The sequence below is a fragment of the Camelus dromedarius genome, chromosome 18 (genome assembly GCF_036321535.1).
Source record: "Camelus dromedarius isolate mCamDro1 chromosome 18, mCamDro1.pat, whole genome shotgun sequence".
NCBI lineage: Eukaryota > Metazoa > Chordata > Mammalia > Artiodactyla > Camelidae > Camelus > Camelus dromedarius.
This window is the reverse complement of record NC_087453.1, coordinates 2,226,232-2,511,565: the sequence shown is the minus strand read 5'-3', so window position 1 is coordinate 2,511,565 and position 285,334 is coordinate 2,226,232. Positions and strand designations below refer to the sequence as shown.

Sequence of the window (285,334 nt, the reverse complement as noted above, 5' to 3'; positions counted from 1 at the left end):
TTACTTTTTTCTCTTTTATTTATGATTAGTTAATAGGAGCTTTGAGATATCTTGGTTGAGATGACTGCTAAAGTTAGACACAGAGTATCTTGTGTTATAAAATCTTAACACAGAAAAAGGCAAAGAAAAAGTAGAAGGGAAGGCAACTGCATGAAACGGCGTTGGTGCTGGTCAGGCACCGTTTTAAAGAAGCTCAGCGACGTGGAACTGATGGATGAGTTTGTTTGGTCCCGGTGTTGGCTGTCAGCTGGCTTTTTTTTTTTTAAAGAAAAAAAACAAAAATAAGAAAACAGGAATATGATGCTAAGAGTATGTATATTCACAAAAATGCGTATCTTTCTGGGGTCTCATTAAAAATGAGTACATTTGGCAAATTGTGTTTGAATTTCCGCGAAGCAACAGACAGCTGGAGGTGGTCACAGCCGCTCCTTTGAGAGGCTCCTCTGGATACACCGTAGTCCCCACCACTCCTTATTACTCACCAGCATGGGGTCCTCACACCGGTCACCATTTCTCACCTCCTTGCACTGACTTTTATTCCCCAAATGGTAGATGACATTCTTCTTTTTCCCTCTGTTGGTTCAAGTAGGCTCCCGGGGGCCAGTTTTCCTCCACGTGTTGGACAGAACCCAGGCCGGGCCCCGTGACTCTTCTCACACTCCCAGAGCAGGAAAGCCCTCCAGTTAGAAAAGAGCCCCCTCAGCCATCAGGACGTCCCCGCACAGGGAATCCTCACCGGCCTGGGCGTCCCTGAGAGGTACAGCCCCTGTCGCTGCCCCGGCCCCCCCGGGTGGCTGGGGAGCAGACTCGGGGAGCCGCCTTTCCCTTCCTCTGCCGGGCTTGCCCACCTGCCCAGCCGGCCTGTCCTCTGAGTCCCAGGCCTGGGGAGGACGGTGAGCAGAGGGAGGAAGGGGCTGAAAGCTGGTTCCCAGAGCCTCTCGCAGGCAGGGTAAGTGCCTGGCTGAGGGCGGCGCGGGCTGATCGAGACCCATCACCAGGGCCCCGCGTCACCCTGTGAAGCAAAGGCGTCCCTCTGGCAGGGAGCAGACTTCCCTCAGCATCTGGCTTCCAGCAGGCCACCTCCAGGCACCCTCGGCTCATGCGTCCTCACTCACCAGGTGACGTCCTGAGGACACTGTAAGCTCAGCCTGGTGCTGTCCCCTTCGCGCCCCGTCAGGTCCACGTGGACACACGTCAGTGTGAACCGAGCCCCGTCACCGTAGCCGTGGCCTTTAGCTTCCTCAGGCTGAGCCCGCCGAGTCCCTCAGGCTGAGCCCGAGTCACTTGAGTGGGGGCGAGGCCGCTCCGTCCAGCGGCCCTTCTCCCCAGGTGGGGGGACTCGCGGCTACTCCAATCTCCACGCCTGATACTCGGCTGCAGGTGACAGACCAGTTCTGGACCACTTCCCTGGCGAGTCCTGGCTTGATGGTCTAGATCAGGCTCCAGTAACCATTTTCTGGAAAGGCCCAGACAGTAGATATTTTAGACTTTGTCTGCCAGATGGCCTCTGTTGCTGGAAAGCAGCCAAAGGCAACACGTCCATGAGTGGACATGACTCTTCCAATAAAACTTTATTTACAACAACAGCTGCCAACTCCTCTGCAGACCACCCTTTGCCCACCCCAGCCTGGATTCTAGAACATCTCTGTGGAACGTGTGGAGTTGGCACCTGCTGCTCTCGGGCCTCAACCCACGTGAGCCCCCGTCCCACGTGGAAACCAATCAAGGCAACTGTGCGGGTCAGAACCCGTGGGCTGCCGGCACGCCTTCAGTCCCGCAGCAGAGGCGGCGTGGATGACACTGAATGGCTGTTCCTGTGACTAAAACTAGTTTCAGAATAACTCAACTTCTTTTCTAGTGCCTTTTAAACCTTTCAGAAACACTCAGTTTCTTCTCCCCGTCTATTCTCTACCCATGTCTGCCCCTGATCCTGCCCCCAGCCAGCCTGTGGGTTTGTCCTTCGTTCCAGCGGGACCAAGGTCGGTTTCTCAGCTGTGCCCAGAGCAGGTGGAAGGAGGCAAACACGTCCACTTTGGTGGGTTTCAGATCTCAAGACAGGACGTCATATTTAGTTTGAGAATCAGTTCTCTTGCTAAAGGTGTGAATTATAGGCCGCATGGGATCCCTGAAAACTAATCCACTGGCACAGGCTTGTCTGCTGGTCGGGAGACAATGCAAAGCGTGGGTCAGCTAGAGCCCTAGGGAGAGGACCCCAGAAGTCTTTAAGAGGTAGCAGCAATGGGGCTGGGAGACTAAGGAGGGGTTGGTGTTCACCTGGGAAGCTGGGGTTTCCGTGGGGCTGGGCAGCTGCCCGACCAGATGGACCAAAGATGGGTGAGCAAATGGCCTGTAACTACAGAGGACCATCGAGAAGGAACAGCCCTGGATGGATGGGGGTTTGGTGGGAATGACTGTTAGTGACTGTGTCCCTTTAACGCCTGCGGTGCACAGGTGTCCTGGCGTTGAGGCTCTGCTGGGAGTGAGCTCTGTTTTGGGCGACATGTGTGCAAGTGTGTGTGTTCATGCACACGTATCTATGTTGTGTGCAGTTTCACAAACATCGCATGGTCACTTGAGAAAATTTGGACCCCTCTCCAAAAAAAGACTCAAATATAAGTTGCCTGTACTATCTATCTATAGCTCAATGTGAGTGATATTTTCTGGGTTTTGTTCTTGTTTTATTTCTGTATCTTTTAAAAAATTTTTTCAGAAGACTAAACAGTAATTTTTTTTACTTGAAAATACATAATTCAGAAGTCCTGTGACCTTAGATCTGTGGCACACTGTAAGTATTTCATTTCTCTGGTTTGCTCCCCACTTTGCTCTTCCTGTGTAAATAACAAAGCAGTGGACATTTCTGTGCATCCTTCATGTGCTCGTGGGGTGCAGAGGCAGGCACGCTCTTACCCTGTGCTTTGGCTTCTGGAAGGCCCGAGCTTTGGATGCCAGCTCTGCGTGCCTGTCCTACTGTCCGCACTTGAAAGGCGATAATCCCGGGTGCCTGCTTCTCAGGGTTTGTGAGGGCTGAGTAAAGCAGTGCCAGTGAAGAACTGAAGAAGAACCAATGCAAGAAGCATCTACCTAAGCAAATGAACGAGCAAAACAAATCACCCGTGCTTGATTCCTGGATCAAACTTTTGACGGGCAGACCCACTGCCAAGTTGTCTTCTGGGAACATTTTGCCAATTTAAACGTTCACTCGTAATGCCTTCAAGTATCCTTCTTCCTGTATTTTCACCAGCTCTTGGAAATGTTTTTTAAATGCACATATTTTCAGTGTGGCAGCTTACAAATGATATTCATGGCTGTTTAAACTTGGATTCCTTTGATCATTACTGAATTTGAACATGGCCTTAATATTTATTAGCTGTTTATGATTCTTCTTCTGTGATGGTTTCTTCTTGTGAGTTGCTCATTATTCTGTTTTTGTGATGAGTCATAAATTATATATATAAAGAGATGAAAATTTTCTGTCTCATAAGGCAATTTTTTTTCCAATGACATAATGTACCTTTCAATTTTGTAGTTTATTTTGTATAGAAAGTGTTTTTTTTTTTCTACAATTAAATATGAGATTAATGGTATCATGACTGCTTTTCTGTTTTTCATACTTAGGATTTCCCAGAAATGTGGAATGTATGTGGGCACGTGTAATTCCTTGCAGTTTCATTTTTCACATTACCTGAAATCAAATTAGATGTTGACAGTTCCTCTCGTCTCAGCTTTAGAATGGTCGTGCTGTGCTTATTAGCGTGTGTGCGTCAGCTGAGAGGTCAGACATTCCTCAGTATTCCAAGCGGCAATCAGCAGCCATGCTGGAAGGTGCTGGGCAGTGTCTGCTTTCCCCTCTGAATGGATTCACCACACTTCCATTTGCTGATTCACTGGATCATTTCTTTAGCATCTTTAATTTTATAATTTTACAAATAATATTTTCTTAATTTTCATCCTTTTTAAGCCACTATTATCTACTCATTCTTCGACATAAGGTTTAAAATATTCTGTTTAATTGCAAAAGAAAAAAATATCCTATTTGCTTTTGATTACAATCCATTAAATTTGTAAATCATCAGGGTAAAATTGGCATCTTTAGAGTATTGTGAGTTCCTTCCTAGCAACAGGGGGTATGAGACCAATCATGTAATTATTTAGTCTAAACATTAATTTATTAATTACCCTCATATGGAACCTATGAATTTCTTATTAAGTTGATTTTAAACATTTTACATGTCCATGTCTGCTGTGAATGTGATTTGTAATCAGTCCTGTCTTCTAACTTGTTGGGCTCACATACGGTAAAACTACTGATCTTTGTCTATCTTTTCTGTAACTCAACACATTAATGGACACTCATTATTTTTATAGTTTTGTTTGATTTTGTCAGTCTTTCAAGATAAACAATGTCACCAGCAAGAATAATTCAGTTTTCTGTTTTCTAATAATTGCACCATATTGATTTTTTTTCTTGTCTTATTGCATAGGCTAATTTTCTGAATCTCTAACACCACAGTGTTGACATGGGATCCCATCTCTTCTCCTTTCATCTCTGATATTCTCAGTCTAATTCTTTCAACTATGGTTCAAATCACCAAAGCCTAACATTTGACATCAAAGAAGCGCATAAACCGGCTGTGCATCAATATTAAACATAAACATATTATTTCAGTTTTATTTATGATAACCAGATGTAGAACAGAATCTAAATGTGAAATGATAAGAGTCTGGTTAAATTAATCTACTGTGTAGCCATGAAATCAAATTGTTTGCAGTCACTAAAAGTACGCTTCAAAGACTATGCCTTGGCACAGGAAAGACGCATAAATGTGTAAGATGCACTGAATACCAGGTCATGTGAACGTGAGCCTGTGTGAGAGCCCTGGGTCCAGTCCCACCCCGGACTCACCAGCTGGGTGAGCAGAGCATCGGCCTAAGCCTCTGTGACCAGTTTCCTCATCTGTTAGGTGGGGTCGGAGCCGGGCCTGCATTGCCTGCTCCTCACAGCTGTACGATGCTGTGCGTCCTGGTGCCTGACAGATAAAAGGCGCTCGTTAAACACCAGTTGATACCACTGTTACTATCCTGTGTAACACACTTCAGGTCTGTGACTTGAAACACAGGGACTTTCTAACATAATAATTTTCTTGTTGGTGGAATTCAGGGCCCTCTGGGGGCAGGTGGGGCTGCAGAGGGCGTGGCTGAAGCCTAGGTGAGTGCAGGGCCCAGGCTGGCCGCGGAGACTCACCTTAAGCCCAGATGCTCCTTTGTGGACGATGCGCTGCACGTGCCACGTGGGCAGTGTTTTATTTGTGACAGACTCGAGGCTTGTTTGAGAGGTTTTTGTTTGTTTTGTTTGCATCCTCTGTCTTTTCCTCTGTTTTGCAGAGTTTTGTAGGACTCTGTGTACTGCGTGGATATACTAAGTAAATTAGCACACATTCAGTATGTATTCATGTTTGCTCCGATTCGGCTGTTTTGGAAACAGAAAGGAAGGTGTGTGATGGGTGCTTCAGAGATGCAGTCGGCATCGTTACACTTTCTGGTTCAGATATTGTGAATAATGAGTCATTACCAACTACAAAACCCAACCAACACACACGCTGTTGTCTTGTTAAAATACTTAGTTCTTTTTAAGGTAAAGATAAGCATTTTTAAGGGATAAAATTTACAGTGCAAAACACAGGCAGGAGAAAGTCACCTAGAGTTCCAGCCTTCAAAGGTAACTACATTTGCTGAATTTGTCTTTTCCCATTCAAAAAGTGTCTGTATGTCTGTTCGAGATTTTACATAACCACCAACCACCCACAGCCTTGAGCGAGGTGTGCGAACGCCGTACTGAGTGGCTGTCTCATGGGGAGGTCAGAGCATAGAACTTTTGGAAGGTGATGTTCTGGTTCAAAGAGAGCTGCCCCGTCCCCTTGTCCTGAGAGAGTAGTGGTTGGTGATAGTAGCATTTAATGAATACCTGATAAGGAATGAATGAAGGAGCCATGAGACTTAAACCGGAAAAGCAACGCATGCTAGAGGGGGCCACCCGCCAGTGCCGCCCTCCGGGGAGAGACAGCGCTCAGAGGAAGCTGGCCTTTATTTAGGTGCAGGTGCCAGGGCTTGTAAGCGAAGCCCGGGCTCTCACACAGGCAGGAGGAGCGGCTGGGGGGTGACTTGGCTTCTGGCCCTAAATCCTGAGACTTCCCCGAGGACACAGGTTCAAAGGTCTGCCTGCCATCCTGGAATGAGGAAGGGGAAATACGGCAAACAAAACACAAGGTAACATCTCAATAAATTATCCCAGCACGAGCAGCTCTCCAGCCAGTTAAGAAGCTGTCAGGTTGAGGCTGTGGCGGAAATCGCAGCCCCTGGACCTGTGAGGCAGTGCTGTTCCTGGAGCGGGGCGGCTATGTCACCGGAGTCTCTGGCTGGCTGGGACTCCAAGGAGAAAATGGGCACATGTGGCAAATGGCTGGACCACCCTCTGCGGGAAGAGCTGCTTCCTGGGCGGGAGGGAGGGATGAGCATAGAGCTGGTTTGGGGCAGCTTGGGGAGGCTTGGTTCTTGGGCCTGGGTCACACTGAGGGCTGGGAGATCTCGGACAAGCCCCCTGACCAGTCGGACCTCGGTGCCCCCTCCTCGGGCTGGACTGATCGTGGGCTCATGCTGAGTGATGCCCCGGGTGCCATGGGGCTGGCCCGGCGCGTGTGAGAGTTTCTCAAAGGCCAGTTCCCCTCTTTCCCTGGAACTCGGTGTCACCTGCCAGGTGGTGGCCTGACAAAGGGCAGTCCCTCCGGAGCCTGTGCCTTATAATTTAAACATAGACTCTTACGGAGCTTCCCAAGGGATTTGGTTTACAGGTCCTATACGGTAGGCGTCACCTGGAGCAGATCTCAGCATGAGGCTTAAGTTTTTGTAAAGCTAATAGTGTGGGGGCACTTTGTACACTCACAAATGTTGGGGAGAACCAGACCCACTTCAGACAGCCTGCAGATGGTGAATCCCATTTAAAGAATTAGGGAAGTGTTTTTTAAAACAGCTTTATTGAAGTATAATTGATTTGCAAAAAATACCGCCCATTTAGTGGGTACAATTTAATGAATTTGGACATATGCACACATGCCTGATACTATTATCATAATCAAGGTAATAAACACGTCCGTGACCTCCAACAGGCGTGTGTGTGTGGTAAGGACGCTCAACACAAGATTACCTTCTCACAGAGCTTCAAGCTCACAGATGGCGCTGTGGCGGCCCCCTCAGTCGCAGGGCTGCGCAGCCGGTCTCTGGAACTTGCTCGTCTTGCACAGCGAATCTTCACACCCACTGAGCGACGCCCCACTGCTTATGAAGGAAGACCGCCCCAGACACACCTCTGACGCGTGCGGGGCGTGGGAGTCCTAGTGCAAACTCCGTGTCTGGCATCAGCTGGCAGTTAGAATCAGAGAGATTCCGCAGCAGCTGATCTCTCTCCTCCGGACACCCCATGCTCTGAAAGCACGGAGACGTCCAGAACCTTCTAAAAGACGGCACGCATGGCCGTCCTCCCTCAGTCCTGCGACCATCTTCATCTCCCGAGTTCATCCCAGTGCAAACTAAGACAGCAGCAGAGAGTGCAAACAGCCTGGCTGTCCCCCCGGGGAGCCGCTCTCCCTGGAGGAGGACGCACGATCCCTCCTCTTCTTACCGGAGTGGGAGCTGCCTGGATTTCGGGGGGTCCTCTGCCGGTGGAGAGGAGGATGCTGATTCTCCCCCAGTAAATTGGGTTGGGAGCCTGCCTCTCTGCCGAGACAGGGCAGCTGAAGCCAGAGCCTGGTATGGATGGGCTGCGGGTTGGCTGAACCAGTTGTCACCATTACAGTGATCATCCTCATCATCTTCGTCATCATTGTCCCTGGAGCTGCTGCTTATGTGACCGACTCTGCATCAGATACTCCAGTGTGGTGCCAAGAGTCGGGCTCAAAAGCCCAACTCCTTGTTCAAGTTCTGCCTTCGTCACCTGCTGGCTCTGTGATCCCAGGCAAGCTGCTTACCCTCTCTGGGCATCAGTGCGCTCGTCTGCAAAATGGGCATCAGAATACTGCCTACTTCGTTGGGCTGCTGTGTGGAGTAAATTGTACAAAGCCCACAAAACACAAGAAAGGGCAAGTGCGAGGGTTTCTATTATCTCACACAATCCTATAACAACGTCATGAAACAAGGAGTGTGTTTCTACTCATTTAAAAAGTCTATGTTTAACAGACTTGGTTTTAGTGAATGAGGATCCATTATGGATCAGACTGAAAGCATCTTTGCCCCCATGGAGTTTTTACTCTAGACTGTGAGGACGACAATAAACAAGGAGGCAAATGCATCCATCATGAGATTTTAGTCCTTGGGAGACGCCAGGAAGGAAAGCCGGTGGGGCGTCTGCTGGGGTATGAACGGGAGGGGGGCCCATCAGCCAGGGCAGCAGAGGGACTGTGTGAGCGGAGGCCTGAGTGCAGAGAAAGGAGGGCCGCCATTCCAGTAGCAGGAGGACCTGAGCTGCAGGGAGGGGGTGAGCGTGCAAAGGCCCTGGGGCAGGAAGCACCTACCATCTTCCAGGTGAGGCAGGGCTGTCATGGCTGGGGCTCAGTGGTGCATGGCTTCTGTCCTCTGATGACCGGCCTTGCTCTTGCCAGCGTACTTAGCCGTAGTCCTTGACTGTGTGCAAGAGCCTTGCTACAAGCAGACATCTGGCAATGCCCCCGCTCTACCCTGGGGCGAGATTCATAAGTGATACGCGCTACCTATGACATGCGATTTTGAAAAGGAAAATTACTATAAAGCCCTGACAGTGGCCTACAAGGTGCAGGAGAAATAAAGGGATTATCAGGTTAATAGAACAACAGGTATTCAATATTTAAATGCTCAGTATGGTGGAACTAGAATCCAAGTGCCCCACGTGTTTCAAAGCCTCCCCCTGGGGCTAGCACGGCCACCGGGAGCCTGTGATGTCAGTGAGGGATAAGCGGTGAAGCGGGGACCCGGCGCGGCAGGGGCCGCTCCAGGGAAGATTTGGGGCAATGAAAGCCACCACAGCAGCCCACGTGGGGCCCTGAGGCCCAGGCCCCCCCTGCTCGTTTCCCACAGAGGAGCTACTGCCTCTGAGCAACTAGTGTGAGAAACTGGCCCTGCGCCCCCGAGATGTGCGGGTGACAGGCGTGGACGTGGCTGGGAACGCCTGGAGTTGTTTATTCAGTGTCACTCTGAGCACGTGTCCTCTCCCGTCACCCCTGGCCTGCCTGGCCCGAACCGGAGGGTTCAGCACTGCCGGCCCAGAGGACAGAGCCGCGTCCTTTTGAGATGGGGAGGCGGGCAGTCTGCGAAAGCACGTGGACAGGCAGGGAGAGGTGCGGTCGTCAGGACTCTGCTCAGACGCCCCCTCCGTCCTGCCCACGCAGGAAGAGAGCTGCCCTGAATCTTCCAGTTTACCTTCAGCTGTCTGGGTCTTTGATCTGAAACCTTGCACTGAATGTCCCTCTGTTCTCAGTCGATTCACACCTGTTTATTCAGGTCACGGTTGTCAGGTTATTCACGGGGTTCTACTTAGTAAGTGTTTACTGAGCTCTCGTTCTGAAAGGACAGGGTGGGCCAGGATCCTGAGCAAATAAGGATTGTCTTTTCACTCCAGGGGGCGATGGCTTGCGGGGAGATTGGGGCAGGTGCACACACTTTCCCTGGAAGGGTGACCAGGAGCAGAGGCTGGGCTGGTTCTCCCGATGAACGTGCCTGTTTCAGTGAGTGGAGGGGCCCCACGGTTTTAGCGACTCGGGGGGCGTCTCCTGGGGTTGGGATTAAGGGAGTGGGTTTTGAATGAAGCAACCTTGTCCTCGTCGTCCTTCTCCCTCCTTCCTTCCCTCCCTTCCTTTATTTTCCCCGTAGAAGCAGAGTTGAGTTGATCAGACTCCAGCTCAGAGCACATCATCTTTGTCCACTTGTGAAAGTCTTTTCCTTGTTTCATTTTGCCCACTGTCCGGAGGCCCCGCCTCCATCCCGCTCCTCCCCTCCCCACTCCAGCGGGATTGCTGCCTGTCTCTAAAGCACGGGCGATGTGGCCGTGTGCTCGAACGCTCATCCTGTGTCTCACATTTTTCAGTCAACACAACATTTTAGAACAGTCTAACCATGCCTATGTGCGCACATCTAGTCCGTTGCTTGCAACTGCTGTTTAGCGTCCCACGCGTGCACCCACAATGCTGCAGACCCCAGCACAGGACGGCTAGTTTGCCTCCAAGCCCTGGTGCCTCAAAGACTGTGCACCAAATATTTTGAGCACAGCTTCCTAAGAACTCTTCTGAGAATATTTTGAGGCAGTCTCTTTACGGTTCAAGTAAGCAAATTCTACCCCATCTGCAGCAGATGAGCTGGGGGGACCCGGCGTGGATGAAACCACATCCTTCCCAGACCATGACGTTGGACGCGAAGGAGATGAAGGTCACTGTTCCCCTCTATTGATGTGAAAGCAAAGGTTCCAAACGAAAAGGAATGTGAGCACAAGCGGATGTGCACACGAGCACTATGAGATGCACTGGAGGTCGCCTGTGTGGTGCCTGCACACCGCTGCCTGTCTTTGCAGAAGTGAATGGAGGGTTGAGGGAGGGGGTCCGAGGAGCTCTTCTGGAAGAGGGGAGGCCGAGAGGACAGTCACCTCCTGGCTTAACGCTGGAGCCTCTGAGCTTGCCCTCCTGTCGCGTGTCCACGGAGGGTGTCGCTGTGGGTCAGCAGGCCCGGCTTCCCGCCTGGCTAGAAGGAGCTCGGGACTGGGCGGTAACATCTCCCCTCAGGAATATTCCTCCTACTCCATCACGGGAGCAGTTCCCGGAATCACCAAACAACCTGATGCGCTGAGACTGGGGCCATTAAGCGCCGTGTAACTCCTCTCTGGGCCTTTAAAAGAGCTGTTTCTGTTGGTTTTCCAGGCTGTCAAAGCAGAGGTGCTGAGGGCGGGCGGGGACCAGTAGGCGATGACAGCGCCTGCTGGGATGTCGGGAGCGGGAGGGGCCGGGCTGCCGGGCTGACGCGAAGGCACCAGCAGGGCCAGCAGACTGAGCGGGGTCTGTGTGGGCAGCAACCCTGAGCAGGGCGGCCGGGCTCTGCTGCCTCGCTGCCTCCGGGTGGATCGCTTGGCGAGCCCGTCTCTGTGGCTCGTGGACACCGGTGTGCCCAGCTTGCCTCCGTGTTGGCCACTTCCTGTTCCCTGGTGATGTGGGTAGTTGACTCCAGGGTCAGTTTCCCCCAAGGCTTCCTGGTGGCGAGATGATGCACTGCAGCTTGTTGAGGAAAGCCCCAGAAAGGAGAAGAGGAGTGGAAGCCACCCCGAGAGCGCGCTCGCGCCTTTCTCTGCGGCGCCTCAATGCCGCTGGGTTGAGGGTGGGGTTCTGTCTAAAGCAGAGAAGTGCATTTCTCATCCACTGTGAGCACCCCAAGTGACTGCGCCTCAGAGCTGGTGTTTTGGTGTGAGCGGGCCGACAACACGCAGCTGCCCACACACAGAGTGGACGTGGCCGGGGTGATATGTGCTGCAAAGGGAGGTAGTGGAGGGGCATGAACCTACGGTGACCGGCGGCCGCTTTTCTGGGGTGTCCAGGAAGTGCTCCTTGGACCAAAAGGGAGGATCCAGGCAGAAACCTGAAGGAGAGAGTGAGCCATGCAGCTGGGACGGGAATCCTCGGGGGTGGGGGCAGCACGTGCAAAGGCCTGGAAGCCAGAGCCCCGTGGGTAGGGAGGAGGGTGCAGCAGACATTGGAGTGGAGCTGTCGGCAGGAGGGCTGAGAGCTAGCTCACTCGGGCCGTGCACTATGGAGCAGCTCAAACCAAGATGGGGAGAAGTGGTTGGATACGGTTGACTTTTGAGAATAAATCCGACGTTAACGGTGGGAAATGCGACATCTTCATTTCTGCAGAATCCCAGCCTTGAGACAAAAAGGAAACCAATGCTTCTGTAACATGAAAGGAAAATGAACAGATGCTGGTACATGGCCCAGGTCCTCCTGTCAGGACCCAGCCCCCACCCCTCAGCCTCCATCGCAAGGTGTGCTGGTGCTGGGGCTGGCGCTGGTGCCTACAGTGCTGGCCCTCTGGACTGTGCCCCCGCCCAAGACTCGCCCCTTCCTGGCAGCCTGCGCCCCGTGTCCCCTTGGGGTTTAACTTCTCCCTGTGCCCAGTCCTTCTCCCCTCCCTCTCAGGTTGTTCCTGAGACCACTCCCCAGGGAGCCTGCTCAGGACAGATCTCCACCTCGAATCCTGTTTTCTGAAGACCCCGACGTTGGCAAGTTATCAAATTTTTGGTGGCTAGCACGCATGTAGAGGCCCATTTAATTCTACCTTCCGATGGAAGGTTTTAGGCAGGGCAGACTCATGTTTCAAATAGCACAATCTAGGGGCAGAGAAGAAAAGTACCTCACAGGTACGAATGAATAATGAAGTCCTAAAGATGAGTTTTACATTGTGCATGCAGAGGCAGGTGGGGGAGAACCAGCTATAGAACTTTCTAGAATGTGGCAAAATAGGTGTGGACAAATGGGGTGCCTTGTAACAGAGCCACCCTGAACCAGGTATTTAGTCTTCATGTCTGAGCCTTGAAAATCGTAAATATAATATGGCCAAACGTGCCTCTCCTTTGTCGTTCCTTGCTCCTGGGAACCCCTTCCTCAGCTCATTTTGTAGTGTTTCCCAGAGATCAACCAAAAACAAAACAAAAATGTCCTCAGTTCCCAAGCAGCTTGGGCAGTGTGATCTCACTGGAGATTTGAGTCTGAGATAATCTTCGCTGTCCTTTAAGTGGGCTAGGAAGCTCTGGGAGCCTGCCCGGTCCCGGGGGAGTCTGTCCCCATCAAGAGGAGATGAGGGCCCAGACTTGGAGGACGTCTGTTCCCAGCAGAGTGACGTCCCCAAGGGCTCTGTGGAGGACCAGGGAGAAGGCTGTGCTCACGGAGGTGTTATTCTCCACAGCAGAGAGGCGAGAGGGCACAGGGTGACAGGTAGACGGAGCACAAGGCAGTGACAAGAGGTGGGTGGCCACAGAGAGGGAAAGTCAGAGAGAACCCGAGATCTGTGGGTAAAATGCAGCGCTCTGAGACCCGACATCGCCTTCCCAGGTTCCCGCCTGGGAGCACCTGTTTCCTGTGAGCCCCGATGGGCGCGGCTGCCGGGACGCGTGACTGTGGGCTGCCCAAAGGAAGGCACTGCAGGGCTGTGCAGGGGCCCCCAGGGGTGATTCGGAAGGCGGGGTGCTGGGACTCCGTGCTTAGCAGGGAGGGCCGCATTCAGTCCCAGGGGTTAGAATGAGGCTGAAGGCTGTGGGGCTGATGAGAGGAGCCTGCGGCCGGGCTGCCGGAGCAAGTCCTACCTGTCAAGGTATGTCCCTTGGGAAAGTCAGCAGCAGAGGGCCCAGGATTCTCCTGGGTCTGGTCCCAGAAGATGCGTTTTAACAAGCTCCCTGGACGATTCTGGTACAAGACGAAAGGCCCTTTCCCGTCTCTTCCCAGGAAAAATGAGGTTGTTCTGGTCCTCTGTCTCTGCCCCTATTACAGTCTCCTCCGCAATGGCTGTTTGCTGTTTGCCGTCATCTGTATACAAGGCACACAGCCCCACTGAGAATTTAGCCAGCTAACGAAGCCCCACATTCCACTCCAAGTCTTTCTTATTTATTTGCTTTCAGAAAGCGGGCCCTAATTGGCCATTAAGAAAGCGTGCCGCCGGTTCCTTTACTGGGCCCTGGATTTATGTAGCTGGCCCGAGTTAGCGGGAGCGAGAGGCTTTCATTCAACGTCACATAGCACTTAACTAACTGCTTCATTTCTTCCCAGACCTCAAGGAACTAACACATTTGTGAAAGCATTTTGATCTTTTGGAGACAGATTAATATGAAGCTTGTCAGTTTTGTAGGATGAGATGAGCCAATAAACAGAAGCGCACACTGGCGGGAGAGCCACGAGTGGTGGGAGGCACACTTCGTTGCTGCAGGACAATTACTTGGGAAGAACAGCCCGCAGCGTGTTGTATTTCTGTTAGTCTGTGCGTTCTCTAACTCTCAGTCTGTGGGTGTGGCGGGTGTGTGTGTGTGTTTGGGATGGGTCTGTTTGTTTTTCTAAACTGACTGTAGTGAACAAATTCGAATGGAGGCTTTAGAGCTCAAGTGTAGCGATGCCATGGCTTGCAGTTGGTTTTTGCGTTTCCTTACGAAGGATCGTTTATTTGTTGGTGATCTAGTCTGTCCTAGTATTTTGGGGGTCGTTCAGCTCTCAGGAACTAATTCAGGAAGTCTGTTTTGTGTATTCCACGTGTAGCTAGAGACTCCTCTTGGCAGGTGCTTCATTCTAATTTAAATGAGCTCTCCTTCTGGAATGACAGGTTAACATGGAAATAATACAGATTGTATCTTGCAACCAACGCCTTCATGTCGAAGAACAGTCACTTGTTCTAAGGATAATTCAAACCCTGACTTCTTGTACTTAAAAAAAATTAAACTTGAGTAAAATTTAATTGTGTTGAAATGGAGATTAGCCTATGGCTTAATAATAACTAGGAAACGTCCTTTCATTCTGACTAGAGAACTCCAGAATTCAATAAACAACCAAGATAATTAGATAACAAAGACCAAAGTGTGCGTTTAGATCATCCTGTAACCAAAATGAGACTTGAAGGGAACACTGACAAATTGGTGTTTTTGAACTTCCAAAAAACACACCACTTGTGTTCCCAACTTAGGGGGAAAAAATTCAGAACCAGTGTTACTATAGAAAAGCCAAATTCCTTTTTTGTTGTGTTAATAATGGATTATTATTTGTGCTTCAAAGCCACCATTATTAACCTCTAAAATCACATGCATAAAAAGGAACAACTCCATCTAAAACTAGGAGCAAAACTCAATTCGAGTGATGGTCCCTCTGGCTGCCTGCTGAGAGCCTGTCCCCTTCCTAATTATTAGCCACGCTCAGAGCCAGGAGTCACCGAGCAGGCGAGCGTGCGGGGCAGCTCCTCCAGGAACGTGGGGCGAACAAGATGGAGGCCAATCATGCATTTCCTGCTGGGGAAACACAGCTGTTCACAGCCCAGTGTTTGTGTTTAGGGGGTGGGGGCAGGGAGACAGAGATTTCAAATCAGGGTAGTCCCTTCCCTTTCTCACTGGAAAAAAAAAGCACATTTTGAACCTTTCCTCCATCTGTGCAGCAGCAAATTATGACAACAGAGATTTGCCCACCACATCATGCTTTCACATACATCATCCTGTTTAATGATCACACACTCTTCACCAAGTACGTGTGAATCGGCCTAAGTTACAGACAAAGACACTGAGGCTTAGAGAGTCTAGGAGATTTCCTGGGATCATAAAGGAACTCCTGGAAAATCTGACTTTCCTGGGTCCAGAGTCCCTGGGTGCACTTTAATCACTACTGGCTTTGGCCGCGGGCTCCCTGGATTCAAGGGCCAGGAGCCGAGGCCGACCACGGCGGCCTAGACCAGCGCTGCCTGCTGCCTGCTTGCCTCCCAGGCTGCCGCTTTGATTGTGTTCGCAGTGCATCCACAGAGCGTGCGGCGCATCTGTGACTTTCTTTCCCTTCGCGGTCGCGGGGGCGTGATGCGTCGCTGTCCCAGGCCATGCCGGAGCTGGTCAGAGGGAAGGAAGGCTCGGGTTCCACCCCGAGCCGGCAGCTGTCAGCGCGTGCCCGCGCCACGCTGGGGTTCTACCCGAGGCCGTTGTCACCAGTGCGGGCCCTGGGTTGGCCCCTCCTCTGACAGCAGTTCACCTCCTGGACGCTCGCAGCATCAGCGGGCGGAGGACGACACCGCCTCGCACAGCCGTGAGCCGGGCGTCCGCTCACCGCGTCCAGTCACAACGCCGCACACGATTGCGCACGGTCATCTGTTCTGTCCGGGAGAACGCACAGGATCAGGTTTATTTCTAAATAAACTCACGGAAGAACAGTTCCTGAGCACCCAGCAAACAGGCAGGATTTGTCCCTGGCTAGAAATGCTGTGTCTTCCTGGAGGCTGCAGGATCACCTTGCCCCTCGGTGACTCCTGATGGGACCGACTGGCAAACTAAAATTAAGGCGAGAAGGGGTGGCTCCAGCACCCCGCTCTCCATCTGCTCCTCGGAGCTCAGAAGACCCTCGGCCTGAGGCATGACTTTGGTCAGAATCACATCCAGGGAAACATACCACCTGCCGCATGCCCCCAGGGGCAAGGCCACCAGGGAGGGATGGAGACCTCTGGGTTAAGAGGTGCCCTGCTGGGTGTGGATGGCAGAGACGAGCCCTGGAACTCTGAGGCACTTGGCCCTGAACAGACGAGCTCCTCTTCCCCGTCGCCCCTTCCCTGTAAACCAGACACAGGCTCTACCGATAATGGGGCAGACATTTTGGCTTCATCACAGATGTGAAGGCGTTTCCCCATGGCTTCGCTTCCCGTCTGCCATGAAAGTACAAGTAAAGGAGAACACTGACGCCTCTGAGCTATTTGCTGGTGCGACAACAGAAACACCGGCGAAGGTGACGCGCTGTGGAAGCGCACTATGAGCTGTGAAGATGGCATGGGAACACCTGCTCTGAGCGGTGTTACACTTTTTAAGGTGTGCCTGTCTCCTGTCTGATAATGTCAACAGAGCGACACTGATGTTTCTCTAGGTAATTAGTTTATTACCCTGACTATGGCGCAGGAAAAAAGCAAACAATGGGAAAAGAATGGATAAAAACACTTCTTCTCAGGGAAATGTTGAGAACCCTGAAAAAAAAAAAACAACTCGCAGTGAAGCCTTTGAGTCGAGACGATGCTTCATGTCTTCTTTATCCGTCCGTCCATCCGTCCATCCGTCCGTGGACACTTAGGTTGATTCCCTACCGTGGATACTGTAAATAATGCTACGGTGAACACAGGAGCGCCTATATCTTTGCAAATTAGTGTTTGCTTGTTATCTGGGTAATTACCCAGAAGTGGGTTAACTGGATCACACGGTAGTTTTATTCTTAATTTTCTGAGGAACCTCCGCACCGTTTTCCACGGTAAGTGGGTGCATCCATTTACAACCCCATAACAGTGTGTGACTGATGGAAACTAAATTTTTGGTGATGAGCGCACTGCAATGTATACAGAAGTGGAAATACAATGTATACGTGAAACTTATGTAATGTTATCTCAACAAAAAATTTAAAAGTTAAAAAAAATGCCCCTATTGGTTTGGGGCAGGGGTCTACTGGCCCACATAAAGCCTCCCTTCAGAAGTCCACCTCCCAGAGCCTGGAAGAGCAAGACTCTCTGCACCCCTTCTGCCTTCACGAAGTTTCATGAGTGATGGAACTGAACGAAGGTGTCCAGACAAAAGCACGTACACAAATGTTCACAGCATCAGTACTCACAACAGCCAAAAGGAGGAAGCAACACGCGTGTTCATAAACTGATGAATGGAGAAACGAGATGCGGTCCCTCCGTGCCGTGGAACGTTGTTCGGCCGTCAGATGGAGTGATACACTGATTCTTGTTACAGCGTGGACAAATCTCAGAGCCACGCTAAGTGGAATAACCCAGGCACAAAAGGAGACCTATTGCGTGGTTCCTTTTATTCGAAATGCCCAGAATGAGCAAATCCCTAGAGACAGCAAGCAGCTCTGCGGCTGCCGAGGGCTGGGGTGCAGGGCTTGCGGAGCAGCCACTCAGTGGGTGCCGGGTTTCCTTTCAGGGTGAAGAGGACGATCTGGAACCGGGCAGAGGTGATGGCGGCACGACTGCGGGAGCGCGCTGAATGTCGCTGGACGTTCTGTGACGTGTGATTCACCGCCATGGGAAAGAAAGAGCAGTGGCAGCTCCGAACAGCCACGGCTATTCTTACGTCCCTCTAAACTGGGTGGCTTGCTTACTTCAATTTTTATTTTATTTGTTTACATTAAAAGCCCATCTGTGAACCCCTGGCTTATTTTCCTTTGAAAATGACCAATTTCATATTTTATAAGTGCACAATGAATGCTGATGAGGCTTCATTTGTCACTAGGTGCCTGTGATTGTAATAGTTGGCCCCTAATCTATCTCGCAGAAGAGCCAGTGGGCTCACGGATGCCAGCTGCACGTAAAGGATGCTTTCTCCTGCCATGGCTCTGTCCATCTGTCTTGGTGACCTCCCTCATCCTGCAGGTGTGTCAACGTGATGTACGAGCGCATCTCATGAGGTCCTTGGACAGTCCAACCGACTGGCCATTAAAGGGGAGGAGAAAATTGTGCTGACATCCATGCACATCCATCTTAGGATATCCAGCCCATCAGCTGCTGGTGGCTAAAGTAATGCAGATGCCTAATACCATTTTGAATATTAATATCCATCCCCAACTTTCAACAACATTATAATTTGGTGGCGCTCTGTGGTGCTTCTGCTTTTCCAGCCAAATGACATTTGTCACGCTCAAGTAGGAACAATTATTAATAATTTTCATTTCATTAGAAGCACTACAATAAAATGTCAACAGCCTTAAAAGTGCATCAGAAGTGTACAAATTAATTTTGATTTTCTGAAGTGTAATTACTTTTGTAAGTACCAGACTGTGTAATCACTTTGGGCGTTATTCCTCGTGCAATCAATTATACTTAAATGTACTTATCTCTTTTCAAACATGATTTCTCAGAGGTCACCTGTTGGCTCTCTCTGCTATTGTAACAGGAAGTTGTTGTAGTTCGTATTGGACATGCAGTAAGCAAGGCATGGTTAGGGCAGTGATGAGATGAAGATAAACGTGACAGTAAAAATTGTCTTAGCAAGCGACCGAAGACTTGGGGGCTTAGTCTTGATTTAATTCTGGCTGGAGGACTACACATGGTGACTGAAAAGTGTTTTCACAGTGGAAAAATAAAGGGGGTAGTTCATACCTATGTTAGAACGTAGCTGTTAAAACCGTGGGTTCTGGTAGCCGCCTTTCCAGCTTGCTAGCTGTGTAAATTATTACCCCACACCTGTTTGCTGTTCATTCATCTCTGATGGGAAGGTGATGAGCGCCTTCTCCCACGAAGCCATGGGCCTGTTTTCATCATTTCATCTTTACTGCATAGCCTGCTGCAGAATCGATGCTTCATTAATAGTTACGGGAGAACTAAATGAATAAGCATCGTGATGAAAATTCAGTGATAAAAGGTAGATGTGCTCATGAGCTGTCAGCGGGTGTTGTTGTTAACCACCCATCAATACACTATTAACCACCATTTCCATCTTAGAAACATTGATCGAGTCCACTTGTTTTGACCAGGAATCGGAGCCAGACTCAGTGCGTCCGTGAGAAGATTCTATCCATCACTAATAATGATATAAACGCAAAATAAAGCATCAGCTGAACACCTACGGTGCTTAGAGAATCGCGAAAGGAAAGATCCGCGACACCAGAAATGGTGGGCGGGGGTGACACGGGTGCTTTCCCCGCCGTTGACCGGAGTGTAAACTGGCTCGACCCTCCTGAAGACTAATTCGGCTGAATGCACCACAGTTTAAAATGGTCGCAACCCTTTGCCCAAGGAATTCGGCTTTTGGTGTCTAAGTTAAAGGAATAATGTTTAAGCAGACAAAGATAAATACACAAATGATTTTTTGCAGTATTAATGGCATAAAATGAATATACCATAAATGTCCATCAATAAGGTACAGCTAAATAAATTATATTTGGGAGTTTGAGATTTGCAAATGTGTCTGACCACTATGTAAAAATGGACAAAAAGCAAATTTCTTCTGTAGAGCACAGGGAACTATATTCAGTCTTGTAATAACCTTTAATGAAAAAGAATATGAAAATGAATACGTATATACATTACACACATGACTGGGGCATTGTGCTGTACTCCAGACACTGACACATTGTAACTGACTCTACTGCAATTTAAAAAAGTGAGCTATGGTTTACCCATAGAACAAAAATATATCTATATAGCTATATATGGATATACAAAGAAGAATCTTTATGAATTGACATGTAAAGTTTTCTGAGTTACAAGGTTGAGTGATGCTAGCGAGCTGCAATCCAACGTGTAGACTATGCTTGCATATTTTTAAAAGAATGGACTAGACTGCATAAAAACTGGAAATTAAATGATGATCAAATATAAAGAACTACTGCTTCTTGGGGAATGGGTTGAATGTGTGTGGTTTTGACTTTTATTATTTCACATATTTTAAATGCTGGCATTATGTGTGGTTTTCATTCATAAGAAATTTAAAGTAAATGCATCACATTTATTTAAAAATAGCTGTAAGCATATGAGAATTCTCTTGGTGGGTAACCAACCAAATCAATAAAAGGGTAGGCAGACCCACCCGATTCACCCCCCGCCTGGTCCGTTTGGGCTGTGTTCCCAGCGCTGAGCCTTAATTGGCTACCAGCTGGAGCTGATCAGCAGATGTACCAGTATACATGGAAGCCTCATGAAAAGGGGTGGCTGGAGCATCTAATTTATGTGAAGGAGCTTTTAAACTTCGACACTGTCGGGACCTTCCAGTAATATAACTTGTAGCTCTGAGAGTGAGCCCACTCTCAGCTCTTTCCAAAAATATAGATGAACTCGCGAAATTACATCTTTGTCCTCAAAATGATTTCCTTAGCTATTAGCTCGATCCCTGCCGAAACGTTGTTATACTAAAACGGTGAGGTCCTGCCTCCATGGAGACGGGAACAATGACTCCAGCTCCTCGTGAACAGGAGCTGAGGTGGTGCTCTCTTGTCTTTGTGCACAGCCACCCCATTCGAGGTCTCTGAATGAGGTGTCTACCTCAATCTTACCATGTTGATTTTTAAGAAAGAATCACAGTTAAAACATCCTATCAGTCAGTAAAACTGCAATTACAAGAAAAATGATTAAATCATAAAATAAGAAAGTAAGCCCTATATTTTTTTAAAAAAAATTAATCTCCTGCTTTAAATAAAATCAAACCTTGCATTGACCTGAGAACTTGGTTAATGAGGCATTTGCCAAGTTGTTTAGTTTTTATGGCTTGCCAAGTGTGTAATTACTTCGCTTGGCACTTTTAGAAAATGTTATTATAAACCCTTCTTCCAAAGAAAATTATGCAACATAATTATTAACTCTAAAATTACACACACATTTATCTGCTCGGATTCGCTTTCGTGCTTCAGCTGTCACTTCAGCATCGCCCGCTTGAATCATGCACCTGTTCACAATGATGTTTTCAATGCGCTTCTACTAATTTCCCATTATATGGTAGAAAGCCAAACACTGGGAAAGAGAAAGTAACAAAAACTGAGCTTTAATAGAAAGTCGCTTCCTGTGACACCCGAGACCCTGACAGCCTTCACACAGAACAAGGGCCGTTGAGTCCTCGTCCCTCGTGACCATGTCATTCACGGCCTCTGTTGTACATTTTCACCCGTTTTGAATATTTCAACCGGAAACAACAGCACTTCTGACTGAGCCGCACAAAGGCAGGCTGGATCATGTCAGGGTTGGATTCTGTTCTTGCTTTCTCTTAGATGTTGCCTCTGAAAAGAAAGAAAAGAATGCCTTTTTTTTTTTTTTTTAATGGACAGAAGAGAAAATGTCTAAGGACAGAGATTCATGAAAATCAGAACTTTATTTCAAGATGATCTTCACCCAAACTTCGTCTTTGAATTTCCTTCGTTTGAGGCATCTGCTGTCCGCTCTGCTCCCCGAGGAGTCCCAAGGGCCCAGCCTGAGCCCCTGCCTGAGCTCGATTCCCTCCAGATGCTCGGGGATTATTTGTTAATGGGCTGAATGACTGTGTTCTCCTGTTGCTCCAGTTCATCAGTGATCAGAGCAGAGAGACATTTATGGGCTGAACTGTGTCTCCCCCATGACATGTTGATGTCCTGCCCCCCCGGGCCTCAGAATGCAACTGTATCTGAAGGCTAAATGAAGTCATGTGGACGGGTCCTGATCCAACGTGATCGATGCCTTTATAGGACCCAGACACGCGCAGAGGGCCGACGAGGGGAGAAGATGGCCATCCACAAGACCAGGGGAGAGGCCTCAGAAGAAGCCAACCCTGCCGACACCTTGACCTGCACTTCCAGACTCCAGAACGGTGAGAGAACAAATTTCTTTTGTTTAAGCCCCCAGGCGCCCAGTCTGGTCCTTTGTTACGCAGCCGTAGCCAGCTGAGACTTTGCTCTGCGTGGCGGGGGCTCTGTGAGTAGCTATGGAGTGAGATGCACTAGTTCCACGGAGGCTCCATTGTGAGTTACAAGGCAGAAGAGAAGTGGATTCCACATGTGGCAGTGTGGTGGGATTGGCCCATAGGGAAGTGCCACCTCCCAGAAGTGGGTCCACGTGGGTGACCACGTCCAGGGAGACTGGAAAGCGCAGAGTCAACATATCTGGGTGGTCGTGACTTCCTTCGTAAGAGAACGTGCCAGCATTTGCCTAGGCAGTGGTGGACAGCTTTACTCTCATTTTCATCCACATCCATTATACAAACTTCCCAAGTTGTCGGGTTAAAGAGCCACTGGAAATTGCTGGATATGTCATAATTACAGTGCAAGGGGAAATTTCAAAAATGCACTCATCCACGCACACGGGCACGGGCCTCCCAGGGCCTGAGGGCAGCTGTCGTCTTCTTCCTGTAGCGCATCTCGCTCCAGGTGTCGGGTTAGTCGCCCTCGGCCCGTGGAAGTGCGGCAGTGGGTCAGACTGCAGCTGACTCTCCTGGGTGCTCCCCGTCAGATGAAGGTCTGAGGCTGAACGCATTGCTGCTTGTAGAGAAACAGTTTTTACTGAATCTTTATTTGTAGAACAATCACTCAAATGACTTAAAAACAAAACAAAACTTTGTTTAGAATTCTTGAGGCACAGGGCTGAGTTACTTCCACTTTTACTGACCCGACACTTCCTAAATTGAATTGCCTCTTTGCCTTCTGGTTTAGCGTTAGAGAGTCATGTTTATTTCTCTGGGAAAAAAGGACACAAATAAAAAAGCTCTGAAAAACAATCTTTTTCTCCCTGTGACCCCTGAGAGCCTATCTGTGTAGCCCCACCGTGACCACACCCCCTGGTGTTTCTTCCCAGATACTCTTGCTTCTTGCTGGTTGCCTCCTTAGATAATCCAAGAGACACCCCGTGTAAATCTGCATGTTGCATTCTTAGAAAACATTTCTAGTCCCGTTTTAAGGAAGGAGTGAGACATATTTTCACTTTTACACCTTCTGTTCCCCAGTGAAAACATTGACTTGAAAGCCAGGCTTGCAGACAGCTTCCCACTTAAACAATAAAAATGCACTGAAATCTCTCCAGTGATACCAGAAGCTGTGTGTAAGATGTAGGATTCAGGTGTTTGTAAGCATCTAGAATATATGGAAATTCACCAAGTGAAACCAACGAAGCACATCACTTTTTGCTTCCAAACGACACATTAAGGAAGAAGAGCAGTGCTTCCTGTGAGAACGTTCGCTTGGCCCAAAGGAGATGCCTAATTAAGCAACAAAGGAAAGGATGGTTCTGCCTATAACCCACTCAGTCATGAAGGCAGGTGGATACAAGGAAAGACTACAACCTTCTCAGTTTTATTCCCTGGGGGCCCCACCTTTCCCCAGGAAGAAGCCACCCTCCAAAATACAGGCACAGTTTAACATCACCGAGTTAGTTCATGTGAACAGTGGAGCCTTCAGATAGGGGCTCTCAGAGCCTTGTCACCACCGGTCTCACAGTGACAACTATAAGCCTGGAGTGTGCATTTCCCTTTGCCAAGTGTATTATTTTTTCTTAGTGATTGATTGGAGGAAAAAGGGAAAGTCAGGCCTATGTTAATTTCCAAATTAAAATCAAGTAATGTGACCCTATACCTGGCCAGCCTCACTTTAATTTCCACTTAGTAAAAGGACATTCTCTTAGAATTGTATCTTACTGTTCTTTTTTTATTACGTCTCAAAAGCTTGCCATATGGGGAGAAAAAATCATGCTGCTTATCAGGTAGACTTGCTCTAAGTCCCAGCCCTGGAAACGTCTTGCATTAATGCTTCATAAAGCTCATCATGTTCACTGTCTGACTCAAATCACGAACAAAAAGATGTGCTGTTTCCCTTAGTCCATGTGTCTTTGGAAATGTACCTTAAAGCCCACTGTCTGCAGCAAACAATGCAGACAGTATATAATGTGCTCATAATTCTGGGAAAGCGTCTTTGTTTCATCAGCGCAACATCCTTCCGAGTGTATCTGAGCACTAAGTCGCGTTGAGATCACATGATTTTTCAGGCAAGACAGCAAAACTTGCTTTTGATGAGAACTCTTCCTTTAGAAGGCACAATTTCGGGCATCAAAAATGTGGTGACAAATTGATGTTCAACCGTCACCTCAGTGCTGTTCCACGTCATCACAGAGGAGTGTGAGAATGACAAGAAACTCTCACCCAGATGGAGTCAGTGCCTGGGGCTGAGAGTGGTGCTCTGACCCAGAGGTGGGGAGAAAGTGTGCTGGAGCGGCGGGGGCGGGGGCGTGCGGTGCTGGGCGTCCTGGGGTCAGAGCTGGGCACGAGAGGGACCCTCACTGCGGCGTGCCGGAGGACACTCTCCACAGCATCATCCCTGGGCCCGCTGACCGAGGCCACGTGGGTCACTCAGCCGCCAGCGTGCTTCCTTCCTGTCCCTTTGGCTCTTTGCACCGCATCACCTCATGGCACCGTCAGGAGCACCGAGGCAGGGCCTTCACAGGCGGCAGGGCAGCCGTTCACTCACACGAGACCAGAAAGTGTGAGCGGAACGCAGCTTTTAAAGTCCGCACGGAAGCGACCCAGCCGGCTCTCGGGCATCTGTCCCCTTCACTCCCCCGCTTCACTCGCCGCCTGTTGACTTAGGTCAGCCCCTTGCGCGGGGGATCCGGCTTCTCAGAGTTCAGCCTCTTCCGTCTCCCTCTCTCCCAGACGGCGCCAGGGTGGGCGGGGCCGTGGCTGTGGGCACAGGTGGCTCCTGAGTGGCATGTGGACCCGGGCCACCCCTGGGGTCTCGGTTGGCCTCTGTGTGGAGCTTGGACAGACCACTGTCCAGTCCCTGCTGACCTCTGGGGCTGCCGAAGGCACAGCCAAGGAACCCCTGGGCCATCTTTTCTTGACTCTCTTGGGCCCGGAAGTCTTCCCTTGATCCATCTCAGGTCTCGCTGGCCCTTTTGGGTCTGGCTGTGGCCCACCCTTGGCCGAGTGGTTCACCCTGCAGCCCTTGGTCATGTCTTCACTTCTGAACGCCCCCTGGGGCCCATGGAGACCCCGAGAGGACTCTCCCCCACTGCCCCGCCTCACCCTGTCACTCTGATGACCTGCCCTGGATGTGGTCATCTCTGCCGGAGCAAGGGGAACCTGCAGAGTGCTGGTCTCCTTGTACAGGGCAACCTGGTTTGGTTAAAAAGGTCTTGGGCTCGGCTTCCTAGTTGCCTGTATTGGAATCTAGGCCACTTAAAACCTGTGAGAACTTGGCCCTGTTATTTACATTTCTGGTACTTCTGTTCCTCAAGTAGTAACCTCTACCTCTTGTGGTAACACCCTTGCAGCATCGAGAACAGTGAGCACCGTGTAGGCAAGCCTCAAATCACTGCATTGTTGTTAACGCGACCTGGAGTCCGCGGTGGCAGCTGAGGTAGAGGGGACAGCCAGCGCTTCACTGCTGAGCCAACATGGTGCCACAGACACTGCAGAAGTGTGCCGCTCCTACTAGCCGGCCCACGGCGACTTGCTGTGCGCCGGGTATGGCGACTGGAGGATTAGAACGCCTTGAGCCTGGCTCGGACTGAGCCCAGCTTTACTGCTGGGACAAACCAGATCACAGAAGTTACATTACCAGCCCTGGGTAAAGAAATCAACCTTCATTTTAATTTGTAGTTTGACTTACTGTCTTCAGATTAGGGTGGGACGAGTTCAGTGCACACGTGTGTACTCAGAGAGGGGTATTCCAGCGGGCCTCCCGCACTTCTTACACGGTGTGCTGAGTCTAGGTGGGACTTAACCCGTAGCTGTATTTCCAGGGAATTAATACAGTTTGGCCTGCCATCTTAAAAGGACAGTAGGATGTTGGCATCTGTATTGGCTCTGTCTTGCTGTGCAGCACGTTGCCCCCAAACTTAGAAGGTTAAAATGACAAACATTTATGATCTCCCGTGGTGTGTGAAAGTCTGGGATCCAAGAGCAGTTGCGCTGGTGGGTTCTGGCCGAGGGTCTCCCGAGAGGTCGTGTTCCAGCCTCGGTGGGGCTGCATCATCCATCCAAAGCCTTGACTCACACTGGAGGATCCTCCTCCAAGACAGTGTCCTCACTGGTATGGGCGGGGGGGCTTGGCTCCTCACCACTGTGGGCTCCACAGAGCTGCCTGGGAGCCTGACGGGTGGGAGCTGCGCCCCCTAGAGACTGACCCGAGAAGGACGCAGTGGGCAAGAAGCAACAGTTCATCATCTGCTTCATTTTGTTCCTTGGAAGTGCGTCAGTTAAGTCCAGCCATTCTCAAAGGGAGGAGAGCCAGGCTCCACCTTGTCGAGAGAGGACTGTCCAAAGATTTGCCTGTTTTAAAACCAGCACCTCATCCATTCATATTCCTTTAAACCCCGAGGGAGCTCGGTGGCTTGCCCGAGGCTTCGGTTGTGCTGCAGGCAGTCTGCATCGCGCATGCGCAGTATCGCCTTTAGCCCCTGCGGACGCGACTCTCACCTGGACAGCTGCTGGGACAGAGGCACCTGGCTTTCCCCCATCCAGCCAAGGACCAAGCATTCACATTTCTAGGTTGTAAGTGCTAGGGGATGGTTTTGCTCCAAACGTATACTCTGCACCTAAAACAGCTTTTAGCAGAGTAATTGTTCAATAAATAATAGTCTGTTGAGTCAATCAGTCAATGGCCATGGCTGTGAATGCTGATTGACATGCAAAGGACTGCATACCAGCCTCAAAGAAGGAAGAGCACTGAAGGGGAAGGACTGCTTAAGCATTAGTGGGAAGTAAAAACGTTCAAAACAGAGTGTGCATGCACGTGTGTGCACGTGCATGTGCGCGCGTGTGTGTGCAGGCATCTACACAGCTTATGGATAAGGAAACAGGGAGTAGGAGGAAGTCTATGCAGACCTTGTCAGCTTCAATCACATTTCCCTGAACTTATAGCTAAAAGATGATAAAATCCAGCATCTCTGTGAGCACTCAGCATTGTTAATTCACGGGCAGGCACTTTGGGTGAATTCTAAATGAGAAGCTAGATTTTCAGGAGCCCAGCAGGAAAATCATCACTTACTCTAGTTGAGAATAGTTATCAGTGATTAGTGTTCCTGTGTTTGATGTAGCTTTCTGCAGCATGGGGTGAAGTGGCCGGCTCTCAAGACAAGGCTCTCAACACAGTGAGACAAACCACGTGCAGGAGTGAGTGGGGCTGGCGTCCAGGGCAGACCCAGGATGATTCTTCAGCCGGGAGAGAAGAGGAGCTTGCTGCTGGCCAGGGCTCCACCCAGAGGTCAGAACACTTCCACCAGCAAGTCGAACAGTCACGGGAAGAAGACCATGGACGAAGCACACGTTATACACAGGCTCAGCCTCACGTCTGTGCACAGATGGACATTTAGATCATTTTTCTAACCCGAGATTCGCTGCACGGAGCCAAGATAGGCATTAAAAAGTGAGAAGTTTAGCTCATTAATGTGAAAATGGGTGTCTGTGATCTGGAACTGTGTATAATTGGCGTTTTGTTGAAGAATTGATGGTGGACTGGAGTTTTCAGTCCAGTTCCACGGGGCGTCTTGTGAGCCTGCCTTACGCCGGGGGGGTGTGGCCCTGGACGCGCAACAAGGAAGTAACACTGTGGTTGGTGCTGTGATTTCACCTAAAAATTGAGCAACAGGAGTCGCTCCCGACACATGCACCCCTCACGTATTTTTGGGGTGCACATGGATGGTCCTGTGGCTCTGTGTACAGACTCCCAGCCTCTCAGAACTGATAGCAATCTCTCTGGAGGATCAGGGACTTTAGACAGTAGATTGACTCTTTCCTCTGAGCACGAAGGTGGTGAATGATTCACAGGGAAGACAGGCCGGGGTCCTCGGGGATGGGTTATTAAAGAGGAGGGTAGGCGCTGGTGACTCAGTGGCAGCTGGTGTATGAGTTGTAACTCAGCTTCGCTCAGAGCTGGCTGGAGGCCTTTGGATCATTTATCAGAACACAAACCCACGTGGCTTCTTAAAATGTTTTGTAATCATCCACAAATGTTTTTTAAAAAATTATTCAGTTTCATAAGTACAGTCATCTTGGTTGCCTCTAAAAATACACCTACCACCTAAATTTATTTGGACAACTGACAGTTCCTCTCAAGCTTGTTCAGTTTTAATATTTACTGTGGTATGTAACCAGGTTATAAATAATTATGTTCCCTGGAAATTTATTTGCCTCAGTAAAATACAAAATTTAGTTTAAATATCTCGAATCTGATTGCTTTCAGAATATAAATATTCTCTCTGCTCTGAAATCGGTATGAATCATGAGGTACCGGTGGAAAATATTACACAGTCATGATGCAGCCTCCAAAGGTGACTGATGACTGCTTAGCACAGCTCCCACTGAGCGGCATTAGGCATCAAATGATTCATCAGTCGTATTTCAGGAATCTGTTTGACTAACAGGGGTAGCAGCATTTAAACCTTACAGCAGAGGCTTCACATCAAAGCTACCCCACATGCTTATCCTACCTTAAGACAAATTTGGAAACCAAATGTGGAACCGAATGTGGGCACTCGCATAATTACCTGAGCACACTTTCGCATTCACGTCCCTTCCGGAAAAACCACTCCTCTCTCTGCAGCGTGCACTTAATGAAGTCCGCAGTCTTGCCGGCCTGCAGTGTTTGACGCTGCTCAAATGAAAGCAAGTAGCAAAAATGCTAAATGACATTTCCATTTTCTTATTTAAAAGATTTAATGTTCCATACTGAGCATGGCATTTCTCCACTCTCTTATAAATATCTTGCAAATTTTGAGAGTGTCAAACTTAAAATACCAATTAACTAAATTAACAACCCAAATAATTGAAGAACGGTATCCTTAGAGTTCTGGGTGCTTAATTTTTATTTTTGATAGTCATTGAATTGGAATTTCCTAAAATTAAGCATTGTTAAGAAATCTGTATCTGAATAACTTCTTTTTTATCGCAGTACAGTCAGTTTACAATGTCGTCTCAGTTTCTGGCACACAGCATCATGTTTCAGTCATACACGTACATACATATATTTGTTTTCACATTTTTTTCATTATAGGTTACTATGAGATATTGAATCTAGTTCCCTTTGTTATACAGAAGAAACTTGTTTAAATAACTTCTTAAGTGTGCCCCAAACCCAGTTGCCCTAAAAGTATCAGAAAAAATTAATGATTAAGAACTCATCCCTCCATGTGAGTTGTAAAAACCTTTTGGAAGCTGCCTTTCTCCTCCCCCCCATTTCTTTGGTCACTCGATGCTCCCCTCATAACCACAGGACTCGCTTCCTCGTCTTCTCCAAGTCCTTGCACCGATTTTCACCTTTTCGGTGCGCCCTCCGGACACCATGCTGTCTGAAATGGTGACGCCCCTCCCCAGCCCATCCCCACAGCTCCGGACGCCCCTTGCCCTGGTTTGTGGTTTTCAGTCCCTGTCACCCCGGGCGTGTTGTACGGTGTGCTCCCTCTCGTCATGGTGTCACGGGCGGGCCGTCCTCGCCCACCGGCGGGGAGGGCTGTGTGGATGTCTGTTTTGGGCACCTCTGAGGTGATGCTTCTCTCCCTCTGGGCCCCGGTGGATGCCAGCAGCCTGGGGCGGCCTTGGCCTGCCAGTGCACCCAGGCGCAGTGAGCAGCAGTCCTTCCTCTGGGCTGCTTGGATGCCTCACAAGCATGTCTGGATCAAGAAGAGCGACACGGGAGCTTAGTATTTGGCGCGGAGTCGGCCGCCCTACTGCTCTCCCCCCTCACAGGGCGCGCAGCCGTCTCGAAGACGCTGCAGTCGGCCCTTCTGTACCCAGCACCGGAAGCTCTTTAGTGGTGCTAACATACTAGAGGTGAATCAAATCGATTTTATACTTTCACTTTTAAAAATGGGACTGTGGCACCACGCTCAGACCTTTCACAAGAGGGAACGTTTTTTCCCTCTTGTTATGGAGGCGGATCTGGCTCTAGAACTAACCATTTTCAAATTGCTCTCACGGCACTGAAACAGCCGTTTCCTTTCCACGCCTGTGTGCATCCGAGAAACACGTCTCCCTCCCGTTGCTTCCCTCCTGCGCCTTGACCTGTACTCTAACCTCTTAAAATGCGTGGATCAACGTCAGGGTGCACGCTTAACAGTTCCGAGATAAACTCCGCATAAAATGGCTACCTCTGGAAATATTTTAAACATGTTCTTGTAAAATATTCCATTGTGAGGGATTTTTCCATTTTTAGATAAATTGGTCTATTTGAGGAACCTAAAATTATGGTTTTGCTTTCCCACCAGACTCTCTTTAATCCTGGTGCAACCAGGCTGACCTGTAAAGATAGTACCCTAAATCCACCTTAAACTCCTTCCATTTCTGTTTAGTTCGGATTCCTTTTCCTGCAACGCAGCGTTTGCGGTCTCTTGGGGGAAGACGTCAGGTGGGTTGAAACATGCTGAGGCAGCCCAGGGTGACCTGCCTGTGCACCCCGCCCAGCTCACCTTCCCAGCGCCGGCTCAGGGGTCCCTTGGGATCCCGGCCGGTGGGTCCCGGCGTCTGGTGATGTGGAGTAAAGCCACGGCAGAGCTGGAGGTGCCTGGTGGGATTTCGCTGCCCGTACCTCGTGGTTGCTTCTGAGAGTTTCCTTGTCTTGGCTTGACTTTGGCCACTCTTTCTGTCTTGTCGTCTCTGAGACATTAGTGGGCATTATTCAACAAGTCAGTGTGCCCATTACCTGTGCCAGGCGTGTCCCTACGCACTTTACCAGATGACCTCATGGAAGACACACGGACACCCCTTGGGGTGGGCGCGCTGTGATGCCCACTCTGCAGAGGAGTGATGGAGGTGAAGGTGGGCTTGGCACCTGACAGCAACAGAACTAAAGAGAGCTTCGGTGGGAAGCCAGCAGCATCCCTATGACTGTGGCACCAGAATGTCCCCAGATGTGGCCCCGCTTCCTCGTGGAGGTGGGATTACCCCCACTGAGGATCACGGGGCTCTCTGCTCCAGCGCCATCCAAGGGGGCCCTGAAGACGACCCCACAGCTCTGGTTTTAGTGGTGGGGGTTGGCCTAAGTGTCTTCAACGTGCCATCTAGCCCTAACACCCATGAGCCTTCCGTCAAGAAGCTCATGACCTTGCAGAGGAGGCAGGACAAGTGCAAAACCAGACGTGAGCATCCTCGTGCTTTGCTTTGATACTTTCCCTCCTGGAGACACTGAGCTGAGGACGGTGAAGGTGCTCTCTGTCCTAGGGGGGCAAGTGCACATTTTCAAAGGGCCAGTTGCCTCTGGCTTTCACGAATACAGGCCATAAAAGGTCTTAGCCGGCTGTGCTCCGTACGCCTCCTTGGGGCAGCCTTCTCCTTGGCGTGCTTAAGGGATGTCTCGTCCCTGAATAGGAATCGGTGGTGGCTTTCTAGGAAGGAAGGCCTTTGGACAGGGGCTGTTCGGGCAGTCCCAGCCAGAGCAGCCCACGCGTTTTCAGTGAGGGGACCGGCCCGCCTGCCGGCTTCCTGCCTGATGGGGGCATCCTGAACCTGACTGCATCTTCAAAAGAGGAAACCAAGTGCGTGAGGACTGAGCACTTCAGTGAAACTGAAATTACAATTATAATATATTTTTTAACAGAAGTGAACAGGTGGTGTTTTAAATCTCTCCAAGAGTAACCGATATTCAACACTTTAAGCACCCAGGCTGCTGCAATAAACATTGTCTAATTATGTATTCTTGGGAGTGCATTTTATGTTGGGTTTTCAAATTGGAATTTGGATCCAACTGAAGTTATCTACACAGAGCAGTTTTTGTGTGTAGTAAAGTAGCGATTCAAAATATTAGGTATTTTTTGAGTAACTTCAGTTGGGGCCTCCTGGGAGCTGCTCTCCGGGAGGGACGCAGTTGAGAGCTTAGAGTGGGTCCTTCTACCTTTGAAGTTCTTGTCACAGCCCAGGCTATTACAAGATTGTTATGGTCTTGAATTTGATGAAAAAGGCAGAGAAATATGGATCAGGTTAAGTTTTAACTTTCAGCCCAGCTTGGGCTGGGTGCTGGAATTTTCCCTGCCACTGCATTTGGGACATCTCCATGTCCCTGACCCCCAGGTACCTAAGGGTCCCAGCATCACCAGTTTACTCCCATGGGATGGAGAAGTCTTCCCCAGTGTGGAGCCCTGAAGATGGTGTTTGTGACTCATAAAAAACCATGACCAAATATATACAAATGTATTTGGTGAATTATGCGTTACATGAAATTATGTAAGTTTTTTTTTTTTACAAGCAGAATTGCCTAGAGTCTTTAGCATAAAACTGCAGTCAGATTATTCAAAGGAAGCGTGTTTGTGGGGAGAGGGTGAAGGTGCGTCACTCAGGACCGGAGTTGTAAGGACACACTGGCGGAGATTCGGGGTTTGGAAAGAGGCACGTGGTCTTGGAGGTGAGACTCTGGCTCCTCCAAAACGGAGGGAGGACTAGGTTTAGCCGTGCGGGTCGGGCTCGCATCCGTGTCAGGAGGTGCCCACACACCCGCGGTGCGCGCCGGGGCCCCGCCCTCCTGTCTCGCCGCCCCGCTCCCCCGGGCTCTTGCTTCTGCTCCATTCCAGGGCTGCCCTCCGTGCTCCTTACCATCCGTCACCTCTCCCTTCCTCTGTGGTCTCAGACTTGGCCTCCCTGCTCTCTTCGGTCCTCATTTCCTTCTCGAGGCCGCAGGCTTGCACGCTCTGGGCTCTTTGCCCTGCTCAGCCCCGCACACCCTCGCCTGGGGTGTGGGCAGAGGAGCCCCTGCCAAGAGAACAGGCGTTCTCAACAAGGGAAGCCGCTCACACTCTGCCTTCTGAGCAGCTGGGGTTCGGCACCGAGAGAAGGTTCGGTGGAGGGAGGGTCTCAGGCACGAGCAGGGGCTCCCAGCCGGCAGTCTGGGATCCCCTTCTCAGTGTGGTTAAGCACCCAGATTTGTGTTCGTTTGGGTGGCAGCCGTGCCGCTCCCCGAGAGTCTTTGGGGAAGTCACTCAAACTCTCTGCCTCAACCTCTCTTCTGCAAGTTAGTGGTAAGTCTAATAAAAGCTGTGGCTGTTTCATGACATAATGCACGTAACATTCTTAATCTCAGCGTCGGGCAGGTAGGAAATGAGGGACATGGATGGTCTAAGTTGTTGTTATTCGTGTTGTGATTATCACCCTGTTGATTCCAGCATCGTACCCCAGAGGACCATCCAGAAACCCAGAGCCTCCGCCTCAGGGCCTCCCCTTCCTGGGGCAGCAGCAGAAGGGAATCAGCTCCCTCCTTCAGAATCCGAACCGCCTTCTCCTGGGGGCTCTCGCGCTGAGTTGCGTCTCTCCAGATTAAACGCTGCCGTGGCCCCGAAGCGCACAGATTTATCCGGTTGTCGTAGTTGAGGGGTTGCTCTGTGAGAAAATGATTTCTCCTAATTAACACAGCAGTGCACGAGTCAATTCTGGAGTCCTCGCAGCACAAACTGCCCAGCTGCTGGTCATTCCTTCCCGGAGATAGGGAAGATCCACGCCTGGAGTTCTCGCCCCAGCTCTGGGCGCCCCCGCCGCCGCCCTCGTCTCCCCTGCTGTTCCCGTGAAGGTGACAGGCCCTGTGGGAGGGGGACGGTGTCAGCTGAGAGCAGGCGGGGCTGCGGGAGTGACTTGGTCTTTTTGATGACGCGTTCTCAGCTGGGTTGCAGGGTGCTAATGGAGGCAGGGGGATGATTTTACAAGCCCGTTTGTCTCCAGGACAGAACTGAGGCTTTTATTACTACGGAAGCATTTCAAGGTATCTAAATCATAGAATTGGCTCAAGTCTCTCCCTCTCTTCCTGAGCATGTAAACTAAGTCTTCGTCTTGGCCAGTGAAGTGCGTGTCCGCAGACATCAGACCCAGCCAGCACGGCGGGACTTCCCAAGACAGAAACAGCAGTCCGGGCTGGGACGGGCTCATGGGTGGGGCCGGGGGGGAAGGATGCCTTAACCCTGAGCAAGGCTGTCCCGGGACAGTTGTATTTCCACTTGCGTCTCACAATGTGCGTCCCCGTGTTTGGTGACAATGAGAAAAGAAAGAAGCGTCTGGATGTCCGTGCTTGCATGTAGATTCCCCAAGTCTTCCAGTATCCCGAGAAACATTTCCAGCCAAAGTTTTCACTTAGTTGCACTCACAGTCCACTCACACACTCCTCTGTGGATCATTAGAAACAGGTAAGTCTGTGAAGCAGATCACAAGCCAGGCCTCCAGTTCTGCATAGTGAGCACCATTGGCTGATCGTACACACGGGCATGTCCATCCCCAGGTCCTACCGCAGGCTGCCCCTCATTTAATCGGGGGTTGCCTAGTGTTCAGCCCCTTCAGCCCGTTCAGCCCCTGGGTACTTTTCCACGTGTAAATGGCAGCGTAAACGTCAGAGCGAAGTGAGCTGCTCGTCTGGTGAATTCAGGCGATACTGTTGTCGGCTGCAACTGATGAATCAAAAATCCTGTTGTAGCTTGTAAGCTGTGTTTGCCTCGGCCTGTGTGTTTTGACTTCCTGTGGACCTTGTGTGTCCTGTCAGAGGGTAAATGATAATTTGGCTTCACGGTTTTCGTTATTGTAAACCCTAAGACGCCCTGCACTTCGGTGTGTTTGCTCCTTATTGAGTCTGTGGCACCTGTTGCAGTGGTTGGTGCAGAGTGGGTGACCCACACATGTTTGTTCATCGAATGTTACTTAATGAATGAATAGATGGATGGGTGGGGGGGTGGGTGGACGGATGGACGTGGTGACAGGGACTTTGAGGCCAGGATTGGGCTTCAGTAATGGAATCTTTCATCCATCCGCTGGGCCTTAGCTAATGACCACCGCAGCTGCAATGTGTGGTTTAAGCACATCTCAGCGAGGGATTTCTTACTGCAGGTCTCAACCCTGGCTGCACACTGGAATCACCTAGGAAACTTTTTGAGATAATGAAACTATAATGATGGTGATGATTGCTCTATAAATATCCTAAAGCCCACTGAACTGTACACCTAAAGCAGGTTAGCTTTATGAGATGTAAATTATATCTCGGAAAAGCTGTTCAAGAAAAGTGAATTCCTAGCCCTTTGGTCTGGAGTGGAGCTGGTAAGATCTCCCCTGGTGCTTCTAATATGCAGCCCAGGCTGAGAAGCACTGGTTTAGTCTGTGCGGGACTCTGTGACAAATCAATTTCTGGGAATCCGGGGCCTACCATGGAGACCGCTGATTATTCTATTTGCATAGACCTGGCTCCCCAGGGACCCATATCGAATGTCACGTACTGTCACGAATGTCTTAGCTCCATTGTTCCCAAACCTGACCAAACATCTCTCAGAACAGGGAGGTTGCACGGAAGACAAGTCCCTGGCTGCATGCCAGCGTCCTGACTCACCATCCCTTGAGTCAAGGTCTGGAAATCCAAAGATCTCCTCCATAGAGTCTGAGGCCCCTGGCCGAGGCCCACAGGGCTACTGCACAGATGTGCTGTGTTAAAGTCAGGTACCCAAGACGCCAGCCAAACAGCACATGTTCCCAGAAGGATGATGTGTTTACCTCCTTGGAAACTGAACGCACAGTCGCCAGCCTATTGAAACAAATTAATTTAATTAAAGGAGAGGGGTGTTTGTAGGAGGCCAGCCGGAGGGAGGGGCTGGCCTCTGCCACGTGCTGACTGTCCAGCCGCGGGTGGTATCCTCTCACCCCTGGCACCACCCTGCTCTCTGTGTCCCCCAAGGAGAAGGCGCCGGCCCTCCTGACATGCCAGGTCCATCTCCTCTCTGGTCTGAATCTCATGCTTTCATGAGAACCGTGGGTTCTCAGCGACACTTTCATCCCTTCTGGAAGCTCAGTTTCTCGTAGCCGTCCTGTCTTCCAGCTCGTAGGCATGCTTCTCTCCCATCTTAACAAGAAGTAAAACCCCTTCCCCCCGTCCCCACATCCCGCCCCCACCAGCTGAACCCTAGTTCCACCTCCGCTTTGCATTCAGACTCGGTTGCTGTCACTCCCGGCCGCTGGTCCTGGCTCACGAGCACTTCCCGCCTGTGCCCCCCGGCCCCTGCCCCGACGTGGACCCCCGCTCTGACCTGCCTTCCTCGTGCTGGCCCGGGCCTTACTCTTTATTCTTTCTTTGTCTTTATTTTTATTTGTCTGACTCTCACCCTTTATTCTTACCCTCGAGGCTCTCATGAAGCCTCCCAGATGATCACTCAACTCAATCGGAAAGGCAACAACACTACATTTCAAACGCTTCTCAAATTCAGCATCTCCTACAGTTTTCCCGACCAGACCTCTGGCTGTGGTCCCAGTCCTGGTGCCCGGCACCACGCTCCATCCACCCCAGCCCTGGCAGCTTCCTTCTTTATCCTCCTTAATCAGTGTCCCCTCCGTATGAGAAAGGTTTTCCCTCCAGGTATTTCTCAGATCTCTGTGGTGCTCTTAATCTCTGTAACCTCACATGATTCCAAATTGTTCTTTCAAAATGCAAAACTCATCACCTCTTCCTCCTAAAAAAATCCATAAATGGTCCTCTGTGGCTCTTTGGATAAAGAACAAAATTTCTAACCACTTCATTTAATATCCTGGATAGTCTGACCCTGCCTATCTCTGCAGCTTCCCCCGGAATCCTCGCCGCCTGCTCACCGCTCCCGACACACACCAGCCTGTGCTGTGCACGGGGGGAGGAGAGCGCACGTGGGGCTTTCTGAGCCTAGCTGCTCAGTGCTTTGCGCAGCTGCAGCCTTACGTGAGCCCTGGAAAAGTAGCTGTTGACCATATAGATACTGAGCTGCCCATACCTCCGTCTGCCTGTGCATAAGCTGGGGCCGACCAGAGTAGCTCACGCTCAGGAAGACCTCAAGACGATGCCGCGTGGCGACACTTGTGAGGTAGTCAGCTCGGCATCCAGCACATCGCTGGGGCCCTGAGCATCGACAGTGATGATGGTGGTAAATTGATCATCATATGGACAAAACCCAACTTGCGCTAGATGATCAATTACAGCTGTTGTCCTGGAAGCAGGTCTCACAGGGCGCGTGGCTGGGACCCAGTGTGGCCCCCGTTTCCTCTAATGTGGAGTGGATGGGGGGGTCTGGGGAGGTTTCCTCCTTTCCCAAGGACCCTGGGTGTGGCCATGAGCCCTGCTACGATGGGCCGAGGTTGGGGTTTGGGGCGCATCAGGGCGTAACCTCTGTTTGATTCAGGACAGCTCCCCTGTCATGGTTTCCCTATTAAGCTATGGAGGAAAAGGTCTGTGTCCCAAGCCCTGAGAGTGATACAGAACTGCGGGGTGGGGGGATGTTTCACCCAGTCAGGGTTCTTTGTGCTGTAAGCACATCAAAATCCAACCAAATTGGCCTCAGTATGGAGAAGGCACTGACAGCTGGGGATGCAGCCAGGCTCAGTCCATGTCCGGGCGTCCTGCTCTGTTCTTCTTTGCTGCCTCGTCCCAGCCCGTCTACCCCCAGGAAGGGCTAAGGAGCCTGCTGACGTCCCAGCCCAAACGTGTCCCCAGGTGAAGGGTGACCCCTTGGGGGAGGGAGTCTCTGAGCGGGTCCTGTGGTCCATTCTGATTGAGCTGACATGGGTCGCACATCCACCCGGATCTGTGCCCTTGGAAATAAGAGGTGCTGATTCCACCAGGTTGGGGTTCTGCCCCCCACTTGTAGGGGTGAGGATAAAGCCTCACGTGGGCATGTGAGAGGGTGTGAGAGGCTCCTTGGAGGGACATCGTGAGATGGTTACTAGAAGGATGAAGAAATGCTGAGAGCAAAACCCAGAGCCCAAACTCTGGTGCTCAGACAATTTGAAATCCTCAGAAGAATCTAAATTCACTCAAGCAACTTCAGGGAAAATTGCTGCTTCAGCTCCAGCTGCCAAATAAAACATCTTCCTGACCCACCAGCACCCCTGGACTATCTCTTGGACTAAAGAATTTAAACTCCAGTCTCGAGGCCCTCGGAAAAAACCAGCTGGCCTTCTCTTAACTCCAGCATCGCGAACAGAATCGTCAGGAAATGAGCAGAGCCCGCCGAGCGCTGGTGTCGGCCGACTTCCAACTGTCACGTCTTCCCTGTTCTCCCCGGCTTGTAGCCGCTCTATCTGGGGATCTTGACAAGTTCCTTACCATTCAGGCAGCTCCCTGGCTGTTGCGTCCTTGCTGACCTAGAATATTAGTCTTTTGTGTGCTGTGAAGTCAAACGCTCGCTTGAAATCCGAGGAAATTATAGCCAGGCTCTCTCCTGTTGACTCTTTGTGCTGCTTCCTTGAAAATTTCTACCAGATCGGCCAAGCGTGGTTTTTCCTTGGCGAGTCCACGCTGACTCCCTGTAATTAAGCCAAGGTGAGCACTGCGCCCACTTGGCACGCGGCGTCCTGTTCCGCACTGACTCTCTCTGACGCCGGGGCGGAGCCACCAAGCTCCTGAATGACAGAGCAACGCCTGTGGCTCTTCCCCAAAGAGCCAGCCCGGGGTCTGTTCCCGCCTTTTCTCGTGGCTGCTTCCCTTCTGCCTGAGAAGGAGCATCCCCAGGGGTGCTGATTTCAGGCTGGGAGGCGGAAAGCACCTGCTCTTTGGAGGCTGAAGTCTTGCATCCAAACCCAGCTCTGCCTTTTAGTAACTTTGTCTTCCTGAGCAAGTCACCAAATATCTCTGAGCCTCAGTTTCCTCATCCATCCGGTGGCAACGATGGTGACCTCTGTGGGCAGGGTTGTTCACAGAACTGAATGAATTAATGGAGCTGTGCAGAGCATCCGTCAGAAGCACTCACTCCACGGTTTCCTGCGCAGCCGGTGGGCAGTCAGTGGTGTCAGTGCCTTCTCTCTGCAAGCCGACTACTCCCCACCCCAGCCTTCTACGAATCTTATTTCCTACTGCAGCTTTTTTCACTGTGTATGACTTTACATATACATTTAAGTTAATTTATACAGAACATGTAAATATGTTTAAATTCTTGTCACGCTTAGTAGAACCTTTCTTGTACAGTCTTGATGCTTACCTAGGAAAGTACTCAGCGAGACACCTGGTTTCTCTTTACCACTTATCCCGGGGGTCAGGGGGTGGGGGCAGGGGTTTCTGACCGCTGGGCTTGGGGAAGGATCTGGGCATGCTCAGTAAAGCTTCCTCCTCCCTGTGGAATTTGCAGCCAGAAGGTTCCAGTCTACCCTCTGTTTCCCTGGAACGATCTGGATTTTCCATTGTGGTTCCAGTGAAATCACTAACAGCGCCTTCTTTTGCGCACTGTGTCCCAGTTAGGGTGGAAAAGTCTGCAGTCACAGGGGAACTTGGTCTCTCCCTCTAGAGGGGCTGCCGCTGTCCAGCCATGCCGCGTCCGGACAGGCTTCCCGCAGGGGTGGGCAGTAACGCACTTGCTTGGCTTCTGTAAGGAAGGTGACCTTTTTCTTTTCTCTTGCTCCTGTTTGGCTTTTTATTGGTACATGACTCAGGCAGGACGAGAGCGCTAAGAACGCCTACCCCATCTGGAACTCACGTCCCCAGTCCCCATCCTATCCTACCCCCGAGTCAGACAAAACTGACTCTTACTCAAGAAGCCTTTCCTCAAGTACGCCTCCACCCTCCAGGAGCTGGGATTGGCACCTGCGTCCTCTGAATTCCCCAGGGAGCCCCTCTGAGTCTTGTCTGCGTTTCCTGGTACACGGTTATGCTGATTTGTGTCTTATCATGTGCTTCTTCAGGGTCAGTCCTGCTTGGGTCCATCTCTGTCTTCAGAGAAATCAAAACTGCATAGCTGGTGCGAGTCTCTAGCCCAGAGTTCAAGGCTTTGATGTCCGGGCTGGAGCAGGGAGATGCTGTGCTTAGATCCCTGCTTCTCTGAGCCGGGAAGCCCTGTCTCCCTGTTCTCACCTCCCTGCAGAGCACCGCCTCAGACTGGTCACAGCATCCGTGGACTTCCTTCCTGTCCCTGGTCTGGGAATTACTATGCTGCTCTCCTCTGCCTGCTGCATCCAATCCCTTCTGGGCACCTCCACCCCCACTCATCTAGTACAGTTGTCTTTAGATCTACCTGGAAGGTATTAGAGTCACTGGATCCAGCTTGACCTGAGGCGAGACCCTTTCTATTTTCTAAGCTTGGAAATTGCTGTAGACCTAAAAGTGGAAGATGCAAGAAGCTGCCAGTTCTTCACTTCTCTTGTAAAAGAATAAATCCCTGAGATAATTCTACTAGGTGTTCGGGGAAGTAAGGGTCTAAGAGACTCACACCAACTATGCAATTGTGAGCCCTGACAATGTGGAAATACAATTCCTACGTGGCACTTAATTTAATCCTGACGACAGTGTTCAAAGGAAGTTGCTGTTTTTCAATCTGGATTTTATAGACCACATAACTAGTAACTGGCCAAGGTAGAATCTGAACCCTGACGTTCAACTCAAGCAACTGTATCTTATCCACTCTGCTCATCTGCATCCAAGGACTCTGTGTCCTGGCACAATGGGCACTTGGGGGGCGAGCAGGGCAGACTGTGCCAAGGAGGATAAGAGAGGCACCTTCCTGCATCAGTGCTGGAGGGGGTGGGGGGTGGCCGCGGAGACCCTGTGATGACCAAGGTCAGATGCACCTACCAGGAGGGAGGCGGCAGCACAGAACTGCATGGAATTCGTCAGCTAAAATTCTTACTTGCTACATATTCCATCTCCTAGCCATCTGAGTTCTGAGTTCTGAACGTGGCTACTCAGAGTCACCCCAAAGTCTGTCTGGGATGTACCCAACGGCTCTGTCTCTGTAACCTTGAAAAGGTTTGTTAATTGAATCCATAGCTAGAAAATATTTAAAATAGGATATGCTGTTGCAAGAAATCATCTGTAAATAATCGTCACAGTGATAATTTTGGAAAATGATAAATGCAACTGCTATAAAAACACACGCTTTGTAATATACAAAACACAGGTTCATAAATAAACGTGGAAAGTACTTAATAAGTTACATGCTGAACAAACAAAAGAAGAAATGGATGCTTTGGATTTTCCTATTCAGCCTCCTCATTTTGCTTTTCCACACCCACCGAGATTTTCATATATATTTTTTCAAATCTAATGAAAGTTATTTATTATGTTTTAAGTAACTGTGACTTTCCTAAAATGGAATATGCTGGTATCTTATAAAGAAACATATATGCTTCTTTGAAATAGGACGCATCTCTCTACTCAATGTTAACATCGAGTGTTAATTCATTACAGCCTAGGAGGGGAAACAAGAAAGAAAAGAAAATGTGTATTTCACGAAAATCAGTGCCGAGGGTACTTCAGTGAGCGTGCATTCCGCTGCACGTGGCATCATCGTTGCCTGGTGGATTGGCAGCAGACCTTGGGCGTGGAGCAGAAGCATCAGTTGTCTATAGGTTGCCGGCGATGTTTATTGTTATGAGAGGAATTCCTCCTACATCAGGGGATTGTGGGATTCTTGTTGATTAAAGTTCCAAGACACCGTCTCAGAATTGTAATGACATCAGTCAAGCTGAGCTGAATTCGCATACAAATTCAGTCACCATCCATTTTGCAAAGTAAATATTTTGAGAAAGAATTGGGAGAAATGAACAGCATTTTCATGTTTCATGTATTTTTCACGATCTGCATGAACAAACGTGCCCTATGGGGCAGAACAAAATCCGCGGTAAGAGGATCTTAAATGGAGCACGAAGCAAGTGCTTATCTCAGCTTCCACCAGGGTGGCATGTGAGTGTTCTGACACCATGTTCTGAGGGCAGAGAATTCAGCTTTGGGCCACGGAAGCTGGCAGCTGCCATCTGAGGCCTCTGTGTTGATATAGCCGATGTTTAGGGTCAGATGAGTGTCTGTATTGGGGGGGAGGGACTGTCCTCGGCATTGCAGCAGCAGCCTCCCTGGTTGCTACCTGCCAGATACCGGCAGCACCTGCCTGGCAATTGTGACAACCAGGAACGTCCCCAGACATTGCCAAGTCCCACCCCCCGGGGAGTGGAGTCTTCCCCAGTTGAGAATGTGGTTGTCCCCAAGTCTGTACAGAGTGTGCCTGCAGCAGTAGCCTGTGCAAACAAGCCCCTACTCTGCACCTTGTGTCCCGTCTGTTCCGGGAGCTCCAGTCCTGCTCCCAGAAGAGAGGACCGCTGGGTCATCTGAAACAGGGCCATGCTCTGGTCACGCATTTAGCCAAAGATCCCTCATCATTTTGCAGCTAACATACACTGAGGCCCTGGGTTGGGCTCCTCACCGTGCACCCTGGCAGCCAGGGCAGAATCCAGACACCGTGGATGTCCCCTCCATCAGCATGGTTCCTGCAGGGGGTCAGGGAACGTTAGGATGCCGCCCTCTCTCCTCAAGCCTGGTCATTTGACAAGCATTCCCCTCCGTTCAAAGACAGATCACTCACTCCGGCAGCACATGTACTAAAACTGGAATCACCCAGAGAAGACTAGCACTGCCCCCGTGCAAGGAGGACACACACGTTCGTGAAGGGTTCTATATTTTTTAAATTGGGAGCTTGAGGTTTGCAGATACTAACCCCTATGTATAAAATAGAGGAACAGCGAGTTCATACTGTAGAGCACAGGGAACTATATTCTTGCAGTAACCTATAATGAAAAAGAACGGGAAAAGGAATATGTGTATGTCTACGGATGACCGAAACATCATGCTGCCCACCAGAAACTGATACAGTGTATTCTGACTATACTTCACTAAGAAAAGAAAAAAAATCATATATATATACACACACAATCTTATATAAACGATGTATCTATTTGTAATTCAAATGGAAGAAATTAAATATGTTCTTTACATTCTTTATGTTTTATTAAATTACATATAACATTATCATGTTACTATACATGTATTTATTCTAAGTTTTTATATTAAATGATACATATATAATTAACAGAACATAAGGAATCAAATGTAAGGAATACACACAGACACACATAACATACAGACTGCTGTTTCCTTCTATTATTTTATCCATTGACTTTTTTCATTAAAAAGAATTCTGCGCCCACCCCCCCTTCTGCATCGTTTCTGCTCACGCCCCACGTGGGTACGGGATACGGAAAGGGCGCGCAGGGAAGAAATCGGGCTGGTTAGTAAAAGTGCGAAGAGGGCATGGTTGGTTCACTCTGGAGGCTGTCAGGGCCTCACGGGGGGAAACAGCCGTTGTGGCTCATGGTGTGGACGGTACAAATTAGAGACTGAAACGTCGGGGGGGGTGGTGGTGAGCGTGTGAAGGAGGGGCAGTGCGCATGCCTTTCGTGAGAAGTTGAGTTGGTGCACGTGTTTGGGGGACAATTTGTTGATACGTTTCGGAATTTCAAGTGTAGGTACGCCATCCAGTCACTGGAACGCCCTCTAAAAAAATACACGTTAAGTTTTTAACATGGTTACTTGCTGGGAATGAGAGATGGGTGAGAGCAAAGAATGAAGAAAGAATATGGCAATTTATTCTCTCTAGTTTGTATTTTTTTGGATTTTCCATGCTGAGTATTAATGTATTATTTGTGTAAATTGAAAAATAAATCATAGAGAGCTGGCCGATGGACTACTACTAATAATTCAGAAAAGCGCACATACCTCCCTAAATACAAAAGTAATCTCTGACGTCATTATTTTTAAATGTATAAAATATTATTAATTAATATAATATTTTAAAAATATTATTGTCCTAAGATTAAAAAGTGAGGTATCAGTTTGAGACATTTGGTGTAGGGAGCAGCACACAGCAATTATTTGTGAAAACTTAAATTGATACAAGATTCCTGCTGGACCACTTAGAGCTACAAATTGAAATCTTTCAAAATAACCATACCTTTTGACTCAGAAACTTGACCTCTAAAATTAGAGCCTAAAAAAAATTACAGAAATGGAACATATGTACAAAGATTCATACTAAAAGATGTTCAATGTGTTGTTATTTATAACGTAAACAAGTGGAAAAGCGTGAATGTTCTTTACTAAGGAACTGGCTAACTACATCACAGCATCGCATTAAGATGAAACATCGTAAGTTACTAGAAATAATGCAGGGTGAGAAAATGTATTTCACTGAAAATGTGTATGTCATTTTTGTTTTTTAAAAAAGCTATGGAATTACGTTTTTAGGGTGCTCCGTTCTAGCCTCAAGGTCCATTGTAATCTGCAGGAGGTGAGATCATGGGTGGTTTTTAATTTTACTTTTGGTGTCTGTGTTACCCAAATATTTGTATTCTTTGGGGAAAAAAACTCAAAACAAATGTGGAGGGCTTCACATCAGGCAAGAATCCACCTTCTCCCTCACTGAACTTCTCCGCAGGAAGTGACATTTCTTCCTGTTTACCGCAGGGAGTTGAGCTGTGGGGCGGGTCGGGGAGGAGGCACGGACACCTCGAAACACCACGAGAAGGTGACTCGACTTTGGAGTCACCTGGAGTTGGCTTCGCTTTCTTTTGTAGTGTGTGTGCAGGTGTGGTTTGAAAGTGGGAACTACAGGCAGATTTTAAGTCTGATGTGTTTAAAAAGGTTGATGTGTTAAAAGCAGGTCACTGAACGAGTCAAGGGCTGGAGGGCAGAGAGTCAAGACTCACATCCTCTGGGGTTCCAGGGATGCAAGGAAGTAAAGATGAGAGAGTCTGGAGTCACAGGTGAGGGCTGAGGATCTTGGAAGGACTCCGGGTCAGCCAAGTCCCCTAGACGGCCTTCGGCACTTGGGCCTTCCCTCCCTGAGACCCTCAGCGAGTCCCCCAGCCCAGGAGTCTTCCTCCCTCTTCCGGTCTGCAGGTGGTGCTGCCCCCCCGCCTCCCGCCCCGCCAGTAGTAGCCAGAGTCCTGATCTTGGTAGCAGCCACGGGTAATGACAAGCAGGAGACCAGGGCTGCTCCCAGTCCCCCTCCCGCCTCTGCCCCCGACAGTAACAAGCTCCTCTCTGGCCTTGCTCTGACGGCATCTTTGGTCATCCCCGAATGACCATCTTTCCTTTCCGTATTTCTTCTCCGTGTGACTAATGCCTGGTTGTTTATAGTCCTCTGAGTACCCCCAGGGATGGCGGGGCAGAAGGGAATATCTGGTGCCACAGCAGGACAGCCTGGGCCTCTTCCAGGCTCACCGTCCCCCAGCCCCAAGGTGCCAAGGCAAGTCAGTCAGTGTCTCCGCGGCGCACTTCCCTCCCCCGGGAAAGGCGGGTGTGGCGGCCGCTCTGCAGGACTGGCTGAGGAGCTGGAGTAAAGCACACCAGGCCACCAGCACAGGGTCTGGACCAAACGTGCTCAGTGAATGTACCTATGACTATCCTTATTTCCAGACGAGTGCCCAGTGGACGTCTGTTCTAGCGCGGCTGGAGAAGAGTCTGACTGTATCAACTGCTTTAAGACGATGTTCCCCAAGCCTGGCCCTTGGAATGTGTTCATAACTGTCGCTCTGGGCAGTGGGGGGGTCATACTTCCCACCTTCACTTTTTAAAATGTAGTTTTTAGATATTTGTTAAAAGGCAGCAAACCTAGGTGGAAAAAGTCAGATACTGATGTAGGGCTTACTGTGTGCCAGGTGCCGTTCTGATGCTGACTATATTTCATCTGTATTTAGTCCTGTAGGACTATAATTGCTCCCATTTTACAGATAAGATAGCTGAGGTTCAGAGATGTTAAAGCACTTGCCCTGGCACACAGCTTCTAAGGAGCAGGACCAAGATTTGGACCCAGGCGTCTGGCTCAAAACCATCACACTCCATCCCTTGCCAGTTGCCCTGGTGTCCAGGCAACACTCGCGACCTGCCCTTCACGTTAATGTTGTTGACTGATTGGCCACCACTCTGTGCTGTGCATTTTGCCTGAATCTGTCAACCTGTATCTGTGGCATTATTCAACTTTTATGGTGCCTAAAATATTTATGCTGCACAAGTTTCTTCCCCGCAGACCTGTGGCCGGAGGAAGGCAGTGTTAGCAAAACACCAGCAATGGGAAAACCACTCAGACTCGTGAGGCTCTCGCACCGGCTGGAACCTCTAAAGCAAAAATTTTGAAGTGAGGAGAAACGTATGCAGATTCCGTTTCTAGAAGATCCAGGGCAGGTCAGTGGGTTTTGGAGTAACCTAAACCAGTCGCACCCAAATACCGTGAAAAACGTAGTTTTCATTTTTGTTCCTTGGCCACGTTCCGCACGGAGAAGCAGAATATCCGTATCCTGCTCTGAATAGACCCAGAGTGGAAACAGAGTTGGTGCTGTACCTCATGCGGGGGTGAGACTCAAGAGACATCGTTCCAAGTTTTAAGCAGCTACGTGCTTTAGAATAAATCCCCCAAAGCACGATTTCATAAAACATTTATTTGGAGCAGGTCTTTTACAAAAAAAAATGCACATGCAAAAACAGACTTTATGTTGATACATTTTATTCTCATTAACTTACGCATAAGCAGATTTCCCTAATTTGGTTTTTTTGTTGTTGTTGTTGTTGTTCTGTATTAAAGCAAAGTGAATATGAATCAAATTTTTATTATTTCTTTAAGAAACTGATTCACCTTGGAGCACTTTTTTGGTGCTGTCTATTTTAATCTAAGCCTGCATTTATACTTCATGAACTCCTCTTGGTGCTCCATCAATATATTATAATTTTAAAATGTCTCATGGTCAGGTACGTTTAGAAAATGCTGATCTAGAACTCTCTGAAGTGTTTTCTTGTCCTGTAGAAAAGAGGTAAGTTTTTTGTAGCTGGAACAGTTCCGCCATCTGTTTTGATGATCTCGGGTTAATGATGGCATGGAATGGGCTATAGATATAAAAATGATTAAGAAAAGGGACCTACAAAGAAAATGGTGTCCTTGGGTTGTACCCTTGGTGAAATCAGAAGCCACTGTAGGGTTTCAGTAGAGAGGAGACAATAACTGACTTTGATAGATTCTGGCCAGGTTGGAAGAGAAGGTGGAGAGGAAGGATGGAGGCATGGCGGAGGCAGGGGGGCATTGCAGTCAGCAGGCAGGAGAGGACCGTGGCTTGGTTCCAGGGCAGTGGCCGCTGGTGAGGAACGGTCAGATTCTGGGTATACCCTGGAGCGCAGGATTTGCTACAGATGGGACAGAGGGTGCATGAGGGAGAGAGGGGTTGAGGACCCCTCAAGAAATTTGACCTGAAAACGTGGCAAGATGGATTTTCCATTTGCGAAGATGAAGACGACTTTGGCTGAATTTGAGGGTGATGGATGAAAAGCCCCGTTGGAACATTTTAAATCTGAGTTGCGCCTTAGCCATCTCACTGTGGATGCTAATGGGAGTCTGGAAGTCAGGGAGAGGAACTCTCCAGAACTCTAAGATCAGGGCTATTAGTGTATAGATGATTTGGCAATAAGTTGGATGAGATCCCTTGGGAAGGTGGTTTTCAAACTTGGCTGCACACAGCAATCACCTGGGAAGCTTTGAAAACAGTCTGATGCTTCTGTGCCACCCAAGAGATTCCGATTGAATTGATCCAGGGAGCACTGAAGGTTTTCACAACGCCCCAGGTGATTGTGAGCTGGAGTCAGGACTGAGAACCACTACCCTGGGGACCTGCTTGAAAAAAAGAAGGAACAGAACTGAGCCCTGAGCCCGGCATTGCAACATTTTTAGGAGTGATAAGCAAGGGAGACCAGAAGGATATCAGTGGAGAAAGTGGAGAATCAAGAAAGTCCGTTGTCCCGGAAGCAAGTGGAGACGGGGGACAGTGGCCAGCTGTGTCAGGTCCTGCAGACAAGCACCTGAGGACTGAAGCAAGACCACTGGGCTCTGCCGCGGGGAGGTCCTCGAGTCCTTCTCACGGGCAGTTTTGGTGAGTGGTAGGGACACTAGCGTGATGGGAAACGTTCAGCAGAGAAGGGACGAGAGGGACGCGATACAAGTATAGACAGCTCTCTGGAAAGTTAGCAGAAAGGGGAAAAGCTAAGTGAGCTGGAAGGGGAGACGATCGGGAGAGTTCAGGTGGCGTTCCGTTCCTTGGGTTTAGATGGGACTCACAGCACTGACAGGTTTGATATTATGTAGGTGACCTACAGGAGAGAGGAAAACTGCTGAAGCGCTGAACCTGGGTCCCGGAGTATTGCAGAGGGAAGGCCAGTGCCAGAGTCAGGGGGTGGCCTTGGATGAGAGCACGGGCTGGTCACCAAAAGCAACAACAGGGAGGGCAGAAGGCAGGGATCTGTCTGCACACAGGCCAGGGGGTGTGATGGTCGCAGGAAGTGGAAGTCCTCTTCTGACTGCTTCTGTGTTCTCCGTGAACCAGGAAGCAAGGCCTTCTGCTGTGAGTGGGGACGGAGGAGGTGTCGCTGTTTCAAAGAGAGGAAAGAAGACGTAGAGTGATCCTCTGGGCGGGGGGGGGGGGGGGGGAGCCCCAGACCCGAGCACACACCTGGTTCAAACTGAGAAGGCTGGGCCCCAACCCCCCTGGTTTCTGATTCCACAGAGGCTGCCGATGCCGCGGGCTGGGGGGCCAGCTCTGAGGACCGGCGCACTAGGGCCTAGGGACCCACCAGGCTGCTCGTGGCTTTGCTTTTCTCTTGGTTTCTGGCTGAGGCCAGGTAGGGTGGTTGCACTGTCCTTTCAGGGGTGCATATGCAGGTGTAGGTGGAGTTGGATCTGACCAGAAGGGACCTGGCTCGGTGAGTGCAAGGAAGAAACACATATCCTCTGTTCCTGGAAAGCCTCTAGAAGGCTGGCTTTAATAATGAAGTGAAAATAAGTCGCCTTTAATAAGAATTCCTCCAGGCAGGGCCGGGTAGGGTATATGCACTGACCTGCGTATTAATAACCACCGTGTCACAGCCGCAGGGACTGCCAGACAAAGGAAGTCACAGCGGCTCTGGCCAGTAACAGCTCCCAGGGTCGCCGGGTCGGCCTGAGCTTCCTTCGACTTTATCAAAGTTGTGAAGATCTTGCATGTGCATGGCCCGTAGGTGCGCACGGATGACAGGTCTTCACAGTATGGAAAGCTATGGAGGAATCACTTGTGACCTCATATTTCTCTCTCTGAGGTTCATTTTTCTCACCATCAATAAAGTGCAGTTAATAACGTCTACTTCCAAGGACTGCAGTGATGTAAAGCAGGGCCACGAACTGCTGTCTGTGGAGGCACGCGGCTCAGTACTGGGAAGGCAGTTACCTACCTGTGCGTACCTAAGCCGTGTGGTTTCCGCTACCCTATGTCATTCTGGGTCTGATGCTCCTCGGGGGTCTTAATGGTCTTGTCCAGTGGTCTCAGAAGGTGGTAAAGCTCCAAGAGTGGGCCCGGTGAATGGAAAAGCAAAATGGAGTTGCTGTTGTTAATACAGCTCTCTAACGTGGACCTAGGAGGCCACAGAGGAGGTGTGCCTTCTGCACATCTCAGCCTGGGTGGAATCCGACCTTTGGGCCTGATGGAGTCATTCAGAGCACCTGCCAGAAACTCAAAACACTTATCAGACCTTTACCCGAAAATAAGCCATGATAGTCTGTCCACTTATCAGACCCCTCCCCTAAAATAACCTGTGATTCCTCAGGACAAATCCTTTGCCACTCACATCAAAGTCAGTCACAGTTCTCGGCCGGCAACTTTGAACAGCCTGGTGGCTTTTTGTCTTTATAAACCCCTCTCTTTCTCTGAACACGCTTTTGGGGTTACTTGAATCTGTGCCTCCCCAGTGGCAGTTCTTAAGCCCCCCAAAACTATTTTCTTATTTGCATCCTTCATTCTTTTTTAGTTGACAGCCCCAATTCTCAATCTCCTCTTGCTTGAGAAGCAAATGAAGGCTCCCAACAAAATGGCAGCTGGAGATGAGAAGAGAGGAACTTGGAAGATTCAAAGTGTGTGTGTGTGTGTGTGTGCGCTTTTAAATTTACATACATTGTGTCTCAATTGCTGTTGGTCACAGCATCTTCCCAGCTTTTAGATTAAAAAAATGGATCTCACATTCTACCCCAAACATGCAGTCTCTGGTGATAAAAAAGCTTCTGAGCAAGCTTGGCTTTGGAGCCCTCGGCCCTCTCCCAGTTAATGCCATTAGCTTCCAGATGGATGGAGTCAGGTCACTGCCTGGCTCCTTAATGAGTTTCCCATAAGTCTGGGCCACTCGGTAGAGGTCAAATCAGTAACCACGAAGAATGAGCACCACTGCCGTGCAGAGTACGCGGAGTGCGCCTGCAACTGCCAAATGGCTGCTTCGCCGCACTTTCAGAAAAACTGGCACTTCAAACACTCCTGACGGCTGACTTGAAAATCAGAGATTATTATGATCATTGTCAGTGAATCAGGATATTCACTGATATTGACGACATACTTTGTACATTGGAGAACCAATTCTTGATTATTTGTTGCTTTGGATTTATACTGAAATTATCTCTCTTGAAGCCTTTCCAGTTGGTGGCTTTTGGTCTTGGATCTGCACTGTGCAAACTTTAAATACTCATTGAATCCTCTCTGATTCCCCTCGGACTATTTCCTCTTAAAGACGGAGGTGCAATGTGCTTAAGTTTCTGGTCTTTGCATTGATGAAGGTTCTGGCTCTTTAGGAGTGTGGCTTGGAGCTAGGATTTGAGAGTTTGGGATTCTCTCTGTGCAAAAAGTGATCAGAAGCCTCAGGATACTTTGGAAATTTTCTGTTTGATTTTTCTTTGATTGGACGAAACAGGTCAGAGAAAACAGTCACTGGGTAAAGGGGCACGTCTGGCTCCATTCAGGTTCCTTCCCTTCCACAGCCAACACTGTCAAACCTTGCTGTGAAAACTGCCTGGCAGCGATCTTCTGTAACATTTTGTCTCAGTGATGCGTGTTCTTTTAGAAACCAGTTTGAAAACGTTGTGCATCTTCTCTGGCAGTCGGCTGCAGAAATGCCTGAACAAGAGGAATGCTGTTTTATGCAAATTCCAAGTCTTCCTAATAAGCCTTAAGGGAGAGGAGGAGGCCCCTTCAAAGGGAAGTGAGAAGAGGACGATCCTGTTCTCCTATGGCAGAGCTCCAGTCCTGGGGATCGGCACCGCCAAGTGTGATGACGGTAATCCGCAGTCGTCGTGGTTCTGGTTGATGGTGCGTTGCTCCCAGTTACTCACTGCCCTTCCTGTGACAGGATTACACGACCTTGTCTCTGTTAACACCAGGCTTGTCTGCCGGGCTTGCTTTGGCCAGTAAAATGTGAGCGAAAATGGTACATGGCGTCCCTCTAATCATGGCATCAAGCCACAACGATGCCCACGTCCTGTGGGAGGCTCTGGTCCCTGTACTGTCCCTCCATCGCTAGCCGTAGAACGGGAGTGGGGTGGGGGGTGCAGAGCTGCAGAGGCCTGTATCATTGCCAGCCCCTGAGATTCTGGGCCGCGGCGGGGGGTGTGTGTGTGTGTGTCTTGTGACCACTTCCCAGCCAACAGAAAACTAACACAGTGACAAAGTTCATTTTTATTGAATTAGGTATTATTCCAAGTGTGCTTCTTGTGTTACCCATTCAGTCCTCACAGCAACGCTACTGTTCTCCTTATTTAGAGGTGGGGTGACTAGGACCTTGAGAAATTACCCCCCCCCCCAGGTGAGCAGGTAGGAAGTGACGGCGCCGTTACCACAGGCAGGCAGGCTGGACGGTCCGCGTCCACGCTGAGCCAGCAGCTGATCTGCTGAAGAGGGCAGGACAGCTTCTGGAATAAACTGCAGTCTGCCCCTTGGATTGCTTCAAAGCAAAGTCTCCTTAGAGGAGTGAAATCACGCCACAAAAGGGAAGGAGTGGGAAACCCAGGGGACCAGAGCCTGGCATTAGGTTTGGAAAGCGTTTGGAGTCTATGCCACGATTAGCAGGACGCACGACGAGGGAAAGTTCCTCCCAGCTCCCGCGCCGCACGTTTGCAGAGTGTTGAATTTCACAAAGCCCCGCAGGCAGCTAACAGAGTTACCAAATTATACCCAGGCATCGTTTTTCCTTTACTGTTTGACTAGTTTGTAATAAGGTTATTCTTCCCAAGAAAAAGCACTCTGTTCTTCTAATAAACTTTTAAATTTTGAAGGAATATTCGATTTACAGGAAACTGCAGTGACTGTACAGAAGGGCCCTCTCTGTCCTCCGCCCAGCTTTCTCCAGTGTTAACATCTCACGTGGCCATCGCACCTTTGTCAAAACTGAGCGCTTAGCTCGATGCGTACCCTTCCCTAAACTCCAGGCTTTAGTCCCGTGTCACTAGTTATCCTAGCAATGTGCCTTCCTGCTCCAGGGTCAATCCAGAATCCACTTTATATTAATGTCATTGCTCCTTCATCTTTCCGCTCTCCCCATGTGCTCTGTGGGCGTGTGGTGGGTGAGTTCCTGGAGGAGAAGCCAGCAGGAGGGGGGGAGTCCTCCTATCTGCAGACCCCAGGGCCTTTGCACCCTCAGTTGACCTGCTATTGGCCTTTTGCAACAAGTTCAAAAGTTCTGCTGCTGTCTTCCTGCTGGCTTGTGCGGCATCTGCTGCAGGTAGCACCTGTTCAGGCCTGCTTCTCCCTGCAGGCGCCTGCCTCTTTCCAGGTCCCTGGTTGGTTATTTGCTCTGCAACCTCAGTTCTCTGATGGGTTCAAGAAAAGTCAAGCACTTGGAGTTTTTCCAGCTTTTTTCTTGTCAGTGTGGAGAGGACACTCAGTCCAGCTCTCCACAGCTCCAAGCAGAGGCTGGTTTCGCTCTGTCCTTTCAAAAGAAAGCACCTCTTTGTTCCAGAAATATCAGCACACGGGACCTCGTTTTAAGACGCAAGTGGACAAATGCCCAGGATTATGCAGAAGGGTGTTGATCAAATCTGATCACTAGCGAAGCCTTAGAAACGTTGGGGACGTTCTCGGATAACAGACATGGAGGTGCAACGCCAGATTTGAATGCTCCGTGCCGCTCACAGTGACCTGTAGCTCTGGACCGTCAGCGTGGACATCGACGTAATGGGACAGATTATTAAATGACAATTCCGACTCCAAATTGCAGCCTAGTCTCGGATCCCGATTCCTTTAACTTGAGCGGGTTCCTGCGTGAGTGCGCGTGCACGTCTGCCCGTGCCGTGAGCGTGTGAGTCTCCACGTGCTGTGGATGCGCGCGCACGTCTGCACGAGGGCGTCACCTGCTGTAAGTGAAAACGCTTCACCGGAAACGCTCAAAGCGCTGGTGGCGGGGCTCTAGCGAGTATCTAACTTTATGCTTTTCCTTAGGGTTTCTGAGAATATGTATTCAGAAGCGAGCCTGTGTTTCGAATGAATGCAGTTAGGAAAAAGTGGTTTTCAGAGGCGGGAAGGCCAAGCGGCTGCTGTTTCCATGTCGGGGACAAGGGCGCGGACAGGAGCCGGTGACAGCGCGATGCCCAGCGAGCGCGTCCTGACGCAGGACCGTCCCTGTGATGGATGTCACTGCCCTGGACAGGGAGCCTCTGGGGCCATGACAGACCGAGGCCGGCAGCGCCTTCCCCCGGAGTGCACGCGGGTCCAGGGGCGGCTTTGCCGCGGAGCCGCCGCCTGCTTCCCCCAAGTTCAAGTCCTCAGAGCTTCAGTTTCTCAGCCTTCACCAGTGGGACCCGTAAACCTCCACGAGGTTACTGTGAGGGTCTCCAGCAGTGATGTGTGTGCAGCCCCCCCGTGCGCCCTAGTGTGGAGGAAGGGCGCAGCGAGGGCAGGTTGTGACCCGCGTTAGCCGTGGGCTGCGTCTGTGTGCGGTGAGTCCAGAGATGTTAGAGAGGGTGTAGTCCACTCAACGATGGATTTCCCACCTGGGCTCCCGGCTTGCTCACTTCTGGAAATTTCTGAAAACCCTCCATCTGGGGCCCTGGCCCGTGCTCCATAAATGTGATTTTAACTCCTCATGAGGCTGGGGGAGGGTGGTGCAGCCCCCCTGCTGCTGCTCAGGGGGTGGGGGTTGGGGCACAGCTCCCCCCTTGGCCTGGGCAGCGCCACCAAGAGCACCCAGCTGGAAAAGAAAAACCCTTAATTGTCCTCCCTTTAGAAGCAAAGGGACAGATACCACGCCCTCTCCTGTCCCCCACAACTCATCCATCAAACCCAACAAATCTGCTTCAGGAAGCAGAGACGGTTAACTTCATCTGGGCTTGGACTCCTCCACAAAGGCCACTGTCAACAGCTACCATGCTGGCAGCACAAACATGGCAGAAAGATGTCCCGTGGAGGAGACTCGTGGCGTTCTAGTCCCAGAAGCAGTGGGATGCGGGTCAGGTTTCACCATCACAGAAATCCACAGCACAGTCTTCCCAGCGTCCTCCAGCTCGCCCGGGCACTTGCAGTGCACAGTTTGACACAGAAGCCACATTTGAGGAAACAAATCAGATGGGTCAAATTGGCAGATGTTGTCCAAACATGCCCGTTTTATTTGTTTTCCTTTTGAAATCCAGGCAGCTCGGGGAGACAGCAGCTTATGTGGTCAGCTAATCTCTATGCTGTGCGTTCTCTAATGGATTAGTTTTTTAAACCACTTTTTTTTTTTAAATAGAGGTATGATTGATGTGTAAAAGCTGTACATATTAAATGTATGAATCTCAAGGAGTTTTGGGGTAAATGTAGTCCCATTAAACCACGGCCACTGTCAAGGCCACAGACATATCCATCACCTCCCAAAGGCTCTTCCTACCCCCTTTATTACCATTATTACTAATTTTGTGATAAGAACACTTAATGTAATATCTACCGTCTTGAAAAATTTTAAGCATACTGTACAGTATTGTCAGCTGTAGGCACTATGCTGTGTAGAACATCTCCAGAACTTGCTCTCGTCCTGCATAAGTGAAACTTTGCACCTCGTGATCAGCATCTCCCAGTTTCCCTCCCCAGCCCTGGTGGTCACCATTCTCCTCTTTGCTTCCGGAGCTTGAGTATATTAGAGTTCACTTACAAGTGAGGTCACACAGCATTTGTCTTCCGATGTCTGGCATTCACTCAGCACAATGTCCTCCAGGTCAATCTGTGTTGTTGCAAATGGCAGCATTTCCTTGTTTTTAAAGGCTGTATAGTATTCCATTTCAAATACACTACATTTTCTTCATCCACTTACCTGTCAATGGACATTCATGTGGTCTCCATATCTGGGCCTGTTGTGAATGAACATGCAAAACGTGCAGTGAGCGTGGGGGAGCAGGTGCCTCTCTCAGAGCCTTAGTTCAGTTCCTTTAGGTAAATAACCATAAGCAGGATTGCTGAACCCTGTGGTGGTTCTGTTTTTAACCTTTTGAGGAATCCCCACATTGTTTTCCGCCATGACTGCGCCAGCTTACACACCCGCCAGCGGTGCTTCGGGCTTCCCTTTCTCCATAGTCACCGAGGCTGTTTTTCTTAAAAACGGCCGTTCTAAGAGGTGTGAGGAGATGCCTCAGGGCAGTTAGATCTGCATTTCCGTGGTGATTGGTGATGTCGGGTACCTTTTCAAGAACTTGTTGGCTATCTGTCTGTCTCTTTGGACAGGTGTCTGTTCAGGTCGTTTGAACATTTTTTTAAGAGGGCCGGGAGCCTAGATCTGCTGTGAAGTCGATATTTACGTCCGTCACTCTCCTTTGCCCCGCGGGGGAGTGCGGGGTGGGGGACAGCAGTCTGGGCCTGTGGAGGCTGGGGGGTGGAAGGGGGGCGACGTGGGTGGAGTGGCTCTCCTCCTGCCCTTTTCAGGGTAAGGAGGCTCCTTTCTCTTCTCCACTCGGGTGCTGCAGTCTCTCCCCTGGGATCCAGAGCTGCCGTGAAGGTGTGTTCACATGTGGATGGTTGTTTCTGTTGTCTTTTTTAACGTGAGGGGGCGCAGGCTGCGATCTCCCGTCGTGTCATCGTGCTGCTGTCCCCTTAGCCGATTCCTTCTATAGCCGTTAAATCACTATCCACCAAATGGAAAGCCCTCATTAAAACAGGTGGAGGACAGAGATCACTTCCCCTGCTTTCTGGATTTCTCAGCCCCAACAAGTAGATCAGACCCCAGTTCAGGTGGAAATGTATTACACGACGATTCAACACAGTGTATGCGACGCCGGCATGCAGCAGGGAGGGCACAGCGCGGAGGGGCCTGCTCCCGGCCCAGGGTCATGGGCATCAGGAAACCTCCTCCGCTGGGAGCGGTTTGACCTGGGGCGTGTTGATCCTCTGTGGCCTCTGTGTAAAGTCCTCCTGGCAGGACACAGATGGACACAACAGGGGCAGGGTGTGGAGGTGGGATGGGAACCAGGATGCTTTCTGGACTCCAGAGCGAGGCGGCAAAGTCAGGGACAGTGAGACCAGCTGCCCTGGGAAGTTGGGGTGGGAGTGGAACAGAGGACGGAGGGCGGCTGACGCAGGATGAACCGCGGGATGACGAGTTCGGCCTCTATTTTCAGCCCAGGAAATGGGGCCAAGCAAGGGTCAGAGAGCTTGGTTAGGAGGCTGTTAAAATAAACCTTGACCAGAGGCTCTGGGGCTGGTCCAAGACAGCGAGAGGGGAGACGGGAGGAGGAGTGAAGAGGCCCGGTGGGGCGGAAGGGGACGGGAGAACTGCGGTGAAGAACCTGCGGGAAATGCGCGGTAGCTGGGGAAAGTCAGTTTCTCGTGTTTGATTTGTCCTAAAAACAGACACATGTGAAAGCACGGTGCCTGTCACAAAGCAGATTGTCAACAGAGAAATACATGCTGATGGAGGGAAAGATCGGTGAGGGGGCACCCTCAAGAAAGATGATTGTGTGGTCTGTTCTGAACCTGACGAACTGGGGTGGATCACACAAATCAGTCAAATGCAATTATGTAAGGTTTCATTTTCCATTAGTTTTTTTTTTTTTTAAATGCATTTGATCTTAGAAGTGAGTAAACCTTCAAATATTTTAAAATGCCAAGTAATTTTTTTTCTTCAATTTTCTTCCATTAGTCCCTTCCAGAAAGTCTAGCTTGAAATACTTAGAAGTATTTCAAAGGCTCAAAAAAAAAGTCTGACTTTTAAAAAATCGGTAGAAAGAGAAGGACTCCCACCAGAAGCTTCTGCAGCTAAAGAGCAAAAATGTCGTGTTCGAAAAAACTGGTGGCGTCCCCAAGGCTGTTCCGAGCATCCAGCAACTTGATGCAAAATCCCTTTGTGTTGATGAGCCCCCTTGGCTGACAATACAGTAACTAGATTGCGTTTTAAGAGAACACCTTGCATCTTAAAACTGTGAGGGAAACGTGAGATGAAACTGCTCATTAACGGTGATGAGGCAGTCTGGGCGAGCCCTTAAACAGCCCGGCCGAGAAGGCAGCAAGTCAGAGGCTCAGAGGGAGGGCTGGCCGCTCTGGGCAGCGGTGCGGGGGGCGCCCGCGTGGGGAAGGGCTTAATTAGGGCTGCCAGTCACACTAACTGCCTGCGATTAAAGGGCGTGAGTCAGCAGGGCGCGCGTGCGCCCAGTGTCGGAAGCGTGAGGGGCCAAGGGCGCTTGGTGTCTGTCGGCAGATACTTCCCATCAGCAGCTACACGAGTCGCCTGCTTTCTCCGAACGGCGGGCCCTTTGTTTTACCAGCATCAGACCCTGTGCTGGAGGAAGCTCCCCAGAAGCGTGATCTGACTCCCACGCTTCCAAGGTGGGGCTGAGGGACGTCGGCCCCGAACCAGCGCCGCCGTGTCGTGCTCCCAGCTCCTTGCTTCTCTCCTGACTGTCGTCAGCGTCCTGCCCCCCACGGCCCAGGCCCACTCAACGCTGTCCCGCTGGTGTTGGGGAGGTGCTTCTGTCCCTGGTCGCCCTGCACTGTTCTCCACCCCATGACCGGGGCTGGGCCTTGACCGAGAAGCCCGTCCCTGCCACCACTCCTCCCTCCTCCACTGACCGTCTCTTCAAATCTGCCTGAGCTTGGGCAGTGAGATCTGTCTCAGGTCCTTTGAGGTGAGTCCCCGCCCTGCCCCAGGGAGACCAGACCCCCTCTGGGCAGCTCGGGCTTCTGTTGCCTAGTTCCAGCACTGGTGCCTTCTGCCCAGGGGCCGTCTGAATCCAGCTCACAGATGTGCTCCCAGGATGCAGATACTCCTGCTTGGCTCCTCCCTGGGGTTGCCACATTATTTTTCAAAGCACTCTGTATTTTCAAAAATTGTTTAAAATACAGAGTAGGCACCCAGGAGATGGTTATTGGGTCAAAGCAAGTACTTGTTGCTGGACAGAATCAAAGGTTCCAGGGAGGGAAGCTGCAGAGGGTTCCAGAAGGTCTCTTTTCATCTGGGCGGCTTGGCTGGGATACCAAATAAAGCAATAAAAATGTTAATCTTCCCAGGCCCGCCTTCTGCTTCACAGAGCCTCTGAGGCTGTGACAGCAATAAAGTAGGTGGAAAAGTTAAAGGGGAAAACATAAATTAGGTCATGAGAGGATAAGGAGACGGATTTTCAATAGGCTTCAACCTTCAGAGTTGGGAGGGCCTAAATTAAGTGGATCATACGAAATTCAATAAACAAGGATTGTAGACGGCAGATGATTTATCCCATTATAATTTGAATTAAACTCGAGCATCAATAACACCCCTGACCCAAAGGTTATTAAGAGACAGCTAATAACATGAACTGAACCGGCACAGCTGGTCTGTCATTGCTGAGAATTGAGGACCCAGGCATTTAGGGCTGGGGAATTGATTGCCTGAGAGATGAATTTCATCCTTGGTGCCACAGAGCAGAACTCAGGAGGAGGGGCAGCCGGCAGTGTCCCCAAGCCACCCCCAAGCCACCAGCCTGCAGCCTGGGACCCGCTCACCTGTGACCAAGGCGTCCTGAACAGCCCCCCTCAGCCTGGAGAAACCTGAGACACCTTTCTTCTGGCCTCCGTTTCCTTCGAGCATCTACTGTAGAAAACTTACAACTGTAAATTCTTTCTCTGCCCCTTGGCAGATTTCCCCTGAACCCCTTGTCCATTTGACAACCCAGGACACACTCTTCTCAAGGACCTGGGAGCCACCTCCTTGACATGTAAGCACGTGGGGAGCCAGCATCTCATCTCCCGCTCTCCAGAGGAGAGGGGCCGCCCAACGTCCACAGGCGCTGCCTTCACGCACAGGCAGCCTGTCCCCGAGAGGAGCGTCTGAGGCTGGGACTCAGTGCGCCGCACCGTCCCATTGGCCACCTCCCCTGTGCTGGGCGCCAGTTGCTTTCCCACTGGCTCGCCCTAGGGCTCAGAGCCCCTCCCTCCTGGTTTTGTTCGCCCTGGACTGAGTCCTGCTGACTAGTCCTGCTGACTAGTCTTGAGTAATGTCTTGCCTGTTGAACTCTGGTGCAGTTTTTACTTTGGAGGCATCAGTGAAGCCATTTGCACCAAGCCCCGGTGGGGGCGCTCAGAAGCCCCCAGCCGCCCTGCGTGTGTGAACACGCAGGGCGGCCGGGTCATCCAGGCGTTATTTCTGTTTGGATCAGATGATTCAGACTGTTCATGTGTTCAAACAGGGAAAAACAGACCAAACGAATCACACAGCGGGGCCCAGCAAGTCTCGAGAGGCCTGGTCCCACGGCCGTCTACTTCCCAGGGCACGCTCTGCCCCACGCGTGCCTCACCGCAAGCCCCTTGGCGCCGGGCTTCATCAGCCACCTTGGTCATTTGGTTTGATAGGCTTTCTGCTTTTCCGCACCGCTCGGGCATCACCTGGGCGGGGGCGGGTTGCGTCACAGCAGCCGAGGCCCTTCTGAGCATGCCTCCAGGCTCCGTGAGGCCCGCACTCCTCAGTCCTACGGGCCCCCGGGCAGACGCTGCCGCCCCCTCCTCACTGACGAGGAAGCCAGGTTCAGACGGACCCAGGGTCTTGCCCAAGGTCACGTGCGTGGACACTACCATAGCTGGGATTCGGCCCCAGGCAGCCTGGACCCCAGACTGCACGATTTCACAATGGGGTGTCGCAAGGACTTGATTTTAGGGAGCAGGGTTTGCAGAGTGAACGTGAGCCCAGGGAGGGCTGCCAGGTCGCAGCAGGGCAGTTGAGTCAGAAACCAAGTTCCTGAGAGACCGGAGGGGCCTCCTGCTGGGGGGAGAAGGAGCTGGGCGCTGTACTGGGGCAGGCAGGGCGTCGACTGGGAGGCGTGGCAGAGCCGGTGAACTCAGCTGTCTCGTGGAATTCCACGGGGCTTGAGGACCCCTCGGCTGGTGCAGCACCAAGGGCCCCGAGCTGTCCCCCTCCCATGACAGGACATCACTGAGCCTGGAGCGTCCGGGGTTTCAGTGCCTCGGCTGCTGGGAGAGAACCAGGGCCGCCCAGGCATGCCGGTGCCAGTGGGGGCCCAGGGGCCGCAGGGACAGAGCAGCGGCGGTGCCTGGTGGGGGCGTCCTGTTTGTGAGCACAGGGGAGCGCCGCCGCCTGTGCGCTTGCAGGTGCTCTTGCACAGGGACTTCGTAGGCGCTGAAGAGCACAGGAGCCCCTGGAGCTCGGCCTCCTGTTGTCCCTCTCTCTCCTCTGCTCAGTAGCCAGCGAGGCCTGGGAGGCAGCTGTGCCGTCTCTGTGTCAGCCACCCCCACCTGCCAAGAGTGGGACGCACCCACAGGGATTCTGTGCCTCCCGCAGGTCAGGCCAAAGCCCCCGCCTCCCGGGTGCTGCCCTTAGAGGCCCTGGGTGGGGTGGGATCTGCTGACGGAAGCTGGAATCTGCCAGGGGAACTGGGTGTCAGTCAGTGAAACTACTGCCTGTTCGTTTGATGGGAGAAGATTAAACTATTCTGCTCCCAATAGCGGCAGCAGCACCCCAGCCACCGTAGTGGAGAAGCCATTTCACAGCTACGGCGTGCCCAGGATGGACGCTGCCGAGTCATTCTCATGATGTGTGCATTGAGTTGCTTATTTTTTTCCCAAAGAGAGGCAATTCAGATAAGTAATTTAATGGTAGGAATAAACTATGAATTGAATTTATATGTTCATTAATTGTACAATTAAACAGAATACTAATTGACTGTAGAATTACAGCTAAATGGAACACTGCACCGGGGTCATTAGTCCTCGTCCTGTTGTTCACCGTGAACATAAATTTTGGTGGTCTCATCCTACCCAATTAGGTTTTGTTTGGCTTTATTGGAGCATAAATCATGCTTCTAGCACGAAGATTTAATCCCCCAGTACAGCTGGTGTGTTACTCCCTTGTTGCCAAGGTTACCTCTTTAAAAGAAAGGCCATCTGCTCAGAGTGATCGGGACGGGCGGCCGCCGGGTTATCCTGTGGTCTCCCAGGTGCTCTCTGCAGTAGGGAGGGCGGAGGCGAGAGGTGTAGGTCAGTGGTGACAGCACCTGGCTTCTGCTCCCGCATCCGGGAGGGGCTGGGAGCCCGGGTGGCGTGCTCGCAACTTCTGCGGTTTTCACCTGGAACGGCCACTTTGACACAGCAGTCCCTGGGAGCCCACACAGGCTCCTGGCTCCAGTTCGGAGGAAAACTGACCGGCAGGAAGGGTGTGTGTGCAGGAAATGTGGCGTCTTTTCGCGGACGTGAAGTGCCTGCGGTAGCTCAGGACCACTGACCGCTCTGAGCTGCTCCGTCAGGAGCTCTCGCCTGGGGCTGATGCCGTGACTGTGAGCCGGAGGGTCAGGCCGTCCTCAGCTGGGCACATGGGCTGGGCGTGCTTTTCCAGCTGCTCAGAAAGGAAAAGGGGGAGGCAGGATGGACGTGGTGGCCCCCTAATGACACTGGAATGTACCTTCTCCACGTGAGGGCGGCTGAGGCCGGGCCCAGAGCCCCGTGCTCGCACCCAGTGAGGCACCAGAATCTCGCAGGGGTGCAGGCAGCTGGTCAAGGGGCAGGTTCCCGGCAGAGGGGACCCCTCTCCCAGAAAGCATAAGCTTCAGGGCTCCTCCCCGGGCCAGTCCCTGAATGTGGCATAAAGTCGGACGTGATGCAGGCTGTGCCCAACGCCTTCTCCTTACACAGAGCTTCTGCGGGACCAAGTCTCTTCAAGTCACCCAGCAAATCTCAGGGTGTGTCCCAGGCACTGCGATGGGCACTGGGGACACAGCGTCCGACGAGGCAGACCGGACCCCTGCCCCGTGAGCTCACAGCTGAGACCACGGCCACGGGGAGCGTGGCTCAGGGCCCTGGGCGCCTTTCAAGGGCCATCGGGTAACTCTCCTCTGTCGGCCCTGACACAGCTGAAGGGGAACCAGCGGCGGCCCTTGCATTAACTTCCTGTGGCTGCTGTGACGGATGACCACAGACTTGGCAGCCAAAACCACCTAAACCAGTCATCTGACAGTTCTGCGGGTTAGAAGTCTGACATGGGCCTCCTGGCCAAGATCGAGGTGTCAGCAGCACTGGCGCCTCCCTGGAGGCTTCGGGGAGAAGTCCTTGCTCTGCCTTTTCCAGCTTCTGGGGCCGCCTACGGCCCTTGGCTTGTGTCCCTTTCCTTCGTCCTCAGAGTCAGCACTGGCGTCACCCCACCTCTGCTGCTGTCCTCGCACCTCCCATGGTGACCCTCTGTCACTTAAGGACCCTGTGATGGCTTTGAGTGCATCCAGATCTTCCAGGACACCCTCCCAGCTCAGAGTCTTTGGTTAGACCCAGTCTGCAAAGTCCCTTTTGCCGTGTTGGGTAGCCTGGTTCCAGGGGTGAGGGTGAGGACTTTGCGGGGGGACTTTCTTCCCACCACCCTCACCGGGGGGAGGAGGGATGCCCGACCTCAGACTGGGGGAGACAGACGCTCCTAAGAGGCTTTAAAACTACTGGGTGTTCCCTGTTCCTGCCACCCCGCAGTCTGCTCCAGTGACACTGAAGTGAGAAGCAAGACGACAGGAGAACTGGAGCGCTCGAGGGCAGGGGTCCTGCCTGCGCCCGCCCATGGAGAGGGCCTGCTGGAGCTGGGCTTTGTTCCACGTTTCATTGCATTATGTAGACCACTGAGCGGCAAACTCCCGTGGAGACGGAGACGAAGCGCACAGCAAGCGGTGCGAGTTGGAAAGGACGGCCTTTCAGGAGACGCCACCTTCCAGGGAAGGGGACACTGCTCAGGACGTCATGCACTTTGCCATGACATGTTGATGTAACAGGGCCTCAAGCTAGAAAAATTTCTGAGGTGACTCATTTCCGTGAAATATATGATTGTCATGAAATGTCATCGAACAGCTTGTTGGTGTTGGTTCCTGAGTGTCGGTGACTGGCCCTGTAACAAAGGGGAATCCAAGCTCACGTCTCAGAAGCATGTGCCCGTCCCCCTTCACGCCTTTATTTTGTCCCTGAGCACTGGGCACCTCCAGATACACTCCATAACTTCCTCACTTGTTTATCATCTGTCTCCCCAATAAGATCGGGGATTTTGTGCTTTGTTCTTTCTTCCAAGAACCGGAAAAGTGACTGCTATGTGGAAGGCAATTGATAAATATTTATAGAATGAAGAAGTGATTTATGTCATATGATCAGTGCACTGTATTTTGTGTGAGAGAAATAATCTCTATTACAGAATTAAACCTGGGTTTTTTGTTTGTTTGTTTTTTGTTTTTTTGCTATTTGGAGGATACGGTTTTTTAAAAGCGCAAGTCAAATGGAGATGCTTTAGGACCTTCCTGAGTTCCTGAATCAGGCCAGGCAGTGGGGGCTGGTCAGCCTCCTCCCCTCACCCAAGGTCTCTCGAGTTCCCACTAAGATCTTCATGAAGGCACAGAGGAAAATGGAGACTTCAGGTAGTTCTGGCAGGACGCTGATGAAAAAGTTAAAAAGATAAGATAAAAGGATAATTATAGAAAAGAAAACCAGTGCAAATAATTGTAAGTGTCTTTAAGGAAAGGACCAGAACTGCTGAAACAGCTAATTAGCGATGACACCATTACGGAAGAATGGCTGGCAGCGTGGTAAGTACCCCAGCATGCAGGCCACGGGCGTCCTCCACATCCCAAGGAAAGTCACCCAAAGGGACCAAATGCAGACACATTCTGGCAAGCATGTAAAATGATTAAAAAGATAAACTCGAAGGCCAGTTGTAGGAGGAGGAAATACAGCCATACAAAACCAAGGCAAACGAGCGTGCGCTCAGGTTGCTCCCCGCCCGCCCGTCAGGAGGAAACAGCCCCGGCTGCAGGTTACGGAAGGGGGGAGGTCTAAGCCCTTGCACCCGAGTGGGGACGGTCCACGTGCGGGGCCGACACCCAGACTGCCTCCGACCTCCACGTGCTCGCGGACTTCGCCACCCAGAGACCTTCTTCTTGGCAGTGTTACCGCGATGTCTGCTCGGCCACAGGAAGAGGGCAACTTGGCAGGTGAAGATTCCGTCGGGGACCTGGAGAGACCCGCTCCACAGCCCGCGGCAGCCCCCCGGAGGCCCTGGCGCATCCAGCGCGGCGTCCCTCACGCCGGCCCCCAGAGCTTCTGGCCGCGCCCCAGAGCCGCGGGGCCATCACTTAAACCAAGTCACTGCGTCACAAATCACCGTCTGTCACCCCAAGAGCTGGGCGCATCTGCCTTGCAGGAAACCAGGTGAATCTTCCTTTCTCTCTTCATTTTTGCATTTTCTGGGTTTCTAAAAGAGAAAGTCTTTCCTGTGAAAACAACCAAAAAAAGAAAAAACTCCACAGAAAGAGATGAGGCAAGTTCTGTGGGTCACAGCGACCTGACACCGGCTCATTCTAACGTTCGGTCCTGACTGGAGCAGGAGCGCGGTGTTTTTGTGCGGCTTTACAAACCTCCTCAGAGGCGGACTTGAGGGTCTTCTCTGACACTTCCCTTCCGGGTCACATCGGTCAAATACATCTTTAACAAAAAGACTGAAAAATGACATTTTAGCCAAGAGAGCCGGGACGCTTCAGACGCTGACTGGTCGTTGGCAGAACAAGCAAACACACAGAACAGGTCCGGCCCCCCCGCCGCCGGCCGGGAGACGCGGGGCGGGCCTGCTTCGCTGCTCGGAAGCGGAGGTGGCAGTGCCTCCCTCCCAGCAGCAGCGACAGAGCTGGCGGGGCCTGAGGACGGACCGGAGAGCCGCCCTCTCCAGCGTGGGCCCGGGGCCATGGAAGGGCCGGGCTGGGCGAGGGATGCGGGCCTTCACCTCGATGTCTGGGGGAGGGGCTGATCTGCCTTGTTAGCCTCACACGTCAGCAGCGCCATCAGCCGGCAGCCTTCGTGTGTCAGGAGGTCCCCAAGACCACCCTCAGGTCCAGCGACTCACTAGAAGGACCCACAGAGCTCAGAAAAGCAGTTGTACTCCCGGCTACGGGTTGTTACGATGTAAACGTGCAGATCGCGGTTGGCCGATGGGAGTCCTGCAGGGTCGGGGGAAGGGCAGAGCAGGCGTGAGTGCCCAGCGGTCTTCCCTGCGTGGAGTCGTGGACAACGTTTACCTTTCCCAACAGTGATGTTGGACAGCCTGCAGGAAGCATCGCCTCCCGGGGAAGCCCACCGGAGCCTTGGCGGCCAGGGTGGTCACACGGCGGCTGACCCTCCGTGGGCGGACCTTTCATCTCTCGTCCCTGCAGAGGCCGAGCTGATGCAGCATGGCCCATGGTCCCCCGCGTACCCCATTGCTGGCACAGGACGTCTCGGATGACCCCAGGCCTCAGGTAAACAGAGTCACTCTTATGAGGTGGACAGTCCAAGGGCTCAGAGCTCACCTCTGAGGACCTGGGCCCAGGCCAGTCCCTTCTGAGGCGAGGTTAATCTCACTGTTTGAAAAACTCAAGACGTAAGTCATCAAGAACCATCAGCAAAATGGTGGGCGGGGCTCCAGGGCCCTGGGGGAGCTGGTGTGGGACCGAACGCTGACATTTCTGAGAGCTGTTTTGTGTCCCACCAGTCAGGCTGCAGTTGAGACCTGCTGTGGGCAGAGGCCCCACTAAGTGCTGAGAGGTGACAACTCGGACTTTCCAGAACCGAAGGTCTGGGCCCGAGGTCAGCACCTCTTCCTGCTGTAAACGAATGTTGCTTTGCAGGCCACATGGTCTCTGCTCGCAGGTCATAGGGGATCAGGAGGCAGGCTGGGTGTGGTCCATGATGTGTCGTCACCCACCGGCCGACAAGCCGGAGAAGAGCGTGTGGCTAGTGGCCGGTTAGTAGGGCAGACATGTGGTGGGAAGTCACACGGGCAGCAGGGGCAGCTGAGCAGTCACCCGGGGGCCCAGGGGAGGAGTCTGGATGGAGGAAACCTAGGTAGAAACTTTCAGAACTATGGGTTTCCCTCTTCTTCCTCACGCTGTTGTTCAAGATCTAATTGAGAAATACCAGGACGTGGGCCCGTGAACAACTGGAGAGCCACGCTGTGTGCACGAGTGATGCTGGCTCCGCTGAGCTGGGAGCGGCCGCTGCTCACATTTGCTCTTGGCTGAAATAGCTGTATTATTTACAGTGAAAACTTTGAAAACCAGGCCTAGAGGGAGACAGAAATTTCTGGATATTGTACTGCCTTTAATAAGCTGCTCACCCTGCTCGCTTCCTGAGGACGGAACCATCAGTAAAGCGTCCCCCTGAGCGGGGAGAGAGGCACAAATCGTTCGGCAGATGTGTGTGGGTGCCCACCGCGTGCTCGCCGCCCTCCCGGCCGGCCAGCGCTCTGACGTCGCGCGGTGATGTCGGGAGTGGCCGGCGGAGCCTCCGACTGAGAGAAAGAGCAGGTCAGGTCGTCTCGATTTCACGGGATGTTTGCTAACAGGCTTCGCGCACCCAGGGCTCACCCCGTGTGGCCGCCTGGTGTCTGGCTGACTTCAGTCTGTGGCTGTTCCGTCTGCCCTGCTGCCTGTATCACACGAGGAGGGCGCGTTCCCCAGCAGCCACGGGACAGCATGCTCACTTCCTGCTTCTGATACCCTCATGACTTCTGCTGAGGCCCGACCTGGGTCCACAGAGGCAGCGATGAAGCCAGTTGCCCGCAGGAGAGATGAGATCGACCCCAGTGGCCCCCCACCTGGAGGTGGTCAGCAGAAACCGAGTCTTACCCTGAAGTCCCACTCCAGTGTTCACAGTGTTCTCACTCCTTGGGATTCAGAGGGATTGGAGACTTAATTACAGTTTCTGCTCCCGTGTTGAGCATTTACTCTAATTACATGGTCCATAACTCATTGTATGTGGATTTAAACACTAGTTGGGGACCTTCCGTATTTCTCCATCTCTGAGGCAGTGAGAATTGTGTTTTTTTTTCCATGGAGGCCCCTTCCCTAGAGCCTTCTCTCTGCCGGCCTGGTGCTCCTTCTGGGTGAGCCTCTCCCTCCGTCAGAGGAAGAACACAGCAGCTTTAGCAGGTGGCTGAGAGCGTGGCGTCTGGGTGGGACTGTGGACTGTGTCGCGCATCCCTAGCTCGGGCTCGTTGTGAACTTACCTCCCTGAGCCTCAGTCTCCCCATCTGCAAAGTGGCAGTAACATGGATACCTATTTGAAAAGCCCTAAGGATGATGCCTGAAATTAAGCAGACGATAAAGGAATAATTCGTAAAGGAACCAAAGCAGTGACAGCTGCGCATCCCCAGGGCACCTTTGGGGAAGAAAGCAGAGAAAAGACGAGAGGCAGAGGCTGTGGAGCCCAGAGCTCGGCTGGAGCTCTGCCACATGGTGATCACCGCGTGTGAGAAGTGCCGCCCGCCGTCTTCCCTGGACCAACCTCCTCGTGCCGCGGTGCTCCTGTCGGAGAGGCTGACTGCCGTCTGGGTCAGGAAGAGAAGCCCCACCAAAGGGGCCCTGGGCTGCTTCTGAAGCTCCCCCGAATGCGCATTCATTACGAGCCAAGCCCTTTGGCCAGGACAGCAGGTTGGAGCACGTGGGCAGGTGGGTTATCTGCTGAGTGTTCTCCATCTGGCTGCAGCCCCCCTCCCACCCCATCGAGTGGACATCATCCCGGAACAACTCAGCCCTGAGAGCCGGTGAATTCAGCCTCTCCGAGGCCAGTTTCTGGCACCAGCGCCACTGCCACTCAGCAGCCTCTATCCTGGGGCCGCTCTCGTCTCCCGAGAGCGTGGCTGACAGCTTGTCGCCCGGCCTGGTGACACACGAGGGCGGCCCTCCCACCCCCTTCTTTACCTCCATCTCCCATAGCTAAAGCACTTGGCTTTCCTGTCCTCTCCTGAGACTCTGAGGAGGCTTCTGTATGCTGACATCAAAGGCTCCTCTGGACGCCCAGTGTGGTTGGCCAGCTTCCCACTGGCAGGGGCAGGACGGACGTGGAACAGGTCACCGAACAGACGGAGCAGTGGACGGCCAGCAAGTGCCCTGTGAGCACCTTCCCTTTGAAGATCACAACCAATTCCGCCAACATGTTACCCACGGTCAGGTCCTAAATGAGGACAGGCTCAGGCCGCACTCAGGGCCCTGTGGAAGCGAGTGTCACAGAGGTCAGGGCGCCTTCTCTGCTGCTCATCGCTGCCCCCACCAGCAGTCACAGCCTCACCTGCCACTGGGCAGAAGGCAAAACAAACAAAAAATACGGGGTTTGTTCCTACCTTTGAAAACATCACAGAAAGTCAAAGGAAATGTTTCCAGGCTGCACTGCACGCTGAGTAATGCCAGCAATAGGCAAACACATGAAGGCCATCGGCCCCTGGCATCTGAAAAGCAAGTGGCCCCCACGTGGCGCGGGCTGTCAGCGTCCCCATCACTGAGAACAGACGCCCCCTTTACCTGAAGGTCCAGTGACAGGCAGGCGTGGGGAGGTCCCGGAGAAGGGATGTCCTCAGGGGAAGAAGGCAGGAGAGGAATGATTGAATTCCGACACTCATGCCATGCATCATGGGCCAGTTGGCAGCCTCACTGGAATGCTGGATGCCCCACCACCTCACTCGGCAGTGGAGGTTCTTGTTCAGAAGTCCGTGCTGACCTCTTCAACAGCTCAGCGAGGAAGCAAGAAAGGAGAGTGGAGATCAATGACGTCCTATTGCGGAGGGCGTGGGACCCATGAGTTCCGCCCCGTCCCGCCCTACAAATAACAGCCCTCCGTGGGCAGGAGGAAGCGGAACTGACCTGACTCCGAATGGTTCCCCGACAGGACTCGGCCAGTCCTCACTATGCTTTCTTGGTACGATTTGTATTTGAGGGTTTGTGCTGCTAAGTCCAGAAGGAAGAAGAGAGAAATACGCTAAAAAAACAGTGATGATGAAAGGGAGGGGCAGGGAGATAGTCGTAATGAAGACGCAGGGCTGGGGTGAGGGTAATGCTCATTTCTCCTCCTGCCACGGTCCCCCGTGTGTAAGTAGGCAGCTACCTTGGCTGGGGCCAGATTTTGACAAGGTCCCAGACACTTCTGCAAGGACATAGATGCTCCACAGTTTGCTGTCACCCCAGGGACTAGGGGGGCATCCGTAAGAGCCGCCCCCAGCCAGCGCTACGGCAGTTGGCCCGTCTGACTTACACTCGGTGCCTCCTGGGAAACTAAACAAACAAATGGATGATAAGCTGCCCCTGGAGCACATTCCTGGGATGTTGGCTATAAATCCACCCTCTTCTTTTGCAAGCAGTGTCAAATGTAGGTGGTGGCATCGATGTACCTGCAACCTAAAGCCTTAGAAGTGTCATTTGCAATTTTGCTACTTTATTTGGGGCACCCACTTTTCACTCCAAGCCTCACCAGATGTGTGACAAGTCCCCGGGTCGTCTAAGATAAAGCATCTCTCTGCCAACGCCCCATTGCTCTGTAGAATCAGAAACCTCTCCTACTCAGGGCTTCACTCCTGGGAATGAGGCCCGGGGGCCGGCAGTGTCAGTGTCACTGGGAGCTGGTTAGGCAGAATTTGGGGTCCCACCCGGACCTGCCGGGAAACCTCATGTGTGTTTTATCCAGATCCCTGGGGAATCTGCTGTTGCGCAGGGCAGTGGGAGCCACGCTGAGCCCTGCGTGGCTTCGGGCCCACTTCGCACTGCGTCGGATCAGCTGCCCTGTTTCAGCAACGAGACCCCCTCGCGCGGTGCCCCGTGAGCCAGAGAGAAGTCCACAGAGGCCAGTGGCTCGATGGACGGCACACAGGCAGAACCCTGCCTCCAGTCCGTCATTTTGGGGCTCACCTTACAACACCTTCCCTTTTTTCCACACCGTGCGCTGAAATGTGTCACAAAGAGCCCCTCTAAGAAAGGCTGATTTCGACAGGGAGAGCCTAGTCTAGTTCTGCCGAGCTCTCGTGCCGTCTCCTCCCCACGCCTCCTCGCCGTCACCTTGCCGTGAGCGGGGTTTCCTTTAATGGTTTGTAATTGCCGAGTGCGTTTTCACCGTATTTACTGAGCCTCTCTCCTTCCCGCGTCTGCCCCCTGAAAAAGGATGGAGGCGGTGCAAGGTGGGAGGCGGGGATGAGCCTGGGTGACGAGCTCTCATTTGACATCCGAGGCACTGCTGTATTTCGCCCTCCTGACGCGCCCTGCTTGGGCGGCCGTGCGGAATCACTGGTGATACGGGTACTTTCTGTTAGTTTGGGCTGTGGAGCAACTCTGTGATGGGCGCGCGTTCACGTTTTACACCACATTTTATAACCAGCAGCTACGGAGGAGTGCGTTTCAGCTGGCCTCTTCGTGCCGGTGTTTATGCTGCCTACAGGCCAAAAGGAGATCTTTCTGAGAAGAAGGGCATGTTTTTTATTCTTTATTGAAACATGTCATCGAGTCCTTTATGTGTCAGAGGAGCCTGTCCACCTGTACTGAATGGTCCTGGCGGTGCTCTGTCTGCTCAGAATTTACACCCTCTCAGTGCAAGGGCAGAATGTGAGCTTGTGATGTGCGGGAAAACAATGCTTTTGGAACAACAGTTTCGACTGATTATAAAATCACTGAGTGGACACACTCGTTTCTGAAAAGATGATTGACAAAAAGTCAGAGGGATTCTGGCTGCTTCGGACTGACATGAGTATTTTAGATCTGACTAGTGGTTCATGTGGCGATGAGGGGGTGTCCCTCAGCTGTCAGGAAAGCAGAGTCGATGTAAATTAACGCTAACGTTCAAAGACGCTGGTTCACGATTTATTTTCAAAATAGTGTATCTGTGAAAAATTAAGAGCCACAAGGATCCAATTATCTCAATGGCAGTCTAATTTATGTGGCATGAAGTACTTAAAAAAAAGTCGGGAGGGATGTTTAGTAAGGCTGAGTTGGTGTCGCCTTGCTGGATCACAGCTTGAAGTCTATCTGAATGACACAGATCTCATTAAACATCATCAGCTTAAAGCCGCTTAGGTGATAAGAAAGATGATGGTGAAGATCAGCCCGACAGAGGTTTTCCTTTTGTTCCTAAGTGTGCTTCCTCTTGGGAGCACCCCCGACTCCCCCAGGCAAACAGTGCTTTCACAGCGCGACCAGCCGTGAAGGTGGGTGGGCTGGGGACCCCTTTCCAGCAGGACGCCCAGGTCCCCAGCGGCCCAGCTGTGTGGGGAGGTTCAGACCATCAGATCCCTCTGTCCCAGAGCCCGCAGCCCTGACCGCACGCTGGTATTGATTTGGAGAGGGGCTTTGAGATCGATCAATATCTGTTGGCGGCTGAAACCTTCAGATATTTGTTACAGACCCAGATGGCCATGTTTCCGTGGGCAGAGAGGGTGGCCAGTGTTCAGAGCTACATAATTAAATAACCCTGGTTTCGCTGTGGTTGGTAAGTGGCAGGTCAACACGGAGGCCGGCGTTCGCTGTGATCTGTCTCAACAGGAACAACCCACTCTGACCTGTTCCTTTGGCACCCGTCTAAGGGAAGACGATTTGTCATTCGCTACTTTAGAAGCAGTCTCTCCCTTCTGATTTGCTATGTAGACAGATGGGGGGTTCCAGGGGCCACAGTGACCAAAAATATCAGGCAGCTAGAGAAGATGAAGGGCCCCAGAGCAGAGCAGCTCACAGCTGATCTCCCCCGGTGCTCTCTCCGCACGCGGGAAGGACCGCAGGAGGCGAAATAGCAAAGCCAGGAGGCGACCGGGCTGCCGCCCTTCCCAGCATCCCCGAGAGACACGGAGAATGTCCTCTCCGCGTCAGCCTCGTGCCGGGGGCTGCATCGGGCTCTGCAGGCTTACCTGGCTGGCGTCGTCACCTGATGGCACAGGTGCCGCTGAGCTCAGAGCGGCCGTTAAGATGCATTTCCCCAGCGAGGGAGAACTCCAAAACAGGCTGCTGTTTACCGTTTCATCATCTCTGGAAGGTGTTTGGGGACACACTGATGCAACACCACGTACCTGGCATTTCTAGGCAGCTTCCAGGGTTGTCAGCCCATTCTGGAGGGACTGGGGGCGGGGGGTGGGGCGTGCAGGGTCAGCTGGTGCTCGCGCGGTCACAGCCGCGAGGGAGGCAATGTACGATGCCCCGAATGCAGCCGAGTCGAGGTGGAATAGATCTATGTTTACACAAAAACAGAAGTTAAGATTCAAAAGACTCAAGACAGGACTCCCAACAGTCCGTGTAGCCAGAACACTGAGATTTTATTACCGCTTTCGCACTGTCTGCTGAGACTTCTGGCTTCTCTGAAGCACAGCCTAACGGAGAGAAGAGAGTTTGAGTCTCTGCTCTGCCACTTGCCGGGTGACAGTGTGAGCTGAGCCACAGGTCCCTTATCTCAAGAGAGAAGAGTCATAATCCCCGGTGTCAAGGAGCCTTGTGTGGAGCAGATGAGCTGTGAGACGCGGTACCCAGGGAGCCGCTGCTTGATAAGTAGTCTCTGAAATGGCATGTTCCTCCAATGGGTGTATGTTTCTTTACCACGTGGCCATGCTACACACACAGTGAGTAATACACAGGCACCTTCATCTCCTTGTGTGTGTGTGTGTGTGTGTCCACTCTCAGAACCTCAGCAACACACGAGGCATCCGTCAGACCCGTGGGGAACCGTATCTTCCTTCCTGACCTTCTGATCCAGCGTCGACTTCCTCAGCCCGAGGCTCCATGTGGTCGTATCTAATTCTTGCGGCCCCATTCATCGTGCGCCAACTCTAAATGGTGCGTATTCTGGGAGGCCCCTGAGCAGATGAAAGGGTGCTCGTTGCTCCTGGGGTCCAGCAAGCACATCCAGCTCGTCAGTGTAAGTACGGCCTTAACTTTGATGGTGCGCACTCTCCCTGGCCGTGGCCTTCTCTCGCAGACTCAAATCAGACCGCACCGCTCCAGCTCAGCAGTTTACAGAGGGCTTCCACGTGTGGCTGGGATCAGCCGCTTTCTGCCCAGAGGTCAGTGGCAGGCTGTCAGGCTTTGTAGGCTCACCTTCACCATTAGCAGAACGTCTTCCCTCTCACTGATGCCCAGGGCCAGAAGTCACAGGGGGCAGAATTTAATTTCTCCCTAGGCCAGTGCCAGAGAATTAACCAGTGTCCTTTGGTGGAGAGCGAGTAGAAAGACACGTTAAGGTGGTGAGAGAGAGGCAGGCTCTCCAGGCATCAGTAGAAGGCGAGACCAGGAGGATTCTTTTTCTGAGACTTGCACAGTGTGTGGGGTGTTCCCTGTGACATATTGAAGGAGCCGTATTATTATTTTTTTTTAATATGGTGGAGGAGAGGTCCATTGTCATCAGGTGTCAGGACAAGTTAGAGGCTGGCACCAGAAGAAAATCCACTCGTAGTCTACCATGGGCCCTGTACTGTCCTCATTCATCCTGGTTTCCCCAGCATCTCATTGCTTCCTTCACAGCACTTTTCGCAGTTTGATTCTTCTCTGCCTCCTTCCTCCCAAAGGAAGACATCCCGTCAAGGGCAGGGATCACCAGGATACCCTCATCATTGATTTCACCCTGCGTCCCAGGCCCTGAGCAGCACGCCTAGTACCATGGACAGATGCCTGGGACTGAGTGGACAGGAGACCAGGCAGAGAAGAAGGGACATGGCGGTGTGAGTTCTCATTGCTTCCATGAAGGTGCCACGGGAACAGTCAGGCAGGGAAGTCAGAAAAGAAGGGAAATGATGGATAAAACAGAGTTGAGTTTCCTGAGCAGCTGCCATGTGGCATAGCTCATTGCTAACACTGGACCTGCGAGGCAGGCACTATCCTCCAAGGGTCAGAAAGGGAGTCTCACGCTTGAGGCTGTTGCGCTCTTGTAAGGGATCAAATCAGGATTCAACCTTGCGACTTGGCCCAGGCGGACCGCCAGGAGGGCCCGAGCCCTGCTAGGAGGGATAGGGATACCACAGGTGTGGGTAGGGTCCCCTGGACCAGCGGGTGGGCTCCCTGGAAGGGAACCTCCAGCCTCCCCTTCCTCCTGTCGTGCACCAGGTGCCACCAGCTTCCCCTGGGCCTGGACACCTGGACACCATGCTCCCCAAGGGCCGCAGAGGGTGAGGAGAGGACCTGCTGGGGTTCCTGACTCCTCCCCCAATCCAGCGCCCAAGTCGTCTTCCCTGACGACCAGGGGCTCCATGGGTGGAGTCTGCCCTCCTCGGACCCCGGCCATGAGTAGGGAAGGTCTTTGTGAAGACCATTGTGAGAAAAAAGAGATGCTTTGCCGTCCTTGGACTCGGAATCTCTGCTGTGATTCTTTAATGAAAAAGCCTTCGGCTTCTGCCCCTGCTTATTTCTTGTTACAACAATTAGAAATGCTTCTGTGGCTTTGGGGAGAGTTTTCTGGAAGCATAGAGGCAGAAAGTCTATTTTCATGAAAGCTCTTCCTTTTAAATTAGGCTGTTGTTTCTTGTGGTCCTAATGCCACTTGAGTTGACTTTCCTGATCAGATGGCTGGGTCTGAATTGCCGCAGGCGTCTCTGCAGAGGGCATTCCTGGGCTGCCCCTCTGAGTGGCTGGGGTGGCGTCCTTGCACTCGGCTGTCTTCAGTTACATCATAACCGGTGCTGGTAGAGCCAGCACTGAGAGCTTCATACCTGCCTCACCTCTTGAAGGTCTCACAGTGACCTCATGAGAGAGATGCCACTGTCATTCCCATTGTACAGGTGGGGAAACTAAGGCACAGGGCCAAACAACTTCACACACTGAAGCAGACAGCTAGCAGGTGCAGCCAGGAGGTGGCTGAGATGGGGTCTGGGTGCTGTGGCCTGCTGGTAAGCCAGCTCTCTGGGGGAATAAGGAGGGGTACGTTTTAGCACTTGCCAATTTCAATCCATCATTTAAAGCTACCAATGACTTAACAGATGGCTTACTCAATTCCTGACCTGCAGACACATGAGTGAGAAATAAAGGCTAGTTGCTGTAAACCCTTTGGGTACGGGATAGTTTGTTACACAGCATCATCTGCGTCACAGTGGTAATAGCTGACCCATACACTCCCTTTGTTTGTAGAGCCAGGAATCAGTGTTTTCTCCCAACCAAGGAGCCTCTGCAGTGAAAAATAAGGTAAAATCCTTCCCACAATGAGATGCCTGGCAGAGCAGTGACCTCCTAGTCTGTTCATGGAGCCATGTCTCAACTTTTAAGACCGGGCCTTGCAGAGGCTACGACAAAACAGAGTTTATGCCTTTAAGATCACCATTTGTGTCTGTACAGCAGGCCACTGAGCTCACCTGAAAAGCAGAGCAGAACCATCATCCTTGGAGTGGCTGGGGTCCAGCCCCACGTCTGTCTCCAGGGACCACCACCGTGACCGGTGTGGACCACCCGTCTCCCTCAGCCGTTCAGATCATCCCCTTCAACAAGGACGCAGGCCCGCATTTACCGTGAATGAGACTCAGAGGTCCCCGAGCCACAGGAAGGTGAAGTGGTCCTCCCCTTCCCGCGTCTGTTTGTTAATTTATTTATGAGATTTCAGCTGTGCCCGGTGTCGTACGTCCTCGGGGCACAGATGACTTCATCCTGCATGATTAAAACATGACTCAGGAATCAGAGAGAAAGGTCAGGAGTCTTCCCGGGCGTGAGTTGTCGTACCTCCTTGGTTGTGATGTAGGGGGCACCTCTGGACATGTTTCTTTTTTTTCCCAAGAGTTACTCTTTTTGAGAGACTTTTAGACCTACGGAAAAGTTGCAAAAATGATTCAGAGTACCCACACACCGTCACTCACCTCCCCCTTATGTTAACATCTTACATAATTTTTATCAAAATTCAGAAATTACTCTCACTGTGGTGCCGCCCACTGGAGCATGGAGCTCAGTGAGCGCCCCAGTGGTTCATCCCCCGGGCCTCCGGTCTAGGGTCTGCTCTGGGACCCCACGCTGTGTTTGGTAGTCGTGCCCCCTTCATCTCTTCCAGTCTGGGACAGTTCTTCTGACTTTCCTTATCTCTGGTGGCCTTGACACTTTGGAAGATACTGGTCAGTTATTTTGTGGAAAATACCGCATTGCCTTTTTGGGTTTGTCCAGTGCTTGCTGGTGATGAGGCTGAGGGTGTGTGTTGCCGGGAGGGACCCACAGGCAGCGTGCCCCCCGCTTGCATCCTGTCGGGGTGCGTGGTGTTGACATGGCTTCCTGGTGGTGCAGCCCATGACCTGAGCCTCCCGGGCCTGTGCCAGGATTCTCCCCCAGAACTGTCCTTCCCTTTGCAATTACTGAATACTTGGGAGGGCGGCAACGCCAACATCCTGTTTCTGCTTCAACCCTGAGCAGCGCACACAGCCTACGAGAGCGCACGATTAACCCCCTGCTCCGGTCTGTCAGCTTGAGGGGCTGTGTGTTAAGCCAAGGAAGCGGTGGGTCCCAGCCAGTCCCTCTCTCCAGCCCCTCGCACACCTTCCTCCCGAGTCTGCTGCTCCGCCTGTCCAGCCTCCGCCTGACCCTGCTCCCTGCCAGCCCCTTCCTTTCAACCCAGGAGCACCCCCGGCGCCCGTGGCTGCACCACGGCAGCAGCCTGGGCAGGCTCTTGTGTGAATCCTTCAGCGCAGGAGCATATTCTGGCCTCAGGGAACCAGCTCCCCCAACAGGTGGGGCCGACTAGGTGCAATTTCCCAGCATTTCCGGTCTCTGAGTTCGTCTCTTGCCCCCACTGGGCACACTCCCTGACCCTCGGGACCTTGGCTTTGCAGACCTCCTGCTCAAGGCATCCTTCTGTCCCTCAGGCTGATCAGAGTCCTGTCACCCCTGTGGGAGGAGGTGCGGGTTTGCAGGTGAGGGCACCTGGGCAGATGGGCAGATGGGCAGATCGCCATCCTGGGGTTCTTTTCAAAGCACTGTAAGTAACAGCCGCGGGCCCTGCTTTCCTGGTAAATGTCACAAACTGTGCATCGGTTTCCTGGGCTAACCTGCCGTGACGATTACAGTCGGCCGGTTGGATTTCTTTCCTTTTTCTTCAACCAAACATAAGTTAAGGTCTCCAAACAGAGACATTGATCCAGGATTTCAGTTTCCTCCTCCACTGTCTCGGCTTTATGAGGACCCAAGTGGTTACTGTGGAAACTTTTGACAGGCCCAGTAGTCCGGCAAATTAAATCTTCCAGCCCAGCAAATCCTGCTCCGGCATCTCCGCACCTTTTCGGTGGGTTTGTCTGCCTCTTCTGTGGTGGACATTGCCTTACCTCCCTGGGGTGCAGGTTCAGCACTAAAAGGGCTGAAAACACAATGAGCTTACGTTACAGACAGCCTGCTCCTGCTGCTGCTTTTTCACAGCAGAGGAGAGAAAAGGGGCCACAGAGGGGACAATGCGTCCTGGAGGAAGGGACAAATGAAAGACGGCGCATGAAGTGGGAGCGTCCGGCTGGGCAGCGCTGAGCCCTGTTCTGCTGGGGAAGGTGTGCTGGCCGACCTGCTGTGGGACCCCCTCAGTTCTCCTGGGGTGGGAAGAACACCGTCCATGACCCACACATCCCCATGAGGCCTGTTTACCCGCCCACGGGGGCCTGTCCTCCCTAGCCAGACTCCCAGTGCACGTTCTTGTGTTATTGTAAGTCGTATGATTGTAAACCTGTCTTCCCCACCGGCCTGTGAATCCCAGGAGTCCAAGGCCACGCTGTGTCCACATCCATCTCAGGTCTGAGGTCAGGGCCTGGTCTGAGTCGGAGGCTCAGGACTGTTGGTGGAATGAATGAACTGGTGACCCTGACAGAGGCAGGCCGGCCCTATCTCCCAGCCCCCAGCCCAGGGCATCGGACAGCAGCTCCTTCATAAAATATGAACTAGAAACTTGAGATTTACAAATGTTAGGCACTATATATAAAAATAGATTTTAAAAAAAAGTTTCTTCTGTAGAGCACAGGGAACTATGTTCAATATCTTATAATGACGTTTAATGAAAAACTATGAAAACAAATATATGTATGCGTGTGCTGTATGCATTGTGCTGTACACCAGACACTGGCACATTAGAACTGACTGCCCTTCGATTAAAAAAAGGACAAAAAACCCTGGGCCATGGGCGGTGCTGGGAGGATGGCTGCACGTCCTTTACCGCTTTGTACGTCTGCTGACCGCCGTCCTCCTCTGAGCGTCACCAGGTCCTGCACAGCCCCCGTCTCCGACTCGAGCGTATGAAACATTTCCATTCCCTCCCCTTGCTTCCACGTTCGCGCCTCTCCTGCCTTCCCTCTTGGCTCTCCGGGACCCTCAGCGTGGCTCTCCCCGGGGCCCTGTCGGTGTCCTGAATGGAGTCATTAAACAGCAGAGTAGATGCAACGTTCTGGTTCTCGTACTCAATTATGTTAAATTATCCGTGCCCACAAAATCTCTCCCCCGTTGCATTATTTAGGCAGAAAGCGCTAAATAAAGAAGACGTCTGTTTTTTCATTCCTAATTCTCAGGTAGTTACAAATAGACTGACTTTTTTTTCTAATCATGGATTAACTTTTATGGAGACGGTTGATTTCCTCTCTGTGGAGACTTAGAGTTTGAGGGAAGCCCTAAACTTGCAGGGGGCATCGTGCCTGCCGCCTCCCCGTTGTGCCCAGAGGGTGTCTCACCCCTGCTCTTTAAGAGCAGCTGCCTTAGCCGAGCGAGCCCGAGGCCAGGGAGTGGCTCGCCCTGAGGCCCGTTTTGTCTCTTCTTGAACCAGCGAGTCCTGTGGTCCCAACAAGGCTTTGAGTCCGGGTGGCGCCCCCGTGGGAAATGCACTCGGATTTTACGCAGGGAACTTCAGCAAACAGCTCCTTACATCTTGCTTTCCCAAGTGCGTGTCCGATGGGCACTGGATGAATGTTCGCCTTCTCTCACACTTCTTCCTGTCCTAATGGTGATAAAGCAGCAAGAGGAGAGCTCCCTTTTCAGAAAAGCTGATCGCCCAGTGTTCACGTGGAACGCAGGCTCCTTCAAGTAAAGCCGTCATCAGACTGTGTCTCGTTTACTGCAGAGAAAACGCAGCATAGTGCTTAAGAGCACAGACTCCAGAGACAGATGCCCAGCACGGCCACAGGCTAGCTCTGTGACCTTGGACAAGTGGCTCAACCTCTCTGTGCCTCACTTTTCCCATCTTCAAAATAGGGTAATAATAGTACTTAACTCATCGGGTTATTGTGAGGATTAACTGAGTTAATGTAGAATGGTGCTTAGCCTGCGATAAATGTTGCATTTATTGTTAATTATTGTCATTATTTTTATAAGATGGATTCCATTGAGCACTACAGGAGATTTGCTGGTTAACGGCGTTCAGTCTTTGACCTGTGTACTCATGCCGCAAGCATCGCTCCCGGGCTCCCGGGACCGTGCTGGGCGCCAGGGCGCCTTAGCTGTTTGCTGTCTGCAGGGCGTTTCTCATCAGTGGGGAGAAGCTTCGAGTCCTTCCTCCAGGTTGAGCTGCCTTATTTCTGCCGACACAGAGCCTCGTCCAGTGTGTCCCGCTACCAGTGACGGGCCCTGGACGCAGCTGCAGAGAAAATGTCACACAAACACAGACGAGGTCAGCGGGAGAGAATGAGCCAGGTACGCTGGTGTAAGCGCTCCTGTTGAAGAATTCGTCTTTTCTCATCCGCCAGCTTTCTTGGCACTTTGGAACCTTGGCAGTTCCTGGGTTTTGTGCAACAGATGAACAACAGATTCAGGATTGTACTATTTCCTTCCGAACCCGTTAAGCACTTTCTGGGCGTAGGTAAGCGTTCAGTGGCAGCAGTAGTGGCAGGCAGGGGGAGTGACTACGTTTCCGTCTTGTCAGTTGTGCCTAATCTGTGTTAGTGGGGCCGAGGGGAGGACTGGGGTCATGCAGGTGGCCACAGATGCACGCCTGGGGAATCACTGAAGCAGGAAAAGATGTCCCCAGCCGTCTGCTCGGGCAGCACCATTATTTTCTATCCCGCTGCTCTGCCTGCAGCAGACACCTCTTCTCCTTCCTAGGAGAGCAGCTCTTCCCTGGCAGAGGCTGGGTGGTCTGCGCTGCACCCACTCTGTGCACAAAATCAAATCCCATGTTTTCTTTCTACCTCAAGTTCAGTCAGGGACAACATCTGCCTTCCTTCCCTGAGATGAGACCAGCTGGCGTGACACCACCCTTGAAGCAAAGGTGTCGTCCGCAGTTCACGAAGGATTTGAGGGCCTCAGTTAAGTACCCCTTCCATCCTGACCAAATGCCCATGAATGCCAGGGAAGTCACATTCAGAGGAAACAGACTGAATGAGAAGAAAGCAAAAGTTTTTAAGAAGTCATTTGTAGGCATTTTGATAGTATCTCTTTGTTGGGATAAAAAAATAATAATTAAAAGCTTAAAAATAAAACCCAAGTCTATCGTAGCATTCGGACATCGTTCCTTCCAGATTTGTGGTAATTGATGCCAGGCAGTGGTTCTCAATCAGGGGAACGTTTACCCTGCCGGGGGATGTTTGACAGCGCCTGGGGACATTTTTGGTTGTTGCTGTTGGCATTTAGTGGATGGAGGCCGGGGCGCTGCCAGACATCCCACAGTGCCCAAGTCTGCACCTCACAGGGGGTGACTGTCTGGCCGTCAGTACCCGGGTCGAGACACCGTTACCAGGACGGACGCGGGGTTACAGCGAGTTGACTTCTGTACAACATGAAACACCACTTGCTGGGTTAACTCCTGACAGATACAACCTGAAGAGGGACATTTAACATAGTGACAGCCTCCTGGTGAGTACTTGAGTGATCACCTCACTGGCTAAAAATCATTACACATTTTCCTCTATGCAGTAAGCTGCCCCAAATCCTCCTTTTGTGTCATAAAAGTAATTATCACTATTATGAATAGAAAAGCAAATATTTATTGAGCAGCTGTTAACCTTCCGCAAAGTGGGGATGTCCGCCGCCCGAGGGGACTGGCGATGGGAGGCCCGGGACGTGCTGTGTGCAGGAAGCATGCAGCCAGCGGACAGTGCGGGCGGACCCGGGTGCCTGTGTTACGGTCAAAACTGCTCATCTCAGGCCGGGAGCCGCCGGCAGTCACGGAGCCCGAGACTCGGGAGGCCATCCCGCCGGTTGGTTGAAAAGCTGGGGCTAGGCGCTCTTACCTCCTTACCTATGATCCACAGAGAAGCACTGCGCCAAGTCGCCGTCCGCATCGGCTCAGCCCTCTGAGGAATCCAGAGCGGAGGCGGGGGTGGGCCCTGGGTGGTGCCCTTGAGTCGGCCTGTCCGTGGTGATGCGCCTCCAGGCTGTCTGCCCATCCGCGGGGTGCAGAGACCAGGCTCCCCAAGGCAAGCTCGTTTTCCACGGCCGAAAGACCCCAAAAGCTGTGGAGAAGGGCAGAGGTCCTGCCATTCTGAGAAATTCAGTCCTAGTTCTTGGACCTCAATCTTTGGAAGATCTTGAAGACTTTGTGCTTTCCCTTGACCCAGACTTTCCCTCAGGCAACAGGAGCCAGGGCGCAGAGCAGCACTGTGGAGGGTGGGCTGCAGCCCGTGGTCACCCCACGGCCATCCACAGGCTCCCCATTCATCTGGCCATAAGTGGGCCGCGGTCTCTGAATCGTGCCCCTTTGAGCAGTCAGATCCCACGGCAAGTGCTCCCTGTCTCTTCCTGATGTCCCACAAGGGCAGGGAGGCTCAGGAAGGAGAGGATGCCGGGAGAGAAGGAGCATGGAGTTGGCGACATCACACCATCTCTCGGCGTGGACGGCAGCTCCATGAGGTTGGGGTGGTTGTCCCCCAGCAGGAAGAGAAGCTGAGGCGCTGAGATTCAGTAGGTGTCCATGGTTCTTCAGCTCATCAGTGACAGAAGCAGGATTTGTTCCAGACCGTCTGACAGCAGAGCCTGAAGGTCAGCGTTCAGTGCTGCCTGGGAGAAAGAGCCTGCGTTAAGGCAGGCGGCTCAGCCGCTTGCTGGACTGTGTGACATCAGAAGGGCAGCCTGTGTCTCTGAGCCTCTGCTTTCAAACCTTCAGTTTGAAGATAATATGTGCGGAGCCGGGTGCACAGGAGGGGCGGCCCATCACCACGACTTCTGGTCCAGGCGTCCAGCGACACTGGCCATACGGAGCCTCTGTGCGCAGAGGACAAAACCCCAGTGCAGTGGCCGAACCCCGGTGTGCGCAGAGACTGGCAGAACCCGCGCGGTTTGGCGGTGCGGGCGGGCACCAGCACGCTCTGGGTTACCCGCTCAGACTCGCCCCCTGTGAAAGTCTACCCACACCCGAGCTTGTTCAAACGTGCCCCAAACTGCCTGCCCTAATGCGTTTACGCAGTTTTCCCGTGGACGGTGTTAAACAACACAGCCTCTGTTTCACACCTGAAGTGCAATTGTTCAGCCTTTAGCTTGACCACAGTTGTGAAAATCGGGGCATTATCTGGCCGCCGATAGAATGAAGCAAAACGTCCCTTCTCCACGCCTGGTGAATTCCTGTCTGAAGCAGCAGGGTGGCCCGAGGCAGCCTGATTTCTTTAATCATCCCAATTAACTAGCATATAGGGTTTTATCTAAATACACCAGGAGAAACCGCGGTCGTGACAGGCACGGGAGGCGGCTGAGAGCGCCGAGGTCCCGGAGGGCGGACGGCGCCACTGCGGGCACCGCTGTCACCTCTCTTCTTAAAGCAGACTCCGGCCTCGTGAAGGAAGGAGTGCGCGTGGACCGATCACGGCCTCCGGCTCTGCGCGCCCTTCTCTTACTGTCAGTTTTTCGCCCTGGGATCTACGACACCCCCTCCCACAGGTCAGGTGAGGACTTCAGGGTCAGTGCAAGGTGTCACAATGATTTCACCCCCTCCCTGAAGCATGAGGTCCCCGAGAGAATAGTCCCAATTACGGCCAAAGGGGCGTTTGGCACCTCGATGGCCGAGAAAGGACGCACCAAACCTCCATCAACTCAGCCCGCGAGTGACAACCTCAAAGCCACTTCCACCTGTGCCAGGCATGGCCTCGGCTTGGGGACTTGTGTGGCCTTCTGGTCACACCCATTTTCCAACCCCAGGCCTCCCAACCTCCACGTTTCTACTCTAACTTGAAAAACATAGTGATTTCTTTGAAGCAAAGAGAAGGAAAGAAGGAAGCCGAAGAGTGGACTCAGGTCGTTTACTTGTGGGGTGGAGGCTGACCCCTGGGGTGGTGGCCGGGCCAGGAGGACCCTGTGGTCGGGTCTCACCAGGGCTTGGCCTCAGGGGTCCGTGGTCCTGCTGGGTGAGCGGTGAACTGGGCGGCTGTGAGATGAGGGGCAGGGGCTCCTTCCAGGGCCATCGCTGGGCTCCCCACACAGCCTGGTGCTTCTCGGCGAGACACCCCGTGAGAACGCCTCTCCGGAAGCCAGGGGCTGTGTGGAGACGCAAGCAGCTTGTAGACCTGGGACCTGGCCATCCAGGTCTGACAGCCGCTCTAAGTCCGGGGGCCCCAGCCCTGGCTCGGGCAGCAAGGAGCCTGAGACCTCCCCGCGACTGTTCTGAACGTGGGGTGAGGCGACGTCTGTCTAGGGCTTGGCGCATGGTGAGCCTTCATCGACTCTGGCTTGTGTCGCTATAACCCAGACTGCCATCGTGGCTTTCCCTGGGAAAGCAATCGTCAAAGAGATAGTCAGATGCTAAGACTACAGGTGAAAATGGAGCCAAAATTAAATAGTCTAAAAATGTGATGTCTGGGGGAGTTGGGGGCCTCACAGAGGCCTTAGAGCAATCAAGGCCTGTTCCATTGTCCTTCCTGATAATTTAATGGATGGGACAAGGAATGAATAAAAAGGCATTCTGAGCTGAAAAGGGAAGTGCCACATTATTTCCACATTGCTAAGTGTTGGGGGTGTATGAACCCTTCGGTCCCGGCGCGAAGGCCACTGCGTGGTTGGAGTGTCCTATGTCAGAGGGTCGGACGGACGTGGGTTCCAGCCTCAGCAGCCCTTTGGGGGCCTGGAGCAGGGCATTTAATCTCTCTAAACCTTGGTGTCCCCATCCGTGAAATGGGGACAGGAATCTATCCTTCAGTGCCATTGTGAGAACTGCACGGGTGAATGACTCCAAAACGTCCCCACGCTGGCCTGCTAAACATGTGTTTTCCCCTCTTTGTTACAGGAGACATCGTTTGCTGTCTTGGGGGGAGAAGGGAGACAGAAACACCAGACGAAGAAACCCTGATCTTTTAACACGGTGGCTGGTGCCCCCGGCTTCCCCGATGTCCATATCTGGGTAAGACTTTAAAAGTCCATTCTCATTGTTACTCGGTCCTTTTTCTTTCTTTTCCCGTTTACCATTTAAAATATTAATTCTAGCTTTTACTTCTTAGAGGAAAGAATGTGCCCTCACAATTTCAGTGATTTAGGCGGTACCCCCTTCTTCAACTTTGCCCGCCTTCTGATTGCACCGTGCGCCTTCCTGGCTTTGATTTGACTGATGGAGCCATTCAGAGGGTTTGATTACAGCAGGGCTAGGTTGGTGAGTGATTCTTTTTTGGTCTGATTTCAATTGCTTTTCAGTAGCAGCAGGTGAATTGGGGAAACCGAGAAGGAAAAACAAATACGGGTAAATAAAGACAGGATAACAGTACCCAGGAGAGAACACAGGTTGTTTACACTGTGCCTTTTTTTATGTTGGTTTGCCATTAGAAAAAAAAAAAAGCTGCACTTAAAAAAATGGATTTGAAGAAACACCTATGGCTGAACAGGATGTATATGAAACATTATGAACCAAAAATCACCCCTGAAGGCATGTGCGTTTCCAGAGTGCACGGTGCTCTCACAGCTGTGGTCTTGCTTTCCCTCCACATGGTTCTGTCTGGTCAGTGCCATTAACTCTTTCACAGATGACAAATCTGAAGCTCAAAGAGACAAAATAATTCTCCCCACAGCCAGGTAGCCATGCTGGCTGGAACCTAGACATTTTCACCTAATCCAGTGTCCTTTTCACGACCCATAGCTGCTCTGCAAATGCCAGACCAGTCGTTCTCACTGTGCACAATGTTAAGACATGCCTTAGGCTGGGGATCTGTCTTGCAGCAACATGTACGAATGAAAAGTCATATACCTTCCCTTGGGGAAGGAAGAACATGGTTTCTCTAGAATTATATTTTTTGCGTCTCTGAAAACCTAATCAGATCAGCTGTTCCTTGTCCCAGAGTCCTCAGCCTCGGCGGTGTTTATAATTGTCTAAACTGGGGGCGGGATGACTGCTGTTCGGAGCTGGTCTGTGCGTTGTAGAATGCTCTGCAGCTGCCTGGTCTCTCTACACGAGATGACAGGAGTTCCCCCAACCCTGCTGTGGCAATCGGAAATGTCTCTGGACATCACCAGGTGTCCCCCTGAGGCAGAGCGGCCCAGATGGAAGCCATGGCCTTATGTCTGTTCAGAAAACAGCTGGCACTTACACACTGTTACGTTTACTATTTAATTATGTGAGTTTTTTAATTTTATGGAAAATTTCTTAATTGTATGGAGAACTTCCTTGCACTCTCCCAAGTCTTCACTCCAAAATCAAGGGAAAAGGAAGACACAAAACTCTTGCAAAATTGGCACACCAAAAGCAAATAACCATTGCACCATATGGGTTTATGTCTGGGTACAGAATTCTTACAAACATATTTCAGACTCAAATGTCCAAAAATATCTGCCTAATGACACGTAGTTTCAGAGTAAACACTTCATTTTTCTTCTAAATGAGCATTCAGTTTATAGAAATGGAAAACTAATGTAGTTTTTTGCTGCCAGAAACCATCTCCATGGTATTCAGGGACCTTTGCTGATTACTTTTTAGCGACATGATGTTTACATTATTTAAACCAAAAATACCAAAATGATGGGTGTGAGGATCATCTGGATTTGTCTCCTCGCCTGGCTTTAGAGCCCCCTTTCGGATCTAATCCTAAAATGAAAGAGAGGCCCCTGATGACGTGGGGAGTTGAAGGTAGTCCTCTTGTGCCTCTCAGCAAATTTCTACCGGAAGGAGCAGGGACACCTGCCGCAGGAAAGCCTCCAGCAGTGCTAGGGAGGCGGTCTCCGCCAGCCACACGGCCGAGAACTCCCTGCAGGACGCAGTGCGTGCGGGACAACCTTGCAGAAGACCGAGGGCTGGACCACAGCCCAGTATCTCCAGACGGTGGTACAGAGCCTCGAGGAGTGGAAAAGGGTGCTCCCGACGAACTTCTGTGAGATCCAGCAGCTTGTCTGTCGGTGCCCACGCTGAAGCACAGTATTGCCCGAGAAACACGGCCCCTCGGACGGGGGGATCTGGGGGTGCTGCAGACATTTGGGATCAGCTGCCTGGGTGGAGGAGGAAGGGCAGCGTGTCGCCTGGCTCCAGAGTGCTGCTGCAAGGAGGAGGCAGGATGCGTGCTCGTGGACCAGCAGTGAGGACCTTCCAGACCGAAAACGGGCAAGACAAGCCGTGTCTGCAGGAACATCACGGGGAAAACCAGAGCAGCCTTGGCACCCAGACGCTGTTCTTGGTGAGCTGCCTCTCAGCCTTCTGGATACTCTGGCACGAGGTCAGGGAGGAGAAGCAGATGGAGGGAGAGACATGGAGCGATTCAGCTGCCAGCACCCTCCAGGGGAAAGCACCCCTCACTCAGCGATGTCTTAACACAGAAAACGAGTGACCTGCGTCTGGGCCTCTAACGCTGTTCTCTCGACTAACGTGGCAGTTCTAGTTCATGCAACAGTTGATCAATCGACTGATGGATGGGTTGTCTGCCTATTCTGAAAAGCCAAGAAAGGCAGCGAGAAACAGAGAGAAATAAGATCAATAAAATGGGGCTATTTGCAAATAATAGGCACAGCACAACAGGCATTTAGCCTCACACACCAGGCACTGTGCTAAACATCTTGCCGATCTCTTTTGGCTGAACTCTTCTTCTTGCTGGCTGTGAGGACTTACACAAATTTATTTAAACTCTCTGGGTTTGCCCTGCTGCTGTTTTGGTGTCAGTGAGGCCTTGCTTTGTGTGTGAGCATACACACGGGGTACCTGGACGGGGTACATTCGCTTGTTGGCTTCACGGACCCCTAGTTTGCACTGTGAGTGACAGGTGTCCGTGTCCTTCCTGTGTCCTGCAACTCCGTCCCCCCTCATTTGTTGAAACCTGTGTTGCTTTCCTGTTATCACTGCTGATTTGGCCTCTTCTTGGTTTTCTGTCAGTTTGTTTTTTTTTTAATTCATCCTGAACCTACACTTGCCTGGTGCACACAAGTTCAGGATTTGGGGGGGTGGCATTTCTGGTGAGTTATCTCATTTCTCAGGATGTAATAAGCTCTCCCTCCCTCAGGATCCCTGTTACCCCGAAGGCCACTGTGTCTGTCACGCAGCTACCTTAGATTCTGGTTTTGGTTAGCATTTCTAGGGTGTATGTTTTTTTTAAACCTTTTACTTTCAATCTTTTGGGACCTTACATTTTAAATTTTTTTTGTACATAGCATATGGTTGGATTATTTAAAAAATCCAATCTGAAAATTTCTTCCTTCTAACTGAGTGGTATAATCTGTTTTCATTTATTGTGGTTTTAAAACCATTGGGGTGTGTTTGGATGATCAGGCCCTAGTGATTCTGCCCCTTCCTGTGCTGTATGTGATGGAACAGTCTTCATTTTTATTTATTTTTCAACCTTTTATCAGATTTGGAAGTTTTGCCTTCTATTTCTATTCCTTTATTGGTAACCCTTAAAATTTTAACATTAGCCATTTAACTTTCAAAGTCTAAAGTTAATGTGTGTGTCATCCTTTCAAAGACTGTGTAGCCCTCAGGACTCCTTAGCGCTGATCATCCCCTCATCCTTGTTACTGGCCTTTCATTTCCACCTTCTTTATAAACCACCCAAATGGGACAATTTCCCAGAATGCACTACAGGGATTTATAGAGACGAAAAATAAGCAGCAGACATTACGAGCCCAGGAGGGTAAAATGAGTAGGTTCAAAAATGTATCTAGTAGGATTTTCAGCTACGACAATAAAGAGGAGGCAGGAGAAGCAATGCTCGAAGAGTATTAATACAGAAATTCCAGAGTGAAAGCACAACCCTACACGCTGGCGAGGCACAGGCAGCCCTGAGCAGCGCGAACACCGTAGGCCCCGACTCACCCTCCCGCGCTGCGACAGCAGGGCACCGGGGGACCGAGGAGGTCTCCAAAGCAACTCTCGGGCAGAGAGATTTAAAAAGAAATCACAATTAGTTGTTAGATTTTTTTTTCTTTTTTTGGTCAAACACAAAAGAAACTGGAAGAAAAAAATACTGAAAGCTTCTGATTGCAAAATGATGTTTCCAGCAGTCTGTACCCAGATATACTCTTACTCGAGAGGAAGAGAGATAAAGAACTTTCCAGAGGGAAGAAAACCATGAGTTTTACGTTTGCAGACTCTCGCTGAAGGAGTGATTGAGGGTTTGATCCTTCAGCATAATCTCCGTGTTGCTATGGTTACAAATTACCTCTGACACCTCAGTGGATTAAAAAACGTCTCTCTCCCTTGCCCTGATGGCGCTGGCGAGCGTAAACCAGCAGTGTGCGTCTTTCTGCTCACGTGGAGTCACTGCAGGCGGGGCTGCTGTCTCACTTCCCACAACTGGAGGGGAGATTCAAAGGAGTAACTTCGAGATACAGACCCTCAGCATTCTTACACGTGCACAAGGAGACAGTGTACATGCAGGCTGAGCACTGCATTTTTCATAGTATAAAATACTGAGGGCACTTTTTAAAAGACCAGTAAGGGAGTGGATACAAATCACGGTCTGCAGCGGAACACGACAGAGCAGAGATCAGCAAGCTCCCTGTGAAGGTACTCCCTGCAAAGCCGAGAATACCTCCTCTCTGTTCCTCTAAGGGAAAGTGAGCCAGCCCCTGCTTTGGAGCGCTTAAAATCATCGGTGTGCGTACACTAAGCAATGTCAACATTACATCGTGGCATGGGAGAAAAAGTGAAGTTTAAAAGAATGGATACAGTCTGATACACTTTATTTTAGTTAAGTATCACACATACAAACTAATAATCATACTGCACGTCATGGATACGTTCACACAGAAAAACAGAAGAATCGTAAGGAGGAAGGTGTCTGTACCTGTCAGAGCGCTGCTCACTCCTCGAGGACGGGGCGGGGGGTGGGGGGGACGTGCCGGGGACTGCGGGAGTGGTAGTGACACTTACCAGCGTTGCTTGTCCTCCCGGATCTGAATGTGAACATAGGTTAAAACTCTAGGTCGTTGTACATTTTGGTTACTCCACAAATTAAAATGTAAAAGTTTCAAAATAGAGAAAGGCAAATACCATATGATATCACTTATATGTGGAATCTAAAAAAAAAAAAATGACACAAATGAACTTATTTGCAAAACAGTAAAAACAGACATAGAAATCAAACTTACAGTTACCAGGGGGATGGGGAGAGATAAATTGGGAGTTCAGGATTTGCAGATACTGACTATATAAAATAGATAAAACACAAAGGCTTACTGCACAGCACAGGGAGCTACATTCGGTATCTTGTAGTGACCTATAGTGAAGAAGAGTATGAAAATATTTGTAACTGAATCACTATGCTGTACACCAGAAATTAACACAACACTGTAAACCGACTAGACTTCAGTAAAAAAATTTCTTAAAAATAGAGTGCACACCTGAAAAAAAAAAGAAAAAAATACAAAAGAAAACAGTAATTAAAGAGGAAATGCCCCAGAGGGAAAGCAGGCAAAGGATGTCAGTGAAAGTCACACAAATGTGGGAGAAGATGTCGCCCTGAATAGTGGTCAGTGACAAATTAATATTTAGGACGAGTGTCACTTCCCTGCGTGCATCACTGTCCCGACGGTACCTCCAAGTGTCGAGGCTGTGGGAACACGGCGGCCACGATACTCCTTGTGTGTCGTGACATTTCTCTTTGGTGTCCCCATCCCCCGCTGCCACGTACATCAGACTGTAAACTCTTTGTGGGCAAGATCCCCGTCTTTTTCTGTCTTTGGATCTTTGTGTACACCTGTCACTGTATCTATGCAAATTGGTTGTTTATCATACCTGTGTTGAGATAGACAAGATTCTGTGTTCTCTGTGTTGGGCTTAAAATACTGATTTTGAAAATTGTCAGCCATGCAGAAAAACAAAATACGCCAACCATCTGGTGCTTTTCATCCCCAAAGCTTAGCACTCTGATGAACTCTCCAAGCAGACAGACTTGAGTAGAACAGAAACAAGACCTTCATTTCCCAATGTGGGGGCACGTGTTAGGAGACATTTTAATGGCAAATAGGTCAATCAGGGTGTAATTGCCTCTGATAGACACTCGAGAAATCAGAACCATTCTTCACCTAGAGCCGAGAGCCACTTGAAAAGATGACAGTCTTCCCTGCCTTTGAAAACATCAAAGACAATCGAAGCATCGACTTCCAACTGGATCATCAACATCGAACGCCCAGCGGACGAGGCGGGAATGGAACCGGCAGCCTCGCCAGGAGGAAGGCTCCGTGACAGGCCGCGCTGCACCCCAGCAGGACCGCTGCCTGGGTGCCGGTCTGGTCCGGCCTCGAGGGGCGGTGACCAGGCCTGGGCTCAGACAGGCCAGCGCTAGATGCGGGTGGCTCAGTTGCCAGGGCTTGAGGGGCATCAAAGGAATGTTTCCACCTGCTTGTGCTTCCACTGAGACCCCGCTTTGGGTTAACTTTAAACTTTCCAGTGAACTGCAGACGGCGGCCGGGAGAGGCAGCGCTTTACTTCAGAGCAGACACTAACACCTGATTTGAATTAAGGTCAGCAGTGCTTGGCTCAGAGCAGAGCTGAGAAGCAGTGGGACCACCAAGAACTTGACGTCTCCGGTTAAAACTCGTCTTTACCATTGAGGGCGAGTTCTGGAGGCTCTCCTGTAGAAGACTGCACAGGCCGTTCCTGAAAACCGAGCTGTTCTACTCAGTTGTCCTGTTTGGCTTCTCAACTGTCGTCTGGCAGGAAGATTTGCCGTTTCCTTGTAGCGACTCCTCGGGGTGTTTGTAGTTGCCTTTTACTGAGATAGTTGTGGCTCCACGCGTAATTGTAAGAGATAATAATGCAGAGAGTTTCTGCATGCTCTTTGTCTAGTTTCCCTGATGCCGATGGAGGGGAGACTTCTCCTCTGCCCAGCTTGGGTTCATGGGCTGGGGTCCTGCAAATTAGACCAACGAGAGACAGATTAGCAAGAGAGAAAGAGACTAGCGCCTCAGCCTGTGCGCGGCGTGTGCACACGGGAGTACTGGGTGGTGAGTGACCAAATAGGGCGGTTAGAACGTGGGCTTCTGTAGCACCTTAACAAACGAACAGTACGCTTTGCCAGGAAGTGTCAAGACAAAGGGGAAAGGATTTGAGTTTCTAGGAGCAGAATATTGTGGGGAGGTGAATACATAAGGGAACCGATGGAAGGGAAGGTCTGTACAGTGGCTTTGTTACGTGGACTCCTCTGCCGCCGTCTCAGGGCTCCTAAGGGCCTAGAGTCGTCCCTGGGAATTAGCTTCTGTCCTTCCCGGTTGGCGGGGGCTGGGGGGCACCTTTACAAATTTATTTCTTGCTTTTAGGCAAACAGAAAGAGGACAGAGAATTTTTATTGTATCTGCTGCTTCTCAGTTGCCTTCAGTTCAAAATCAAAAAATGCTGCACGCACCAATGTTCCGCACCACGGGTGGACCGCCTCTGCTTAACCATTCATCCGCTAAAGGGCGTCGGGATTGCTTCCGCTTCTAGGCCGTCACAAATAAAGCTGCTATGAACCTTCACACACAGGGTTTCATGTGAATGTACATTTCCTTTTTTTTTCTGGGGAAAATGTCCAAGAGCTCAGTTGCCGGGGTGGATGGTAGGTGCGTGGTCAGTTTCGTAAGAAATTACCAGCTGCCTTCTGGAGAGGCTGCACCTTCTACATCCCCACAGACGATATTTGCGTGTCAGTTTATTTGAAAGGGTTGGAAAGCTTCATGCCCATCACCCCGGGGATCCGTCTCCCGTGACAGCTCCAGGTACGGAAAACCGAGGAAGTATATAGTCTACTGTTCTGACTCTGGAAACGCAGAGGGCAAGTTGGACGCTTATTTTGCGTTTAGGCCTAGGAGAAGACCAAGTTAAAATTATATTTATGGAAACCTAAAATTCAGTGGAAAAACACACTGGCTTGTGTTTCTCAGGCAACAATGCTTCTAATAAGCTATTTCTTTTGAACACGTGGTCATATCATCAGTACCACTGCACCGACACGCTCTCCGGGGAGAAGAGTAAATCTGGGTAGGGGGAGAGAACCTGAGCCGATAAGAGGTTAACTGAGTGGTGACAAGTAGGAAACTATTACGGCCTGAAAAGTTCCTCGGACTGGGGGCCCGGGTTGAGGGTCACAGGGGGCTCCGCCTGTGTGGCAGGGGAGGGCCACGGGAGTGGGCGGGGCCACGGGCCGAGGGCAGAGGTCGGCAGGATGTGGAGGAGTGTGTGAGGACCTGCTGAGGCTGAAAATTGGCGCTTCAATGTCCCTCAAGACAAACACTAAACCAGAAAGCTTTTTCAGAAATTACGTTTTTCAAAACTGTTTGAAATAATGAGATTTTTTTTTTTTGAAAGAAAAAATGGGGACCTAACTAGCGAGCATCAAGGGGGAAAGGACTTAATAACATTTCCTGTATCTTTAGGGTCTTTGGGGTCCGTTGCCGGGAAACATTCCAGAAACCCAGTATACAAAGAGGTCAGGTGCAGCGATGGAGCTGGGAAACTTCCTGCAGAGGTGTCAGTCCAGTCAAATCTTAACACAGAATGCAGTCCACTTTTTTACAAAAACACAACTATGAAATGCTGCCTCTATTCAATCCATTTCCCATGGAAGCAGCCCCTCCAGGCGAGTGTCGTGTTTACCAGGGACTGCCATTTCAGATGCTGCTGCGGGAGTCATGGGGGCATCCTCTGGAGATCCCTGGGGCACGTGTCCCTAGAACCAGTAGGACAGCTGGAACCTTGTGGCCTTTCTACAGGAAGGGATGGGGACACAGAAGCCATTAAGTCCTTGGAAACCATTCCAGAAATCACAAGAATCTGTTAAAGCTGATTAAAATCTTCCCTCTGTAGGTGGAGAGGGGAAAGCCACGAGCTCCTGTTTTGGAGTGAGCAGACCTGGAGTGAAGTCCCGTCTCTACTGCGGACCGCTCGAGGCCTCGGGCGGTCTGGGGCGAGGCCCAGGGTGCTGACAAGCTTCAGTGTGCGGACTGGAAGGGGGCCGCACCCCTGCTCACCGGCCGGCCTGCGGGCCCAGGGGCATCACCTGTGTGAGCCGTGGGACTGAGGTAGGTCCTCTGTACTTGCTGTTGCTGCGTGGCTGGTGTGGATGCGCTGGCCGTTCCTGTTGCCGGGACCTGCACGTCGGCACCAGCTGACAAGTCACGTCTTCAGGATTCATTTATTGACTCAACAGGCATTTGTTGAGAGGCTGCTGAGCGCCAGGGGGCTCTCGGAGCTGCGGGAGGCCAGGTGCTCGTGGGCTTACGTTCTGGGGGAGAGGGAGGAATTGTAAACGTGACCCACGCAGGCCAGGTGCGGCAGGTAAAGTGGAGCCGGGGGACGGAGCGTGCAGGCGTGGGTGGAGGAGGATGCCCTGTTCATAGGTTTGTCAGGAAACGCCTCTGTGAGGAGGTGGTGTTGAAGAAGAGACCTGGAACCAGCGGGGCTTCGAGGGGACTAGTCCTGTCTGTGACGTGATTGGCCAAACACACTTTGTTAAAATACTTACTGGCATGGCCTCTTGATTATTGCTGCCTGGTATCCAAGGTGGACCTGGAAAGAGTTCCTGCTGTGTTTGCGGGAGTGCTGTGTGGTCTCCCTGTGTGCACTTAGGGGGCGTCAGGCTGGCTGTCCAGGGCATTTGGGCCCAGCTTCTCCCTGGGGGTCACTCACATGCCTGGGGGGCTCCGTCACCTCCGTCCACGTGGGCTCGCGCACGCGCTGTACGTTACCGCTGTTCCTTGTCTCCGTCCATCTCCTCCAGGCAGACCGCCGGCCTGAGGGTGAGGGCGGCCCTGATGTTTTTCCTCTCGTGTCTAGTGGAGTATAGATTTCAGAGCAGAACATTTTTCAGTCAAAGTTAGGATAATTACTGAGAAAAAAGGAAAACTAAATGGATTCGACTTTAAAAATGCATTTACTGAATTTTTATACAGCACATCTGCAGTAACCGAGTTTTTTCTCAGGTTATTGATCTGGTTAAGACAGAAAGCCACCCCAGATAGCTGAGGAAGAAGGGAGTAAGGAGGTCTAAAGATCATCCGAGTCTACAGCCAGGCCCACAGCCTGCCAGATGGGCCACCGGGAAGCTCGCCCTCCGGCTTTCTCGGGGCCCAGGGCCCTCCTCCCTGCTTTGTCCATGAAGCACCCCCCCCCCCCCCCGCTCTGCCGCCTGCATGTGCGTGGCGTTAGCTGGCCGGGGCAGGGACTCCAGCCACGAAGCTCTGTGATCAGCCTCTTCCAGCCTCACTGTTCCCACTTTCCATCCCGGGAGACAGGCTGCGGCTCGTTCGGGGCCCTGGGCCACGCGGCTGTGGGCGAGGGCTGGGGTCTGCGGTGCCCAGGTTTGGCCTCATCCATGCGGGTGACTTTGACGTGCTGCTTCCACGAGTACGCCTCATGGTGCAGGGCCGCTGCTTCATGCAGCGCGTGCCCCGTGCCTCCCGCGGGGTCCAGCATAGAGCAAGGGCTCAGCCTGCATTCGTGGGGTGTTGGTTTCACGTTGAATGTGGGGGAAAGGTGGTGATTGGCATGTCTGGTGTAACCAGCCCTTTTATGACAAGTTTAAAGTATGCTTTTGTTTCCTTAGCAATGAACTGTTCCGCACTTTACTGCCTCCGTGCTGGTGTGACCCCCTTTCCCCTTCATTTTTTGCAAGATAACTAACCCCAGTCAGGTACCCCCACTTCCTAACCAGAGGAATATTACATTTAGCACTAAAAAGTAATAACTCTCTAGCATTCGAGGTGAGGGACAGCCTTTGTGATGTCCACATCCTCAGGTGGACTGCGTCGCGTGTGCCCATGCACTGCGTCTGCTTTTCCCGTCTGTTCACAGAGGAGCTACTACTACTACCATTAATAACTGCAGGAGGGGGAGGAACATACTTCCTGTGGCTCTTGTGTGGATTACAGAACATAATGTGAACAGAGTGACCAGCACAGTACCTAGAAAAACATTCCACCTTCAGTGTGCGGTTGCTACGTGTTTTATCGACACTTTCAGCATCACCACCATTGTCATCATCAGCATGAACTTCACCATCACCATCACCATCATCATCACCAGCATTGTCACCATCGCCGTCATTGTCACCAGCAGCAGCGACACCAGCATGACCATCATCCCCACTGTCACTCCCCCCAGGCAGGTCGTGATGATCAGTGTGTGCAGGGCAATCATTTGTGGTTTTCTGATACAGACAGGAGGACTCAACAGGCCCTATTTCTGTCATTTGAGAGGCAGTATGAGAAAAGAGCAAGCAAAATACCAATCATTTGGGGGAAAAGTCTGCTTTGTGCCTGCAGTGACACACAGTCAGCTTTTAAACCGTGTTCATTAGCTTGTGGAATCTCTTGTATCCCTCAGCTCTTAAGACTCAGTTCTGACCTGGGTGAAGGCTTCAGCTCACCTTGGAAATGGAATGTGAAGCATGACCAAGATGAAAGACAGTTTGCAAGAATCCTGTGCATGGAAGTTGTCTGCAGTGTCACCATTCTTCATTCTGGGTGACTGGAAGTGCTGGCCCACTTACAAATGGCAGTCGAATAAAGAGTTTTAAACAAGCATTTTCTAGAATGTTGATTTACTCGTGAAGGAAAGAAAAATTGTCGTCTCCTGCCAAATGATTGCAGCACCTATAAAACGGTCAGGTCTCTTTTCTGCGGAAATGTCACGGTGAGATTTTTAAAATAGATTCCTGGCGCAGTGTTAATAATGTCGAGGTTAAAGATAAGGGGGAAAAGTACTTAACAACGAAAGAGAAGCAAAATACCGATTTAAAGTGGATTTCCGGAGCAGACTTGTGTTATGTCGGTGTAAAACAGATGACCTCGTATCCTGCGAACAGTTTTCTGATTGTTTTGTTTGTAATTAATCACCATCAGCTCCACAGCTCCAGGCTGGTGACCCCTGCCCTGACTTTGCTGTACAAGAGCACAGGGTCAGTCCCTGGGGAGGCTTCAAGGCGGGGAAGGAAACGGGCGTACGGAGCCTTGCAAAATACTGAAAGCAAAAGTCTCAGAGTCTGGTCTGCAGGGGACGGTTTTTGGCGTGTCCATCCAGATACTCCTCTCTTGAACTGACCCCCATGATTCAAAGCCTCCAGTGGTCAGGACTGTGCTGAACAGCCCAGACCCGCCATTGCGGTAGATTGGTGTTGGCCCCTGGCCCAGGCGGGGACAGGTCCTCTGTCCCTAGAGTTTGTGCTGGGAAAAGAGCTGGAGCGATGGAAACGGGACGTATTATTGGTGTGGTGCCTATTCGCTCCTCGATGGTCTCCAGTTGTTCAGTGTTTACTTGGAATCCATAGGTGTCATAGCACCTTTGTAACAGATTACCCTTACCTAAAGAAAACGTAATAATTAGGATGGCTTATCATGATGGAAACAGTCAATTGGGAGGCTTAATTCTCCTCCAGAAGATGTGTGGATGGAGGGAGCCCAGGGTTGGTTGAGGAACTTGCTGCAGGCTAATTCTCGTGGCCTTCCCTTCACTGTCACAGTATGGCTGCTGAGGCTCCAAAATCACATCCAGAATTCAGCCAGGGAGACAGGAGAAATATTTTTTCCCCGCCTCCTGCCTCTCTTCTCCTGCCTCTCCTAGACGTGCCCAGCAGCCTTCCTCCTCGGCTGGTTCTGAACCATCCAGTGATCTCTAGTTGTAAAGAAGGCTGGGAAAGCTTTTTTTTGGGGGGGGGGGTATTCCTAATGGAAGGTATGCAAGAAGGGAGTTGAGAGTGGCTGTTGGGTTAGCAGCCAACCATGTGGGCCCCTCTGCCTTGAGCGGCTTTGTGTTAGCAACTAAGGGATGAGGGGTCCTTCAGACTCTGGGCTCACATTGCAGTATTCGCTTTACCTAAGCCAACAGGAAGGAGGGATTTGTGGTCCAGCCTCAACAGCGCCTTCCAGAGCACGTGGGCAGCTCCATGTGCTAAGATCCCACACAACCACACGTGTCCACCCAGTACACCAGACCTCTATTCCATTTTTCCCCATTTGAAGCCATCACTCCGTCCCCCTCCCCCTCCCTCCTTCCCTCTCTCCGCAGAGGTCCTGGCCAGCACGAATCGGACCGTCACATCACCCGTGGTTTTTAAGCATATTTTCCGTGCACATCAGTGTGCAGCACTGCACGGCATCACGTCTTAGGCGCCTCTACACTGTTGTACGATGCAGCCACCCTGCTCCCTAGAGCCAGCAGCCTCCTCTTCTTTTCACTCCGCGGTGGGTGTCTGAGGTTCATCCATGTCGGCACATGTAGCTCCAGTTCTCATTAAGCGCTGTGTTCTCTGCTGCCATGTGACTAAATCATCCTTTCTTTCTCTCTCCACTCATGGACCATTAGCCTGTTTCCACTGCACTGTCATGACAAGCAGTGCCTGAGGGGCGTGTGTCTTCTTCAGCGGAGGAGCCAGCACGGTTCTGGCTGTGTGCCCAGGAGCTGGCGTTGGGGCAGGTGCGCTGGTGCGGGAGCGCCTTTCAGCAGAATCGCCGGGCTGTTCTCCGCCCCCAGCCCCGCCCCCCGCAGTGGGCGGAGCCCCGCCGGGGTGGGGGGAGGGGGCGTGAGAAAGGGCGTCCCTGGGCTTGTTTGTGCTTTCTGCGCTCCAGCGAGTCGGAGCGCCTCTCTGTGTCCGTCTGCGCTGCCTGCGCTGTAAGCTGTCGGCTGGCTTTCGGCCAGTCGTTCGTTGCGCCCTCTCTCCTGCCTGGGGCCGCGCCCCACCTGGCCCGTGGCCCTCCTCCCTCAGTGACGGGCCGGTCAGCGCGAGGCCCCGGCGCGTGGCTGTGCTTGCGCCGTCGAGGACAGCTTGTATTCGCACATATTTTACCTTCAAGTGTGAGAGCACCTGGAGTCCCCTGCTTCAGTCGTGGTCTGTGCCTTTTCAGCCCAAGTCAAGAAGCGATCTCTGTGCTGAGTCATAAAATAGTCCATCGTGATTTACTGCGAGAGGTTTGTTTTGCTTTGAAATGGTTTCACTTTCTCATGTAAGTGCATAGTCGACGCGGAACGATGTTTGGGTGTGATGAAAAGTCAGGTAAAGGTCCCTGTGTCAGCCAGGGAGGCGAGGATGCCGGCCCCACCTGAGCACTGCCCGTCCCTGCTCCCCGACGCGCGGGGCAGCCTGTCTCGCTCCAGCGCCCCTCACGCCTGGGTTCCTTCTGGGCACCTGATTTTGTTCCAGTGGCTGGTTTGTTTGACCCTGAGCTAGCTCGTCCAGGGGTGGGTATTTTTACATAATAAATAATAAGCTGGGAATTTTTGCCTTGACATTGGCTGTAGTCATTTCAGAACAGTCTGATATTTGCCTGGGGTTTTATCGTGTTAAGGACACTCCCTTTTACTCCCAATTTGCCAGTTTTTAAAAACTCATATTTGGATGTTGAGTTACATTACATAATTTTGTGTATCTGTTGATGTGACTGTTCTTTAATGTGTTGGCAAGTTGAATTACATTCATAGGTTTCTTTATATTAAGATGGTAAATGAATGCGTCTTATGGTTTAATAGTGTGTGTGTGGGCGTGCGTGTGTGTGCACACGTGTGCAGGCATCCCGTTGCTGAGATCTAACCTGGGTTCTGTAACTACGCTCAGAAAGCAGAGAATGTGTCGATGCTGTAATAATTCCATCCTCTCCTTTTGATTCTTTTGTGTCATAAAGTTGACTGTGTGGCAGAGTGACTTATCCAATCTGAAAATGTCTGCCTTTTCAAAGAGGTTACGATGTTTTAGTAGGAATATGGTGAAGTTTCCAGGACTTATTTCTACCCTTATTTTTGCTGTTGGTTTTACGTCACCAGGCACGCCCAGCGCTCAGTTCGTGGTGGAGCTGGGGTGTGTCACTTGGGGTGGTGGCCCCTGCCAGCCCAGCGGGCAAGCTCGCCTCAGCGCAAGAGCGAGTCTGCGCTCAGGGTCACTTCTGCTGCCAGTGTTCTCGTGTGTTTGCAGATGCTCATCCAGCACCAGAAGTGGCCACAGCATAAAGGGAGGCAGGTGTCCTCTTGAAGCTCAAGATGAAATTTACACACTCCAAGCCGAGCAGACGGTAAATACATTGCAGACTCAGATTTTCAGACAGGCTTTTCAAACACTGTACAAAGGAAAAAAATAAATCACTGATGAAACCTATTAAAATATCCTTGGAAAACACAGCTAAAAACAAATCAAAAGATCTGAAAGAAAAGGTGGTCTCAGGAACTCTCGTCTCAAGACTGGCCAGCCTTCCGGCGATTGTAGAAGCTCTTAGCGGCTCCTTAGCCTTGACCATTTGGTGGCGGGAGGCTCATTGCGGCAGTATTTTGCAAACAGTGCATTCACTTTATTTAAAGTCCAATTCTAGGAGAGATAGAAGAGACACATGAAGTTAGGTATGCAGAAAGAAGCTCGGAGTCTGGACAGTTTGAATAAAAGATGTGCCCAAGATAATAACTCTGATTTGTCTAATGAATTTATAAAATGGCTCTCAGGATAAAAGTGATTTGAAATAATTAGAAAACGTTCCAAGCTAACATCTTTTAGGCCAACATTTCTCATTTTCATGTGCCTTTTTGCAGGATCTGGTTTTTTTTTTTAAATTATTCAGTTTCTTTATAATGACATCCTATGACTACAAGCCAACAGAAAAAGTGATCAAAGGGGAACTAAGACACTTCCAGGAAAATGAAATCTCATGGAAACCCTCGCGGAAGCCCCGAACTCTACCAGCCTGTACTCTGATGAGATAAAGATGCTGGTCTTGTCTTGGGACCTAGAGTTGGTTGAATGATGGCCCCAAAAATTTGCATCCAGGAGGAAACCCCTGGGAACAGTGAGTGTGGCCTTATTTGGAGAAGAGGTCTTTGCAGACGTAGTTCAGTTAATGCTCTTGAGATGAGCTCATCCTGGCTCATCTAGGTGGGCCCATGGTCCAGTGACAAGTGTCCTTAGAGAGGACAGAAGAGGAGAAGACGTGGACACGGGGAGAGGAGGAGGAAGAGGCCACATGAAGACAGAGCAGAAACTGGGCGGATGTGGCCACAAGCCAAGGAACTGCAGGAGCCAGCGGCAGCTGGAAGAGGTGAGGAGGGGTCTTCTCTAGATCCTTCAGAAGGAACACATCCCTGCTGAGAGCTAGCTTTTGGACCTCTGCCCTCGGGACAGTGAGAGAGCACATTTCTGTTTCTGCTGTTTGAAGCCACCAACTTCGTGGACATTTGTTGTGGCAGCTACAAGACACTGACACAGCCCCCACCGTGTCCCCTACACTGGGACCATGGGTGGTCCGAAGCCAGGAAGAGCAGTGACAACTTCTGATGATAGATCATGAGCAAAAGAAAAAAGAAAACCTACAGTCTGATTTGCTGCGACGACTTTAGCCAGGAGACTTCCTAAGGGCATGGAGGACTATAGCCCAAAGCTGGCAGGACGCAGCCACCTAAGCACAGGGCAGGCAAGCGTGAACACCTTTTAAGGGTAACTTTGAAGCAACGGGGATGCAGATTTGTGAAAGCGTCTACACAAAGGCTAACATAACCTGAGGGACTTCGATAGAGTCCAGCTTCTAGAACCAGGGACACCTGCTCGGCTCCAACCCCGCCGGCAGTGCTCTACTCAGACCTCACGGCCTCTCTTCAAGATGGACACGTGGAGGCGGGCAGAAAAGGCACCAGGACGGAAAAGTGGCTCAAACCTGCTAAAGAGGATGTTAGCAGAGCATGAGAAATTCCATCTGAGATCCAGAAGACAAGGACGCATTCCTCTCGCCCGGGAGCTGCCTGTGCGAGGTTCCGAAAGCCTCGGCAGCGGGGTGTCAGGTCAAGGTGAGCCCCACCTCTAAACGCTGGGCATCCTGTCCTGGTGGAGCCAGAGCATTCTTCCTGCTGTGGGCACTTCAGGAGGGGGTAGAAAACCATCTGGGGGAGGCTGAGCAGTACCCCGAATCTGCATGCATCTTAGGGAGGAAAGTGAGTTTCCACAGTAAAGGGGAGGCGCGTGGGGGAGGAGCATGAACGGGAAGGGGCCCTTAGTGTCAAAGCCACGTGGGTCTGTTGAAAATGGAAACCCCGGTTCCTCACTTTTATCAACAACAAAGCCCTTGGAACTCTCACTTCGTGTTTGTTAAAAAGAATCCTTTTTCTGGTTTAATGTTAGTTCTCCATACCTGATTGTCCGGTAAGGGTGCCGGGAAGAAACCGGTATTTTTAGGCCCCAGGGAGTAGAAACGTCAGAGCTTCAGTTGGGAAATTTTGTGTAATTGGCATGATTGAAGGAAGGATTTTTAAAATTGTTTGACCAGCATTTCACTTGAAATGTAAGTTTTGAATGGACACTATTATTCCTTTATCAACAGACATGCAATAAGCACTCACCGCATAGCAGGCGCCGCGTGGCCGACAGTAACGCAAACTCCTTCCACTCACTGTGTGCAGGGCGGGCAGCGGGGAGGTCCTCGAGGCAATCTGTGTCTGCTAACTCACTTAACCCTTGTCGTAAGCCTGGGAGGTAGGTCTCTGTTTCCATTTGCAGGGGAGGAAACTGAAACCTTGAAGTAATGAAGTAACTTGCATAAAATGAAACATTGGAAAACTGGAACAGTTTGCCCCAAGTCTGTGGCGGTGGTGGTGAGGGGTGTGGACCGACCCCGGCAGTCTGCCTCCCGCCAGGTCTGGGGCTGCTGACCACGCGCCTGGGTCTGTGATGACACACAGCCATGTCACCAAGCCGCCCTCCCGTCCCTCCCAGCCCCAGGGGGACAGAGACTTCACCAGACAACACGCAAGTAAGTACACGGTCACAGCTGCCGTGAGCCCTGGAGAGTGAGGTTCAAGGTGCCACGAGGCATCAGGAAGGAGTTTGCTGCGGTTTGGTCTGCAGAGGCCGGTACCTGAGGGATACCTTGATTCCATTAAGAGGGTCGGGAGATGTTTCAGGCCGACGGGAGCCACACGCTTGTACAAGATCCAGGCGTGTCCTCAGTGGATCTGGGTTCTGCATCAGTGTCTTAAATGTGGTCCCTGAGTCAGCAGAGTAGCATCGCCTGGAAGCCTTTTAGAAAGGCAGGTTCTTAGGCACCACCTCATAGCCACTGGGTGGGAAATTCGGGTTGGGGGCCCAGCATACAGTTTGAAGAAGCCCCCCAGGAAATTCTGATGCTCACTAGAGTTTGGAAACAGTTCAGAGAATGCTGGAGGGGCCTTGCCCAGAGTCCCCTCCCCAGCAGATTACACAGGCGAGGAAGACTCTATTCAAGACTATTGCAGGGGGAGGGTTCAATCCCCATCACCTCCGTTAAAAAGATAATTAAATAAACCTAATTAACGCCTCCCCCCAAAAAAGACCATTGCAGTCAGGGGGAGAGACTATTGCAATGAGAGGCAGTGAATGAACTCAACTCCTTTGAAACAATCAGCAGGAGAGTGTCTGAGTCCCGCCGGAGGGCTGGCGGGAGGGTGCCAGCGCTGCCAGGTGGGCGGTGCTCACCTGTTGGTGCCCACTGAAATTGGCTGCCACCTGCCCACTGAGACCAGGACGTGGGGGTCTCTTTTTCTTGATGATCGTGTTTCAAAGGGATGACTCCTGGGTCCTTGAGGAAGACAGTCCTGGGTTGTAAAACTCGACAGAGTCTGAGAGATGATTTACATCTCAAAGGGGCAGGGAAGTAATTTGCAATTGCAAGTTTCCTAAAGACAATACACTAAGAAAAGGAAGGTCCAAAACTTGAACTGAAGGGAACTGGTAAGGCCATCTTGGTCACCATAGGGCTGACCTGGCCACTTGGCTGCTCCAGCCACGCCAAGTCCCCTCTGCAGTCCAGTTAAGGTCCACTCCCTACAGGGGAGTGAGACTTCCACACACTGGCTCCATCCTTGGCTCTCATCCCTGACCCTTGAGAGGGTACCGTTTCTGCTTCTGATCCCTCCAGTATCAGTGCGTGCCCTCTCCACCCCCAGTCACTGGGTTTCCAAACATCCTCAGAGCCCAAATCAAATACTAGTTCTCCATAAAGCTTCCCCAGAGGTCACCCTCCAGCCTGCACCAGGAAGCACTCGCTTTCCATTCTCCCTGGCTCCTGGCACGACTGAAGGAAGGGCTGGAGCCATCTCCTCGTGTGACAAGGAGGGGCTCCCCGTCCATGTCTGACTCCAGGGTTAAGCCGAAGTTGTCAGTACCGGCTGTAGGCTGCGGCGTTTACACGTGCTTTAAAATATCGAAGATGTTGTGCCAATTCAGGTAATCTTCCTCTGAAGCAGAATGTATTGACAACTGGCTCTCACGTTAAAATCCTCGAAAACAACAGCCGCTTGTCTGAGGCGCCTGTGGGAAGGGCGACCCTGCGCGGCGTGTGCAGCCGTCTGCGCATCTCTGAGGGCTGGGCAGCAACCAGGCAGCAGAATTTTCGGTGACACCTGCGTGTTTCCCCGACAGTCAGGTGCTCCCCCCTTCATTCAGAACATACTTAGGAAGCTTTCGTTGCTCAGACACTTGTGCAAGGGGAATTTCTCTCTTAGACAAAGTCACCTTCTAGAAAAATTGCATCAGCAGAACAGAAGCATGTGTATGACCGCGTTTCCTAAATGCACGTGGGTTTGTGTGGCCGACCCCAGATAGAGGCTGGGAAAAGTCCAAATTCCAAAACAGAAAACGATGACCCCTCTCTCCTGGCCAGGAGGGCTTTGTAAGTGCACGTAGGCTCTGCCTGTATCAGCGGAGCAGCCAGTGCCCCGTGAGCCCGGGTCTAATGGTGACAAGGACATTTGTTTCTTCCCCGCCCCTTCCCATCGAAGGTGGAGATGATTAATGGGTCACCAAGGCAATCATACAGTCAGCTTTTCTGATCAGAGCGTCCCTCGAGCGAACCATGTCAGCTCAGGACCGCACAAGGCAGGGTATTGATGGATAGTTTTATGACTCATTTGGGTAGATCCATGAAGCCAATTACTTCATAAGGTGGCATTTCATCACGGCCGCCTTCGATCCACCGTGGCTGGCTCATCGATTAGCATTTGCCAAGGAAAGCGAGTATAACAGTCTGGGACCCAAAACTGCTGACAGTGGTATCTGGACTTCAAGAAGGGTGTTTCCGGCGACGTGCGTGTGATTCCCGGGGGCTCCCGTGATTATCCCGCCATCTGATAAGGTCAAGCAGTTTGATGTCAAGTGGGAGAAGAGCCACGGGACCGTCCGGCAGGATTCATCTGGACCGGCCTCCCCACGCACCCTCCCTTTTTATTGAAGAACGTGAGCACTGAATCCAGACACACACTCATGCATTATTTGCTCAGCTCGGAGAAAGTCAATTAAATTAAAATTTCAAGCTGAAAAAAATATACACTTGTTCTTACTTTTGATTTTTTTTTTTTTTTTAGTTTAAATCCAATAGTCTTATGTTTTGGTACAGGTTCACTGATGCACTGGAGGGCTATTAACAAGCGGAACCGTTTACAAGCAGTGAGTTCTGTGTGATTCCGAGCACTTGCCTAATTGGAAAATTAGGTGCAAATAAAACATTTTTTCAAATGATGTATTTTTGCACAGTTGGCTCTCTCTCATTCTCGTGCAGATGCGTAACTGAGAGAGGGCCGTGTTGACTCAGCTCCCAACTTCTGCAGGCTGCCCGCGGCTGTCTTTCCCGTCTCAGAGGCCCAGTGCAGTGTGACACGCGGTGACATTTCCACCATCGGAATGCAGACTAGTTCCTGTGCAGGAAGAAGCTTCTGTTCAGGGAAAGAAGTCTGGCAGGCAGGAGGCAGTTTCCTCTCGTGTAGGGCTCTGCAAACTTCTCCCCATCGCTGCCCATTAATTGGAAGGCAGGTAGGAACCACGGAGCAGGGAGTCAGAGCCGGTCTGTCTTGTTACATTAAATGAAATTTGTATTTTATGCCAAGAGTTTTAGAATTACAGGAGAAACGTGAAGATGGTACACGGAGCGTCCACACCCAGTTTCCTCTATTATTTTTAACCATTTTATCGAGACGTAATTCACCCGTCATAGCACACAGTTCAGTGGTTTTTAGCATATTCAGAGTCGTGCAGCCATTCTCACTGTCAACATCAGACATTTGCATGGCTGCAGGGAGAAATGCTGCTCCTCGCGTCAGTCGCTCTCCTTTGCCCCCAAATCTCCCAGCCCTTGGCAACCACTAATGTACTGTCTGTCACTATAGATTTGCCAATTCCAGACTTCTGTATAAATGGGGTCATACAGCACGTGGCTTTTGTAACTGTCTTTTTTCATTTAGTAGAATGTTTTCAAGGTTCAACTGTGTTTCTCTTCGGAGAACTGATTGCTTTATCATTATATAATGTTTCTCTTTATCCCTAATAATCTTCCTTGCTCTGAACTCTGCTTTGTCTGACATTAATATAGCTTCTCCAGATGTCTTTTATTCGTGTTAGCGTGGTGTATCTTTCTCCATCTCTTTATTGTATTTTATATTTATTGAAGTACAGTCAGTGTACCATGATACGGCAATTTCTGGTGTACAGTATAATGTCTCAGTCAGACACATACGTATATATATTCCTTTTCATATTCTTTTTCGTTACAGGTTACAAGATACTGAATCTAGTTCCCTGTGCTGTACAGTATGAACATATTGTTTATCTGTTTTATATGTAGTCGTTAGTATCTGCAAATCTCAGACTCCCAATTTATCCCTCCCCTCCCGCTCCCCCCTCCCCCCCCCCGGTAACGGTAAGTTTGTTTTCTACGTGTGTGAGTCTGTTTCTGTCTTGCAGATAAGTTCATCTCTTTACTTTGGAGTCATCTGAATGTTTATATTTAAAGAGGGTTTCTTATAGACAAGATAGTCATGTCCTGGTTTTTTTTTAAATACACACTCTGACAATCTTCTCCTTTTAATTAGTGTGTTTAGACCATTTGCGCTTGAAATGCCTGGTGCAGTTGGATTAATGTCTGCCACAGTTGTGTGTGTTCTCTTTTTCTTGCCATAAGTCTGTATTTCTTTACCTCCTCTCAGTTTTCCCTTCTTCTCTGGTTAAATTGAGACTTTATATGGTTATATTTTATCCAATCTCTTCGAAAATAAATCAGTTATACCTCTTTTTTAGAAAAACTCAAAGCTCTTCAGTGGATGCATAGTGCGCATGTTGAGTTCCTCTGTGTCCGCCTCCGGGAACACGGCACCGTGGGGTCTCCGGTGGTGCCCCCGGCTCCTCGCTCACAGCCCAGGAGCACGGGGGTGTTTGTTTCACGCGTCCACAGGCTGGCGCTGCCCGACGTTTTTGTTGCTGGTGTGAATTTAACATTTAGCTTAGACGTGGTCATCTTTTAGCTCGGTTTAGAATCAGAAACATAACACGTTTTACTTGCATTTCTGTTCTCTCTGAGGCTCTTCCTTTCTGTCTGCGATCTGAGTTTGGACCGGTCCCGTTTCCTTTCTCTGGAAGGCTTTCTTGTGCCGTCTCTCGTAGGGGAGCGCTGCTGGCAGTGAATTCCCAGTGCTTTTGTTTCTCTGAGAAAGTGTTTCCACTTCACGTTTGAAAGATGATCTCCCTGGATGTAGACTTCTAGGTGGGTAAGTAGTTTTGGACAAGCTATGAAGCATCTCGCCCCTCCTTACTCCTTGCGTGGTTTCTGATGAGAGGTTCACCGTGACTTGTACCCTTGTTCCTCAAGGGAGTAAAGCGTTTCCTTAGCTTCTTTCGATTTCCTCTTTGCTGTTGGTTTCCCGCGGTTTGACCGTGTTCTGCAGATGTATATAGAACATTATAGGTTAAAACAATTCACCTGATATTATGAAATTCACTATGTAATTGTCCAAGAGATCTTTGATGTTCATTAAGCCTCTTATTTGTGTATTTTTATTTACATATTTTTTTAAACTTAGGTGGAAAATAAAAGTGTAGATGGTCTTTACCTAGTTAGCATAGATGAACCCATAACTGTATTAAAATCCAAAATGGGGCAGAACTAATGCAAAGTAAAAACCCAAACAGAGAGTGTGGTGGGTGAGGGAGCAGGCACCCTCTAGATTCCTTTTCAGAAAAGGGTTTGAAACCCCACCACAGAGGGCACCCGGCTGTGGGCTCCAGTTCAGGGAGCCGCCTGGCCCTAGGTTGTGCTGTGTGGGTGGTGGGAGGGCTGAGTGAGGTCGGGGTATAAAGGTCCGGCCATTTCATCCCAGCTCGGGGCAGGTGGGCAGCTCCCTGATTCTGGAGGGCCGTGCTGGGTCCAGGATGCAAGCAGAGCCAGAGAAGGAGGGAGATCCAGGGGGGCAGCATCATTTGGGACCCTAGATCCAATCGTACCTGAAGGCGTCCTCTGGGACTTTCCAGCAATAAGAACCAGTAAACTCCCTATTTCACTAAAGCCCATTGGATTTGTGTTTCTTTCCCTTGCAACTCTGAAAGTGCTGAATAAAACAGATGTAACAGTCAGAAATAGGAACAAATTTAGGTGTATGTGTGTGGGAATCTTAGAAGAATTTTAGTAGGCAAAAAGATGTGAAGTTTTATTTTTAAATTTTAATTATGAAACATTTCAAATAAGCATGAAAGCACAGAAGATAACAGAGGAGGTCATCCTTGCACCCACCTCTGAACAGCTATTGGCATTTTGTCCTGTTTGCCAGAGACGTCTTCATCGCGACGTCTTGTGTGGTCTAAAACGCAAGAGGGGAGGGGGACCTGGCGCCCGTTCTGTGCCATCTCCCAGGCAGGCGCTTTCCCTCGGGGCAGCCGGGACCACCCGTTTTCAGCGAATGTGCTTAGAAACATTCGAATGCAGATGCTGGGAATACATTTTATCGCAAATGATAACGTTCACAGACTGACTTCTCTTTGGCTCTTCCCGCGGAACGCACCTTGGCGATGGTTCGGTCCCGCGCAGGTGGGGCCGCCTCATTGCCCTGCCCAGCTGTGGCGGGCCCCCCGGGCGCAGCCCTGCCGAGCCGTGCCTCAGTCGTGTTGCGCGTTCCGCCGCGGTGCAGGTGGCTGGCCTCGCGCACAGGTCACTCACACAGGGGTGGGTCTGCTTTAGCACACGTTTCTAGGAGTGGGAAGCCTGTGTCAGAGGTTCTGTATAGTTGTAATTTTGATAGATTTGCCAAATGTCCAACGGAGAGGTCATATCAATTTGTGCTCCCGCTGGTAGTATACGAAAGAATCGATTCCACAAATTCTGGTTAGCTTTGGGTTACTGCATTTTTGCTGACGTGATCACTAAAAAAAGTCACGTTGAAGCTGTTGAAGTTGCATTTCATGTTGAGCGTCATTTTACACGTTTAAGAACCACTGGTGTTTTATTTTCTGTGAACTGTCTGTATTTTGTGCCCACTTTTCTGCTGGGCTTTTGGGTTTTTTTAAACTGTCCGCAACTCTCTCTCTCTCCCCCTCCCTCCCTACCTCTCTCTTTCATCTTTTGTAAATTGGCCCTGTGTGACATAAATAGCAGATGTGTTCCACATTTTCTCATTCGTCTTTTTACTTTTTGTAATGGTGATTTTTTTATCGTGTGGAATTTTTAAAAATTTATTTTTGTGCAGTCAAATTTATCAATCTGTTTTAGGGCTTTGTGTCATTTTAGGAAGGTATTATGGGATGAACGGTATCCTCTTTCAGCTCATCTGCCGAAATCCTAGCCCCTGTCCCTCAGAACATGGCCGTACTCGGAGACAGGGCCTTTCATGAGGTGATGAAGGTGAAGGCGGGCACTACGGGTGGGTTCGTGTTCAGCAAGGCTGGCGTCCTTATCAGAAGAGATGAGGACCCAGACAGAAGACAGCCATCTGCAAACCAAGGAGAGAGGCCTGGGGCACAACCTACCCTCCTGGTCCTCAGGAGAAACCAGCCCTGCTGACACCCTGGTCTTGGACATCCAGCCTCCAGAATGATGAGGACGGAAATGTCTGCGGTTTAAGGCACCCAGGCCGCGGCCCTGCCTTACGGCAGCCTGAGCCAGCTAGTAACAGAAGGACCTCTCCCGACAGGGTATTTAAAAAAGCACAGCGCCCCGTGCACCTCCTGGACATGCAGGCTGTTTGCTGCTAACTGGCTCTGTGTGCTGCTTCCCTGCCGAGTCTCCTTCAGCGGAGAGCGTCTGCCTCAGAGGGCTGCTGCTGCTGCTCAGAGAGGGGCCGGGGCGGAGATGCCAGCCCTCGGCGATGGGCTCTCCCTGGGAGCCCACCCCCGACCCGTCTGTGCCACCTGCTTGGAGAGCCCTGGCCCCCGACAAAGCGCATGGGCCGCATCTACACTGCCTGTCATTTGGCCCAAGAGGAGAGAAGTGGGTTGGAGATCTGTTCATGTAGCTGCACATCGTGAAAATACGTCCAGTAGCGCTCACCTCTCAGATGTGGGGGAAGAACCCTTTCCCCGACTCTGTTCAGCAGCACGTCTCTCTGGCTCGATGCTGAATAGCATCCCTGGGCCGCGGGCGATGAGCCAGACCTTCCCCCGCCCTGGCGAGGAGCAGTGGCCTCTTCCCAGCTGGTGACTTCTCACTGGGCCGTGTGCACTGTCCCCAGGGAGCAAGCATGTTAGAAGAACCCAGCTCGAGGGGAACTGCGTGCCCGGCCCCGGCCCGCGGAGAACCGACTTTGCTTTCTGATCGGGCTGCCAGGCTGGGCATTTATTCACTCCGTCCTGCTCAGGGACTCATCATGTGGCGTTCAGGCGTCCCCGTCCGTTGTGAGTTGATGCTGAGAGTGTGTGATGGAAGAGCCGGTTTGTCCTTTTCCCCATCGGACGCAGATTTGCGCTAACAAACAGTCGCCACGGAAGCAACCGGCCGTACAGCAAAGAGTTTAGTTCCGGCAGGCCTTTGAAGAGGCGGGGTGAGCACGTGGGAATTGTGTTCTGAGGGGGCCGTGCGGCTTTAGAGCACCACGGGGCTTTTGTGGCCATGAACAGTGTTTAAATTTTAAATAGCTCTTCAATAAGTTCCTTCAACCTCTCCCTTTCTCTCCTCCTCCCACAATTAGATGGTAAGTAGGACCAGGCGGGATTGGACCCAGCACAGTCATACGCGGTCAGTGTGCTGTGCTGCCAGAGGATGGATGAGGGGACATAGTTCACTTTCCACGCCCAGCACGTTGGGTCAGATGAGCTGGACTCTCCATGTGCATTTGCCACGGGGCCCCTCAGCACCCTGCCAAGACCCTGCTCTGGCGACCCGTCAGTCAGTCCTCCTGGTGACTTGTCAGTCAGTCCTCCCGGCGACTTGTCAGTCAGTCCTCCCGGCGACCCATCTGTCAATCCTGCAGGCACGGCAATGCTTTCTGGCTGCACTTCAGATCTGCCCTTATAAGGCGCTCTGGGACAAAGGTCAGGAATTAAACATGGACACTGGACGGCTACTTTCACGTGGCGGGACTCCGTGTCTCTCTCTGGCTCCCCGCTGCATAGCCAAAATCTAATGTCGTGCCTGGCACTGAGCAGGGCGCAACTGATATTTATTTCATGAATAAATAAGAAGCATTTGAAAAATGGTAGATTAAGTAAAGACCAACCCCCAAAATGAGGACAGCTAGAAAAAGCATACAGCATATTAAAAATTCTCCAAGAGCACAGAGAAAGCCAACAAGATAGTGAGGAATTAGCGGGATAAGACCAGGAACAGCTGAGCTGAAATTAAGAGATGTTGTTCGTCTAAGGTCACAGAAGAAACTGAATCCGGCAGGACCCGAGTCGTTTACAAACACAGGAGAAGTACAGGGATTGGCACACTGTGTGAAATAACCAGGCACACTGAGATGGTGATGCGATGTGCATAAACACAAGCAGAAGGTGCAGGAAATGGAGCCACGTTCACAGGGGAGCCAGGAGCGAGAGCTGTAGGACTGAAAAAAAACTATGATGATCATGTTCAAGGAGGCAGATGCCACTGAGAATTTCTACAAAGAACCTGCCAACTATTAAAAAAAGAGTTGAAAGTTGTAGGAAAATGCATAAACATTTAGAACAAGTCAGTGAACTTAGCATAGATTGGATGCAGAAAGAGTTAGTGGAGTGAGACATAGATCAGATGTCAGTGTCAGCAGCTGGTCATTGACTGACAGACCAGGGGGAGGGCAGGACAGGGTGGAAGAGGCACTGAGGATGCTCAGAGGAGGACTGGCACTTGCTTAATCTGAATCCCAGAAGAGCAGAGAGAGAACATTCGACAGAGGCAATATTAATTACATCGGCTGGGAACGTTTCAGAGCTAATGAAAGACAAAACTGATAGCTCTAAAGAAGCTTTACTACCCCGAATAGGGTAATTTAAAAAAATTATGTACTAAGTTACATTAGTGTATAACTTCTGAAAACTAAAGGTGAAGGGAAATTTTTAAATTCTTAAAAATAGCCAGAAAAAAAAGGCAAGTTTCCTTAAAAAAACAACAACAACAATTTAACTGGATTTGACAACTCTCTTCTCAACAGTAGAAATAGAAGCCAGATGTCAGTGAGATTAAAAAGTATTAAAGGACTAACAGAAAATCACTGCCAAGCTAGAATTCTATACCCAGCAAAATAATGACTTTCAGTGACACAGAGACAGCACATGCATCTTCAGACAAGACTAACTGAGCAGTTCATCGTCACCAAGGCAGCACTCGGGGAAGTTCTGAACTTGTCCACCAAGCAAAAGAAGCCAGACTCAGAAGAGCACAGAACACGCCGTTCCTTGTGTCTAAATGTTTTAAAACCCAAACTGTAACGTACACAGTTGTATCCTTGTGCGCTTACACCGTAAAGAGAAGGAAGGAAGGGATGACGGTAACAGCTGGGAAAGCCCATTGCTGCTGGGAGTGGGGAGGCAGCGATCTGGTGGGGCAGGAGCGGCTTCTGGAGCAAAGCGACCTTCCATTCTTTGGTCTGGACAGTGATGCCCTCGGTGTGCGTCTCATGACCAGTCGCTCAGGTGTATATTTTAAAAATTTACTCTCTTCTGTATGTGTCATATTCATAGTAGCAAAAATGTTTTAAACATGAAAGAAATGAGAAAACAACTTAGTATGTGAGTGAAATACCCTTTCAGGCAAGTAGCTCCATTAGGGAGGGACAGGTCTTAGAGAGGACCAGGCAGGTCAAGTGTGTCGCACAGAAGGCAGAGCAGAGCGCCGGTGTCTTAGCACAGTCCCCACCACGTTTCCAAACAAGTTCAGGGTGTGGGATGTGCTGGAAGACGCTGACCTGGAATTACTTAGATCCTCTTGTAATGAGGGAGAGAGAGAGAAAGAGAGAGAGGTGGGGATTTTAAATGTATTTGAGAAGCAATGTATTTCTGTTTTAAAAAAAATCATCAACTGAAAGCGGTAAACGCTTGTAATCCCACCAGCTGGGTGGGCACCTAACGACCTGGCGCAGACTTACGTCTCCGTGTTATGTCGGGACACTCGCCTGCCGGTAGCGACCTGGTGCGCGGCATGCGAGCGGTTTCCGTAGGTGCTGTTTTCCTCCTTACCTTCGTCACAGGAAGTTACTTCTATTATTCAGCTTTAAACCTGTGATTCTGATCCAATGCTATAACAAAGGAAGAACGAGTTCTTTTTTTTTTATTCTAAACCTTTGACATTATGGAACCGGATCGCTGCTGCTGCTACAGCAGGGCTGTTTCGCTGACGCATGTCATCGTCATCACCCGGTGTCACAGGGCGCCCCCCGAGGAGGGACACTGCACTGGATGCAGTACGAACAGCATTTAACGGGAAGAGACAGCCACAGCAGCCCGCGGAAGAGGAATTATTGGTGTAAAAAAGTGACTTGACTTTCCTTGGGGAACATTTAATTGCACGTGGACACATTTGCACGTTTTCTCTGTGACGTGCTTGTCTGAAGAGCAGGCAGGACACAGTAGAGCATCACAGGGTGGAGGGGAGTGAGAAGTCTGGTCATCGCACGTTTAGGGGGGAAAACAAACCCCTCCTGCGGGACCCTCTGGGTCATCGCCGCTGGTCTTGTGACGGTGACAGAAACCTCCGTGTTGTTGGTTTCCATATTTGTATCTTGCGGGACATCAGCTTTTTAAACCTCTAACGCTAATTCCTAACAAGCCACTGCTCACGTCTATCTGGATCTCGCCCAGGGGCTTCAAAGCACCTGTGGAAGCCCAAACTCCTCATCCCCTCCCCCTCCAGAAAGCTCCTCTTCTCATTTCCTAAGTGGGACTGCAGCGTCGCCCGTCTTCCCAGCGGGAGTCCTTAGAGAGAGCCCTCAGGCGCCCTCTTCTCATCCCACGTCCGGCCGTGAGTCATCAGCCTCGTAGACTGGCGCTGCAGTATGTTGCCTCCGCGCCCCCTCCCCGTCCCCTCAGCCTCTTCCCCGCTCCAGCTATCGTTGGAGCCTCCTAAAGGGTCTTGTGGGTCCTCTCCCTGCCAGACCCATGACAGTATTTCCTTTAAACACGCTGATCCCGCCATGTCGTAGCCAAGATCAAAGACCTTGATGATTCCCCAGCACCTCCAGGACAGTGTCAGATTTGCTAAGCAAGACAGCCAGGCCGTCTCCAGACCTGCCCGTCCAGGCTAACACCAACTGCTCCACTGATTGTTGCAGATTTCAGCGACCAGGGTTCCGTGTCATCCCCTCACGTGCTGTATAATTTCATGTCTTTGTTTATGGTGTCCTTATTTGCCCGCAATACGCCCCCTTTTCATTTCAGTCAGAGCAAACTTCTGTTTGTTCTCTAAGGCCTAACACAAATGTGGTCCTTGGTTTCCATGCACCCCTGCAACACCCATCGTGTGCTCTCCTGCCACGGTCCCGCGTGAAGTGGCTGTTTCGTCACCCACCCCGCACAGTGCCCCTTCACTCTTTCAACAAGTCACTGGGGGTCGATTGATTGTGTTTGCTGGGCCAGGCACGGTTCCAGGCACTGGGAATTCGTGCTAGAAGATCAGCTTGGGTCTGAGTCCTTCGGAGCTTACATTCTGTTGGTGGGAAACAGAACTGGAATCAACACACAAGACCCTTTCAGAACGTTGTTGTGAAGAAGGTAAAACAAAGTAATAGGGTAGAAACTGGCGAGATGGGGGTCGATCCGGGTGGTGGTGTGTAGGACGTCCTCTCTGATGAGGTGCCACGTGACAGCATACCTGAATGATGAGAAGTGGCCAGGCATGTGAGGAGGCCATAACGTTTGCTCCAGGGAAAGGAACAGAGTTTGCAGACACCTGAGTTAGGAACATAACAGCAGTGTCCACGGGAGTTCTTTCTGGAAGACCACGTCATCCGTGGCAGGAGCACAGAGACCAGGGATGCATCACGCAGTCTTTATGCTACAACTTTTTACGCAGACGTTCTCCTGGCGGCCCCAAGGGCTTCGATGTACACCTTTGATCATTGTCGGTCTTCCGGCTGAAGTGCTTCACACATAACGTAAGAACCTTACAACTGCGTAATTTCTGTCGTACGTTTTACTTGTACACGTGCTATGAGCCCGTGATACATTGCTACTATTTTTATTTTTGGTAGTAAACTAGTTTTTAAAGTGATTAAAAATAGTCTTTTGTATTTCCTTTCATTTTAACCGTTTCTGGAGATCCTCACTCCTTCCTGTAAAGCCAAGTGTGCGTTGTAGCCCTTTCGTCGGAAGAACTTCCTGTAACACACATTTTACTGCGTGATAGCTGGTAATAAATTCTCTCTGTTTTTGTTTGAAAAAAAAAAAAGATTGTTTTTTTCTTTCATTACAGAGGGATACCTATACTTGGTATGGAATTCTGGGTCGACAATTTTTTTCCATCTCCTTAAAGATTTCATTCTGTTGTTTTCTGGCTCGCATAGTTTCCTAAGAGAAGTCTTCTGAGTTTTTGTTTTTTCCCTCTCTACGTAACATGCTTTTTTCTCTGGATTCCTTCAAGATTGTCTATCGCTCTTTGGTTTTGAACAGTTGAGTATGATGTCTGTGTGTTCCTTTTTTGTGTGATTTTTTTCTGGTGTTTGTTTGGGGTTCTCTGAGCTTTTTTTATTGAAGTAGAGTTGATTTACAGTGTTGTGCTGGTTTCTGGTGCACAGCATAGTGATTTAGTTTTACATACATATATATTCTTTTCCATTATAGGTTATTACAAGACATTGAAGGTAGCTCCCTGTGGTAAACAGTAGGCCCTTGTTGCTTATCTATTTTGTATGTAATAGTATCTGCTAACCCCAGCCCCCTCCTAATTTATCCCTTCCCCCTCTTTCCGCTTTGTTAACCGTAAGTTTGTATTCTATGTCTGTGAGTTTGTTTCTGTTTTATAAATAAGTTGATTTGTGTAGATTTTCTAGATTGCACATATAAGTGACATCATGTGATATTTGTCTTTCTCTGTCTGACTTATTACAGTTAGTGTGACAATCCCAGGTCCAACCATATTGCTGCAAATCGCATCATTTCATTCTTTCTATGGGTCAGCAGTGTTCCATCGTATACGTCCACCACAGCTTCTTCTCCAGTCGTCTGTCGGTGGACACACTTAGGTTGTTTCCGTGTCTTGGCTATTGCACGTAGTGCTGCTGTGTACACGGGGGTGCAGGTGTCTTTTTGAAGTAGAGTTTCCTCCAGATGATGCCCAGGAGGGGGACTGCTGGGTCATGTGGTAAGTCTGTTTTTAGTTTTTAAGGAGCCTCCATCCTCTTTTCCATAGTGGCTGCAACAAGCTACCGTCCCACCAACAATGTGGGCCCCACCCCCACCCGCACCCCGATCTGTCCTTATCTGTCTTGTGGCTTCTACTTCAGCCCAGACATTCCAAACGTCCATCTGATATTTTGTGAAAAGGAGGCAGCCGTGTGGGCACGGCGTGCTTTCAGGGGGACAGAAGCCTGAGCTCACGGTCTAAGCGCAGCGAGTCGGGCCCTTGCCGTGAGGCTCCGCGTGGCCCAGTCCGCGAGCGTCCTCACACTTGGTAGCGAAGGCCGGTCTCGGCGGGTCCCTGCGGTCAGGCCTGCTGCTTAGGGAGCGTGGCCCGTGGGCCAGCACGGACGGTCCTCCTTGCACGTGTGTCCCCCGTGTTGTGCTTGCCCCTCTGAGTCTCTCCCAGACTTGGTCCAGTGGGCGCTGACGGGCTGACGTAGAAGGTGCGTGCTCCGCCAGTCAGCACCGATCTACTCGGAGCTGCCGACCCTGGGCGGGTGCATTTCCAGCCCTGCTGCTCCGTCGGACTAGGACCGCCCAGGAGAGTGCCCTCCTGGGAAGGAGGGCACAGGGCTCCGTGAGGACCTCGGCCCGAGTCCACCCAAGGACAGGCTCTTATTTTTGTACAGAAGACGACTGACTGGAACACACCAGCCCAGCCAGCAGTGGAGCTGAGCCGGATAGTCCCCGAATCTCCTGCTGAGCCAGGTACAAATACCACGTGGACGAGAAATTAGAAAAGAGCCTTACGTGCCTCTAAGGGGAGATGCAGAGACTAATTCAAAACCTGTCATCACATTTCTGTGGAAATGGGTGCATCTGCTCCGTGTAAGTGGATTAAAGGGCCGGGCGAGGAAGGAGGGGAGCCCCCAAAGCCGCCTTGTCATCATCCACCATCGCTCTTTGCTAGTTACTAGGGCGACCCGAGCCGTGGCTGGGTGCCAGCAGCCGGGAGGTTCAGGTCGACTGCCTGTGTCAGTCAGGGTTCTCTAGGGGAACAGAACCAACAGGAGACAGACAGACAGACAGACAGACAGACAGATGGATAAATAGATACATATCAGGAGACTGATTGTAGGAATTTGCCCGCATGGTTTTGGAGGCTGGTGAGTCCCACCGCTGGCCGTCTGCAAGCTGGAGACCCAGGAAAGCCAGTGGTGTAATTCAGTCCAAGTCCAGAGCCCCAGGAGGTAGTTGGGAAGGGGGAAGGGCAGGTGATGACGTAAGTACTGGTCCACGTCCGAGGGTCTGAGAACCAGGGGCTCTGACGTCCAAGGGCAGGAGAAGCGGATAGCTCAGCTCAAGCAAAGAGAGCGAACTGGTCCTCTGTCTTTTTGTTCCGTTCAGTCCCTCAGCAGATGGGGTGGTGCCCGCCCGCCCGGTGAGGGCCATCTTCTCTAACTAGTCTCTGGTTCACACGCTCATCTCTTCTGGAGACATCCTCGCAAACACCCCAGAGCTGGTGCCTCGCCCGCTCTCTGGGCACCCCTTCTCCCAGTCACAAATGAAGCGCCCCGCCTCCCATCAAGGGCTTTCTCGACAGCACCGTGATGCCCGCAGAGCAGCTCTGTGTGTAGACCCTCCTCTCGGGCCCCCTCCTGTGACGGGTTGTCGTGGTCTGTTAGGACTGGGACTGCCTGCAGACAAATGCCCCCACTGAAGGCCTGCTGAGGGGACAGCGGGCAGAAAGGGCCCCCCTCCGGCAATCTCCGGATCTTTTGTTTGCATCTCCGCAGTGTTCTTTGTTGTTTTCTCTAAAGCAAGGGGTGTCCTGAGAGACAGCTGGGATGCCTGTACGAGCAATAAGCTTGCCTCCCGACTCCGCCGTGGCATCGTCCTGTCCTTGGTTGGATGCGTTATGTTTGAAGACACTGGATTTGTAAACACAGAAGTGTCCGCACATCAGCGAGGCAAGTCTGAGTAATTAGCAGCGATCAAAGTTGCCTTGGCTACAGACTGGGAGAAGAGCTGGAGGGAAGCCTCCAACTCGAGGAGGGCTTAATGGCCGATCAAACACTGGATGGGAAGGAGCCCTCGCCTGGCCTCCCACCCCGCCGTGAGGAGACAGGCTGGCTCCGCGTGGCCGGCAGGGCAGGATCCAGGGCTCACTCCTGTGCCTCCCAGACCAATACTGTTGCATCTGCGCTGCTCAGGAGAACCGTGGGAGCTAAGCACCAAGCTGTGATCGGAGCTCTTGAGAAAGGAGTTTCTGTGCTGTGCATCAGCCCCTGGGGATTTTGTCCTATCCTCCCAACCTAGCCGGTCCCCACAAGTGCCTCTCCCACAGCTGGAGGAGCAGCAAAACCTTAACCTGCTTTTGGAGCCTGCTTGGAAGGCCAGTGGACGAACGGCTGTGTGGAGTAAAAAGTGCTCAAAAGGACGAAAGCACATGTCTGGGAGCCCTGGAAGCCACTCTCACCTCTTCTGAATTAGATCTGGGGGTTACGAGCTTTTTGCTGGGGTAGAGCTGCTCCCTAAGCAGCTCTGAAAACATGCCTCCTTCTCCTTCTGTCCTCAACGGGAAGCAGGATTCGAAAAGCCATATTAACCAGGAGAATATAAACATTCTCAGACAGATGCGATGTGAGAGATGAATTCATACAATTTTTAGGTCCGTTGAATAAATATTTAATACACGTGGACCCACGTTACTCCTGGGGTTTCCTAGAACGGTTCTCACATCAAACATGCTGTCTCATTGACCATGTAAGGAAATTCATCCATACAAGCGTTTCCTGGTGCTGACTTCTGGAATATAGCCCCTGCCAGTCTAAGAGATGGGAAGACTTAAATCCAGGCTCTTGTCCTCACAAGTGTCCTGTCTGCGTGTGACAGGAGGGGAGTGTGTCAAACATCCATACGAGAGACGTTTATCTGCAGGATAGGACTTGGGGCCACAGGAGTGACACAGGAGGTGGCCTGCTGTGGCCACCTGCTTGTTTCCAGTGCTTGGTCTGTGCGGGGGTGACCTGCTGAGCCCTCACCTGCTTGTTTCCAGTGCTTGGTCTGTGCGGGGGTGACCTCATCTCGTGGGACAGAAACACATGGCTCAGCTTGGGACAGTCCACTGAAGGTCAGTGGAGCTTTGTCTGCCCAGAGCATCACCAGTGTGGACCACCTTGGATTCCTCTCGTTTCGCTGGGGCCGTGTTGGCATGTTATGCTCCACGACTGAGCAAGGTGGGAGTTTGTTCCAAACAGTGCAGCTGGAAGTCTCATTTGCTTCCCGGAGGACAGTCGTACCAGAAATCCTCTACTCCTGACTCCAGCCAGTCTAATTGTGGTCGCTGGCTGGCGCCACACTTGCGGTTGGTGTATCCGTTAACCCCTTTGCCCACAGTCACTCAGGGCTGTGCTCACGCTTGAATTACATGTCCCTACACTGTCCCTTAATAAGGATGTGCCATTTAGTTCTGCGCCCATCCCTGTGGGGGGCATCGCCCTCCCCCAGGGCTGCTGCACTCAGCCTTCCCCACCACCCCGAGCCAATTCATCAGCTTCAATTGCTGGTCTGTTCGCTGCACTTGGCACCAGACAGGCCGGGAAGCCTCAGCCGTGCAGAGCAGTCAGCCCCGCCTCCGTCCACATAGATGACAGCAAGGAATAGCCCGGATTTCTCCAAGTCCTGGGGCCGCAGCTTCTCCTGTGATCTCAGAGCGGTTCTGCCCGCCCTTGGTAAAGGGACTTTCCCCGTCGACAACTCGGACGTTCTCTCCTTGCACCTCTGTGGCTGTGGAGCATCTGCCCAGAGTGACCAGTTCCCCGAGCACAAAGACAGCTTCCCAGTGAGGATCGCCGCGGCTTCCGTCCCGGGTCCGCGTACCAGGCGCCGGCCTGCGCCTTCCTTCCCTCGTGCAGGCTTCCTTGTAGCATGACGGGGTGGGTTTTATGACGACACTCAGCCTGAGGACCAGTGAACTGACCTTGAGGAGGTGAAATAACACACTTGTTGCTGTCAGTCGGCGCGAGGCCGCGCCGGGGTGGCAGCTGGGGCTCTCTGACTCGTACCCCCCACCCCGTCACCGTATAAAACAGCGCGCCGTGCGTTCCTCTCGGATAAGCGCAGCCTGATGCTCAGACACTCTTTACGATATTCCCGTCAGAGGCTCACCCCACCTCTACTGAAACAGCGGAGACGATGGGAAACTCGTGGTTTCCTGAAGCGCCCACTGCTTCGTGGGGGAAGGTTTGATCACTCTTCCAGTGTGTCCCTTGGACCACTCCTGATTCCTTGGGATGTTAATCTAGGTTCCTATAAAAACATCAGTGAAGTGCTCAGATGTATTGAACAATACCAGGTAAAACAAAGCGAGATGAACGTCCCCCACGCGGGACTTCTTCTCAGGGCCTTTAACGTGCAGGGTAGGTGTGACTCTTCAAGCAGAGCTACTGCTCTGAATTTGCCGAGCGTGCTTCACTTGGACTGTGTGTCTGTGAGGCGTCTTAGAGACCTAGAGCAGGTTACACTTTGAAAAACTGCTGCTGCAAGAGAAACAAAAGAATGTGCGTTGATCCTTGTTGCCCGCGCAGCTCCCATAAAGTCCCTGCGAAGCCGGGACCGTGAGAGCCGGGCAGCTGCTCCCAAGGGCTTATTTACAGATGGAACACTGTGTTACATAATCATCTCAGGTCTTAGAAATGGCTCATCCTGGCACATTCTATTTTCTTTATTTTATAAAAGAGAAACAAGTCTCGGAGGTGTTAAGTGAGCTGCCTGAGCCCACCCTACTGACAGGCGCCGGAGCTGGGACTCGAACCCCAGCCGACGAATCCCAAGAGCTGTCCCGCCCCGCCCACTCCATCCTCTGCTCAAATCCCCGAGGGCCGCTTTGGCTCCACCTCCGCCGTGAACACGCGCTCGGATGACTCACATGGTCACTGCTCTGCAGCCATCTGTGTATGACTGCCAAAACACTGGGAGTGTTGACTTGGGGGCTTGCAAATTAATTTTAATGAGCAGGCAAAGTCACACATAGAGAAATCGAGGCCAATAGGGACCAAGTGGAAATCACTGCCCTGGCTTCATGCAGCTTCGTCATCGGGCAAGACCGTACGCACGTGCACCGAGCTCCACCTTCGCTGACTCCAGTTAAGAGAGAAAAAGTGTCTATGAAGAAGCTGGTGCCATTTATGTCAGAGAGGAAGTATCTTGTTTTAAGACCTCCAAAAATCACACCCAGTTTTCACATGGGTCTTCAAAAGTATGTAAAAGAAACGCACGCCATGAATAAAGAAAACACTAGAGTGCGTATCTCGTTAGGAGAGCACTTACTTATGAAAAGCAATTAAAGCTACTTAGTCTGGTGACAGTAAGAGCTCATGCAGCCTGCGGCCGTCCGGAGGAAAGCTCCTGGCTCCCTCGTGTCCCTTCTCGCCCCTGGGCGGCTGAACCTCGTCTTCTGGCTGTGGGGTCTGCTGACGTCTGGCCCTGTGGGGCCCCTCACTGGCCACAAGAGCAAGGGCCACCTGAGCCGTCCTGCTGTGGCCTGGCCTCGCCTCCTCACATTTCCTCTGCTCAAAGCGGTAACTGGAGGCACACACGTGCTTTCCCCAGGGATGTTTGGGGAGTAAAAGGAGAAAGAGAAAGGTGAATCCCCTTCCCTGAAAAAGGAAGACAGAAGGAAAGAGGTGAAGCTGGAAGAGTCTCTGATGATTTTTCCTGGACCTGAGTCCCAGCCCGAATGGGACTGGCGCTCCCGCGTGGGGACGGCTTAGAGGAGGGGCTGGTCGCGCTAGAGCTGTGGGTCTTCGGCTGGACCACCTGAGGAGCTTCCTGGAGGTGGGGCTCTTTAAACACAGATCGGGAAGGAAGCGCTCCGCGGGCCGGCATCGTCAGCCCACCTGCCGTGTGTGAGGGATGCACGGCCCCCCGGCTGCTGGCTCGGACGCCACGCTGTGCCAAGGTCCCCACGTGACATCCTAGAACGGTAAGGCCGGAAGCACCTGCTGTGGGTGATCTCAGGAGCAGAGCTCTGTGTCCCCCAGGTGAGCAGTTCAGTACATGTTGGAGATCCGGGCGTGGCTGCTTCTGTGTCATCACAAAAAGCCATCTGCATCGTTATTCTAAGGCGGTGTTACAGGAAGGACGCTATTAATGAAACTGTTCTTTCATCAAGGACTTTCATGGGCGTAGACGCACAGGCACCCCACAGCCTTCCCTCCCCCGGTGTCCACTGCTGGTGGCGGAGTCAGTGCGTGTGCTCTCATCCTCCATCACTGCCGCCCGGCAGGGCCTTGGCAAGTGCCGCTGTCTGGCTCTGCCCAACAGCCACGCAGTTGGAGGCTCCCGGGGCTCTTAAATTCCAAGCTCTGGTGTGTCTGTTAAATTCCCCTGAGTGATTCTAGCGTACACACAGAACTGCGGACCCCTGGCCGAGACTTGGATTCAGGAGAAAGTTAACTCAGGGGAATTTGAAGAGAAAAGGCTGACTTTTCTAAAGCCTCAAATGGACCGAGGTCTTTACAGTCGAGTGGCTTTCATCGGCGTCCTGGATGCGAACGTCAGGTGGAAGCCGCCCGGGTCTTTGGAAGTGTCTCTCTCTCTCCCTGTCATATATGTAAAACGCTCTCAGTCCCCACCCCAGCCCTTAATCTGTTTTCAGTTTGAGGACACAGGTAGGACTGTAGGAGTCACCCGAGCTGGGCCACCCCAGCTCCACATTTCTCACGAAAGATCAGCTGACTGAATCCATTAAAGTGTTTTTTAGAATTGTTATGCATGCTTAATTTTAAAACACACGCATATTTAATTTTCTCTTCATCAAGAGTGTATTTATAAAGATGATAATGAACAATATCCTCTAGGGACAGATGGGCAGGGCGACACTGGAAGTGTCAGCAGGGGGCCCCGTGCTGTGTGTTCTCCACCAGAACCTGACGAGACCCCTGTCCTCACCGGGAATCACGCACACCCCAGGGCCCGACGTAGCATTGCCACGATCAGGCGTCTTCCCAGCCCACCAGCAGCAGCAGGAAACTTCTACGAAATCCCAGCTGGGACCCAGGCACGGGGTGATGTGGAATCCACTGTCATCGGACGGGTGTGTGTGTGTGTGTGTGTGTGTGTGTGTGTGCGTGGGGGGTGAAGTGAGCGACAGCAGTGGTGTAAGAGACAGAAGGAAGGAATTTGGGTTATTTTGTTATTATAAGACACTCACACTACCCGTGAAGTGGTATAGTGTTATTTGGAAACGAAATCACATAAACAGCTGAATAAAAACCGCAAAAGGCAGAAAAACAGTAGGAGACAAAAAACAGGAACAAACAACCAGGGCGACAAATAGGAACCAGCAGTGAACACGGTAGGTGTTAGCCCTGCCTGTCACGGGCACTCTGCGTGTCAGTGGTCCAGATGCACCGGTTAAAGACAGATCGTCAGAGTGAATTAAAAACACAGCCCAACTACATGTTGTCCGCAAGAAACCCACTTTAAACTTCAAGATACATATCGGTTAAAAATGAAAGGCTGGAGGAAGATACATCATGCTAACACTAATGAAAACAAAGCAGGAGCAGCTGTGTTAATGTCAGACAGAGCAGACCTCAAAGCGAGGAGAGTTACCAGGGATCGGTGCGTAAGGATGAAAGGGCCGCTTCGTGCAGCGGGCGCCAGCGTCCTTCCCCGGTGCGTGCCTAACAGCAGAGCGCCAGGCTGCCTGAAGCAGAGCCTGACAGGACTGCGAGGGGAAAGGCGAACCCACTGTTACGACCCCAGTACCCCCTGTTACCGATGGACAGATCCCGGAGGCAGAGAACCAGTAAGGACGGAGTTGAACCCAACACCACCACCAGTCAGCTGGGAGTAATGACATCTATAGACAGCGTCACCCAGCAAGAGCCCCGTGCACATTTTTCTCAGGCTCACGTGGGACGTTCACCAGGACAGACCGCGTTCTGGGCCATGAAACACGTCATCACATCTAAATGAGTACAAATCATACCGTATCTGCCATCAGACCACAGTGGAATTAAACGAGAAATCAGCAACAGTAGGAGAATGAAAAAAAAGTCCAAAATATGTGGAGAAAAAGAAAAAGACAATACACTTGTAAAAAATGCATGGGCCAAAGGAAGAAAAATCTCCAGGGAAATTTTTAAATAGTTTGAACTAAATGAAAATAGAAACACACCTTATCAAAAATTTTAGGATACGGCAAAAGCTGTGTCAAGGGGGAAATTTATAGCATTGGATGCATTTATTATAAAAGAAGAAAGTTCTAAAGTCAACAATCTAAGTTTCTGCCCCAGCAAACTAGGAAAAAAAGAGCAGATTAAATCCAAAATGAGCAGAAGAAAAGGGGTAAAAAGAATTGGAGCAGAAATCAATGAAATTGAAAACAGGAAATTGATAGAGGAAACCAACGAGACAGAAAGCTGGTTCTCTGAAGAGCTCAGTGAAATTGGTGCGCCCCTCGCCAGGCTAGCTGAGCCGGAAAGAGAGACTGGGCGGGTGGGTAGTTAGTTCAGAAATGACGCGTTGAGCAAGTCACCGGTGCCAGGCGCTCTGCTGGGATGCCATGCGCGCAGGACAGACATTGCCCCTGCCCGGCTGGCCTGCAAGGGCAGTGAGGGACGTAAGTGGTCTGAGTAAACGCCTAGGTGTGGTTGCTTCAGGTCGGCTACGTGCACTAAGAGCGGGGAGACAGGGTGTTGAAGAGGATGACAGCGCGCGCTGGGAGCTGCTTTAACTGGAGTGGTTGGGGGGGCTTCTCGGAGGAGGTGGCATTTGAGCAGAGCCTGAGTGGGCAGGAGACGGCCTGGGCGGAACGTGGAGGGCGGAGTCACAGTTCACGGCGGCAGGTGGGGCTGGACGCCCGGACAGGGACGTGCTTAGTGTGTCTGAGACCCGAGATGAGACCTGGCGTGGCCAGAGGGGGTGGCAGGGCGAGGGGCTGGGGGCAGGGGCAAGCCCAGTAGCGCGGGTGGGGGCTGGGCCGCGCTGAGGAGGCTGGGCTTTGTTCCCGGTGCAGAGTGGAGCCTTGGGGGGCTTCAGGCAGGGATTGTGTTTCAGAGGGTCTCCCTGGAAGCAAGCTACACGTCAGCAGCCTCACACTCGACCCCCGCTGGTGGCGTACGTACCCTTATGTTCAAAGGCCGCTTTAGTCCCGCCCCCTCGGGCACCTTCTCTGGACACGAGCCAGCTCTCTCCCCTGGTGAGAACCGGTGGCCCGACCTTCCCGGCTTGGCTCAGCACCCAGCTCACCTCCATTAGCGCAGCTTTAGGAGCAAAGCCCGCGGCGTGTGCCCTGGCCCTGTGAAGTCCCACCTGCTCTGGAGCAGAAGTGGGGCTCAGTCTGGAAGGGGAGATCTAGATGCTCCGAAAGGCATGGGCAGAGCTCAGTCCAGAGGCACGTCTGCAGCCCAGTCGGAGGGTCTGCTGACAGGGGCAGAGGTGTTTCAGACAGAAGGAAAGGGAATGCCCTCGGAGTAGCTGAAGGAATGAAAGGGTGGGTTTATTGGAAAGATACGGAGTTATGTCACTGAAGCTGGACGTGTGGCGGGTGAGGGACGGGGTGGAGCTGGACATTGAAGACAGTGCCAAGAAGACTCCTCCGGGCCACAGAGTCTCCACCAGCTTTGCTCCATGTCTCTGTCTCTGTCTCTGAGTTGGTGTCTCCGGACGTCCGGGCACTTGTCTCCCTCTGATGCTCTGTCTGCCGTTGGCGTGCAGGTGTGCACCTGCCTCCCCATCTGTGTGTGTATCTGGCAGCCCTCCCCATCCTCTGCACCAGTGCACACCTGTGTCCACCTTCTCCCCTGTGGCTGAAGATGGCCAATCCAGTATGCAGCCTCAGGACTGAGGTTAAATCCCTTCCAGGTTAAGCCCTCTGCACCCTCTGCTGTGATTGATTCCCACCGGACTGGATGTGCAAGGATCTGTTATCCCCCCTGGTCCAATCAGCCGTTCCCAGTGGGACAGATGATGCCTTCCTGACATGACTGGAGGGCAGCCCTGTGTCTGGAACGGGGAGGGGTTCCTTGTTGATGGAGGGCTGTGGGCTGGGCGGAAGCCCCACAAAAAGGGCCCCGCTGGGGTGTCCTGCAGGCGGCAGAGTGGCCAGCGTGGCTGCAGGCAGCCGTGTTCTGTTTGTTCTTGGTCACGTGGCTCTCTCCGGGCTGCTCACCCAGCCAGGGGAGCTTCCCCAAAGGGACATTACAGCGGTGGCAGATGCATTACAGTCCTTTCCATTTGCAAACTCTCGACACATTCTTCCTCCTGTTTCCAAACCACGGGGGACAAAGAGAAAGGAAGTAAGACAACCTCGCTCGAAGCAGCTGCATTTTGAGTCTGCAGGGCACCGATCACGGCGCCTTTCGACACTGGGGGCTGCTGTGTGAGGACCCACGCCCGCCCCCACCTGCGCCTCCCCGCCGCCTTGTCCACCTCATACCCAGGGCTGGGGTACAGTTGTTTCTCCAGGCTGGTGCTTATTTGCATGAGCAGATGGCTGGTTACTGTAAGTGGAATAAAATATTTTTAAAATAATATTTAACAGACGGGGAGAAGGAGGCTCACCGCAGTCAAACACCCATCATGTCACTTGAATTCCGTGAAACCTCCCTTAGCTTAGAGGCCACCCCCAACTCTCTCTTGTGATGAATGTGGGTTCAGTGTGTTTTGCTACGTTCGAAGCAAGGAAAACCTCGCGAGCATCTTTGAAAGTGTGAGCTCCTGCCTCCCTGGCCCCCGGCCCCCCGCCTCCTGCAGGCTGTTTCTCCAGAGCCCCTTCCTCGTCCACGTCGCCCCTCCCTGTCCTTCTCCCTTTGTTTTTACATTTTCTGTCATTCTGCTCGTTGGGCCATTTTCCTCTTTGCGTTTCTGTTCTATCTTTGAGCCTTATTTCGTTGCTCCTTAACTCCCCTGCGTAAGGAGCTGTGCAGACGTCACGTCTTCCTTGCTGTCTGCAGACACCTCCTGTCCCTTGTTCAGAGTCTGTGTCATGAGTCCTCTGTCACTGCAGCCTCGGGCAAGGGGAGAGGCTGGATTCCAGGAGAACTGCTCCGATGAAGAAAAGGTGGGACCTTCCCCCAGGTCGCAGCTGTGCACCTTTTCTGAAACAGAAGGAGCAGAAAGTGAACACGCCTCCCGCACGGCACTTCCCCAAGTCCAGCCGCTGGTTTAGTGTTGGTTTTCTCTGCGCAGATCACCTCCCTACTCCTAAAAGATGAATTAATAAAATTAAAACTGTGACAACAAGAGACTTCCTGTCATCACCGGAAGTGACAGGGCAGGCCCCTTGCCGCGGGGGACACGGTCTGCCTGAAGCTCCACTGACGGACGCGAGGAGCCCCGCCGACCTCATTCAGGTTCAGTCTGTGAAGCGCCTTGAAGAAGCCCCGCCCCCGGGGCCCCCAGGCTCCCGGCTGAGAGGCCTGTCGGTGCCGCAAAGGCGCCGAGGCCACGGGCGCCGGCGGGGCCCGTCCTCCCCTGGCGTCAGGGGCCGTCTCTGCAGGGCGCCGAGCTGACACTCCGCGCCGCGTCCGCGCCCCTCCGCGGCCTTCCCTGGCCTGCCCCCTCCCTCCGAGGCCAGCCGCACAGTGACCCCCGAATCACGTACGTTTGTTACTCTGGAAAGGGCTTCGGCACTGCCACCAGTCCTCTCATTTCGTGCCTGGGGCAGAGAAGGTGCAGAGGGGTTAAGTGCCTTTTCGAAGGTGTCACAGCTCCTTGGTGGCCGACCTGCACAAGGTCCCTCAGCCCTGACATCCGCGTGGGCAAGTGGCCGTCAGCTGCGCTCCCAGGTGCAGGGTTTCTGCAGCAGCGTGTTAGGGGCAGGGCTTTCAATACGGTCCATCCTTCTCACCCAGGTGAGAACTTAAACTCACAGGGCAGGATGCTGCCTCCACCAGGAGGCCCCCTGGGTGTTCCGGGCTGCGGCTGTCTGAGAGTCCCTGAGCCCTTCCCACCAGCTCATCTTCTCACTGAAGGAGCAAGAAGGAACATTCAAAGGCCTGACGTCAGGGTCCTGAAACTCTCGCCAGCCCGGGTCGTGTGGCTGTGGACCCCTGCACCCCTGTGATGCTGAACATGAAAACCCTGGCAATTCGTAAATGGTCAGCCTTAATACAGGATCTCCGCGTTAATGGGACTGTGTGGACTGGGCGTCGTCCGGAGAGAAGGTCAGTGGGGGCCAGGGAGGCGGTAAAGACCAGCATCCTCGGGGCCGTCACTGTCCAGCTGGTCGTTGAATCGGAAACACAGCAGCTCCCGGCCGGGACCGCAGCCCAGCCACGCGCTGCCCAGCCGTCAAGCTGGCCGATTGACAGTGTGGCTGCGAGGGCAAACCCGTGGTTCGCTGCCCTGTGAGAGGTGGGAGACGTGAGAGGGCACGGTACACCCCTGCCCACCTGCCCCCCGGCCCCTGCCCTGCTTCCTCCGGTGACGGTGCTGGGCCCCTCACCGGGCGGGCACGGGGCAGGTCACCATGCGGTGCTGAGGACGGCCCCCTGGGCACACGCCTGTTTATGAAGGACCCAAAGGAGGCTCTGATCGTGGAAACACCGTCCAGAACTGGATACAGACTCACTTTTTTTCTGAGTTTAGCTTAGAGTGTGGATGGAAACCAAGAGCCTAAGAGACTTTCTCTTCTTACTAACAGTCCAGAAATGTAGGCCAAAAGGGCTGTAATTTGTTATTAGAAAATATTATGAAATCTCAAAATATAATATACATAAAGTAGGAGGGAGAACACACAGGACCCCCATGCACCCCCTGCACAAGGAGAAGGGCCGTCCGCTGGCCGGGACGCTGGCCCCGCCGGCTCCTCCCCTCCCGGACCCGAGACCTCTGGCCCCCGTGCGTTTCTGTGTACGTGTACCATGTGTGTCCCTGGGGAAGATGCATCATTTCGCACTCTCTGTACTGTACATAAATGTCATGCTGCACAAAAAATCACAGCTTGTTTTTCGCCTAACATTCCGTTTGTGAGCGTCACCCACGCTGATACTTGTAGCTCAAGTTTCATGAACTTTCTGTGCTGTCCAGTGTCCCACTGTCTGCCTCTATCACAGTGTACGCTCCGTCTTCTAGTGCACACTTAGGTTGCTTCCTTTTCTCCCTGTTACAGACGTCACTGCTGGGAACATTCCAGGGCTGGTCTCCTGACGAGCCTGTGAGAGCCCCCAGGGCAGGCCCCTTGTGTTTTCTCTCTTGTTGGAATCGCTGTGCGGCATCAGGCTGACTGAGTGTTTCCAAGCTGTCGTGCACAGCCGTCACACCCATTTGGAAAGTTTACTTTTATTAAGTTTGTTGGGTGACTCTCACGTTCCCCGGTTTTGTGTCCACTGGATGGTGGCTGAGAGAGGGAGGCATGGGTGCCAGGTGCCCGGATCTAGTCTTAATTCTTCTGTTCAGTTGCTGTGGTCAGTGGGACAGCCTCCCAGAGATGCCCACACAGCGCCCCCCACCAGGACTGTGCTGGGGTGCTTGGCCGAGGGGAGTAAATGGCAGATGGAAATGAGGCTGACCTTAGGAGAGGGCAATAACCCTGGTTCTCCAGGTGAGCCCAGTGGAGTCGCAGGTCCAAAAGGAGAAGGAGGCGAAAGAAAAGTCAGAGTCATTGCTAAGCACCGGGCCCTCTGAAGGTGGCGGGAGGGGCCGTGAGCACCTGGAAAGAGCAGAGACACGGACTGTCCCCTAGAACCTCCAGAAGGAACACAGCCAGCGGTCCCTTGACTTTATCCCCGGGAAACCCACGCAGGACGTCCGCGAGGCAGCCGCGCTGTGTTGTTTCAGCCACCACGTTCCTGGTCACCCGCTACAGCAGCCACAGGCAGTCAGCGCGCTGCCCCAGGACATGATGGGACGGCGCCGACAACCAGGCCCACCGCGTGGGATCACTGACGTGGTGAGGTCGGATGGCCCGCGGAGCCTCTCGGGCCCCATCAGGCGGTGGGCTTGTCACCATCACTGGCAGCACCGCGGGGTGGCTTTATCTCAGTGACGCGCACACGGCAGCTCGTGTCTGTTTGTCCTGTCTTCCGTCGGACAGCCCACAACCAGGGTTGTGCACCCTGCCCCACCCCACCCCCCTGCACCGTTTCCCAGGCCTGGGGCAGAGGGAGGGGCCGCTGTTCAGGGCCCCTGACCCCTAGCCCGTCCTGTCCTTTTCACAAGGTCCAGTAGGAGCCGGCGGGGTCTGCCCCGCGTGCCGGGGAGGCCTTGTGAAGGCGCGTGGCGCCGGGACGCCTGGGGCGTGGGAGGAGGGCGGAGGCGTGAGGAGCACGCGCAGTGCAGGAGCGCCCGAAGAACCGGGACCCACGACGCCCCACGCTTCCCGGTCGCCTCGTTTCAGGACTTCGAGGAAAGAAGGAGAGATGTTTTCAAATCAGCCGGCAGCCGAAGGGCCGGGGCAGCGGCTCGCAGTGTGAGAGCCCTCGGGGAGCGGACAGGTGGGGCTCACCCTGCTTCCGGGCCTCCCACACACGGAAGCCCCTGGGCACCGCGAGGAGGGGGCCTGACCGCCGCCCCCACCCCGCTGCTGGTCGCCGGAGTCTAACAGGAATGCAGGCTGTTCCTTGAGTGAGGATTGGAAATTATTCTTTGTTATAGAAAGGCTTTTTATGATGTGTGGATTTGACCAAGGATTGAACATGGCGCGAGTCTGTACCTTCGGTCGCGTTATAACCCGTGCTTTCCCATCACCCGTGGATCACCTTCTCCCTGTGCGCACAGCGCCTCCACCGCCGGCCCCGTTCTGCTCAGTCCCCCCAGGGGGCTGGCGGCGGCTTCGTCCCCAGCGGCTGCAGACGCGGTGGCGTCCATCCTCCCTTCTCCTTGGCTTCATTTCAGCGCCATCGAATGCCTGCAGCTAGCATGCTGGAATATTCACGTTCTAGACAGGGTAGGCTGCAAAGATTGTTGACCAGAAGCCAGTTCGTCACCTCTCAGTCAGTTTCAGCAACGTCATAAAAGGCATGTGGGCAGGAGGCTGTCCTGGAAGGTGAGCTGTTTGGCCAGCTACTTCCCCACCCCAAAGTCTGAGAGTCTATGAACTGGTCAGTAAACACGCATCCTGGCAAAAGAAAATGCGCGCTGAATGATTCTGTAAGCCCCGCCGGCTTTCTGCAGCCCCGCCCCTCGGAAGCGTGTTAACGCGCAGAGCAGACGAGTTTCAGCATAATTAAGGAAACGGATCGTGGCGACCGCGGGCCCCGATCGCCAGACTTCTCGCTAGTCTTCTCTTGTCCCTTCTGGTTGTTTTCTCTGTGCGTGTCTCGCTGAGGGTGGCGAGGAGAGGAAGGGAGGGGGCGGCATGGCGAGACCCCACACACACACACACACACAAGAACCCGGCGCTTGGAGAAGCTGACGGCTTCCAAACCGGCCTGGGGGGGCTTTGGCGTCCTTCTGCCTCTGGGAGGAATGCTCACCGGGGTTTCCTTCTTTCTGGCTGGTTTGTTTGCGTTTCTGGTGCTTCACGCAGTCAGCAGACCAACATCCAGAAAACAAAAAGGCCAGCGTGTGAGCCCTCGGGAGCGTCCAGCCTGGCCGGGTCCTTGCTTTGTGTGCTGGGCGTTGTGAAGTGAAGACCTAGCGTGTCGGCGGCCTCGGTGCCGGTCTCGGAGGTTGCTGTGGTCTGACTGTGTGTGTCACCCCCAGGTTCATGCTGCAACCCTAACTCCAAGATGTGACAGTGCTAGTAGGTTGGGTTGGGGAGGTTCTCCAGGCCATGAGGATGGAGCCGTCCTGAACAGGTTAAGTGTCCTTATAGAAGAGACCCCAAAGAGCCCTCATCCCGTCTGCCATGTGAGGACCCAAGGACGAGTGAGCAGACCCGGGAGGCGGCTCTCACCCGACCACGCTGGCACCCTGACCGTGGACGCCCAGCCTCCAGGGCTGTGGGAGAGCATCTGTGCTGCTCATAAGCTGTCCAGTCTGCAGAATTTCGTTTCGCAGCCCCATGGACAAAGACAGGTACTAATGTAACTGAACTCGGATGCACACGTAGGCAGCCCGGTGCTGCTGCAGAAGACGGTGCCTCCTGTCTTCTGGAAAATAAGAAGCACGTGTGGAGAGTCGCACGCGGGATGGCCAGTGCGGCATCTGGGGGAAAGACGCAAATTGGAGATAACCGAGTATCCGTCAGCGTGAACCTGTGTATGAATATAGGTGGTGTGTCGCTGTTGGTGGAATAATATGTAGCCGCTAAAATGAATAAACCAGAGCTGTCAGTTCAGTTGAGAAGTCTCAAAAACTGACAAGAGAGAGAGACAAGCTTTGAAAGGCTGTGCAAGACACAACTCTCAATTTTTTCTCAAACATAAGATAATTGTATTTATGTAGACGTATATATAATTGTCCTTCCATATAATTACTGGTCAGACACACATAGTAAAATTTCAAGAATACAGCCTGAAGGAAACTGCTCAACCTAGGGGAGTGACTAGTAGGAGGAGCCCGTCTCCTAAGATGCCCTCAGAAAGGAATTCTTGCCTCTGTACCAGCCCATTTCCTTACAAACATTGGAAGCAAAGTGGAAAATACAATATCTGCTCAATTTTGGTCTCAGGTCTGTGGGTCTTTTATCTTTATTTTCCATCCTTTTCTGTATATTAATCCTTCGTATAAACAAGGGGCAAATTTTTGTCTAAGAAAGAAGGGTTCTGTGGCCTTTATCTGAGTATTTGGAATAAAAATACAGAACTAGGCCAGCCTGGCCGACGGTGGATCAGTGCCCTTCAGCCTCCATCACAGTCTCGAGGTGATAGGAGCAGGGGAACGTTTATACTTTTTGTACATTTCATATGGTTGTTTTATGATAATTCATAAAAATTAGTAGCTCTTCTTAATACTTCTCATCCGCGGACCCCTTCACTCACCAACACCTCGCTCAGATCCCCACAGCGTACGGCCGAGCAGAGTCCTCCGGGGCGCCGTGCAGGCAGTTAGGGGGACTCGGACCTGGTTCTCGCCTTCCAAGCACGTCCCCGCGGGGACGACGCGCCTTGATAAACGGATGAACACGCTGCGGAGAAAACAGACCGGTCTCCCTTCAGGCCTAGATCTCTCCGTGTGGCCCCCCAGGCTCTGCGGCCCACTCGGGGCACGTGGGCACCGCCTTAGTTGTCTGTTGCTGTGTAACAACTGTCCCCAGTCGTGGTGGCTTGGCAACAAGCGTCAGAGCGCTTGCAGCGTCTGTGAGTCGGGGATTACCGAGTGGCTGACTGGGGGGTTCGGGCTCCGGGGCCGTGGTGAGGCCGCCCTTGGCCGGAGGCTGGGCTGGGGACGAGACTCTGCCCCAGGCCGCCCTCACCACACTTGGGCCGCAGCCGTGGGTCTAAGGTTGGAACGACAAGGCTCTCCTGCGCCCTCAGCATAACTGAGCGAGGCTGGCGTCAGCCGAAGAGCACGACACAGGCCTAAAACACTTAAGGAAACGATCAGAGAAACTCAGCACTTCTGAAACCCGGACTGAGGGGGCTTCCACGCTGACCCCCCTCTCCCCCCGCAGCAGGCTGTGGGGGACACCTGGCCAGCTTCCTTCCTTATCGGCTCCCCGCTGCGATGGAAAGACGCCAGCATACTGCCTACTCCCCCCTCAGATCTCGTTGGTGACCCAGACCCCGTCGGTCTCGCTGTTGTCTTGCTGGGGCCACTCAGTTGACGGCAATGTGAAAGGCCTCGCTCGGTCTTCTCACACATCGCTGTCCAGGGCTCGGCCCGTCACCGACCAGACACACTACTCGTGCTGCCCCGAGAGCCGGGGCGTCCCTCCACGCTGGCTCTCGGTCTCCACCGGCGTGACATTTGGAGACGGGAGACTCCCCCCACCCACAAATGGGCGGCCAGGGACGCCGGGGGGCCTGGGCATGGGAGGACTTAGACTCAGCCGTGGATGGGGCCTCAGCTCCGACATCGTGGCCTGGAGTCTGCGGTTGTGTCTGCTGGGAGTGGGCACAGGGAGGCGTTGAGTGGGCCCCGTGTTTGAAGAAAGGGAGCCCTGGAGGGTGGGCCCTAGGGCCTGGCAGGACTTGGGTGCACTGAGGGGCTTCACTGGGTGGCCCTGTGCTCTGCACATAGATGTGCGTAGATGCGTCAGAGCCCGTGGCGGGGCTGGGGAGTGGTCCTGGGCTCTTCCATGTAGACGACTGCTTGCAGCCCAGCAGCGTCTCCTCGGGGCCCTCCACGTGGCTCGTCTGACCCCAGTGGCCTCCTGCCAGCCTCCCCGTTCTCGGGGCCTGGTTCTCCAGCCACAGGGCATTTGCACCCGCCTTTCTCTTTGTCTGGGGCACCTTCCCACTTCCCCACCCACGTCACCTGGCTAACAGCCAGGGAACCTTTAGACCGGTGTTTCTCGGCCAAGGGTAGTTTTTGCCTCTGGAAGACAGCTGGCGACATCTGGAGAGGCTTCTGTTTGCCGCAGCAGGCAGAGGGTGCGGCCGGTCCCCGGGGGGAGAAGCAGGCTTGCGGCACGTCGTCCTGCAGCGTGCGGGACGGCCCGGCCCTCGCACCAGTAGGGCCAAAGAAGGGAAACCGAGTTAGGCCTCGGCTCCAAAGTCCCTTCCTCCCAGAAACTGTTTCTGACCTTTCTGACCAGTAAATCCTCTTTCTGTGGCCCCAGAACCCGCTCCCTGGGGACATTTGTTGCGGTCATAATTCTCCTTCCACGTGCGTGACTGCGTGATTAGCGTCTCTCGCCCCACTGCAGTCCCACGGGGCCGGGCGCGGGGGCTTCCTCCCACCGCACGCAGGGCGCCTGGCCCTGCGGCCCAGGCTCAGGGAGTATCTGCTGAGAGAAGGAAGTAACAGACAGGACTCTAGGTTCTGTGGACTTCCATAGGAGCTAATATAGCCACTCCGACTCGGGGATCACAGGACGTGTTTTCAATCAAAACGTGCTTCATGGCTGCCCGGAGGGGAGCGGCGCCTGGAGTTTGTGCGGATGGTGCCTTCTGAGGCTGGAGAGCGAAGGTGCTGAAGAAGAGGAGGGTGTCGTACGGAACACGGGGCTGGAGTCCTCGGACGGATGGCAGAGAGGGGCCCTGGGTAGCCCCCTGTGTCTGGGCTCTTGTGAGACTGAAATGAATTCTTGCCACAGAATCCCACTGAAGGTGAGGGGGAAGCAGCTCCCTCAGAGTGGGGCCGCCCCCCCCCCACCCGCCGGGCACAGATGTGCACAACGCCAGGGAAGCGTCACCAAGGTCCTCCATGGTTTTTGAGAGCCTAGTAAAAGCTGTTATCTGTTCCAAAGAGGGTCATTAGAGGGAGCAGCAGCAGATCGGAGAACGAGTAGTCAATTACAGCAACGACCGGCTCGTCCATTACCTCCCGGGTAGACGAAAGGATGCTGTTCTGCCTGCAGGAGGCTCTGTCAAGGATGACCACACTGACGTCCTTCCTTATGACTCATCTCTGCTCGGTACCTGAGGACAGAGTTAACCCACAACATGGTCCAGAATGAAAGCATGAAACTCCAGGCACTTCACCCAGTTTTCAGTATCCGCTGGAAACGTGCTCAGCCACGAGTCAAGAAGGCCCGTGAGCAGTGGGCGACACGGCCAGCACACAGTCAGCACACAGCCAGCACACGGCTAGCACACGGCCAGGACACGGTCAGCACGGTCAGGACACGGCCAGCACACGGCCAGCACACGGCTAGCACACGGCCAGCACATGGTCAGGACACGGTCAGCACACGGTCAGGACACGGCCAGCACATGGCCAGCACATGGCCAGGACACGGCCAGCACACGGCCAGCACACGGCCAGGACACGGTCAGCACACAGTCAGGACATGGTCAGGACACGGCCGGCACACGGCCAGCACACGGCCAACATACAGTCAGCACACGGCCAGGACACGGTCAGCACACAGTCAGGACACGGCCAGCACACAGCCAGCACACAGCTATCACACGGCCAGGACACGGTCAGCACAGTCAGGACACGGTCAGGACACGGCCAGCACACAGCCAGGACACGGTCAGCACACGGTCAGGACATGGTCAGGACACGGTCAGGACACGGCCAGCACATGGCCAGGACATGGCCAGCACACAGCCAACATACAGTCAGCACACGGCCAGGACACGGTTAGTACACGGTCAGGGGCTTGCTGTCTTGCCTTGTAAGTTGTCAAGAGGTGGCTGGCTGTCAGTTTAAGCTCACTGGCTTACCGATGCCACCAGATACCTTTACTACCCTCCTTGTGCACTGACTTCTGTCACATCTGTTGAACATCATCACAAGATGGCTGCCATCACCCCACCCATCAAATCCATGTTAGTGGGAAAGAGGGCAATACCAAGAAACTTTCTTGCTTCTTTTAGAGAAGTCAAAAACTCTCCTGGAAACGCCCTAGCAAATTTCTGCCTTCCTCTTGCTTGTCAGAACTTTGTCTCATGGTCAGCCCTTGATGTAGGGGGTGAGAAGATAAATATTTAATTTCCAAGTCTTCATGGCGTCAGGAGAGAAGGAAGATGGAGACAACTGTTTTATCGGCCAAAGAACATTTTCTATGATACTAGCCAGCTTATTAATTCATCCATGTGCCTCTTCTGCCATTTTACTTTTGCAATTTTTACACCGTGTGGTCATGATAGCAGCCTTCATTTATGCATGCATATGTTCTTTAATTCATATTACAGATATTTACTGGGGGCCTCCTGCATTTCAAGCCCCATCCTGGGCAACAGGGACACTGCCACAAACAAGGCACAGTGTCTCCTGCCTGAACGTTGCAGTTGGTCACTGGCAAAGGCTCTTCCGGCCATTTACCAAGGTGATACGGCTACGGAGGAGCAAGACAGGTGGTGGGGCTCCTGGGGGAGCAGGCAAATCTGGGTTGTATGTTAGATCTTCTCTAAGCAGGTCAAGTTTAAGCTGAGACCTATGAAATGGTGGGTCAGTGGGACACTGTGGAGCGTTCCCTCTGCCTCAAGCCGCAGGGAGAACGTAGGGGGACAAAAGAAAGTGGGCTAATTCCCCAGCACGGCTGGAGACCAGAGCCTGAGATCAGGAGCTGGTGCAGGACGAGGCAGAGGTAAGAGCCTGCAGGATGCCTTCCCTGTGCTGCCTCCCTGCCGTGACATCCCTGCCAAGATTCAACTAAGAGGTGTGTCCCTTGGAGCATCTGAGTCCCCAGCACGTCCCTGGGGCGGGGCAGACTGTAGAGCACCGGCTGAACGAACGAATGAATGAGTGCACGACACAGCTGACTCCTTCAGTTCCCAGCTTCCTTCTGCATCTCCTGTTGGAGAGCAGCTGTGAGAACCAGGCTGCCCGTTTCACCGGGGCCTCCAGAAGGAACCAGTCCAGCTGGCGCCGTGACTGGGACCCAGTGAGAGTGCTCTCTGACCTCTGACCTCCAGACTTGTCAGAGCATAAATTGGTGGTGGTTTAAGGTAGTAAATGTAGGGTGATTTGTTACTGCGGCTGCAGGAGACTAACACAGCGGGGTGCTAACCTTGTTCTTTTCTGCCCAGGCTGGTGGGAGGCGCTGTGCTAACGTTGCTTTACTCTGCATTTCCGTCCTCACTCGAGGCCAAGCGCCTTTGTGCTGCGTGCTTCTTAGACATTCCGGTTTTCTTGCCTGTGGATTCCTTGTTTAAAATATTTGGCAGGCCTTTTTTCCCTATCATTTTTTTAAATTACTCTTTTCTTATTCTGAATATTCTGGATATCAGACGTTGCCTCTGGTGCCTATTACAAATAACTTGCTCCCGATTTGTGCAATTGGCTTTCATCATTCAAATATTTAAAATCTTGTTGTAGTCAAATTTATTAATCTTTTTTTAATCAGAACTTTTTTTTTACTATCCCAGTGAGATAAAGATACTATCCTATATTTTCCTTTTAAACATTTGCTTTTCACATGTAGGCCTCTAATCCATCTGGAATATATTTTTGTGTATGGTGTTATGTAGGAATCTAAGTATATCTTTTTCCATATGTCCAGCCGGTTGACTCCACCCCGGTTATTAAAGAGTCCGTCTCTTCCCATTGGTCTGAGACGCTCCTACTCTCACACACGAATCTCCTGCAGCTCGTGTGATTTCTGCTGAGGTCAACCCTGCCTGCTTCTTCCTCACAATTGTCTTATCCATCTTGGCCCTTTACTCTGTGACGCGACTCTCAGCATTGGCTGTCAAGCTCTGTTAACTTCTGAGATTTTATTTGGGATTGCACTGGATCTGTGCGTTTATCCGGGGAGAATTTCCACCTTCCTCGTATTACCTCACTTGCTTTCCTTTTCCGTCTCCTTGGCTGGTTCCTTCTTATCTCCCTGCCCTGCCCTCTGAGCCTCAGCAGGTCCCAAGCCCCCGTGCTTAGAACAGGCATCTCTCTCTCTCCGGCAGAATCCCAGGCCAGCGACTCCAGCATCCTACTGAATCACCTGGAGGCTTATTAAACACAGATCTCAGGGCCCAGACCTGGAACTTCTAGTTCAGTAGCTGTAAAGTTCCCCAGATATCTGGGGCTGGGCCCAAGAATGCACCCCCTAAAGGGCTCCCAGGTGGCGCTGATGCTGCGGGTCCTGGGACCACGCGTTTAGAACCTGACCTCGCCGAGTGCCTGTTAAAGATGCCATCTCACATTGACTTTCAGCCTAGACTTCTGCCACCTCCTTCTCAATTCCAGAATTTCCCGTGCAGCGGCCAGTGCGATCATCCAGTCATCACCTGAAGCTTGGAAGAGTCCACAGCGGCACTCCTGATACCCCTCCTCCTGCCCCACGTGCCCGTCCCAGGGTGTTGTCCGCTTCCGGTGATGGAGCACACCCCCCTTCGGCGATCCTGGCCCAAGCCTGGAGGCACCCTGGGCCTCACTCTCCCATACTCCGTGTACGATTCATCAGCAACTCCTGCTGGCTCTACCCTCAGAACGTGTGCAGCGTTCGACCGGTTCTCACCACCTCGGTCACAACTCCCCGGATGCCTGTCACGGGGGTGGCAGCAGCAGCCTCCGACCTGGACCCGATCTCCACCATGGCTCCCTTGTGGTTATTGACACAAGGAGCCAAATGAGCCAGTTAAACTTTACGTTAGAGCGTGCCACCTCTTTGTGTAAAAATCACCCAATGGGTTCTCGTCTCAGGAGCGATAAACGAAGTTCCTTACAACAGCCATCAGGAACCCCCAGCCTGCCTGCGCCGCACCTGCCTCGAATCTCACCCTTCCCCAAGACACACCTGCTCATTACCTGTAGACACCAAGCACACACCTTCTCATGGCATTCGCATCACTGACCTTCTCCTGGGACCGTTTTCCCTGGATGTCCTCCTCACACACTCCCTCACCTCCCTGTCAGCTCTGCTCAGGTGTTGCATTTTCAGGGTTCTTTATCGGAATGTCCTTCCAGAATATTCTCTGGGACACAGCAGTCCCCTCCAACCCTCCATTCCAGGTCTCTTTTTCTTTGCTCCATCTTCCCTTCCATGTGGTTTATCCACGTCTGACGTGCTGCCCATTATGGAGTGGGCTCCGCTGGGCAGGACGTTTGCTGGCCCTGTAGCACCTGGCCCCGAACGCTGCTGAATACGTCTTCGCTGAATGAATTAAAATACTGAGGCGTTTGTCCCTGAACATGGTGCGCCTACAGTATACTTGGGTCTCCTTTTATTTCTTTATTAAAATTTTATTATATTCTCTAGAAAGGACTTTATTTTTTGACAGCTTTATTCCTAACTATCTTTTAGGGGTTTTGGCTCTGTGAGCGCCATTTTATACGTGGTGTGGTGTGGTGATATTTCCTGCTGTTTAAGAATACAGCTTGTTTTCTTTTTTTTAACATTTTTTATTGATTTATAATCATTTTACAATGTTGTGTCAAATTCCAGTGTAGCGCGCAGTTTCTCAGCTACACACGAGCATACGTCTGTTCACCGTCACAGCTCGTTTTCTTGATTGTCCGTGTGTCTGCCTCCCTTGTTTACCTTGTTTATTACTTCCCGTGGCTTCACACTGATTCTTTTGGCTTGCTCTTTGTAGACAAATCATACCATCTGCCGTGAATGACTGCCGACTTCTTGCTCTCCGGCTCCTTTCGTTTCTCTTTCTTCCCCTTGCCGTGCTGCGCTGGCTCCGGCACCTGGTGTGCTGCTGGGTAACGCAGTGACAATCAGCATCCGGGTTCCCGTCGGACTGTGAGGTGGGAACTAAAACCCAAGGTTCCGAGTCAGCCTGCCGCGCGCGAGGGCCAGGTGGGACAGGTTGTTTTCAGTGGTGGCTGGGCCCCGTCCACGCAGATATTTAAGCAACAGGTTGGAGTAAGACTGGGCACTGATGGAGCTGGCGTTCAGAGCCCCTGCCCGAGGTGACGTAGCCTGTCACCACACGGGAGCCCCGAGCCCAGGGACGGAGCCTGTTCTCTGCTTTTACAGCATGCACGGGTTTCCTTTCTTTCTTACAGGATCAGCTGTGTATTTAAAAGCACGCTTGTCGATTGTGTAGGAGAAGGATGTGAGACTATCTGCGCCGTCAGAAGTTCCAAATCAAAAAAAATCTCTTCTCTGCTCATTAGAGTCACTCAGAAAATTAAAAAAAAAAAAAAGAAAGAAAAAATCCTATGCCCAGTTCGCCGTCCACATGGACTTAGAATCCTTGATGGTGGGGCCAGGGTCTCAGTGTTTCAGAAACGCTCGCAGGGACACCAGGTGTGGCCACGTTTGCAAACAAGAGGTACACAACGTCCCGGGTTCCACCCCAGACTCACTCAGACAGAACCCCCAGGGGAGGACGCAGAACATCACTGCCTTAGGAGTGCATCAGGCGCTAAGCAGAGCTCGGGGCAGCCTCTGCCCTTGCCTGGACCACTGTCTCCCTGCCAGCCGGCGGGCGGCCGGAACCCGCCTTGCAGAGACAACACGCTCCTGTTACAGCTCAGACATGCTAGGTCACCCCTTGGTTGTTTGACCAAACAACCGCAAGTCGAGGAACACACAGTTACGGAGGTCCCTTGTTTCCCTGGGGGTCGGTCCTCCCAGCCGTCCTCTCACTCAGCGAACTTCCGTGGAGCTCTGCCTCCTCTGCGTTGCAACCTGCCCCTCACTTTGTTTGCAGAAGATCTGCCTTGCCGAAGGACGGATGAATTATTAATGTCTGACTCTCCATATCTGAAGCCTCCACGTCCACAGCAGAAAAAAAATTGTTCAATTTCAAGTCTAGTTGGGATTTTTCAGGTATATATAGTAAAGAAAAAAATGTCAGGAACCCATTCCCCAGTTTTCTGTGGCGATGCCTTCAGAGTTTTAATCCAGCAAATAACTCTGTTCTTTCTGGCTCTCACTGCCTGTGCACGGGGCAAGATAAAAGATAAATGGGCCTCATCAGTGGAGTGACAGCCCCAGGCGATGGCGGGCCGCTGCTCTGACGCAAGCGCTTCATCCTGTGCGCCGCTGTCCCGGGCACTCTGTCTGCAGTGACTGCTTTGCTGGAACCTGACGTTTCTGAAGGGGAGCAGAGCACCTGCTTCACCCTCGCAGGTTCCGGAGGATGTGTGGAAACTCCCACCCACTGCCCGTAGCAGAGCCCCGGGGGTCAGGGAGCCTCATGGCTGCCGGGAGCCCTGGTGCTCGTCGGGGCTCCCACGGTGGAGCCGCCGCGCTGTGACCGTGAGCTGGCCGAGCCTGCAAGGCAGCCTGTTCTGTCTCTCTGCCCCATGATGGAATCCATTGAGGAGCATGTCATGCTTCCAAGGAGACGACGCACGCCACTCCTGCCACACCGTCCAGTTCCCGCAGATGCGGTGAAAAGGCACGTGCAAGCTGCCCGAGTTGAGGCACAAAGCTCTGCCTGCAGGCGGTGAGGACGCCCACCACGTGTGGCCGGTCACCCCGGGGCCTGTCGTTTTGGGCACGTGATGCGGGGAGTTGAACGTACAGAATACTCATGGCCAAGATGGAGCACTCATCACCCACTGCTACCTTTCTCCATTTCCCAAATTTGTGTGATGATATCCCAAACTGTATTTTAAAAGGGAAATATTGATACCGGGGAAGCGTGCACCCACCTGTCTGAAACGTCAAAGCGTTCACACAAGATGTAGGACAGGAAAGACCCTCTCACCTGGGTGAAGGGCCAGAGGCGACGGAAGCGCCTGGTGGGGAAGGAGGACACGGACTGCACGCAGGGAACGGCAGCATCAGATGCTCAGGGAGGCGGGAGACGCTGGGGGCTGGGGGCTGGGGGCTGCATGAGGAAGCAGATCCTATCAGAGAACCCCAGAGCGGGCTGGGGTCTGGTGAGTATCTCTGCCACACTCTTCACTTACAGACAAAGAAGCAGCTCTCTGGGAGTGCAGAGTCCCCCCTGCCAGGATCCCTGGCCCAGGACCGGCCTCCTCAGAGCAGGCTGCTCACGGAGGCCAGTCCTAAGGCTGGGCGATCGATACTGAGGCTCTGATGATGGAAACTCAGCTCCTCAACTCAGCTGCCATGCAGTGAAGTCCCACCGCGACTCCGGTCCTGTCTGGGCACTGAGGGAGGAAGGGGACAGTCAGCCACAGGCTCTGTTCTCAGAACGCTCCTGGCTGTTCAGCGAGATGGAGAAGGCACAAGGAACGCCATGCCCGCCCCACAGGCACCGCCATGGTGGTGGCCACGTGGACGGGGCGCCTCCTACACATCCAAGGTGTCAGGGACGGCCTTTCTCCCGGGAGCCGCTGAGGAGCGATGTCGGGGCAACGGAGGTGTTCATCGTCCCGCTCAGCAGCTGTCAGAAGATGTGGAGCTGGAGGGCCATGCAGCAGAGACGGTCAGTCCTGACACTCCCGCTGCCCTGGGAGTGTGGGAAAGACAGGAGAGTGACCATGCGACCTGGGGGAAGATGTCCCCGGAAACTGCCCCCCGGATCCCGAGATTCTGCGGTTTGCGTCACCCTCGTTTTGTTCTTTACCTTGCTCACTCTATCACCAGAAACCCAAGGAGGATGTTTATGAAGACACACGCATAATTAATAGGGATAACTCACTAATTTACAAGCCAGCTAATCAATAATCAGGTTAATCTACTTAGGCATCTGAAGACCGCGGTGCACCTCTGTTTACGTTGCTGTTGAGCCGTGCTCCACACCATCGGTCTTCTTGGCGGCTCTGAAGCTGACAGTGTTGGTCACCACGTAGGAAGCTGACAGATTAATTTCTGCAAACATGATATTCTTCCAGTGTACAAATGGCGTGTTAATAGCCCACGACCAGATGATGGCATTTCCCATCGGGAGAAAAGATACCTTTCTCTCTATTTCAAAATTTCTAATCAATCTTTTTGCTTTTTACTCAATCTGTTTAATTTCCTTGCTTGCTTTTAGGTATTCTGAGCATGAGGGGAAAAATTACTTGTTCTTAAAAAGAATGTGTTATTTAAATAATTTATTATAGCATCAAGAGGGCACTATGGAAAAAATAAACAAAGCACAGAGGAGATTGGGTCCCTAGTCCCAGCAACCATCCTGTCAGTGGTGCTGTGCTGGAGGGGGTTCAGGGCAGAAGCAGCTCAAGTGCCGATGGAAACCAGACAAGTGATGGAATGAATGAACGGGGCTGGGTGGTAGCAGGGCTGATGGACCAGCCCTTGGCTCTTCTCAATGAGGTCACCTCCTTGTGGCTCAGGTAGCCGCTGTTCTAAAGATTTTGAAAGGTTTCCAACAGATGCCAAACCTCTCTCTGACAGAGTTCTCAGTTGTGGGCAACAGAATCCAATGGAGCTAGTTCAAGTGGAAGTGAATTTATTAAAGGACCCTGGGGAGCACGTCGCATTTCCAGCAAAACCAGGGGATCAAGTGGATTCTGCACAGCCACCATTGGGGGGCCAGCTCCCCCACAGAACTCCGGGCTGCCTAGGCTCTCACCGCCGCCCAGTGAGGCGAGGGGCAGGACGCCGAGTGCCCACCACACCCGCACCTGCGTGCTCTTCCGTCCACCAGGACTCGGAGGCTGTCCGCTCGCCAGCACCTAGGTCACCTGCAGCCCCAGCTACGCCAGACTCGGGAAAAGGTGCGTCTTTGCTGCCCGCGCCGTGCAGTGGGTTGGGAAGGGCTTGAAGTTGGCTTGAGTGAACCACCATCCAGTATTTGTCTCAACAACTAATGAAAACCAAAAGATAAACAAAATTAAGGCTGTGTTGTTGAAACTGTGCAGCCCGTGGGCCACAGGGGCCACAGTTGCTGCTATTCAGTCATCCTTTGCAAGCAGGGGTCTTGCTTCATGCGTCGCAGTGCCCTGCACGGACCCTGCCTGGGGCTGGCAACGGGAGGGCTCCTCCCCCGCCCCCTGCTGCAGGCCCTTCGCCCCGACGGTCTGGGCAGCTGGCCGTTCTCGCCTGCAGCTTTGTTTTTGCACAGACGCCACCTCCAAAGCACTCCAATGCTCTTCAACATCTTTTTTATCCTAAATTAAGTCACACCAGTCAGCATGGCCATCATTCAAAAGTCCACAAATGATAAATGCTGGAGAGGCTGTGGAGAAAAGGGAACCCTCCTACACTGCTGGTGGGAATGCAGTTTGGTGCAGCCACTGTGGAAAACAGTGTGGAGATTCCTCAAAAGACTAGGAATAGACTTAGCATATGACCCAGGAATCCCGCTCCTGGGCTTGTATCCAGAAGGAACCCTACTTCAGGGTGACACCTGCACCCCAATGTTCATAGCAGCACTATTTACAATAGCCAAGACATGGAAACAGTCTAAATGTCCATCAACAGGTGACTGGATAAAGAAGATGTGGTATATTTATACAATGGAGTACTATTCCGCCATAAAAACCAACAACATAATGCCATTTGCAGCAACATGGATGTTTTTGGAGAATGTCATTCTAAGTGAAGTAAGCCAGAAAGAGAAAGAAAAATACCATATGAGATCGTTCATATGTGGAATCTGAAAAAAAAAAACAAAAAATAAATACAAAACAGAAACAGATTCATATACATAGAATACAAACTTATGGTTGCCAAGGGGGAGGGGTGGTGGGAAGGGACAGACTGGGAGTTCAAAATTTGTAGATACTGACAGGCATATGCAGAATAGATAAACAAGATTATACTGTGTAGCACAGGGAAATATATTCACGATCTTGTGGTAGCTCACAGAGAAAAAAAAATGACAATGAATATATGTATGTTCTTGTACAATTGAAAAATTGTGCTCTACAGTGGAATTTGACATAACATTGTAAACGGACTCTAACTCAATTAAAAAATGTTAAAAAATAGTTACTGAGCTGACTCATTTTCGTGGCTATTCAGGAAATAATTTTGTCGACATTACTGCTACATTTTGTGGCAACTAGAAGCAGGGGTAACCCACCTGGCCTGGCATTTGGTCAGGGGAGAGAGCCCGCTAGCATCCAGAATTTTCCTGATTCCAACCTGGCCTGGCTTTTGTTCACCTTTGTCACCCCAGGAAGGATCCTGGTGTCTCGAAAATCCTAGGTGCCCAGGAAACACTGACAGATAGATGAAGGCGTGACTGAAGATGATTCATGGGTGCTGCATACAGACCCCTCATCATCCTGCAGCTTTCCCAGGATGGTCCCTTGGTCTCCCTTCTCAGGTTAGATGAAATAAGAACACTGCAGGTTGATTTTCTGGGCACAAAACTCACGTCCATTGCCTTATTTCTAACTAACTCAGTTTCTCTGTCAATCCCCCATTTTTGCAGGAGGCAGAAAGTAAATCCCAGTGGGTTCAGGGTCCCCTGCCCTCCCCTCTCCCTGTGTCTGGTCTGGGTCTTACAAGGAGCCACCGAGCCACCGAATCCAGGAGAGGAGGGGCTGGGTTTTGTTGCCCGCACTCCCCTGAGCTCTGAGGCTCAGCTCTCTTCCCACCTCTCAGGGACGCTTTGTCGTGGCACAGCGGGACCCCAGTGTCCAGGCCAGCTGTGGTACGATCAGTGCCCCCAGAAGTCGAGGTAAGCAGTCTGCTGCATCCCACAACACAGTGAGGACACCCACGAATCTGAGGGACTGCCCAGGGCCCCCCGGCCTCAACCTGTCCGAGGCCATGTCTGAGCCACCCAGGTCAGTGGGCGTCCTCTGTGGTGATGACAGGTCCCCAGGTCCCACCTGACACTGGTGTAGGGTCCTCTGCGTTTAATCCCCAAAGTTGTCCTGTGATTTCTTTCATCCTTTGGATGCAAGTCTTTGAAGGGTTGTGTGTCTTTCTGTTTCGTGGTGACTGTGGGAGTGGAATTGCTGAGGCCAGGAGTACGATAAGTTTAAATTAAGAAGCTGCCAAGTTATCTTTCCCAAGTGGTGGTGCCCTCTCATACCTCCACCTCAATAGCGAGTCTGTGGACCCGCCCGCTGGCCACATTCTGGGCGCTGGGACGCTGGCCCCGGGGCTGTCGGACAGAGGTGCTCTGTGTCAGGTCCGAGATGACCGTGGAGGAGTTCACACGTACCTCCTCCATCGGCGCTTCCCAGAGCGCAGGCCATGCACTACTGCTTTTTGCCGAAATGATTGTATTTGGTACCAAAAGTGCATGGAATGTGATGAGATCGCACTGTGAGGAAGTCACCCCCTTTCAGTTCTCTGTGAACGTCCCCGATGCAGCTGGGAGACTGAACCGCTCCCTAACGTCTCTGTAACACTTGCTAATCTCCTTAAACAGTAAGCTTTTTACTGAGATAGTCATAGATCCGTGTGCAGTTGTCAGGACTGATATGGAGAAATTCCACGCGCTCTTCACCTGGTTCCCCCAGTGGTGGCATCTTGTGAAACTGTCGCCCACATTCAGAACCTGATCTCCCTTTGCAGCAAAGAGGGAGCACTTTCTCAAGCTCAGAGTCTTCACTGCGTGGCTAGGATTTAATACGTGTTTCATTTGATGACACTTATTTTGAAGGGTTACATTCTATTTATAACACATACTGCTGGCTTTCCATTTACAATCAGAACAAAAGTTTTATTTCTCAGTAAATTGATTTAGGTTTAAAATTGAGTTATTTTCAAGAATATGCTACAGAAGTGATTAGTGCTAGCAGTATGCAGATGTGGAAAATCACAAAAATGGATGATAAGTAACTGAGTTCAGGGAAATGCTGATTCTGTGCTGGCAAACAGGAGTGGCCCCAGATCCTGCTTTTTCTGCATTGAGCAAGAACTATGGTCTGACACATCCGGAGCAAACCGACTCGTTCATTCATTCTGTTCATTCATGCAACAAATGTTTACTCTCCCTTGGAACTTAACTTCCCAACAGACCAATGGCTTCTTTAGAGCAGACCCAGGTCCATCCATCACCGTGTCCTCAGGTGATGCTTCATGACAGGTGCTGTCATGGATCGCATACCTGTTTCCTCCAAGGATTCACAGTTAGAGCTCTGATCCCAGTGGGGTGATGTTAGGAGGTGAGGCCTTTGGCAGGTGATTAAGTTTAGGTGAGCTCATGAGGGCAGGGCCCCCATGATGGGATTAGTGCCCTTCTGAGAAGAGAAGGGGACACCTGCTTCCCTTTTTCACCAGGTGAGGACCCAGTGGGAAGGAGGCTTCTGCAGGCAAGGAAGCCGGCCCCCACCCAGAACTGAGTCTGCAGACTTCCAGCCTCCAGGGCTGTGAAAAATAAGTGTCTGTTGTTTAAGCCCCTCATTCTATGGCGTTTTGTCATAGCAGCACAAGCTAGCTGGACTGGAGCTAGGCGATGTGCTGCTGGGTGGTGGGTCCAGGACCACACGCCCCTGTGCACAGGCAGAACCAGAGACCACCTGCCAACAGCAAGGACAGACAGAAAGGCTGCCGGACCCAATGACACCTCTTACGCCACAAAACCATCACATTCCTGACTCCTACACATTCCACCAGGCCCTGGCGGAACTGCAGGTGAGTGTTAACAAAACTGCTGGAAGCAGATGATTTCTTTGTCCATGGGAATGTAAACGATAGGAACGTATTCTCAGTTAATTTGACAAGGTTAGAACAACCCTGAAATGAAAACAGGATAACAATGGAGCGAGAAAAGGGAAATTTGGCTAAATCTCACTTATGAGTGAATATGCAAAATGCATTATTAAAATACCCATCACCCAGTAAGTATTAAAATATGTAAAATGCACCCTGACCAGTGGACTTCACTCCAGAAGTGAGATCACGTCTGCGAGCGTCCTAGTGACAAGCTGGGGGAGAGCCGGGCTGCAGCTGCTGTCATGGTGCCAGAAAGGCCGTGAGGAAATTAGACGAAATTAGGCATCCACTCCTGATGAAGAGGGTCAGTAAAGCAGCAGCGGAGGTAAACTTCCTCAGTGTGTCAGAAGCCACTACCTCACAACATCATCTGGATAGAGTCAGAGTGATTAATGCCAGGAAAACACAAGGGCCCCTGAGTCAACATTATGATATCACTTTTTCCCGGTGATGTGAATGCATTAAACAAGAAAAATGTCAGATGTATAAATACTGTAGATATGTAGATAAGCTGACTTCATTAAAAAAAATCATCTTTAAAAGGATTGGAATCAGTAAGTAAGAATTTAGGAAGGTGGGCAAGTAAGTGTAAACTGTGTGTGTGTGTGTGCGTGCGCGCGTGTCCCGGCCTGCCTGGCCGCCCTGGGTAAGTGCCGGGCCTGTTCCCAGCCAGACTTGTGGGAGGGGGCTTGGTGGTCAACCCGTGGGGACAGTAGCTCCGGCTCTGGATGCAGGCAGGTCCCAGCTGGGACCCGCAGACCAGCGAGCCCTCTCTTCTCTGGAGAGATGGGAAAGGGCTCTGTGCTGTCCTCGCGCTTGTTTTATTTTTGTGTTTGTTTTGGCTGTTATGAGAAACTAAGATGCTCGACTCTTCCTCTGGGCAGGGGAGCTCTCTTCTCTTCCCCCAGGGTCTTGGGGAGAGGAGGAAGTGTTATGTTCTGCTTCACTTCTGCACAGATCCTAGGAGCCTGTGCCACAGTGTGAAGGGAGGAGGACCTACTCCAACTCGGCTCACGTCCTGGGATCTCACACGTAGCCTGGGAATGTGCCAGGGGTCCAGAGTGGGAGGTCAGTCCCAAACAAGTAAGATCTTACAAGCTGCAACACAGAGCCAGTGTTAACCCGTGGGACGGGAAGAGGGGGAGGCAGGGGTATGGATCCTGTAGTTAATTTACCATGTTTTGTTTTTGTTTCTGTTTCTCTTTACTTCTTATACACACACACACACACACACAAACACACACACACACACAAACGCACAACATACAAACACACCAATGCCCCACACTTGCTGTCCCATGGCCTGGGACTCAACTTCCCCAGAGCTATAGACAAAGGTCTTCTTTTATCACTTAGATTGCAGCTTCAGTGCTTCCCTTCAAATCGTGTTTTCTAACTGCCTTTTCTAGCAACCTCCCTGACACCAGCAGCAACCGCTAACCCAGCTCTCCCACTTCTTGTCTTTTGTAGACCGCACCCTGACACAGCAGCATCTGATCCAGCCACTTTCTTTCCTGGCTGCTTCATTGCAGCCGGGACACAGGCTGAGATGCAGTTTGGATGTTCAGCACCAAGGGCAGCGCCACCAAGCTGGGTAGTCTGTAAATTTTGAATGAATGAACAGAATAGGCACATTTATACATGTATCAATTCTACTCAGCATGTGCTGGGAAACTTAAAGAACACATAGAAGAAATCAGAAGTTTCTTTAGAAGATGTTACTAGAAATCGATACAGCTATAAAAGCAAAACACAACCTTTAACCGAAGTCCAAATCTTGACTGTAAAGCTCCCATTCTTCATGGTGTCTCTCTCTCTAACCAGAAGGCTCTGCCCGATGCCCGTCTGCGTAATGGGACATGAAGGTGGGCGTGTGTTGTTAACATTTAGAGCTAGAGTAGCCCTTCCACACGGATAGGGAACTTTGTTTCAAATTCTACTGATTAAGACATCAGAAGGTGCGATACTTGGGACAAAACAGCTGAATGTATGATCATACATTTGATAAAAGGCGAGGTGAGGAAAGTTTCTTGTATCACCTGACCATCAGCCTGTAGAGAGTTGTAGAGTTTTCAAAGGCGTAAATCAAAGCCTAAAAATGAAAGCCCCACATTCGGAGGATTACAGCAGCAGTAAAGCGCTGTCACAGACACTTGCTGTGTGTCGTGCACACCCTAAGCCACTTGTAGGTATTAGTGCATTTAATCTTGATTAGAACCCAGTAGGTCAATCCTGTTAATAGCTGCACTTTACAGATGAGGAAATGAAAGCACCAGAATGTTCCATGACTCTGTCCAGGTCCCACAGTGTGTCAGACGTGGACCTGAAATTCAACCCCAGACAGCCTGGCTCCACATTCTGCCTCAGCTGCAACGCAGTAAGGTTCACCAGGACCTTCGGAATGGAGCGGACGAGGAAAGTTGTGAGGGATACTTTGAGAGCAGAAAAATTGTTTGGGAAAAGCAAGGCAGCTTTTTTTTTTCCCCACTGCCAAAACACCTGGATAAAGAGGGAAAGTGGAAAAGGGGTCTGCCATCTGGACACGACATTGATGTTTATCGTTAACACCCGCATTTTTTGCAGATGTGCGTGGCTCTCAGGTACCATGGGGACAAAGCTCCCAAAAAGAAAGATTCATGACCCTTCTTTCCTCGCCTGGACCGAAAACCAGCCCCACAGCTAAAGCACGCTGAGCAGCTCCTCCGAGGACGTGAGGACTGCCAGGGGCTTCCCTTGGGAGTCGTTTGTAGTGTTTAAGGCGGTTCTTAGCTTTCTACGCTGAAATAAATTAAAACTGAGGAAGTTTAATTTTAAGACATTTTAAGAAGAATTTTGGAAAGTCAGGTGCAGGAGTTGAAATTTGACTTGAAAGAGATAAAACTTGTACGTGTAGGAGTTTAATGAGAAATCGGTTATTCTAACCAGGGAACACGTGATGCTGGACATGCCTCGGCATTGTGGTGGTTTGGGGACTTTCTTATAGATGTCGAATCTAGAAGCTGGAAGCAGTGTGAACAATGAACTGTTCATCTAGGAAGATCAAACTGATTTCTTCTGACTTTGCACTAAGGTGCCACAGAAATGTGATTTATCAGGCTGTCAGTTTTGTTATTTCTGGAAGGCATTTCAAAACATCCTACAAGGATCAGAATTAATTTTGTAATAATGAGATCAGATCAGGATATATATCTGATATTTTGGATAACACTGCCCAGTGCTTTTGGTTATACAGTCAATTCTGCCTAGATATTAGCATGCTTTAGTAAGATCGCAGTGTCAATACATTTCACAGAATGTGTGTTTCTACACATTCTCAGCCCTGCTCCTCCGGCGTGGAATAATTTTCATCTCAGTGGGATATCAGCCATGACTTTGATTCCAAAACAAGTGGTGAAATCGAAACCTATTTCTCCCTTTTTCCCCCATTCTTTATTTCCTCTTTCTCTGCTAGAAAACTGCTTAAATCTTTTCTTTGGAAACACTTTTCCCAAGAGGTCTCATTTACTACTAAGAAAATTTAACTTAGTTTTAGAGCTGAAGGAAATGTCAACACGAGCAAGATTTTAATGATCATCTGGTTGCATTTAACATTCACCAAAAAAAAAGTCTCTTGTTTGGGAAGCTCACGATAATTGAAAATATATAATTTTTAAATTATGTATGTGCTGCTGCTGCTGGTGCTGTGAGGATGAAAAGCAGACCACTGAAATGTTCCTCTTCCTACGCTGACGTTGGAAACATTCGCACGGCCAGACCGTCACGGGCGGCTGTGCGGCCCACGTGCAGAGGCCACTGTGCTCCGGCTGCCGGGGCTGGGCCCTCAGTGTGGCGAGCTGAGCACAGGCCTGAGTGTGGCCTCCAGGGGAAGCAGGCCTTAGGCTCCCTTCTGTTAGAAACAGTGCCTGGCAGTCACGTCATCTGCCTCAACAGCAAACACATGTGCTTGCCCTTCTGGCAGGACCAGAAAAAATCAGTGCAAATAAGGAGGCCGTTCAGAACCAAACTATGCCTGCAAGACAGGACCACGGCAGAAATTTCAAAAGACTTGTGATCCTGAATCTTGGCTTCTCAGGCCGTGTCGTTGTTACCACAGGCCCAGCCTCCCTGAGCCTGTGACTCCCCTGCGACGTGGACGTGACGGGTTCACTGACCTGATGTCTGGTGCGATGGCGTATGCTTAGCCCATTGCAACTCATCTAATAATAATAATAATAATAATAATAATAATAATAATAATAATACAGTTGTTGTGACTGTGAACAACAGGCGAATAATCCTATTCTACTCACACTCATTCACATGTACCATGTGCCGGTGTCTTAGCTCAGACTGCTAGGTCAGAACACCATAAGCCCGGTGGTTTTCCAACCAGACACTTGTTTCTCACAGTCTGGAGGCTGGAGGTCTGAGACCAGGGTGCCAGCCTGGCCAGGTTCTGGTGCGGTCTCCCTTGGGGTCGCAGACTACTGCCTTTTCCTTTTATCCCCAGTTGGTGGACAGAGAGAGCATTGGCTGTCTGGCCTCCCCGTGCAAGGGCACTGATCCCACTCCTGGGGCTCCACCCTCATGACCTCCCGGAGGCTCCGTGTTCAGAAACCATCCCTTCGGAGGTTAGGTTTCAACATACAAATTCTGGGGAGACACAACCATTCAGTCCGTAAGAGCCACGGTGCTAAGTGCTTTTTCTGGAGTCCTTCATTCTACCCCACGGGGCCCCGAAGAGGCAGAAATATCATTTCAATCTTACTGATGAGGAGTGGGGGCTAAGCTGCTGGGGTGCTGGGGGCAGGGACTGCCTCAGAGGCTGAGAGCCTCCTTGGCCAAGGTGACACTCCTCTGCACACAGCGCAGTCTGATAATGATGGATGCAGAGGTGCCAGGGCCCAGTCACCTCGGCTGCACGAGGGGGACTTTCATGGGCTGATTTAGCTGCAGAGCTCCAAGCGGCCGGCTGGGTCTGCTGATCAGGACTCCTTCACAGGAGGGCTCCCCCCTCGTCCCCCTCATCCTGCGCAGGATGCAACCTAAGGCCCCGCCAAACTCCACCTCGGGAGCCCCTCCTCCAGAACGGCCCCTGTGGTTAGGGAGTTTGACCGGCTCATGCAGAGCTCCATGGTGGGCCCGAGAGCCACACCTGCGCTGCTGGCTCCTGTGACTTCGCCGGCGACTTTGTGGCTTTCCCTTCCCCTTCCACCACTTCCTCCCAGAAGCTTCTGGGGGAACAGAAGTTCATCCTCACACCCGTCATGCTCGCTATTATTATGGGTTTTTTTCCCCCAAATCACACTGACACTACAAGTCTAAATAAAAGTTTTAGAATTCCTTGAAGGAAAATATTCATGCAGTAAAATTTCACTACATTAAAAGATTAGTGTTAATTAGTGAAAACCTCCAGACCATAAAATGCTTTTCGATGTGTTATTTTATTCTTGAGTAAATATGTCAAGAAACTAGCAGCTAAGGAGAGGAACTCAAAATAGAATTCGTGTTTGTTCTCTTCTTATCTACCTATTTGTGACCACGATAACCTTGAAAGCAATTTATTCTCCTACAGAAGTCAACATACACCTTCTGCCATCACCCAGATTCACAATTCATTTGCTGAACATTTTTAACAAGGAAAAAGAAATCTTCCTTCTGGCCCATGTCTGAATGTTCAGATTTCAGGTTACCAGACTCAGAATTAATGAGCTTTTATTGACTCTCCTTCATTTGCCATTTTCCTCTTACTTGCAGCTTCTTCTTTCCTCCACTTTAAAAATAATAATAATAATACCCTTTGCTGATCTATCTAATGGCCATCTCATCGCAAAGCCCTGGAGATCTCCAGTCTTTCTGGGACAAGAGCGAACCTGGCACCAACCTGAGCTGTTCTGGTGACGGCACGCTAGAGTGTCCCAAGGTCGACGCCATCAGACCCAACACAGTGTCACCAGTTCTTCTTGCCCAAATGCTTCATCTCCGGATACCATCCGGGTGCCTTCGGGGAAAGCCCCATACGTACTCCTAGGGGCAGGGACAGTGCCTCCGGGCGGTGCCTTTCCTAGGAAGGAGCTCAGATTCTCTGGTAAGGCCTTCAGATGTCCTGGACCCTCTCTCTGCACACAGCCTTGCTTGTCACTGCAGCTCCTCTGCCCTGTTCTGGCTGATCTCTTTGTATGTTCATTGTAATGTGAGAAGCAGGAATTGTAATTCATTGTAGTGGTATGATTTATTTTAAATGAATATGGAGTCCCGCTGGGGACCAGTCTGGGTCAGTGGGGAGGAAGGTAGCAAGTGATTCAGGGTCTCTGGACCAGGGAACTCAGAATGAGCAGCCGCCCTGTGCCGAGGCGGGTCCAGCGTCTTCCACACACTGTCTCAGCGTAGCGCGCACCGAGCCTGTGCGTAGGTGCCTTTCTCCTGCCCTGTTTTATAAAAAAGGCGTGAGGTACACACGTTACAAATACCTCTGATGTGAGAACCCAGGAGATCCTCCCCCAATGAGGCACCCTTTCCTTTTGGCCTGTTTATCATTGAAAATGTCCTGACTGAAGGTTTCCCTGGTTAGGAAATAACAAAACACTCGCTGCCAGCCTCCCTCTTCTAAACAGTGGAGCCTTCAGGGCATAAATGTGCAGAAATGAATGCTGACTGGTCCGCAGAGCGGCAACTTGAAGGCCTGGATTGTCACTGTAGATGGTCCTAGGGTGATTCGTGGTACCCAGGAGGTCCTCCGCGATTCATCAATGAATTATGCCCCATAATATCCTCGTGGGCCCCCGGCACGGGCTGCCAAGCCCTCCGACCTCCCCAAGGCTGGGGCGAGCGCAGCTGGGGTTGCGCCACACGCTTAGCGCTGCTCTGGTGAAGCACTTCCCAAGCCGTTTGTCACCTCTGCTGACCTCTCCCTGGGAGGCCGGCTTCCCTCTGCTCGGAGGTTAGGCACGGCTCCCAGGTGACCCAGCACGGCCGGCCGGGGCAGGAGGCTCTGCGGACACTGCGCGTGTGGTGACTGGGGAGAGTTACAGCCGCGCTTAATTCTGTCGCGGCAGTCTCCCTCGGTACGTTCCTCCGTGATGATCTTGCCGACAACCTGCAGTCGTCCGCATCTTAGGGGAAAGGAAACGGAGGTGCCAAGCACCCCCTCCCAGGCAGGACTGGGGCTCCACGCTGAGTCTGTGCCGCGCGTCCTGCAGCAGTACAAACAAACACGAGAAGTGCCTCCATACTGCAGCCTGCTCTCGCATCCCCTCGTCCACTTCACACGGGCATGAGTATCACTTTGGAGCAGCTTACCACGCACTCGGTGGCATGAAACAGATCCATGAGCTGACAGGTCTGGGGGTCAGAAGTCTGAACTGGGTCTCGCTGAGCTGAGAATCGAGGTGCTGGCAGGGCTGCTTTGCTTCTGGAGTGTGATGGTCAGTGTTGGGTCGCCCTGACTGGGCTGAGGGATGCCCAGGTGGCTGGTAGAACATTGCTTCTGGGTGTGTCTGTTGTGGGGGGTCTCCGGAAGAGATTAGCACGTGAATCCGGAGACCGAGACCAGGAGACGCCGTCAGCACTGCAGAGGGCATCACACAGTCCACTGGGGGCCTGGGCAGAATCAAAAGATGGAGGCAGGACCGATGCCCTCTTCCTTCCTGAGCACCCTTTCTTCTGGGACATCGTCTGCTCTGCCCGCAGATGCCCTCAAAGCTCTTGCTTCGCGGGCCTGGGGACTCAGACCAGGACGCATGTCACCAGCCCCCTGCTTCTTGGGGCCCTGGGCTGAGTTATACCACTGGCTTTCACATTCTCCAGCTTGCGGACAGCAGGTCCTGGGGCTCCTCAGCTCCAGAAATGTATACGCCAGTTCCTTTAACAGGTCTCTTCTTCTGTCTGTCTGTCTACCTGTTGTCTGTATCTGTCTGTTATCTGTCTGTTGTCTATCCATCCATCCGTTCACCCATCCATCCATCATTTATTCATTCGTCCATCCACCCATCTGTCATCCATCTATTTATCCATCATATATCTACATCTGTCTGTGTTCATCTGCCCAGTCAGTTCTTTCTCTCTGGGGACCCCTGGCTGGTACATGGTGACTCCATCCCGTTCCTGCCTTTTCTAGCCTCTGGAGGTAGAGGTCGCCCGCATTTCTGGGACCATGGCTCCTTCCATCTCAGAGCCAGCAGTGGCCTGTCAGGTCTCTCTCATGCTCTGAGCCTCCTGCCCCCCGCTTCTGAGGACCCAAGTGAATAATCCAGGATAACCTCCCCCCATCTCAAAATCCCTCATTTAATCTCACCTGAAAATTCCGTTTTCTATGTAAGGTAACATATGCATGGATTCTGGAGACCAGGATGTGGCCATCTTTAGGGGGCACTATTCTACCACAGAGTTGAAGGGAAGTGACCGTCCCGCTCTCGTGCTGGGGGGGGAGCACCCTGAGCCCCGTGGCAGCGTCCTGCAGACACACTGAGGGCGCACCCATGGAGCCCATCCTGGGACGGAACCCTGGTCGTCCTTGCCCTGTGGCTCTGAGGCGACCAGGGCTGACAGGCTGACTTGCTCTCCTGACTCTGGCCCGTCACTGGACAGACTCCATCCCCCGCCACCACCCTCGCCCTGATGTGGGCAGTGAGCCTGGCTGGACAGGAAGGGAAGCCGGCGCGCACGGGGGACTGGCTTCCTCCGGCCTCGGCATCTCGTGAACCCTCAGCACATTCTAAGCGTCTCTTGACTCCTTGGAGCTCACTTGCTTTATCAGTCCTGGTCAGAAAGAGCATTGCTAAAGGGCGAGAACATTCTCGTTTAATTTTTCATGAGGGCGAACATGAAATATTCAAGCCGATACAGCCCAGAGTGAGCTTGCAGGACGCCAGCAAGCCCTGACACCTGCCTCTCAAAACAAACTCCAGTGTCCGCTGAGTTCGGCCCCAAAAGCTGCTGCAGCCCTAATTGGAGCCAAGGCTGCTTCCGGCCAGCGAGCCCGGGGACGTGGGGGGAGGTGCGTGCCTCCCTGCGCGGGGCGCTGGCGGGTCCAGGCATTTGTTTCTCAGAAGGTCACTCCCCCCAGTTTTAATTTCATTTTTTTGGTTTGTCTTCTTGAAAATTTTAAAACCTTTTTATGAAGGGTCACGTTAAGTAAGTTCCGATTAAACAGCAACCCCAAGCAGCAGGTGACGGGAGACGCAGCGCTCTGTCTCGCCTGCTCAGCTCCAGGACCGTCGGCCTCCGACTCTGTCCCGCTGCTCTGGGCAGGTGAGCGGGGCTGTTCTGTGTGTTTCCTTCACAGACCTTGCCGGACAGAGGAATTTCTGATTTTCCTCCCCAGAAAGCGCCTGTCCTTGGGTGCCGCCACGTGCCCTCCGTGGCTGGGACGGCAGAGTCACACTTGGCACACGAAGCCTTGCGGGGCCCGTCACCTGGGAGCCGGTGGCCAGTGTGCGTCACGTGATCAGCATGTTGTTTCACATGACGAGGCTAAGCTGACAACAGACTAGTGGGGTTTCCGCAGGGTAGTGTTTGAGATGCGCCCACGGAGAACGGGGCGCCGCGCAGTGTCTCAAGATCGGGGCTCCCTGGCGAGGCCTCCAGCATCAGGTCAGAGCAGGGGAGCGACAGGGCCCCGAGCCGGGCGGGGCCACAGCCTGTCCTCCTGCTGATGGACAACTGCACGTGGCCCCACTGCCTTGGCTCATTCACTGGACTGGTGGCCACGTACCGTCCCTTGGTTTCGTGCCCTGTGCGAGGCTCGAGGGACACGGCCTTGGGAAGGCCACAGCCCCGTGCTCTCAGGGCTCCTGGTCCACTGGGTGCGAGTCAGAGCCTGGCGGTCGGAGCGATGGCAGGATCCGGGCACGGTCTCGGGGGCTTAGGGGGGAGGCAGCTTCCTGGAGGAGGTGACGTCCAAGCAGAAACCTGAGGACAGAAGGGAGACAGCAAGCCAAAGGGAGGGGGGAAGGCTGTTCAGGCAGAGGGAAGACTGTGTGAAGGCCAGAGAGAAAGGCAGCCCAGTGTCCGGGACGTCCTGCTCTGGGAGGACAACGGGAGCCTGGGGGCAAGTACCTGGCGCCAGCGCCGGGGCCAGGGCGTGGCGCTGCGGAGACTTAGTAAGGAATCTGGTTCTGTTCAAAGAGGAGCGGGGAGCCCCAGAGGACTTTGGCTTGGTTTTGTTGATTGATTGTTTTCACAAATAGTAAACAAGCATCCATTTTAACCACACGTTTCTCTACATTTTTACAAACACACCAGCGTAACCAGTGCCACAATCAATGCACAAGGCGTTTCCGTGGCCGCAAAGCTCCCTTGTGCGGCAGTCCATCCATGCCGCCCTCCCCGTCCCAGGCACCTGGTGCTCTGCTCTGTCTCTGTAGGTCAGGTGTGTTTCCTCCAGGGTGTCATACAGAATGCGTACACGCTTTCGTGACAGGCATCTCCCCCCGCCGCGGGAGTCCAGGGTTGTCGCGCGGCTGTGATCGCTGGTTTCTTCCCGTTGCCGAGCGGCGTCCCGTGGTGTGGACCTGCTGCAGCTCTCCCTCCGCTCCCCCCATCACCTTGTGGATGTAGAGATTCTTTCTATTCTGATGATACAGTGGCTGCAGGAGCAAGCGTGTACAAGTCTCCATGTGGACGTAGGTTTGTTTTTCTGTTGGGGAAGCACCAGGAGTGGAATGGCCCGATCATTTGGTGGATGCTTGTTTAACTCTGTAAGAAGCTGACATCCCGCCCCAGGGCAGGTAAGCAGGAGCCTGAGATGCTATTTGCAAAGATTTCGGGCTGCAGTGCGGAGGACGGGTGAGGAGAGGACGTGGAAACAGATGTTGCAGTTGGAGATGGCAGCGTGCTGTCAGGAGAGAGGGCGGGGCCCCGGCGCAGCAGAGGGCCGTGGATGGCCGAGACGGGCCAGTGGAGGGCCCCCAGGAGCTGGAGGTGACCAGACTTGGGACAGGTGGGAGGTGGAGGCTAGGGGGCTCCAGCAGGGCTGTTTCGGACGGCGCCTAGCTTGGGGAGGGCTGGGCCATCCAGCAGTTTAGAGAGAGCGGGATGGCTGCGCTTAGGAAGTTGAAGAGCTCAGCTCTGCACGGGGAGGCCTGAGGCGGCCGGGGGAAGCCCAGCAGCAGCCGGGCGGGCCCACGGGAGACGTGGGGGCAGCTGCAGACGGAGGACGCAGCCCCGAGTCTGCGGAAGAAGGGTGCACCCGGCTGCCCTGCGTAGAGCAGCTGCCTGAGGGCTCCAGGGAGACGGTGTGATCTGGCAAGTCTGCGACGAATTAGATTCTGCAGGGACACGACAGAAGCACGGTGAGAATTTGAGAATGACCCCCGGAAGTCAGCTAACTGGTGTGCAAGTATCCGTTAGAGAAGCGAGGCCGCTTTCATGCGTCGACGTGTGATGGAATTTACTTAAATGCCGTACCAAACCCAGCCGTGCTCCAGTTTTCCTCACTACCACCCACTGACAGCTGCTGGGGGCGACACAGACGAGCAGCCGGCTGTGAGGAAGGCTGTGCCCGCGTCCCAGGGACACAGCGCACAGCGCCCCCCTCCCTCGGCGGCGCCAGCTTCTCGGTGACGAGAGTTTCGCTTTTTCCTTGGCATGTGGTTCGGCTCGGAGAATGCCAGTCTTTTTCCATGATCCTTATCCAGGCTCCTGAGGGAGGAAATAATCCGCCCGAGTGCTGGAAGCTATTTACCCCACAGAACAGGAGGCCGCGCAGCTCCCCGAGCCCCGGGGTGAGCGAGTTCCTGGGCGGGCTGGCCCTCTGTTCAGAGAAAGAGGTGAACAGGGTTTATTTATTTGAAGATGCGTGAGGAAGCACACATTTGAGATGAAGAGAGGCAAGCCTCACCAGCACTTCAAAGCGGGAACATTCTGGGGCCCAGGATGGAAACAAGGAGTCCGCCACGGCAGAGCACACGTGCGCCCCCTGAGGGCCCCCCGAGGGGGACACGGCCACACGGGGGGACGGGGCGTGAAAGAGAGTTAGAGCCACGCGTAGTGAACGCCACTTGTGAACAGGTTCTAAGACACTTAAGACCTAACAAAAGAGACGAAGAATGACACCGCAAGGTGCTGCCGCCCACAGCCGCCCCGGCGCAGCTCGCAGCTCTGCGCGGCGCACTGAACACGCGCCGGCGCGGCGGGGTTTGCTGAGAAGCTGGGTGGGCGCTGGGCAAGCGGTGGGTTTGGAACGTTACCTCCTCCCGCCGGGTTTCCCTTTGGTGCTCGCTCCCCCGCGTCCCCTCTCCACCGCGGGCCGGGTCACAGGTGTGCCGCCTGGCCGGGCGCGCGGGGGCCCGCGCCCGGGTGGGCCCCGGGCGTGACTCAGTGCTCTTAACGCTTTTTAGACCAGGCCCCCCCATTTTCACTGTGCGGTGAGCCCCCTAAATGACGTGGCTCGTCCTGGCCGGACCCACACCCAGTGCCACCCCCAGCCGGCCAGGCGCTTTCTGGTGCAAGTCAGGGACGCCGCCTGTGATGGGCTGGGTCGCATCCCCTCCAGATTCATAATCGTGGCGCTGGTCCTCTGAACCCTGGAGACGAACGGTGAAGGGGTGGTGGACGGGGGGAGCCAGGTTTGTCGTTGGAGTGAAAGGTTACGACGAAGCAGGGAGCGGAAGGTGGATTGAGCCCCGTGGGGGTGATGCTCGGGCATGGGGGACGGGGTGGGACTCAGGTTTAGGGTAACGCATGTAGAGATGACCTCACAGAAAGGTGTGTGTAGATGTGTGTGTGCGCAGGGCTTGTAGATGTACGTCTGTTCCCCTGCTCTGCCCAGCGAGAAGGCCCAGGGGCAGTAGCACCCAACGCAGAGCAAACCTTGTTCCAGGCCTGGTTCCTGACACAACCCCAGTGAACAGACAGGCTGCCTGCCTGCCTGCCTGCCTGCGAACAGGCAGGTCTCCCGTGCAACAGAAACCCGAGTGGTGTATGTTACCCAGCTCTGAGAGAGGTGGGTACTCCTTCCTGTTCTTGAAGTGTGGGCTGCACGGAGTGACTTCCTCCCCAGGAGGACAGACTAGAAGGAGGGGGAATAAAAAGTTGCCATTTGCAGAAGCCGAGCAGACATGACCTGGGCCTGGAGACCAGGGTCCATGTCCTGTCGATGGTCTGCACCCTGATGAGGCAGGAGGAACACGGTGCCCGGGCCTCAGGGGTTGTCCTCCCGAACCCGCCACCCCGGGCTCATTATGAGAAAAGCAGCAGGCAGATCCCGGCTGAGGGACGTTGTGCAAACACCTGAGCAGTCCTCCTCAGCACGGCCACGGTCACCCAAACAAGGCACGTCGGAGACACTCTCAGGGCCGAGAGGGGCCGAAGCGGAGAGAGCGTCTGCTCTGGGTTGAATCGTGTCCCCCCCAGAACCGTGTCCTGAGGCCCTGACTCCCAGAGCAACTGGACGTGGAGCTGAGGCCTTTGCGGAAGGAATGAGGGTCGAGTGAGGTCCCGAGGGTGGCCCTGGTCTGATAGGATGATGTCCTTGTAAGAAGAGGCAGCAGAGAGCTCGCATTGGCCAGCGTGAGGACACAGAGAGCTGCCGTCCGTGGTGCGGGGAGAGCCTCCGCCTGGGCCGCGCGGCATCCCGGGCTGTGGGAAGTAGGTCGGTGTCTGCTGCTCAGGCTGCCTGGTCTGCAGTGTTCTGTCGTTGCCACCTGAGCAGCAGATCTACGTGTCGTCTGTGTCCTGGGTGGTGCGCTGGCTCAGAAAACAGAACAGTAAGAACAAAGAAAATTTGGAGAAGTGTGCGCTTTAGTGGATAATAACCTCCCCATATTGATTACTGATTTTGACAGACGTGTCGTGTTTAATGGAGGATGTGAATACCACGGGAGGCTGCCCGGAGTGTGTGGGAACTGTGTCACGCGTCTTCTACACGCTTAAGACTGTCTTAAGATGAAATGTTAATTAAAACATAGATTTGTTGCTGAGATATGAACACAGACATATTAAAAGTTCTGTTTTCCCAGGGGCTCTAAATGGAGCTAAAATAAAATTCAGATAACTCCATTAAAGCAATCAGCCCTCTACCCTTTGGTAAACCTAGACACTCACTTCCTTAATGAGAGGGGAGAGTGATGGGAATGCCCTGATGATCCCTGGGTGTCTCGGAGCCTCAGTAGCAGGACTCGGGAAACGGCCCCCAGGCACGTTTTGACCTGGGCTGTGCCCACGGGCCACGTGGATGACTTGTGCCATCCGTGGCTGGGAGCACTCCAGGGCTTCCGTTTCACTGTGCCGGTGCACGTCTGAAACCACGGTTCTGATCCTCCACCCTTCTTGCTAAGATCCCCGTTGTCTTCTTTGTAATGCTGTCTCTAGCTCCCTGAGAGCATTCGTTATGCCTCGAGGGAGCTCTTCAAATATCACAATCTCAGATGGGAATTTTCTGGAATGCATGGTCTGTTTCTTTCTCATCCCTCCTTTATTCCTCCCTCCAGGGCTGCCAAGCCCTCCTGACTGTCAGCAAGAATGTGCACTTTATCTAACGTGGAGCAGACACTCTGCTGGGTGAGAGGCAGGAGGTCAGGGAGGGAATGTGCTGCCCTCAAGGACCTCGAGACCCAGCGTGGACCACAGGCGGACATGATTACCGTCCTGCAGGACGGCGTGGGCAGCCTCGGGCTTCGCAGGGCTTTGGGGACGGAGGGCCGGCCTTGAAGCAGGGGACTCGGAGCTGCGCTGGCCTGTCATTGCTGCACTGGGGAAGGTCCCCTCCTGGATTTCTGCAGTTCCTCTGAAGGCTGTCTCTTGCTCCGTCAGGGTCATCACACCCTCCACACCAGCCAGTCAGAGCATCTGCAGCCCCTGGACACCATGCTTGGTCCAGGGGTGGACACATGATAAACGGGGTCGATCCTGTCCAAACAGGTCAAGTCCTGCTGGGGGATTAATACAGATCCTGGGAAAAGAAATGCTGCTGCTTCTGGGACCATCAGCGCTAAGCTGCACGGAACCCAGAGCAGCCAGGGCCCATTGTTATTTCTTTTTGGAAACAATCTACCCGAGAATGAAGCCAAGAGAGAAGGAAGCAAGACCGAGAGGGGGAGAAGCAAATGCCTTGTAGTGTTTGAGCTGCTGGATCGAACCACACCTGAAGTGAGCACGTCCCTTAGCATTTCCAATGAGATGAGGCAATAAAACAACCTTCTTTTTTAAGTGACTGCAAGGAAGCAAAAGTCTGGGCCAGCCCTCCCAGTCTGTAGGCCTGGCTTCTGGCTGTCTGATGTCCCCTTGGCTCGTTTTACTAGGATAAGCTACCAAAGAATTATATGATTAATACCTAAAGAAACACTTAGATTATTGTGGCCAAAAAATCAGAAAACCTTTAAGGCCACTGGATAAAATCTAACCTTCTCAGCCTGTTAAACAAAGGCCTCTAGGAACTAATGAAAGCGTCTCCTTTCACGTGTGCTATGACCCCACAGAAATGGAAATAAACTTCATTCACTAGAACACGGCCCAGTCATCCTCCCCCACCAGCCACTGCGCCTGCCGTCCCTGTGTTCGCCTGGCCCCTCCACCTGCTCTTGCGTGGCCCGCACCACCCTCTCCCGGGGGAGGCGTGTCCCCGCCCACTGGGGACCACGCCTCTGGTCTCTCATCGCAATCCCACCACCCTGGTGTTGCGTTGGTCTGTTTCCTCTTCCACCGAACTGCGACCTTCTCAAAACCGGGCTTCAGTGCCATCTAAGTCACCTTTGTATTTTTAGGAAAATCTGGAAAAGGGCCTTGTATTCCGTGGAATGTCGGTAAATACCTGACGGATGGAGATATGAATAAATGAACCAAAGGATGATTATTTTGGATGCAGATCGATGGTCCTAATTGGCCTGATAAGGAAACTGCCGTCTGCCTGGCCCCGCTCCCTCCCTCGTCTCCCGCTCTCTCCAGCCTGACTATGAGGGGTCTGACGACTTTCCTGGCCTCCTTTTTCTTTGAAACTGAGGTGGTGAAACCTTCGGGGGCAGTTTTCAACCCAGGCTTTTCAGTGTGGTTGAAGGCACAGCCAACTTGTCCTGTAGTTTCCACCAAACCTAGGTGTTTATGTGATGCTTCGTGACGACTTTGTGTTTTTGGACATGAACGTTTCTCAGTGATGTCGGCGCGTGGCGTGGGCAGGAGTGCGTGGGTGGGCGATTCCAGGTCCAGGACAAGATGTGGGCCTTGGTCATGAGAGTTTAGTGGGTTATAGCCGGCCGTTCCTGCTCAGTGTCGTCATGCTTCCTTCGGTTGTCACTTGTTTTCTGGCCCTCAGTTTTCTCATCTGTAAAATGGGGGTGGCAGTCCTAACCACTGCCTCGCTCGGGGTGCCCGAGGATGGGATGAGTTTATACGCACGAGGACTCAGAGCCATGGTTAATGCCTGGTAGCTGCATGAGCATGACTCGGACAACACTCATTCTCATCAGCCTGTGAGGGCGGGCGGGCGGGCGGCGGCCCTCGGGGCGGGCCCTCAGCGCTGTTTGTTGAACAAGAGGATGTTTCTGAGAAGAAGGGTCTACAGCAGCCGTGGCATTGGTGACGGCCGTGGGGTGGAGGAGGCGGCACCGAGGCGGGGCCCAGAAGGAGGTGGACACACTGCTCCTGGGTCGCATCTCGGCCTGTTTGAAGCAGGGCCTGGCTGCAGCTTCCTGGCCCCGCTGCGCCCTAGCAAGGCCAGGCCGGTGGGACGTGAAGGAGCCCCCAGGGAGCGTCCCCGCCTCCAAGCCCCTTGAAGCCCACCCGGGCTGGCGCTGCCTCCACGGCCCCCAGGCTGTGGGGCGACGGTCAGGGAACTTGCTTTGGGAGACAGCCCCCCCCACCGAGTCCTGAGCTGTGGGCTTGGTGGTTGCCGACTCCAAGCCTCAGAACAGAGAAGGATGCTCGCACAGTATCGAGGGCTCCTGGGGAGCAGAGCCGATGGGAAGAGGCGTAAAGGGGGCTGACTGTGAGGACTTGGCACGTCTCACCAGCCCCGAGAGGCTGGCGCAGCAGAGCGCGGCCTCGGGGAAGGGCTGGGCCAGCGCCCAGAGGGCCTTTCCCGTCTCTGCCTCCCTCCACGTGGCACCTTCTTTCTTTCCCTGGACACTGGTTCCGACTGCTACGGCATCTCCTTCCCGGCTCAGAGACGAGAGCTCTTTACCTCCCTCTTCGCACTGCAGACTCCTGCAGGGCCAGAATGGGACTCACCAGGTTCAGTTTGGGTGGCTTCACGGTTCAGCCCTCCACGGCTCCTGAGGGCCCATCCTGGGGGCCAGGAAGGGAGAGGGGTCATTTTGCTCAGCACTAACCCCCATCGACACCCCCAGATACTGGTTTCCCGGTCAGAGGAGGGCACAGGTTGCAGAGCCGGCAGTGCGGGGACTTTTAAGCTCTGCTTGTCCCCGTCATTAGCGGAATCTCACAAGTCAGCAGCATCTTGGAGTCGTCAGGCAGAGGTAAAGTCACCCCACCCGACTCAGGACAAACTGCCCGGGACAGACGGCTCCTGGGGAACGGAGTGTGTCCCGCTGGCTCGTTTATTCCACACCCGGAGGAGGAACGGGCCTGGGGAGGGCAGAGCACCCAGCCGGCCTTTCTCTTCTGCCAGGGCCGATTGGAGCAGACGGCACTGCCTGAGGGAATTAATTGTTTTGCATCCTCGTGCCTGAAGCTGATTTTGTACTTGCAAATCCGGACCCCACTGACACATCCCAGAGCCCTCCCCCAGAAATCGTAAATGTCAACGGGGTTGATGGAAAACGGCAGCTGCCCGCTCCTTTTTGTGGCCCCATCCCGCTCTGAGCGGCGTGTGGCCCTGCGGGGTTGGAAATGGGGCTCACAGATTTGGCCTTTTGGGATCCTGGTCAGTCCTGGAGTGAGAGATGGATGGTCAGGCTCAAGCTGAAGCTTTAGCATGACTTCACTTTAATTGGACTAAACCTACAACCTGGCATTGGTGCGCCTCCAAGATTAGCAAATACGGTGCCTTGGTGGAGGGGTGTCAAAGGTGCCCCGATGTAAACCGCTGAGCTTTGGAGCTCCGTGTGACTCTGGGGTGAGTCATCCTTTATTTTAGAAGGTAAAAAGTGTGTCTGTTCTCTCCACTAAGTGCCACCCGCGTTCTCTGGTCGGCCCGCTCCCCACGGCCTCGAGGTGCTGAGCTGCGGGCGGGAAACGCGTGAAGAACGCGGTTGCTCAGGACGGTTTCCAGTTCTGTTCTGGTTTTCAGAGGGGAAAACAAATCACATCGCCACAGAAACTCTCTCACGACGCCCGGGCGGTGCACCCGGGAACACGGCGTCTCCCGCCTGCTCCCTCCTCCCCGGTGCTTGATGACCCGTGATGTCTATAATTGTCCAATGCTGTCACTCCCAGGTATCTGATTGTTTAATAACTCAGGAATACAGGACCTGAAGAACAGCGCTCAGCTCCACACAGTCAGACACTTGGTCCCCGCGTGCTCTGGCGCTGACGCCCGACCACACAGCGTAGCGTCGTGTCGCAGCCTCTCCTGCCGCGGCTGACGGGGCTGAGATGTGCTTCCCAGCAGAGGTGAGAGCACGCTTGAAGGGGAGGGAGCGTTTCTGTTTCCTCTTTAAGTTATCCGTCCTTCATCGAAGAGATGATTTTAATGGAAACGATCTTGGGGCCAGCAGTGCAGACAGACCCACCCCTATCTTCTCACACAGCATGAGGGCGGCCCTGACCTCCCCAGGCTGTCTTGTCACACGTCAGGGACAGACCATCCCAGTAAATGCTTTCCAGGAGGAAGGCGGCCACCAACTCCTCTTGACAGTGACTCAGTCACCCCAGCCCTCCCTCTCCTGTAATGAAACAGAATCGGAAAACGAATGCGTGTGTGTGCATGCGTGACTGGGACACTGTGCTGTGCGCCGGGAAGTGACACATCGTAACTGACTGTACTTCAATTAAAAAAAAAAAAAGTAACAGCAGAAGAGGCAGTCGCATCCCCAGACAGACCCGTACGCCGTGCACCGGTCACACAGAAGTGAGACGGCAGGTCTCACAACTAAAGGCAGCTGTTTCTATTGGGATAATCCGGTGACATCTTCCAAAACACTTCACGTCGTGCTCTGTAAATAACTTTTTGTTGTGGAACAGTCTTAGGACTGTAGAAATACTGCAAAGGTGATACTTGCCACCCACCGCACAGCCGATTTCCTCTGCCATCGGCATCTTGCGATAGAGGTGCTTTAGGGGATGAGCCACAGAGCATCGTCAGCTAAGCCCATGCTGCATCTGGAGTCCCTCGGTGTTTGTCCAGTGTCCGTGTTCCGTCCCAGGGTCAGACCCAGGCACCGCATCACAGTCCGTTGTCATGTCTCCTTAGGCGCCCCCGGGCTGTGGAGTGCCAGTTAGACTTTTCATGGGCTGGCCCTCCAGTGGGGTTTGTCTGGCGGCTTTGTCGTGGTTGGGCTGGAGCTGTTGGCTGGGGGAGGAAGACCACAGAGGTGAAGGGCCCTTCTCGTCCCACCACGCTGGGGGTCCCAGCCCCCCGCACGACTGTCACTGTAATGCTGACCTTAACACCGTGTGGGGCGGCTTCTCCACTGCAGTTACGCAGGCCCCCCTTTCCGTCTCGTGCTCTTCGTCCACACTAAGGCGTTGAGGGTTATGCTGCGTCCCCTCGAGAGTGGGCAGTCTGCACAGATGGCTTGGGTTCTTGTGCATGGGTTTGTCTGTCCTCGCCCACTTAGTCAATGGCCATGTACGCAGTGTAGACTCAAGGATGTTTATCTTGTATTTTGGGTACAGCACCGCACTACCATGCTGCTTTAATTATTTCTTTGCTCAAATTGTCCCAGCTTTGGCCACTGAGTGACCTTTCAATGGGCCCCTGTGTCACTTTGATTTACTGCCACCCTTGAAGGGTTAGTTTTTTATTTGGTTGGCTTTTCGATTTTTTTTAAGTGCTTTCCCACCTTCTGGACTTACAAGGTGCTCCGGGCTCGTCTTGTTTACTTCTTGCCCCAGTCCCAGAATCAGCCACTTCTCCAAGGAGCCCTGGAGGGTAACAGTGGAGATGACTGCAGGAGGGGGCTTGGCCCCAAGCTGTGCTGTTCTCTGGGGAAGCCTCACCGTGTCCAGCCTTTAGCCCACCTGGTATTTTAGTTAATTCTCACTACGAGCTCTGGCGGAGGTAGGCACTTCCGTTACCCTCAGGCTGCAGATGGAGTCTGTTGAGTGGGCTGGTTGAGACCTGGTGGAGGCAGGAATGAGACCCAGGTGTATAACGCTCCAAAACCCACGCTCCTCCTCACCCGCCCCCGGTGACAACTCACATGTCCTCCCTGTTGGCTCCCCTGTGCCCCGTCACATGTGGTCCTCTATGCGGGACATCCCGGCTAGGAGCTGCATCTGAGCTTCCAATGTCCACGTGGAGACCAGACTTTGCAGTTTGCATGTGGGCCGGAGGGTCAGAGGTCGTTGTCCTGCCCTGGCTGACTCGGTCCCTGTAAACCTGAACGTCATGTGACATGCCTTCTACACTTGACAATTCTTTAAGGACACTGGGTCCTGCCTCCGCCCAAAGGAGGAATCACACGGGGCACACACACCAGGGGCAGGAATCTCCGAATTCTGCCAACCACGGCCGCCTCCGTGAAACCAGCCTCTAACGATTATTGCTGAATGCATAGCTATTCATTCCTGGAGAGGAAGCACGAACGATGCCGCTGTCACTACCGGGACCAGGACTGCGGTGACCGGTGCATGCGGTCTGAGAACGGGGCCTCTCTCACCACGCTGGTTTCCCCGGTGAGCACCCCCAGGAGCTGACAGCTGTCAGTGCACTTGAGAAGGGTGGACCGCTCTCCAGGAGCGGGAGGGACGTTCATTAAGTCACACCCTCTCCGGCTTCCCTGGCTCCTAGGATTCCCTTTATATTTTTTTTCCTTTTTGAGCACAGAATGCATATTAGAGGCCTTTGACAGTTCCTGATGTCCTGGGGGGGGGTTCAAAGGAGGCCTTCCTGAGACTCTGCTTCCCCTGTGACGTGCTCTGAAACCAAGAAAGCCGTGTAAGGTGCCCTGGGCCGTCCAGTGTGGCTGCCGGGCAGTGACACCGAGGAGGGACCACTTACGATCTGATCTGGATCAGAACTCGGAGCCTCTGAGCCCAGACCTCGCTCCTTCCCAGCAAAGTAAAGTGTGCGCCAAGCAAACATTCTGCCAAAGTGACACATCGATGCCATCTGATTCGGTGTTTCCCAACATGTGATATTTTACTACTGCTGGTTTCCGAGGGAGTCTGAGGTGGCACTTGGATAAAGATGTCTTTATCTTACTCATATGTTTTAATTTGTACTTGAAAAAATTATAGAAATAGAATATCGAGCCAATGATTACATAAAATTTTTTTTAAGATTAGGTCTAGGCACTATTTAAGTTAAAATAAAAGACTGAAAGAAATAATCCTAAGTAAATAATAAGTAAATAACCCAAAAAGTTCTCAGATGCCACAGAAACGACGTAAGACCCGGGCCTGAAGTGATGGCGGTTTTGGACGCAGAGATGCAGTTCCTAAACCACCTCCCTCTTGGTCGGCCTCGTGGGCTCTCAAGCTGGTCCTTTTTGGTTTTCTTCTGATTATAAAAACACTGTGAGGCCAACCTTCCTACATGTGTCTGCATACACCTAGGGGATTTTTTCCCAGGGGAAAGCTGCTAGAAATGGAAATATTGTGCCACATGGTTTGAATGTTTTAAAAGCTGTTGGTTTATAAAGCCAAAAACTGCCCCCCGCCTGAATCTGCGTACTTGCCCCCAGCCACGGGCCAGAGGGCGCGTCGCTCTGTGTTTCAGAAGGCGGCCGTGCCAGGGAAGGGAGCGAGCGGGCGGGCCTGCGTGGGGACGGAGGGGCTTGGTGGAGTCTGTGCCCCCGACCCTGGCGGGCCCTCCAATCCCAGCACATCTTTCCCTCTCAAACTCTCCTCCCTTTCTCCCCCTGGAGAGAGCTGTGTGTAAATTTCAAACTTAGAAAACAATGCAGTGTTTGATATTTTAATATTTATCATTCAAATGAAAAGACGTGTGGCTGCTATTTATACTACTAATGAGACAATACAAAAGGGGTCTGCCTTTCAGTTTAGCAGCGGCCTCTAAGAAGGGGGCCTCAGGGAGCCCTCCGCGGGGACCCCGACACCTCTGGCTCTGCCCTCAGGCAGGAGACAGTGCCGGCTGGCACCTGCCGGGCCCCGCGCCCCCTGTGGACAAGGCCACCCCACCTCCCTGCACCCCGCCCGCCTGCGCAGCAGCCAGGGTGCTCGACTCAACGGCGAGCCCTGGGGCCTCTCTGGGGCGAGGACTGCACAAACCCGAAGGCGGCCCCGTGTGAGATGTTTGCTTGCTGTGTCCACAAACCAAGTCACTGTTTCCTGCCCCTTTCTGACTGGGTCCCCTTAACACTTTTTCATTTTCAAAGGAAGATGCGTACATCTGCTCTAAGTTAAACTCATTATCACCTGTGGTGAGAAGGTAACTGCACATCATAAAACAATGAAAATGATGTTCTCACCGTCTTGCTTGATGCCTGAGCCGTGGAGGGCCCCACGCCTGCAGCCCTTCTGGGCGTCTCAGAGGGGACCGGCAGGAAGGCTCGGGGGCTGGTCTTCACAGATGTGGTAGTGCCCAGCCTCCCACCCAGTCCAGCAGCTGAGGGTGACCCCACACCTAGCCCGGCCCTCACAGGCGCCCTCCTGTCACACCTGCTCATCCCATGAGACCCCAGGTTGTAGCGGCTGCTCCCTGACATCCTTTACCCCCCACTGCGCCCCGAGCTCGGGTTTCTCTCCCTCACTTCTCCCTGCTGTCGGAGCCTCCACCCCGTGACCACAGCCGTTCCAGGCCTCAGCCCGGCACCAGCTCAGAGCAGATCCTTGCTATATAGACGCTAAGAAATGAGTAAATGAGTAAGTCACAGCCATCAATTTCGGCATCAGCAGGTGTGCATGGGCCTTGCAACCAAGAAAGGGGCCAACATGGGTGATCTTTCTGGTTTTAATTCCTGGAATGGAATAAAAAACCTGGAGGCGAAATAGCTGGATTCAAGCTAATCAGTCAGTACTCATAAATGAACTGCTGATTACGAGTACACTCAGCGTCATACGATGTCCTGGGCTGCCCAGTCCCATTTCTGGGGAGCAGTCCAAACCCTCCCAGTGTTTCCTGGATCCTGGGACACCAGGCCCGCCCAGATCTCGCTGAAGGATTCCCTGGAGCCTCCGGCGGGCGGTCACCGCTCCTCGTGCAAGACAATCAACAGACAGCACCTGGAGGCAAAGATGTGCGTGTATGTCTGTCCCTGTATCACGGCCCGAACAGGAGAAAGACAGACTCACTATAACCCACCTCAGGGTGCACAGCAAAGCACCAACGCATCCCGGCCCATCCTTCAGGGCGTGGTTAAAAAAAATCAAATTCCGTCTCATTCATGTCGTTTTTCCTTAAAGTTTGCTGGGAAGAAGTGTGGTGGCCCCGGTCACCAGTTGCCTGACCTCGTGTCCCCATCTGTGTTAGATGCTTTCTTCCGTCAGCACGTCCTGCTCTGGAGAGCAGTGCACGTCAGAAAGAATACCTCGGAAAGCAGAGGAATCCAGTGCAGGTGAAACTGTGGGTTTGTCTTTGGAGAAGACATACGTCCGTCTTCCACATGTGCGTGCGGGTGTCATTCCACATGTGGTATTCTCCCTTCTGTGTAAAGCCTTTCCACGTGGGGAGGGGACACAGAAGCAAAACCAGTGCAGCCATTTCCACCTCCCTTTTGTCCTCGTGAACATGGAATTCTCCCCCTGATCAAGAGGAAGATGATCAGACGAGGCTCAGGAGGCCCGGTTCTCTCTGGAGAGCTGCTTGGCCTGAAGCAAGTCACCTGATTGTTCTGAATTTTTGTTAAATAACCCAGAACAGCTTTCACTATACGAACCAAAGTGGACTTGGTACTGTTTAATCAAAATGTGTTTGATTCGTGTGACAAAATTATCACAGTCTCAGGTTGATCATCTCAGTGATAAAAACGCTGATGAGAAAATCAGCCACACCCTCTGGACCCGCAGCGCTGGCACCGCGTCAGCGTCCGAGAGCAGCACCGAGCTTCCTGGCGCCTTTCCCCGAACATGGACTCTGCGCCTCCGTGTCCGCTGGGGGCCCCCTGCACCCTGTGACCTAAGAACTGGGTGCTCTAAAAGCGCCTCCCGTCTTACTTCTGTGTGGCTGATGCGCCGCATACGGGTCTCACCGTGTCCGGGTCTGTCTGGGGATGCGACTGCCTCTTCTGCTGTTACGTATTTTTTTAATTGAAGTACAGCCAGTTACAGTGTGTCAGTTTCGGTGCACAGCACAGTGTCCCAGTCATGCGTGCACACACACGCATTCGTTTTCCTTTTCTGTTTCATTACGTTTTAGAAGCCATCTTGGGGGGAGGGTGTCGCTCAGCAGTAGAGCGTGTGCTTCGCGGGCATGAGGTCCTGGGTTCAGTCCCCAGTGCCTCCATTTAAAAAGATAAATAAGTAAACTTAATTGCCTCCCCCCAGATACATAATTAAATAAACACAATTACTTCCCTCCCCCCAAAAAACAAAAATGTATGCAATGATAAAAATTAAAAGAGGGAAAAAAAGAAACAGTCTTGCTGTCAGTAATGCTTGTCAACCTCAGTTTAACGACACTTAAATTCACCACCTGATTTTGGATAATATTAGGTCTGAAATGGAAAGCAGAGGAGTCAAAACATTATGAATGTGTAATCTTGCCACACATGCACACACACATGCACACACGCACACACGCTCAAAGGGCAGGTAAAGATTCAAACCCTCTTCCACTTCCCAGGTAGAAAGCCCTGCCGTATTCCTCGGCAGTCCTGAGCCCTTTCATGTATTCATGATCAAACATCAGGTAGGGGCGTCTCTCTCCCCGGCAACTGCTTGTCTCCAGGACTTGCGAGAGCCCCGGTGCAGACCGCTGTGTGTTTGCGTTCCGGGCCGCAAGCTGAAGTGCAAGCAAAGGAGAAGGGGGAGCGTGATCTTGCTGGAATGTTCATGCCGCTGGAGACAACCTCAAGACTCTCGAAGGCCCTAGGGCGTGCCCCACCTCCGGTCCCCGCTTCCGAGAGGGGACGAGTGCCTGGCGCCGCCGGCTCGCCCCCGCGCTGCCGAGGAGTCCCTTTCCGGCCTCTGCTGAAGGCAACCCGCCCTCCCGCCCCCTGCCCCTGTCCTGGCTGAAGCCCTAACGCTGAAAATTCTGTTTCGTGTTTGCTTCCAGGAGAGCAGGGCCAACTCTGCAGTAGCTCCCTGGCTTCCCCCACGCTCTTTGCGGCTTTACGAGGTACAAGCGGCACAAGCAGAATGCCCGCAACTGCGAGTCCTTCCGTGAGCGAGACGACGGCAAACCCGAACTGCGGAACCCCGCTCAGGCCGTCCCCGCCTTAGAAAGTGCCTGTACAGAAAGGCCTTGACTCTGCTCTCCGCCTGCCTGTTAACCTTAAAGGAAGTCGCTTTTCTAATGTCCCCCCAGAATGCCCACCTCCTGTTTATTTCCTTACAGCAAAGTCGTGGAATTTTCCCACGTGTTTGCAGGAATCGGTGCTTCCCAGGGGAGGGGCCCGGAGAGGCGGGCGGTCACCCCGGGGGGGTGCCTGAGTCTTCCACGTTGGGGGCGGTCCTGGCCCCGGAACTGCGTGGTCGGGGAGCGGGCAGGACCGCAGCGGTGCTGGGTGACCCAAACAGGCCCTTGTCGGGGCGGGAGTCGCGTCAGGTGGGCTCACCTGCTCAGACAGGTGGGGGCGCCTTGAGGTCCTCCAGAAACCGCCTCCCGCCCAGGCTGGGACTTCGCCTTTCACTCTCGTTTCTTCGTTTGGTGTTTATTCCACAGTCGCCTTTGACTGAGTGTCTCCTGTGTGCGAGACATTAATTGAGGCATTGGACACACAGTGGCAGGTAACGCAGGGGCCTCGGTCCCCGGGGACTCACAGGTGGGTACAGAGACAGAGTAAAAGGACTGAGAGCGTGCAGCCTGCACGCGGGTGAGGATGCCTTTACCCCCGCAGCCGGCCCACCGGAGCGTCCTGCGAACGTGGCCTGTGCTAACTCACCCGGGACCGCGACACCCCGCAGGCGGACCGTGTCTGCCCGCGCTGAGGGAGAGGACGCCGGGACGGGGAGGCTGCGAGGCTTCCCCAAACCCACCCAGGCTCCAGGTGACAGGGCCAGTTCACAACACCTGACCTGCCGACCCCAGGGCCCCCTCCTGGGTCCTGCGTGTGGAGGGGACCAAGGAAGCAGGGGTTTTAACCCTTCTAACTTGTGTTTTCATCTCCGTTGACCACACATGCTCATTTATTTTTCTAAAGAAAGGTTAATGAAGAGCCTACAGACAGGCTGCTCTGGGCACACAGATGTAAACGTGCACACACTTAAATGTACGTGCGATGGCTCTGGAAGGAGGAAGACCCCAACGGGGTCCATCAACACTACATTTACTAAATAAAAGTGGGGGAGACACTGTCAATATTTCACTATGTTTTATAGGTTTTTGTTGATAAATGAATTATTTCCAGGAACATGTGGACAAAGCTTAATTCTGTGGTCTAGGCCAATGGTTCTCAATCAGTGGGAGCGACTTTGCTCCCCAGGAGATATTTGCTGACGTCTGCAGGCATTTTGGTCGTCATGACTTGCATGAAGGAAGAGGCCGGGGATGTAGCTGAACATCCTACGATGCCCAGAACAGCCCCCACACAGCAAAGAACCATCCCTTCCAAAATACCAGAGGTGCTCCTGTTTGGGTTGAGGCGACTGGGAGTCATTCAGTGCGACGGAGCCAAGTGGCAAACAGAGCTCTGCGCTGTGCGTGAGTTACCCATTGAACAGACTGACTCGGTCTCTCCAGTTTTGCATAAGATTTTTTTCCTTCATTGAACCTGAGATCCAGTGAGGAGGTCAGCTGCTTGTCCCCTCACATTGTAAAGTTTGGAAGCCGAGTGACGATTCAAAGACTGCGTCCTTCCTTGCTGGCCCTAAGTTCCAGGTCCCCGCCCATCGACCCGGAGCTGAACAGACACGTTCTCCAAAGCACAATTAACAGATTGACTGCCTGTTAGTAGAAGGCACCCTGGTATCAACTAATCTGAAATTAAGTGGGAGAGACTTTGTTAGGGCTGTGTTTTGTTAAGCAAGCAAAATGTAAAACCGTCACATCTTTAGTGATTGATTAATGACCTTTTAAAGGACCCTGCCGAATGGAACAGCTGAAGACTGTGGGAGCAATTAAGGAGCTTCTGCAGGCAGTTCACTTATCAAAATGACTTAGACAAGATTTCAGCTGGATCATTGCCCCTTGTACCTTAACTGCTGTCAAGTCGCACCCAACAACTCCAAGGAGACTACTTTAGGCACATCAGCCAAATGCCACCCTGAACTTTCAGCAGCAATTACAGGCGGAACGGATCTTGGCCACAGAGAGATGCGGACTGAACTTCTCCGTGAGCTTCGATCCACACGCCCGATGCCCTGCAGCCCCGCGCTTGCCGAGCGCTACAGTGTTGGCCGTTCCCATTAGCATTTTCCAGACGAAAGTCACTCTCTGGAGAGGGTAAAAGCGAGGCCAGCTCAAGCGATAAGACACTTTGTTCCAGGAAGGCTTCCTTTGAAACGGCAATTACTAACGTGCACCCGGCTATTCAGGGGAGTGGAGAGAAACTGCCTCAGTGCTCCGAGCAGAAGACTCACCCAAGTGTGTTGCTGCCCTTCCTTTTTCTACCCCCTGGCTTTTCTGTTTGATGCAAATGTGCTGGCTCCTTCTGAGCCTGCCCGGCCCTTGCTGTTGCTTATGGAGGAGGGCGCTTCTCCGTGCAAGGCATCAGGGATGTTTGCCAGGTATCGGTCCAGACGGAGCAGGTGTCCCAGGCTCCGGGCTCTCCTCGGATGGAAATACCCTATTCCTTCCTGGACCCAGCCCTGCTCCCTGGCCCACAGCAGGGGAGAAAGCAGATTAAACATTCATTCAGACACATTTGCCCTAGAGGTCTCTTTTTAAAAGCACCACATGCCAAGGACATCACTGAATTTGATCTCTCCCCTCGGTATGATAAAAGTGAGTGAACTGACTTCTGATCGCTCATGATGGCAAGATTTTCATTTTTTAAATTCATGGACCACTTGGGAGGGCTGAGAATCAGGCTGTATTCCAATATTTATCTTCGCTGATGGCCTCTGAGTCTGGATCAGTCAGACAGGAACTGTCAGCGCCAGTCTCCCTTCCTTTGCCCCCAGCCCAGGGCCGTCCTGTTCCCGCTTCAGCAGACAGGGTCCTCCAGCGATGCACTGACTTCCTTTCCCAGGAACTTTTCAAGAGCAAAGGCCAACAGAGGGACTCCAAGCCCCTGAGTCGCCCGTGGATTGTTTAGACTCTTCCCCGGTCTCCCGTCCAGAGCTTGCTGATTCCACATGACCCCTTCTCCACATTTTGCAGTTTTTCCACGTCTTCAGATCATGCGGGATCTTTACAAAGTGAGGGGAAGAGCTTCGTGACACTGGTCTTGGCAACAATTTAATGAGTATGACACCAGAAGCACGGGCAACAGAGGCAGAAATAGATGTGTGACTGCATCAAACTAAAAAGCTCTGCACAGCAGAAAAAACCATCAACAGAGTGGGAAGGTGACCTGCAGAATGGGAGAGCACATTCGTAAACCACTTAGCAGATAAGGGGCTAGTTTCCAAAATATACATACAACTCGACAGCAATGATGATAATAATAATAATATAATTATAGGTGAAAGTTTTGAATAGAGATTTCTCCAGAGAAGACACCCAAATGGCCAACAGGTATGTGACCAGATGCTCAGTGTCACTAATCCTCAGAGAAATACAGATCAAAGCCTGACACCTGACACCTGCCAGGATGGCTAGTATCAAAAAATAATAATAAAAAGCAACAAGCATGGGTGAGGATGTGGAGAAACTGGAATCCTTGTGCACTGTTCGTGGAAAAGCAAAATGGTGCCACCACTGTGGAAACCTGTATGGGAGTTCCAGGATCTTAAAAGCAGAGCCACCGTATGATCCAGTCCTTCTGGGTTATTTATCCAAGAGTTGAAATCAGAATCTCAGAGAGATATTAACACTCCAGGGTTCACTGCAGCAATGTTCACAACGGCCAGCACGTGGAAGCAACTTTAATGCCCATCAACAGAAAAATGGATGAAGAAAATGTGGTGTGTGCACACAATAGACTATGACTCAGCCTTAAAGAAGGAGGGTGTTCTGCCGTCTGTGACACGGCAGTGAGTGAAAAAAGCCAGTCACAGAAGGACAAACGGTGCATGATTCCACCTACTCGAGGAATCTGAAATGGTCAGACCTGTGGTCAGACGGTAGGACGGTGGTTGCCAGGGGCTGGGGGGAGGGGAAATGGGAGATTGCTAACCAACTGGCGTGGAGGTTCAGTTACGCAAAATGAGTAAGCTCTAGAGATCCACTGATGACACTGTGTCTGTCGCTAACAATACCATAAAGGAGACTTAAAAATTGTGGTAAGACAGTAGGTCTCATGTCCAGTGTTCTTACACAATAAAATTGCAGTGAGTTTCAACTGGCCTTGGCTTCCTCATTTGTATCATGGCGACAGCCATGTCCACCTCATGCCGTGGTGAGAATTAAATCCGATAAACCTGCAGAGATCTTGCCAGTGGCTCTGGCATCTCAGTGCAGGAATCTGGGGTCAGGAATCCGGGTGGAGGAAGACGGAGGGCGTGCGAGGGAGGGTTTGCTTGAAAGAGGCACTTCCGGAGCAAGTGTACTGTTTCATAAGAGTTAAGCTAAGCATTTGTCGTTGCTTCTAACGATGCTTTTGCTTGCACTTACATAAGACTGAAAAACCTCACCGCGCACATCAAAGGCTCTCGTTGTTGTTATTATGAATTGTCTCTGTAGTAACCAGGAAATAAACTATGAAGAGTGTGAGGGTCCCAGTGAGCCCCACACTCCACCCAGCGCCCCTCGGTGCCGCCTCTGGAAGAGACTCGGTTTCTTTCGTTGTTTGAACTTTTCCGTTTGAAATCAATTTAGAGTCACACGCGCGTCACAGGCATGGCCCATGACGTGCCGTTATGTGTCCACTCGGCGCAGCGCACGTCTTACATGACCGTGGTACGTTGATCAAAACTGAGGAACTGGTGTTGATACAGCGCTGCTGACCAAACTACAGACATCGTTCAGTTTCTCCAGGTCCCCCCTGGGATCCCGCCTTCTGTTCCGGAATCCCACCCAAGACAAGTCTTCGCGTTTAAACACTACGTGTTCTAAGTCGCCTCTGGTCCACGACAGCGTCTCAGACTTTCCTTATTCTTTACGTGTCTCAAATTAGATTTATCTGATGTCTTCTCATGATGAGGCCAGAGTTACTATATTTCACTTTTCTATTTGAATCTGATCTCATGGCCTGTGACCTTTCCTTACTCCATTACTTCCAGGGTTTAGGGGGTTTGGGGTCCATTTTTAATGATTTTCCGCACAGACAGTTATGGCATCTGTGAGCAAAAGCAGTTTTACTTCTTCATTCACAATTGGTACATGTTTTATTGTATTTCTTTCCTCCTACTGCCCTGGCCAGGGCCGTCAGCACAATGCTGGGCGTAGAGGTCAGAGCGGACACCTTTGCCATGCTCCTCACCTTAGCAGAGGAAGCTTCTAGTTTCTAAGCATTAATATGATGTCTGGGGAGACAGTTCCTTTATTCATGGGTTTTAAAGTACGTGTTCCACTGTCTTCCGGCCTCCACGATTCCTGATGAAAAACCCCAGTCCTCAAACCATGTTTTCTTGTCTTTATTTTTCAGGACTTTGATTAAGGCGTGTCTGTGAGGTTTTGTTTGTTTGTTTTTAGTTTGTCTTGACTGGATTTTTCCTTTAACCTGTAAATGTGTGTCTTTCACGGAATTCAAGCTGTCTTCAGCGGCTGTGTGTGTTTGCTCTGTGCTAAGCGCGTGCTCTCCTAACACCGACGAGAGCTGTGTGTCACCAGTAGATGCTGCTCGTTTCTATTAAGTCTTTTCCTGGGTCCTCAGATGGGGTTATCTTTTTTCTTAGTCTAGCTTCAAATCCCGTAACTCCTTCTGTATCTGCATTCTAACATTCAGCTCAACAGGTGAGTTTAATTTTGGATATTAAATTTTCACTTTTACAATTTCCATTTGATTCTCTTTCATACCATTTGTTTTTCTCCTGAGAAATTCTGTGTTTCTGTTTACTTCGAGCGTGTTTTCCTTAACTTCTGGAACATAGTTCTAACAACTGATTTGCTGTGTTTATCTGATCACGTCACCTCCAACCGTGGACTCGTCCCGGGGCTGGAATTTGCTGGCTGTCTTTTCCTTGACAGTCGGCCGCGCTTTTCTTGGATTGCATGCTGGGCTCGACTGGACTGGCCTCTGAGCGTTTGGAGCGTGCGCTGCGGCTCCCGTTACCACCCTCTCGGTGAGGTTTATTGGGGTTCGTGTGGTTCTGCGAGGCGATCAGACGCAGTCAGGCTCGGGCCGCGAGCCACGCCGAGCCTTCTGTGGGGGCGGCCGCGGCGCGCGTTCAGCGTTAGAAGCCCTCGCGGGGAGGTGCGGCCGCCTCCTGCGCGCCCGGGGCTGGTCTGCGACGCGGCGACCCGTGTCGCGGTCGAGCTCTCCGCCGGCTGCTTCGGGGGTGTCGCTGCGCCTGCGCTGCCGGCGGGTGAGCCCGAGACAGCCGGCTTCTGCCGGAGCCCGAGGGCGCCCTGCTCCAGGCCTCTCTCTCCGAGGTTCCGCCTGCGCTCGCCAGCCTCCCGGGGCCCTGTCCCCGGTTCTCTGTTGAGGACAACGGGCTTCTTTAAGCCGTTTTAGCTCCCCCCGTTGCCGACACCCAGCTCCACGGCCACGGCTGAGCCTGAGGCGGCGGCGGGAGGGAAAGAAGGGAAGAGAAGCGCGCCGCTCACTCCCAGCCCGCGGCCGGCCGAGGCCCCTCCCGGTCCTGCGGCGGCGCGGCGGCGGGCCCTCTGCCGGTCGGGCGCGCAGGTGCGCGGGCCGAGCCGGGAAGCCGACCGGGAAAGGAGAGAGGCGGAGGCGCACCTCTGCGCGGGTGGCTTTTCACATTTTACCCTCCCCCGCGCCTCACGGCGCCTGTCCTTGGGCACGATTGAGACCCTCACAGAGCAGCCGTTCTGGTACTTTTTCTGGAGCGTTAAATTGGAGCAGTGAGGGCGGCTGCCGTGTGGGTTTACTCTGTGAACCTCTTGCCTTCCCAGCTTGGGTCTTGAAAACACAATGCAGAGTCACTTAAACACCCCAAGACCCATACCGTTAGTGGGCCAGTGATCTGCTCCCAGGGTGAAAAGTGATGAAGAGAATTTGATCAACGCAGTTGGGTAAGAGCTGAATTTTTAATGAACCTGTGAAAAAGCCATGAGCTGGCTCTCCCTGCTCTGAGGGGTGAGCACCCCGATCATGCGGGTTCAGGAACCCAGGGGAAGTCTCTGGTCCTAATGTGTCTTCAGGGACGATCTCCTGGTCACCGGGCGTCCCACTGGGTCTCGGTGTGACACGTGTTAAAGCGAGGATACACACTTGACATGTAGGCAGTGCTTGCACACTGACAAAGTACCACTCAGTTTAAAATATCTTTTCAAAGTGACAAGACTGCCCTGAGGACATGTAAAAACTAATGTTATAAGGAAGCATAGTAAATCTGGAAAGGTAAAGAAGGTCGTTGGCGTTTGGGCTGGAAAGTGTGTGTCTCCCAGCCCCGTTTTTAGGATGCTTAATTGCTGGCAACGGATCAATTACCGCCGGATATAACCGCGCGCGCGTGCGCGCACAGACGCAGAGTCACTTACAGAGCCCATTCAGTGCACTGTTTCTAAATAAAATGTTAATAAAAAGCAGAATTCAGAGGATTGTGCACATAATTATTCCATTCAACAGATAATAAAAAGCAATTAACTAACAGAGACACATAAGCCAATAATGAACAAAGGATCCTGCCTTGCGTCTCCCATTTAAAAGCGAAGGCTGGCAAGACGGAGCGGAAGCAGAGCAGACCTCGGCGAACCTGGGACCAGAGGGCTCCAGCCGCTCCTTCCCCTGCGAAGCTCTCCGACCCCTCGGCTCAGACCCCGAGCCCCGTAGAAAGCCATGGAAATTGCTGTGCTTTGGAGACCAAATGAGTAGCAAGTTTAAATGTTTTCTTGGGACACTAGAAACACAAACACACACACATGTACACTACCCACAACTTAAATAATCATTCCTCAGCAGATTTTAAGATGCTGCCAGTTCATGAGAAATAAGCATCTCATCTCCTTTCTGAGATTTCAAGCCTTTATTGACCAAATTGTTTTAAATAAGGTATATAGTCAAATATATTAGATGAGTTTTGAGAAAATAGAATCCAAGGCCTGAAACGGAGGCTGCCGGCCCTCTTCATCTAGACGCTGGGAGCCTTTGAGGGAGGAAGGTGCTTTCTGTGTCAGTGCAGGGGGCCCACCAGGAGGCGGCCCCTCGAACGTGCTAATAACCAGGGTCAAGGGCTGGGCAGAGAGCTGACGTCCGTGGGGAATCAGGTTAGCGCTGCAGCTCCAACCCTCTGCCCTGTAAAGCCTCTTCCTTACGCTGCTCAAAAGAAGAGAAATTATCTAAGTCTCATTTTTCCCTTTATTCCAGCAGCTCATTATTCCAGCAATAAAGTTCCTAAATCGCACGTTAGGTGTCTGGTCCGAGGGACTCAGTGACGTCCGAAAGAATCTCTGGGCTCAGGGACCTAACGGGAGACAGCTATTAAAAAATCAGTGGACAATGATGACCTAATCAGAGCAACGAGAGGTCTCAGCAAAAGAATCCGTAGTGGGAAAGGAGGCCCTCACCAGGGGCCCTCCCCTCGTGCGAGGTCAGGAAGCCTCCCCTGAGGAAGTGAGAGGCCAAGAGCCAAGGATGTGGGGCCGTGACGCGGTCGGCGTTGGGGGGGACACCGGGCATGGAGCGTGGCTCGCGGCAGGGAAGTGGCCACGGGCACGTAACCGGACCAAAGACTACAATGCCTTGGAGGACCGTGTTGGGGCTTCAAGGAACATCTGTAAGAAAAACGTTTACTTTTGTATTCATTTGTATCAATTAGTTTTTGAAAAACATTGGCTAACTTCTATTTTCCAGGCACCACTGTGGGTCCTATACTGCAGCAGCCCCCAGACACGCGTTGTCCTGCTCTTTGGAGGTTCATGTTCGAGTCTCAAGCTTTCCGCTGACGGAAGTTCGAGACCAGTAGGTTCCTCGGCCAAGTGGAATCTTAAAAGTAAAAGAAAACTCCCCGGACCGTCTGTGCGCCGCGCACCGTCAGCCGCAGCGCTGGGGCCTCCCCGTTGGTGTGTCCCTGCTGCCCCCCGCCCCGGCACGCCCCCCCCCCACGCAGGTGGCAGCTCCGCCCTCCACCGCGCGCCTCTTCGCCTGCACGTGTCCTTGGGGAGCGCGCCTTGTCGTTTTCTCACGTCTCCCTTTCTTGCATTATTTACTCAGCTCTGTATTTACAGATCTGTCCACTTAGCAGGATGTGCGCCTCATCCTTAGTGGGGTCTAGTGCTCCGTGGTGTGCGTCCACCCCGTTCCACCTGGCCTCCCCGCGTGCGTCCTGTCAGCTGATTCTGAGCCTGATCGTGTGACTTGCTTGACTGAGTAACCGGCCATCGGTATCTTGGCATCAGCAGAACCTGGCGATGCCAGTGCCCCACGGCCCTGCCCACACATGGTACCCCAGAGCTCCCCATTTCTCCCTAGTGGATGCAGGGCTGCCTCGCTTCATTTCTCACACGCCTGCTCCCTGGACAGTGTGACGTCCTCATGGGTCTGGGCGGACGGAACTCGTCTTCCCTTACTCATCTCAAGCCCGTTGTCCCTTCCCCTGATGGAGCTGCTTTTTGTTTCATGGTGTTTTGCAGGAGTGGGTTTTTAGTCTATATTTAAATCTTCTGTGAGTTTTAGACACTGCAAAAATCTCCTAACTCACTTTTCCATTAACTTTATCTGGATGGTTTCATTCAACAGTCCCTCTTCCCTCGTTTTAGGTAAGAAAGAAACCTCATCTCTCTGTTTCTTTTGTCTTACCTTTGGTTTTAACTTTTGTTAATGGGGGTCCCATTCTCTCAGCCCTTCTACGTCACGAGTCATTCTTCTGGTCTCCATTGCGCTGATCTTCTCAGCACGGGGATAATTCAAGGCTCAGATCACCTCTTCCACTGGGGAGACGGTTCCATTGGCCCCTAGTGACCGTTCAGCCAGGTGTCTATGAATACCAGTCTACTGTGATCATTGCTGAAGTTTCATTTCTGCCCTGGGCCTGCCTGCTGACTCCGTCCGCGGAGCCAGAGCCCAGGATCTCACTCACTTCTTCCCTTGATGACTAAATTGCATTTGTAACTTAGTGTGTGCAAAATCGGATTCCTGACTTTTTCCCTAAACCTGTTACTCCTATGTTCTCTCCCACCTTGGGAAACAGAATCCCTTCTTCCAGATGCAAAGGCCCAGAACCTCGGCATCTTCTTGTTGTCTGTCTTCACAGTCCATCAGCAAATCCTGCCAACCTTCAACCCCCACCTAGGACCCACCCAGTTCTCCCCGTCCCACTGTTAGAATCGTGCTCTGTCTCACAGCCCCTTACCCGGACAGCTGCATCCATCTCCCCGCTTCCACCCTGACCCCCTGTGCTCTATTTCCAAACCCACAGTGGAGGGACCCCGTTAGGACAAAAGTCAAATCAGTCCTTCCTTTGCTGAGACTTCCAGGCTCTCCACCAGCCTCAGGGGAAAAGCCAGACCCCCCCCCCCACCCAGGGTCCCACAAGGCTCTGCAGCATCTGACCACATACCCATGCTCTCTGACTCACCTCCGACCACTCTCACTCTCCCCTGTCGACTGATACTAAATGCACAACCTAAAAGCTGAGTTACGTTTTATTCGGCAGACAATTCTGAGGGCTCAGCCCAGGATGACAGCCTCTCGGAACGCTCTGAGGGGCTGCTCCGAAGAGGTAGGGGACGAGCCAGGATATATAGGAGCTTTACAACAAAGACCAGGTAGTCGGAGCTTCAAAAGATTACTGCTAATTAAAGAAAACCAGGCATCTCAAGTGAAAGAATTTAGCGCTTTTCTGTGCAAGGGAGGGACCAAAGTTCGGGGCTCATTGGAGTCATTCCTTTGATCTGCACCTGAGATGTCCAGGGCCAGGGTCCTGTTCTCCCCCATCCTGAGTCCCTGGGGGGCGCCGCTGGGGGTGGCTGCAGAGGCCGAGCTGCCTGCTTGTCTGCATCCTGAGTTGGCGGCAGTGGCTGATGACTTGATGGCCACAGCACCCCTGGTCTACTGACAGGGCTGGCGGTAGTTTTTCGTCACATCCCCTCGCCCACTTCCTTGCAGACACCTCTTGGCTGTCTCCCTAGAATGAAAGCTCCAGGAGGAGGGAGGCCGGCATCCTCTAGTGCGTCCGCAGCGCCCACCCTGCCCTGCGTGTGGCAGACGCTCGGCGATTGTGGTGAAGTGAGCGGGTGGACAGTACGTGATGTAAGCCTGGCGCACGGTCAGCACTCGATCAATGCGTTTCGTGTTCTTGTATTTATTTTCCCACCATCACTGATGAAAAGGAGATTTGGAAAGAGAAAGAAAAGGGTACCCTTGGCTCTGTAGGGAGCTGCCTCCCTGCCTTCCTGCCCCCCACACACCGTGAAAATGATATGATGTTAATCACCATTGTGCTTTTTCCACAAAGTCGATGCAGGTGGGCGACACGAAAAGAAAATCTTGAACAGAGGGCTCCATGGGTGTCAGGCTGCCGCGCCTTAGCAGGCTGCTGACTGGATAACATGTTGGCCCTCAGGCAAATACCCGAACTAAAACCCTTCAGCAGAAGCCCTGTGTGCACAGTCCCCTCTTATCTCCAAAGAAGGAATGTTACAATTAGCAGTTCCGAAACTCTTACATCTTAGTAACCATGCATAAAAATGAATTCAACCAAAACCTAATTTAGAATAACAATAACATGCTTTCCTAACGTTTCCTGCGTTAATCATGGTTAAGACAGTTACTATAGCAGCACTGTTGGAATTTATTGAAAATAACGTGATTCGCTGTGTTGCGTTCTCCTCTGAGAATGCTGCTGTTTGTCTAAGCGAGAGAGAAGGAGCCAGGAACGCAGCCTGTTTCCTTTTGCTAATTTAAGGCTCAATAGCAGACACAGGCGAAAGTAATAAAGTGCTGTTTGCTCTGACGGGAGGCGGTAGTGACCTCTGATTTTTACGGTTAGATTAGTTTTAAATGTGTTCTTTCAGTCTCATCTTTTTGCTCAAACTCGGGAAAGAATGTGGGATGAAGGAATTGAGTTGAGGGGGAGGGAAATACTATATTTTTTTTTGCGGGGGAGGCACCCCCTTCTAGGGGTCAGATGAAGTCAGCCTCTCACTTCTGTCCCTTGAGATCTTCCAGAGAGCCAAAGCCAGACATGAAGATCGCAGGGCGGGGTCAAGGGTCAGGCCAGAGAAGGCAACGTCAGAAGTTAGGAGAAGTTTGGAAAAACCTGCACAGCGTCTGGTTATGCAAGAGCTTCCTCACGTATTCAGTCCAAGCGCTTGGCCTCTGGTTCCGCTGTGACAACGGCCGGACCCCGCCCCTCTGACTTCCCGGGGTTTCTAAGCAGCGAGCCGTTGGAGGTGTTCACGCCGAGCCAGCGAAGTTGCAGATGCTGTGGCCCCACGAGGTAGAACACAGAGGGACGAGCAGACGCACCGCCCTGGGTTCAGCTCTCTGCGGGGCTGCAGGCTCGCTGGCTCTCCCCTGGCAAACAGCTTGACTTCTCAGTAGCCCGTTCTTCTACTGTCACAGGGTTCCCCTATCGTGGCGCTGTTGACACTGGGGGCTGGATCACCCCCTGTTGTGGGGCCATCCGTGCTCGGAGCGGGGCAGTGAGCAGCATCCCTGCCTCTCCCCCAACTGGATACCAGCAGCACCCCTGTAGCCGGGACAGCCAAAGATGTGTCCAGACACAGCAGCGTGTCCCCAGGAGGGCAGGCCCTCCCCCAGCTGAGAACCACTGAACTGCAGAATAAAGGTAATCAGGGCAGCTTCTTGCTATGAAAACGAAATGAGGCGGGCTGCCCCCAGGACTGTGAGCCCCCGGAGGGCAGGCTGCATGCTGTGGACTGAGCGAACCTGGAAAAGTCCCCGGGCACAGGGGAAACCCCTGATTTGGTTATTACAAAAGGTCCTCCTTGACCCATTAGAGAAAATTGATTTTTTTCCACCCGAAATACTTGAACATCAAGATGCCTTAGTTAATAAAATACGGTTTTGTCTCAGAACACTCACCACCGTTTTCACAGTAAATGAGAGAATTTTGGTCCAGATGCCGTGAAGAACTATGTTTTGAGTCAAACTCTCTCAATATAAGCAGGACAGGTCAGGCTTACTTGTTTGTGTCAGATCCATCTGGGTCAGCACCTCCCGAAAGGGCTCCTTCCGGAAGCCGCGTGGGCCCTGACTTTTGTACTCATTTTGGCAGATAGCTCTGTCCACTTTCTTGAACTTCCTTTTTCTTTTTCTTCCCTTTGTGAGTCCCAGAACAATTTCAAAAACAGAATTTGCATTCTCCAGTTCACTGAAGACATATTTATTTTAGGCTAACCAGTTGGGCACGATTCAAATATTGATTGGTCACATGTGAAAACCAAATTAGATTTCTTCTTGGATTCTATTACTGAAAACCCGCTGCCTGCGCGGAGTCCAAGTGAGGTTGGGGTTCAGAACTGCTTTCATGTCAGCTGGGCAAAAATCCATCATGTCAGTGAATGTTTAAAGAATCGAATGTTTTATTTTGACGTGGCTGTAGAGTCCCACACGGTCGTAAGGAACAACACGGAAGGTCCCCTGTTCCCTCTGCCCAGGTCCCCGTGCTGTCCTTTCACAGCCACACCGCCGTCCTGTCTGCCCAGCTCTCCTCGGCCCCGCGGCCACTACTCTGTTCTCCATTTCCATCTTTTTTTTTTTTTTTTTTTTTGGTCATTTTGAGAAGCTTATGCAAATGGAATCATTCAGTAGGTAAACTTTCTGGATTTTTTTCGCTCATCGTTCTCTGGAGTCTCGTCTGTGTCATTAAGGTCAACAGGTTGCTGTTGGTTTTGACCAATGATATTCCATGATGTGGATGCTCCCCAGTTAAACTGTTCACTCATTAAAGCACAGGTGGGTTTTTTTCCCCAGTTTCTTGACATCGTGAATGAACCTGTTACGAACACTCACCTGCAGGGTTTGTGTGAACATAAGCTTTATTTCTCTGGCAGCTACCCCAGTATTTATAGCTTTTTAGCATGTGAGTCACGTACGTGCATTGTTACATTTATACCTGACTATTTACTTCAACAACTGCAAGTAGTATTGTAGCTTAATTTTGATTGCTAGTATTGAATTCTGTATTTTCTACAGAAGTAAATTTATTTGTTTTTATATTTATTACAAATCCTGCAGCCGCAATGAACTCACCTGTTAGTTTTAGGAGACTTTTTGGTAGATTCCTTTGGGGTTTTCCAAGTAAGCGAGTAAGCATGTCCTCTGCAGGTGAAGGCAGCTTGATTTCTTTGCTTTATGTATGTAGATACTTTGTTTCCATTCTTACCTTACTGCATTGGGCACATCTCCCAGCAGATGTTGAATGAGAGTGGTGAGAGCACAGAGAAATTGAAGGGCACGCTTTGTTCATGGACTGGAAGAATTAACGTTGTTAAAATGTCCTAAGTGTACCACAGATTCAGTGCGATCCCAGCAAAGCTTCAGCTACATTTTTCACAGTAATAGAACCCAAAATTCTAAATTTTATATGAAACCATCAAAGACCCCACATAGCCAAAGCAGTCCTGAGGAAAAAGAACAAGGCTGGAGGTATTACATCCCTAATTTCAAACGATATTACAAAACTATAGTGATCAAAACACCATGGTGCTGGCAGAAAAGCACACACACAGATCAATGGAACAGAACTAAGAGCCCAGAAATAAACCCACACAGATTTGGTCAATTAATTCGTGACAAAGGAGCAAAAGACATACAGTGGAGAGAGGCTAGTCTCTTCAATGAATGGTGCTGGGAAAACCGAACAGACACATGCAAAACCTTGAGGGTTTTATGCTAAGAGAGTAAGTCAGACGGAGAAAGTCAAGTACGTCTCGTTTCACTCATATGTGGAATATAAAAATAAGTAGATGAGTAAATAAACAAACAAATAAAAACAAAGACATGCTTGTAGAGAACAGGGTAGTGGTTCCCAGAGGGCAAGGGGCATCAGGGGAGGAGAGGTGGGCAAAGGGGTCCTCTGTGTGGTGACAGATGAAGAGTGAACGCGGTGGTGAGCAGGCTGTCGTGCAGACGCACGCTGAACTGCAACATGTGAGATTTACGTAATGTTACAAGCCAGTGTTTCCTCAATAAATAAACAAATAAGCAAAATGTTAAAATTAAAAGAAAGCAGCCACCGACATTGCATAAATGAATGAGCTTTGCTTTAAATAAGTTTTATTTACAGACAAAAAAGAAGAGAGTGGAGGAAGCAGATGGGTTTACCTTGTTCCAAATATTAGGTAAAGAGCATGCAGTCTCTTACCATCAATTTGAATGTTTGCTGCAGGGGATTATTTGTTATTTTGCTGTTGTTGTTAGATTATCATTTTCAGGTTGCAGACATCCCTTTATTCCTATTTTTACAGGTTTTATTTTTTTAATCATGATCGGGAGCTGCATTTTGCCAAGTGCTTTTTCTAAATCAATTGTTACTGTCATGTCATTTTCCTCCTTTAGCCCATCGATATGGTAGATTGCTGTGTTTTTTTTTTTCTGTATATATATCTTTTTATTGAAGTACAGTCAGTTTACAATGTTGTGTCCATTTCTGGTGCACAGCACAAAGCTTCAGTCACACACGAACACACATTTACTCATTTTCATGTTCTTCCTCACCGTAAGTTACTACCAGATACCGAGTGCAGTTCCCTGAGCTCTACAGCGTGAACTTGTTTATCTGTGGCAGATTACTTTGGGTGATTTTTCAAGTGCTGACCGAGTCTGGGTGCCTCCGTGCAACCTGCTGAGGACAAAGTCCAGGCCCCTTAGCCTCTGCCGCCCTGGGGAGAGGCGCCGTTGGGGGTTTTCTGCGCCCTGCCATTGAGCAGTTCTTTCCTAAACATTCTCCGTCTTGCTCGGGTCCTCCTTCCTGTCCCTCCGGTTGGAGAGGGCGGGCTTTGGGCGAAGCTTTTTGGTTTGCACCTGCTGATCTTTCCAGGTTGCTGCCGTTTCAAGCGCCCAGTGTGGGGTATGTGTGGACCCCCAAAGGCCTGGAGACTCATTCACAAACACGTCTTCTTCAAGGGCCCTAGGAGGTCTGCCTCTGCGCTCTACCTTTCAGAGCCTCCTTATTTAGAGATCTATACATATAAATACAAGTAGGTATACGAGACCTATTATATGTATAAAATAAATAGGCTCTGTCTATCCATCTGTGTGTCTCAGGAGCTTTACTAAACTCAGCAGGAGGAGTGGAAGCAGTAAATCTACTCCATCTTCTCAGAAGCAGAATTCTGACTGCGTTTCATCACACTCAGTGAGATGGGCGGCCAAAGGCTAGCTCAGCCTGAGCTTGCAAGATAATCAACTCTTCCGAGCCTCAGTTTCCACCTCTGTAAAAGGGGCACTCATAGAACCTCCCTCTTGGAATCCCACCTCGGAACAGCGCACCTGGTACCAAAAGGTCTGTCCTGTTGGCCGTGATGCACCATGACCGACGTCCTCCCAAGAGCAGGAAGCGCCTTCTCTGTGCCGAGCGGGGTGCTGCCCCCAGGCTGGCGCTGGGCGGGCGGGCGGGCGGCGACACTCTGAAGGCTGGGGTGCTCTTAGCTGGGAGGTCGGCTGTGCTCTTACCGGTCCCGCGCAGTCTAGCTGGTGGACTCCATCACAGCTGAGGACCGCAGCCTGAGCACTCCCTGGTTAGAAACACAGAATCTCGAGGGGAGGGGAGGCCGCCAGGCCTGCCGCATCAAAATCCGCGCTTTGACAAGATCCTCAGAGTTTTTCGTGCTTGCCCTGCATTTTGAAAAGGGCTGGCCTAGAGTTTCTAGGAGACTTTGGAGCAGGATTGGAACCTCGAGGCCTTGAGGAGACCACAGTCCTCCCTTAAGAGCAAACAGCCGCTCCTGAGGGCACCTTTGTCTCTGGAATGCTGGGAGATGAAACAGCAGAGGCAGAGGCGAGGGAGGCAGGCCGGGGAGCGAGGGAGGGGTCAGGACTCAGAGCTCTCTGTGAGTCGGGAGAGGAGGGCGAAGGCCGGGAACATCACCGTTGGGGATACAGACAGCTTCCCACAGTCCCTGCCTCCCATCTGGCCCCTCCCCGTGCCTCCCCCACCCCCCAGGCCCCTGCTCCTTGAACTCAAGGACACACGTGCCCTCACTTTCTTTCCTGCGCGCTGTCGAACGTGGCTCTGTTTGGCAATTAGTACGCACCCTGTTTCTGCAGCCAAAGCTCGCAAGTGACCTAAAGGCTTGCCCCACGCCTGCCCGCGGCTTTGATACGAATGTGAAATCAGTGCGTAGGAAGAGGTGGCCAATCCGCCCGGGAAGCAGGAACGTCCCTGGAAACCACGCGGCCAGAGGCCACGTCACTTGCAAACCCCAAGGACTGAGGAGGGGTCACCCATCGCGTCCGGCTGACCTTGAACACAGAGACGGGAAGACAGCCACGGAGGCCGAGAGCTCTCTGGCGAAGCGCCCTGTGGAAGCGGAAGGGAGCGCAGCACCCTCTGCCGCCCAGCCCGGCTCCCGCTGGCTCAGGAGGGAGGCCCTCCTGCTCTCTGTGCAGAGGAGACGCTGGACCCACGGGGGGAGGGGGTTCTTTCTTTTCTTTGTGTGAGAAGGTGTTGGAAGCTCAGTGATGGAGGTCAGCACGCCTCAGTGTCGCTGGCAGTGGCACGTCCCTAAGCCGGTCCTGATCTAGTGTCTCCGGGGCTGACGGCGGTGGTGGCAGCAGAAGGGACAGTGTCTGCAGTGAGCTTGTGCTTCTTGCCTGGCCACCCGTGCAGAGTGGAGTTTCTGGACACGGGCTAGCTTAAGGGGGAGAATGGCCACTTTCCATTTTTACAAGGAACATGGATGCTGTGGCTGTAAAATGTCAAAACAAGACAAAAGGAAGAGCACAGATTGGGTAGGGGGGTGTCTTACGGCTAATCGCATGTTCAGTCCAGGAGCCCCCCCAGGATCCCCCTCACCAGGCACTGCAGCCGGCAGCCTTGTGCAGCCAAACGTGCACGGGGCGGACACGCCCGCCCGAGCGCTGGGATCCGGGGCCACGTGCTCTGTGCCGCTGAGCATCCGAGACTCAGCTGCCCAGGGAGCTCCCCGCGGTTCCCAGGCTCCACCTGCCCGACAGGGTCGCACCGGCTTGGAGCATTTACGAGTTTGAGCTACAGGGAAAATGATCAATTAATTATTTGTAACACAGAAAGTTAATATTCAGAGAAGCTAAGTCAGAGTGGAGGGTCACTAGGGGAACACCCCCGGCGTCGGTGTGTGTTGGTGTGTGTGCCACGGCTGCCCGCTCTGCTGCGCTCTCTCGAAGGCCCTGAGTGCACAGAGAAACCAAGAACAGAACGAAAAAGAAATGTGAACTGGGGAGAAAACTCCAAGAGGCCAAAAAAAAAAAAAAAAAAATTATAGGAAACACTCCTCAAAAGAGATCTGTTTCCTCAGCCTGTGTCTGTTTTATTTTCCTGGTGTCTCCAGTTCCTAACAGGTTAATGTGTCTAAATTAATGATTAAACGCGACAATGACTTTCCCGCTGTTTCTGAGTATCGGGTCACGAGCAGAAGCAGCCAGTTGTGACAGAGTTCCGTTCACATCCCCTTTGCCCTGCTCTCTGCGGATGGCCGTCCCCAGCACGGGCGGGTCTGTCTGGGAACGAGAGAGCAGTTTATGCAGACTCTCAGGGAACGGCTTCCCCGCTCCGCGTGGCCCAGCGCCCTGTGCACCTTCTCCGGGTCTGCCTTACGATTGCTGTGTCTTTGGAGCAGCCAAGAGACGTTGCAGCAGCATCGCGGTCATTATTTTCAGTGGCCAAAAATAAAATAAAACTGGATATCTAGCCAGGAGGAAAGAAACCTACAGGAATGTACATGACCCTGAAGAAAAAAGCGGCAGCCCCAAGCGAGAGAGGCCGAGGCAGGCGGGGGCTCAGCTGGTTCTCCCGCCGGCGGCCTCGGTCCCCGCGCCTTTTCAGCAGTGCCGGGGTGGAGCCGGGGTTTGATCCAAAGGCAAGGCTGTCATCTGGGTCCTCTCCCCAGGACACTGCACCCGTGATGAGAGGCTGAAGTTTCCGCGAAAGCCCCAGCTATGCTGGGAACAGCCATCTCCATGCCCCTCAGCCTTCTCTGAGTTGTGGCCAAACGAGATAAACTAGAACTCCTTCAAGAAGTGCACGGCACACCTCAGTCCCAGGAGGGGCGGCTGCTGTCACAAACGGAAAATAAATGCCGGTGAGGACGCAGGGACCTCAGTTCCCATGCACGGTGGCTGGGGATGGAGAACGGTGCCGACGTCAAGGAAAGCAGAACGCAGTTTCCTCAAAAAAGGTAAAACAAATACATTACGATCCAGCAATCTCCCCCCTGGGTCTACGTGCAAAGGAAATGAAAGCTGGGGTTTGAAGAAACATATGCACGCCTGTGTTTACAGAAGCATAGTTCATAATAGCCAAGAGGCAGGTGCCACCCAGATGTCCACTGACAGATGAATGGATGGGGAAAATGTGACACACACACACACACACGGACTATTAAGCAGCTTCAAAAAAAGAAGGAAGTCCTGTCACACGCTACTACACGGATGAACCTTGAGGACATTATGCTCAGCAAAACAAGTCAGACACAAAAAGATGAACCCTGCATGATCCCGCTCACATGAAGTCTCTGAAGCCGTCAGAATCACAGACACTGAGAGCTGAATGGTGGTTGCCGAGGGCTGAGAGCAGGGCCGGGGGGCTAGTGTTTAATGGGGACAGAGTTTGCCGCAAGATGAAAATGTTCTAGAGATCTGTGCGTGACAGTGTGACTCTAGTTAACACTACTGACAGATGCGCTGAAACATGGTTCGGATGGTAAACTTCATGCTGTGTTTCGTTTACCACAATTAAAAAAAGGGAGATGCAGCCACTATGGAGGACAGTGTGGAGGTTCCTTAGAAAACTAAAAATAGACTTACCCTATGATCCAGAAGTCCCCTTCCTGGGCTTATATCTGGAGGAAACTCTAATTTGAAAAGTTACATGCACCCCCGTGTTTGTAGCAGCACTGTTTACAGTAGCCAAGACATGGAAACAAGCTAGATGTCCATGGTCAGATGACTGCATAAAGAAGATGTGGTATATATACAATGGAATACTACTCAGCCACCAAAAGGACTAAAATAATGCTATTTACAGCAACATGGCCGGACCTAGAGATGACCATACTAAGTACAGTAAGTCAGGCAGAGAAAGACAAATGCCATGTGATATCACATATGTGGAATCTAAAAAAAAAATTGACACAAATGAATTTATAAAACAGAGACAGACTCACAGACATAGAAAACAAACTTATGGTTACCAGAGGAAAGGGGGTGGGAAGAGATAAATTGGAAGTTCAAAATTTGCAGACACTAACTACTATACATAAAATAGGTGAACAGCAAGGTCCTGCTGTGCAGCACAGAGAACTATATTCAATACCTTGTAATAACCTATAATGAAAAAGAATATGGAAAGGAATATACATACATGTACAACTGCATCCCTATGCTGTACACTGGAACGTAACACAACACTGTAAACAAACTACTTCAGTTAAAGAAGGACATTGCAGACTTTGCACCGTGGTCCTTGGATTCAGACGCACAAAGGTCCGGCTAAGAATGTGTGAATGTGAGTGAATGTGTGTGACTGTGGGCAAGTCACCTTTTTTTAACCCACCCTGCCCCATCTGTAGTGTTGATTTAATCGGCCCAGGATCCCACCCCTCTTCCTGATAAACACACGTGCCTCTGGCTAGGAAACCAATTCCACACGGTCCTTCCTGGTCCTGTTGATCAAGGTTCTGAACCGCCCCCCCCCCCCCGGGCCCAAGGGGAGGCACGTCTTCCAGGCTGATGGCGGGACAGTCCCCCTCCTAGACGCTGAGGGTTCCGGAGCAGGCGTCCGATACCCCGCCGTCCAGCCCTCGCCTCCCCCAGCACGTCACACTGGAATCTGGGGGAAGCGAAGTCCTCTCGCTTCCTCTGGAAAAGCGGACTGGACGATGCGAGCCTGGAGCCGAGGCGGAGTGAGCACCGCTGAGCCCGGGCCAGCGGGGAGGCACAGCCTGGTGAGGAGGGGGGTCCCGGAGGGGCGGGACCAGCACATCCCTCTCACCCCGTTGTGCGTCCTGTCGATGTTGTTACTTTTTCTGTTTGTTTGTTTGTTTGTTTTTTGTCTTGAGTGGTTTGTGGTGCGATTCTGTCATTTGCAATCAAAGGATTCCTCCCTAAGGAGAAAAGGCTTTGGTGAAAATTAAAAGGCCAAATGCATGAGAAATACTCAGTTCCACGTGAGGACACCCTCATTGGTTATTCCTGATTTTGCTTTGTCATTAAAGCAAAAGAGATAACTGGGGAAATGAGAGGAGGAAGAGAAGAGAAAGCGGGAGCAGAGGAGTCGCCTTACTGCAGAATTACATAGCTGGGGGGAGGGAAGCAAGGCAAGTCTCGGCCGTGGCAGGAAAGGGGTTCTGCGGTGTGGGCCGGCGGGGGGCGACCAGCATCGGCCCCGGCAGGGAGGGCTGCGGGCGCCCCAGGCCGTCCTGGTCTCTCCCGGACCACCGGTAACGGCCCCCTGAGCAGAGAGCGCATCTCTCTCTATCACACTCACTTCTTCCCTCCGTCTCCTGCCTCTGCTCTGGCCCAGCAGCCTCTGCAGGGTCCACAGCCCCACGGGACCATCTGCGTCTTCCACCGGTCAGAAGAGGGACAGTGGCAGGAGTCCCTCCCGTGCTGCACCAGAACACGGGCTCTGTTGTGACGCAGGTCTTTGTAGTCGCACTGTGTGCGTGTGTATCTCGGTGGACTGTACGGAGTTCAGCAGGCTTCTAACTCGTAGGTAAATGACATCACACGGCATTTTCTTCTGCTGCCACCTTTCATCACTCACCACGACGTTCTTAAGACTGACCAGTTACGTCTGATGTTTTAATTGCTCCTTAATACTTCATTGTATGAGCACACTACAGTTTAGCCACCATCGTCTGGCCCGGGGACTCTTTCCCCCAACATTTTCTGTCACACACGGTGCGTGATAAACATTCTGTTACTGTCTCTTTTGCACGCGTAGACGAGTTCTACTCAGATGGCAAACCCAGGAGCGGAGGTCCTAAGTCACAGGTGTGTCACCTTTGAGGACGTGGGTGACTGTCCCCCTAAAGTGGGGGCACACACGGAGGCTCCAAACTGGCGAGCAGGAGAGGTTTTCTCGCTTTTCAGCCTCCTCAGTATCTGGTGTCTTCAGACTCAGTAATTTCTGTGATCGGTTTGGTGGATAGATGTGATTTGTTTATTATTTTGATGGTTTTCATTTACTTCCAACTGGTGGCTTGTAAGTTTGAACCTCTCTTTACATCTCTATGACCACTTTGGAAAGTCACACACTTTGATCCTTTTATGTGAGGTTGTTTTATATCTTCTGGATATTTATCATTTTTTTCATTAAGTGCATTGAAATGACCTTGCAGTTTTGGCTTCCCTGTTATCGCTTATGATGGTGATAATGCAGATGGTGGTGGTGGTGGTGGTGATGGTGGTGATGATGGTGGTGGTGATGGTGGTGGTGATGATGGTGATAATGGTGATGATGGTGGTGGTGGTGATGGTGGTGGTGGTGGTGGTAATGGTGGTGGTGATGCTTTTTTTGCACACAAGTTTTTATTTTAATTTATCCATCTTTTACTCCACTGAATGTGATTTCTTCCATCTTGTTTAAGAAATTTCTCTCTAACACCGCAGTCAAAAAGATACTTTTCTGTATTTTCCTCCAGTAATTTAAAATTATTTCTTCCTCAAATTTAGGTCTCTAGTCCACCTGACACTTGAGTTTGTGTAGGACGTGAGGTAGGGATCCACTCGTGCAGATTTCTGCTCACACGTGCCGCCAGTTGTCCCAGAACGACTTACTGAACAGACTCCCCTTTCCTGTGACTTGTTGGCCTCCTCTGTCATATTTCAAGTTTCTGTAAGTGTGAGGATCACTTTTCAGATCATGTCTGGCTGTTGATTTATATTTTTAATCCAGCTCAGGACTGGTGGTGGAGATTTTGTTTCTTAGGTAGGAGATGAAAGGGTGGATGTTTGCTGATGGTCCCAACGGGCTGAATGGAAGAGGCAGGAAGGAAAGCACACAGTATGGCAGCAACACTCCCAGGTAGTGAAGAGGAGACGGGAGCCCACCCGGGGGCTTTCCGCAGCAGAGAGAGAGCTGCCAGCGCGCCCGGGGCTGCTGCCGTCTGCCCCTCAGTCCCAGGTCGCCCAGTCACTTCACAGGCTGTCTTCGTCTGCCAGATCCTCCACTGACCCATCAGTGGCGACCCTCTGTCAAACCCAATCATGGGTCTGAAAGTCCCTTGACACTCTCATCATCTCTTCTTTCTCATGTGAAACAGGTGGGGTTAGCAGATCATCGTTATTTTCTAGCATCTTTATCCAACAAGACATAGCTGTCCTTTTCTCAGAAATGCAAAAAGTAACCCCAAATCCCTGAGCCTCCTCAGAGACCACATGATTGGCCTTCTGTGCTTCTGTTTCCAGAACAGGAGAAACAAGTCAAACTTTGCTTCTTGAGTCCAGGAGATTAGAAATTGTGCAGTGTCATCAGGGCCCCTGATTCTGGACTTATAAAGTGAGGACAGTGCTCCTGGCCCCTCCACCCTTCTTGGCTGTCCCGGGGTCCTGCCCTTGGTGCTTGACATACGGTGGCCAGAAAGCCCTCTGTGTCTGCCCTGGAATTAAGAGCTCCTTGGCTCAGCTGGCCGACAGTAGAGGTGATTCTGAGTGCTGTTTAGCATGGATAGGAAGCTAAGGGCCAGTATCATCTCTAACTGGTCTTGGACTCTGAAACTCCCTTCCACTGGTATTAAAAGAATCAGCCAACGGCCTTGCCTCAAATGCCATTGTCCTCCACTGTAGTATGTCTCAAAGACCCAAATAATTCTAACAGACCCATGTGTTCCAACATGGTGACGGTGATGCTGAGCAGAGCCGGCAAGAAGGTCTGTTCCTCCTGGAGGTGGTGCCCCTGCAGCCCCGGCCCCTCTGCTGAGCCGAGAACAGAGTCACTTACGCTGCCCTTGGTGGGCGTACGTTGGTCCCCATGATGAGCAGTCCCGCTGACTGTAACCGGAAGTCCTGAAGCCGAGCTGCTCCCCAGCCCGAGCTTCTGGGATCCCGTGACACACACTTCCAGGTTCTAGCAGATGCTCTGTTAAAGGTGGCCCCTGTGCTACCACACCTTTGTTTGCACGCTAAAGGAATATTTTGACGCTCTGTAGTCTTTAGGATAACAGCCTTTCAGCTGTCTGCTGGAAAGGTGAACAGTCTGAGATTTATTTTGAGCATGATACGCTGCAATTTTATGTCCTATCTACCAAATTGCCTCTTCTATTGACAAACTATAATCAGCCTTCAAAATAAGCGAAGGCACACCTGGAACAGCACCGCGAGGTGCGCTCTCCCGCCTCAGCCGGGAATCCAGCCTCTCTCAGGCACCAGCAGGTACAACAGCAGGGCCGTCTGAGGCCGCATTTCTAGCTCAGAGGAACGTAGCAAACTTTCCACGCAGGGCGGCCACCCTTCTCCTCCATCCCGCTCCCCCGCTGCGTTTGTGGCTCCCCCTTCCATGAGTGGTTGGAAAAAAATTTAAAAGTAACTGTTTCTGCAATCTGTACACCGAGTTCCGAAGTCTTTAAAATTCACTTCCAGGGCACACTGCCAGAGAAACGTGAGCATGAAAAGTAACGGAAGGGCATCCGTGCTGTCAGGTGGGGGCACGGGAGCAGGGCTGGCTTTGCGGCTGGGGGCCAGGTGTTGTCCTAGGAGAGGGGAGGCTCTACGGATGTGAGGTCCTGCTCCGCCCAGCTTTGAGCTGAAAGGCAGCCAGGGCCTGAGAGGAACCCTGGCTGCTAACCACCATCTTTCCCTCGCTCTGGATCACTCCCACTGAGGCAAAATCCTCTCTGAGGCAGCGCGTCCCCCAGGACCCACCATTCCCGTAGGAACTGACCAGGGAATGTGAGCGTTCTGCAAATGGTCGTCATTCAGAGCGACGAAAGGCGACTCGGGGCGCCCTGCAGCCAGAGACGGCGCCCCCTCTGCCCGTGCCCTCCCTCGGCAGAGCCTGGCAGGGGAAGCTGGGCGGTTACGTAACCCCGCTGGAGAACCGGAGCCCGATCCGAACCTGCGGTGGACTGGCTGCTGGGCTGAGGTAACCAACGCACGAAGGTCCCTCGGCTCAGTTCTCGGTGCACAGGGGGTGCGTGGTGAGTGTCAGCTGTCACCCACAGGGCCGTTTGCCACTTTGCCATGGACAAGAACCCGTCAGGATTTGGGAGGATCTATTTCTCTGGGAAACCCCACCTTCTGTTTCACAGCAGGCCCTCAAATCAAGATCCACAGCTTCCGTGCCCCCCAAAGTGACCCTCAGAGGCCCCCTTTGGTGCATTTATTCTGTAACACACACAAATGTTGCCCCCAATAAGGAAAGGACACTTGCACATAAACAGTTTATGTACAGCCTATAAGGGAATGAAGGATACGGCCCAGAGTGAGATGGACTTTGTGCTGCCGCTTCCCTGCAAGGTAACGAGAAACATTAAAAATGCATTTGGCCCTGATAGGTTGAATTCATTTTAACCGGCATAAATAGGACAGACGAGCTATTCAGATGTCTGAAGAGCACCATGTAATGAAATATTGATCATTTTCTCATGGCTCCGGCAGGAGGGGCCGGTAATTTGTTTTCTCTCAGCATTAATATTTGGTGGCACCAAGAATGAGTTCTGTGCTGCAAGCTCATATCCTGCGCCCGGTTTTATTTACCTATACAGCCTCAAGTCCCATTTATCAGCGTTCAGGGGGAGAAGGGTTATAGCATTAAATTCATAGTCTTCAATGAACCCGGAATCAATAATATGTGTATTCTTCGGATACTAGTGATTAAGAACTTCTTTTGTAACAGCCTTCTCGGATTACCCCTTGTAATACGTGTTGATGAAGAGTACTTGTTTGTTTTTGAAAATCGGAGATATATGAAGGTGAGCTGCTCTGACCACTGTGCCTTTTACAGAGATGTGGAGAGTTCAGCCCAAACTCTGTGCCAGTGGCATTGTGGGCGCATCCTGGTCGGACCAGAATTCGGCGGCTCTGTCTTTGGAGAGGACACTATTGGTGTGGATTTCACTTCATGAAGTTGCTTCAGAAACCCCAGTTCCCTGGGCTTTTCTTTTACATCAAAACCAGAGAAAACCCGTCCTCCAGTGACGGAGGCCCCAGACCCCGAGGCTGTCACAGCTGGATGCGCGGGTTTTCTCACGTTCTTCTCTGGAGAACCTGGACGCTCCAGCTCTGACACTCCGGATTTCCAGTTCATGTCAAAGTGAATTCTCTAATAAAAGGACTGACGTCCCACCCAGGTCCCCGTAATCGCATCTCCACGCCAGCTGCTCTGCGCCGACCTGCCCCCTCCTCCTTCTGGTGCCCCCAGAGGGTCCCTCAGGGACCCTGTCCCTCTGCCGCGTGAACATCCCGCCGGGGCCCCGCGTGTGCGCAGTTCTGCAGCTCGCCTCCCACGCTGGGTGGGAGAGGGCTTGGATCTTGCTCCGATCCTTTCCGAGTGCGCGGGTGTCCTTCAGAACCGCTGGGTCAGCACTGCGAACAGAATCGTGTCAGCTTCCACGCTGGCTCGCCTTGGGTTTATTCAGGGAGGATAAACAGCAGCATGATTCAGTGATTTTCAGTGTTTACCTGCAAATATAACAAAGGGCGTTCTCTCTCCATTCACGCTGGCTCCCCGCCCGTGATCATCGATTACCGAGAACCTGAGATTCGCCCCCAGAAGAGAACCTGTGACGCACCCTCTCTGTCTGCATCCCGCTGCCGCTGCCACGCCGCCCTCACCTCCTCTGACTGCTGAGCAGAGCCCGAGTCCGGGCACCGCACTTTGCTCCTCCAACCTGTTCCTTCTTCTAACTGGAATCACCTTTATGAGCTTCAGTCTGTAAAGATTTCCCAGTCGTAATGATTTCCCAAAGTTTCAGATTCTTACCATGGCACGCAGGCTGCCCGCTCCCCCCCCCCCCCGTCTGTCTGGGCGCGTGTGACCCTGTCCCTCGGGGATGTCCTCCTCCTCTTCCAGTTCCTCCAGCAAGCTCTGAAGATGGTCCCTTCCGTCTGGCCCCCAGTTGCCTGCTCGCCCTTCGGGTCCCAGCGTAACCCTCACCTTCTCAGAGGCAGGTCTTCTCCAGGACACTTAGCAGCCCCGTCCCAAGCCCTTGGAGGCCCCAGAACCCTCCTAATTTCACTGTCACACACCTGATCAGTGCGGATTCTCTCCTTTGCACTGGCAACCCCGGGAGGTCAGGCGCAGTACCTGCCCCGTCCAAAGCCCAGGTCTGCCCAGGGCCGCGCCAGGCATGTGCTCAGAGCGCTTTTGCCAAATGTGGTGAAGACGCTCACTGTGCACTGACTTCTTCCTGTTCCAGCTCTAGTCCAAACCTCCTCAAAAGAATCCAGATGAGCATAAATACTTTATTAGGCTTCTGCTGAGATTCTGTTGTTGGCCCAAATACATGTTCAAAATGACTTAAAACCCCCTGAGAATGATTTCGCTAGAGAGCCATGAAAACAGAGGCCGTCCGTGGGGGAGAGAGTGGGCGCGTGATGAAGAGAATAAAAGATGTTTCTCACCCAAAGGGGCCTGCAGCAACTCAGAGGAATGCACCAGTTCACAGACAGAACACACCCAAGGGTGGCTGAAATGCAGCTAAGGCCAGAGGTCTGCCTTCGGCCGTCCCATGAGGACCCCTCCGAAGGGGAGTGGAGGGCGAGCCTGGTGACCAGAGGCCAGCCTGCCTGGGGTCGGCTCGCTGGGCGGGCCACACAAACGCAGGAGGTTCTAAACTAAAGCCGGGTGAATGTGGGTGTTGAGGACTTAATAGAAAAGAGAAAAGACATTGCGGGTCTTGAAAAGGTGCAGGTCCAAACAAAACAAAGACGACAGCCCACGCCACCCGGGACGCTCACTTGTACAAGAGAGTTAAAGCCCCAGGAAGGGGCAGCTTGTTAATAAAAAGTGCAAGTTTGGTGTTTTCTTCTATTCATGAAACCAAACCTGGCTGGACTTCCCACGATGACCACTTCTACCGCCACGATGCTCGTGCAGAACGGAAGTGAGCTGACCCCTCCCCCAGGCCTCGCACGCCCCTGTGGGCAGGGCTTTTGTCAGGTGTCGGGACTTTTCGGTTCAGAAGCAGCCAGTCTTGGGTCAGAAAGGCCCATCCATGCGTTTCCCTAACATGACATTGTTAAGACCACGAGAGGCTCCTCAGGTCGTCATTACAAATGGGTTTCTTGTCCTTTTTAACGTTCCGCTTGGGCAGTGTGAGGGACAGTGGAAGGCGGTGCAAAGCTGTCCGGTATTTGAGCAGATGGAGCGAGCGCGCATCGGTCCTCCGCGCCGTTCGGTCTGGTTTACGTAAGCCGAGCGCACAACCACGGGGGACACAGGCAGCGCAGGGCCGACCCGGACCCACCATGGCCGCTGTGAGACGGGGAGGCAGCCCCTCCGTTCGTTCCGGCCCGCGCCCCGGAAGCTCTCACAGCTCTTGTTCTTTCTTAGGAAGAGGCTTCCGTCGGGTGGGGGAGGGGCGCTCAGCTGTTCATCTTAAACAAAAGCAAAGTGTGTTTCTTTAAAGAACACTTGCCCCACCCAGTTTTTTGACTTGCAGCCGAGAACTGAGTCTCCGAGGTAAGCTCCCTGGGACCCTTGCCCACCGCCCCGTGACACGTCCTTCCCTGTCACCTGGGGGTGTCACCGTCCCCCCAGTGACCTTTCCAGGATGCTCCCGAGTGAGAGGGCAAACGTGGACCGGTGTTCAGCCGGAGCCCCAGCAGATGGTGCTGCTCCCCCTGGCTTGGTACCAGCCCAGAAGAGGGGTACCTGCCTGGGAGGGAAGCTGCGTTCTGGGGGCCCACCTGGGACGTAGCGGCCGGGGCTCCGGCAGCAGAAGGAAAAGTCGTGCAGATTTCAGCTGAGCGAAGAGCTGGACGTGCGACGTGCGACGCGCTCGCTGCCGTGGTCCCTGCAGCGCGAGCGGCTTCACGGCGCCCTGCTGTATCACCAGCACAGAAGGTCAGAAAGCTCACCCCAGGGCAAAAAGAGACGTTTCAGCAGATCCTTAATTTACATCCCTGGTTTCCTGGGAGACCATCCAGATTACGAGTTAGGAAGGGAGCCCACCTTTTGCAGTTACCGAGGAGACTAGACGACCTAGCTTCCAGGAAGACGCACGTGGTCGCGGTCACCGCCTGGGAGCCGCGCTGGCTCCCTCCCATGGATGTTACGGTCGATTACTACATTCCTTCCTGCAGACCCCGCTGATCTGTCACCACGGCCAGGCTCTGTGAGAGGCACGGGGACTCGCAGAGACTTGGGGTGTGATCTCCAACTTGAGGAAATACACAGATGACTTTTTTGGCACAAGGCAAATCAACGTAACAAAAACTTCAAAATGGCACAAAGAGGGGATGAATGAAGGATGCGGGCTGGATCCCTAGGGGGCGGGGGCAAGGGAGGGTGGGAGGACCGCAGCAGCTGAGGAACACGGGAAGAGCAAAGGGGAGGACTTATCTAAGATTTGTGGAGAGAAGTCATGGATGGGCAAAGACAAAGGGGAGGGCGGACCGAGGGGAGTGTGGCTGGAGCGGCACCTCGGCCGTGGCCAAGGGGACGCTGAGCCGGCTCAGGGCTGTGTGTCTGGGGGACAGGCACCTCTATGGACTTCGGCATTCCTAGCACCCATCTACACGGTGTGAGAGAAATACAGGAAATAGGAGCCAGAGGACGTCCCCCCTTTCAGACGTTCACCAGTGAAGGCCAGTGTCCACAGTTTCACCCATCCTGTTGGAGAGGGAGGGGCAGGGACGGAGGGTCCCGTTCCAGCAGTGGGAAAGGGACTCCTTCCAGGTAGGGACAGAGCAGCTGTGCAGACCACGAGCCTGTCCACTGCCTTCTCCCTCCCCGATGAACCAGTGTTAACTCACGGTCAGGGATGAGGAGAAGGGCGGACAGGCAGGAGGAATGAGAGGCAGAGAAGGACCAAGAGGAGGCTGTTGAAATGCTGCATCATGCAGGGGAGGCTGACCACAGGCGGGAGCCGCCAGAGGGGGCAGAAGACAGACACTGGGAAGGGACAAACACAGTACAAGCAGACACTTGGCCACCGATGGGTTGAAAGACTCCAAGTTCAAAGATGACTCGGAGCCCTTCACCAAACACCTGCTTGTGCAGACCTGCCTATCCCTGAGATTTCACTACCAAACACTGAGCTCCAATAGCAGAGAGGGCAGGTGACCTGCAGTGGTGGCATCTGAGTTCCCAAGACGGTCTCCCCAAGTGCACCCCCCACATCTTCCTCATGCCACGTGCTGGACGAATTCTTACTTACTGAAAAGTTCTCTGCAAATCAACCTTACATTGACTATTTTTTAAAACAATATTTAATATTTAAAGACATTTTCAGAAATTTGTCTTGATAAATGATATACATAAGACAGTAGATTTAGTAAAAATATGTTAAAACTTTTCTTACACACGATTGACACCTAACTCTTCATTTAAAGTTGTTTTCTCATGTGCTGCCTCTTCCCGCAACCGAAAAAAAAAGAAAGAAAACAAACAAAAAGGGCCAATAGTAATTCATATCCCAGACATGGGGAGTCAGCAAGGCACAAGACAGGAGCTGGGCTTCATCTCTGCCTCAGTGCCTGTCAAGATGAAGGGTCAGGACGTGTATGCTGCAGGAGAGGAGAAAAACCTCACTGTGGCTTCACTGTTTCTGGAAATGACCACTTACTCTTATGTTTCAGAGGCTAGAACACCCTGGAAGTAAAAATGAGTTTACTTTTCCCAGGTAAACACAGAATAAGCATTTTGGAAAGAAATGGACACTCAAACCAAGGACTCTCGAGGTGATCAAGACCTTGACCCAGAAATTCCAGCCCTGGCCAAAAATCGTGCTCAATAAATAATTCAACAGAACAACGAACAAGATATTGACACGAAATGTTAACGGCAGCATTGTCTTTAAAGGTAAAACCTGTAACCAACGGAAATTCTTAGGAGGATATCTTCAGAAATTAGTATCCATCAAAATGGAAGAAGGTTATCTATCTGTTAACCTGATGATTGTAAAAACTGTAAAAAAGCCAAATTGCAAGATGGCACTCCTGTCTCGACTGCAGCTCTGAAAAATGTGACCCACCGTTGGCGAGAGGTTGAGAGTTGGAACCCAAGAGTGTCCAGGAGGAGAGGCTGGGCTCTGTGCCTTCTGCTCCACCAGCTGGAGGGGGCAAGTCGGCAACCTTTAAGGGGAGAAGAAAACAGGGAACTGTATTCAATATCTTGTAACAAACTTTAATGAAAAAAGAATATGAAAACGAATATATGTATGTGTATTCATGACTGGGACGTGGTGCTGAACACCAGAAATGGACACGTTGTAACTGACTGTACTTAAGTGTAAAAAAAAAAAAAAAGAGTGGAAGAGCAGTACTGACCGGGGAAGAGCTTTACCACCATCGCGAATGAGAGGAGACGGGGCGCAGCACAGTGTGCACACCTGCTCTAAGAAGATGAGTGGTTGCACACGTGCACACACCCAAACGCTCAAGGCTGTGCGCAGCTCCAGAGGAGGAGCTGTGAGCTTGTGGGCGCATTTCTTTTTTTCTCCTCTGTGTGTGTGTGTGTGGGGGGGTGCCCTTTTCTGCATTCTGTTCTCTCTGAATCAAGCTCACGATGATAAAAATGTTATAAAATTAAAACGGCCAGGAGAAAATTTTGATAGCTGTGTATCTTTTCAAATAAGCATGTACATAAATCTCAAGCTGGAAATGAAAATATTTGTGCTAATGTGTAATTTTTTTAATTGAGACTAGGAGATTTAATACTGCTTTTTAACTCAAATTTTTAATTAAAAATTAAAAAATGGGTAACATGCACTTCCTCCTTTAAAAGCAGCCTTCCTCAGAGTTCAGATTATGCATAAGCAGTGTGTGCGTGTACATGTGAGGTGCAGATAATTTTATTGGAATTAATGTCGTTAGCAAGCTTCCCTCACAAACAGCTATCACACCACAGTGAAAACATTTAGAGCATAAACAGCATAAATAAGCAAAATGAAAAAAAAATTATTGTACTGTTTACCAACAGATCTATAATTACAAAGTAAATTAACCGTGAAATGAAACACTTTGGGTTTTCTGCAATACTGTTAGGAAAGACTGGGTGGGTTGTTTTTTTTCTTTCCGATTAATTCTGGGAAAGCTTGAAAGTGAAATATTGCAAAGAGCATTTTGATTGTTTTTTAACCTGTCAGCACATACCAGCTCTGTTCAGAGATGCCCATTTTCATCGGCAAAGTCAAGGCTGCCTGCGGGGTGGTCGCTCTGAAGAGGCTGGGCATGCACGGGAGGGGAGCACTTCCAGGAGTGGAAAGTTCCAGCTGTCTGCAGGTGGCAGGTGGCGGTTTGAAGAGTGAGGCTTTATTCTCCTGTGAAGCCAAAACCCTGAGATCTCAGCTCGGTTCCGTGAAACAAAATGAATAAAGCCGGACCTGCCCTCCTTTCAAACAGAGAATTCCAGCGTCCAGCCAGCTGAGGTGAAGAGGAGCTTGGAGGGGCAGGTGCCTTGGGGGGGTGAGTGCGGCGTGGAGGCAGGTCTCCCGGGAGCGCGGGGCCTGTGCCCGGCGTCACTGTGGGGGCGGCGCGGTGCGCCCCAGCAGGAGGCTCAGAGCACTCAGGGCAGAAGGGGCCCCGTGGGCACCGGGGGCTCCTGGGGCTTTGTTTCTGAGAAGCAACTATAGACAAACAGAATTCACGGGGGGAAGAGTACAGTCTCCTCTCCAAAAACTCACAGTGCCCGTAACACAATTTACATTCAATTCCATTCAGTCCTCAGCTCTTTTCCTGCCTAGGTTTCGCTTTACCTGGTGTTGTGTGCTCGCCTTTGTCATGCAGATGACTTTCTTTGTAAGCAGAGTGTGTGGAACCCGGTGGTACCCACCAGTGGGGGGAGATCAGCCCCTTGGTGCTGCTCTCACCACCCAGGAGACAGGAGCCCCACCCCCGGGGTCACCTCCCAGGGAGCCTCACCCTCTTCAGAAAGAAGCTGAGAGAGCGGATCACAAACTGAAAAAGAGACGTGTGGTCGTCACCCCTGCTCCCCAGCGCGTCCCTCTGCCAGGCGCTCAGCAAGCTGCTCCCGGGACGTCGTCTTTCATTCTCCCTTCAGCTGGGAGAAGAGGTGTTGTCCTGCCCTCTTAACCAAATCTCTAAGGCATGCTTGCAAGTAAGTTGATGGGAGAAGTCAGTTAAGACTAGGACGCATTCAAAATCACACAATCTAAAAAATTTTTAACTTGACACGTGCAAATGACCATTCACTAGCCAATCATTCGGAATTTTACCCAAAGTCTCTTCCTTGAGTATCACGCCCCGATTACACTGCCGAAGTGTTTTTCTCCGCAAGCCTCTAACCACCATCACGATGCAGCATTAATGTTGTAAAATGTCAGTTTCTTGGGCGTAGGAAGGTGGCTGAAATCACTCGGGCGAACAGTCCTCCTTTCGAACGCGTGTCCCCCGTCTGCGACCTTCTGCTTCTGAGCCCGGTGTGCCGGCACCTTCTCTTTGGCAGCTCACTTTCCGAAACATTTCACTCCATTTGCCTAAAAACAACCCTGTTTTTGTCCTCTCATTTCATTGGCTCATGTGGTATTTGGTCGAATTGTATAATTACAATAAAGTGTACAATTGCATAAATTGATCTGGGCGCAAACGCAGCCGAATCTTGTTGAGCAGAGGCTTTGGCTGGAGGCTGCAGGGGTGCCTGGGTAGCTGGAGGGTGGGCTGAAGGCAGCGGGCACTCGCGGGAGGGGGTGGAGCGCTGTCCACATGCTTAAGGAGAGGAGGGGAGAGTCGGTCACCAGGCCAATCAAGTAAGTGGAGAATCGTTCCACGGCCGCAGCTGCATTTACAGTCAGCATGGCTGGGGCTGAAATGTAAGGGGCCCCAAGCCCGCCGGCGCCCACCACGCCTGCCTGCCGCGTGCAGGCCAGCGTGCGTCGCACTGACTCCGGGCTGCCGGAATCGTGCCTCCTGCCACCGTCAGCACCAAGCGTACCTTTGGGGGCAGTGACAGGTCCTGCCTCTGCCTGACTCCTCTCCACGGGCTGAATAGCATCGCCCACAAGTCCACATGTTGAAGTCCTGACCCCCAGGATGTCAGAATGTGACCGCATTTGGAGGTGAAACCTTCAAACAAACGTAATTCAGTTAAAACGAGGCCGTTAGGCTGGGCTCTGATCCAGCCTGACAGAGTCCTTGTAGGAGGAGGCTGGGACACGACTGAGAAATGGGACATCGTTAGAGCATCAGTAGACATTAATAATATGGCAATATTGTTTGAACAACTTCTTGGTAATAAATTTGAAAAAGTATATGACAGAAAAATCCTTCGAAAAGTCATCAGAATTGTTGAAGGAAGAAATAGAAACTCCAAACAGTCCTGAATATGTTAAACACACACAGCTGTGACATGAGGCTCCCCGAAGGAGAGTCCAGAGCCAGTGTCTCCACCACTAACTCTTCCACGTGCCTAAGGGAGAAACAGCACTAGCGATACTTTTTTCCCCTAAGTCTTGACGTACCTTTATTAATTACAAAGAGGGTTCTCAGCGCAGAAACTAAGCTGACACCACCTTGGCCAAGTGAGCAGATGAACATCGCCAGGAATAAGACGTGTTGACGTCGCGTGACCTCTGATGCGTTGTGCCCAGAAGGGCAGAGCATCCCTTCTTGCCAAGCCGCAAGGTCTTAATCTAACTATGGGAAAACAAACAGATTCAAACTGAGGTAACATTTTACAAGGTAATTGACTAGTGCTCCTCAAAAGTGTCGAGATCACACGACAAGAAGGAAGGACTGTAGCCCCGTCCTAGGTTATGGGAGACTCGGGGGGTGTGGCGATTAAATGAAATGTGAGACCTTGGATTGCATCCTGGAACGGAAAGACGACATTAGTGAGGAAACTGGCAGAATTCAGAGAAGTGTTAATTTGTTGGTTTCAACCACTGTATTTTTTTTTAATTTTTTAATATTTACGCAATTTTAAGGGTTACTTTCCATTTACAGTGATTACAAAATATTGGCTATATCCCCGTGTTGCACATCTCTGAGTCTATCTTATACCCAAGGGCTTGTGCCTCCCACTCCCCCACCCCTGAACTGCCCTTCCACCCCCACTGGTAGCCACCAGTTTATTCTCTATGTCAGTGAGTCGGCTCCTTTTTCTGTTATATTCACTAGTTCGTTGTAGTTTTTAGATTCCACTTATAAGTGATGGCCTGCAGGGCTTGTCTTTCTCTCTCTGGCTCTGGCTTATTTCACTTAGCATAATGGCCTCCAGGTCCATCCACATTGCTGCAAATGGCAAAACTTACTTCTTTTTTATGGCTGAGTAGCATTCCATTAACTATATACATACATACACACACACACACACACACACATACACACACACATACACACACACACACATACATGCACACACACCACATCTTCTTTATCTGCTCATCTAGACACTTAGGTTGCTTCCATATCTTGCGATTGTAAATAATGCTGCTGTGAACATTGGGGTGCCTGTATCTTTTGCAATTAGTGTTTTTTGAAATAGTGTTTTTTCAGATATACACCCAGGAGTGGAACTGCTGGGTCATATGGTAGTTCTGTTTTTAGTTTTTTGAGAAACCTCCACACTGCTTCCCACAGTGGCCACACCACTTTACTTTCACGCCAGCAGTGCCCCAGGCTCCCTTTCCTCCACGTCCTCACCAGCTTTTGTTATTTGTGTTCCCTCTGATGACAGTCGCTCTGACAGGTGTGAGGTGACATCTCATTGTCGTTCTACTCACATCTCTCTGATGGTTAGCAGTGTTGAGAATCTTTTCATGTGCCTGTTGGCCACCTGCCTTTCCTCTTTGGAAAAATGTCTATTCAGTTCTTCTGCCCACTCTTTGACTGAGTTGTTCATTTGTGTGTTTTTTTGATGTTGAGTTGTATGAGCTGTTTATATATGTTGAATATTAACCCCCCATCGACCATATCATTTGCAAATACCTTTTCCTGTTCAGTAGGTTGTCTTTTTGTTTTGTTGATGGTTTCCTTTGAATATTGAGCCCCTTCAAATCCCCTGTCATATTCTTCTCCATAGCCCCAGCTCAAGGAGATGCTCAGAAAAGGCCTGAATGGGTGGTTGTGGTAGGGCTGGGGCTCAGGGGTCCCTAGCAGCACTCATGGTGTGTGAGCTCTGTGCAGGCATCAGGGGCACCGAGGTCAACTAACCAGACAAAGCCTGCCCTCTTGTGGAGCCCCACTGCCATGGCAGGTGGTGTCAGCTTTTTGCAGAATCCCGGGAAGTTCCTTGGTTATGATGTCCCCTTCTCACGCCCCACTGTGGTTCCCTCTTTATGTCTCCAGTTGAAGAAGATCTTTTTTGCTAGGTTCCACTGGTTTTTTTTTTTTTTGTGGTCGTTTAGTAGTCAGCTGTGGTTTCATTGTAGCCGCGAGGAGAGGCGAGTTCGTGGTCCTACTGCTCCGCCATCTTGACCAGAACTCCTTACATTCTTGATGTGTATGACTTTCTTGACAAATTCTTAATGATTCATCATGAACAGGTATAAACTTGATAGCAAACCTGACAAGGACATTACAACAGAGGAAAATTACAAAGGAACATTAATTTCATGAACATAAAGGCAACATTCTAAACAAATTGTTAGCTCACTGAGTCCAGGATTTATTTAAGGAATAAAAATATTGGTTTAACATTCAAAAGTCAATCCCTGGGAGGACCAGGGAGTGGGTGGAGTATGTTTTCATCTCAATAGATGTTAAAAATGCATTAAAAAATGTATCACCCATTCACAATGAAAACTTCAGCAAGCTAGGAATAGAAGTGAACTTCCTTAATCTGATAAAGGGTGATATATATAATGATAAATATATTTATCATTATTTGGTGGTGAAAAACCAAAATCAGGAAGAAGATAAGAATATCTGCTAATGTCGTCATTACTCGCCCTGCTCTGAAGTGCCCGGCGGTGCAGCGTTCAAGTAGCCCCCTTGAACACTGAAGTACCCACAGAAGCTGAGCAAAGGCGAGGCGTAGTGGATTCCTGCCCCGTGTGACTGTGGGAACAGCAGCAGGGTACACGGACGAATGTTCAGGGCAGCTCATTGCGGTCAAAACTGGGAGCCGTCTGCATGGCTGTCACCAGTGGGGGAGTGCACGGAGCAGTCCGCGCATGGAACATGCAGGCCCAACAGACGTCTTCTGTCAGTGGTCGGAAAGTCAGTTGTGCGTGTGAACCAAAGTCTTCTGAACCAAAAGGCAAAATCAAGGATAATATGCCTACTAAAAATAAACATTTAATAATAATACAAAATACTCTTACCTTAACTTGTGGGCTGTACAGAAACAGGCGGTGGCCAGACTTGGCCCCTGAGCTGTCACTGGCCAGACCCTGCCACAGAGGAAGGGGACGGAAGAAGCGACCGTTCACGTACAAGAGTACGTGATAAACCCCGAGACACAGTCTCGCGTGAAAGATTCCAGACGGGGAAGGTGGACGTATGACTCCATTTGTGCAAAGTCCAGACAGGCAGCATCAATTTACGGTGACAGAAGTAGGAAGAGGGGATACTCTGAAGGGCTGTCGGTCAGCAGAGGCACGAGGCAGGCTTCTGGGCGACACAGCACGCTCTGAGCCCAGTGCTGGCTGCAGGGCACGCTCGCTCGTACGGACCCGTCAGCGGATCCCTGTCAAACCTGTGCGCTCTACTGCGTGCAGGCTTAACTTCAAGTAAAAGGCTCACCAAAGAAATTCTAGGTGAATACTTTTTTAGTTTGTATGTTAGGAGTGGACTTCATACGTGCAGAAGGAAAAGGAAGAAGCTAAGAAGGAAAAGACCTTGTGTTCTGTTACCAGGCGACCATCTGGGGCCGTTGTCAACGGTTCTCATCAGGCTTCATGTAAACAGATAATTATTTCAACATCAAATAAAGTACCAAAAATTGGAAGCAACTTAAATGTCCCCAAACTTGAGTATTATTAAGTAAATGATGGGATATTATGCTTCTATTAGAAACAATATTATGAAGAAGATTTAACCATCTGGGAAAATTCCTGCACTGTAATTTTAAGTTAAAAAAGCAGTGTATCAATAAACACACACACACACAGGAGTCAGGAAAACACCAGAGTGTCAGGGATGGTTGTCTCTGAGCTGTAGGCAGAGATACTCTGTCTTTAGTTTTTCTTTTTAAACTCTCCTGGGTTTTTTTCTAAATTTCTACAATAGTATTGCGTCTATAATCAGGCAAAAGAAAATGTGTTTTAAAAAGATGGATTAAAGAACACTTTAAAACTATCAATCCAATCCATAGGCTTCACCTTGGAAAAGAAATGTCTTTATAACCTGAAAAAAAAGCAACCATCCCAACTTCTTTTTAGAGCAATAAATTTAAAAATTTCCTTGAAGCAGCTCTGCACAGAGAACCACACTTATCACTCTCCCACTGTCGGACAAGAAATGTGAATCTGGAGAATATTAACAGAGACATTTACGGCAAGTAAGATAGTTCTGCTGATAAAGGCTTTTATAATAGACTTTTAAAAATGCAGATCTGCATAGCAGCTCTTCCGTGCCTGGCCCTTGCTGGCAGCGGGTAGATGAGCTGAAGGAAAACAGACAGCCATGCCCTGGGGGCTGTGCGGACGAGTGGGGAGCGCAGACGGCGGCAGATAATCGCACGAATAAAAGTAAAACTCCTACCCGGATTTGCGCTGCAAACGGGAAGAAAATCCTTCCCGAAGAAGACGTAACAGGACCCCAGCCACTGACCCAAGTCCACAAAGCTGCTCTGAGGCGCCGCGCCCGCCTGCCGCCTCCCCTGTAAGCCCGACCCGCGTTCGCACCTGGCCCGTTCCTGCACTTGTAGCTGCGCTGGGCTGGGGAGCGGAGCTAATCACGCACGTCCTGGAGCCACTGGAATCCAGACCGTGCGCTGCACCTGCCAGGGCTCAGGATGATGGGTTAGTTTCCTTCGTTACAGGAAAATGAGGGCCCGGGGCCGGAATGCAAGAGAGGCTGTCTCCTCCTGTGCGGAGGGGGGGCGGGAGGGTGACGGGTGACCAGCGCAGGAGCCCCCGGCCGAGCGAGGAAGGGGAGCCGGTGAAACCTGTTGCCGAAAACCTGGCCTCCGAACCCCAGTGGCCAAATTGAGGCTCGGAGGCAGAGTTTTGGGAGAATTAGAAAAGCCTGATTGCTTTGCCCGGCCAAGGGGAGTCAGAGCAGCTGATGCCTCAGAGGCTGCTAATCCACCCTGCGGTTGGTGTCCTGAGGTTGCATAGGAAAACCGGGCGGGACGGAAAGGAGGCGACAATCAGGGCTTTTCCTGGGGCCTGTGTTCTTACTCTTGGTGGATCCGCCTGGCGTCACAGAGACTCTCCAGAGGGTCTGTTCTCTCTTCTGAGGCCGTCAGCCCGTGACCACCTCTCTGGAGCACGGCTGCGGGTTAAAGGCCAAGCTGTTCTGGGTGAAGGAAGCACAGGGACTGGAGACGGTCGTGGAAAGGTTGGGGGCTGTTTCGCACAAAAGCAGTTGAGCAAGTGAAGGAGAGATGGGGGTTTGTCAGAGAAAAGAGAAAAACAAGTTGCAAGAATTTTAAGTCAGAATGAATCCGCGAACAGCTTTAGCATCTGGGAAGCCCTTTTGTTAGTGAGTTTCCTGCTGTTTCCAAAACCAGGGGTCAGAGAGCAGCCAGGCCAACCAACGGTCAGCGACATCGACCTTGTCCAGTAGGTAAGCAGGTGTATACATTTGAGTGAAAAAATTCATTCATGAAAACCTGCCGGGCAAGGTGCCGAAATTCAGTTTGGGCCCTTACGGATCTAACCTAGAGGGAAGGAACCCCGAGAACCCTGGGGTGATGAGGTGACGTGTAGGGGAGCGTGTGTCCGAGTGGGGTGGACACGGGGAGGAGGGGCTGGCGTGGCCTGGAGGAGTGGCCGGGGCAGCGGGAGACACCGGCCACCGCCCGCTGCTGGTCGTGCTCCGCGAAGCCGTGAACCGGGCTCGACCACTACCCTCTGGGTTTGGGGGAAGACCAGGCAGTCGTGTTCTGCTGTAAGAAGTCTGTGGCCTCGCTTCACGGAGAAAGAAGTCTGGGTAGCCAGGCGAGGGTCAGAACCCAAGGGCGGTGCAGCCGCAGCAGGAAGACCATGGCAGCGCCTGGGCACGGGGTGGGCGGTGACTCTCTGCTGGAGCCCTGCCCTGGCCCAGCCCCAGGGACGCCCCTCGCACCGCGGTGACGGTTGCAGTGAGGGAGCTGGCTGCCCGGGCGCCTCTTCCCGAACCTGCCCCGGCTGTGAGAATGTCCGTCCTCCTCCCCTGCAGGGCCCGGAGCCAGGTCATCTTTTGTGGCGTCAGGCAGACCGCGCAGCTGCCCTGCGCCCCCAGGCGCCTGAGACACCCCTCCCCGTCCCCTGCACAGCAGGGCAGAGAAACGCCAGAGCGGGCTTCCCGATTACAGAACTGAGCCAGCGAGTCGGGACCTGTGTGTCAGAAGAGGGAGTCTGCAACTGTCGCGGTCCCAGCATCATCCCCTTTGGTACTAGAGAACAGACGGTGACAAAATTGGAGGTAAATTATTCAGTGTCCCCTCTCGGCCCCTGGGAGGGATTCTGTGCTGCGTGGGAGCTCCCTGCGTTTGTCCTCAGTCACTCGCCCCAGGCTGCCCCCTCAGGCTGAGTGGCAGCCGTCTGACGGAGCCCTGATCTGGAGGAGCAGGCTGTGCTGAGCCCTGTGTCACAAGCAGACGTCGATTCTGATTCAGCCGATGTGTGCTGAGCCTCCTCCAGGCACCAGGCCGGCTGGTGACGCCCCTGCAGTCCTGCGGGGCAGGGATGGCGGCTGAGAGGAGGAGAAAGGCTGCCCGCTTGCACAAGCGTCCCCAGCCAAAGACGGCTGACTGCACTGCCAGCGTTTCAGCGGGGGACCATGCTGTCCTAAAGCCCAGGACTGCCTGGGCCCCGGCAGCCACAAGGCCCAGCGCTGGGGGTGGGGGGGACACGGAATCTCTCTGGCCGCGTTGGGTCTGGGCCACAGGGCACAGAGCCGCCTGCCTGAGGCCTCATGGACTCCGGGTGAAGGCGCGACTTGTTCCCAAGCTGCCTGAACACAGAGAGGCTCTTAATATAAGACATTAGCAACCAGGTCCTACTATAGAGCACAGGGAACTATATTCAATAGTCTGTAATAGCCGATAGTGGAAAAGAACACGTATAACTGAATCACTGTGCTGTGCACCTGAAACTAACACAACACTGTAAATCAACTATTCTCCAATTTTAAAAAAGCCTCCATCCCCGACCAGCACACCCTGAGCCTCTGCCAGAACCCACCGTGTGGGCACTTCCCGTCTCTTCATCATCAGGTGAGCGCACCTCAGCCCGGAATCAGGAAGACATCCTCAGTGAAGACAGACACCGATCTAAACTTATTTCCTAATGACCAAAACGTGCTCTGCTGCCGACGAAGCGGACACTTGGGCCTCTGCTGCTGACCGAGATGCCTCCTGGGACCAGCACGTGCCCGAGTTCGGGAGAGCAGGCGGGGACATCTGTCCAAGCTGCTGAGGTCGTCACTGAGGAGACTCTGTGTACAAAAGCTGCAGAACTGGTTGGGAGGTGGAGGCGGCTCAGGGCCCCAGAAGATGCTCTACGGTCCTCAAGACCTGCTTCCATTTCCCTTGCACGTCCAAGGGGTGCCGGCGGTGGCGGCGTGTGTGACCGTCCAGGCCACATGCCTGAAACGCGGACCACCAGCCCCAGGGGGCCGGGGAGGCTCCAGATGGACACCGCTGGCCGGCTGCTGCTACTTGAGCTGTGTTTTTAGAAAAGTACTCCATTTTCCCCTCATGGGATCTCTGCATAAACACACAGGTCCTTGTGGTTAACCTGCGGTCCTTTCTGCCAGTGCCTGCTTTGTGTTGTGTCCACTCCAGCCACAGTCGGGGCCTCATTTTCTCTAGAAGGGCCGCTGCGGAAACCGCGGGAGAAAGTAACTCAGAAGGATTTTCTCAGCATGACAGTCACTTCACTGCCCCCGCCTCCGCTGGGCTCTTGTGTTTTCTGAACAGCCCTTAGGCCAAGCCCAGATGTGCTTCCTTAGGAAGAACAGGTTCTTGAGACAGAAGGGGAGTGAGGCGTCTGGGGAGAGGATGCCAAGGCCTCCAGGGGGCTCCACTTGCCCAAAGGGCACCTTGGGTCTGTGAGAGCCCCAGGCCCCCCTTAGCCTTGCCCGTCCTGACCGCCGGCCCTTGATCAGAACCAAGCAGGTGCAGGCAAGGCACCTCTGAGATCATCACCACCGTCACAGAGGTCAGGGCTTGGAAAGGCCCGGCGAGCTTGTCGGGAGCAGAAGGCAGGACTCTGCTTCCGGAGGCAGACGGGCTTCGTGCAGTTGCTGGGCGCAGGGTGGTAGAGAACTCTCTGGAAAGCCGGTAAGATGAACGTCCACGAAAGCCGTGCTCCCCGTGGGTCCAGGGCCGTGCTGGTGCTCGGCCTCTGTCACCTCATCTGATCCGCACGCATGTCTACGGGCAGGACAGGCACCGCCCGCGTGGTCGCGGTAAGGAAGCTGGGGCTTAGACAGACCCGGGGGACCTGGCCGAGGTCGTAGCCCGGGAGGGCACAGCGTGGCGAAGCCCAGGGTCACACAGCGCCATGGTGCCTCTGGAAGCAAGCAGGGCCCACGCCGGGGGGAGCCCTTCGGGCAAATTTCATCAATTTGGAATTTGTGTAGAGTGACTGTGACTCACAGACCGGCAGGGCAGCTCTGATGGAACATGTTCCCTGCCGGTGTCGAGCCAGGTGTTCTAACGTTTGGCCTGAAACCTACGCTGAGCATCTCGCTGTGCCCTGGACCAGGCCTTCTCAGCCCAGGGAGCTCGGCGCTGACAGGGAGCAGAAGGGCGCCGTGGAATCTGAGGTCCCGGAGACTCCCTTCCAGAGATTGCTGCCTGCGTGCCTGCAGTTCCGTGATGACAGTTCCATCCTTCTGAGCCTCGCAGACATCCTGGGATTAAAGTCTTCCCGGGGGAACTGCAGACGGCCCAGAGAAGGAGCATGGCGTGTGCCCCGTTGGTTAAGACCAGTGAAGCCTCTTAGGGAGGTGACAGCCTGCGCTCGGGGGTCGCTGGCATGCCCTCTGTGGGTACGGCCACGAGGTTCTGCCTTCTGCAGGCCCTGCGGGAGGGCCCGCGGCCGCGTGGCCTCCTTCCTCCGTGGGGCGTGCGCTAGTTCCTGTGGCGTCTGCAGCAGACCACCACAAATGTGGCGGCTCCAGCAACGTGCGCTCACGCTCTGGCGGTTCTGGGGCCAGAGATCTGAACGGGGTCTCTCTGGGACAGAAGCGAGATGTGAGCGGGGCTGGTCTCCGGGGAGAACCTGCTTGCTCGCCTTCCCAGCTCCTCGAGGGCCCTCACTGTCCGTGGCCCCCTCGTCCCTCGTCGGAGCCAGGGAGGTGGGCTGAGTCCCCCTCCCATCACACGCCTCGACCTCTTCTTGCACCTGCCTCTTCTAGGGACCCTGTGATGGCACTGGGCCCGCCTGGATGCTGCAGGATAATCTCCCTCTCCAGGTCCTTAACTCAGCCACATCTGCCAAGTCCCCGTTGCTGTGTGAGGTGCCTCTGGGGGTGGGCGTGGACACCTGCTGTCGTGTTTCGTGGTTTTGCATGTGACTGAGGCAGCTGGAGATGACATCCTTCACCTTCTGCTTATTGGTGATTGAAATGTGTACCGTCTTGGAGCCAGTGGCGCTCCTGGTACTGGACGTTAAGGGAAAGTCTTGTGTTCTGAATCATAGCCTTTGGCCCGGCAAGTGGGGAGACCCTGGCCCAGAAGGGGGCTTTCGGCTTCCCGTTAGCCTGGTACTGAAACATCTCCAGAGCAGTGGATGCGTGAGCTGTGAATTCCATGTGAGGGCTGCCTGTGTAGACTCGACCCTCCAATTCACTTTCCTGATTCGGACTCCTCTATGCTTATCACAGAGCCAGGTAAACCTGGAGGGGAGGGGAAGAACTTCCTGGGCACTGATGGTAGGAGATGCGCCTGAGACAGGCATGAATCTCTGTGCTGTGTGTGCACCGGCGAGGTCAGAGCAGAGCCCAGACCCTAAGACAAATGTGGGGGACTCCTGTCCTTGTGAGGCCGCCTTGGAGAGTCCAGCCTGGCGGCCGGAGGCCATCCTGGTTCTCCTAAAACAGAGCCTGGTGTTTAGCGGGAACTAACGAAGCTAGGACGTAGGGTGGGTCCAGGCTGCGGAGAGGAGAGAGAAGACAGTGGAGGAAGAGGGGGAGGGCAGGTGTCTGCACGGGGGGACCCAGGCGATAATTATGCCCTGAGCAGCTCCCCAGATGTGGCCTTTCTCTGGGAAGTAGGTGGCAGCCAGGAGACCATTCACTCCCTTGGTTGCTATGACAGGGACACACGTCTTCCCAGCTCCGTGCTCTACGGTGACCCCACCTTCTAGGCCTGGGCGCCACACTTCTGGGGAAGGTGCCCAGGGAGCCTCTGCTCACCCGCCACCCGGTCACTTATTCATTCAACAAACTCTTAGTGAATAACTTCTAGAGGCAGGAAGTGCGCTCGTTGCTTTGGAAATAAATCCACACACTGTGCTCTCTGCTCTCTGCTCTCGAGTCACTCACCGCGGTCTTCACTCCCAATCTCCGACACCTCTCTTTTTGTGTGTTTGACGCGTGTTGTGGCTGAGGGAGCATCTTTTGTGCTCACGCCCCATGATTGTTTTGGCTGTTTTATCGTTTTTATTCTTTAGCGTCCTCTTGTTAGAACGATTGTTTAGATCTTTGTGGACTGAAGCAAACAGTGATAAAAGAATTTCTGGCCCTAGTTTTTTTAAAAAATGGTTCTCTTTTTTTTTTTTACAACCATTCAGTTTTATAGTTTCATGTAGATTCAATAAAGACCATCTTTGGTGTTGTTAGAAAATTCACATTTAAAGCATTAAAATGGACTTTGTCCATTTCACCAAGACTCCGAGGATTCCAGAGAAACATGGCTGTTTAGTACCAAGACCGTGAAGAGGGAAGAGGAAGACCTTGCTTTCCCCAGAACACCCACCAGGCCGTAGATTCCTACAAGTGTCACCATGAAATATTGCTTAAAGTATTGCTGATCCGATACAAATCCCAATCAGCCATTTGCATAATTTCATTAAAATACTCATTTCAAATAATTCTTTAGCGAAAGGAGATGCAGTTAGTGGCCAGCTGGTCCCGTCTGCACGCAGCAGCAGTCAGACGTGAGGGGCGGGGAGCCGGGCGGGGGCCGCGCGGGCGCGAGGGGGTGAGGGCGGGGTGTCGCGCCCACTGTCTGCGGCGTGGCTGGAGGGTCCTCTCCACTGCGTGGCGCCGGCCGGCCTGGCCGCGCCTTCCCTAGCTGATTTTCAGAAGTAGGATCTGCGCATGAGGTGTGGCAGCTTCTGATCTGCTCAGCTACGTGTGTAAAACTGACAGTCTTCTCCACGTCCATCAGATAGACATTTTCACTTTTCTGAAAATGAGTCTCCAAATCCCAGAAACACATTTAAAAAAGCTAGTTTGAATTTTTCAACAAAGACATTAAGCAAAATGGGGAGGACGGGCCTGGAGCGAGAGCCTCCTTGCTGATCCCCCTTCCAGAAGGAACAAAGGCGCCTTCAGGGACCGGGCGTGTGATCTGCCGTCTGTGTCTGAGCCCGTGAAGCGCCGCCCCGGGCCCGCCGTTACCGGCTCTCCCTTCAGGCTCCGGCTCCGCGGCAGACTCGCATCCTTGGTTCAGTGCTGCTCCAGCCCCCGTGTCCCCCTTCCAGCCAGAGCCCGCGAGCAGTCCACCCCCAGCTCCATGCCACTCTCACCGTCCCCCCAGGGGCTCCCCTTCCTCAGGCCTCAGGAAACCCCCGCTTCCTGGCCCCAGGGGGTCTGGCATTTCTGGAGAAAGTGATGTAACAGAGCCAGTTGCCTTAGCGACACGCCCTGCCGCTCAGAGCCTCGTCAGTGTGCGTGGACGCGCCTCCAAGTACCTCTGTGACCATTTCCCGGGAGCCACCCCGGCCTGGGAAACCCCTGGGCAAAACTGGGCCATGTTGTGTCTAAGAACCGCGGAAAGCTCCTGAAGGACTCCTGGGCCCTAGGGTCTCTAGGATTCGGAGATTCTGCTTTGCTCGGTCGGGAGGGAAGTGGGGAAGCTGGTGCCGGCGCAGACCGCGCGCAGACTAGCATTGATGGCAGATGGCCCTGGGCTTGAATGCACGCGAGCCACCTGGGGACCTTGTGAAAAGCAGGTGATGCCGGTTCCGTTTCTGGAAGTCTGGGGTGAGCACGGGGTCCTGCATTTCTGCTTCTGAGACCTCACTTTGGATATCAAGAGGGGATCAGCCTGACCTCCCGGAAACACCCCCTTCCTTTCCGCTCCTCCATCTCAGCGCTGCACTCTATGCACGCCAGCCCTTTCCAGCCTCTCCCCAAGCCTGATTCACGCAGCACAGGGTGGTGATTGCAGGACACACATCTTTCCCTCCGTTCATCCGCAGAGGCGTTGCTAACCCGTCACGGTGCTGCTTTGTGCTGAACCCAGAGAGACGCAGCATCCTTGTCGACACACCTGCAGCCCCTCCGACCTCACCAGCCCGTCACACACCTTCCTTCGGGGTGGCACTTGGGCTGTTAGCATCTCTCCATGGGTTTATCCTGCCTAGCGGGCCACCTCTGCCCGTGAAGCTGGACAACATGCTGCATTAAAAGACCACGCCGTCCACCCAGCTGACCAGCCATGATGCTCAGAACCCTCACCAACACCCTAGCCCTTCCCCACCTGCCGTTTCTCCTCTGTGTTGGGCTGGGCTTTGCGTGTCCGGTGATCAAATGCGCCACATCGTGTTACATTGTGCAGGTGTGTGGGCTGACAGTACAGCGTCATCTTTACTACAGTAAGCACAATCTGACGTCACCGCAGCCCCCTTGCGCCCCCTGCTGCCCAGGACGGGGCCTGGTAGGCCGCGCACGAGTGGCGTGTCACCATCAGGAGCCGCGTTCTCAGTCTGGTCTCGGGATGAGGACAAAGCAGAGCAGCGGCTGCGTCACGGCCCCCGATGTGGGACCTGCTAGTATTTGTCGTTGTTGCTTTGGGGCTACTTGTTACTGCAGCAAGTTAACTAATACAGCCCCGTACACCGAGGGACTCAGGAGAAGAGCCAAACCTTTCCACTGCCCAGAAGGAGGTTACAGGTTGCTGGGGAAGCCAGTTGCGAGCCAGTTGTATACGGAGGGTGCACAGCACCGGGCTAGGGGACCACACACGCTGGGGCAGAGGGACAGCAGCCAGAGGCCAGCGCGCATCATGGTGGGTGACTCCCATTTGGAACAGGAGGTGGCCTAGGGCAGACGCAGAACCAGCCCAGGGAGCCACACGGAACCCACTGGGGACACAGTCCCAGGGAAATAAGTTAACCCTAGACATGGGAGAGAGAGAGACCTAAGGGGCAGGTTATAACCTTGAATGGGACGACATTCTAAGCCTGAATTAACTGAGACACATTACATTATGGGACAGAACCCCTTACAAGTGAATCCATTAATTTTCTGTTATTAGAGGAAAATGTGGGCTTATGATAGACTCAAATTGAGTTATGGAAAATGTAATAAAGCTACCTTTTTGCACACCCACATTTTATAAAGCTTTTTTTTTTTTTTTTTGACTGTGGGTAGAATTCAAGCCCAGGACACACACAGATGGGCATATCTTCACGAGCTCTTGGTCTGAGGTATTTGAAAATTCAAGGGAGCAGTGGAGAATTCCCCCGGAAACTGACACAACATATTAGAGGTAAAAGTCACAGCGAATCTTCTCTGACCCCTAGTCTCCCCGTGACACGGGTGTGAGCGCTCCCCCGGGAGGGGCGGCTGCCGGACGGCGAAGGTGCCGCGTCTCCTTTTTCCAGGAGTTACACTGATGCTGACAAGTGCTCTTTCCAAGTGATTGATTCCCCGACATGTGAGAATCTGAGTTAAGTGCGAGCCTCAGAGCCCAAGTTCAGAGCCGAGATGAAAAAGCCTGCGTGCTCACCCCGCTTGGCCTTCTGCCCAGGCTTGAGAGGCGTCCGGTCTCCGGAGCGGACCCTGGACGCGGGGAAGCCGAGGATGGTGGCTCTGGCAGTTCACATGCAGCAGCGGGCCCGTCCCCATCAAGATACGTGAAGCTCACCAGCGATTTTAGCCTCCGGAGCGAGTTTCCAACCTGGCGGCCATCCGCTGGAGAACAGCCCACTTAGAGGCAGAGATGGGCTGAGAGCTCTAACCAAAGGCATCATGGCACCTGAAATCAAGGGGGCGCCCGGCGAGTCTCCAAAGAACCACGTGACCAGCTCAGATCCAAGCCATTTCAATAACGGACCCAAGTCAGAATAAAAGGCAAGGAAGGTTCTGGGTCACTGCCACAAGCATGCAGTCATCATGCTTCAGGGAACAGCGGTGGCCCTAATGCAGGTCGCTGTCACTGCTGGGCTTGGGTCCCCCAGCCCAGGGGGTCCTTGTCTTACCTGGCGCAGGGGGGCTCCCCGGAAGGACGCGCTGAGCAGGTGGGTGTATACGTGCGGGGAGTGCGCCCTCCTTCACAGGACAGGTCCTCAGCCCCTCTCAAGACAGTCCCCACCGTGATTAAACAGCGCAAGCATTAGAAAATCCTCCTCTATGCTGAACAAAAATAAAAACCCAAAGGGGCAAAGGATGAGCCAGTTTCATTTCTATTGAACAAAAACTAAGAATTAAGTATAATGATAAAGCCGAGTCCACCACCCTGCTGGATTCCTCCACTTGGACGTCCCAGAGGAAAAGGATTATGGGAGAGTCTCCAGAAGAATCCCCCAGGGTCCTAAGGGTGCCAGGAGCACTAATGGTAAGAAATATGCAAAAATGCATGCATGCCTTTGTTTTCCAAGCAAAGTTTGCCAAAGGCCGCTGCCCCCTTGAGAAGTAAAACCATGCTTTGCAGGGAAGGAAAAACATAATACATAGAAGCCCCTTGCTTTTGTTGGAGAATCTTTCTAGTTCGGCCCAGAGGCCATGTTTACTTAAAGAGCGTCTCTTTGTCAAGAACTAAGAGGATTTGCCCGAGGGAAGGGATTGGCAGGAGAAGGCCTAACGTGGTGGCTCCCCAGCCTGGCTGCGCGTTAAAATCACTCAGTGACTCAGCACCCATGCCCAGGACTCATTCCAGAACAATTAAGCTCACGTCTCTGTAGGCAGGGTCTGGGCGCCTGTGTCCTCGACAGTCTCTCCGGCGATGGGGGGAGGAGGTAGTCAGGGCTGAGAACACTGGTGAACTCATGAGTTAATTTTGCCTCCAGCATCACCCTTGAAAATTATGGAAGGGATGAAGGGCTGGGAATGCATTCACCTGGCAAGCGAGGGTCTCACCCCCTCTGTTGGTGACCCCTGGCCTGGGTGAGTGACACCTGCTTGGGCTCAGGACCACTGGCAGAATTAAAGTTCCCCTCTGCACGGAGGGCTGAGGCACTGCGGGTAGAATCTAAATATTATCAGATGTCCTTTTAGCAGGGATTTGCAGAGAATAGGAAGTCTTTGGGGGTCTTTAATTCTTGATGCTCTGACGTTTTTTGTTGTTAAATAGTTAGAGGGTGGTCGACAGAACGGGGCAGGGGCCATCCCTGATTTGAGCAGAGCCCCAGCTAAACTGAAAACCCGGGTCCCTACGGTCCTGTAGACCCCATTTTTCCCCTGAATTCTCTGGCTCACCAGCTGGCCCCCTGGTGCCGCCCCTTCCGCACCCCTCCCACATACCCACAGCCTCTGGCTCGCCGCCTTGCTGCCTGCACGCCCCCGAAACCATGCCTCCCATCAGCTAAAAATATCTCGGCCCTGTCACTGCCCACTGAAAATGCTTCTAGACTTTGTAGGCAATGGAAGCCCCCGGGGGCTCATTAACAGTTCAGACCCTCCCTTCTCGACACAGACAGCTGACTCGGGCTCCGCAGGGACGGGGCCTGGGAATCGGGTCTTTACGTCCAGCCCCACCTAAGTCCCGTGTCCTCACCTCGTGGTCTACAGGATGGAGGCAGTGACCCAAGGAAGTGTAGGACCTCCAGCCCAAGCCCCGCTCCTTCCCTGCGTGACTTCTCGTCCCTCCTGGGGGTCCCCTCACGTGACAGGTGTTCAGATAGATACTCGTTGAATGAATCAATTAATGAATCGCAGTTTGCGGTCCACAAGGCTGACCTCTTCGTGCTTCCCCACATGGGTCACGCTGGTTTTCACCTCCACGCTTGTTACGTTTCACCTGTAGTCCGCCCGATCCTGTCAACAGAAGCGGGATGGCTCCTCCTCTGTGCTCCAGGGACACACTGGGCAGGGGGCTGCCTCTGTGCTGACCGGTATGTGTTACGTGATGTCCCGTTAAGATGCGCTTCCTCAGGACAGGAACCGTTCCGCCACCTGTGTGTCCTCAGTGACCAGCACGGTGCCCCCCACTCAGTAGACGCTACGTACACAGGTGCTCACTGGGGTGTGGGTATCCATGGTGGCACAGCCGATCCAGCCCTGTGCCTGAGCTCTCCAGGCGAGGCTCAAGTCCACAGTGCCTAAGTGACCTGCGTGGGTGACACAGCGAAAGAAAAGAATAGCCAGTATTTAAAAACGTGTGGTGTTTTCAAGAGTGCCCTCAGAGTTCTTGGCAGAAAAAACTGAGTAGACAGGTGGGGCCATCCCGGGATAAAACGGCAGAGTGCCTGCCACGGCGCCAGGGAGCTGGGACGCACGCAGGGGCCGCTCTTGCCGAAGCTGAGATGTTCAGCAAGCCTCGCCCGCCCCGGACCTGCCCTTGTTAACACGGTCACACCGCCTCTGCCGGAGGCTGGCCCTCCGGAACCACAGAGCCAGCGCCGAGGACAGGCAGCTCTCACAGGCCTGCCCCGCCTGGAAACCGGTCAAGCGAGCAAGGGGACCTTGATTCTCAAACTGTCTCGAAAGTATTAACAGTAAAAGAGGCTTAAAATGACAACGCTTACAGTCTTAAAAGTGTGATGGGAGAAGCCGACTAGAACACACACGTGCACACAAGTTTACACATATAATAGATAAGCTCATTAGGTAATGTATACCACAGGTACAAGCATTAGTGTGTGTGTTAATGCGGTGCTCATATTAGTATTTATTAGTATATGTTATTTTATATATATTAACATATATCATTTATTAAGCATTTACTGTGTACCTGGTACCATGGTGAGTACAGGAGGATCATTATTTAATTAAATCATTATAACAGTCCTGTCAGGAAGGTGCTTATGCTACTTTAATGGAACAACAGGGGGTAGGAGAGGTCAGGTGACTTACTTAAGCTCTTACAACTGGTATGTCATGAACCTGAAATTTAAACCAGAATCCGTCAGCATTCAAAGCCCAAACTCTAAACTACACCATCACCAGTATGATGGTGGTGGTGATGGTGGTGGTGATGGTGGTGATGGTAATGATGGAGGTGGTGGTGATGGTGGTGATGGTAATGATGGAGGTGGTGGTGATGATGACAGTGACGGTGGTGGCAATGTCAGTGATGATCGTTTTATCTGTTAAGCACACACTGTGTACTTGGCACTGTTTTAAGCACTTTAGAAGTAATAATTCATTTGGTCCTCACAGCGACCTATTTTGTCCCCAGACTAGAGGTGCGGAAGCCAGGGCGCACAGCGTCGTACCTTGCCACATTTCACAGCAGGTGAGCGGCAGACCAGGCACTAAAACCTAGACTATGCAGCTCCAGTGCCTGGTCCAAATACTGTACTGCACTCCTAATAATATGAATATCAATTCATATTATACAATGAGCCATATCTAAAACGGCATATTATTCAGCCGTGAGAAAGAAGGAAATTCTGCCGTCTGTCAACATAGACGGACCTTGAGGGCGCGGTGCCAGGCAGAGGAGGACGGAGAGTGAACGGCGTCACTGATACGTGAAGCCTGTAAAGGCTGCACTGGTGGGGACAGTGAGGGGCAGTCTTCAGGGCCGGGGCGGGGAACCGGGGAGGTGCTTTCAGGCGCACACGAGGAAGGAGAAGACGAGTCCGTCCTGGAGAGCGCACGCTCGGCGAAGCTGCCGCAGGCAGCAGCACTGTGTTATAAACTTCAGACGTGCCGGGAGACTGGATCTTAATTGTTCTCAGCACAAAAAAGAAATGATGATTGTGCGACGTGATAGAGGTGCTCAATAATGCCACCAGGTGATAATTATAATGCGACATATAAATGCATCGAATCAATACCTTGTGTACCTTAGACTCACACAACGTATATGTCAGGTCTGTCTCGATGTTTAAACTCCTGATGAAACTTAAAGGGGTGAAACAGCGGTTCACCCTGAGAGGCACTTCTCCAAAAAATTAAGGTAGGTCCGGACTTGGCGAGCACACACGGAGGTCCGGGTCCTCCAGGAGAAGATGGGGCCTTTGACGGTTGCCTACACACAGGAGGACTGGGAGGAGCTGGTGGACAGGAAGGGAGTGCTCCTCCTCACTGCTCCTACGAAAGTGGCTTTTGTGACAGAGCCCAAGCCAGGGCGTTCTCCCCAGAGGACCTTCCACCCCGGCCAGCGTGTGCTCTGCAGTGACACACCAGCTCTGGGCCGTCAGAAGCAGCAGGTTCCCTGGAGGAGCCAGGCTAGTGGCTGCCTGCTCCCTGCACCCCTGCAGCCCCTGTCCCCTCCCAGGTGGAGGTGACGGAGCTCAGCTCTGGGTCAGGGTCCAAGAGGAGGAATGGCAGGGGGAGCCACAAGGGAGGAAAGCGGAGAGGGTCTGTAGCCACGGCAGCTACCCTGCCTGGCACGGTGCTGACGGAGCACCTGCGAGGTAGCTCTCCAGGTGGGAACCCCAGGTGCCTGCGTGGCTTGAACTAGAGGGTGTACTGGCACATGAGCACGTGTTTTCGTGTGAAGCGTGAGTGTAACACACCCTAGCGCACACACGAGCAGCTTCCCGCACAGGGGTCGGTGCAGGGGGCCGCCGCGTGGCCTCCAGCTTTGGAAAAGTTCAGCAAAACTTCTTCTATATCCTGGACTCTCCTGAAGTCTGAGGAACGTGGAATTTTCTGGTTAAAGAATTCCCTTTAAAAATTTTATCTCCTGTTGAAAGTTTTCCAGGCTTTTGTGGCGTTTTAAACAAAATAAAGTAATGAACGGTTAATAAACGTATTTCAGAAGAACAAAAGAGGCAAAAAGCACTAAAAAGAGAAACCAGGAACAGCGGCACGCAGCTAAAGCACGCGCACGGGGCGCTTTCCCCGCCTGTCTGTCTCCTGTCCGTTCTGAGCGGAAGGAGGCCCCGCTCTGCAACCAGCCTCTTTGATGAGACATTGCAAGTACTTTCTCAGCTTCGTATGCTCCACAAATGTTATTTAAACACATTCCATTGTTTGTATTATTATGCTCATAATTGCATATTAACTCTAGAGAAAGTGAAAAAATGTTTAGCAAAAGAATAAAATTGAATTATAATCCCAACACTTAAAAATAAGTGCTATTATCATTTTTGCAAGTATTTGTTTAGTGTGCGTGGAAGGGGGGTTGATGTACAGATATAGACATGGTAGATACAGATGTGGGCCACTGTGCCCACTGTGTGTGTTTGGCATAAAGTTTTACCCATTCTGTTTATTTGGAGTATAGGCAGAATGGAATCGTAAGCCATACTCCATCTTTATCCTATTAAAATGCCATTAGATGTTGATTTTTATTTAATGGCTAAGTTTATTTCCATTTCAACAAGGGAAAGAAAAAAATAAATGAGTAATTAGGTAGAGGCTCATTTGCTCTGTGTTATCTATTATCTGTCTGTCTGTCTAAACCCTTTCAGGCTCCAGGGTTTATTTTAAATATTGATTCTCTGTCTCCTGATGCTGGAGGTCAAGGAGGGCAACAGCCCCTCCCGCCACGTAGACGCCCCCCAGGCCCCCACCCCGTGTCTCTGGCATGTCCTTTACTTTCAAGTAACCCACACCCTGGGAGACAGAGATGAAAACACATGTCAGAAGTGATGACCCTGCCATGGGTCCCATGACAGGGCAGTGGCCAAGCTAGAATGGATTTGTTTTGAAAAAAGGCCCATTCGGCTTCCAAACCCTGCTTTCCCCGTGAATCCGCTCTGCTTCTCCATTTAACCTGTTATTCATCAAGTTTGCTCACCCAGGGAAAAGGCGCATGGAGTGTGTGTTCTGTGCCGCACACTCAGAACTTACCTGCGCTCCTGGTGAATAAATACTTGGTACTGACATTTACAGCGTGAGTAACTGACCAGGTGTTAACATCAGGAACACAGAGGAACGTCCAGCGAATCAGCAGGATGGAGGAAAGAGGCCACCAGGAGCTGACGGGCCAGGACGCGCTAGTGAGGATCCGCAAACTAAGCAGCACCACTGAGGGGCCGGACCTGGGCCAGCGAGGGGCACCGTCTGTGCCCGGCTGTCAGAAATGAGGCGTCCCGCGGTGACCAGGGCACGGAGGGGCCTGTCAGCTGCTGTGGGAGCGAGCGCTGGGGCCGCAGTTACAGGAAACAACTGGGACGTTTCTAGTGACAAAGAGGACGTCCCTCGTTCTGACCTAAAATTCTTTCCCACGTGTGCTTCCATAGAGAAGGAGAAACTTTCACAGAGACACAAGCATAAAATGAACTGAAGCATGTCGGTTGCACCCTGACTTTGGTAACTACCAGAAATAGTCTGCGTGACCATCGGGAGAGAAGTGGATACATTAAGTGTAGGAGAGACCAACAGGGGTTCGCTGTCCGTCAGTGAGAAGGGCCATGAAGCGTGAATCCACACGGTGTATCTGAGACACTGTGCGTGAAGACGGGGGAGCTGGATGCAAAGCACGCTTGACGGTGTTTGAGCACACATGACGCTACCTCTTAGGAGGAAGGCTGGGATTGAGGGTTGAAGATACATAAAAGCTCGTCCCTGCAGGATGGTCCTAGCACGATGGTCCTTGCACGACGGCAGTGTGTCGTCCAAACTGAGGATCATAGTCAGTCCGGTGTGCACATCTGAGGATGAAGGGGAGGGGCACATCTTTGACACGAACCCACTGCCTCTCTCCTTGCCTCTGGCTGCGAAAGCCCCTGGGCTTGTGCGAGGAGGGGGCCGGGCTCCCCGCTCACCACAGGGCGAGTGGTCAGTTCTGCTCAGTGGACATTTTTCGGCCTTTCTCGACAATCTTGACCTCTTATGCTTCTGAAAGGACAAAAAGAATAAACACGGCAGACTAAGGCGCAAAGAGCCCTCAGCTTGCAGCGGGGCTTGCCGCCGGGACGCTGAGGCGGCCGTAGGGAAGGAGCGCCGGGCGCTGATGCCTGCGACTTGATCCTGCCCTCGCAGGCCTCCTTATTGGAGGGATCCATCATGCATAGAAATGTTTGTGCTGTAGCTTGAGGCCAAACGCTGTGCGCTCAGCACCCAGCAAGCAGCACAGGCCACCATTTCTACTCACTTACCCAGGAAATAAATGACAGCATTACCAGGACAGATGCAGTCTGTTTGCTGGTTTCCATCTGGTTTTCAAATCACTCAAAGAAAGCTCTCAAGACATGTTTTTATGCAGCATAAAATACTCAGAGGAGGAAAAGGGCTCAGGCCTTCACGCATGTGTTATTTCATTATTTGTGTTGCCGTGATAGAAAAGAAAAATCACAAAGTCATTTCCCCAATTCTTTTGACTTCTGAACGCTCATTGTAACCTCTTAAATTTGATGTCTTCTTCCTAAATGTCCTCTCAGAAATTGCCCAATAATTCACTCCCCGGGCAGCTCTGACAGGGAACGGGAGCGTTTCTGCTCCCAACAGCTCGGGCGGCTGAGGACGGGACTCGTGGAAACGCGCATGGAATCAGTTCAGAGAAGATGCCAGGTCCCGGCCAGCACTGCCCAGTCCAGGTGGCCCAGGTGGCCCTCACCTCCCACCCACAGTAGAGTAGTGGCCGTGGCTTCCTTCACTCTTACCCTGCGTGCTCAATGGCCTGTGACCTCTTCAGGCTCTTCCCCCAAACCCCCCGCCCCGCTGACTCCCCGCCCCCAGGCCTGGCCAGCTCTGTCATGACTGCTGAGCCCATCAGTGGAGATTTACCGAGTTCCTGCTCTGGGTGGGGCCAGCTCATGGTGGCGACTCTCCCGCTCCGAGCAAAGCAGGCTTCTGGGGCTTTGCTCTCAGAGTTTACCTTTTATAGAGGGTGAGAGACAAAGAAGAAACAGACTAAAAAGGCGATCATCATAAGTAACAAATGCTAAGATGAGACTGAAGGTGGCGAGATGACTCACTAGGGGCAAAGAAATAAGAAATAAGTGAAGACAATTTTGATGGGTGGTGAGGCAGGGCCTCTCCAAGAGAGAAGTATCTAAACTGGAGCCTCAAAGATGAAAGAAGCCAGACTGGTACAAACGTAGGGGAAAGTGGATTCAGGCAGAGGGAACAGCAGGTGCAAAGGCCCTGTGGCGGAACCAGCTTGGCACGTTCGAGAAACAAGAAGGCCACAATGACCGAGGTGTCCAGCGCCCAGCAGCCCAGCCACGCTCCCTCCTCGAGTCCTCTGATGCTCCCTGCCTGGGCTCGTGGTCCCGAGCACTCTCCCAGGGCATGGCCTGCTGAGAATAGAAACCACTAACACAGGTGGAGCAGTTACCGTGCGCCAGACTCCATGCCCTTAACACCGGCTTCCGATTTAATTCTCCCCAACACCATTCCGTCCAAGAGGCACAAAAGCCGGGAAACCCGCGTAATCGGCCCACAGTTACAGAGCCAGAAAGGGCTGGAGTCTGGACGGGAACCCAAGTTTCCCTGACTCCTAAGCGGGCATGGTTACCTCCTACACCGTGCACTCGAAATCCGCTGGTGCCTAAGCGTGAGGGAGGGATCAGGCAGTCGGGTGGGAGGCCGGCAAGCCCCCAGGGCCAGTGGGCGGTGGGGAAGGGCGGATCTAGAACTTGCCTCTCAGCATGTGTATCCAGCTCACTTGACCTCGGCTCCTGGTCCAGACAGTCTGCGTCCCGTGTGAAATTAACCCTGAGAAACGCTGGGTCCCTGGGACCTTTGGGTGAACTGGGGGCTTGTCCTTCGGGGCCAAGCCTGCCGCCTTCATCTGGGGACAGCCAAGCATGCCGGGAATGAGGGGTGATTCCTCTGCGGGCTCCGAGGGCTCTGCCCTGGGAGGCCTTCAGCAGGACACTGAACCCCCTGAAGTCAACTTCTCGGCCTCCTGTTCCCCCCACCACGTGCTCCCCCCGGGCCTGTGCAGCAGGGCACACACGGCTTTGGGGCTCAGCTCCCAGGGTGGCCCCTCGCAGTCCCCACTGCGGGTCTGCTGGCCCTTCCCCCTTCCCGCCGAAGACGCCCAGGCCCCAGCCCAGGGCTTTTTTTGTTTCATTTTTCTCTAAAGGACCAGATGGTAAATACTTCAGGGTTTACAGCCCCTCAGCCTCTCAACTCCGCTGTTGTCACTTGAAATAGCCAGAGACCACACGTAAGTGAGCGCACAGGATTCCAGCCCTGACCACCAACAGGTGCAGCCCTGATCCAGAAGGATCCCGGACTCCGGGGTTTCCGCCTGGAGCGCCACCTTCCGTCAGCCTCACCGTCAGAAACAACTTCGTGGGGTTGAGACACGGAGATTTACTACAGAACACAGTCCACCCCGACTTGGGTCGTTTATTCTTTGATGCCTCTTTGCACTGTTTGGTAGCTTTTTATTTTCCAGCGCACATGCACTTTTATTAATGTCATTCCTTGAGATCTGATTGTTGCCTAAAAGATTGGTTTCCATTTTAAATGGCCACCTGGTTAGAAAACCGTCGATCACTGGAGCTTTTGAAACTTGGAAAAGAAGCCTCCGCTTTCTTGCTGCCGCCGCCAATGGCCAGCCAGACGCTGCCTCTGAAACCCCCCGCGTGCTCGCCAGTGTCACTGTACGCGGCGACATTATTGTTATTAGGACTGAAGAGTGAAAAAAAAAAACACACACATTGCTCCAACTGTAATTAAATTTGAATTAAATGAGTTTGGGTTTTGCTGAGCTGTCCATTTCTGCAAAGGGTGGGGGAGTTTCTGATCTGCCCATCTAATGAGCACCCAGGGAGTCCGCAGGGAAGAGCCTCTGATGCTGTGGGACCATTTCCACCAGCCGTAAATCTGTCTCCTGGCTGAAGAAGTAACTGATAGTCCTTGGGGTCCCCCCGTACGCCTCGGGTAGGAAATGTGCTTCCATAAGCAGAACTTGACCGAGCTGCCCAAGATGCGTCCTTTTCCTCCTTTCCCGACGCCGCCCACAGAAGACGCCGCAGTTCACACCCACTCCAGTGCTGGGGCACAGAGGGACCGGGAGGAGGAAGTGAGAAGCTGGGTGCAGAAAAGCAACGTGGGGGCCTTGCAGGAAATCATTCGTGTGCCCTGCCTCCGTGGACTTGGTCTGAAGGTGGCCTCCGAGCCTGGGCCCTTGGGGTTCACTCTTTTCCAGCCCCTTCAACTCATCTCGGCAGAAGCAGCGCGGGGACAGAGTGGCACCTACCCCAGCACCCACACATCAGAGACCTGCGGCTCCTTGTTTAAGTCCTTCTCGAAGCGTCCAGCTCTGGCCTCATAGTCCCTTTCTTCCCCGTTTTTCACTGCCACCCCTTGTGCACTGAATGATTGCCTCCAAAAAGACACACCCACGTCCCAGTCCCCGGAGCCTGTGAACGTTGACGTTGTGGCACGAGGTGTAAGTCGATGAAGGCTGTTGGGAGAAGGATGTTATCCTGGGCTACCTGGGCGGGTCCTGAGCGCGACCACGTGTGTCCTTGTAAGACACACACACAGAGGAGAAGATAAAGAGGGAGGTTGGAAGTGACGCTCCCCCAAACCGTGGACACTTGCAGCCCCGGAAGCTGGAAGAGCAGGAAGGGCCCTTCCCTGGGGTCTTCAGAGGGAGCCTGGCTCTGCTGATGCCTTGATGTTGGACCTCCTGCCTCCAGAGCTGAGAGGGAATGAAGTCCTACTGTTTGGAGCCCCCGTTTGTGATAATGTGTTAATCCAGCCCCAGGAAATGAATGCACTCCTTCTCCAAACAAAAAGGTTAGAATATGACAACCGTTCAGTCGATGAATGTACTGGTACCACTCATCGTAATGGGCCTTCACTCCATGCAGGGCACTTCCCTGAGTACTTCCACATCTGATGGCATTTGACCTTCTCAGCATGACAGCTTCCTGCACTCTTGTTTCACAGTCGAGGAAACTGAAGCTCAGAAAGTTTGGATGACTCACTCAAGGTCACTAGCCAGTGGCAGAGTCAGAACTCAGATCTACGTTGGCCTCCCTCCAAAACCCTCTCTTAACCAGACACAGTGGATAGTAAGGAGCATCCATTCCTTTTCTCTTCTGGGCTTCCAGAGAATAGAATTAATGTCATTTACATTTTTTATTGAATTTTAAGGAAACCATGTATATTAAAAAGTGATGAACTCTGATTCCTGAGATTGTGGGTGGGTGATGGGGGAAATCTCGTGGGAACAAAGATCCAATAATCCCCAGATCATTGATGCTCATCCAGGTGTCATGGCAACCTGGAGTACCATGGCCCTCTCCACAGGTGCAGTAGCAAACTTTGGTGAATGTGTAAAATTATCCAGATGTACTCTTCAGAGCAGAATCTGCTGGGGCACTGCGGAGCTGAGGGTCAGGCTGTATCTGCATAGTGGTGCCCACATTGCTGGGAGGAAGAGGGAATCCCAAGGGAACTGTTAGGCAGGCACCACAGAAAGATCAAATGTGGAAGACTTTGTGGGGCGAGCATGTAAAAGCGCACAGTCAGGGACGTTAGCAGTTCTGTTAGAACAGCAGAGACGCTGAGTTACGGTCCATCCAGTGCTCAGTCCTGTTACGGACCACGTGAGGCACTGTTACGTCATGGTGGAGACCCCATTCAATGCTTGCCTACTTCTTCAGTGATGCTTTGAGATTTCAATTTCTTCAGCTAAAGATACCAAAGCTTTCTAGCCTTCAAAAGCTGTTCTTAAGAGGAACCCCTTTGAAAACCTCTAGACTGGACTGTGTGTCATCTGAGCTGAGGGAGGTTTTCCTCCAGCCATGTGCTGGCAAGAGACATGAAAATCCTCAGACCTGTTGTTGGAGATAGGGACTGGGGCCATGGATCCACCTCAAAATACTCAGTGCGCTGCTTGAATTCGACTTTCATTTGTTCACTCAAAAATAAGGACAGAGTAACTCCTGGCGGGGGTAAGGGGAGGCTGAGGCTGGAGTGTGTAAATAAGAGGCAAAATGACCATGCTCAGGGAGCCCTTGCAGACAACCTGATGAGAAGGACCTTGACATGTAGGCTCAGAGCATCCTTCGTGTAACGACACAAATATAAATTCTTAAAGGTCTTGTGTCGGACCAATCTCTGTTTCCTAATTTAAATCTCATGGCCTTGAAGAGGACCTTCTGATCTACTCAGAGTGGCTGATGAGGATTAATGCAGGGCCAACAGTTTAAATACCATGAAAAGGAAGATGACAATATTCTAAAAGAGCTAGAGGATTGTCCAAGCAAGAAGAGTAGCAGTGAGCTCTCACTTTGTCACAGTGGCTGTTCCTGGACTCAGTGACGATGGCTGTGGATGATGATGGCAATGGTGGTGATGATGGTGGTGATGATGGTGGTGGTGGTGGTGATGGTGATGGTGGTGATGGTTGTGGTTGTGGTGGTTGTGGTGGTGATGGTGATGATGGTGGTGATGGTGGTGGTGATAGTGGTGGTGATGGTGGTTATGGTGGTGATGGTGATGATGGTGGTGATGGTGGTGATGGTGGTAATTGTGGTATGAAGCTAAAGTCCAGGGGAGGCTGCCTATAGAGCAGGTATTTGCAAACTCTGGCTGGTGGGCCAAATCTGTTTTGTAAATAAAGTGTTATTAGCCCACTTTCCTGTTTGTGTAAATAAAGTTTTATTAGCATGCAGCCATGCCCATTTGTTTGCACATTGTCTGTTGCCGCCTTCACACTGCAACGCAAAGTCAAGTGGTTGTAGTAGAGACTGTACAGTCCGCAAACCCTAGAATATTTACAATTTGACCCTTTGCGGGAGAAGCATGACAGCCCCTGCTGCAGCAGGAGGGGAGGGGAGACCCCATGTGTTCCCCAGCCCAGTTCCCCCATGTTTCGTGCCCTTAAGGACCAGTTTGGAGGCTCCTTACGGTTAGAGTGCTGGGCGGGTGGTCTGTGGACAGTTCACTGCTACACACTTCACGAGGTCCACGTGCAGGTCTTTCAAAACCAGACACGTGGTTTAAGGCAGCTTCGGCGTCCCTGAGCCTCTAGTCTATGAAGTGAGAGTTATATTTGAGCTAGAGGTGCTGGAAAACTGAACTAAGTCTGAGTTCAACATTATGTACATTTGAGCAGAATTAAGCCAGTTCAACCCTCCTGAACAGATAAACATCTTCAAGCGCCTTGCACGGGCCAGGATATAGTCTTCTAAGTTTGTCAGTCATTAAGCAGACCCACTGGAGAAAATTTGACTTTGCCTTTAAGTGACTTACTGCCGTGATTTTGAGGGGGGCTTAAGGACTGAGTCCTGTCTCAGGGCAGTTAATGCCCCGCTTCTGAAACTCATTCTCTCGAAGAACCACTATTTTCAGTTTGAGGTTTTTCTTTTTTTTTTCCCTTGGATTTTTCTAAGAAGATAAAGCTAAATTAAATTCTTCTTCATACCATCCAGCGTGAGTTATGGCCTCAGTCTCATTTAGCAACTTTCCCAATTTATCACCATTAAAAATGGTCTAAAAGGGCTTCATTTAGATAACAGATTCTTTTGCTTCAGAATCTGCTCCCCGCTGATTTGAATTTTTCCCGGTGCTGTGGAAAGACAGAGGTTCTCCCTGAGACAGATAGTACCGATTCCCAAATAACACTGCTGAAGTGTGAGCTGATTTTCGCCAAGTGAGACAAATGTCTGGAGCTAACCCCAGCCACCTGCGATGGCTTCCAATCAGCATTGCATATGAGAGAGGGAAGGCGTTAGGGCAGAAATCCCTAGGCGTTCTCTGGGAAAGAGGAGTTTTGGCCGAGGAGGCTGTACCAGTTCCTCATTTCAGGCTTCTGTTACCACTAAATCCACAGGCAAAGGGAGGTGCTCTCCTTGGATTAGTCGGCTGTAAGGGCAGAGATAACGAGGCACGCGTAAGACCAGAAAAGGTTGGTTTTGATTCTTATATCAGAGTTGACAGGTGCTGAAAAATGGCAGACCTGCTTGGGGAAAGCAGACCTCGATTTGATCAAGAGCCTGGGAGACACAGCGCTCCCAGAACGTTCTCTTGCTCTGTGTCCTGACGAAGTGCCCATCCCTGGGTCGTGTTGCCCCCACCCTTACTAATGACACTTGGAGATTTATTTTCATTTAACAGATGTGCCATTTCTAAGTATAAAATGAATGTGTCTTTATTGCAGTGTGTGTGTGTCTATGTGTTCATTCAGAGAATACAGAAAGTTATCAGAGAGAAAATAGATTCCCACACAATGAAACACAGATCTAATCCTGTAAACGTTCCACTTTTTACACCCATTTGGCTGCAGCCTACCTCTGAACAACGATCCGGAGAGGGGTGTACCAGAATCACAGAACTGGATCTGGTGCTTCTTAGCAACTAACGTGTGTCTGAAAAATATTTCATGATTCGCATGGTGATTTTTGAATGTTGACAGGATGTTCCTCTTGTCTGAACAAATCTGAATTTATACAATCAATCGCCTATTAGGAACATTTAGGACGTCCCCAGGTTCTTTGTTTTCATGAAGAAGGTACTTTGTTTTCACGAAGTAGGCTCCACTCAGACCCTCTGCCCAAACCTCCTCTCATGAACGCACGTCCGAGTGAGGCTGGCGCTGTTACCACGTGCTTCCCCCTCCAGCCCTGTCCCCGCGGGGTGGGCTCCCTGCTTCTGGGTGGTCAGGGCAAACTCCAGGCAGGTCCATCCCCGGTCAGCCTGCGGTGTCGGTCTGCAGCCTCCAAAAGCCCCCTCCTGCTTGATCTTGTCTGCACATGGCAGGAGAAATCCCTCAGACTTGTTCGCGAGATTGCCCTCTGCAACTCTGCGGGACAAACAGGGCTCATCTTTCTGCAGGCGAAGGATTAAGGTCTTACCTTTAACAGGCAAAAGTGGAATCTGGGGCATGCGGGTTCCTTCCTGGGTTCCCAAACGCCTGTCAAGGTGTGTCCCATACACTCTCCATGGACAGGAGACCGTATCTGGTGTCAACCAGGAGCCTGAGGCAGCAGGCATCCAGGACTCTCTCCCGCTGACCGCCAGCCTCCGTTCCCTCCGACACGCTCGCTGCTCCCCGAGGGGCGCCGTTCTCCACTGCTCCAGGATGGAGACGCCCGCTTTGGTTTTCTGGTCTAGAGGCTAATGGGAGAATAATGCTTGGTGATTCAGGCTGCAGACCGTGGCACAAGCGCAAATTTAAGGAAAACATAGAGGTCTCTAAGCAGTGCCCTTTGACCTGGTTTTGGAAGGCAGACTGAGAACTGTAAGTGCTTAACGAGTAGATTCAAATACAGCCACGGAAGCTGGGTGATGGGGCCATGGCGATCATTAAACTCTGCTCTCCACGCTTTAGTAAATTTGAAGTTTTCCATAGTAAAAAGGTAACCAAAACGGACATCCAGATTAACTCACTGCGAGAACGTACGTGTCCTAGTGGGTTCAAGCACAATTCTACTTAAAACACACGCTGAATCCAGGCCGCGTCAGAAAGCGTGCTCCCTGCGCCAGCGCAAATGATTTAAACGTGTGCGTTGTCAGTTCCATCTTCCTCTTCCTGCGGGATGATGTCACTCTGTGGGGAGAAGCCCGTTCAGCCATCAGTCCGGGGAACTGAGAATCCTCCAGGCAGTCGTGTTTCTTGGCGAGGAGGAGAGAAAATATCTCTCGTTTTGGAGCTCAGACAAAGCCAGGAAGAGAGGGGTGGAGAGAGAGATAGAAGGGCCAGAGACACAGGTGTCCCCTCCTCGGGGCGCCCCAGCAGACGCAGCCGACGCAGCTCTCTCCTCCTGCAGACAGTTCTTGAACTGAGGTCGTTAGAATGCTCCTGATTTACAGCAAGTTCACGGCAGCTTTCCTGGGGCTCTCACGAAGAGTTACTGCTGCGATGGTTTGAGCAGGGCCAGTGCAGGGGAGCCACGTGGCCAGGCCTCCAGCAAGCTGGTGCTTCTACCCTGGTTCCCCGCTTCCTGAAAGACGGTTTGGAGCGGGGACCACGGTGCTTTCACAGCACCATCAGGAGCGGGCCGTGGCCAAGGCGGCCGCACCCCAGAACCGGGTTAGGAGAAAACGCCGCACATCAGGCAGCTCTCATCTCGATTCCGCTGGAGACTAGGAAGGTGGGCGCTGAGCAGGGCGGCGGCTGGCTCCCAAGCAAGCCTCCCTCCTCCGTGTTTGTCGACAGCCTCAGAGCTGTGGCCTCCGACTTGCCCGGGGTGCGCGGTGTTTCTCACTCACCCTGCTGAGGGTCCATTCCCAGATTCCGTGCTGAGATATCACTGAGCCCCCATTTTCAAAAGGTGGTCTCAGCCGTGCACCTGCGTTATTGGAGGGAAGGCAGGTGCTGTGCGGGGGAGGTGGGGGGCAGCCCTCCCCGGCACATTTCTGTGATGAGGCATTTTCATCCAAAAGAAAGACGGATCGTCCACCAGGCAGCAGCATCTTACATGCAATTATGTCTGCGCACCTGCAGCTCGCCCCGTATGCAAAACCCACAGGTGCAAACCTTGAGTCCACAGACAGCTCTCTGAATCAACCCGCTCCAAATAAGCCGGGGCTCCTGTCGGCGCGGGAAGGCTGCGGAGAGGAGAGGCTGCGGGAGGAGCTCCTTCGTGAACTTCCCCTCGCGTCTCAGCCCAGAGGACCCCCCAGCCCTTCTGCGGATCGTCCTTTCCTCCCGCCCCGTGAGTGCAGGGAGGAGTGTTTGCTTTCCAGGGGTGGTTGTGAACACCTGGTTCCAGAGAGCGACGCTGTGTGGGTCTGTCCCCTCCGGGCGGCTCACGTTTGACAGTCGACATCCCCTCATTTTGGCGCCGTTCCGCACCCTTTTCCCGTACGTCGCCTCAACATGCCTTGGGAGCCTCAGATGCCCCCCCCCGGCCCCCGCGCTCTTGCCGTTCTCGTGTCTTCCTCACCCAGGGGGACCCCCTCACGCTCTCTTGCTCTGTCTCTCTCCCTTCTCTGAGCCCCAGGTGGACTTTGTCCCTCGTTGTCCCTTTGATCATTTTACCGTGTAATACGGAGAATTGTGCACTTCTCGGACCCACGTCAGCAACGCTGACATTGGTGGCTGCCGCCCTGGGTGGAGGTGGCCGGGCTCACCGTCGCTCCTGCCTCGCCTACGGCAGTCCTCCTGGAAGCCCCACGTCACCAGTGCTGCCATCAGCCCCGCTTTACGGAGCAGGAAACCGAGGCTCGGGAAGATTCATTCACCTTTTAGCGAGTATGCCTTGCCTTCCCGCTGTCAGCCCGGTCTGCGTCAGGCACTGAAGCCACAGAAAGTGAACACAGCAGACGGAAACGCCGCCCTCGTGGACAGGCTGGTCTGGCTGGAGGAGAAAGCTGTTAATAAGGGAACGAATGACTAAGACAATCTCAGACGATGCTAAGTGCTGCAAAGGACATAAAATACACTGGTGGGGGCTGGGTAGGGAAAAGGCAGCGTTTGCCCTGAGATCTGGGGGGGCAGGGTGAGCCATTGCAAGACCTTTGGGAGGAACCCTCCAGGAAGAGGGGGCAGCCAGCAAGAAGGATCTGAGGGTCAGAGAGCGTGGACGTCCAGGGCCAGGGGAGCAGAGTAGCCAGAGAGAGGCAGGCGGTGGTGGGAGGAGGCAGTGGAGCAGGGACCAGATCCCACAGACCCTTGGGCGGCACTCGTGCTCACAGACGTGACAAGTCGGAAGTGTTAGTCCTGACATTCCAGCCCCGTCTGCCCAACTGCCCGGGGGGAGCGTCCCCTCAGTGTCGCCCACGGTTTAATGAAGCCCAACAACCAGGGTGGCCGACTCCATCCTGTGTCCACGTGGGCCCCTCCTGTGCTGACGCCGGGGTCCTGGCGACACACGTTAGATATTCTTTTTTTTTTTTTCATTTGTAGTTTTTATTTATTTTTTAACTTTTTTTATTAGATATTCTTACTATCTGCATTTTGCAGGCAGGAATCAGGGCACAGCAGGGCCACCAGGCGGTGGTGGGGACTTGAGCACCCGCGGTCCGGCTCCTGGCCACGCCTCCGCGGGGTCGGAGGCAGTGGGTGTGCAGGTAACCCTGCCTTGAGTGATGTGTACCTGGGGAGGTGCGGGGCCGTGGCTGCCGCTCTCCACGCGCAGTTCCCGCCTGGAGCGCTGTTTCTGGAAGGTCACTTCTGAAGGGGATGCTGTTCTGAGAAGGGAGCACCAGAGGCCCTGGAAGGGGAGGCCCTGCCCACGCGCGGGTCACTCCAAAGGACTCAGCACTGCGCTCCGGGGCCGAGCAGACGGGGCCGCTGCCCAGGCCGGGCCGGGTGGCCGTGCCCCGGGCGGCGTGCTGAGCGCGCGTGGGCCTCAGGTGACGCTGGCGTCAGCCCTGCGTTGGCATCGCCCGTCCCCAGGCGACCACAGCTGTCGTCACCCGTAGGTTTCACTGTGTCAGGAGGGGCAGGGGTGAGACCCCCGAATGTTTTCTAGAGACTTGGTTTTCCTGAGACTCCTCACAGTTGGGATGCCCCAGTCACCCCCGACGGCGGGAAGGCGGAGAGGAGCGTCAGGGCTTCTGAGAGCTGTCGCTGCACGGGCGTAAACTGCCAGAGGTGTCTCCCCGCACCCACCCTGGGGATGCTGGTCTGAAAAACTCAGGCAACAACGCTTCCATCGGGAACTTAAAATCATAGCAAAGTGGTCGACAGAGCGGTTCCTTCTGGGCCCTAACTCCTGGGATCCACTTCAAGTGTCTGAGAAAATATAATTTTATGCATAAAAAAGGGCCAGGAGGCTACGTACACACATATAAAGCCCTGTTAACACGAGCAGGGGGTTATGGGCGGCTACTGTTCTTCCTCTTTTAAGAAGCCACCCGCACATACTAAGATTCCACGCTGTGGTTTCCAGAGAACTCGTGGTAGGAGCATAAACCGCACACGCAACCCCGACGTCACACAGCGTGTCCAGTGATGTGAAGCCCCTCCGTCCCTGGCTCCAGCCGTGCTCGGGCCCAGGAAGGGCTGGGACACGCAGGCTCTGCCCTGCACGGGGGGACGGTGGTTCCATCGGTGACTGCGCCCTGGGCGTGTGATGATGCTCCGGGTGCTTATTTAGCTGCCTGTCAAGCGAGGGTGACAGTCCCTCCTGGGTTCAGTTGAGTGGGACCCTTACCCAGACAGCTGCCATCCTTGGCCGCAGGTCCAGCAAGAGGCCCTGCCAGCAAGACCCTCTGGAACGGAAGGTCGTGGTCCTCTCCCTGCCCTTTCTGAACCTGTCCTCTGCTCTCGTGTGTCCCCCGACATCTTCCCAGAGATCTTCTTCCTTGCTCGATTTGACCGGCAGGAGGTGTGTTGTTACAAGCGAATGTCCCCACACGGCAGCAGTGCCACATGAGTGATCTCTGGCTCCCGGGAAGTCCAGACGCAGCACCGTGAGTCCTTGACCCTTCCCCAGTGGTGGCCTCTCGGAGAATCGCAGCGCATCAAAGCCAAAGAGCTGGCACTAGTGCGACACTGTTAAGTGTGTTCCAGTCCTTATTCTACTCAGCTGTCGCCCGTTGTCACGTGAACTCTGATTGCTGTTCCGTCCTAGCCACGATTCTGAAGTGAGAGCAGACTCCACTCCGTGACCTTGATTTAGGCACAAAGAATCCAAGGACCCCCAAAGCCCAGCAGAGCCGGTGGCCAGTTTCCATTGATGGAGGTAAACGATTCCGTGTCCCTTGGCAGGCACGGCTGCCCAGGGCGGGAGTCAGGCCGGGAAGCTGGCCCGGGGCGGGAGCCAGCTGTGGGTGGGCCTCCCTCAGGCGGAGGGTGTGGCTCGGCCCTGCAGGGAGCTCGTCCCCAGCTCCAGTCCCAAGGAGGACTTCACCTTCCAGCCCTCCATGCCGACCTGGGGAGCTTTCCAAATGCAAGTCACCGTAGCACACCCACCCCCATGCGTTCTGAGCATGCCTGTGAGGCTGGGACAGTGGGAGGTCCGGCTGAGAGGTGTCCCGCCCCCCGTAGGACCAAGTCACAGCTTGTCTCCGACCCGCGCCTGCGCCGAGTGCCTCTGCCCTCGCCGTGCTCACGCACCGCCGGGGAGTCTGGTTAAAACGCAGATTCTGATTCTGTCCGTCTGGGTGGGGCCTGAGATCCAGCATTTACACTAGGCTCTCAGATAAGGCTGGTGCTTCTGGTTTAGGGGCCACACTTCGAGTAACAGGAGATTATGTCATTAGAGGGGCCTTGCTAGGAAAACATAGTCCAAGTGAGGTGAGGATGTTCAAGGTAAGTCATGAGCTTTACAGAAAATCTCTCATCCAGTGGGTTTAAGGTCATATGAATCAAGAAACTGAGGTCCTTATATCATCTTGAGGAAGTTGCTCCGCCATCTGTGCCTCTGTTCCTCATGCACAAAATGGGGACAGTAATGACGTTTACCTCGTACCGCAGTTATGGGGTTTAAATGGCGTGATCCACGCGACCTCTGAGCAGAGTGTGACGCTCGGCATAGGCACATGGCAGCTGCCAGCTGACGGGACGCCTGTCGATGATGTTGGCGATGAGGGTGGTGGTGCTGCTGACATTGGTGGCGCTGATGGCTGGTCCGTGGGACCTGGAGAAAGCTGGCCTCTGGCTGCAGCTGGGCCTGTCGCTGGTGTCCTTGTAAGCCTGCTGCCAGAGCTTCGGAGGAAGAAGGGCGGAGCCTGAGCTTTCTCTCCAGAGCTGCTGAGCTTGATTTATTGGCTTGGCTCGTTTGAGTACATTTCTTGGAGTTGATTTATTGAAGGTTATTTGTTCTCTTTTGTCACAGAAGTCACCTCACAGCAAGCCTTCTTCCCAAGGCAGATGGGACGTTCCAGGCTTCCCCGACCCACCTGACCCTGCAGAAACGATCCTCTTAGAAATCAAGGTGTTAAGTAACGCCCATGAGGCTGCTCCGGGAGGTCAGTTCCTTTTTGTTTCAACCGGGTGCCTTTTGGAGCTGAACAAGAAACGCGTCCTTTCATGGCAATGAAAATTAAAGAAATTGTACAAAAAAAATACTACAAGACCAAAAACAAACAAACCAAACTGCCACGTGAGGGTTACAGCACAGTGAGGTTAATATGTATTAAAAGTAATCACACTGATGGCTAAATGCTGCTTGAAACGAGCACATCATTCTACGTTTCAAGGAAAAACAAGGGAGAAAGTCTGTCAACAGGAAAATGGCTAAATTAAAACGGATCTTTTTTCTCAGTAGAAGACAACATGCAATTCAGAATGAAGGCACATCTGTCTGCTAACGGGGGTGGATCTCTGAATTCACCTCACTTAGAGTAAAAGGGGGTTCAGATTGACTAAAGTATGTATTTTTCTATAGGAATATATGGAAGTGTATAAAAATATTTTTAAAGCTTAGAGAAAGAGAGAGAGAAACTTGAGTCTTATTAGGACGTTTCTCCCTATCTTCTCACAAGGAAATTTATTCATCTCTCGGGGTGGAGGGCACAGCCCAGTGGTAGAGCGTGTGCTAAGCATGCATGAGGTTCTGGGTTCAATCCCCAGTGCCACCATCGAAAAAAAGTAATTGAAAATAAATAAAATTAATTACCTCCTCCCCTCCAAAAGACAAACAGTTTAAAGAAAAAATTTTAGAAGGTGGAGTAAAATATTTTCTAAAAATGTTAATGCTTAAGATGCTAAAAAAAAAAAAAAGCCAGTGGTTCCTCAAAGGCTCTTCTGTACTGCTTAGTGTAAATATCCTGTTCCTCTGGGCAGGAGATGAAGATGCTGAGATGCCTTAAAAAAAAAAAAGAATTCATTCATCTCTAATTCATGTGATTAACTGTTTTAAGTACCAAACTTGAAGCTAAGAGAAATACCTTAGAAAATGACCCTTTCCTATAGCTTGCTTCCTCTTTACAAGTAAGGGGAGGCATCTCGCCAATTCAAGCACATGATGTGGGCCAGTCTCCAGGTGCGTCTGTGAGTGGGCCAGGCGCGTTTGGCAGAAGCCAGCACCCAGCAAAGACAAGGAACCGGGTGGGCAGGACCTGAGTGAAATGGAGAAAATGGGGAAATGTCCCTTGGTGCCTCCCCCGCCCCCCGCAGAGCCCACTGGCCCCTGAGTCTCTCCTCTCAACTCTGCTTTTGTCCGCACGTCAATCTTGAAGGGACCTTTTGAGTTTTCAATTCTCCAGGAACTTCGTAGGTGAACGCGCGAGCTACAAGGTCACCGCCTAACCCAGGGACCCCTGCAGACACATGTTAACAAGTCAATGGAGGGTGTATGTTATGGACTAAATGGTATAACCCCCCACCCCCAGATACTTGTGTTGAAGTCCTGGCCTTCAGTGGGGCTGTATGCAGAGGCGGCTCTAAGAAGGCAATGAGGATGAAACGAGGCCGTCAGGATGTGGTCCTGACCCAGCAGAGCTGGCGTCTTGACGTTGTGTTCTCCCTCCATGCACTTCTGTGTCCAGGTTCCCCATCTTTTATGAAGACCACAGTCAGGCTGGATCAGGGGCCAACTCTAGTCCAGGAGGACCTCATCTTAGCTGATTACATCTGCAGTGACCCTGTTTCCAAAAAACATCATGTCCTGAAGTACTGGAGGTGAGGATTTCAACATAGGGATTTCCAGGAGACAATTCACCCATCACAGATGGCCTTCGAGAACTCTAGTAAGTCCAGTGGAATAAAACCTCCAGTAAATCATGCTGCAGTCACCATAGTAATACCAGTAACTTGTACCAAGACAAGCTCAGTAAATATCCTTCAGGGAAAACAGCACAAATCCTGCGTGAAGACACGCCATCTGTCGTTCATTGATGTGCTCGGTGCTAGGCTTAGCTCTGACAACACGTCGGCCAGAATCAGGCGCTGGGGACGCCACAGACGACTTCGGCGCCTCCGACGTCCCCCGGAACCTTCAGCAAATGGAGAAGGAATCACTAGGTGTGTGTATACAGCAAGACATTATCAGCGACCTGGAACTGCAAAGTTTAGGATCCCACATCTTGGAATGGGAACACTAAATACCTTTGAAATGTGCATTCTACCCAATAATATATTTCCAACCAAATTCCTAAGATAAGTTTTTTGGAGGGAAAAAGCATTTCTACATTTCATTGAGAGGAATAAACATCAGAAATGCGGTGCTGAAAAAAACAAGAGAAGTGTCTCAGATATGTTCCAATGAAATGTAATAGCCGTGGCAAAGGTTCTGCTGCTGGAAGGAGTCCCGGGGAAGCGTGGTGGTGACGGCTGCACAGCAGCGTGAATGCGCTCAGTGCCACTTGACTGCACATTTTTAAATGGTTAAGATGGTACGTTTTATGGCGTCTGTATTTTACCACAATAAAAACAAAATTGTGGTAAAGGTATCAAAACATATAGATCAATAGAACAAGAACCTATGTCAGCATAATAGAAGAACTTATTTAAGTCATGTTAATGGAGGAGGCATCAAGTATTTGGAAAAAAAAAGTTATTTCAAAATACCATTCCTTACATCAAACAAATTCAAATGTATTAAAACGTCAGTGTAAAACACAACTATCAAAGTGCTAGAAGAAAATTAACTTGCATAGTATGCAGTCCTGCTGAAAGGGGACATTCTCCCAAGCATGATATTAGAAATCCTAAATAAAAATATCGATAGAGTTTGCAAAATTAAAGCATTGTATTACAAACACACACACACACGCACACACATGCAAGTGCAAAAGTTAAAAGGCCAGTTTGGAACACAGCTGCACTGTATGTAACAGACGGTTAATATCCTTAGCATAGAAATATGCGTAGCATATGCCGTCCAATAGAAGAATGGGCAAGGAGCTCAAACGTTTGTTTTACAAAAGAGGAAATACATTTAACCCAGCAATCAGAAACCATCAGGGAAATGTAACTTCAAACAAAGTAAGCAAACCCTTTTCATGAATCAGATTAGAAAAACGAAAAATGAATGAAAATAACAAGCTGGAAAGCGTCCTTGAATGTTATTTTGTAACATGTTATCAACACTTAAACGCATGCACGCATTCAAATAATCACACTGTCCACAGTGACGGACTCGCACAGAAACAGATGGAGACCAAGAGCGACTAACAGAAATGATCAGAAAGAACCTACGGCATTGTGATCCCAAGTTTCCTAAGCCCCTGAGGAGTTTTGCCGAGAGAAGTTCCCTTTTGCGGCATGTGGCTTGTCCCCACAAACACGGGCTTGTTCTCTCGATACGTGCACGAGAAGAAACAGAAAAGCCCCTTTGTGCTGCTTTAGGCAGGGGGCTCCTTGGAGGCGCGCAGCGTCTCTGAAATCTTCCCTACACGTGCACACCCTCTCCTGTCGCATCCTCAAAGACCCACTTCCGTGAGACCAGCCTAAATTATGTATTGCACCGTCACCGCAGGGTTTCTTTCCGTTTTGCTTTTGCTGAGGTCCCCTGTTCTCTTTGTCGTTTATTGCCGCTCTGATCTTTATTACGTCCTCCTTTCTGTTTGCTTTGAGGTTAGCCTGCTCTTTTTTTCTGGTTCTTAAGGTGGAAGGTCAGGGTATTGACTGAGGGTCTTTCTCATTAAAAGTGTACAAATTGAATTTCCTTTTAAAAACTGCTTTGGCTGCACCCTCTGGTTTCGGCATGCTGTGATTTTGTTTCCATGCATTTCAAAGTGTTTCCTAACTTCCCTTGTAATTTCTCCTTTGACGTATTGGTCAGAGGAGTGTTTTATTTGGTTTTAATGTATTTGTGAATTTCCCAAATTCCCTTTCGTTATTGATTTTGTTATTGATGCCACTGTGGTCAGAGAACCTACTTGGAAGGACTTCACTCCTTTTAAACGTATTCAGTCTTGCTTTGTGACCTGCCACTTGGTCTGTCCTGGAGACGGTTACACGCAGGCTTGAAAAGAACGTGCATTCCGCTCCTGTTGGGTGGGCGCTGTGGATGTACGTGAGGTCTGGTTGGTTTGTAGTGCTGAAGAGTCCTCTGTTCCCTCAGCAGCCTTCTGCTTGCTTGGTCTAACCGTCGTTGAAAGCAGGGTATCGAGATCTCCAGCTGCTGTTGAATTGTCTGTCTCTCGTTTCGGATCCTGTCTTCCTTCATATATTTTGAGTCTCTGTTGTTAAGTGGATAGATGTGTATAATCATCATGTTTTTCTGGTGGATTGACCCTTTTGACATAAAATATGCTGCTTTATCTTGAGTAACAATTGTTTGCTTTAAACTGAATTTTGTCTGGTGTTGATGGACCCACTCCCCTGATTGCTATTTGCATGTTCTGTAATTTGTCATCCTTTTACTTTCAATTTTTTTCTGTGTCTCTGAATCTACAGGGTCTCTTGTAGACAGCAGATATTGGATCATATTTTAATAGATTTAATCTATTTAGCTTTTTATTTGAATTGGAGCTTTAACCCATTTAAATTGAATCTAATTACTGACAAGGTAGAATTTTACACGTGCCGTTTTATTTGTTTTCTGTATGTCCTGTGTCTGTTTATTCCTCTGTTCTAGCATTACTGCCTTCTTTAGAGATAAATAGTGCAGTATTTTAATTCCCTTTTATTTCTCCTACTATATTTTTGAGTTATTTTCTTAGTGGTTTCCCTGGGGATTATAATAGCATACTCGTGTTAGGATCAACACCAAGTTGATTTCAATAGTACACAGAAACTTTGCTTCAGGACAATTTTTTTCTTTCTCTTCCTTTGTGCTATTGTTGTGACACAAATTACATTTTTGTACATTACGCCCATCAGCATAGTTCTATAACTGTTGCTTTTTTTTCAGTTATCCTTTAAATTAGCTGGGAGATGAAAAATTAGAAAAATGCGTTTATGTTGTTTCATATGTACTTATGCAGTTAGCTTTATAAGGATTTCTATCCCTTCACGTCCATTCAGATTGCCATCATGTTCTTCCCCTTTCAGCCTGAAGGATTCCCTTTGTTTCCTGTGCAGCAGGTCTGCTAGTGACGGGCTCTTTCCTTTTTGTTTAAATCAGACTCTGTCCCAGTTTATCCTCCATTTTTCAAAGGGCAGTTGTATTGGGTGTGGAATTCTTGACTGGTCATCTTTCTCCTTCATCGAGTTGATTGTGCCGTCCTGCTGTGTTCTGGCCTCTGTGGTTTCTGATGAGAAGTCAGCAGTTAGCCTTATCCGGGTTTTGAAGATAACTTTGTTTTCCAATTTTTCATTGTGGTAAAATCCGTATCACAGAACATTGACCATCTGAACCGTTTTTATGTGTACAGTTCAGTGGTATCAAATACATACATTATGTTGTGTAACCAGCACCACCATCCATCTTCATAACTCTCTTCATTTGTGAAACCGAAACTCTGTGTCCATTAAACAGTTCATTAAGTTCCAAAGTCAGGCTGTTGATCTGAGATCTTTCTTTTTTCTTTTTTTTTTTTTTTTGATGTCAGCATTTATAGCTATAAACTTCCCCCTTGACATTGCTTTGCTGGACCCCTAGGTTTCAGCATGTTGTGTTTTTATTTTCATTTGCTTCTAGGCATTTTCTAATTTATCTTGTGATTTCTTCTTGGCGTGATTGGTTGTTTAAGAGCTTGGTGTTTAGTTCCCACAGGTTTGCCAGTTCCTCGGTTTCACTTCTGTTGTCCACGTTTACCTTCATCCCGCTGTGCTCAGGGTGGGTACTTGTGTGAGAGCTGTCTTTTAAAATACACTTAAACTCAACTTGTGGCATAACATATGATCTATCCTGGAGAAAGCCCCGTGTGCACAGGGTATGTTTGTTAGATTCAGTTGGTTCGTTGTGTTAAGTCCTCTATTTCTTTACTTGCCTTCCATCTGGTTGTTCTATCCATTATTGAGAGTACAGTATTGAAATCTCAAACTATTATTATAGAATTGCCCATTTCCCCCTTTAATTCTATTAGCTTTTGCCTCATATGTTTTGCTGGTCAGTTAGTCGGCATGCAGATGTTTGCAGTTGTTATATCTTCCTGCTGTATTGCCGTGCATCTCACCTGGGACCACCGAGACCTGACTTCCCACACCTGTGCCCTTTCAGACAGGTTACCTGGCTCAGACAATTCAAATATCCAAAAAGATGTCACCGCCACCACCCAGGACCTGCCGTTTTCGACTTTAAAGGATGAACCCAGGTCTAGTTCTCCATAGAGAGCAGAGACGTAGGTTTAAGGATCTGCCAGAAGCAATGGGATTGTTTCCACCAAGAGAGGATCAGCATGCAACCATTAAAAATGGCTTGTTCACAAAACACTACAAAATAGTTCTTCATCTGCAAAATCACCATGGCAAATATCACCCCAGTGAATTAGGTGTTTGTGTGTTTTGCTGAAAACTGTATCTTTTCTAAAAGATTGCTACCTAAATAAGAATGCTCTGGAGATCCTAATACGGAAATAAAAGGATGGTTCTGTCAATTTCGGTGTCTCTTTTAAGGAAGAGAAATGTGATGCTCTGTGCCGCCTGCCTCCCCACACGTCTCTCTCCGCTGCTCTTCCCTCCCTCTCCCTCTCCTCCTGTCTAACCCTCTCCCTCTCTCTCGTTGTTTCCAGTGCTCAGACTGTCAGAAAGTCCTCAAACCTAAGCAGTCATCGCGGAGAGCTCCAGGCTGTGCATTCTACACAGAGGCTGTGACATATTTACATATTTTAAGGGGAATGAGCCACAGGTGTTCTCATCGGGGATGCGGTGGGGCTTTTAACTTTCTAAGGGAACATCGCCTATTCCTGGAAACAATTAGTGCCCTTTGCAATAGCCCCCATGCAAACTCAACAGTGACAGGAGGACGGAAGGAAGCGCAGTAGTGGCTCAGGGGAAGGCAGCCTCTCACGGCTGGCAGTGAGGGAAGGGGGAAGGACCACCGCAGCGAACACCTCCGAGGGGCTCACCGCAGGGAAGCTGCCAGCCTTTGCTTTCACAGAGATGGACAGAGCCTAGGAAGGCAGGGCTGCGTGATGGGCTTTGTATATTAGTTACGTGGCTTTGATAAGGCAGGCCAGCTTGACCTGCCGCCTCCCACATAGGAGTTGCACTGAGTTCAAAGCAGCAGGTTTTGTGTTTGGAGGCAGACACATTCTGTGGGCACCACCCGTGCAGAAAAAGCAGACTTTAATAACTCCCTTTTGTGCAGTGCCTGGAGAAATGTGACATACGTTGTGGTTTCTGCAAGACGGACTGGAGGGTTTTGAAGCTGACAGCCCCTCCCCAGTTTCCATACTCACCCATTTACTGGGTGGCATCCAGGCACCAAGCACCATGCTGGATTCTTCACGAGCATCATTTTTTGCCCTTTCCACAGTCCAGCAGTTTTAGATGGATGATGGGTTTTAAGTTGGGAAGGTTATTTTTTTTAACTGTCTGTTTTTATTAATTATTATTTTATTGTTATGTCAAAGCCATAGAGCTTGTGAGTGGCAGAGCTGAGACGTGAGCCTAAGTCCACCCTTGCCCCCGGCTCCAGAGGCTCCTTTCACACTGACGCAGGGTAGCAAGCTGGGCAATCCGCCCGCACCAGCCCTGCAGAATGCCTCGCATCCCACCCCCATGCAGGCATCCTGCGGAACCCCTCGTTGTGCAGAAGTGCCCGTGGCCTTTTAGCAGGCTCTCAAAGACAGTGTAGCAAGTGAATGGATAAACTGTTCCACGTGTGTCTGAAACCAAGCACTCAGAGTGGGCTGGAGATGATTACTCCGCGTCCGCATTTTTTCCCAGGAGTGAATGCCGCTCCTTCAGAAGTGGAGAGAGCAGGCCTTTCCCAGGTGTCCAGGCTCCGGGCTCCCTGGGAGCTGTCCGAGGTGCTAGCTTGGGGACTGTTCGAGGTGCCAAGTGGACTCTGGGTTCGGAGTTCCGTGAAGGTAGAACAGTCCTCTTGCTGAGCTGCTGTTTGCCCTGAGTGTAGCCCTTCAGGCTTCGCCTCCACAAATCCAGCCACTTGCCCGCACATCTGCTCTGCCCGATCTTGACTGTACAAACTACAGTCTGGGTCCAGCTGTCTGCCTCTGCTTTTGTCCCAGCTGAGACTCACTCTCCAAACACCATTTTTCTGGCCCCAGCTCAGTGCCTTATTCAGGCTTCTTTGGCAAAGAAAGTGTGAACCCCATAGGATTTGATGCAAATAATTATTTCAGGCAGTAGTTCTAGTATAGCTGGAAAAGCCTCAGTGCTGCAGCCACATGCATGTACACTCAAGTCAGTGCTGGGGTGGGTGGCAGTATGATCAGGAGCCTGGATTTCTCCTGGCAAAAAGGAGTCAGTACCCACATGGAGATGATCAGGGAAGCCTTTGCCAACAAGACAGCATTTAATCCAACACCAGAAGAATGAGATGGGGCCACGGTGGGGCCTACCAGTGGGCAGGTAGGAGAGTGGGTGGAGACGAGGCTGGGGGACATATAATGACCACCCAGGGAAGGAAACAGACACAGAGAGAAGGAGTAATTATTTTAGCCAAGGACATTAACTTAGTGGTCACAGGACGGTGTCTAATATCAAGATGTCTACTAATACGTAAATACCCATTTATTTGCTTATTTGTTCATTTTCTCTCTCCAAGTAGACTGCAGTCTCTGTGAAGCCAAGGGCAGTCCCTTGGTGTTCCCACCACGCCTAGAACAGAACTGGCACGTGCCCCCCACCCCCGAATATCTGTCGTGTGAGGAAACAGGAAGAGTGAATTATATGAATATACATTGAAGACAAAATGATTTCTGGTAAACAGGTCAATCAGAAAATTAAGGCATGTGGGTTGATCAGTGGGGAATCCTGGTGAGGGGGGGTCACACCGGGATAAAATTTCCCATTCAGCTATGGCCCTCTGGACGAGGAGGAGCAGGACAGCTTAACTTGTGGGGGTCCCCTTCCCCTTCCCCTTCCCTGCCTCTACAAGGTCTTCAATAATTTAGTGCAATCTTTTCTTCTTATTAGTGCAAGTTTTACATAACAAAGTCATTATCCAAACAGTTTAGTATATGTGGGGGCACAGCATGAACTGAATGGCTAACTCTCCTTCCATAGAGACGGTCTGCCTGCTTATCTCTAGCACAGGTGCTTGGCACAAAACCACAGGAATGTTTTTTGTAACTCTTGGTGGTTATCACCTTTATCCCTTATGTCTGCATGCTGTCCCATAGGAAGAATTTAGGGCCCTCTTAAACATCCTTTGACCATGACTTCTGATCTGGGATGGTGCCCAGCAGAGAACAGATGTTTAACAAGCATTCGATAAATGAAAGGAAGAATTTATTAATCACACTGTTCTTTGCAAGGCCCTTCCCTAGGCATTGGGACTTTGAAGTTCTCAAAACAGGTAATGACCAGTTGAAGAGGGTGAAACAAATTCATGCACAAATAAAACACCAGGCAGAATAATCTCAGTATCACAATCAAGTGTACAGAGCAGGGCAGTGGGTCACGGGTGTCGTGACAACCTCGTCTGACCCTTGTCCTTCGTTCTGTTCTCAGAGCTGGGGAAGGCGCGTGACGTGTTTGTAGGCATCAAATAAATGCTAGCTGCATAAACAATAATCAAAATCATCATTTCTCAGGAAACTCCACCTGGTGTTTGAGCAACGTCTGTCTTGACTATTTCAAGTAGAGAACACTTTTTTTGCATGATAGACTCTTAGGGTTATAGAAAAGTTGAGAAAATGGTGCACAGAGTTCCCGTGTACCCTACTCCAGTTTTCTCTATTATTAGCCTCTTGTTTTGCATGGTACGTTCGTCGCAGTTAGTGAACCGACATCAAGACACCGTTCAGGCCATGCTTTACTCAGATTCCCTGAGTTTTTACCTGATGTCTCTTTTTCCTGGCCTCGGACCCCACCCAGGACTCCTCCTTGCATTTGGTCGTCGTATCTCCTTGTGCTCCTCTTGGCTGTGGCGGGGTCTCCAGCCCTCCTTGCTTTTGACGACCTTGGCAGGTTCTAGGAGGACTGGGCAGGTGCGTTGGAGGCCGCCTCCTAACTGGAATTTGTCTGACTTTCTCTTGGTTGCCCTGGGCTGATGGGTTTTGGAAGGTCACACAGGTGAAGTGTTACTCCCATCGCAGCCTGTGAAGGGCACATGAAACCACATGACGTCCCTGTCCATGCCGACTTTGATCACTTGGCTGAGGTCGTGTCTGTCAGGTTTTCCTGCTGTAAAGTGACTCCTTTCTCCCTACGTCCATACTGCGCTCTTTGGAAGGAAGTCAGTGTGTGTAGCTCGCACCTAAGGACTGGGGACCTAGCCCTGCTCATGAGAACAGAGTATCTACATAAATTGTTCGGAGTTCTCCTGCACGGATCTGTCTCTTCTTTCTTTCCTTATTCGTCCATTTGTTTAATCAGTAACTTCCGTGGGCTGACGGATGTTCGTGCTGTATCTGGCGCTCTGGCCCAGTTCTCCCTTACGGACTGTGCTGTTCATACTGCTCCTGCGCTGACCACCGGGCGCTTTTCAGTTGACTCCTGTGCTCTTTGACTTACTTTCATTAATGGGATTTTAATTTTTTTTAGCACTCCCTTACTTTCTGGCACTACAAGATGCTCCAGGCACGTCGTGTGCAATGCCTGCGCCGTTCCCAGGATAAGCCACCTTCCCGAGGAGGGCGCTGTGGAGACTAAGATCTGGGCGCTGGGCGTGCTCACCGCTCCTGGCACCGTTGCTCCCAGGCCCTCCCAGCTGGCCCAGCACGGGCGTGTGTGCGTGCGTGCCAACTCCTGTCTGTGGGCCTATCTAGAAATATTTCCGAGAGTATTCCTCCATGTCTGTGTTAAGCCAAACATGAGCTCACACTGATCTCTCTAGCTCTAATCCATTACCAAATCTGTTTATCCGCTCACCGATTGAGAGACATCTTGGCTGCTTCCAGTTTTCAGCGACCACACACAAAGCTGCTGTAAACGTTCGTGTGCAGGTTTCTCCGTGAACACAAGTCTCCCAGCAACGGGGGGCAGGTAGGAGTACGAGGGCCGGGGTGTATGCTGAGGCTTTCTCTGGCTGCCAAACCGTCTTCCCACGTGGCTGGAGCGCTCGGCAGCCCCACCAGGAATGAAGGAGGGTCGCACTGTTCTGCAGCAGCGACGCGTTCGTTGCTGTCTGTTACTTTGCAGTTCGGTCATTTGAATAGGTGTGTGGTGGTGTCTCACTGTTGTAACTTTTAACTCTACGATGGAAAGCGGTGTTGGGTCTGTTACTCCTGTGTCTTTATTGTGGGGTGTCTGTTACAATCTTTTACACGTTTTTTAAATTGGATTATTTTCTAACTTGTTCTATGGATTTTTGTATATTTTGGGCACAGATGCTTTATCAGATGTGTGATTTGCAAATATTTCTTCTGGCACGTGGCTTGTTTTTTCATTATCTAGCCAGTTGCTTTCACAGAGAGCATGGTTTTAATTTTAAGAGGGTTTTTGCTATTTCAGGAAAAAACTCATTGCCAGGTCAAAGGTCACCCAGGCTGTCTCCACTGTGCCCTTCTAGTTTTGTAAGTTTTATAATGATCTGTTTTATTTTTATTTTTAACCCATTTTCTTTTAGACCTATGATCCATCTTGAGTTAATGTTTGCGAAAGATGTAAGGTCTGTGTCTGGGTTTATTTATTCACTTAATCTTCACACACGGACGTCCAGCTGTTCCAGCACTGTTTGCTGGAAGGACTGTCCTTTCTCCATTAAACTGCCTGTGCTTCTTTGCCAAAGATCAGTTGACCGGTTTGTGTGAGTCTGTTTCTGGGCTCTCTGTTCTATTGCATTGATTCCTGCGTCTGTTCCTTCATCACGGCTGCTCTGTCTTGGTCGCCGCAGCTTTGAGGGACGCCTCGAGGTCGGGTGCCTCAGTCTCGGAGCCCTTTCCTCCTCAGTGCTGCGCTGGCTGTTCTCGGTCTTCTGCTTTCCATATAAACTTGAAAGTCAGTCTGTTAATTTTTATAAAATAAAGAAGAATAAATTAATGGTTGGATAAGGAAAGAAAGAAGAAAAAAGATGGAAAAAAAGGAGGAGGGAAGGGAAGGTAAATGTCCAGTGCAGAAGAATTAAGATAGAGAGACAGCCTGAGAGATGGAGATGTGACTGCGGCTGTAGGGGTAGGTGTCAGTGTAGGTGTAGGTATAGCCGTAGGTGTAGGTGTAGGTGTAGCTGTAGCTGTAGGCGTAGGTGTAGGCACAGATTCCCCCCTCAGGTGTGTAGGGTAAACCTCCCCACTCCTCAGGTATGAGCCATGCATAGTGACTCTCTTCCAAAACCTATGAAAAGTTGGAGGAAAAGTAATTTCATGGTGGAGAAATCCAACAAACACGACCAGGTGATCGAGACTGACACAGGCGGTGGAAGTCAAGCTGACAGTGCGCACACTTGATAGGATGTGATGAGGACGGCACTCTGCCTCTGTGGTCGTCTCTCCAGAAACCCCTAACCCCACGCTAACCCTGTGAGAACAAAAGCAGCAAGCAGACCCAAATCGAAGGACATTCTATAAAACACCCAACTGGCAGGTCTCACACTGTCAAGTTAATAGAAAATCAGTCTGGAAAACTGTCTGTGCAGAGGAACCGAAGGAGACACGATGACTAAATGTACTGCGCTGTCCTGGATGAGAGCTTGAGACAGAAAGAAGGACATTGGGTAAAAGCAAAGGAGTCTAAAAAATACACACTTCAGTTAATCCAGTGCATCAGTGTTGGTCCACTGGTTGAGACAAACACAACGCACTGAAGGTGTTAACCAGGCGTGTGGGACGTATGGTGACTTCCCACTCTCAGGGCACTTTTCTGTGAACACAAAAGTATCCCAAAATGAAGGCTTACTGAAGAGTTAGTGTGGGAGCGCCTGGGACCTGGCTCCGCTGGGAGTTCTAGGCGGCAGTCGAGAGCGCTCCTTAGGTGGCCGCGCCTGGGCGGTGAGGGAGCCGGGGTGTTCATCCGCCAGCGCTGCCCCAGCACCTCCAGCCCGTCCCGACTGTGGGCTCAGAGAAAGCACCGGGTTTTCTGTTTCCTCTCTTCTCTTTCCAGTGGAGCGGCAGCCCGGCTGCTTCTGAGAAAAGGGACCCGAACTACACCTAGCGTGTCCCTTGTGGAAACCTCACTGTCACGTTCGTTTCAAGCCCATGCTGCTCAGCTTCCTCTGAGGAATCTGAAGTGGCTCTGTGTCCCCTGAGCAGACACCTGGCCCTCCCGCCCAGCCCAGGGCTCGGAGAGGGGCAGCCTCCCAGCCCACCGGCGCTTGGCGGGGGGGGGGGGGGCGGGCCCCCTGCCCCGTGAGCGTCGCCTCGCGCAGGGCAGCTGAGGCGTCACCCCGCGTTGTCTCGCGCACGCGCGCGCGCGCGGGGCGGGGCGCTGGCCGGCCTGCCTCAGACCAAACGTGACAGGGCGCCTGCCGGCTCTTCAGGGGACACCTCTGTGGGGGGGAAGAGCAGCCTCACGCTGGGGGAAGTGCCAGGCGATGATTGCGAGAGGAGGATGGAAGCAAGCCCTAATTCTCAGGGAAACGGGAAGTACGGCGGCCTAGAAGGGCCCTGTTCTTCAGAGCGGGTGAGCCTTCCCGCTGAAGCGCCTGCTCGCTCACGGGAAAGCCGACCGTGCGTGGAGCCAGCCGCCCAGAGCGCCTCCTCTCAGACCGTGTCTTTCTGACCCCTTTTACCTTGTCTAACTTATTTCTCTTCTCCTGTTTGCTTGTAATTTAGGCCTCAAGATGCCCCAATCTCTGCTCATCCAGCCCCTCCTGCAGTCCACCAACTTGGTCTCAAAACTGCATTTTCTTGCTCAGGTTGTTTCCAGCTCTGGCCCCTGGGCGCCCTTGGACGTCTCCCTGGCAGTGTGGGTGTGGCGAGGCCTTGCTGAGCGTCTCCTCAGGTTCCAGCTCCACGAGGAGCTCCAGGCTGGCTTGAATGTCCGCTGCCCCAGTCCTGGATCAGCCGCTCCGCCCAAGGGGTCGTGGTCCCTTTTACTGGGGAAAGGGGCAGAGACCCGTAGCTGGCGCCGGGTGTGCTCGCCGTTACTGAGCCGTCATCGCTCCTCGGCGCCCTCGCTGACGGAGCAGGATTTCTGTACGTGTACGAATCTGCGTGCATTCACGTATCTACAAATATTTCGAGATGTAACCACCTGCATCTTTACTAAGGCAGACCTGAGTTCACCCTGATGTTCCCAACTCCGATCCTTTACCACGTGGGTCGTTCGGCCCTCCCCGTGCTCACCTGTAATCTCCCTCCCCAGCAGTGAGCACCCTGGCTCTGGCGTCTGCCGCCCCGCGAGGTTATCGCTCAGAGCCAGGGCTCAGGCCCAGTGGACTCGTCGTCGCGAACTCCGCACCCACACAGCTCGTCGCCTGCCTGCCTTCCCTTTCTCGCTGTTCCGCTCTCTAGCTGTGCCTCCTGGGGTCACCGCCATCGCCTCCCAAGTGACCCGTTTGCTCTCACATCCTCCTCCCGGGTCGGCTTCTGGAGGAGCCCACCTAGGACAGCGCACTGGAAACCTGGGATGGTTTCCAGGCCGTCTGTTCTCAGGGTGATCGGGAGGTCTCTGTCTGCGCCTGCTCCTGCTCCTGACCCGGCTGCCGGTCTCCTGTGCCCTGCGGGCTGGCTGGGGCGGTGCTGCGGGGGGCTCGCTGCGGGTGCCCGGGGCTGTGACTGGGACGCTCGGCTTTGCTCCTCCCTTGCGCAGGCTCATGGCGGCATCCTTCAATAACGTGCTTTCTTCCCTTGGACACAAACCCTCCAGAATCCCCCTGGATCACATCACATCAGCCCCAAACTCGTTTACCCAAACATGGCTTCTCCTTTTCTCACAGTGTTGGTTCTTCTCTGAGCTCCCACGTTATCCCCTGACAGGTCCCACCTCTGAACTGCGCGCTCCGTGACACATCTGAACTCTTCCCTGCTGGGTCCTGCCTGCCCTTCCTCCTTCCTCCTCAGCGGCTCTGCTCGCATTAGTCCTCCTCACAGAAACCCCACCCTCCGTCCCGCCGTCCACATGCAGCTGCCCTTCCCTAACCCTCCCTCCTGCCCACAGGGATTCTTGGCCTCCAAGCTTCTGCTGGGCTGACTCAGCACCGGAAGGCCTGGTACCCAGTGACTGACGTAACCCCGACCCCGTGGAGGTGAGTACGTGGAGAGGAATTCTGAGACTGCCTTTGAGCTGACTGACACCAGTCAGGTGTCTGCTGCTTGTGAGCAGCAGCCAAGGGGCGGGAGCCACTGGTGTCTCAGCTCTAACTGTTTCAGTACCTTTTAATCTTGGCTCTTATTAAACCATGAGCTCCTTAAGCTGGTCCCTCCGTGATAGATGCTTTTCCCTCCTTCATGTCCATAAGACCCATCAACCTAAACTTAGACTCATTCATCTGAACTTAAAGCTGAGCCACGAGGTTCGAGCTCCCATGTATTTGGGGAGACAGCTCGTGAACCAGGTCGACTCTACACACTCGATCAGCGAGAACGCGCCTGTGTGTGCTGGCGGCTTACGGACAGCGGAGCGCGCAGCTGGAAACACAGGGTTCAGACCACCTCCCACCCTGGTCTCTGAGCCCCCTGCTCTGCAGCCCTCTCTCTCACACCACGCCGCACTTTATTATCCACCCGCCAGCCGATTTTCTTTAGAATCACAAAATAAATCAAGAGGGAATGAGCACGCACACTTGACCCTTTGGGGATATAATTTGAGCTGTTCTGATAATATATGAACTGAAGTTGTCCTCTGTGCCTTGAGCCAACTCCAGCGACATCCACGGTCAGTGAGAGCCCATTTCTGTGACAGAGCAGAATGAAATGCGGCTGCTTCCATGCTGCCGCTAAAGGAAGCTTTCACTGGAAGAGAAGCTGTCGCCGGCGTCAACACCGAGCGCGTTCTCAAGGCCTTTCCTGAACTTCTCTCGTGGTTTATGAAAATGCGTTTCATGATGATGTGTTACATATTAAAGCCAGTGTAAGATTTAATCCACATTTATAGGGCAGCTTTGCTTAATTTACTGTCGCACAGCTCCCTTTACAGGTGACTTCTCGCGGCCGCACCAGCTGTGAAAAGGCGCCACGTCCTTCAGCGGTTTTCACCCACCCAGCGTTGACAGTGAACTTGGCGATGCTTAATTCTCTCTAGAATCGGTGTCCCTTTCTCCTCTTTCCTTCTCTGTCCCTTCGACGGGGCTGTTGTCTAATTCTGTCATGTCTCTGTGGACTCCTGTTTGGAAGCTGGAGGCATCATTCAAGGATCGGCAGAGTATTGGACTTGATATTTGATTTGACCTTGAACACTTTCTTGGTGGTAAGGGTGTTAAGTACTCATCGCGTTCTCAAGAAGACTCCTCTGGGCTGTCCCCTCCTCCCCACATCCCAAGGGCAGGGTGGAGGCTGGAAGGTCACCCTTGCCCAGGGCTCCACCCTCCAGAGGACCCAGGAGAAGCCTGGGCTGTACCGAGTGAGGCTAGTGCCCCCGCCCGCATTTGCTCATCATCTCAGTCACACTGGGCGGCATTTACTGAGCACCTGCTGCGTCCCAGCCCTGAGATGCACCCTGGGATCACTGTGGACAGCATGGCCCCGCACTCTCAGAGCTGAGAATCCGGGGACCGGGGGTGGGGGGGAAAGACACCAAAGATGACAGACAAGGATGCATTTGAGGGGTTTCCAGAGTGAGCCATGACGGAGCTCAGCCTCCGTATACACTTAGCCAGGAAGATGAGGGGGCGGCAGGGCCAGTAAGGGGGTCCCAGAGAGAGGGAGCCAAGGCCAGGCCTGGAGGGGGCCGTGTGGTGGCTGGGGAGGGTCCCAACAGCACCCTGACTCACCTGCGGCTGTGGGAGAGGCGGGGTCCGGTGCCCCTGGTCAGGGGAGAAGGAGCAGGATGGGGGTGATGGTGGCCGCAGGAAGGGGCCAAAGGGGGGGGGGGGCGGGGTGCTGAGCCCCTCCTGGAGCCTCAGGCAGGAGAGCGGCTGCTGGTCCCAGGAGCCCCCCCCCCCTGCCCCGGGGCTACGTCTGCAGCCGTCAGCAGCCGCTGAGCTTTGGGTCCCTCCTCCGGCCTCCTGTCCCTCCCCGTCCACCCTGACTGTGTCTCAGATGTGCTCGCTGTCTCTTCCAAGGCAGGAGGACCCGCCGGCCCAGGAAGCTAAGGACCCTGTTGGAGGCCGGTGACCGGCCCCCTTCCAGGAACTGAAAACACCCCTTGGCTTTGTTTTCACTTTTGTTCTCGTTTCTGTTCCTCTCGAGAAAGTGCTGCTGTTGCAGGAACGCCGCATCTTCCCCGCCTGCGGTGGAGCCAAGAGTCACAGGCGCGGCCCGGGGCCCGCCGCCGCGTCCCCCCCCAGCTCTACGGCGGGCTGGCTGTGACCCGGGTCCCACACCGTGGGGTCCCGGCGAGTCCTGCTGCACAGGCTCTCGGGAGAGCTCGGAGAGTGAACCTACATACGGCTTGAAGTAGCGCCTGGCCCGTGATCAGCGCCGCAGGGGCGCCTGCCAAGGTTATTACCAGGGGCCCTGCTGTGAGGCCCGCACATCAGCCACTCGGACCCGGCGCCACGAGGAAGCCCCCGGGCGTGGCCCACACCCGTGAGACGCACGGGGCGCACGTGCGTGTAGGACAGAGCAGAGCTGAGGGTGAGGTCCCCCACAAGACACTGCCGTTAGAGGGGAGGTTGCTACGGCTTTGGGCGTGTGGAGGGCCCGTCACCCCAGCCCTGGGTCCCACCAGGACCCTCGGAGGTGGGACTCTCCCACCCCTCCCCTGAGCCGCTTCTCCGCAAACCCCGCTCCTTCTTCTCAGGACGCACAAGTCTTCCTGCAGAGAGGAGCTACGCGGGCACGTGGGGAGCAGGGCTGGGCCGGTCTCCTCGCATCCGCACCTGTCTGGGACCACCTGCAAGCCACCTGCTCCACGAGATGCTGCTTCGGTCCCGTCTTTAATCAGACTGGACTTCTCGCCCATTTTCCCCAAAGGGCATGCTTCACGAGCTTTCCGACTGAACAGGACAATCTTTCCTTCCACAGCGGGAAAGCGGAGATGGAGACTTCTAACTCCCAGGCTGGAGGAGCTGGAGGAAGGAGGAAGGCCTGGGTGTGAGGAGGGGGTCCTTAGCTGTGGCTCCCACTCCTTGTGCTCAGAACTGGCGTCTGCACCCCAGTCTGAGGCCCAACGCCAGTTTCATTAACCTTCCATGAACGGCTCATAGATAATAATCTAGCCCATCACGGGAGCCCAGGGCATCCGAGTCCTCGGCACGTGGTCCAGGAAATGCTTTCCGCGTGTGGCCCACCTGACTCGAGGCTCTTCAGGAGAGGGACAGACACTGCTTTTATATCATGACTGTAAGCAGATGCAACATGGGTTTCCCTGGAGGTGGTCTTTCCGCAACCCCCTCCCCAACTCTGCGCCCGTCAGTCTGTATTAGTTTTCTTAAACAGTGTCCCCGAGAGAGAGTGAGAGACCAGCAGAACGTGGGGATGGCCTTGTCGGGAGCCTCGAAGGGCGAGGAGGGGGCCTGATGGCCCCATACTCTGCTCTCCACGGGTTTTATAACGGACTTCAGTCAAGGAGGGGATGAGCCAGCGGGAAGAACGGCTCTGCCCGTCTCCCTTCTCGGTGCGAGTCCCTCCTTAGGGCCCGGGCTGTCACACACCGCGTGAGCTGTCACGGCACGCGGTTTACGTTTACGCTGCATGTTATGGGGACAAACAGTTCGGGGTGTAGTGGGTGCCGTTGGTGCCCACCCAGACCGCTTGGACAGGCTGGCGCTCCCCCGAGCTGTTGGAGCTGTGGCTGCCGACGGCCCCAGGTGCCCCATCCCTGCAGAATCGGCCTTGTGGGGCCAGGGCCTCCCGCCGCCCAAGAGTGGAGAACGACAGGCTGACATGGGGACTGTCGCTGGGGGCCAGCCCCGTGGGGCGTGTCCCGCTCAGGAGCTCCCGGGGAACAGGCTGAACCGCCTCCAGCCAAGACCACACCCCCACTCTGCGCAGTCTCCGGCCCCTCCTGCCTCCACCCCGTTTCTCCTGAGGGCTCCGGAGAACAGGCTCAGAGATAAACCGACCTGGAATCTGGACCAGTTTCTAGCATTGAGTAGCTCTGTGATCTCAGGCAGATCCGTCAGACTAGGAAGAGATTCTGGTTTCCTATTTGCAGACTATTTCTGGTCACCAAGCCGTCCACACACACCCTGGCTCCCTGGTTATCGCTGTGACCCTGTGGGGCAGGTCGAGCAGGAGTGACAACCTCCAAGTACAGAGAGATCACGTAGCCGCGGACAAGCCGCCTGCGGAGCCAGGGGTCCACCCCTGTCCTCAGACTACAAGCCCAGGGCGCCCACCCTCCCGTCCGTCCTGCTCCCGGGGCGGTTGTGGAAATCGTGGCCATGGAGGCCCGGTTCCTATCCTGGTATAAAACTTTGAATAAACGGTAACAAGAGCAAGAGACTGCAGACGGCGAGGACAGTGCTTTAAAGAAATGACTCAGCGTGAGGGGCTGGGAAGCCGGGCTGCGGCCAGGAACCTGCTGAAAGTCCTATGAACGGTCAGCCTGGCAGCACAGAAACGTCTCTGGCACTTGCTTCTCTCCTGAGCTTCCGAAAAAAATACCTTGAAGCAAAGACACCCAAATGCGGGTGATTATCCATGAAGCCAAAGGGGATCCTCTGGCGCAGCCACTCCGACTCTCGAAAGTGGCCGAGGAGGAGGCCATCAGGGCCGCCCTGTCCCCTTGTCAGCTCTCGTCTCCAGGAGCTTCTGTGTTTCTAGTTGTTTGCATCGGGACTGGTGCTGACTCGGCTCATTAAGACCATGACTCTGCTGGGACCACAGGCAGGCGCCACACTCCTGGGCTGGGCGGCTCACCTGAGGGTGAGCTAACCTTGCACAGATCATCAGTCCTCTCCCCACCTTTCCTCCTCCCACCTCTCCTCTCTTCCCCCCTCCCCCTCCAGCATCGCCATCTTCCTCAGCGTCCCTTCCTCCGGCACCCTCCATTACCGTATTTTTCCTGCCGGCCGGCCATGGCCATTCCCATCAACCTTCCTTGTTGACCTAACTGCACCGATTTTACAGATGATCTGCTGTTCAAGTCACACAACCTACCACCCCGTAGACGAGTCTAAATTCAAACTTGGTCCCCACACCTACCCAGGGGCCTCCTTCTGCACCTGCTGGGATCCAGCCATCAAGTCGGGAGAACGTGGCCCTGTGATCCTAGGACAGGAACACAGCCCACCACACAGCGGGGCTGGAGAAAGGCTGGCAGCACCCGCGGGCAGCTGGAGCCCCGTCCACTTCCAGCTCCTCTGCAAAGACTTCGCCAAGAGCTCTAAGTGTCCTCGTTGTCAGAAAGTCCCCGTCCTGAGCCCCAGGCCTGGGGGCGGAGGGCCCAGCACATACCTTGCCCAGTGTGCTCGTGACGCTAACCCACACAAATCCAGCCAGCCCCTCATAAGGGCTCTATCCCGCCAACCGTCCGCTAGGAACGTCCCCAGCAGCGTCCTGTCAGCAGCAAGACACAGAATGATCCTGCGGAGCTTGTGGGTAAAAGACTGGAGAAGTAAGAGCCGGTGTGAGCGTGGGATTGACGGGGTATCGACACCGGAAGCTCTCCAGGCTGGGTTCTGAAAAAGAGAAAAAAATACATAGATACATAGATTAACATACCTTTCTAGAAGGAATCACTGAAACAAACAAACAACCCTCCAGCTCTTACTGAGTGTCTTGCTCAGGGAGAGGGCGCTCAGGCGGGGCGGGTGGCGGCTTTGCGTCCGGTGCGCTTGTCCCTCCCAGCCGAGCAGCTCCTTTACCGCCCTGCAGCTGTGGCCCGTGCGGCCACGGGGCCGTGAACCATTTATTGTGTGTTTTCTTCTGTCACAAGAAGACAACGGTCTAACGGCTAAGAAGGTATTCTCTTCACACGGACCTTTAACCAACACCCACTCTTGTGTGTGGGCAGCTGGCTCCAGCCAGCGCTGCAGGGCTCGGGGCGCTGGGTCCCCCACCCCTGCGCTCTGCCTTCTGTCCGTCTGTCCTTTGCTCCAGCCCCTTCCCTCCGTCAGGCCCTCTGCGCGCGCTGACCTGCCCTCCCACCAGGGGCGCTCTGCACCTCACTGCCCCTTGCCCGCCTTCAGAGGCCCCCGGGGACCTCGGATAGGTCCTCCCCGTCAGCCCATCCTAACAGCCCATCCCCCACTGCCCCCTGCTCCCTGGACAATTCTGGCCAAGTGTGTAATCTTAGAGGCCCCTGTTTGCTGGCTTTAGTGCCTGTTCCGTCCACTATGTCGGTGCTGCATGGGGCCTGAGACCCCTCGGCATCACATAGCCGGCACCGGGCAAGGAGCCCTGCCCCCGTGAGCTGAACCACACCTTAAATTAATTAATGAATTAAGGGACAAAAGAAGGAATTCCAGGCACAAATCTAGGTGCTTCTTAAGCTCTGTAGCTTCTCGCTGTTCTTGGCCTCTGACTTCATTGCCTTGACTGAATTCTAGCAAAGGGACCAGCAGGATGCAAGGCTTCAATGGACACCAGAGGCCACAGGGTTGAACAGAAAGAGCTCGTGCACTTGATGCCGTGGTGGGTCAACGCGCAGATCCCGGTGCCGCCACCTCCCGCGGCGCCTGCCACCCTCCGCTCGCCACCAGACTCCGGACTCCAGTTTCTCTTCTGTCAAAGGGAACAGCGTGCATTTTCCCGGCTTGTTATAAATGTAACTGAGGCCGCGCTCCAGCGTGGTCCGGTCACCCTGCCGGAGAAGGGGGGCAGGCTAGACAATGCCCCCGTGTGCTCGGATCCACGGTGCTTTACAGGTAAGATTTAACCATCTGATGGGGGGAGTTTTGAACTAAACAGGGGAAAGAAAGACATTAGGAAAGGAGATTGTCAGCTTAACATGGTGGGAAAGGATTAAAGGAAGTAAATGTCTGGGTTGGCGTTGTTGGGGTCACAGGCAGGTATGCAGAACACCTGAAAGGACGGTCACAGCTTGGGGTCTAGCAGGCCACCCCCAGAGGGGAGTCAGCGGGCAGAGCATCTGGGACCTCACAGCCTGCACGCGTAACGGGGGACGGTGGGGGACAGTGGGGGCAGGCGGGTTGTGAAATCAGCCCCAGCGGACACACCGGCGAGACACAAGGACAAAGGAAGTTTGGGAAGATGGGGCTGGGGCTTCGCCCACTTCCCCTTGGGACTCAGTTCCTGAGCACCCAGTGGGAGCCCTGGGGAAATGCTGGTGCGTAAGTGCCCCCGCCCCACCCCCTTCCGGAGGCCACGCCCAGACGCCAGAGTCCCCAGCGAGACCGAGCCCCGTGGCCACGGCCACGGGGCAGCCTGCTCATTCACTGAATTAGTTAGTTGTCATCCTTCCCTTCCCTGGCTCCCTTCCCAAGGCCCTTCTGCTCCCGGGGGGTCACCTCCCGCATCCCCAGACTGCCCTCAGCCCTCACCCTGAGGTGGCTTCGGGAGGAGCCAAACAGCAGCACTTGGGACTCGCCTGCGCACCTAGGAAGCCGCTGTGGCCAAGATCCCGTAGTTAAATACCCGCCTCGGCCCCGATCGCCTCGCTAGCACTGCTGCAGGGGGACCTGGAAGGCCCCCGCGTGGGACAGCCGGAAGGGAGCTGGATGGTGGCGTATTGGGTGGTGGACCACGGTTCCCACCCCTCCTCCTGCCAGAGCGAGGTCATCTACTCAGAGGGGGAGGGGAGGGCGGGGGAATGTAGGGGCCCGCTTTGATGTTAAATTCCACCGTGAGCGCCCGGGAAGCGGTCAGGAGGGTAGGGTTAGGGTTATGCCCTCCCTGGCGTTACCAGCATCCCTGATCCCGACCCGCAATCCCCGTCTGCTGTGGAGATGTCAGAGCACCTTGCTGGCATTTCAAAGCCAAGATACTTACTTTGTCGCTTTGTGAAACTCACGTTCCCCGATGACCCGTGTTTTAACCATGCCCAGAAGTTCGATATAAGCCCATTTTCACATTTGTCTTGATGGTCGAGATAATTTTTCAGACAATCTTGGTGTCAGTCGCCGCTTGGACACCTCTGCAAAAGTGAAATGAGAAAAAAAAATCTTTACGGAAAAGAGCGTTTCAGAGATAAGCAGAGAAAGGAAGACCACACGGGGAAGGAAGGTCTGCGAAGTCCCGTTCAGCACAGCCTCAGAGAGCACCTTCCAGGCACTCCTCTGCGCTCGCTTCTCGCAGGTGCCTCAGGAGCGCACAGCGATCGATCGCTGCGCTCTGTGTGAGTCCCGCTGAGAGCGGTGGGAGTCTCAATGGACCGCGAGGGTTCCTGGGTGCCAGCGTGCGGGCCAAACACAGACCCTAAATTAAAAACGCTTTGAAGGCTGGAGACACTGATTAAGAGACTGCATACTCGACCGTTGGCCGGACGGCGCGAGTCGAGCACAGCTGCACCCAACGATTCCAGCCCCGGGAAAGGCGCAGAAGCCCAGGGCCTCGCGCCCAGTGACCTCAGCGCAGGGAGGGAGGTCGCACACCCCGGTCACGCTTGTCAGGGTCCTGACATTCTGCATGGCTCGGAGAAGAGGCTCGGGGCGTTTGTGCTCGAGTTCGCAAAGACCGCAGCATGGGCAGCTGAGGAACTGGGGCCTGATTTTGCAGGTTTGAAGAGTTTGGATATTTTAAGAAAATAATAAAATTGAAGATGTGTTTCTGCTCTGAAGATGAGCTGATGCCCTGCAGAGCCATCCCCGTGACTTCTCTGCTTATGGCCCCACCCAGATCCAGGCCTGATCCTCACCTGGCGACCTGACTCCTCCCGGGGCTGCCAGACCCCTGGGCTCCAGTAGCAGCAGGGCTCCAGGCCCTGCTCATCCCGACAGCCTCCACATGCCCTTCCAGGGACTCCGGCCCCGCACCTGGGCCAGGACCTACCCCTCGCCTGGTCTCGCCTCCCACGTCTCCTCTCTGGAGCTCTCCCAGGCGCCCCAGAGCAGGCGGGGCCCAGGGGTCTCCTTGGTGCCACCTAAGAGGACTGTGATGGGAAAGCCATCTGGACCACTGGATGCTAAAGGCCCTCCTTCCCAGGAGCCTGTAAGCTCCACGAAGTCAGGAACCTCCCAACTTGCAAATGGGCATCTCCAGTGCCTGGCACCCAGGTGCTTAATTATAAACAGATAGAGGTAAGGACACAGACGGGGGTGTGACTGGACATAAGGAGAAGCAGACGTGAGACAGACAGAGATGCTGGTCCAGCGCAGGTGCTGATGGGGTCAGGCACAGATGCAGGCGCTCCCTGTGGACAGGGATATACGAGGGATACGCGTGTTGACGCCACAGCTGGAGTGGGTGAGTGAGTGCGTGGATGAGCGAGTGAACGCGCCCGAGGGTGCACCTGCTTCCACGCTCGCTCTCAGGCCCATCCTGCAGGGGCATCTTGCCCCAGAGACGCACTTGGAAGCCCCCACTTCCTCCTTTCTGAAATGGGGGTGCTGACACCTGCTCAGAGGGTGGACGGGCAGATGAACGAGGTGAGCACAGGAAATATGCCAGCTGGCATTTGTATTCGCTGGTGGACAAGCTCCGTGCTCCCCAAGGCTGCTGAAGCATCGGAATCCTCAGAAATGTCGAGAGGGAAAAGGCAGGCGCCAGACGTCACCCCGGACCCGCTGAGGCAGAATCCCCAGAGGGGGACCGCGGGTGTGCGCGTTTCACCTGCGTCCCAGGCGACTCTCATGGTGAGGCGCGTTTGGGAGACGCTGGCCTGGCTCTGTGCAGCCCAGAACCACCGGGAGGGTGGATTCTGGACGGAGAAGCCGCCTGTGATCGGGCCGTCCAGCCTTCTTCCCGATCCGTGTGCCCCTCACTTACCTCATGGGACAGAGGAAGGGAAATGGAGTGGACAACTCTGAGGCCTTTGGGATAGAAGTGAGTTGCCCAGAACCTCCTCTTTCCCAGTTAAGCCTCTGTGTGTGGAGGCTGCTGGGTCACTGGGCACTAGGATGCGCGGGAGCAGAAGCAGGCTGCCCGCTAAATTGCTGCCTTCACCTGGTGATTGTGCGTACCCTCCAGCTCTAGCTGGCTTAACTGCAAAAACCATTAAATTCAAAATCACTACACACACACACACACACACACAAACCCCGTACCTACCGACAGCCCCAGGCAGAGCTAATCAAGTGCACCACACATTTCATGCAATTTCACGTAATTACGAATCTCACAAGGATGCAAGTAAAGAGCAAGCCGGAAGCTCAGGGGGCAAGTTGTGGGGGAGGCGGCAGGGGACCAGGGGGCCTCCGGTCTGAGCTCCTTAGACCCCAGGAACCTCCCAAGACCTCAGCCCTCACCTGCGCCAAGGCGATGTGTGCAGCAGACGAATCACTGAGGTGCACTGAGAGCTGGGCGATCCCGGGGCAAGAGGCACCTGGGAGATGGGATGGAGCAAAAACGCCACCTGATTCTCAGAGCCCCGCCGCGTGGCCCCCGCCCCCCACGGTGCACGTTTGCTGAGCGTCGAGGGTGCTCCTGAGCCTGGAGCCCTGAGTGTCTGCCCGTGGTCAGGTGCTCGCTGCGGTCTAAAACAGGGTCAGCAAGCTGTTTATGCAGAGGAGCAGAGAGTAAATATTTTAGGCTCTGCCGGCCAGATGTCTCTGTGGAAAGGATTCAACTCTGCCTTTGCAGCCCTAGAAAACACCCGTGCGAATGGGCTTGGCCATGTTCCAGTAGAACTTAGTGACGCCCCAAAGGTGACCTCAGTGAATCAATGAGGCCAGATGAAGGAGTCACTTCCCAGACCTGGGTCTGAGGCAGAGGTCACCACGTGAGGCTGGACGTGGGGACGGCCAGCCAGCTCTGAAACAGCCACTGCACAAACACGGACGGCCACGGACGACCACGGACGACCACGTGGATGGTGATGTGCCAGTTAATGTGACAGTCCCTTAGAGTGTAAGTGTTAGGTGTTCCCTTGGAAAGTGAGTTTCAAGAGCTCCAGGCAGATGCCCAGAAACCACACTCTACAGTTCTGGGTTGCCGTGAGCCAGCTCTATGTCTGTTCTTTTTCTTTTTTTTTTAATTTCTGGGACACAGGGTGATTATTCAGCTACAGGGCTGTCCCTGTGAGCCAGCGTCACCAACGCCAGGTGGGTCTGTCCCTTCCTTACGCCTCTGTGGGTCCTGGGAAGCAAGCTTTCATGGTACCATCAGAGTGGGGGCACGGGGTCCAGGGGCCCAGGGGACGCACGGAGGCAGTTATCTCTGTGACAGCTGCCGGACTCCCCAGGGGTCCCATGAACCAAGGGATGGGGGGGTGGGGTTCCAGCCACTTTACCAGTGGAGCTGAGAGCCAGGGCCAGTGCTTGGCTTCATTTATAGCCCTGTTCTTATGTGTTTCTTGATTGTACAGCCTGGGTTGCGACAGGTGCCAGCTAGCTCCTAGGGATGTAAACCCAGCCATAGACCTGCCCACGGCATCCCACACAGGGCGACTCTCGAGAGACTCGGTGGTTGGCTCGACCGTGGACTGAGTCTTGACAAATAGATTTTGTTTCCACCACCAGCTGAAGGAAGCGTGGTTTCTGTTGCAATTGAATCAATGCACGTATAGATCTCTCCTTCAATAAAAGACACTAAGTAGGAGGTGGTTAAGGAACTAGAGAAATGGCCGAAAATGTAAAGCAAAGTGATTTAACTGCGACGCACTGGAATGCACTTCTTGAAGCATGTAATTTAAGGAAAAATGCTGCAATAATTGTATCGATTAAGGAGAGCTCCATGTTGAGCCTTTTTACTGCATAAGCCCAGAAATTTTTCTTCTTTCTTTGCCCGACCTCACAGCCTTATGGGTTGGAGCTGACTTATCTGATGAAACGCTAGGCACCTCTTGTCAGAGTGATGTCTGCCCGTTACTGGGAAGCTGACAGGCAGACGCTTCACTCAGCAGGTGTATTTGCTGGTACTGGCCCCTGTGACCTCAGCCAATCTGTCACCAAAACGGCTACCAGGCTTGGAGACTGTGGACCTTGATCAAATCCACACCAGTTCCCTGATTCACGAGATGGGCCCCCCTTGTCATTTCTCCTTCGTTTCCTTTGTAATTTCAGCCACCGCAACCCCACCACAGGTGCCACTTCCACTCTGGCCAGCCTGGTTCCCCCCCCCCCCCCGCCCATCCACCCCCAGTGCCCTGCTCACGCCTGCCCTCCTCAGCCTGGATTCTCTTTCATCGTCTTCTCTGCTGGTCTCCTACGGTACCCAGTTCAAGCCCCGCCTCCCCCAGGTGGACCCTCCTAACCTCCACCTCCTGCAGAACTTCTAACCAGTACCTGTTGTCCATGGCCCGTGGCACAGATTATGTTTTTAATTCTCCCTCTGAATACGGAGGTCTTGGATTTTCAAACCAAACGCAGGACCTGGAGGGTGGGGACTGAATCTCACATGTATTCAACAAGTGTTTATTAGCAACCATCATGAACTAGTCACTGTCTGGTACCAGAAAGTGTGAAAGCAGTCGCTGTGATGGAAGCGCTCTCATCTCGTGTGCAAACAGCAATGATCGGACACATCCTTACTCTTAGCACAACGTGGACGGTGGAGTGAGAGTGGCCACCACTGGGGGCTTTGTTTGGGAGCTGCCTGCCCCACCGCTGCCTGCCCCACTGCTGCCATTACCCCAAGACAAACGGGATGCAGACCTTAATCTGGAATTTTGGAAAAAGTACCAAATGCAGCGTTGGGAGGCCACCTCTTTACCTCTGCTCCCATCTGTTTTATCAGGCTGTGGAATTTTTCTTGTACATTTTTCCCCGATAATAAAATCTTTGGAGGCACTTCAATTCATTAGACAAACAGAAGCCAGCAAAGCAAAAGTTTAAATGGAAACCCACCCAAGAATATCTACAAAGAGAATGTAAGCACCTAAAAGATGGTTCCCATCATCCGTCACGGGGGAAATGCAAATTAAAAACGCGGCGACAGCACCACGTCCTATTAGAACAGTCACATTTTTCAGAAACTGGTGACACTAAATGCTGGCAGGGACGGGCACAAACAGGAGCCCTCGTTGATTGCCAGCGGGACGAAGAAGTGTGCAGCCCGTCTGCACGACAGGCGGGAGCTTCTTACACCTTGCAGCTCGCAAACGGCCGCCCAGCCCGAGGAACCGAGCAGAGTGAAAATGAGGACCTTTGTTCACACAAAACCCTGAATGCAAGTATTGATGGCAGTTTTATTTCCAAATCACCCCACACTGGAAACCACCCAAAAGTCCCTTAACTGGGGAGCTGAGAGCAATCTGAGGAAGTAACTGATCGGTGCGGAAAAGAAGGAGCCCAGGAGGCGCCCGGCCACGTGGACGGGCCTCAGAGGCCCCGCGCGCCCTGCAGGAAGCCAGCCCCGAACGCTGCGCGCGGCGCGAGGCAGCTCACACGGCCGGCGTCCTGGAGAAGGCAAAACAGTAGGGACAGAAAGCAGCTCAGAGGCTGCCGGGGGCGGGGGCGGGGGGCGGGAGCAGGGGGCGGGGGGCGGGAGCGGGGGGAGGAGCAGGGGGCGGGGCGGGAGCAGGGGGCGGGGGGCGGGAGCGGGGGCGGGAGCAGGGGGCGGGGCGGGGCGGGGGCGGGAGCAGGGGGCGGGGCGGGAGCAGGGGGCGGGGCGGGGCGGGGGCGGGGCAGCGGAGCGTTCTCTGTCCTGGTTGTGCTGGTTACGTGACTGCAGGCATTTGTCAAAGCGCGCAGAACTGCACGCTGAAGAGGTTGCACTTTACTGTATCTAAATTGTATCTTAAGGAAAAAAAAATTTGTGAGCCAGCAGGTCTGACTTCAGTCGGGTTTGAAGTCGTCCTGCCCGGGTGTCCCTGAGCTGCGCCAGGTGGGTTCCAGCGGCCACTGGGGATGCTTGGAGCCCTCAGAACACAGCTTGGAGCCGCCAGCCGGGCCTTCGGTGGGCCCCTCACTCTCCACGTCTCTGCCGTCTCTCGGACTCTCACAGCAGGAGGATGGGGCAGATTCTGGGACATCCGGCTCACGAATGCCATTACTTTCGGCGGCAGAAACATTTCCCACCGGCCTGTGTGTCCCACAGCCAGCTCCCCAGCCAGGCCCGGCGCCCTCCTGGGTGCGAGCCCGCCCCAGCTGACCCGCTGGACCGCTGTCCACGGCCAGTCTCAAGGGCAGGATGTGCGACGGCTTGTTCTTTTTGCCTCTTGTCGGGGAGGCCAGGGCTCCCCACCCATCACCCTGGAAGTCAGAGCCCAGATATCTGACTCCACATGGAGCTGCCTTCAAACAAAAATGAATCCTAGGCCCCAAACAAAAAGTCACACGGGTGTGATTTCTCAGAATTTGTTTTTTTAATGATTTTCTTTTCTCTCTAATGAAGGATGGCTTTGTCGTTCAAGTCATCAGCTGATACAGCTGAATCACTGTTTTCTGGGCAGCACGCAGAAATATCCCTACCTGCGCAGGGAAGCGGTAGCTATGGTAACCGGATGCAGAGGCCTTCAGCACCTGGCACTGATGGTTGATGAGCTCCCGTGGCTGCGTCTTGTTCCTAAGAGTCTGTGCCGACTCCGGGTCCCTGAAGCTGGGCTCCTGGGAGGGACACAGCACGCCAGTGATGCCCCAGGGACTGTCTGCACTGGACTCTGGACACTGACCCCCCGAGCTCGTCCCTGTGAAGTGTGGGCTGCAGCGCCCGCCCTTTACCTGTGTGCAGCTGGTGTGAGTGCTGCACTCGGCCCCCTGCCGGCGCGGTGAGAACGCGGTCAGCGATCAGGGTGGTTAGTCTGACACCAGCGCCCACCAGGTCCATCCAGATCTCTGCTTCCGCTGGCCCAGGGGCAGCCTGCTCCCCTGCCTTTCCCCAGCACAGAGCACCTGGGAACCCCAGGTAGGTGCAGACTGGATCCTGCTAAAGCAGCTTAGGTAGGGTGGGCAGTGGGCACTGGGAGCTGCTCTGCCTGGGCATCTAGGCAGGGACCTTGGGGGTCCCAGGGATCCCCCTCCTTACAGGAAAGGGGCAGGCCAGAGTGGCCCCCAGTGGGGCTCCAAGGAGCAGCCTCAGCCTAGGGAGAGGCAGAGCCCCGGAGGGGGACAGAGCCCCAGCCCCAGCCCCAGGGGTCCCCCAGTGTGTGCTTTTATTGAATCAATGAATGAAGGAAGGACTGACCACAGCCTTCCTCGTCAACGGGCTGGTTGACAGCAAATCTGGACAGTTCAGGTGCACCATGGGAGCGGGCAGGTGGCCTGCAGTTAGCGCCAGGCTCAGGGCCGTGCACTGCACAACCTCCAGGGGTGCCGTTCACGCAAACACCAAGGTGTGGTTCTGACTTCCCCTCCGCAGACCTGACTGCCTCCTTTCTGTCTCTCTAGGGCATCACCGTAAGGGACATCGGGCCTTGGGTCAGGATTTGGCTGCTACAGCACCTGATCTGAGAGGCCCCCACCCCAGTGCTGCCTCACGTGAACGGCCTTACTTTATCACGACTCACTTCCTGAGGGCATTTTGTTTGTAGTCTCCTTGTATGCTGTCTGTCTTCTGCAGCTACAGTGAAAGGCCCATGAAGGTGAGATTTTAATAACTGGGCTCATCACTGACTCCCCAGTACTCAGAACATGCCTGAGACATTGGATGGAATGAAGGAAGGAGGAGGGAGGAAGGAAGGAAGGATGGAAGGAAGGCATAGATGGATGGATGGAATGGTGGGTGGATGGATGGATGGATGGATGGGTAGGTGAATAAATGGGTGGGTGAGTGGGTGGCTGAATAGATGGGTGGGTGAAGGGGTGGCTGTGTAGATGGGTGGGTGAGGGGTGGCTGAGTAGATGGGTGGGTGAGGGGGTGGCTGCGTAGATGGGTGGGTGAGGGGGTGGATAAGTCGATGGGCAGACTCACAGCTGGACTGATGGCTTAGTCCTTCAGAAGGAGGCAGATGCTGCTCGCCTAGAGCTTTCATCCTCCAGGCAAAACTGTGACGCAGTGTTGTCACCATGAATGCAGATTCATTTTATAACAGGTGAAGAACTTCAGCTCTACCGGAAGGGGCGGGGGAAGCCACCCTTGGCTTCACTAACAAAGACCCCCAAGACAGGACCAGGTTCCGGGCCTCCAGCTCAGCCAGGCCCTCAGAGCCGGGCGGTGAGGTGAGCAGCCCCGAGCAGCGTGGTTCTCCCTGACGCCTCGCTCCCCAAGCTCCATCTCCGTAATTACGCTGGGACACACTTCTCATTACAGGCAGCCCAAGAAACCACAAGCGAGCAAGAAGCTGGTTAAGCAAGAAAGAGAAAAGCAAAGGTTGACCTGGTTTGGCTAAAATGGGATCTTACCGGAGCCCTTCCCGGGCGGCAGTCTCACCGAGCAGCGCTCTCCAGGGCTCGGCACAGACGCCTTGTTTTCCCTCCTTCTTTTTTTTTATTACAATGATTTTTATTATGAGTTCTGTCCTTTTTTTGAATTGAGCAGAATTACAAAGGGTGAGAATTACTGCAAGAATCTGAATGTTGAGCACGAACAGAGCCCGAGGCGTTCAGCGTTCTCGGAGCCTCTCCTTGGAAGTGTGGGCTTGAACCTAACAAATGAGCATCCACGGAAGATTTGAGGAGAGTGTGTGTAAGTGATGCATGCTCCGGTGATGCCCGATGAGGGAGAGGGAGGGGGAGCACCTGTCCAGACAGCGCCCTTTGGCTGGAGTTCTGGGGACGGTTACCCGTGCGGGGTCCCCAGTCGGAAGGGAGCAGCTAAGATAGTGAGAAGGCAGAGCAGTAGCAGGAAATAGTGACAGGACTGAGAAAAGGGGCTCACGGCACAGGGACACGTGCTCATTTACCTGAAGAGCATAGTAACGTGGAAGAGAATAGCTCTATGTGACTTCAGAGATGAAAACTCAGATTAATGGGTAAACATTTCATAGAGTGGCAGGTGCCCATGTTTAAAATGAAATCCAAATTTGTCACCATGCCCTGCAGACCCCGTATCATCCAGTCCCTGCCTTTCTCTCTGACCTCATCTCCCTCCACCCTCGTCTTTGTTCTCTCTGCCCAGTCGTCCTTGTAAGATTTTCTCCAGCGTGCCACAGGACATTGGCACTTGCTGTCCTCGCTTTCTGAAATGAAATGCCCTTTCTGTTCCTAGGGCTGAATCCAGCTTAAATATCGCTTGCTCAGAGAAGTCTTCCTGGGCCTCCCTGGCTGCTATCGACTCCCAGGATCACTCTTTGCTGTAATAATTTATTTAATTCCTAGTACTTACCACTCTCTAAACGTAGCTTGTGTATTTGTCTGAGGACGGGGCTGTGTTTCCCACACCTACACTCAGGTCCTAGGAGAGCATGTGATGCATGGGAGGGGCTCAGTGATGACACAGGTGAGTGTCTGAGTGCACGAAGGGACAAGACACTGCTGGTCAGAGCAGTTCTGTCCTCGCACCTGAGAGTTCGGAGGCCGGCTGTGCCACCTTCCCAGCAGAGGGAGCATCTCACGGGCACAAAGGAGACAGCAGAGCCTCCGCCCTACTTCCGAGCCCCCGCCCAATTCCGAGACCCTGCCGGCCTCCAACCCAATGGGATTCAGAAACCTAGTGGTGTTCATTTCAATCACAGCTTTTATTTTTGAAAATCCTGAGATTTCTGGCAACTTTGTTATTATTTGCTGTATCGAACAATAATCAATATTTCTCTTTAGGGCAGCTTTACCCACGACTGTATTTTAACCTTTTTTCTCTAAACGCACATTTTCTCGGGACAGAAAATCTATAGTGTTTCTAAATTCAAATCTCCCAGGGTCCATGTTTTCAACTCGACAAAGTCTGTTCGCCCTGAGTTTATAAACTGATAATTGTCTGGCACGTCTTGGGAGGGTCCAAGAAAGTGCGTCTCCAAGGGCTTTGCCTTGTGCCCAGCTGCCCTCGAGGTCACCAAATGCACTAGGTCTCCCCTCAATTTAATCCGGTGTTGGAGGGAGGAAAAAAACCGTATTTAATTGGTGTGTACTTAAAATATTATTTTCGTATTAAAACAAACACCGGCTTATACAGTAAATTCACTAGATTTTTCAAGATGAGGCGTCATGATTTGAGAATGAGGTGGGTCACTTTTATGCTGTCTAGGTTCAGCTTTCCAGAAATCCATGCAGCTCGGAGTGACCATGTGATGTAACTCTTGCCAAGGAGTTTCGCCCAGAAGTCTCCAGGAAGCATGCCACTTCTTGAATAAAACGACAAAGCCTGCCTGGATAAAGGGGTGGTGCCCACAAGTTCCCCAACCACTTTTCTGCCTTGAGAGGAAAGTCACACCAGGAAGGAGAACAGGGAAGATGGGGGTGGGGAGACCCTTGGTCCGGATGGCACTGGCCTGGCCCGGCCCAGCAGCTGAGACCCTCCAGCTGCGACTTGCTGCGACGTGAGAGGCGAAGCCTGGACCTGCTGACGGCTCTGATGGGCATCTCCTTCCCGGACAGCTGGGCGCAGTCCTGGCTGTGAACTCCCGGCTCGGCCCACAGGGCAGAGGGGCAACGCTGGCTGTCGTTTTGATCCTGGAAACCAGCATGAGCATCCCGTTCTAGACGCCCCACGGGACGGGGCTCAGAGCAGACGTTGGCTCTCAGGGCACAACGTCCAATTTCACCTCAGCCCCGTGCTCCTGGGACACAGCCTCATGGTCCAGGGACCCGCTCCCTGCAGTATGACTCAGCGAGCACTCACGGATGCCCCCGCATACACCTGTGACTGGATCAGACACGGCCCCTCCGAATTCCCGTTCTTTGCCTCCTAAACAATTGGCTGACGTGGCCAATAAGGTCAAAGTGCTAACCGACCTGGCCACACGGTGGTCAGGCTCCTTTCATCCCCGTGGGGCCCTGGGCTCTGCCCCACCCTGAGCCCGACCCAGCACAGCGCCAGCTGGCCCTTGAACACGACGTACGTGTCCGAGCATGGCTCTTCTTGGCCAGAGCACCTTGCACTGCAGTGTTTCCTTCTTTCCACAATAGTCTTTTCAAATAAAATCTCTCCCAACCCAAGTCCAGACTGGTTTTGTCTGATGGCGGAAACACACAGGAGAGAACAGGGACTCTGGCCATCTCTGGGCTGTACGCGTGATCAGCGGTTATCAGAAGTTACAGGTTCAACCTCTTAGTCATAAGCCAATTCGGTCCATGGTAAAGGAATGCTTTTCCAAGTCTGGGCCACGATGAGTGCTGGGTTCCAGGCCAGATCTGGCTCCACTCCCGTGGTCTTTGCAGAGCATCCAGCCTCATGGGGCAACCTAGGTGAGTCTCGGGCTCCCAGCTGACACAGACACGCCCCACCGTGCACACGGCGGCAGGTACACACACACGCACAGGAGCGCGCATACGGGTCTGCATCTCCTGGTCAGTCGGGGCCGCAGTGAGTTTTGCTTTCTTCGCGCCACCCTAAAGTTAGGTTGACAGATCAAAATGAAAATTAATCAGGAGGCTTCAGCCGTGGATGTGCTCGGCCATGCACAAAATCACCGGGCCCTGCAGAGAGCTGCCTTCTTGTGTGCCTCCCCCGCGAGTCGCACTGCCTCCCACGGCCGCTCCTGCCGGATGCCGTCTCTGCTCTGCGCCGGGCCGCCACCCACAGCGGTGCCGCCGGAGCCGCTGGCAGCGATCACACGAAGGGCAGCTGAAGCACCTGCTCTTCCTGGAGGAAGGGGCGCAAAGGGGCTTTATTCTGAGAGTAGATTTCTTTAATGTGAAACACAGGGAAACTCTTTTCCCACCAAAATTTAAGTTAATAAACACTTGCTGAAGACTCACTTTGGGCCAAACCGTGTACTGGGCACCTGAGACCCGGTTCTGCCTTCTAGAACCTCACAAAGGTTGGTGCAGAAGTAATAATAGCGATCGTGTAAATGTGAATGTGTAACATATGCACGTAGACACACAGTAAACAGACCCACATGTGTCCGTGCGTGTGTGTGTGAGTGTGTGTGAGTGTGTGTGTTTACAGTCTTTATCACGCAGACACTTTGGAACAGGACTTTGTGGTCAACCCAGGCACCATCCCCTTTTTCACAAACAGAGAAGCTGAGGCTTAGAGAGGTCGAGTAAATGAAGTAGCTTGAGCAGCAAGCAGAGCTCATAACTGAATGTCTCAAAATGTACCTCCAGCCGTCGTGTTTTATTCCAGAGCCAGAAAAGTGAATTGCCTCCCTGCATTGAAGACAGACACGTAAGTTGGTGTTTCCAACAGAACAGAAATTGTTACGAAGGAGATGTGCGAAGATCCTAAATCCATCCTGAAATTAGGGCGCTAAAATTGAACGGTTCCCAGATGTGGGCCTGGCTGACTCATCACGCTTGGAACAGCGTGAATTTGGCAATCCCCAGGTGTGAAACTGACAAATGATAACCTCTTTCTTGGTTTATCCTACGCTTTGGAAATCTGAGCCTATCTCTTCTCAACAATTAAGTGAGAGTGACTTTGTAGAAAGCACCATGAATTGGAGTGGCTTGATGGCGATTCGTGGTTTTCAGAGATTTGACCAGAAGGAGACAGCTGCGGTCCAAGCTGGCCCAGCTCAAAGGCCAAGGGTCAGAGGAACACAGCCTCATAAGAGATCATCCAACCATCCACAGAGCAGGGGTCGTGCATCTGCTTCTGTGTTCAATTTGTTGTGAGATGTTACTTTGGGGGAAATATATGAAAAAATGCAGCTTCACACAGATATTTAGTTGGAAAGGGGAGATGTATTTTAGTGGTCTTTCAGACAGTTGTGGACACTGTTTTGTCCACAAGTCCACAAGTGCTGGTTTCTTACAGGTTCGGTGCAGTGCACGTCCGCAGTTACACCAGGGAGCTTCCCGTACCCTAGTAAGGTCAAGTCCACGGGTCCATCTTCAAGTTTCAGTGAATTTTTTACCAATGCGTGATTTGGTTTTGGTAACATCATATGGGTCATTTGGGAAACAATTCCAAAAATTATACAGATTTTCTATTATACAATATCCCCCCAAAATCACACTTGCAAATATCACCATTTTCATCAGAAAAGTCTAAGTTTTGGGAGGCTGCCAAGCTCAGGATACAAGTTGTCCAAAATCCTAATTTGAACTTGGAAGCTCAAAGTTTATCAGTGGCAACGAGAACCGTCACTTCTTTTCCGTGAAGTGACAGATTCAATAGTTTATATTTTTAAACACACTTTTTAATTTTAGAAGAGTTTTAGATTTACAGAAAACCTGTAAAGAGCGTGCGAGGCGCCCCGTGCTCTGGAGTTAACATTTTACGTTATACGGTTCATTTGTTGCTGTTAGTGAACCAGTATTGATGCGTTCTCGTTGAGTGCCCTCAGTAACACCTGTGGTTATATTAACACCCTTAGTTTCTCCCTGTGTCCTTCGTCTGTCCCAGAATCCCAGCGTCCAGGACACGACACCGCGTTTAGTCGTCCTGTCTCCTTGGGCTCCTCCGGGCTGTAACAGCTTCTCAGATTTTCCTTGTGTTTGATCTGGACAGTTTTAAGGAGCCCTGGTTAAGTGTTCTGTAGAAAGTCCTTGAATTGGGATTTGCCTGAAGTTTTTGTTCTCGTGCTGAAGCTGGGGTAATGGGGTTTGGCGAGGGACCCCGAGGTGAAGAACCTCGCTCATCACGTCCCTTCTGGGGAGGGTGTCGGCCCTGACCGTCTGCCTGGAGTCGCTTCGGCAGCGCCCCGCCGTGAGTTCCCGTTCTGCCCCGCCCGTGTCCGAGCTGCGTGCTGGGAACGAGCCAGGCGCGTGGCGTGGGGAGCTGTCACCTCTGCCCCCCTGAGGCTGGCGCGGCTACGTACGTTATCTGGAATTCTTCTGCACAAGAGATTCAGTTTAGTTCATTCGGGGGAAGACCTCTACATAATACCCAGGTCTAAGTAATAGTGTCCGACCTGTCAGAGACTCTTTCAAGTAAAAATGATGTTTCTTGAAAAAAAGAAGAGTGCAGCTGGCGACTCGAACACCCTTGAGACGACCCTCACGCGCTGGCTTCCTGTATCAGCCCACACAGTACTTTTTACCAGAGCACTCAGAGCACTGTGAGGAAAATTAGCACCTTTTACTGCTTCAGCAAGGAAATCATTACATGAAACCGGCATTGCTTCGTTTCCCTGGGGTGCGTGGAGGTGAAGGGGACAGTCACTGCGGGCACCCACGCCCCCATCCCACTAAGGCACCAGCCCTTTTACCTCCGTGACTTCTGACCATCAGTGCAAACGTCAACCCAGGGGAAAGATAAACTCTGTCTCAGTATGACTATGAAGATAGTTCTGCAGACCCCCTAAAGGAGACTGAAGTTTCCCCCAGAGGTCTGTGGCGTTCATACTGGGGGAGGAGGAGACAAACTTAGCTTTCTCCTTCCCAAAGTGACCTTAGCTCCCCAACTCTCAGAAAGACCCGAGGTCAACCTCCTGTGTCCAACCTGCCCCCCACCCCCACCCCCACCCCCACCCCGGCGGCTCCTGCTGACTCACAAGCTCTTTCTGTATCTGACGCCTCCCTGTCCTGGAACAACGGTCAGTACGTGGAAGAGTGACCGTGAGACCCCAATTCCTCCTCCCCAGGTCTGAAGTCAGGAAACCCCACTGTCTTCTTCCTGGTGTCTTTTTCTGAACTAACTGCCTCATATCTTAAAAATGCATTCACCTTGCTACTTACTAATCCGTGAAGCATGCATTGAGCACCCCAATGAGCTGGTCCCTGGGCTACTTATCTTGGCCGCCCTCTTCTTTAGAGCAGAGAGGGTGCACCCAGCCTTCCCGGGCAAGCAAAAAATTAACCCTTCCCTCCGAGTCCCAAAAATCGTATTTGAAGCCAGAGTTTATTGCGGAGCGTACGTAAGCTGAGTTATTAATCACACTATTTCTCATTAAGGAATTTTCCAGGGTCAGATTTCCAACTGAAAATGCAAGGCAGTTGGCCCAAGTAGGGACTTCATTAAAAACCGAAGCGCAAATCAAAAGAATGCGGAGAGCTCAGTGGGAGAGAAACTGCCTACAGAAGCTGGACCAGCAGAGTTTTCCAAATTCACTCTCTCGCTTAGCTCTTTCTTTCACCCTCCTGGGCCCTGGTAGTTGTGGATGGAGAGGGGCCAGCACAGGAGGAATCTCAATCATCTCTCTCTGGCCCTGAACAGAGAAGTAATTCCAGGGGAATCACAGAGAAAGGGCTGCCTGGTTAGAGAACTAAGGCTTGGCTGTGTGATTCTATCCATGAAGATACATTCATATTTTACAGTCAGAGTACCTTCTATAAATATATATGGAAGTTTATGGAAGTGTGTATATATGTATGTGTGTGTATACACATACATACACATACATACACACACACATACATACATACATACTGTAGGGAACAGAATCACCAGCTAGGAGTTCATCAAACAGGAAAGGTGTATAATTAATTATCTCCTATAACAAGGAGTTTGGAAGGAGAGACTCTCAGATGTGGTGCTGTGGTCCATCAGGGACCCAGCCTCTTCCTCTGCCCTTTCTCTGCCATCTTCTCCAGGCTGGCGATCAACCCTGGGGCTTACAGCTCTGTGCTTGATCTTCGAGGATCCTGACCACCCATAACCATATTCAAGAGTCTCAGTCTACCTTTCAGTTAGGGAGCAAACACCTTTCACGCCTCCTCAGAAGCCTCCGTCGTGTGCCAGGTCCACCACGCACCCAGCCCGGGGCAAGTGGGAGGGGTGATACCAAGGTGGGGGTGCCCTTAGCTGCCTGAACACAAGTGGGGTTTTCCGAGGTGGGGAGGGGCGTCGCCAAGGCTGTAGGAAAACAAGCCAGGGCACGTGGCTTCCTCAGTCAATTTCTTGGGGCAACACCGGGCTCCCACTGAGCTGACCACTGCGAGTCACAACCTGGGGGTGTCAGCAGTCACCTGCATTCCCCAGGAGCAAAGCACTGCTTTCAACTCCGTCTGACAGAAGAAGGAGTCCCAGAGGAGCAAGGTGACCTCCTCCATCACAAGTCGAGGTTCAGGGCAGGGCCTGAAACCAGCACCCGTGTTCCCGGCGCCTCCTTCTCACCGAGGATGCGATGGAGAAAGTGAGAGCGCTGACCACACGGACACGGGGCCAGAGGCCCCTTAAAACGGATCCGATCCATCCCCGAAGCGCGACGCCTTTAATCAGCCTCCACGGTACAAGATTAGGAAGCACGTATTCACTGTCACCGTCTGGTTCCACCGACGGACGTGTAGACACAGATGGCACTGGTACTCTGGGGAGAACTACAATGTGCAACAAAGACGCAAAGACCCTTTACCTGTAGGATAAGAGAGTTTAGCCAGACTCACGCATTTGGGGGTGGGGGCCGGGGCGAGCACAGCCTGCTGCCTGCAAGTGGCAATCTTCCAGCAACGCCACGTGAGGCGGAAAATCTCTCCACCAAGGAGGTAGCGTCTCACCACGGAGACTGTCATGCGTCCCATTGTGCTAAAATGTTTATGAATGGAAAACCACGTGGTGAGAGATGAGATTGGACGGATCGAAAGACAGACAGATTGATGAATAGACAAAGATGGATAGAACCGTAACCTCATCACGTGCTTACCCACTTGCAAAAGCAGATAATAATGATACATTCAGATGGAAACCGTGCTCATCAGGAAACCCGACTTTTCCCAGGCCCCGAAGCCGCGCTCTGTGAGGGGCTTTCTCAGGTCAGCCCAGGAGGGAGGCGCTTGGTCACTTCAGACTGTCTCCATCCAGGTTGGACTCATCAGGCAAATGAGACTGAATGCAAGTGCGTGTTTTCATCTGTAAACGGGGCCGTAACTGAACCCGCTGCCCTCGGGAAGCGGCTGCAGCAGAGGGTCAGGCCTCACGCGCACGTCTCCGGCCTGAAGCCAGACGTGCGGCCCAGAGGAGCCTCAGCCTGGACATGGCCTTTACATTATTATTATTGTTCTTTAAGTGTAGTTGATTTGCAGTGTTTAAGTGTTAGTTTCTGAGGTACAGCATAGTGATTCAGGTATATATATATATATATATATATTTTTTTTCTTTTTCGTTACAGGCTATTACAAGGTATTGAATACAGTTCCCTGTGCTGCACGGCAGGGCCCTGCTCGTCTATTCTGTATATAGCAGTTTGTATCTGCTAATCCCAAACTTCTAATTTATCCCTCCCGCCCCCTTTCCCCCTGATAACCATAAATTTATTTTCTATGAAAACAGCCTTTAAGTCACCAGCTTTTCAGGGGTGAAATCAAGACCTCCCAGCTTTTCAGTAAATCACTGCCCAAGAAAGGCAGAGAAAACGAAAGTGAAGTCAGCCGCTTTACTAGTTACAGCAGCCAAGAAGTGGAAGCAACCTTCATGTGCACTGATGGGTGACTGGCTAAGGAAGCGGTGGTACATGCACAATGGAATACTACTCAGCCACCAAAAAGAATAGAATAACACCACGTGCAGCAGCTTGGGTGGACCTCATCAGACTAAGTCGGCCAGACGGAGAAAGACAAACACCATATGGTATCACTCATATGTGGAATCTAAAAAAGTGACACAAATGAACTTATTTACCAAACAGAGGCAAACTCACAGACATAGAAAACCAGACAGGGGAGGTGGGGTGTGGAGGGATAAATTGGGAGTTCGGAATTTGCAGATACACACTCCTGTATATAAAATAGACAAACAGCAAGCGCACAGGGAACTGTATTCAGTATCTTGTACTAGCCTATGATGAAAAAGAATATGAAAAGGAATATATATATATATATATATATATGGATAACTGAATCACTATGCTGTGCACCAGAAACTAACACAACATTGTAGACTGACTATATTTCAATTAAAAAAAAAATCAGTGGCTTTAGTTCCTTGTGGCTTCAGAATCACTCAGGAGACTGGGAACATTCCTGGATTGTTATGTGAATAATAATTTCTGGGGGTTTTTTTTTGTATAGAAATGAGAGAATTGAAAAGGAGGCAGATTGCTTCAGATTAATCATTTTTTCCCCACCTCATGCATTTTTCTTATCAAGCGTTCACACTCTGCCTCAGGTGAACAATTGTTTGATAAATTCGTCTTCTGTTTTGTTTTCCTTGTGACACCGCCTGGCCTGCAGTGCGAGGGTCCCGGCCCCCACCCCTCGGAGCGCAGGCACGGGGGTGGGTTTTCTCCCTTGTCCAGTTGACCCCGACCCACGCCCACACCCCTGGCTCTGCCACCAGCAGTGCCACTGGTCTCTGCTCGGAGGGTGTCACTCTCTCTGGGCACCAGGCCACCAGGCTCCTTGTCTGCAAGTGTGATGGTTAATGTCATGTGCCCACTTGACCGGGCCACCGCCTGACCCAATATTCAGTTAAAAGTTATTTTTTAGTGTGTGGTGGGGCTGTTTTCAGGCGAGCTTAGCAACGGAATGTGCACACCGAGTAAATCACGTGGCCCTCCGTGCCGTGGACGGGCCCCGTCCCATGTTGGAAGCCTAAACAGCACAAAAAGGAGGAACAAGAGGAATGCACCGTTTCTGCCTGATTGTCTGAGCCGGACCTCGGCCTTCTCCTGCCCTTGGACGGAGACTCGCAACACCAGCTCCCCGGGCCCTCAGGCCTTCTGACTCTAACAGCTTCGCCCCCGGCTCCCCTGGGTCTCCAGCTGGTCTCTCCCGGTCCAGCCCCTCATCATCTAGATAAGATGTGAGGCCCCTCCCCACTCGCATCTAACAGGGAGAACTCAGACCGAGCATCCGTCATGTTCAGCCAACCCTTGCGGCTTCGGGGGCCTCCGCGGACACTTTTCTCGTTGGATGTCACTCTGCGTCGTCCAGGGCCACCAGAGCTGGCGAGCCCTCTGTCTGGAACCTGCAGAGCTCGGGGTAGGACCCAAGCCTCGGTCTGGCCACAGGGAGACGGTGTCCCTTCCAAGAGTGGCCAGTGGAAATGGCAGCAGCCTGGAAATCAACTTTTCCTCTTGAATCAATCACCTGGCCCAGCTCTCACCCACCACAGGGAGGTTATGGGAGGGTCTGTAATGAAGCCAATGATTTCCATAACAAAAGGTGCTCGGAGCCCAGTGGAGAAGAGCTCTCGGAGGAGGACAGGGCAGAAATGAGAGTTTGGTGAAGTTAAGTCAAGACACTTCCCGCGTGAGGACTGAAGCCAATTAACGCCACCACCGCGCAGGGCTGATCACAGCGGCCCCAAACCCAAACGCCAGCGAGCTCGGTGTCCCGCCTTAAAACAAAGGCTCTAATTTAAGGCTGGAAGAGACTTCTTCCTCACTTGGTCTCATTCTGTACAGAAACAATCATTTTCTCAAACCCGGGAACAAGGAAAAAGTTAGTCCAAGTTCTCCCGTACCAGAAATGCGCCTGGTGACTCGAGATTAAAAAGCAGACATTTAAGAGAGACGCAGTAAGGAGCTTCACGCACTTTACGACATTGCGCAAAGCCGGGGGGGTGCGAGTGTTGAGAAAAGCAACTGTCCTGTGATAAATCCAACAAAAAACACCCTTGAAAGAAGAAGTCCAGCAGGAGCTCTGGTGTGAGCAAACAGGCATGAAAACATCTGCAGAAATACTGATGTCAGTTTATTCGTGGAGGCACATCCAGGTTTCCCGTTAGAAAAGTTAATAAGCATCTGGTTCAAATGTTTATGCTTCAGCTTTTCTGGAAAAGCCAGGATGGGTTTTATCCATGTGTTTCTCCCCCCAGTTTTTGTTGAGAACATGGAAAATTTCTACCTGGTTCTGGTGATATGTTTGGATTCTGATCCTCAGAAAAGAGAGAAAAACGACCCGTTATTGAGAAACCGTCTCTGGTGAAGGCGTTTATCACAGAATGAAAATACACCCCCTGTGTGTTCATTGCTAAGCAATGTGCCCAGATCCCTAAGCAGTATTTGCCTTACTGAAAATTAGTTGTGTGATTTCCAGGTGTGTTACGGCCCGTCTTGTGTATGTAGGATGTTTGCTGTTGAGATTTTTAAATATTAGGAAATTTCATAAGAAGAGGCAGATCTTTTCAACCCAGTTTCAAAACACTCACACACACACAGACACACACGCACACACAAGAAGAGCGGTCCGATTATGTTATTCTTCTGTCACGATTCTGCTTTTAAATACAATGTGATGTGCAGACACTAACATCTCCAATTTCTCAGGAGCAGTTTTGAAAGCTGCATTTCATTTCTAGCAAAAATGACAGAATGCTCACTTGGCCTCTGCAAGTTTTCTGCACAGTGGTTAATTATCGGCAGAGGAAGCCTGGAGAGAATCCTCATC

The 285,334-nt window shown here is 52.2% G+C and overlaps 3 long non-coding RNA genes and 1 other non-coding gene across 5 annotated transcripts in view; all 4 read left to right on the top strand.

The window, feature by feature from the left end:
• Positions 1 to 84,118, top strand: part of LOC135323383 (uncharacterized) — a 156,941-nt gene extending 72,823 nt beyond the window's left edge. The window contains exon 3 of the long non-coding RNA XR_010384974.1: positions 84,029 to 84,118. This is a non-coding gene — a long non-coding RNA (uncharacterized LOC135323383). The remainder of the gene's footprint in view (positions 1 to 84,028) is intronic.
• On the top strand, positions 42,446 to 42,552 carry LOC116147527 (U6 spliceosomal RNA). The gene has a single exon (XR_004131089.1). It is a non-coding gene; the product is annotated as a U6 spliceosomal RNA (small nuclear RNA).
• A 9,046-nt stretch (positions 84,119 to 93,164) lies between the features above and the next one.
• Positions 93,165 to 258,235, top strand: LOC135323382 (uncharacterized). The gene is made up of 3 exons (XR_010384973.1): positions 93,165 to 93,204; positions 257,200 to 257,287; positions 258,178 to 258,235. It is a non-coding gene; the product is annotated as an uncharacterized LOC135323382 (long non-coding RNA).
• A 14,386-nt stretch (positions 258,236 to 272,621) lies between these two features.
• Positions 272,622 to 275,840, top strand: LOC116147343 (uncharacterized). Of its 2 annotated transcripts, none has more exons than XR_004130835.2 (3): positions 272,622 to 272,664; positions 273,115 to 273,707; positions 275,202 to 275,840. It is a non-coding gene; the product is annotated as an uncharacterized LOC116147343 (long non-coding RNA). The 2 variants fall into 2 exon arrangements; XR_010384972.1 differs by lacking the exon at positions 275,202 to 275,840 and having other exon boundaries at positions 273,115 to 273,241; positions 273,333 to 273,895.
• Positions 275,841 to 285,334: the final 9,494 nt, after the last annotated feature.